General features: G+C 49.2%; 34 protein-coding genes and 3 non-coding genes across 45 annotated transcripts in view; 13 read left to right on the top strand and 24 right to left on the bottom strand.

The window, feature by feature from the left end:
• The window catches only part of LOC128270425 (transmembrane protease serine 9-like), a 28,635-nt gene extending 2,619 nt beyond the window's left edge, over positions 1-26,016 (bottom strand). Inside the window, 17 exon segments of the mRNA XM_053007824.1 lie at positions 1,389-1,654; positions 4,565-4,773; positions 4,837-5,206; positions 5,286-5,448; positions 5,607-5,871; positions 10,537-10,600; positions 11,526-11,928; positions 11,994-12,171; positions 12,250-12,434; positions 14,861-15,009; positions 20,197-20,552; positions 20,644-21,038; positions 21,116-21,399; positions 24,623-24,807; positions 24,874-25,436; positions 25,505-25,755; positions 25,982-26,016. Coding sequence (XP_052863784.1) covers positions 1,389-1,654; positions 4,565-4,773; positions 4,837-5,206; positions 5,286-5,448; positions 5,607-5,871; positions 10,537-10,600; positions 11,526-11,928; positions 11,994-12,171; positions 12,250-12,434; positions 14,861-15,009; positions 20,197-20,552; positions 20,644-21,038; positions 21,116-21,399; positions 24,623-24,807; positions 24,874-25,436; positions 25,505-25,755; positions 25,982-26,016 — 4,321 coding nt within the window.
• Positions 26,017-33,064: 7,048 nt separating this feature from the next.
• LOC128275059 (trypsin-1-like) lies at positions 33,065-36,205 on the top strand. The gene is made up of 4 exons (XM_053013435.1): positions 33,065-33,219; positions 35,120-35,270; positions 35,356-35,750; positions 35,834-36,205. Exons 1-4 carry the CDS (start codon positions 33,124-33,126, stop codon positions 36,203-36,205), a joined length of 1,014 nt encoding a protein of 337 aa, XP_052869395.1. The 5' UTR covers positions 33,065-33,123.
• A 1,036-nt stretch (positions 36,206-37,241) lies between these two features.
• On the top strand, positions 37,242-37,877 carry LOC128270424 (serine protease 56-like). The gene has a single exon (XM_053007823.1). It carries the CDS (start codon positions 37,242-37,244, stop codon positions 37,875-37,877), a length of 636 nt encoding a protein of 211 aa, XP_052863783.1.
• Positions 37,878-41,828: 3,951 nt separating this feature from the next.
• LOC128275055 (soluble guanylate cyclase 89Db-like) lies at positions 41,829-46,978 on the bottom strand. The gene is made up of 7 exons (XM_053013430.1): positions 46,885-46,978; positions 44,183-44,260; positions 43,631-44,113; positions 43,310-43,567; positions 42,973-43,238; positions 42,111-42,882; positions 41,829-42,031 (listed from the first exon to the last, which is right to left on the bottom strand). Exons 1-7 carry the CDS (start codon positions 46,924-46,926, stop codon positions 41,975-41,977), a joined length of 1,956 nt encoding a protein of 651 aa, XP_052869390.1. The 5' UTR covers positions 46,927-46,978; the 3' UTR covers positions 41,829-41,974.
• A 7,845-nt stretch (positions 46,979-54,823) lies between these two features.
• Positions 54,824-59,663, bottom strand: LOC128270423 (angiotensin-converting enzyme-like). Its single transcript, XM_053007822.1, has 4 exons — positions 59,658-59,663; positions 58,769-58,984; positions 56,781-58,697; positions 54,824-56,710 (listed from the first exon to the last, which is right to left on the bottom strand). Exons 1-4 carry the CDS (start codon positions 59,661-59,663, stop codon positions 55,163-55,165), a joined length of 3,687 nt encoding a protein of 1,228 aa, XP_052863782.1. The 3' UTR covers positions 54,824-55,162.
• A 790-nt stretch (positions 59,664-60,453) lies between these two features.
• On the bottom strand, positions 60,454-65,681 carry LOC128270422 (solute carrier family 46 member 3-like). Its single transcript, XM_053007820.1, has 7 exons — positions 65,586-65,681; positions 62,734-63,034; positions 62,256-62,657; positions 61,919-62,187; positions 61,448-61,687; positions 60,736-60,976; positions 60,454-60,658 (listed from the first exon to the last, which is right to left on the bottom strand). Exons 2-7 carry the CDS (start codon positions 63,003-63,005, stop codon positions 60,454-60,456), a joined length of 1,629 nt encoding a protein of 542 aa, XP_052863780.1. The 5' UTR covers positions 63,006-63,034; positions 65,586-65,681.
• On the bottom strand, positions 63,986-64,056 carry Trnag-gcc (transfer RNA glycine (anticodon GCC)). Its single transcript has one exon. It is a non-coding gene; the product is annotated as a tRNA-Gly (tRNA).
• A 706-nt stretch (positions 65,682-66,387) lies between the features above and the next one.
• On the bottom strand, positions 66,388-72,600 carry LOC128275054 (double-strand-break repair protein rad21 homolog). Its single transcript, XM_053013429.1, has 6 exons — positions 72,343-72,600; positions 71,979-72,266; positions 70,118-70,262; positions 68,624-70,044; positions 68,377-68,541; positions 66,388-68,294 (listed from the first exon to the last, which is right to left on the bottom strand). Exons 1-6 carry the CDS (start codon positions 72,598-72,600, stop codon positions 68,169-68,171), a joined length of 2,403 nt encoding a protein of 800 aa, XP_052869389.1. The 3' UTR covers positions 66,388-68,168.
• A 1,209-nt stretch (positions 72,601-73,809) lies between these two features.
• On the bottom strand, positions 73,810-80,915 carry LOC128275061 (ras-related protein Rab-11A). 5 transcript variants are annotated; one of them, XM_053013440.1, is made up of 6 exons: positions 80,755-80,915; positions 79,655-79,813; positions 79,052-79,215; positions 77,019-77,140; positions 76,606-76,954; positions 73,810-76,520 (listed from the first exon to the last, which is right to left on the bottom strand). In XM_053013440.1, the coding sequence occupies exons 3-6, from the start codon at positions 79,089-79,091 to the stop codon at positions 76,384-76,386; spliced, it is 648 nt and encodes a 215-aa protein (XP_052869400.1). In that variant the 5' UTR covers positions 79,092-79,215; positions 79,655-79,813; positions 80,755-80,915; the 3' UTR covers positions 73,810-76,383. The 5 variants fall into 5 exon arrangements, with proteins under 5 accessions (XP_052869400.1, XP_052869399.1, XP_052869401.1 ...); XM_053013439.1 differs by having other exon boundaries at positions 79,052-79,212; XM_053013441.1 differs by lacking the exon at positions 79,655-79,813 and having other exon boundaries at positions 79,052-79,212; positions 80,741-80,915.
• Positions 80,916-81,487: 572 nt separating this feature from the next.
• On the bottom strand, positions 81,488-83,578 carry LOC128275057 (nucleoporin Ndc1). The gene is made up of 2 exons (XM_053013433.1): positions 83,526-83,578; positions 81,488-83,453 (listed from the first exon to the last, which is right to left on the bottom strand). Exons 1-2 carry the CDS (start codon positions 83,532-83,534, stop codon positions 81,699-81,701), a joined length of 1,764 nt encoding a protein of 587 aa, XP_052869393.1. The 5' UTR covers positions 83,535-83,578; the 3' UTR covers positions 81,488-81,698.
• Positions 83,579-84,016: 438 nt separating this feature from the next.
• LOC128275053 (WD repeat-containing protein 36) lies at positions 84,017-86,854 on the top strand. Its single transcript, XM_053013428.1, has 2 exons — positions 84,017-85,121; positions 85,186-86,854. The coding sequence occupies exons 1-2, from the start codon at positions 84,017-84,019 to the stop codon at positions 86,832-86,834; spliced, it is 2,754 nt and encodes a 917-aa protein (XP_052869388.1). The 3' UTR covers positions 86,835-86,854.
• A 51-nt stretch (positions 86,855-86,905) lies between these two features.
• Positions 86,906-88,548, bottom strand: LOC128275058 (protein Peter pan). The gene is made up of 2 exons (XM_053013434.1): positions 87,810-88,548; positions 86,906-87,720 (listed from the first exon to the last, which is right to left on the bottom strand). The coding sequence occupies exons 1-2, from the start codon at positions 88,514-88,516 to the stop codon at positions 86,928-86,930; spliced, it is 1,500 nt and encodes a 499-aa protein (XP_052869394.1). The 5' UTR covers positions 88,517-88,548; the 3' UTR covers positions 86,906-86,927.
• Positions 88,549-89,905: 1,357 nt separating this feature from the next.
• Positions 89,906-95,310, bottom strand: LOC128270417 (uncharacterized). Its single transcript, XM_053007817.1, has 6 exons — positions 94,676-95,310; positions 91,847-91,982; positions 91,557-91,765; positions 91,435-91,458; positions 90,192-91,357; positions 89,906-90,126 (listed from the first exon to the last, which is right to left on the bottom strand). The coding sequence occupies exons 1-6, from the start codon at positions 95,308-95,310 to the stop codon at positions 89,906-89,908; spliced, it is 2,391 nt and encodes a 796-aa protein (XP_052863777.1).
• A 1,887-nt stretch (positions 95,311-97,197) lies between these two features.
• LOC128275056 (uncharacterized) lies at positions 97,198-101,529 on the bottom strand. The gene is made up of 7 exons (XM_053013432.1): positions 100,523-101,529; positions 99,254-99,596; positions 99,052-99,178; positions 98,855-98,933; positions 97,550-97,689; positions 97,388-97,479; positions 97,198-97,317 (listed from the first exon to the last, which is right to left on the bottom strand). The coding sequence occupies exons 1-7, from the start codon at positions 101,527-101,529 to the stop codon at positions 97,198-97,200; spliced, it is 1,908 nt and encodes a 635-aa protein (XP_052869392.1).
• A 12,434-nt stretch (positions 101,530-113,963) lies between these two features.
• Positions 113,964-124,253, top strand: LOC128270416 (trypsin-like; the record flags this gene model as incomplete). The annotated part of the gene is made up of 4 exons (XM_053007816.1): positions 113,964-114,035; positions 122,950-123,346; positions 123,442-124,013; positions 124,074-124,253. Coding segments are annotated over 4 exons (1,221 nt in total), but the record flags the coding sequence as incomplete, so codon positions are not given.
• LOC128275060 (GILT-like protein 1) lies at positions 124,250-127,565 on the bottom strand. Its single transcript, XM_053013436.1, has 3 exons — positions 127,284-127,565; positions 124,707-125,195; positions 124,250-124,626 (listed from the first exon to the last, which is right to left on the bottom strand). Exons 1-3 carry the CDS (start codon positions 127,350-127,352, stop codon positions 124,453-124,455), a joined length of 732 nt encoding a protein of 243 aa, XP_052869396.1. The 5' UTR covers positions 127,353-127,565; the 3' UTR covers positions 124,250-124,452.
• A 2,360-nt stretch (positions 127,566-129,925) lies between these two features.
• On the bottom strand, positions 129,926-130,509 carry LOC128273691 (dolichol-phosphate mannosyltransferase subunit 3). The gene is made up of 2 exons (XM_053011715.1): positions 130,296-130,509; positions 129,926-130,230 (listed from the first exon to the last, which is right to left on the bottom strand). The coding sequence occupies exons 1-2, from the start codon at positions 130,443-130,445 to the stop codon at positions 130,096-130,098; spliced, it is 285 nt and encodes a 94-aa protein (XP_052867675.1). The 5' UTR covers positions 130,446-130,509; the 3' UTR covers positions 129,926-130,095.
• A 262-nt stretch (positions 130,510-130,771) lies between these two features.
• Positions 130,772-137,521, bottom strand: LOC128274642 (protein yellow-like). Of its 3 annotated transcripts, none has more exons than XM_053012902.1 (5): positions 137,510-137,521; positions 132,124-132,410; positions 131,851-132,038; positions 131,609-131,776; positions 130,772-131,534 (listed from the first exon to the last, which is right to left on the bottom strand). In XM_053012902.1, exons 2-5 carry the CDS (start codon positions 132,344-132,346, stop codon positions 130,788-130,790), a joined length of 1,326 nt encoding a protein of 441 aa, XP_052868862.1. In that variant the 5' UTR covers positions 132,347-132,410; positions 137,510-137,521; the 3' UTR covers positions 130,772-130,787. The 3 variants fall into 3 exon arrangements, with proteins under 3 accessions (XP_052868862.1, XP_052868860.1, XP_052868861.1); XM_053012900.1 differs by lacking the exon at positions 137,510-137,521 and adding an exon at positions 135,743-136,277; XM_053012901.1 differs by lacking the exon at positions 137,510-137,521 and adding an exon at positions 135,743-136,277 and having other exon boundaries at positions 132,124-132,349.
• Positions 137,522-140,921: 3,400 nt separating this feature from the next.
• Positions 140,922-144,723, top strand: LOC128271814 (LIM domain-containing protein jub). The gene is made up of 6 exons (XM_053009467.1): positions 140,922-142,244; positions 142,316-142,814; positions 142,903-143,219; positions 143,374-143,436; positions 143,523-143,688; positions 143,769-144,723. The coding sequence occupies exons 1-6, from the start codon at positions 140,922-140,924 to the stop codon at positions 144,011-144,013; spliced, it is 2,613 nt and encodes an 870-aa protein (XP_052865427.1). The 3' UTR covers positions 144,014-144,723.
• Positions 144,724-145,313: 590 nt separating this feature from the next.
• Positions 145,314-149,331, bottom strand: LOC128275540 (RNA-binding protein 25-like). Its single transcript, XM_053014082.1, has 6 exons — positions 149,197-149,331; positions 148,849-149,114; positions 147,790-148,770; positions 146,751-147,715; positions 146,221-146,609; positions 145,314-146,145 (listed from the first exon to the last, which is right to left on the bottom strand). Exons 1-6 carry the CDS (start codon positions 149,272-149,274, stop codon positions 146,053-146,055), a joined length of 2,772 nt encoding a protein of 923 aa, XP_052870042.1. The 5' UTR covers positions 149,275-149,331; the 3' UTR covers positions 145,314-146,052.
• Positions 149,332-150,295: 964 nt separating this feature from the next.
• On the top strand, positions 150,296-153,475 carry LOC128270415 (WD repeat-containing protein 6). Its single transcript, XM_053007815.1, has 3 exons — positions 150,296-150,356; positions 150,419-151,156; positions 151,218-153,475. Exons 1-3 carry the CDS (start codon positions 150,296-150,298, stop codon positions 153,473-153,475), a joined length of 3,057 nt encoding a protein of 1,018 aa, XP_052863775.1.
• A 1,284-nt stretch (positions 153,476-154,759) lies between these two features.
• LOC128275000 (putative thiamine transporter SLC35F3) lies at positions 154,760-187,693 on the top strand. Of its 2 annotated transcripts, XM_053013366.1 has the most exons (9): positions 154,760-154,897; positions 173,410-173,569; positions 173,640-174,613; positions 175,304-175,622; positions 175,720-175,809; positions 175,890-176,019; positions 177,383-177,452; positions 179,733-179,762; positions 185,924-187,693. In XM_053013366.1, exons 2-9 carry the CDS (start codon positions 173,482-173,484, stop codon positions 186,356-186,358), a joined length of 2,136 nt encoding a protein of 711 aa, XP_052869326.1. In that variant the 5' UTR covers positions 154,760-154,897; positions 173,410-173,481; the 3' UTR covers positions 186,359-187,693. The 2 variants fall into 2 exon arrangements, with proteins under 2 accessions (XP_052869326.1, XP_052869327.1); XM_053013367.1 differs by lacking the exons at positions 177,383-177,452; positions 179,733-179,762 and having other exon boundaries at positions 185,924-186,178.
• Positions 159,646-170,612, bottom strand: LOC128275001 (synapsin-1-like). The gene is made up of 3 exons (XM_053013368.1): positions 170,319-170,612; positions 160,744-160,853; positions 159,646-160,659 (listed from the first exon to the last, which is right to left on the bottom strand). The coding sequence occupies exons 1-3, from the start codon at positions 170,367-170,369 to the stop codon at positions 159,765-159,767; spliced, it is 1,056 nt and encodes a 351-aa protein (XP_052869328.1). The 5' UTR covers positions 170,370-170,612; the 3' UTR covers positions 159,646-159,764.
• Positions 187,694-188,088: 395 nt separating the features above from the next.
• On the top strand, positions 188,089-189,261 carry LOC128274719 (uncharacterized). Its single transcript, XM_053013005.1, has 3 exons — positions 188,089-188,320; positions 188,400-188,459; positions 188,530-189,261. The coding sequence occupies exons 1-3, from the start codon at positions 188,237-188,239 to the stop codon at positions 189,121-189,123; spliced, it is 738 nt and encodes a 245-aa protein (XP_052868965.1). The 5' UTR covers positions 188,089-188,236; the 3' UTR covers positions 189,124-189,261.
• Positions 189,262-189,384: 123 nt separating this feature from the next.
• On the top strand, positions 189,385-200,116 carry LOC128270414 (uncharacterized). The gene is made up of 4 exons (XM_053007814.1): positions 189,385-190,467; positions 190,738-191,082; positions 192,574-199,555; positions 199,637-200,116. Exons 1-4 carry the CDS (start codon positions 190,255-190,257, stop codon positions 199,747-199,749), a joined length of 7,653 nt encoding a protein of 2,550 aa, XP_052863774.1. The 5' UTR covers positions 189,385-190,254; the 3' UTR covers positions 199,750-200,116.
• A 166-nt stretch (positions 200,117-200,282) lies between these two features.
• Trnag-ucc (transfer RNA glycine (anticodon UCC)) lies at positions 200,283-200,354 on the bottom strand. The gene has a single exon. It is a non-coding gene; the product is annotated as a tRNA-Gly (tRNA).
• A 345-nt stretch (positions 200,355-200,699) lies between these two features.
• Positions 200,700-200,773, top strand: Trnan-guu (transfer RNA asparagine (anticodon GUU)). Its single transcript has one exon. It is a non-coding gene; the product is annotated as a tRNA-Asn (tRNA).
• Positions 200,774-201,160: 387 nt separating this feature from the next.
• Positions 201,161-202,548, top strand: LOC128272953 (UPF0415 protein C7orf25 homolog). The gene has a single exon (XM_053010843.1). The coding sequence runs from the start codon at positions 201,281-201,283 to the stop codon at positions 202,460-202,462; it is 1,182 nt and encodes a 393-aa protein (XP_052866803.1). The 5' UTR covers positions 201,161-201,280; the 3' UTR covers positions 202,463-202,548.
• Positions 202,549-203,938: 1,390 nt separating this feature from the next.
• LOC128272306 (exportin-7-A) lies at positions 203,939-208,640 on the bottom strand. The gene is made up of 12 exons (XM_053010087.1): positions 208,542-208,640; positions 206,664-208,462; positions 206,457-206,601; positions 206,114-206,397; positions 205,839-206,029; positions 205,545-205,756; positions 205,338-205,476; positions 205,198-205,275; positions 204,601-204,805; positions 204,409-204,528; positions 204,255-204,342; positions 203,939-204,110 (listed from the first exon to the last, which is right to left on the bottom strand). The coding sequence occupies exons 1-12, from the start codon at positions 208,542-208,544 to the stop codon at positions 204,102-204,104; spliced, it is 3,273 nt and encodes a 1,090-aa protein (XP_052866047.1). The 5' UTR covers positions 208,545-208,640; the 3' UTR covers positions 203,939-204,101.
• A 1,460-nt stretch (positions 208,641-210,100) lies between these two features.
• On the top strand, positions 210,101-211,239 carry LOC128272307 (cathepsin B-like). The gene has a single exon (XM_053010088.1). It carries the CDS (start codon positions 210,196-210,198, stop codon positions 211,207-211,209), a length of 1,014 nt encoding a protein of 337 aa, XP_052866048.1. The 5' UTR covers positions 210,101-210,195; the 3' UTR covers positions 211,210-211,239.
• Positions 211,240-211,353: 114 nt separating this feature from the next.
• LOC128272308 (cathepsin B) lies at positions 211,354-213,406 on the bottom strand. The gene is made up of 2 exons (XM_053010091.1): positions 213,296-213,406; positions 211,354-212,813 (listed from the first exon to the last, which is right to left on the bottom strand). The coding sequence occupies exon 2, from the start codon at positions 212,808-212,810 to the stop codon at positions 211,800-211,802; it is 1,011 nt and encodes a 336-aa protein (XP_052866051.1). The 5' UTR covers positions 212,811-212,813; positions 213,296-213,406; the 3' UTR covers positions 211,354-211,799.
• A 186-nt stretch (positions 213,407-213,592) lies between these two features.
• LOC128272121 (very-long-chain 3-oxoacyl-CoA reductase) lies at positions 213,593-219,733 on the bottom strand. The gene is made up of 5 exons (XM_053009868.1): positions 219,334-219,733; positions 218,749-219,278; positions 216,068-216,114; positions 214,806-214,881; positions 213,593-214,735 (listed from the first exon to the last, which is right to left on the bottom strand). The coding sequence occupies exons 2-5, from the start codon at positions 218,900-218,902 to the stop codon at positions 214,011-214,013; spliced, it is 1,002 nt and encodes a 333-aa protein (XP_052865828.1). The 5' UTR covers positions 218,903-219,278; positions 219,334-219,733; the 3' UTR covers positions 213,593-214,010.
• Positions 219,734-221,720: 1,987 nt separating this feature from the next.
• On the bottom strand, positions 221,721-237,170 carry LOC128270413 (uncharacterized). The gene is made up of 8 exons (XM_053007813.1): positions 236,859-237,170; positions 227,728-227,828; positions 224,660-225,344; positions 224,074-224,573; positions 223,844-224,003; positions 223,210-223,611; positions 223,046-223,138; positions 221,721-222,970 (listed from the first exon to the last, which is right to left on the bottom strand). Exons 1-8 carry the CDS (start codon positions 237,168-237,170, stop codon positions 222,044-222,046), a joined length of 3,180 nt encoding a protein of 1,059 aa, XP_052863773.1. The 3' UTR covers positions 221,721-222,043.
• A 24,258-nt stretch (positions 237,171-261,428) lies between these two features.
• On the bottom strand, positions 261,429-264,097 carry LOC128272593 (uncharacterized). 2 transcript variants are annotated; one of them, XM_053010427.1, is made up of 4 exons: positions 263,863-264,097; positions 261,985-262,480; positions 261,626-261,903; positions 261,429-261,566 (listed from the first exon to the last, which is right to left on the bottom strand). In XM_053010427.1, the coding sequence occupies exons 2-4, from the start codon at positions 262,342-262,344 to the stop codon at positions 261,476-261,478; spliced, it is 729 nt and encodes a 242-aa protein (XP_052866387.1). In that variant the 5' UTR covers positions 262,345-262,480; positions 263,863-264,097; the 3' UTR covers positions 261,429-261,475. The 2 variants fall into 2 exon arrangements, with proteins under 2 accessions (XP_052866387.1, XP_052866388.1); XM_053010428.1 differs by having other exon boundaries at positions 261,985-262,557; positions 264,047-264,089.
• Positions 264,098-264,580: 483 nt separating this feature from the next.
• LOC128275297 (uncharacterized) lies at positions 264,581-269,110 on the top strand. The gene is made up of 4 exons (XM_053013754.1): positions 264,581-264,818; positions 264,890-265,050; positions 265,122-265,509; positions 268,802-269,110. The coding sequence occupies exons 1-3, from the start codon at positions 264,632-264,634 to the stop codon at positions 265,488-265,490; spliced, it is 717 nt and encodes a 238-aa protein (XP_052869714.1). The 5' UTR covers positions 264,581-264,631; the 3' UTR covers positions 265,491-265,509; positions 268,802-269,110.
• Positions 265,538-266,696, bottom strand: LOC128275296 (N-acylneuraminate cytidylyltransferase A). The gene is made up of 2 exons (XM_053013753.1): positions 266,627-266,696; positions 265,538-266,555 (listed from the first exon to the last, which is right to left on the bottom strand). Exons 1-2 carry the CDS (start codon positions 266,686-266,688, stop codon positions 265,877-265,879), a joined length of 741 nt encoding a protein of 246 aa, XP_052869713.1. The 5' UTR covers positions 266,689-266,696; the 3' UTR covers positions 265,538-265,876.
• LOC128275295 (uncharacterized) overlaps positions 268,806-275,512 on the bottom strand; it is a 30,750-nt gene continuing 24,043 nt past the window's right edge. The window contains exons 3-11 of the mRNA XM_053013752.1: positions 275,185-275,512; positions 273,674-274,243; positions 272,326-272,711; positions 271,130-272,262; positions 270,762-271,057; positions 269,533-270,679; positions 269,344-269,467; positions 269,116-269,267; positions 268,806-269,030 (exon numbers count right to left, since the gene is read on the bottom strand). The exon at positions 275,185-275,512 is cut by the window's right edge and continues 199 nt beyond it. Coding sequence (XP_052869712.1) covers positions 268,806-269,030; positions 269,116-269,267; positions 269,344-269,467; positions 269,533-270,679; positions 270,762-271,057; positions 271,130-272,262; positions 272,326-272,711; positions 273,674-274,243; positions 275,185-275,512 — 4,361 coding nt within the window. The remainder of the gene's footprint in view (positions 269,031-269,115; positions 269,268-269,343; positions 269,468-269,532; positions 270,680-270,761; positions 271,058-271,129; positions 272,263-272,325; positions 272,712-273,673; positions 274,244-275,184) is intronic.

Below are 275,512 nucleotides of genomic sequence, written 5' to 3'. Positions count from 1 at the left end.
TTCAGCTAAGGTTGGCGGCATTGGATTGTGAAGGCCTTTAATACATGACGAGGAACGATATCTTGTTTTGGCTTGCCTCACTGCGGCTTAGAAGCTAGTGGATTCTGTTAACTATTAATAAAATTGAGCAGGTGAGCAGGTAACCAACACCTTTCAAGATGTCTGATGGTACCAGAGCCTCAAGAGCAAAGATGGTTCTGATCTCCACGTTATTGTAACGCGATAGATAGATAAAGGTGACACGTTTCACGTTTGATAGACCAGCTTCTGAGATTGACCAAGCAAATCATCACGGCTATGACTATTGCGGTCCCAATGATCTCAAGAAACTAGTGTCCTAAGGTGTCCTAATTACTACGCAATCAAGCAGGAGCATATACAGTCATGGTCAAACTAAAGTCCAAAATAAAGGGCACACAGTCAAGGTCAAAGTCTCGAGCAATCGAGTGCTTCGAGTCCATCTAATAGACGGATTGACCGGCATCGACATTAGCCCACCCCGGAATGGAACTCTCAACCGCACCGCGGTCCGCTCTGGCTCGATCAATGGTCCACTCCCAAACTGGTTGACCTTTCGATTCCGGGGATAGCCTTTCGATCGTAAGCATTCCGATCGATCATCGAACTCGGGGCCCGGCGGAAGCACCACGAAAGGCAGCGCATACTTCACACCCGAAAAAGCTATAATGTTGCGTCCCAAGAAGCTATATTTTCGTGTTGACGCACCGCAGGATAAGAGGGGTACGTCCGCAGCGCATCAGCAGACTCTACACTTTCGCCCTCACATTCTTCCTGGGGCGCCTGCCCAGGCTGGACCAGAAATTTAAATCCACGCGCGGGTGTTGGTTCGGTTGCTTTTTTGTCGGTCGGTGGAGCTCGCTCGGGACCACCACCGCGCGGAGCACTTGAGCCGCGAGTCGAGCCCCGAGGGTGGTGTAAATATCAACGTCGACATTTCGAAGATTTTAGATTCGCGTTTTTTTGTACCTTTCTTCCACTGTTGGACTTGGCTTCGGCTTGGACAGAGAAATCAAAATATTGAGATCATCCGTGGCAAGCTGGCAAGCCATTTTTTACACACCCCGTGGTGGTCTCCAGACAGTGAGTATACACTGCTCATTAGCGGCCTTAAAATGCAGACACCACGAGAGAATGTCACAGTGGCCGGGTGCCACCCCTTTTGGGAAAGGAACCGTCCTTTCCCAAAGCGGCCTGGGATGCACTTTGGAACGGTACACTTGCCGTGGCTGAAGGGACAGTGCGCTGTGCGAATGTGGTTTTCGGTTCGGGAAGTAAGAGTTGAGTGAAGCACCAAAAGCTTGGAGAAGTTTCTAGAATCTTGTAGAGTCGTCGGCGCATACAGACTTTATCCTATATGGCATACTTACGGCAGCTACAGGCACTGGCAGGCGTATCGTGAGCCGGGGCTCTATTGCTTCCCGCACCGAACAGCATCTTCATGTTGTCGACGATGCTCCGCTCGTCGGTGTTTTTGTTGGGCGTCGCCAGCATCTCGTACTTGCCGTGGGCCTGCACTTTCGCGGTGGCGCCACCGACACCCAGCAGCACTACCGCGACCACCGCCAGCAGCAGCAGCGGCCGACGTGCGGTGAAATTAATTCGACCGGAAACGGATCCCTCCATGCCGGGATCTCTGCCCAATTTCGCGGCGCAATTCGTACCCGAAGCCGTTGTTTCGCTGCTCGCCAATTCGCGGTTCGGCACAGGGTGGTTCACTCGGGATTTGTTTATTTCGGTTCGGACCGGTGGCGGTGGGCGGAACGCAACTCGCTCATTAGACCTGTACGCGGATCGAATTCACCACCGACACGCTAAAGTTGCACATCTTCTCCCCGCCCGGCACGGTAATTATCGAACTTAGCGGTAATTATTTTCGAGGAATTATTTTCCGACCGCGCTGCGCCCGTTCCGGTCGAGTTCTGGAGCACACCCGCTGGGGCCACCAAGCGTTTGTTTCGGTGCCTTTTGCTACGGCCGCCCGTTCACACTTCGCTCGGTACGGTTCCTGGCCGGATCACTCGCGATGAAGCAATGGTTTCCGGATCGCTGCGCCCACAGCACAACGAAACGTCCCACGGGAGATAGTACCGTTTAAGAGGGTCGAATAACCGAAACGCTTCCAGCTGGGGTGTGCGCTGGGACAAAGCTGCCGAGAGTGCGTCGCGCGAATAACCCGTCCGTTCCGGCCGCGGTCACCAACTGGACTGGGGCTCGGGGCTTGCTCCGGGATAAGCTCCGGTGCGCATCGCACGCAGGTCGGCTTTCTCCGCGGCCACTTGATCGCTTCTTTTTATCATCCGCTCACCCGAACGTCTTCGGCAAGCGTTCGGCAAGAAGACGTTCGACCGACGAGCCGTCGGCCGCGATCATCGGCTGCCCGCGGACCACCGCCGCACCTGCCGGCCGGAGCCCGATACATTTTAAGAGCGTTTAGCGATCGCATCTCACAGAGGGGCCACGGAAAGAACGAAAGGTAAACAAAGCTGGCCAGCACTTTACACTCCGCCGCCGACGACGGTGGAGATCTTTCTTGTGTGTTCTTGCTCCCCTATCCTGAGGTTTTTCGTACGGTCTCAAGAACGCCATCCGCGTCAACCTGTGCTTCTGACCATACATTTCGTTTGCGATTGAGTGCGTTTGTACCAGGGAAACGAAGAAAGCTCGGGTTCGGGTTGAAGGGGGTTCTTAACTCTCCCCTCTCGTTTCCGTTCGGGGCGAGCATTACATTGCGTAGGCATATTGCCATTAAAACGTGACCAAATACGTGCCCACAGTTTTTAAATCGTAATTGGAACGTGAAAGTGACAGCGTGATCATGTGACAAACTTTACTTACCTTCGAATATAACTGTCGAAGCCCTCTATGACTTTCGCTAACAATATCGTCGACGATTTCGACTACGATTTACTACGGCAATCCCAGTAGCCCATTCTGAAATGTTTGGACAGAATTGACAGTTTTGCTGGTGGAAGTTTTGTTACAAACGTAACAGACTTAGAATGGTTGTGACGGTCAGAAACCGAAAGGCGCCAAAGCTGGGACATTGTCAAATTAAACATTCAGAACAGGACGCTCGTTGAAAAGTGCGTTTTAAACGTCCACCAGGATGATTTATAGGTGAGCAGGACATTGTGCACCAAGTCCAAGTGACCATGGATTTGCACCTACGAACGATGAAGCTTGGGCAGCTTTATGGACGCAAATTCTTTTCATATAATCTATATTAAGTTCAGTGAATTGTTTTTTTTTTAATTTAATAAATATACAACAGGGGAAGACATGCCTAAAACTTTGGTTGGTGGTCCACAGAACTCAAGCATCGCAAGCATTATCGCCCATTCGACAGAAAAACGACCGAAGTATGATACCCGCAACGCCTTCTTTGATGACAGTTCACAAAGTTGAGGGTCGATTAAAAGACTGATGCTGTTCTGTTGTTGGTTTTCTTTTTCCAAACAAATCCATAGGGATTTACCAAAACGTTTTCCCGAAAATAGAAGTGAGGATTGCTCTTACTTTTATCTTGAAAGTTTACTAAGTCACTCTCGAACTTCCTTAGGAATTGCCGTGGGTCCAGAATTCTGTATCTGAATCTTCTTCATAATTAAAACAACATAATCACCTTCGCTCGTCCACAAACACGCTCGCTTGACGGGCGATCGAAATGATGAGAGAAATTCAAGTTCAACTTGGCCAAGCAAACACAAAGCTGAGAACGAAAGAAATTCCCAAACGCACCACGGGGACGTAGCAGGGCTTTCTAACGCGGGGCAAGTTTATCGTCTTGAGAAAAACAGAGAGATAAAATAATTCGATAACATTTTACGAGCAGCGCCGCACGCTGTGAAGCGCATCATTAGCATTGGATACATTGTAGCGTCAACGGTGTTATTATTACCGAAAACCGCGCATCAACACCTCGACAAAACATACATCACCGCCATGAGCCTCCCGTGAGGCCTTACTCCGTTCTCTTTCGTCCTCCATCTTCTCTCTATCTGCCGACACGCGTCGAAACGCTGATTCAATTACGGCCCACGATGAAGCGTTGATAATGGGCTTTTCACGATCATTTGGATCTTTAATTTATGCCTCACATACACTCACGTTCCGTACGTGAGAATGCGTTTGCTCCCTTCGTGATTTCTTCGCTGTTATGGTCGCGGTTTCGTCTCATCATTCACCAGCCAGCAAATGCCGCTCAGCGTGTCACACCGTCTATGGTCCCATTTCATGTTTTTTAATGCTCATGCCATGCTTCGGAGCGATTAATGGTCTGTACTACATCTGCACGGATTAATCTGGCCGGCTCTGGATCCGTGGGGTGGGGGATCCCATTTCTGATTCTTCCACCGTCCACGAATGTGGATCAGTGTCCAGGAATGGAACCACCATCTTTCGATGGCCTCATTACACGTGTGCGAAAGCGAAGGTGTCCCATGATAGGTGGTCGCGGTGGCTGGTGGTTGTATTCGACTTTTATTTACAACAGCTTCACTTCGTATCACTGTACTTGGTGGTGGGGGGCGTACTTGGCGCTCACTTGGAGCAGAGACAGGTGTCGTCCAGATTGGCGCGCAGCCACGGAAGATAGCGGGCGACCCGCGTGTAGACTCCTGGGTAGCCGGCCCGGCCGCACCCGACGCCCCACGAGACGATTCCGACGATCTCGTGCTTGTCCCCGTTCCGCACCAGCAGCGGTCCGCCCGAGTCGCCCTGGCACGAGTCCTGCTTGCCCTTGCCGGCACACAGCTGCAAGAAATCGACGTGGGTTTAGACCCCAAACTCGACAGCATCTGCTCATCGGTGTCTTACCATGTTGGAGGTTATACGGGAGGCTCGATACTTCATGCTACGGCACTGGTCCAACGTCAAGATCGGCACGTCCACGTGTTGCACCAGGGCCGGCAGCGTGCCCCCCTCGGACGTTCGGCCCCAGCCCACCACCGTGCCGAGTTGGCCGGCCGGTTCGCTGCGTTCCTTCGGCAGGCACACCGGCCGGATGGTTTTGGTGAAGTCCACCGGTTTGCGCAGCTTGAGCAGCGCGATGTCGTGATTGTACGAGTTCTGATCGAAGCTCCGGTGCCGGACGATGGCCGTGACCGCGCGCATAATCGCCGGCGTCTCCGACGCCACGAACTGATCGTAGTCACCCAGAATGACGCGGATTTTGTTTCGTTTCAACCTACGGGAGCAGGGTGGAAAAATGGATCCCGATCACCGGTGTTACAGACCCTGGGGCGGGGGGTGTGTGTTACACGTACCTGCGAACACAGTGGGCCGCCGTCAAGACGTAGTCCCGCGTTAGCAGCGACGCACCGCAGTGGAACTGACCGTCGTACACGAGCCTTGCCAGCCACGGATACTGGTTGACGCCGGTGGGGCGCCCCCCGACGATCCTGATCTCCTGATTGGCCGCTCCACACTCTGCAAGACAGAAAAGCAAGCATTCCCGGTGAAGCGTTTCGGAAGCGTTTCGGTGCGTCCTCGTTATACGCCGCGTGGGTATGCAATCCGCACAGCACGTCGTTCCGATTCAGCCGCGATCAGCTGATCAACTGTCAGTCGCCGGCTCTCTCGCTTACCGCAATCACAGCTTTTCACCTGATTGCTCGTCAGATCGTCGTCATCGTCCAACGAGAAGGCTGCGGTATTCAACCCGAACAGTGTGTCGAACAGGAACCGCCCGCTACGGCTCGGAAGGATCAGTCCGGTCCCGTTCCACCGGCCGACGGTCTCAGCTCCGCCACCGGACACCAGCCAACAGAGGACGGCCAGCAAGGACACTGTCACACACCGGCCCCCGCCCATCTGTCCCGGCAGCATATTGCACTTGCTCCGCTGCGGCCGCTGAGCATAAACACAGCACAGAGCAATTGAGAAACCTGCGCCTCGCCAGTCCCTGCTTGACTGGGCTGACCACACCGTGCCCGCCGTGTTTTCTTAGCAACAACACCAAACAATATTTACGCCGCTCCGCTCCTGTCTTCTCGCAATTCGCAACCTGTCCGGGGCGAACTTTGTAGCCTTTCGGGGGTTTCGGGTTTTTTCTCCCCGTGGTTTGTAGCACTTTAATTTTTCACCGCTTCACGTTTCACTTGCACTGCGCTCACTCTCGACACGACTCGATGTTTACACGGCTCATAATCTCATTTCACTTTCTTCGCGCAGCTCCGTGGCGACGAACGGGTCGGGTGCGAGAAACATTATTTAACATCAGTCGCTAGCTGGCTGCGGCCGGCGCGGTGTCAGCGAGCGCCGGCGGATCTAGCGGGCCGCCACAGGGGGGTCCGGATCCGGATCGGCACGGTGGGGCGCGGACGGACGGACGCTCGGGTGTTGTAGCGCTGTTTCTCACTTTCCCATTTGAACCACCGCACGGCACGGCGGATTAGTGGTCCATCCCGAGCGGGCTACTGTCTCGGCACGCGGACTGTGGAATGTGGCGTCGGCACCACACAGGAGCAGCTTAGCGGGGAGAAAAGAGTATAGCCTGCCACAACACACACACACGCGCGCACGGCAGGACGGTGGCGTGTTAGTCTACGGCGTATGATATAATGACAGAAGTCAGTGGAGAGTGCGGTGCACTACTCAACCTAGAGGAGAGACTGGGGAAATGGTGTCGGGCCACACGACCCTCACGCGAAAAGGGTGGCATCTAATGTCACGCAGAAAGAAGGGCCCACAGATGGGTCCGCGGATGGGCCCTTGGCTGACGATCGCAGGATCGCAGGCGAGGCTCTTTCTCGCTCGTTTGAGCGTGTACATCCGCGTTGAACAGTGCACCGCACAGTGAAAGGCCCGGCCCGCTGCCCGATCCGCACCACCGATGGGGTGCGTTAAATGCGCCCCGTGTCCGGACCCCAAGCGGAGTATATTGCCCTCGCCACGCGTGGGAACTATGACGCGAGCGCGAGTGGCACTGAACTTTCGGGCGCCCTTAACACAAGGGTCTTAACGAATGTTAAGTTGGTTTTAGGGAACATTTCATTTCAGTGTTTTCCCTCCCCGTTGTGCAGGGTTTTCCCTTTTGGTGCAAGATACATGCAAAAAAAAACACGTCCATGCAGTCCCGTCGTCGAAAAGGTCGATAAAACCATACACATAATCGAAGAAGTTAGGTACCACACCAAAAAACATGATGGATCATTTCGTTAACGGATGATGAATGGGGATGAAAAATGGGATACATACGACAATACTGTTTGAAAATGATCGTGGTCAAAACGTGGCGAAGCAGCTCAAACGGTGGCCGAAGCAGGACTAATGGCCAGGAAAGTTCTACTGTGTATTTGGTGGGACTTTAAAGGAATCATTTATTATGAGTTGCTTCCGTGTGCCCCAAAAACTAAATGTAGAATTCTACTGTCAACAATTGGATCGTTTGAAGTTAGCAATCGTCCAGAAACGGCCAGAATTGACCAACAGAAGAGGTGTTGTGTTCCATCAGGACAACGAAAAGTCACGCACGTCTTTAGGGACTTGCCAGAAAGTCCGAGAGCTAGGTTGGGAAGTTTTAATGCAGCCACTATATAATCCAGACCTAGGACCAAGCGCTTACCACCTTTTTTACTCATTGCAAAACATCTTGAGTCATACGAAATTGGGATCAAAAGAAGATTGTGAAAATTGATTTCTAGAGTTCTTCACCAATAAGGACTAAGAGTCCTATAATAAAGGTAATATGAAGCTACGTCCTAAGGTTTTGAATTTCACGCAGAAATAATGGAATTCTTTTTCCCTAACCTAATACAAGGCCGTATGAAAAAGTACTTCACTAGATGCAAAGATGACCGATAAAAAAGGTTACGTTCTAGACTAAGTGTTTAGTAAACTCAGATGCGTAACTAATCGGACGTTTTTAAAATTATATCGATTTGAAAATGGGTGAACTAACTGAAGAAATAACCAAATATCTTCTCACTATAAAAAATACGGGCCCAAAGCCGCCGAAAACTGTGTAAAAGTTACGGTGAATACACTATTGTCGAACGGTGGAGTTGGGAACGGTTTGTTCGATTCCCAGCCGCAAACTTTGCTGTCGACTTCGAAAAATGCCACGCAAAAGTGATCATCGTCAAAGACACCGGTGCACCCGTACACAAAAGACTTCAATGCGCGGAGTGATGCGAACATTTTTATGTTGCTTGCGCGTGTTGCGGTGGATTCGGAAGGACCAAATGCCCATCAAAAATTGTTAAAATCTGATCTGTTAAATTGTTAAAATCTCTAGTGAGTGTAATGCTAGAGTTTCAGTAAACTAATCAGGAAGAAGCGACTAGAATTTTACAACAGAAATAGGTGGTGTTTCATAACAATTGGCCACACATCTTTGAGGGTTCGTAGATCATGGACGGAACTTGGTTGGGAAGATTTAATGCATCCACTATATAGGCTCGGACTACGCACTGTCCAACATGGACCGTGGCTTAGATTTCTCCAAAGTATTGACCAACCGAATAGCCGCTGCAAATCAGTTTAACACCTTTACCGATAAAACGATGGAAGTTCTAAAGACATGAACTTGTAAAGAACCCCGAGAAATGGCAGTAGATCGATCGTAACGGCCACTATCTGGTTGAGTGAAATAGATTTCAAATAAAAACTATTTCTGTTCAAAACATCACCGAAAAAACTCGCGTATTCATTTTATTATCGGCACGATATCACGGTGAGCACCTTGACCAGTTCTCCCAACGCACGCCTTTATGCAAACACGGTGATTCACCCCCAAACAGTGAAAGGTTTCGCGGGTCGCCCAATAATCCACCGGTTTACCCATTTTGGGCTCGACCCGTGGCACATTCGGCCGTGTCGAGCGTCGTCCGAAAGGTGCAACCGTCTCGGGTTTGAATTTTGCTCACCCCGACACCAATATTGGCGGGCCTTATTATTATGGCACCTTTCGCCCGTGGGGTCCGGGTGAATCCGTGCGCTTAGATACTGCTCACAACTGACACACTTTGGGCACAACAACGCCGACCGCTCCTCCGATTGGGAAGTGGGCGATTTCTGGGTTTTTTGTTTTTTCGGGTGAGAAAATTATGAAGAAAGTTTTTCGAACCACCGAATCCGAATCCAGTTCGCGCGCGTCACTCGCCATTTTCGCCGCGGCGCGCCATCATAATAACCGACAGAAAACGAGGCCAACGATCGACGGCGCTGCCCAATCGAGGCATCAGATATTTCGGTATACAGATATTCGGCTTGTAGTATTCACGCGCACCTTTCCTACACGACCGAGAGCTGGGACTCTCGCCAGAAACGCGCACAATCACGACCACGGTTGAAAGTGAAATGATTCGAACCCGGACACGCGCCACTGGAAAAACGTGAAACAGCCGTGCGCAGACACAGCAGCGCCTGCGCAACCCGCGGACCTCACCACCGGGACTCGCCAGACACCAGAGTTCCACCAGATAACCAGAATCGAACGGGGTGGGCCCCGCAGACTCTCTTGCGCAGGATTGCGCTGGTCGGGCCACTGCAAGAACCACATCGCGTCAGCTGGTGATCGGTGAAATCGGATTTCGCAAGCCAGCTTGGCCTGCGAAATCCGTCACCGATTGAACCGCCCAAAAGCCGGGAGGTGGGAGTTCTTATGTAAATCGCTAACGGCCACCGCCGGGAGCTGTAATTGGCTCCGCGCGACAATCGAGGCGCGTTCGATGGCGGAACCGCCACACCCGGGAACGAATCCGCGATGTGCCCAGACACACTGCACACTGCACGCGACCCCCGCCGCCCGCCCGCGGTTGCGGCGGGCAATTGGGGTTGTCATTATTCAATCACCGCGACAAATCCGATCCGATTCGCTCCATCGAACGATCGCACTCACTGTACAGCGGCTCGTGCGCCCGATTGGATAACACTGCCGTTCGAATAGCCGTCCGGGTCGATCCTGCCAGCCTGGGGAGGGTGCTGCCAACAAACGCACGCACGCACGCGAAGTCACAGTCCGTGTGGGGTTGGCCTTGACAGTGTGGCTTCTTCGGCGCGACACCGATGCGACCGAGTCCAGCGGAGAAACTACTTTCATTTTCCACCGACAGCAACCGTCGATCTCCTAGTCGTCGATCGATCGCAATGGATGGACACTGGGCGGTCGCGATGAGTGCCCCATACGAGGGCTGTTCAAAAAGTAGTAAGGCATTTGAATTTCCGAGGGCTACGTATGATCGATTCTCGTCGATTTTTTGTGACGTTGGGTAGCTATACATGTCAGTGACTTATAGTGAAAAGTTCGGCCATTTTGAGTAATCAGACAAATTTTGACAGCTCTTTTGCTTGGTCAAGATTTGGCTCTTCGTCGATGCCGTCTTTATCTCCTAAATCGTTTCCGGAAGAAAACAAAGTCACAGGGGGCCAGATCTACAGAATACGGTAGCTTTGGCATCATTAGTGTGTTGTTTTGGCCAAAAATTTGCGCAAAAACCACGATGTGTTAGCAGGAGCGCTACAGGCAATTTTAATTTTCTCACAAATCCGGACATCTATGACGGATTGCATAACCTGCAGGAAATCTTCGTTATTGTCTGTTCTACCCTTTGGCACCAACTTATGGTGCACCACGACTCTGCAATCGAAGAAAACTTTTAGCAAAACTGCTTACGTTAGACCAATCTTGGCCTTTCGATGTTCGCATCTTCTCGGCCCTCTAAAAAAATTTTGAACCAACAATAAGCGCTGCTTTTGGTCTTAATGGCTTCATCATAACAGTCAACATTTCGATTGCGTCCGCGCTCCTAATTTCTTTCTTCAAACAAAATTTCACAAAGATTCCTTGCCATCCATTTTTTGAAAGAGGCAACTTTGCTTGGTCACTGACATGTGCAGCAACGTAACGCCACAAATCCAGAATCGAACATACGTAGCACGCGTAAGTTCAAATGTCTGACTACTTTTTGAACAGTCCAGCGCACAGCGAAAGAGTTTCCGACGTGAGAGAGTCGGACCAGAGTCGGAAAGGGTGACCGAGCGAGAGAAATTCCTCCATCAAATCGCTGGGTCCAGTGAGCGCCCGCCGAGATTCACTTTCATTTCACTCTCCCGCGCTCGTGGTCCACTACCGGGTGGTGGGGTGGCGGAGGGTCTTCCGGTCGGTGGGAGATGCACACCGTACTCATATGCTCACTTTCTACTTTGCGGTGGTCGGATGGTCTCTTTTGCGCCATATAGGACGCTCCGTAGCCTCCCGGCCCGTGATTAGACGCAGCCTCAGCCTCAGCAGATCGACAAACGGGCAACAACACCAAGAGTGTGTGTGGCTTGTATTGGGGCGCATGATGTTTTTTTTTATTTTGAAATGCATTTCATTTGGTACCGAACGCGAATACCCAAAACCTATTCGAGAACACTTACGGCCTAGCAGTAATAGTAGTGGTAGTGATGGTGGCAGAGTGGTGATGTGTAATCCTATGGTTTCTTGTGACTAGAAAACGAATAAATTATCAACACAGCTAGCCAGCCCTGACCGATGAGGTGGGGGGCGGGTGCCTCACAGCCGCCGGGCAACGTCCTTCGGCGGGCAGAGGCACTCGCCGGCGAGCTTCTGGTGTATCCAGGGCAGGTAGTTGACGATGCGCGTGTAGATGCCGGGTAGGTTGGGCCGAGCGCAGCCTCGGCCCCACGAGACCACCCCGATCACCTCCATGCTACCGAGCGGGCCCATCTTGTGCATCGGGCCACCGCTATCACCCTGGCACGCGTCCTTCTGGCCGTCGTGGTATCCGGCGCACATCATGTTACCGGAGATCTTCTTGCTGCCGTAGCCTGCCTCCAGGCACTGCTCCTGCGACCAGATGGGCACCTCGACCGCCCGGAGCGTCTTCGAGGGCGGGCGCTTCTCCTCGATCCGTCCCCAGCCGGCCACCACACCGAGCGAGCCGGTGAAATCCGCCACACCTGTCAATCAGTCCCAGTCAGTGCTGTCAGTGGCCAGACCAAGTTCCCCGCTCGCCAATACTTACTGCCATCCGGGAGACAGGCCGGCTGAATCGTGGGACCGTAGCGCAGTGGCTTGTCCAGTTCCAGCAGCGCGATATCGTTGTTGAACGTGAAGATGTCGAACAGTTCGTGGTCGATGATGCGCTTCACCCGCCGCAGCTCGGTGTAGTCTTTGGCAATGTTGTGACCCCCGAGGTACACCTGTAACGGAGAGGCAAGCGAAGAACTGTCAGTGAAAAGAGTGGTGGCGGCACGTGGCCCCCTCGGTTTACTACTGACCCTGATCTCGCTCGGCTCGAACGAGTTGACGCAGTGAGCCGCCGTGACGAGGAAGTTGCGCGAAACCACGGACGCTCCGCAGTACAGCTTGCCCTGCCGGAACAGCCCGGCCAGCCAGGGAAACTGGTGCGCTACCGTTTCCGTGCCCCCGACGATCCGATTGGTGCGCCCTCCGACACCGCACACTGTTGGGAAAATGGAAACCAGGAAGATGTTATTTCATTAAGCAATGTGAAAATATGGTGAAATGCCGATCATGGATCAACTTTAAAAAGTGAGGTTTTTTAGTTATGTTTCCCTAAAATAGATAAGTTGTCTATGACAAATCCGAATGTTTAGCCTTCTGCGTTGCGTAGATTCTGAGAATTCATCTGTCAAAGTCGAAAGAGTGGTAAAAATGGCTCTTTAAACCCAACTTTTATCAGCTACTTTAACGCGATCGTTAGCACAGTTCTGCCACGGTAATGTACCTATATTATACATCATTACAAAGGTAATGGATCCTTCTTTAATATAAAAAATCAAATATTCAACTTTGGCAACGCTTGTATAGTTTTATCGGGAATTAGTGTAGAAAACTACGAAAATACAGTTTATCAACTTTGGTAGTGCAGCCAAAAAAAATTTCGCGTTGTTTTGCCTAAACTAAGGATTACGATTAAAATTTAGGTGATTTAAAATTATTTGCAGTGAGTTTTGAATCCGTCTCGATCCGTTCGTGCCCGTTAGGCTTATTTTAAGAAAACAATTCTATGCATCAGTGGAGGCACCTGGTCTCTATGTAGTGTATGAAACAGCCATACAAAACATATTGCCTTTATGAACTTAATGCCTGTTCCATTATTTAGGCAAACTAGGTAAAATGTCTATTTTGTCTATTATTTACATGGCCTTTTTATATGGGCTTTCGATGTGCAGAATGGGTAACTGAACATGTGTTTATTCTGGGGCATATGCATTTTAAGCTAGTCAAGAAGGCTGGTATGATGTATGATGAGCTGGTAAGCTAGGTATGATGAAAGAAAATTTTCAGCGAGCAAGTATTGTTTTTAATGTACATAAACTCGATAGAAAGGTTTAGGAATATCTTAATAACCATTAGCTGCCCGAAGTGAATTTTCCAGAGAGAACAATTTAGAGGACACATTCTTTCGGGCAATACATACAGCAGTGACCCTAGAATTAGTTCTCTTTCATTGGGCAGCAAAAAAACAATAAACATAATTTTCGTGATATAGTCAATTTTTTATCACGGAGGAAAATATGAAAATATGAATTACGGTATCGCGATTAACCATGTAATTAATCAAGTACAGGGTGCGCCATAGTTACAGGACCTATTTAAATGTCATATAACTCCGCCATTTTGCAGTCGATTTGGAAAAATCAAGCCAAAGACCATTGTAGAATTAAAAGCTAACATCAGTGTATTCTAAGTGTATTGCGAATAAACTACGTTGTATACCCATAATAAATCTTGTGCATTTGTCAAAATTGGCTGAAAAAAATTGCAGAGTTATTTAACATTGAAATAGGTCCTATAACCTATGGATTATTAAGCGTGGATTTTTTAGTATTCTAAACGTTTGACGTTTAAATAATAGCGCATGGGTTGCATACTTCGGATGGTAATAATCACTCATTTCAAAATTCCCACAAACGATCGCGATCATTCACGCGTTACGGCGTTTGATTTTGTCACGCCGATCAACCTAAAGCTGCGTGACAATTACGCGTTGCGCCGATGTTGCGCGTTACGTGCCATAGGAAAAACTTGTCCAGCAACGATGGATAAGTTTTTTAATGTAAACTGATTTCTATTTCTGAACACATGGCACTTTTCACATTAAAAAATTCAGTTTCAGTATGTAGCAAAAGTTTGTGCGATTTTAAATAATGAAAACCCGAGGATCAATCTTAATTTTAGGACGTCGAATTTCGAATCAAAACACATGCAAAGAACACAAAAACGTCGAAAGAAGTGCGCAGGTTCTTCCTGCGACCAAATATGTCCGCTTGTCCCATTCAAATTCCCCACAGTGCTATGTTGCGAAAAATTGCAGCAAACAAACCCCGCACACACACACACGGACGGACACACACGATCGGTCGGGCGGCCGATACTTGCAACGGTGGGTGATGCATAAATGCGAAACCGATGGATCTCCGCGACACATACGCTTAACCTAATTTTGGCTTCGGTTGGCCTCATTCAAGGGGGGCGCCCTCTATTGCTCTTCGCCAGTGACACACCCACCAAACCCGACACACACACACACGCGGGCTGGCCGTGCGCGGGAAAATGCGCTTGAAGATGAGGCACTGGCGGCTGCGGCCGGCTGCTGTGAGGCTGCGCCGTTTTCCTTTCGCTTTCGCTCATGCAACGACAAGTTGAGATGCACTTTCCTGTGGCCTGGGTTACGCAACCGACGGGAGGGGCTCTCCCCAGTGCATTCACACTGTCACCGACCCTGATAACATAATTCGGCGGAACGTACGTGTGTGTGTGTGTGTGTGTGTGTTGCTGTGCTGTTGTTGTTTACAAACTGTTGTTTTGAGGCGCGGGCGACCACACGTCAAACCTTTCACTTTCCACCACGAGGACACTCACCACAATCACAGGAGTCGTCGGTGGCCGGTGCAGCGAGAAGATGGCCGACCATCGCCGCCAGCAGAACGGCGGCGAGTGGCACTGTGTTGCGAGCTCCCAGGACCATGGTGATGGCGGCGGTAACAATGCAAGGATCCGACAAGCAGGTGCTGAACAGGAGGATCGCGTCGTCGGAAAGGACTTTGCAGAAGCACAACACGGCCACAACAACAAGAAGCCACAGCAACTGCCGGAACCGGCCGGAACCACACGCCGCAATGTTCTGTGCCTGATGGTGGCTGTCGCTAGTAGCTTTTATACGCGCGCTCCGACATCGGTTCCCCGCGGTTCACGCGGGTTCAGAAGGTTCCGAAGAAGCGCCACACAATGGCGCTACCTTGGCCGCTGCTCTCCCGGGTGTGATCGAACTCGCGTCAATAATGGCGTGGCCCCGCTTTGTTTTGCCGCGACCGACTGCCGCCTCTGTTCCTTCGTCGGGTCCCTTCCTGGTAGCATATACGGGCGCGGACGCCACACTACTACTACACAGGCAGCGATCCTGCACCCTGCGTCGGGAAGGTGGGGTGCGGTGCCGCGGTGCACCTGCGGCACCGTCCCATCCCGGTTCATCACCATCAGCGTGTATATTACCTCATCCCTCCCAGCGCCGAAAGTGAGAGTGGCCACCACCGCCACCGCCCTCTGCCGACCGCCGTAACAAACGTGGTGCCCTTGGCTCTACTAACACACATCGTAGCCTTCCTCTCGGTGCGGCGCACCGTCTGCACGCGTGTGTTGGTGCATAAACGATAACGCCTTTCGCGGACTGGCGAGAGAGAGATACAGAGAAGCGAGCGAGAGAAAAGAGATCGAGCGGGAGTAGGGTTTTGGGCGATCGTGGACAATAGTAGTAGTACTAGTAGTAGTGGTACTGGTAACAGTAGTAGTGGTGGTGACAATGAGAAGATTCGGTGACGCGCTCGGTTTGTTTGTTTATTTTCCGCCTTCGGTGGCCGCGAGTGCGCGATGTTTCGGGTGGTGTTCGGGTGCTTATGCTTGGGAGCGGGCTGCGCGGTTGCAAAGTGCATCGCGCGCCGATGCACCGGGCCCGCTTACGCACTTTCACGCACCGCAAGAACGTGCATCCTTGAGGACACGGGCGTTTGAAGATTAAGTGCTCCTCCTCTGTCATTCCGCGAGGCCGCGCGATCCGGCGCGGTGAAAGAAGCCAAGTTCATCCCCTGCCACCCGACCTTCGCTTGGGAATTCCCCTAACTCGCTCCGGAAAGGTGGTAACACAGCTGGTTTCGGTCGGTCGGTATAATATATGTCGTAACCAGTTGCAGTCGGACGCAACACGGAACCACCGCGCATCAATGAGGAACCTTGTCTAGCCCGCGCGCGACCCTGACCTATCTTCCAAGTCGGACCGCCGAGCGATCGTTCTCCGGGGTCGATGTTACACAATTCGGCTCGAGCCCCGGGCGACACGGGCGGTTGCGGTGGCCCTTGGCCTAGGACGCCGCATGCATAACTACGGTGTGCGTAACATTGGCTCAATGCGTGGCACTTCTGCCCGATCTTCTAGACCGCCGGTTGTTAGATAAAGATTTAACCAAAAACCTTTGGGTGAATGTTGAGTGGAATCGTGTTTGTAACACTACGTTTGGTCACGTTGTCTGCAATTACTTGGCCACAGCCGATTGGCGACAACTCCAGGCTTTAGGGTAAATTAGTTTCAGAAAAGCCTGTAAGCTCCTTAGCTGTAATGTCAGAAAACATTTGACATTTGCACATAGTTTTTTCCATAGAGTCGAAGCCGAAAATCGAAGTCGAAAATGTACGCGAAACAAATCCCCTCAAAAGTGTTTAAAATCTGTTATGTCTTATTAGGGCTGAATGCTTCGCATCCTCAAACATTCCCTCGATCGTTTGTCTGTTTATCCAATACGAGTGCTCAGAATGATTGAGCGAAACACGACACTTTCCATCAAAGATGTCACCAGAAAGGCGAAAGTCCTACACTGGTCCGTCAAAAGAGTGAAGAAACCATCAGAATATACTAGGCTGTTCAATAAGTTCTCTGCCTCGATAAGAAAAACACATTTTTATGGTTTGAAATACACTTTATTATTCAGTATAGCCTCGCTGAACATCAATGCACTTAATCCAACGAGACTCCAATTTAAGAATTCCATCCCTGAAGTGGGAAACTGGAAGGGCTTCAAAATACGTTTCCGCAACTGTTACTACGTCATTATTTGATGAAAAACGCTTTCAACGCACGAAATATTTGGGTCTGAAAACAGATGGAAGTCGCTAGGGACCACATGTAGTGAATACGGTGGACAACACCACTCTTTAGCCTCTTGTTTTGATTCAGGATCATGGTGATATACTCAAATCTCATCCATAGTGATGAATCGACGCACAAAATCCATTTTATCCTTTCAAAAAAGCTCAAAATGTTACCGAGAAAGTTGCATTCGAATGCGTTTTTAACGAATGCGGCACCTATTTTGCCCAGAGCTTTCTGAAACCCAATACTTCAGTCAAAATATACTGCTGTTGGTCATACTGCTCAATGAGATGGCTAGGTTTTATACTAAATCTCTTTCAGTGGTTCGACAATTTTCCAAAACGATGTCCTGTATTTTTTCAACGATTTCAGGTGTTGACATGGATCGTCTTGAAGGCTAGTATGATCACGTTTAAACTCAGAAACCCCTCTTTTAATGTACTTATTGAAGGTGAAGAGCCTTTATACACTTTCAACATTCGTTCATAATTTTCCTTTGCTTTCAAACGATTCTAAAAAAATTAAATACTAAATAAATTAAATACTTCACTATACTTGATGCCGATACACGATGTAAAAAATACTGTCGACACGACGATTCTAAATAGCATGTAAAAAAAATTAATTGACTGATTCAAATGAGACTTCACATACGTTCATATGAAAAGTGTACCAACCATACGAACTTATTGAATACCCCAGTATAGTCGGTATGAAGTTTGTAGAGAAATACGCACGCAACGGTTAAACGCGAAAACGACTACCAAATTCCGATTGCGTGAAAATGGATGACGAAACCAACGTAAAATCTGACTGCAATGGGGCACCTGGTTTGGGACCTTTCCCAATGTTACATTAATGGCAAGGTCAGCGATCAAATGGCGGACGATCAAACCAGTGTCAAAGTTCGCTTAAACACATACGGTTTGCATAACTCTATGAAGATTGGACTAAAACAATTCGTGACTTTAAGCTCTAATACTAGCCATCAGTTATGTAAGACTGTTAGCTAAGCCAGTTAGGTAAAGTAAGCTGTCATCTTTTGGAAAGAAAAACCTGTAGAACTCGAAAATCTGACTACTTCATGCTGTTTTGACAAAAGAAAACTAACCATCTTTTTACTGTGAGTCTCTCTCTCTGTCTCTAGCGACGAAGTGCCGCTCCATGTCCATCCCATATTCAGTGGATCGTAAACCGTAATGGGATAGTTAATGGTTTATTTAATTGCTATCGGTTTTCAACAGCTTCCCGCCGGCGATCGCGATCGCGGTTACATGCCCTTGTGCGCACTGCGATGCGACACGGCGCCGATGCAACAACGCGTCAGCCCACATGTTGCACGGGGGCGGTTGCGTGAACTTGAACGATGATTCTCGCCCTCGCCTCGCCCCCGCCCGCCTGTACATGGCTCACATTAGGAAATGCAGATGGTAGAAGGTGACACACTCAAGTGCGCCGCTTACGGATCGGAGGGACCTTGAGGTCCACCGCAGCCATATCTTCGGCGGGAGCCCCCCACACTCAACCGGCTCGCGTAGCGATCGCTCTCCGCTGCAGCCGTGTGCGCGTGGCAATGAAAATCGTAGGTGCGTTGGATGGGCGTTTTGCTGGCGAAGTTCAAGGCCGCTACCGCCACGCTGCTGGTACTCTTCCGATGGCGACGATGACGAGTGCTGCTGCTGGTGGTGGTCTCCACAATCCTTGGCGGAAAACGGAAGAGCCAAGCCGGCCTAATGAGCCAAAAAGGATTCAGGAGATCTTCTGGGGCAGTAGAATAGTAGATCAGTGGAACATCGCCATCAGCCGGCACGTAAAGTGTAATTAGCACGCTTTGAAGCGAACGTTTTCAAGAACAACGATGCGCCGAAGACATGTAATTAGCGGGCGACGAGACTAATGGCTGCAAATGACAGACACCGCACTGTGACTTATCGTCGTTTTCGCCCATTTTGCGGCTTTCGCAAGATGTCTGTGCGCCATCACGGCTTGGTTTGCTTCACTTTCGTCCCACTTACTATGAAGGTTGTCCATCTAGGATTCCGCGAAGATCGGGTGCAAAATATCGCTGGTGGCTGTCGCTGTCGCTGTCGTCCAAGTATTCGGCTTCAATTTCGTCGAAAAACTAATTGGCCAACATTTTTCGGCGACTGATGATGCCGCTTGACCAAAATCCGAACCAAACAGTCACTACATTGTGGGTGCATTGGATTCTCTTGCACGACGTCTGCCTATCAAATTTCATACAGTTTGAGTTGAAGACTCACCACTTTGAATGTAATTTTTTAATATTTCCCAATTTTCTTCAAACGTACATCGTCCCATTTCTTCAATGTCAAAGTTTTTATTGATTGTTTACAATTTCTAAAATTATGTTATACGTTTTAAAAGTCAAGTAATCGGTAGTTCCAAACACCTGATGGATAAAGCGACGACCTTGGTTTGGCCACTGCAAGATACTGCACACTTAAGGTCGTCACTTCTGCACACACGAAACCAGGTTCAAGATCAGTCCCGATCAGTCAACTCGTCGAAACACTTCGCTGCCAACAAAACCAACAAACAAACAAGGTCTCTTCCACATCTAACTACCCAAGCCATCAGGGCGTCAGGGTGACTAACCACCGACCGTATCTTATCGCACCTTCCGGCCCAAAAAAAACAGCCAACCTAAAAGCCCAAACGTTGATGGCACTAAAAAGCATCCCCTTTTCGTATTCTCAACCCACCCTTTCAGCAGCCGCAGAACCTCGTCCACGTGTGTGTGTGTTTTGGCACCTTCTGCCAAACCAAACAACCTCACCGAAAGATCGACGCTCCTGGCCGAGGCCGCCCTCGGTGAAGGTGAGCGAAGCGTTGACACATCGAAAGTCCTCCCGCCGGAGCTTTCACCTTTCGCGTCGGTTACAGAACTCCTCCGTCCTCCGCTAAATTTAAATAAGTGCTCGTTCGAACAACGTACGCTATTGCTATTGGGTGATTTATTGCACACGCTCGCACACATCCGCAGCCGCTTTGTTGTGGTTGTTGGTGGGTTACTGTCAGAAAAAGACGCACCTACTGGCACACGCAGGCGTCGCGGGTGTTGAAGTTGATCCACGACATGAACCGATTGACTCGGGCGTAGATCCCGGGGAAGCGCGGCTGGGCACACCCGAAGCCCCACGAGACCACGCCGGCAATCACGAACCGGTTCGCGTCCGGATCGTACACGTGCAGCGGGCCGCCGCTGTCACCCTGGCAGGAGTCCTTGCCACCCTCGGGAATCCCGGCGCACATCATGCGATCGTTGATCTGGAACCGGTAGTACTGCGTCCGGTTGTGGCACTCCTGGTTGGCGAGGATCGGCACGTGCACCTCCTGCAGCTGCACCGGGAACGTGCCGTCGCCCCGCTTGCCCCACCCCGTCACGATGCCCTGCGGATGGAGAGAAAGAACGGAACGGAGCTGGAGAAAGTGTAGCCATCCTGCCTGAGCCTGGGCCGGAGCCTGGGCCGATCGAGCTGACCTCGTTCCCGGCGTAACTGGTGCCTTCCGGTGGCAGGCAGACCGGAATCACCGTGTCACCGAGCGGAACCGGTTCGCTCAGCTTCAGCAGCGCCACATCGTTCGTGATGAACACGAGCACGTTCAGGAACCAGTTGGTCATGATGTAGGATACCTTCCGCTCGAACGAACCCTCCGGCGGGTCGTGCCGGTCGTGCAGCAGGAACTTGATCCGGAAGCGCGACCGATCGCTCCCGAACACGCAGTGGGCCGCCGTCAGGACATACCGGTCGTTGATCAGCGAACCACCGCAGATGAACCGATTGTTGTAGTACAGCGCCACCATCCACGGGTACCGCCCGATCTCGGCCTCCTGGCCTCCGACGATCTTCGAGTTGTTGCTCCCCGTACCGCACGCTTGACAGATGGAACGGGTGGACGTAAACACTTGCCTGCCACTTGCCTGGCGTCGGGCGACGGACGAACTTACTCACAGCATTGCGGACAGTTGCGCGGCGCGGCCCGATACGCGAACACACTGAACACCGGCATCCCGAAGATGGTGGTGATCCACGTCCAGACGCCACTGTTCAGCAGCGGCGCCTTCCCGACGAACCCGTCCGGATCGATCAGCAAACTGTCGTTCCACGCAATCCGCCCCGGCACCGTCAGGCTCTCGCTCCGTGTTGTCAGCAGGCCGCCCCAAGAAGTCGCCAGGACGATCGCCAGCCACCGCAACGCAGCGGACGCCATTTTCAGTGCCAATTCTACCGACCAACTAAACCGACGATCGGTGGTGTGGCCATCGGATCCGCCAGACCGAAACGGGGTTCGTCTTCAACTCGGCCTTCACTCATCACCACTTTCTCTCCCACATTTCTCCGGGCATTTGGACCACTTGGACTCCGCGGCGCCATCTTTGTCGCGCATGCTCCAGCCCCGGTGGTGCCATCTTTTGCTTCCCCGATGTTGCGCCAAGCCAACGTCCTGCACACTACGCGTTCCTTTTCCAGCTTCTCTCCCGTTTCGGAGTTTAGTAACCGACGAAAAAGAAGCCACACCACCGGTGACAGGTGCGGCTTCTCTCTGGCTCTCTAATGTAAGGTTGCTGCTACACTTTCTACGGTGCAATTACGATGTTGGCTTTTCTGGACCACGCACAACGGGACACCAGTTGCTCGGTTGATCTTTCCGATTAGCATACGGCGGCCCAGAGTCTACGGAGGCACACACACGGAGACCGTGAGTCAGGTTATGGTAATCGCGGCCGATGGTCGGTGGCCTGTGGTCAGTGCTGAAAACTGGATTAACTGCGCGGCCGGCGCATGATTTACATGGCCGGCGTCTTTACGCCAACCGGAAGAGGGCCAACCGCCCGTTCGCCCGATGAAGACGAAACTGGTCGGGAGAAAGTGGTCGTTGTCCGGTCGGGTGGGCCAACGTTTGATTGGTCGAAGCAGATATTGCTTTGCTACATGTTCAAGTGTTCTAATCGTCGGTTCCCATCTGTCATTTTTCGCGTCTGTAAACTCTCAGTTACAGTCGGTAGCTTCTCGGTCATTCACTGCAGTTTATAATTAGTACTAACCTTCAAACGAAAGCTGTTAAAAGTTCATGATATTCTACTCATAAGTTTGTGCTAGGACTGACACTACTTTTGCGATTTTCAAAATAATGGATCAAAAACAATTTCGTGTTTTCATTATTCAAATTTAAAAAAATCACCTTCAAGCGAAGCAATGGCTTGAAAAGTGGACTTATAAGCACTCAGTTTCATTAGAAACAACAAGAAAACGTTTGTTTGTAGGCTTAAAACAAGGTCACAGAGACACCAAAGATGCAGAACGCAGTGAACATCCATAGGAGGAGGTAACAACAAATTTAAAAAATCCACAAATTCGTTTACAATATTCGAAAAGTGAAGTTGCGCCAATTAGCGAACACTGTAAAGATATCAAAAGAACGTGTTAGCTCTATATTGCATGGACATGTTACTATGAGAAAGCTCTGTCCAAAGAAAGAGCCACATTTGCTGACTGTTGACGAGAAACCAGAACGTGGTGACGATTCTGAGTATCTTGGGAAGGAAAATACCATCAACTATGAATATTATATAGACAAATTAAGACAAAAGATCGAAGATAAATTTAAATATTAGAGCATTGCACAAATGATCGTGCGCCTCTTGATGGAGATGACGTTGTTGAATAAAGTCAACGCGTTTTCTTTCTTACGCGCGGGACTTTTCAGCCCATGTGTTACAACATGGAATGGCATTACATTCTAGGACCACTCGTAGTGGTTACCACTCACAGCAATGAACCATGTTGTACATCAATCTCTACCCAAATTTACTTAACTTATCCGGCTAACAACCGCTGAGCTTCCTGCATGAACGATTCCCCGCACCGTTCGTGGTCGAGCTTCTTCGTCTACTATATTTCAATCACCCTGTCGACGCATTTCCACCATCTCAAGCGGGCCTACCCCCTCTGTCCCTCTGGACGGCCTAAGGAAACTTTGCGGGCTGCCCAAATTTAATATCAATTACTATTCGGCTAGTCTTGACCTACGCCAAGCTCTCTCACAAGGTAGGCTGAGGTCGCTAAAGCATTACTGTTCGTGATTAGATTGTAGAATGTTATAACCACGGATTGTACATTTCAATCGAAGGAAACGTCGATAGACGTTTCTACAGACGCCAACCTGTCCAATCCGATCCGACGGAAATCCGGCGCCTTTCGCTGTCTAAAAATCAAAACAAATAATCAAAGTACCTTTTTCTCGTTTGTAAATCCCTTTTCATGCTCCCTTTATAAATCGTGTCTAACAACCGAATAATCTTTGAAAACAGCCCGGATCGGTAAGACTGAGATAAGAGTATGAGCGTTGTTTAAAAGGAGTTTCGGTGACCTACTTAGGCATCGGAGCCTACTTTGCGGCAATGTTTTCACTTTTCTCTTCAATACAACTCAAATACAACAAGGCGCTGTATTTGGTCATGATTCGCATAGTGGTTTTACATTTTTCTTCAAGAGATCTGAATTCATTTTTAATTCATTCGGAAACTTCAAACTTCTTCATTAATTCTTCAACCAGGCTCATCCTCATCACGTTGGAACGTGTACGTGCATGAGAAGTTTTTGCAAAAACCTACTGTTACGATTTCCATCAAACTCAACCTATTCTTGAACCTAAAAATGTGCCACTGTCTAAACTCGAATTATTTACAGTTTTCCAACTAAAGATATTTTGATGACAAAATGTGTTTTATTTCTTTTTTTTCTTTTAAGTAGTTTGACCGCTACGGGTCGGTACGGTAATTTATTTAATCATGAACTGTTTAATTTTTTCTACTTTAGTCTATATCGTACTACCTCCTACGTACTATGACCTAACGGGGAGTATTGTCTTTAGGAACTTGTTTTGAATGAATGGTCATATGGTCATATGAGAGGTAGCGAAAACATAACTCACCAACAACATTCCAACAAATGAAAACAATATTTCCTTTTCGCTTTTGGAGATTTACTTTTTATTGAATTTTCTCCAAAGTGCTGTCAAACTGGCAGAACCCTTCCAGTTTCAGCCCAAAACGGATGACTATTGGCTAACGTGCTCGGGGTATGTTGTTGAGATCAGCCAGTCGCTCCGTGAATGGCACCGTGTTTCAACTCATGCGAAGGCCAATTCCATTTTCTGGTCGGTGGTGCGCTGTGTGGCGATTTTTCCCGAGCCTCCCGCGTTCTGCGTGCGCGAGTCCGCTGAAAGTACGCAAATTAAACTGCGCAGCTCGCTAACGATAATTGAAACTAGCCCAGCGCGGAATGGGACCATTTCCCGCACTCGCCGCATGTGCACTTCATGTATCCAGCGAATTGCACTCATTATGATTTATTGGCCCATTCTCTGGCAAAGATCATTCACATTCTGTTGGTAACTACACCGGGCGGCGGCGGCCGGAAAGCTCATTACGCGAAACGGGGCAGGGCCGGTGGGGCTAGGTGGCGGCCCGTTCGCAGGTGCACGCGTCCCGAGTGTTCGCCCGGATCCAGGGCAGGTACCGCGTCACCCTCGTGTAGACCCCGGGGTAGTTCGGCCGGGCGCAACCCTCGCCCCACGAGACGATTCCGACCAACTCGCGAAAGTTGCTGTCGCCGACGTTCAGCGGTCCACCGCTGTCACCCTGCAACGGGAGATTGGAACGATGGAGCCGTCTTACGTCTTACCGACTTCGAATCTCCGGCGTTACCTGACAGGCATCCTTGCCACCCTCGGCATACCCGGCACACAGCATGTTGTCCGTGATCCGGGACGCCCGGTAGTTGGATTTCCGGCACTGGGCGTTGCTCATGATCGGCACGACGGCCTTCTGTAGTCCTTGCGAAAGGCTGCCATTTCCGAGCTTACCCCACCCGATCACCGTGCCGTTGTGGCCGGTGAAGCTGCGCCCCGACCCCGGCAGGCACACCGGGATGAAGCTTCCGCCGCCGCCGGCATCGACCGGGGCCTGCAGCTTCACCAGCGCGATATCGTTGTTGAACGTGTCCAAATTGAACCGCTCGTGGCCGTGGAGCCGCGCAACGCTCCGTGTGACCATCTCGGACCGCTCGACGTCGTACAGCTTCGCCAGGAGCTGCGCCGGAACGAAGCTCAGCACACAGTGGGCCGCCGTCAGCACGTAGCGGTCGTTGATTAGTGAGCCGCCGCAGTAGAAGGTTCCCCGGTACAGCAGCATCGCTATCCACGGGTATTCCTTCACGTCGGCCGCGTCTCCTCCGACGATCCGGGAGCTCGTTTTGCCTCGCCCACAAGCTGCAAATCCGCCGACTCCCGGTGAGTCCCCGTTTTTCGTCCAAGAAGAAACCCCCCCAGATACTCACAGCACTGTGGACAGTCACGTGGTGGAGGCTTCGCGGTCGTGCCCACGTCGGACGGCGGCGGTCCGGGTTTGTGGTACAGCACAGTTGACAGCCACGCCAGCAGCGGGTTCTTCGCCCGCAACCGGTTCCCACCGGCCGGCACCGTCATCACCGGCGTCACGTAGATATCGTAGTTGATCCGGTTCGCATCGGTTTCCTCGAGCTAGAAGAGGGGAGACAGGCCGTCGTTAGAATTTTGTTGCAGAACTTCACTAGAACCCGGAGCGGATGAAACTTACGGCGAGCGGTGCGGAAGGAGGAGGACCAACTAGCAGCAGTGTCACCGCCAAAAGTCGCACCCCGAAGATGATGTCCATCCTCGTCGCGCAGTTTGGTTGCCAAAGGGAAGCTACCAGAGTGTCAGGGAATGTAGAGGCGCCCGGTTCAGAAGCCTCTCAAAACTTCCGCATCCTCGCGCAACGCGACACTGTCGCTCACTGGATGACCGTTTTCGACTGCGCGATCGCGTACATAGCCCACCCGCTGCTGCCCGCGTTCAGTTCCGGCGCCGTTGTTCCGCCGCGCGGGGGAGTGCCACACTCTGTCGGGGCGGTTCGTGGTCAGGGCGGTTCGGGGTCGGGGGGGCACACCACCCAAAAAGCTGCGCTTGCCACCACAGCCACACCTGATCATCCCGCCGGGGCCCGACGCGAGACGCGAAGGTGTAAAAATGACCAATAAATAAACAAAACGTGACGCGGCCCCGACACCGGGCCCCAGGAGTCGGCAGTCGGCGGCGTGGTGGTGTGGCGGGTAGGAAATGAACTGACAAAAATAATTAAAGAAAGCACCCGCTCCACCGTCCGGATTCCTGCCCCCCTCCCCCCTTCCCGGGATCACGTCACGTTGGGGCTGTCACGTCCTTCACGGATCGGGGTTCAGGTTCGCGAGAGAGTGAACAATGCCCCGTGCCGTCGAAATCGAGTGAAAGCGTAGCGGAGCGAAAGAGAGGGAGTAGAATGGATGAAAGTGTCACCTGCGGGCGGCCAGTGGTCACCCCACACTTGTGCGTGTGTGTGTGTGTGTGTGCAACGGATTAAGAAGACGCCAGTGTGTGGAGCAGTTGAAACGAAAAATGTTTTGCGTGTGTCTCTGCGGACCCCTTTTGGTTGTTGCTCCTTTTTGTCGCCGACAATCTTGACGTATGCGCGATCTTAAGGTGGGCTTCCGCATTGTAGAAGTTATACCTTCGATGGCGACTTCGTTAGAACGACTCGAGGATAACAGAACTTGCTGCGCGAAACCTATAGATCTTCAATTTTTGGTTTTCCTGTACGGCGTACGACCTGTCAGAGACACCTGTACGATCTTTTAACAACATTATCCTTACACTCGAAAATTGTCCTCGAACATTTACGACGAGCTGTAGAACAGGGAGTGCTGGGTTGTTCAATAAGTCTTGCGGTTGCTACTGAGGGCTGCTAACCTAATTTTTTTTTGTTATTTTTGTACACTCTTCATATGAACGTAAGTTTCATTCATGTCAATTCATACTTTGTTTACAGGCCATTTAGTATCGACGTGTCATAGTATTTTTTACAATGCAAAAAATTAAGTATCGTGCAGCGATTGAATTTTTATTTTTGGAAGGTTTAAAATCAAAGGAAATTTATGAACGAACGATTATGATTTATGAACGTTGAAAGCATATAAGGACTCTTCGCCATCAATTAGTACATTAGAAAGATGTGTTGCTGAAGTTAGACGTGATCATACAAGTCTTGAAGATGATCCAAGTCAAGGACATCCAAAAACGGTAGCATCACTTGAAGTCGTAGGAAAAATACAGCGTATCGTATTGGAAAATTGTCAAATGACTGAAAAAGATTTAGTACAAAGCCTAGGCATCTCATTGGGCAATATTAGGCAATATTAGGCAATTATTATTATCTCAGTGTAAGCATTATTTTGACTAAAGTATTGGGTTTCAGGAAGCTGTTTGCACAATTGGTGTCGCATTCGCTAAGAATTGAACAAAACATGCATTCGAATGCCACTTTCTCGGCCTTCTAGCCTTTTAGAGAAGCGATGGAGAAAATTCGTGAAAAAAGACCCGGTTTGCAGAAGAAAAAAAATCCTTTTTCATCCGTAAAAATCCAAGAATTAAAGTTCGAATTGTTGGTGGATGCTTCGTATTCACCAGATTTGGCCCCTAGCGACTTCCATCTGTTTTCAGACCTAAAAACATCATGAGTGGAAAGCGGTTTTATTCAACTGATGAGGTCATAACTCGATTCATGGATAGAATTCATAAATTGGAATCGCAAAACGAATCATCGAAATTATCGAAGAGCAAAACTTATTGAACAGCCTCTACGAGATACTCCTGGAGGCAGATCGGCGCATCAACGAGGCGGCGGAGCTGAAGGCATCGCTACTTGATCTTTTCGAACAGCGCCTTGCTTCGGCCTTAGATCTCCACAGGGGCATAGTTCTCGACGCTATCCGCGACCGGCCTAGCACGAACACGAACACCCTCTACCCACCTCAAGGAATAGCTACTACGAACACATCCACAGCACCTCTTCCCGAACGCACTGCGTCATCCGGGGGCCTTTTTAGCGAAGTACTGGCCAATGCGCCTAAACTAGGCTACTGGATCGCTCGCCGCCCACTCGCTCTGCACCCATACCACTCGTGCAAGGCACCGCTCCGGACTGCTCCCCCGACCGTCGGATCAGAACAATTGCTCCCAACGCACCGCGGACCTGGCTGTATGTGACTCGGGTTGCACCAGACGTCACTACGGATGAGATGACCAGAATGGCGTGCAAATCACTTGACTCAAGTGATGTTCTGGTGTATAACCTTATGCCTCGTGACCGCGACCCTAACACACTGACGTTTATATCTTTTAAACTCGGTGTTCCAGCCGAGCTTCGGGACATTGCTCTATCTCCAGCCACGTGGCCACGTGGCCTGCTGTTTCGGGAATTCGTACCGCGGAATGACACTAAACATCTCCATCAAAATTTTTGGCGTCCTCCATCATCACCAGTTCCACCGCCACCGAATGTATTCGAAGAGACTCGCTTGGACACCTCCGCACCGGGCACGGTAGAAGAATAGACTCTGGCTTATCTATTTACTATCAGAATGTACGGGGCCTACGCACACGTATCGACAGTCTCCGTCTCTCTCTTACCGAACAAGACTATGATGTTGTCTTACTCACTGAAACGTGGCTTAACGAGTGCATTCCCTCGAGCTTGATCTTTGGTGAGAACTATACTGTTGTCAGAACCGATCGCAACCCGGATAACTCATCGCGCGCCGACGGCGGTGGAGTACTCATAGCGGTCTCGTCCTCCCTAAGGACTATAGTCCTATATAACTTCGCTATAGCGAATGTAACTCGCGAGCACCATCGCTTGAGATCTCTTGGGTGAAGATCACTCTCGATAGTGTCTCTCTTTTCCTCGGCTGCGTGTACATTCCACCTTATCGCACGACATGCGCAGAAACCGTAAAAACACTGTACGAATCGATGGAGGCGATATATGAGCAAGCTTCGTTCGGCGATCATTTCCTGCTCGTTGGCGATTTCAACTTAAACGGTATCTCCTGGGATCTCCCTCATCCAACGGCTAAATCAACCGCAGCTAAGCGATTCTTAGACGTCATAAACATGCTGAACCTAAAACAAATCAGTTGTGTACGCAACATCAATGATAAGCAACTTGATATTGTTCTGGCCGGCGAGGATACGGCAGATATCGTGCGAGTCGCAACCGCCCCCGAATCGCTAGTAACTATTGACAGCCATCACCCACCACTCCTGCTGCGGCTACAACCCAGATTTTCAGCTGTACTCGACCACACAAGGACTTCAAAATCCTTCCTCAACTTCAGACGAGCCGACTATTTTCTTTTAGACAACTGCTTTGCCTTAGCTGATTGGGGCGTGCTTCATGAAGCTAAAGTATCAGTTGATGACGCAGCGCTGTTCTTCAACGAAACGATCCGGAGGGTCCTTGAGGCAGCGGTACCGCGTCACACTCCGTGTGGCTTTCCTCCCTGGTCTAATAAATCGCTAAAATCGGTCAAGAGATGCAGGAACCGCGCTCTAAAACAGCTTCAGCGCCGCTACACACCTCACAACCGCCTCTTTTTCCACGCCGTCTGTAAGTCCTACCGCGCGCTGAACCGCCTTCTGTACCGGAAGTACATTCTGCATAAGCAATACGATCTAATACGGAACCCGCAATCGTTCTGGAAATTCATCAACTCCAGACGACGCGAGCGCAAGGCTCCCTCTGACATCGAATACGATGGTAGCTGTGCATCAACAGACTTGGCAAAAAGTGAAAGATTCGCCGCGAGGTTTCGTGATGTGTACACCAGCTCGAATCTGGACAGCATCGCTATCGAGGAGGCAACCGCCCATACACCGCGCGATGTCATATCTCTAAACGCGGTAACAGTCGACGCGCGAACGGTCAGCATGGCCCTGACACAACTGAAGTTGAACTTTAATCCAGGGCCCGATGGGATTCCTTCATCGGTCCTCAAACGGTGCCCCAGCCTGTTGCCCCATCTCGTCCGTTTGTGCCAGCTATCGTTCCAGGGAGCCAGCGTTCCGAGAATCTGGAAAACGTCTACTCTGATACCACTCCATAAAAAAGGCGACAAGAGGCATGCCACAAATTATCGGGGTATTACATCCCTTTGTGCATGCGCTAAGCTGGCGGAACTGCTAATGCACAAAGAACTTCTAAATGCTGCCACGCACTATGTCTCCCTAACCCAGCACGGTTTCATGCCCAAACGCTCAACATCAACAAATCTGATCGAATTTGTCTCTGATTGTATGAGCAGTTTGGGCAAGGGCTACCAAGTCGATTACACACTGATACACTACACACTGATCTGAAAGCAGCCTTCGACAGTGTATCGCACGATATACTGCTCGCCAAGCTGGAAAGGCTGGGACTTTCTGAAGCAATCCTGGGCTGGCTCCGATCCTATCTGATTGGGAGACAATATAGCGTGAAAGTTGGTCCTGCCTTCTCTAAACCGTTCACCAGCTCATCCGGTGTCCCGCAGGGCAGCACTCTTGGACCCCTGTTATTCGTGCTGTTCATCAATGACGTCTCCTTCGTCCTACCTGTTAAGTGTTCTCTATTATACGCGGACGACCTAAAACTGTTCATGCCTGTTAAATGTTCTGCTGACTGCGAATCGCTTCAACGAGTGTTTGTTATGTTTACTCACTGGTGTGTCCAAAACTGCCTAACGTTGTGCGCCGATAAATGTGCTGTCATAACCTTCACGAGGGCAAAACACCCGATTACTTTTGACTACCGCGCGGGTACCACCTCAGTTAGGCGTGTCCATTATGTTAAAGACTTAGGCGTTACACTCGACAACAAGCTAACCTTCCACATGCACCACGAGGACATTGTAAACCGCGCGAATAGAGCACTTGGCCTTTTAATTAAAATGACTCGCGAGTTCCAGGACCCCATGTGCGTCAAGTGTCTCTACTGTGCTCTAGTCAGGCCTATACTTGAGTACGGCTCCACAGTTTGGACGCCCTTTCAGGACTGTTGGATCGCGCGTATCGAGGCCATCCAAAAGAAATTTACACGGTATGCTGTTAGGAAGCTTAGATGGGACGATCCATCTAAACTACCACCGTACATCTCGCGCTGCCTCCTTCTTGGCCTGGAAACACTTACCGTACGACGCCGGAACCTGCAAGCCATGTTCATCGCCGGGCTCCTTACGGGCTCTGTCGATGCACCTGCGTTGCTGGATAAGCTGTCGATATCCGTACCTCGCCCTACCGCCAGGCACCACAGCTGCCTAGCAGTACAGCGCAGCAGCAGTCTCTACGCATTTCATGAGCCGATGTCGGCAATGTCCCGTTCATTCAACGCAGTCTACTCACACTTCGATTACCACACGTCAACGGCCACATTCAAAGAGAGACTTCGATACTCATGACCCCAGTGCTGTATTTTAATGTAATAATTTAATCTTAATTAACCTGATGTAATGTTTTTTATACACGTCTCATGTAGCCAATCATGGCCGATGAGTATTTTACAAATATACAAATATACAAATATACAAATATACAAACAGCCTGGTAGTTCCAGTCATCGGAAGTAGGACTTCTCGATCAATAGTCCCGCACAATCCTAATTATCGTGGTCAAACATCCGCCTTGTACACGGCTTGATGCCTTGTTAAACAAATCATAAATAGTAAATCCACAGATCAACAGCGAAATAGACATCTGTCGTGGACCTATCATTGCAATATATTTAGAAACAGTCATTGCAGCCGCACGTATTATGAACAATTTTAGTAGAACCCATCAACAGATGGACAGTTGGAGATGGAGAACCCTTTACACCATGTACTTAAAACATTTCACTCATCAGCGCAGTTCTTCGTCGATGATCGTAGATCACTCCTAGAACAGTCAATTTCTGCTGACTGTTGTTGTTGCGCCGATAGTGTTTTTGTTACTAGTCCAATAGTAGCTTCGAGTACAACGGGTCTCGATTGCATAATGCTGCTCACGCAAGCGTTTCTGTCATAGCTGCATTACCCTGCTTATTGCGTGCAGTTTCATTCTACAATGGAGACGATCGTTGAGTGCTGAAGCTAATGTCCAATTATGCTTTTGTTCTCGGTTTGCTCGCTTTTAAGTGGTCTGTTCTGGCGAAACCATCGATCCGCGAATGCGAAACAAGACGAGATGGACGAAGCGCGAACACTGGCAGCGAGCTAAACGCGATAATGCGATGTCCGCTAGGTAGCGGTACAATCGACCGACAGCAAACCGGTTCGGAGCCTGGAACCGTCGGAGATCCGCTACATGGTGACGCACCCGGTCACGGCCGAGAAGCCCGAAAATATGAATCTTCATTGATCGTGGCGCTATCGGCGATGGAAAAAAACGTTACCGGTATCCGTTACAAACTAAACCAGTGTTGAGAATCCTGGATCGACTAAACCCTCGAAGGGGTGACAAGTTCAAGAGCATGTCCGATTCCAGTGGATCGAACCGGATCCTAGGTCCCACTGATTGATCTTTCGCCAGCGCCAACAGCGCTATCACAGCGACTTCCAATGCGGAGATCTCTCCCACTGATCGCAACCGCTAGGTCCGGCGCCGCTCCAGATGATCGCCGGTCGGTCGAGGTGGGCATCCCTCGGCCGAGGTTAGTTGTTCTCGATCTTGCGCCGCGACTAGAGCGACACACGACGCGATAGCTAACGGTAGGCGCCGCAGCTTGATCGGCTGGCGTTTGTAGGCTGATCAACCGGTACCGACTTGTGTCCAGCGACCAGCCTGGTGGTACCGTGAGGTCTTCCCCAGCAGCTGTCCACCGCGGGAATTGGGGACGACACGGAAAGAAGCTCACTTAATATGCAAAGTTCACATCACGCGCGTAGCGGCGATCAGTGAGAGCTCGCGCTTGGACCACGGACCACGTGCTACGCGGATTCAGTGCGACCTGATCGGTCGGAGTGGCGAAAAGAAAGTTTCGTTTGGGAGCTGTCACCGGGCGATATCTGCGACACGGAACACCGACCGGACAGCCTACTTGTTCCGAGATTCAATGGCGCCCCTCATCACAGCGCGTTGCAGTGCCGGTCGACCATCGCTGCTCTGGCTGCTGATCGTTTGCCTGCTCAATGACACCGTCAGTGGTAATGTAAGTTTCGGCTCGATAGTGTCCATCCGGCATTCCACGTTCCGTTCCGTTGTGTACGTCCCGAAATCCACTCGTATGCGTACGTGAGACCGTGTGTGTGTGTGTCGGTGCAGTAGGATGGGACAGAATGCTAAAAACGGAAGAATTTCTCGACACTTCTGCGCTGGGTTCAACAAACTCCAAAGAGTCCACAATCCGGTGGTGGCTGCGACTGTGGCCCGGGCGAAGGATTACGGACGACTGGGGCAGAATGTGGTCCAAAACCAAGCCAACAGGTTTTTTTTTTCGAACGCAACGGCTCACGATGACGCGCGCTGAAGAAGACAACATTCGTGAATGTGAATTGGGAATTGGCTGGCTGCGTGGGGCAGATCAACGCCAACGCGAAGAAAGAACAGCGCGACATTTAGTTTTGATTTCAAAGTTGAGCAGCGTGATAAGTAGCGATGCGTTGCTAAGCAATTGCACGGTCTCCGTGGCTGGATTCGGCGATCGATGAAGGTGAAGGTGTTCGGTAAATAAGGTCTTCAATGTTTGTTAATGGAAGTTTTGGAAGATTTGTAGATCTAAAGTTCCGGATGCAAAATCAACCATATCAACCATCGCTTGAGTCGAACGTCGAGTGTGAAGTGGAACATGGGCCAAATCTAGAGAAGGAATACAAGTGGGTTGATCCCAGTCAATTTAGAATCAAATATGCAAGGCCAGGGACCTATTTCAAATAAGTGAACGACGAGAGACTTAGTGTATGCAACTTCACATTGTATATGAGGTAGCCAACCCAATCTCAACCTGCCTCTAGACGAGTTTCTTGAAAGATCTATGGCCGAGCAGCATATATTTCTATGTTTCGAAAACACACAGTAAAATGATGATCATTTGACGCATAAGGAAACGGTTCTGGTACTTTCGGCTGTTGGTTCTGCAATATTTGTTTATAACTACATACCATTATTTTGCTTACGCCAGGTCTAGAAGTAAGAAATCCAATTTTTTTTAAAGAAATCACAAGATATTGAAAAAATGGAAAGGAAAAACTCTTTTTTATTCAAAGTATGTGCTATCGCTAGATATACCACATCACTTGTGATACACCACACCTTTTTGGTCCCACCAGGCACATAGCATTGTATTTTTGTTCAGCAGATGAAGTTGATGGTTGTCCCGGACTGACCCATGATTTTTTCTTTGCAGGACTCTGAAAATTGATCAATTTTTTGTCGCCAGTCCCAATCCGATGGAGAAATGGCTTCCTTTTGTACCTGGCGAGCAGAATTTCACATTTGGTTTTTCAGTTTTCCTGCTGTCTTTCGTTCAATTCATGTGACACCTATTTTCCAAACTTCTGGATCCTTCCCAGGGCCTTCAGACGTATCGGGACACATTTAGATGATCCACGAGTTGTTGTTGCGTCTGCGTGTCATTTTCGTCCAAAAGTTCATGCAATTCAGCGCCGTCGGCCTTTTTTGGAGTCTTCCGACGTACTTTGTTTGTTATGTTAAAATCGCCATTTTTTTAAACCACTTAAAGCACTGCAATGTTCCAAGAGTATGATCACCGAAAGCTTGGACAAGCATTTGATGCGATTCTGTAGCAGTTTTGTTCAGCAGTCAGCACAGAAGCAAAGATATCGTTGTTCACAGATCGTTGTTTTCAGGCACAAAAGTCGATATGGGCTAACCTCTTCAAAGATAAGTTGCAAACTAAATTTACTTTTTGGCCAAAACAAGGCAGTGTCGCCAAAAAAGCATAACGAGAAGGACCAAATTGGCAGCTAGAGCCATCTTTTACACAATCCGGTTTCATACTTTAGGACCTGGTATTTTTACCGATCACCAAGATTACCGGGATGCAAAGAGTAAATAACTGTAATCTGTTTATTGACTACCTTCACCTGCAGGTGGCCACCGGGAGGAATGAAGTGGAGAGTGCCGTGCAAATTCAAACACAGAAGAACAACCCGTTCATCGAATGGCTCGCGGGACTGATCGGCAGCCCGGCTCCACCGCCAACGGAGCCACTTACCCCGCCCGAATCGTGCCCGATGTGCAGTGAGTGTTCCTGGCGTTGGTGATGGACTGATTCAGAGTGTGCTGTCCAGGTGCTTACGTAGGACCTGCGTCTCTTACATTCCAGAGTGTGGCCGGACCAACCGTTTGACGCGAATCGTTGGCGGTATGGAAACGAAAGTCAACCAGTACCCGTGGATGGCGCTACTAAAGTACGGCGGTACGTTCTACTGCGGCGGATCACTGATCAGCGATCGACACGTCCTAACGGCAGCGCACTGTGTGCACGGCTTCAATTCCGAAAAGATCACCGTCGTGATGATGGAGCACGACCGTATCCTGACGACGGAATCGAAGTTGCTGACGGCCAAAGTGAAGCGAGTGATCGAGCACAGCGGGTACAACTCGAACAACTACAACAGCGACATCGCCATCCTGCTGCTAGGTAGTGTGATGGAAATCGACGACAGACTGTGTCCGGTTTGTCTGCCGACGAAGAAGAAACCTTTCTCCGGCTACGACGTAAGCGAATCCCCAGGGGGGTGCAGTGTCCACGGTCACGGAACAGGACGTTTACCCTTTATTTTACCCTCTCTCTGATACAGGGTATCGTCACCGGATGGGGAGCCACGTCGGAAAATGGGCCCATCTCCACCAACCTGCAGGAGGTCACGGTACCGATCATGTCGAACGCCGACTGCCGCAAAACGGGCTACGGACCGACGCGGATCACCGACAACATGATGTGCGCCGGGTACAGCGAGGGCAAGAAGGACTCCTGCCAGGGTGACAGCGGTGGCCCGCTGCACGTGATAAAGCAAAACAGCACCGACAACATCCATCAGATCGCCGGCATCGTGTCGTGGGGCGAGGGCTGCGCCAAGCCCAACTACCCCGGGGTGTACACGAGGGTGAACCGCTTTGGGTCGTGGATCCGCAACAACACCGTCGACGGGTGCTACTGCGACGAAGACTAGTGGCAATATCGCTGGGCCTCGCGGGCCCACGCGAATACGCTTTACGACGAATGTAAGATAAACGGCACGACGGAAAGTTAAGTAAATAAATAGGCCGAAGATCGGAGAAGAGAACCTGTTTCCGAAAAGTGTTGCCTCTTCTTCTGCGCGCTGGTTCTTTCACGGGACACGGGATGCTGAAAATCGTCACCTGGTGATTAATGTTAACTGCATTTTTGCCGGGCTGCAATTGTGTCATCCTATTACAGCGCATTCAAACGCAAAGTACAAAACCAAGGGCGGAGACATGGGGCCAAATCATTTCGGTGGCATTTGTTGTAAGATGCGGTTGTTCACTCAGCCTACCCAGATGTTGACGGTGAAAGTAGTTCTGTTCGGCTGCCTTAGTGTTGTGAGCGGCGAAGATAGTAAGGTGGCGGTTAGTAGGCCCTCCGTACTCGGAACTCGGTAGCTGTTGTAAACAGTTTCTGTTAGCTTGCAGGTATTCTGGCGAACCCAATCGCACAGACAGCTGCAAGAGTGGCTTCACAAACCTCTCAAACCCACAAGGGTTCTCAGGCTCTGTTTAAGCTCATACATCCTGAGCCGAGTACTGTCGAAGAAGCCACGCTGGTTAACCCTACGAACCCGTTCGCAGTGTTGTTGGTTTTCCGCAACCCTTCCAGCGTACCTGGCGGAGCAACAGCAGATAAGACTATCGCAAGTGCGACTGCAACTTCGACCACTAATTCTTCTCTGGCCGATCAGCCGGTTTTTGGTGTCGGTGCTATCGTCGAAGAAGTTGTGGCCGGTGGAGTCGCAGCAGTACAACTAGTCTGGTCCCAGTTGGGAGCCACTCTCCAGGGCGGCCTGAACAGCGCGTTCGGAACCAACCAACGTCCTGCCGATCCCCAGTCCCAGAAACCTCCGCCCATTCCGATCGACTTCGGTTACGTTCCTTCATTTTGTCCAACCAGTTGTAAGATGCGTGAGTAGCTCTGATCTGGTTTTGTTACTGTTAGCCACTACAACGGTCGGCCTGTCGGTAGTTTGCGGTATGACCCAGAATAGCACCTTGGCACGCATTGTGGGAGGAGTGGACGTTTCGCCACCAAACAAGTACTCCTGGACGGCACTGCTGCAGTACTACGGACAGAACCGAGGGTCCGGAACGCTGATCAACGATCGCACCGTCATTAGTTCGGCCACCATCATCTCGGGCATGGTGGTCTCCATCCAGATCGCCGTGATCTTCGATGCCTTCGACGCCAGTGCCAGCGACGAGTCAACGAGACGGCCGTTTGCGGTGGCCAGAGCACGAGTGCATCCGCAGTACACAGCGCAGAACCCTTTCCGTAACAACATTGGCTTGCTGCAGCTGGTCGTCCCGATAACGATCAGTCCCAGCTTGATGCCCATCTGCCTGCCCAACAACTATGACAGCTTTGCCGGTACCGAAGCGGTCCTGGCAGGCTGGGGAGCCAGCGACCAGGATGGTTCTCCGTGGCAAACGCTTCGTGAAACGACGATTCCACTCTACTCCGTCGATGAATGCCAACTTGCGTACCCCAATGCGACTGAGGACAACATTTGTGGTGGCGTGTTCTATCCGGTCCCCGCGGACCAACACAAAGCACTGTGCGATGTAAGCACCAATATTCTACACAACGTCATGTTGTTGGACGACACTTAGCCTATTTGGTTGCTTTCCATTTGCAGGGAGACGAAGGCGCTGGGCTAATGTACCCGTCAAAGGTCGATCAATCACTAAAGACCTTAATAGGCGTCGCTTTGGAGCCTGCTGACACCGGGTGTGGCGCAACCAACGAACCGGCGCTGTTTCTTAAATTTTACAAATACGTTTCATGGGCCCAAAGGCAAAGCCCAGGATGTTACTGCTAGTAGTTGCGGTAAGCTCTGACGGAGTCGAATTCACCTTTAAATGAAGACAGGACACAGTCAGAACTGATGCTACATAACCTCCGTTGAACCCCGCATTCCATAACCAGTTTTGCATCATGCGAAAGTGATCGGCACCACCACTGCGTTAAACGCGAAACGGAAAAGAAAATAAAAGCTCTTCAAACCATCGATCGTGCGCTCTCTTGTTGGCCGAAACTGGATTTCAGGTTCACCGTACAGAACATTTCGATGTGTGAAGTGTCCAGCACTCGTACCCTGTGGCCGCAATGCCGTTACACAGTAGAGAAGCAGAAAGTTCGTCAAATTTGACTAATACCGAATAAAGTCGAAAAGAGTATCTTACAGGATTATACTCTGAATTCTCCGACCTACTAACATAACTGACCACAAAAAGAACTGACTGACCTGCCGACCTTACCGACTGCAATAACCTAAGCGCAGCGCAACCAGTAACTGCAATCCTTGCAGCAGCCTAGGGGTCATAGGAAAGCACAACGCCCCATGGCGGAACAACGAACATAACAAACAGAAGAAAAGTCCCCAAGAACCATGAAAAGAGCAAGCAATACCTAACAAAATCTTCACATCCTGCTCTGCCTTCATTTAAACGTGAGATGACCTCGTGAATGAAGACATAGTGAAAACGTGTAACAAAACCATATAACTAGCAAAAGAATAATCCTGAATCCACTTCACGAACAGTTTAGGAACTGAAGGCTCAGCGAAAGACAAGTGGATACGATTTTAGATCCTCTGCGGCAAGAAAGAACACAATAACTTCAGCTTACTCCAAAACGATCTAGCGATCGTCAACTCCACTAAGATAGTCGAAACTTTTGACATTTATTTATAAAAGCCACAACCACCGAGCATTCCTGGCCTGCAAAAAATACCACCTCCACCGCTCGCCAACATCTTGTGTCGGCAGTCCTACTGGACGGCTTAATTAGACCGCATCGACGAAGGAGAGAAATCCACCTTCAAATGCTGTTCTTGATTATTTACTGTTATTTTATTTTCATATCCCTTTCCCCGAAACGGGACACGCACGAAAACCGGACATGCAGTCAGAACGGTCCGGTGCTGCCGCGTACGACATAACGTCCGTTGAACCCCGTTGAATTCCATAACCAGTTTTGTAAGTGCATCATACGAAAGTGATCGGCACCGCCTCTGCCCAAAATGCAAAGGGGGGAAAACAAAACGCTCCTCAAAACATCGATCGTGCGTCCTCTTCTTGTTGGAAGAGTGACCAAAACTTGATTTCAGACTCACCTCAGTTCCAGAGCAAGAACGTTTCGATGGATGAAGTGTGCCCTTCAGCTCGCAGAAAAGTATAAAATTCGCAAATTTGGCGATAGCGAATGCAGTCGAAAAGGATCCATTGGTTAGGACGGAAGTGCTTCGGTAGTTCTTCGGTAGCGATGAGGACGAGCGTTTTCAGCCTTGTCGTCCTGTGCTGTCTTGTTTCGGCCACAGTGGCCAAGCATCGCGCATTAACGAGAGATGTATGTGAGCCTTTTGGTTAGAAAGTGTTGGCGTTTTGTGTTTTTTCTTTCTTCAACATTCGCTCATGTCCTCTGTGCTTCATCAGGATCTGGCGAAGGCAGACATCACACCACCAGCACCGAAGCAGGATGGACCAACCACAGCAAAGCCGCTGGGGCTGATCCTGCTGCCATTCCCGCAGGCCGCTAACAACGTGCAATCGCTCGTGGACATATCGCCACAAACCATCGCGGCCATCCAGTCTGGTGGCAGTCCTTACGCAGGCATCACCGCTTTCGACGAACCGATTTCTGAAGGGAGCAGCACATCTACAAGCGCTCCTTGGAGCGCAGCGCCGATTGTGCACCAGTTCAGTGCATTCGTCGACAAGATCCAAGCCGGATCCAGTCCCCCAAGGCCATCGAAACCCAGTTCCATAGCGCAGCTTGGGATTTTCACCGTCACTCCTGCAGCCAGCAGCACGCAAAGCACTCAGAATGATCCTTTGCCAACCAGCCTACAGGGATTAGTCGCGGGTTCTCAGACCGCACTGGGCAGCGCGGCCAACGCTGCGCAAACCAATGCCAACCAACTGGGAACGAATGTGCAAAGTGGCATCAACAGCTTCCTCGGCATCACCACCAGCAAGCCTGCCAACGATGAACCTGTCAACAGCACCGCTGCCTCTACAACAACTGCTACTGCTGCAGACGGGGGATCTTCGTCCACCACGGTGCCGGCATCATCTACCACCACACAGGCGCCCGCGACAACTACCGCTAACGGGACCACCAATCCGTTCGATGCGTTCGTCAGTAACGTACAGACCTCTATCACCAACCCATCGGGCCTAGCACAGGTAGTAACGGGGCAGGTGGGCTCGAACGTGCAGAACGGACTCGCTAGCCTACTTCAACTTGCCAGTTACCGACCCGCTTCGAAGGCAGCCGGTTCGAAGGATGCCACGAGTCCGGTTCAAGGTGTTTTCGGACGACTCGCTGCGACGCCTACCTCCGATGGGACAGCGGTCAAAGCAACCACCCTGAAATGTGACACATGTGCTCCTGGTCAAGGTAAGAAGCCAGACGCTTTCAGAACCATCTAGAGAACCATCGAACCAAACTCCGAAACTCCTTTCATTCTTACAGATGTCTGTTCACCTGTGCCCGCACTTCGCATTGTTAACGGGAAAGAGGTTAACAATACGACCGAATTTCCGTTTCTGGTACTGATCACGTACCAGGATAGCCCTTCCGGTCAAGGTGCGCTGATCAACGACCGATGGGTCGTGACAACAGCGCATATCGTGAACAGTCTGACCAACATCGGGCTCATCCGAGCGGTAGTCAACACTCTCAAGTCAAGTAGTGCGCACGGACCGTCAAATTCCCGACGGATTGCAAGCAAATTGAGTCATCCCGACTACGTATCCACGAACCTCTTCGCGAACAACGTGGGTTTGATGGCGCTCGAAAAACCATTTACCACGTTCACGCCGGTTTGCCTTCCGACTCAGGCTACGTTTACAAGCCCTCCGACGATGGCCACCGTCGTCGGGTGGGGCACTACCATGCCGAATGGACATGGACCTTCACTAAATTTGCAACAAGCGGATCTGTTAATGTTCCCCTCGATTGTTTGCCAGCAGTCATACCCGCAGGTTTCGAGCCAAAATCTGTGTGGAGGGTCAATAAAGCCCAGCCCTGGGATCCCGGCTACTTGCGCGGTAAGTTGGATACCCCGCGGACCCAAGACCAAAGCAAGCAATAACCGCCAACAATAAATTCATACTACATTTCCAGGGAGACGGAGGAGATCCACTGGTGTTCCACGAAGGATCCGCCTGGAAATTACTTGGAATCGCCCTGGACATCCCCAATGTAGGGTGCCAAAACTCCGAGCAGCTCTCGGTCTTCGTCGATGTCTCGCCGTTTGCCAACTGGATCAACACCAACGCAGCAGGCTGCAAGTGTGGAGAAGTGCCAGGAGACCCTTAAGAACCAAGGTGGCAGTGTGTGGCACCTGTAAATGCCTGGTTTGATTGTGTCTTTAGATAGTACGTAAGGATTTAGCGTAAGAAGATCCGAGATGCTGCTTCATGTAGATTAGTACAGATCCTATGTTTATTCGGTCAATTTTATACTTCGTCTGAGGGACTATTTCTGGCCTTGAGTGTTCCCCATAGAACCTTGGTCCAAAGTCCACCTCTCGGCACCAGTTGCTCCTGGGCGATGATGTACTGTAAACATAGTGCGATTGGACGAAGTGCTGCAATAAAGTGACGCTCGTGAGGTGCGTGCATCATAGGAACAGCCATTAAGTTACTGCCGACAGCGATCTGCGCAAGGCACGGTGTGGTCCACGGTGTGTAGTGCCCTTCTACTGCTTGCTCTCCGGTGTTCCTTCGAGCCAGAATGTTTCCATTTCTCCCTTGCCCTACAGGGAAAAGGGTGCCACTGTCAGGAAGAGCTACCTGTTGCCCCTTCGGATGACTCACCGAACGAACGTTACTCACCTTGACCGCAACCTTACCGCGATACGTTAGGGCGTAGTTAAGCTTTTTCAACTTCTCCGCCGTATATCCCGACACCTGGATACGATCCGTCTCTCCGCTGCTCTCCATGCGTGACGCAGTGTTGACAGTGTCACCAAACAGGCAATACCGTGGCACCTTCAGTCCCACGATTCCGGCCACAATCGAGCCCGAGTGGAACCCAATCTTCACGCCAACACCGGGCAGATTGAGCTCGCGAATACTTTTCAGCATTTCCAGCGCCAGGTCGGCCATGTGCTGCGCGTGAAACGGATTAATATCCGGTGCTCCACTGACCGCCATGTAGACCTTGCCAACCGTTTCCACCTTGTACGCCATCGGCGATTGAATCAGCTCATCGAACGCGCTGAAAGCCGCATTCAGCGTGTTGACCGTCGTCATGGCATACTTGATCGAATCGTCGCCTGTGATCGTTTCCTGGACCTCGGCGAACAGCACCGTCACCTCCTCGAAGGTCTGGCAAGTGTCGTGCGGATTTTGGCCCTCACGCAACCGCTCCGCTATGGAGCGAGGAATCATCGAGTACAGTAGCTCGTCCCCTTGGCGCTTCCAGGAGTCGGCCAGCACGAGCGACGTCTCCAGCTCCTCCGTGCGCTGCTCCGCCCGTTCACACATCAAATCCAGCCGCGAGTAGTGCTGAAAGCCCTGGAACACCATTTCACGGCTCAGTCCGTGCGGGTTGAGATCGTTCAGGTACAGGCCCATCTCACGGAGCTCCTCCAGGTTCTGGATACTGCGGGTTAAAAAAAAGGGTCGAACTCCTCGTAGCCGCGCATGTCAACTCAACGGGTCAACGAAGCCCCGGGAAAAGCCCGCTACTTACAGAGGGCTGCACAGGAACACGAGCGAATTGATGTCCTTAATGTAGCGCATTTCACCTTTCAGCAGAATGCTTCGCAGCCCTTGCGATCCTCGCCGCGGCATGGACGTCAGCTGCTTTGACGCATCGTCGACCGGATTCTTGCCTGCCACCTGCGACGATGATTCCTGCGACTGGAGCTCGATCGCTTTCGGAGGTTCCTTCGATCCCTTGGCAGAGGATCCCTTCAGTAGCTGAATCTCGAATAGCACCGTTTGTAGATTTTTTATCTACACCGGAAGAAGGTGAAATTACGTTTATCAATTGGGGCAGGGCATCAGGGCTCGCCGGGCCGGCTTACATTCTCCCAGGTAAAAGTGATCCCACTCGGACGACGAAGCTTGAAGTGCTCCGTCACCTTTGCGCCGATCAGCTCGATTGGTGAGCGGTTGGCGTTGTTGAGCATCCACGATTCGATGAGCTTTTCGCCGACGGCCGTAATTTTCATCTCCTCGTTCAGGATCAGCGCGAACGGGAACAGATTCAACAGCACCATACTGTCGACGGTTGGCAGCTGAAGCTGCGATGGGTGAGCCTTGATGTGGACACGTCTTTCCATCTGCGAAGGACAAACTCTAACTAGTCATCACCTCTCACGAGAGTACCGGCGCAGCACACTTACATAATCACGATTGTCAAAATCTAGACGATACTTCACAATCACCGTCTTGAGGCCACCCTGTATGGAGATCGGGCCGGAAGTACCACCCGGGTTATCGTTCTGGCTTTCCAGCACCTTGACGCTGATGTCCATCCCGTACAGCTGCTTGGCGATCTCCAGCAGCTGGCCACGGAGATACTTCGAGAATCCACTTCGGGTGCTCCTGTACACCAGTATGGCCCCATTCTCGTCCACCTCCGTCAACTGCATCGAGGGACTTTTCATTTTGCGGTACGTGAAACGCATCTGCAAATGGATGTTGTCCATCGAGTGCAGAAAGTCGCAAAAGTACCGCCCGGTGGCCTTGATCAACTCGTCATAGCCAAAGTTGCTGAAGAAGCGCACGAAGCAGCGTCCGAAGAATATCATAAATTCATCGATCGGTTTACCAGTGATTGCCGAGAGAGCCGCGGCCAGATCGGGAATCAGGCTGTCAGGATATAGCTGTGGAAGAGCGCCCAAATTATGATCCGAGAGTCGAAGCACCGAGGTGCTTTGCACTTTCACCCTTACCTGATGAGTGTTAAAAACTGTGTTCTTACATCCGGTGGTAAGCAATGCTTGACGCCACACGAATTCTCCATATTCGAGCTGGAAACATAGACGGCATATTCATGAGTTTGGTTTGACATAAGTTCAGGTTCAATGAATGAAACATTTGGTTTTCTTTCCAAAACCTTCCAACTTTTGCAATCTCACAAAAATATCGTGAACCCTTTCGTCGTCGACCCTTTTAAACTAAATAATGAAAAAAATACTGACTGGATTCTCTTAGCAGTAGATGAATCTAAGTTCAAACACAATGTTATGTGTTAATGCTTATAAATTTTTGTTTTCGAAAGGTTTAAAGAATTTACGCTTAATAACACATCCGATAAAACCAAAGATAGATACACTATTATTAGATAAATTATAGAATAGAAAAATTAAATTTCTGGCCATGCCAGAAAAAAATGCAAGTGGTACGCTGAATCATCCAGTTCTGTTTATGTATCAGAATTAAGTCTCATTCATTGAACAATTTCGTGTCAAACTTAGGAACAGATAATCGTTTTACCTTCGAAATTCCGTTCTATAACTAAGCATCTTTAATTAAGCTTTATTTTCATGGTTATTTGGCAAACAATTGCTTGTGATAAGTGAACCAAATTTTTCTAATGTAGAAAACAAGAGGATTTACAAACATCCTAGGCAGTCAGATAAGTTAATTGCAGTTATAACAAAGAATTAATTTTAACTACTCGCATAAGATTTGCGACACGAAGAAAGCACCGTTTCTTGGTTTCCCATTTTTTATTCCCCTCGATCACGCTGTTGGGCACATTCCGCAACATCAACGGCCATGATTTGCATTCACGAGCGTCTCTCGGTTTTTGGGGTTAAAAACAGTCGTAAAAAGTTTCTGCGTCAAGTATGAATAAAAATATCAAATCACTCCCACATTTATGGTTGGGGCCTCAAGCAATGTTTCGCGGGCCCCGGCGGATGAGCTGGTGGTAAAACTCGTCAAACGGCATCGATTATCTACTCCACCATCACTCAGCGATGGCCACTTCAAGGCGCTTGTCTTTTCGGCAGACGGACCTCACGATTTCACCTCCAGAGACTTTGCGGACGGACCGTCGATGAGTGGTCCAATAAAGATCGAATCGATTCAAAACTTACACAAAACACAAACCGTCGTAATCGAAACTGTCAGTAAACGGAAGTCGTATCTTGGACAACATACTATCGGGATGAGCCTGCGGCAGCAATAGCATCGCCTGCCGCAATTAATTAATTTGAGCCAAGCGCCTCACGGCGGGCGTCAATAAACAACAATCATCCACAAGACGGGGAATGAACGTTCTCGATGGGGATGCCCGAGCTCTAATTGCATCACCCAGAATAAAGGACCTCCCGAACCGAACAGGAAGAATGAAACGACTGACACCCGTACTTTATTAGGATGAGGCAAAAAAAGGACGACGACGACGACAGGCTTCCCAATGACCTCGATTAAATGGGGCAGCTTTGCGTTCGATGGATGGTACACGATAAGGCCGAATCGTTTGTCAGGACAGGGCAGGAGCTATTGCTGCGAGCATGTTTCTTGTGTTTTAGGCTTCATAAAAATTGCTTTCACCTTAGAGCATCTTGCACCGTAGGATGTTTTTTCAGCGCTAGTTTCCGACCACCTTCGTGCTGATGCTAGGTAACCGATAGCGTGGATCGTAAATTGCGTCTAACGAATAAGTTTAAGTCATTTCTGTCTTAGATGCACAGAAATTCATATCAATTTTCAGGGTCTACTACTAAGTACGTTTTACATTTATCATATCGATCTATTTATTGGTTTAGTTATTTATGAGAATACTCCTATCAAAGGTTAGTTAATTTTGGACATAATAATAATTCTTGTACAGAAAAATTTTGGAACCAAACGCTCTACCGTGAGGTCAACATTTCATGAGCATATAATTTAAATTTAAACGTGAAACGAAATATTAATTTGACAATTCAATACAGTAACAAACATCAAATTCTATCCGGAAATGCCTCTGAGACAAATCTAATGGAAATGGGTGGATGGAATGAACAGACGCAAAGCTCATGCCACGCTGACATCCGTCTGGACCACAAGGAAAAGGCCAACATGCGGAACCTCAATCACACAGTTCACCGACAATAAAAAAGCGAATCAAGGTCCAGGACCAGCTGGGTCCTGGAGTCGTGCGTTCGCCACAGTCTTGGAAGGCAAGTTAAAGCCTTGAGCTTTGAATGAATGACAAACTTTGACAGTCTTCGCTTCAACATGCCATGCTTTAATACCAAATCAAATTTGAAGCACTAACACCAGTAATAAGACTCATTGACTGGCTTCACGTTCGACTGGCGCAATCATGCTTAGCAGATTAAGCGTTTCTCTTCTTTCGTCGCCCGAAGAAGCTACGTGCTGCGCACCTTCACTTCTTTTGAAGTATCAGAAAAAAGACTGAACACCGTAAAGAATTTGTGCAATAACATAAAAAATCTGGTTAAAATAGCAACTTTTATGAGTGCTAAAAATTGAATATTAACACGCTTTCGGGCCGGACGGCAAGGAAACGGGTTTGTGAACTTTACATTTTCTTCCGTGTACTTTTTCTGCAATGGCGTAAATATGTAAACCGCCCCAAACGATACGGGCGAGGCGGAGGAAACCTTAAGAACACACACCATTTTGCTGTACATACCTGTACGAAGTGCTGTACGCTCTCCAGAAGCATTCCATACATGGTTCGGGGGTTTACGGTGCTGCAGAGGCAGCAGTTTCCGGACGAAATCTGGGTACTCTGCGCTGTTTATTCTGCGGCACTCCCGGCTTTTCTTTACACAGGTGCGCCAACTTTACTCAGGGTAGCGAGTTTTAGCGTATTACACTTCATTTTTCCATCGCACGCACGGAAAAAGGTGCGAGGGTTTCAAAAACCAATTTCACGATCCCCACGATAAACGACTTCATTTTCACAGTCCATGCACAACGTAAGATACACAATATTAGGATGTTTTGATAGTATTTGTATGTTGGCTTCTCTCTACAGTTTCAACGTTGTGACTCGAAGATCTGTGGCGCAAACATAAACCATATTCCATAAAGCCGAAAGCTTCTATTTATCCTGTGAATAATTTGAAAATACAAACATCATACAAAGGAAATATTGCAATAAAAACACTTTCTGATGCGATTATTAAAAGATAATTTAAAAAAACCATAAATTTATATGATCTGTATAAATGTATGTACAGAAACTGAAAGCTTAGTGCCAATTTAACGATAAAAAGACGGCGAATAAAATGAATGCCGAATACACATTTTTCACACATTTTTTTTAAAATATTAGGGTTACAAGAGTGGTAGATAAATTTAATAAAAATAGTAGATAATTAACAAAAAATGATTAACTATGAGTTTCTCTTAGAAATCTTAATTTTATTAATGCATTGATTTAAATTTCATTTGTAGTATCAGTATCATATCAAAAATTTGTCATAAATACAGAAATTGGTTTCTAAAATACCAAAACACTACTTTTTTAATATTACGACAAAATAATGGAAACTGTGTGAATCGTTAATAAAGAATCCCACTCAGCCAGTACTTACAGCCGAGAAGATTTTGTTGAGGGTTTGGTGGAATAACCATGGAATCGTATGGTATTGGTTAATTTAATAATACCGTTCAATTTTACGCGTTATTAGTCAATTACCTTCCGCTAACCCAATTAAATGTTTCATGATGGGTTTCTTGCATTCCTTTTTGGTAGAGTTGAAACGATTGTTGAAAAAAAGTAAAATACTGTGCGGTCGAGCAGATATCGGTGGGAACTTTTCGCCACCGCCAAAAACATGGGTTTGGTCTCAACAAAACGCTTAGCAAAACAAAAATGCGATGATCCGCCGCATAATGTATCTTACCGCCTGCACGCCTGTATTTATTTCAACGCTCTACATCCTCTGCCAGCCTCGGGCGTTTTCCTCTGTTTTGTGATCCAATCAAAAATCGCCCAAGACCAAGTGTTTTCCACAAACTTTCGCTTTCCGACCGAGAACACACCGTCCGCCGTGCGTTGGCCCCACTTGGTGCGTCCCGCAAATTAGCATAAATTTTGTCCGCAAATGGAAAACATCTTTCTTTGGCCGGACGGAACGACCTCGCGCTACCGGAAGCAGCAAGGCGAAACACGGACGCGTCTTGCCGAGCAAGGCTAAAGGTGTTTGGTTCGATAATGGAAGGGCCGCATCGGAGCGAATTACCAACATCGCTACTCCCCCAACAACAATGTTGGATTCCATTTCCGCTACCCTAAAGATGGCATTAAGATCCCGCTGTCGGGATCTGGGGCTTAAGGGAGATGTTGTGAACGGGAAACATGAGAATGTAAATTTCTACCATGCTGCCGTGTTCCTTTGGGGAATGCTCTGGCGGAGCGAACTGTAGTTTAGAAAACAACAAAAAAAACTTTCGCCAGACGCTCCTCTTCTGGTTCATTTCTTGTATCGGCCGTCAGTCAGGGTGTATAATCAGACATCCGGTTATTTTTGGTTAGGGTTTTGTTTTTGCTCTACTGTCAGTTGGGTAGATTTTCACTTAATTCTCGTAGACTACCGCCGCTCTAGGGTTGCCCGAGTCCAAGGCCAACCGGCACTTCCTAACAAATCCTGCAATAATGATGATTTATTACTCTCGGAAGACCTTAACCGCCACATCCGGCCCGAACCCCGCAAAATCTCATCAGCACGAAATTGATTTCGTTAGTAAGTTCCCGAGACAACAAGGATCACAAATCGAAGATGATAAATTGACTGTACCTGAGTGTATTGCAAAATCATCGAAAAACCATGCGTGTTTGACCTTTCGGTTGACATTTGGCTGCTGGCCTAGCCAGAACTGACAGAAAAAGCCGGATTTTTTGTGAAAAGAAATCAAGATGCTGTGCCTGTGTTGGGCGATTTCAAGCGATTCAAATTTCATTGCACTCGAGAATTGTTATTAAGTTAATTATTTTCTCTCGAGCAGCAAACCGTAAATGGTGTCGCTGTTCCGACAGCGTTTCTTTGCGTTGCGTCTTTACACTTATCTCCACAAGTTGCTGCCCAGAGTGTCCGGCACTTGACCAGCAGCTACCAAGTCGTAGAAAGTTGTGTGTTAATATTAATTTCAACCTCGTCAGTCTCATCCAGCTGGTGCCTAATGTCGAGAGCCGGTTCGAAACACCCAGCGGTGGCCCTCTGTGTTCGAATGAACACAGAACCCGAGAGGCAAGAAAGTATTTAATTAGCTTTTGTTACGTTCCTCGGTGGCTCAGATGCCGGAGAACTAAAGCCAGATGCCTACTTTTAAAGCCAAGAAAAAGGACATTCTTTTCGGTTCTTACAAGCGAAGATACGAGAACTTTTGTGTTCCGACAGCAAATCGCACAGAAAAGCCAACATCCCCACAATGCTGTTTGACGTTAGAATAATAATGTGCACCCCAAAAGCGGGGCAACAAAGGAAACCAGCTGCGCCTGATGGGGACACAAATTGTTCCGTCCGCCTACCACGCACGGCGCAACCGGTGGGCGGGCAGGTGTTCAAGGACACGAGACGTTGCCCGGACCATCTTAGACCGACCGACGAAACCGACCGACGCGTCGGATTCGATCGACGATCGCCCGGTACGAGGCGCAAGTGCGATTAATGGATCATGCCTGGATCACCTCTGTACCGAACGTTCGATTTGGATCGAAATTACCCCACGGTACATTAGCCACGGTGACAGCGTAAGCTACATAAAACAAATCGTTCGCACGTGACCGGCTTCCGGCTTGCGTCTATCAGCAAACCCGCAAAGTAAACGTTCGATCCAGTTGCAAGGTCGGGATGTTGGCCCACAGCACACACACATCGGAATGCCCGAGAGATGCCATTCAATTTATGTTCAATGAGATTTCCTCCAGTTTTATGAAAATGAACCTTCCTACCAAACTCGGTGGGGGGCGGGAAACCGTAAACGGTTGGTTCAACGAGCTAAAGGAGCACCGGGAAGATAAGGGTACCATTTTCATGCTCATGCTTTCGGTAGACTGTGTCAATTGGTGAAAATAAGAACAACGTTGTACAAGCTACCGTTATCGGTCTCATTGGAGTAGATTACTTTAAACCGCATAACATTTTTATCCGCTCAGCATAAATATATTTACAATGTAGACCCGGCTGGTTGGTACATGAAGAAATGGAAAACATGTTTTAGGTCACTTACGAGCACGCATGTACTTAATTAATTTAGCTCAATATGTAAGCCACACCGCTTACCTTATTGGGGAATGCAAGAGCTTTCCGGATTGCCCATACAATTCTATCCTGTTTTTCCCCCGTATCGTGCTCCGTTTTGGTCACAGCCAATTTTATAGATCAAAGTAGAATATTTGAGCACATCTGAACTGGCCACTTTACTAACGTTTTGTTTAGCACAGTACAAACTATTCTTCAAAAACAAGACATTCCAAACTTCCCCTATATCTTTTCAATCCTCCATAAACATCTTTAGCATCACTTGCGAAAGATGGCAACGAAACAATTTGTCGCAAAAACGCTTCCTAAACTTCCTCCAGGAGGTGCTAATGGCTTCTTAGTGGATAGAAGAATAACACAATGTTGACCAATTTTGTGTTTTCCGTTTCTTTCCATGCTCCTTCGCATTCCGGTGCGACCCCCATAAATGTGAGGAAAAGTTTTCAACTCATCAAACACGACTCCTTTCACCGACGATGTTATCAAACCTTCACCAAAAGTTACGCATCCCCTATCATGAAACAGCACGAACTGGAAGGAAACACAGTAATCAACACGGAACTCAGATGACACTATTTTCTAAGCCATCCATCGATACATGTTTCGATACATGAATTGGGAAATTTCATCACATAGAATCGTAGTTTTTCGTAGAAACTGTTTTCTCACGATCAGGGCAATATAATGGAAAGAATTTCACCTAATCTGCGACTCACCCGTAGCAGCAGAGAACAGTGTATGTTGGATCTTTCCTTTCTAGAGATAAAAATAAACGGAACCACCTCGGGAATACCAATGCTCTATTCGATTTGCTACGGATGAACTCATTCTTGGATTACTTCAAGAAATGTTCAACATTCTATGGTCCGTTGATTGAGGATGCTGCAACAATTGACATGTTTATAGAAAGATTTTTTTTTCCTTTCTAACGCCAAAAATCAACAGTGTTCAACGAAGACAAACATTTCCAATCACAACGTTGCCAACGAATGATGCGGCGAACCAAGAATTTGCCATATTAAAGTACATTTGTCTTTCATGCTCTATTGTGTTTGTGTTTTGTTCTGTATATTGTTTGCCGAAGCGAACTAAAAATCTTTCGGTGTCATGTGTCATTGAAAACGGTGTACACCGGCCAGAGTCTATTTATGTGGCACTCTTCGGCTAAATTTGGGATTCTATGGTCGAGTGCGACTTTCCCTGTGACTGTGGCAATCACATGATATCTACTCTGCTTGGGTATTTGTGATTTATAATTTACAGCAAGGTAGCGTTGTTAATAAATTCTTCATAAATCCAAAAAACAAAGTCCAAAAATGTTAGGATATTCTGGCATTTTACCATTGAGTTGCCAGAAAGAACTAATTTTATTTGCATGTAGTTAACATAAAACGTTCCATCCATTTGCACATTCCGTTAAAGTTCGTCAAAATGCCACCAAAATGCTAATAACGCAAAATGGAAACTTAATTACGAGGGTCGAGGGTCGAGGGTCGTGCCATAATTCGCACCGACCCCGTCAGCTAATTCGATTCTAGATCCATAATCGAACGTCAGTGAATTAGGAAACTCCTTTATCATCTCGGACCTTTCCATGCATAATATGGAAACCAAATAAACCCCACAACGGGACGGTGTGTTGTGCTAAAGACTATCCACTGACTGTGAATCGAAAGCTTGATGTTTGCACAAGGCTTATCAAACAGGGCTCGAGCGGCACGTCGAACGAAGAAAGAGGCTTACCGTCTGCCAATTTAACCCATCCATTAACAAGGCCCAACGCCCTACCGGAAGTGGAGCTGCTAAGGATGGAACGAAACACGGATCAGTCGGCCCAAAAGTCGGCCCAGTGTGTGTGGGGAATGAGAAAGCACGGATATCCAACGGGAACACGGTGTCCAAATTTTCGTTATCTTTTAAGCTCGGTAGTGGAGAAAATGTAAGCCGTACCAAGCGCCTCCACCGGGCACGTGCGATGGCTAGTAACTCGAGGGGATTGCACGCTTCACCAAAGGTCTATTAATAAGTGTTCCGCATCAATCACCATCAGTAAATGCTGGGAGTAGCCAAGAAGAATCGTAAAACATTCATATAGACATAAAAAATAATCTGCGTAATGTGTCCGAGCATCCCGTATCGTCGTTGCGTACTGTAGGGCTTCCTAACGTCACATCGATTCACAAACACTCTGGTCACGGTCGGTTAGCAAACGATATAAATATTGATAATAGCTCGATACAGCAAACCATTGCTCACAGGCTCCACGTGTCTAATCAACCGGATCGAATGTGAGTCAGCAACAGTTTTTGTTCTTTTTTGAACAATATTTACTGCAACCGTCGTAAAACGGTAATCGATCGACGAACATCCAATCAAACATTTTCACTGCACGACCCACCGAACATGGGAAAATTTTCAAACTCCGATAGTGTGGACTTCGGCCGTTACCCGCCAGTGACAACAACAATCTCGCCGTTCTGCACCGTTGCGGATGGAAATTAACATCCAGCGAGTTGGTGGCGCCAAAGCCGAGATGCCATTCAATGTGTCACACGTTCCGTTCGTTGGATTTATCGTCTTCGGCCCAGGACGCCGAACACAACTCAGCTTGACCACATTTCACACTACCCGGGGAGCCGTCGCCGCAGACGTCGATTACAGCAGAACTTCGGCACGGCGCACGACGTTCGGATAGAATCACGAACCGGACACAACTGACACTCGATGTCGATGGGTGCCGTGTTTTCTTATATCACCGACGACCGGCGGCCGGGAATCTCGATGTCAACCGAGCACGAGAGCAGCGCAGTTGCCGCTGGCAAACGCTCACTTCACCGAACTTCTTCGCGACGGCTTGGTGGTGGGTGTAGACAGTCGTTAATTGGACGAACATATTTTATGAGTAGTGCTGGCAACACGCGGGTCCCCCCAGGCAGGCTACCATTTACCGGTAAGGCTTCTTTCAAGATGAATGATGAAACTAAATGAGGATCTCCACAAAAGTTCACACGATTTCTAATGGTTAGTGATTTTGACGCGAACCTTCTTATTGGGACTTCACTAACTCGAATGATTTTAAAGTGAATTATTTGGTAGTACTCCAATTTCCCATCAACAGTAGAAGTGACCCTTAAAGAACAGAAACACAGAAAAAGGGGGTATAAATTAGCGCGCGTATTCTCTGGTCTTAGCCCTAACTGCAGGACTAAGTGTCGTTCCCGCTGAGAAGAGATAATTGTTCAATTGATTGGCACCAGAAATCGCTCTACAAACTAATCGAACCCATCAATCATCCTTTTGTTTACCGGTCGCGACGCATCGGCTCCACTGCGTGATCGAAAGCAACCCGTTCACTCGGACTCGGGCGTACTGTTTCGCGTCCAGCACTCAGTCACTCAACCGTTTACGTACTGTTCGCGTACGCACACGTTTTTCCGGCTTCACAGTGCCACTCACTGAGCTACTACGAAGTGCAACAATGGGAAAATGTTGTTTCGTGACAACGTGCGGATCGTGACAACAACAGGTGCCCAGGGGGCATTGAATTGTATGACGCACCGCTGTTTACTGTTTGCTACAACATTTAGGATTAGGTTAACAAAGCGGGCCAACTCCTAGCGAATTGGTAAGGATCATCATATTATTTATTGAAAACCTTGTATTTTTATGTGTTTTTAAATCAGGTACATTCGTATTAATGTGTGGATAGTTTCATACTTTCAATGCTGTGGAAGAGACCTTCACAAAAAAATTAATAATTTGACCACACTGTATGAAACACATAAATTAGAAATAGGTCCTCAGAAGAAAATTAGGGAGAACCGAACTTTGCTAACGAAGCTAAATATACAAAACAACAAACGAAACGAACCTGGAACATCCTTAAACGTGAAACGTCCTTAAATTCTATCCCTTTACAACGTGCCTCGAAAAGATTTGAAGATTACAATTTCAGTTAAGTATTTATCAATATTTGACAATGACAGTGGTTCAATAAAAGGGATGTATTTTTGGGGTTCAGCGTGTTTCCGAGCAGTTCATTACGTTTATTGGCATTGCTGAATCGAGGCTAAAATACTGGCCTTTTTGAACCCTAATAAATCATTTTATAACTTACTTAATCAAATTGATCGTTTGCCTACTCTACCCCATCATTGTTTGACTTATCCACCTCATTCTAGTGTCGTTTTAGATTTTAGATTTGTTTAAAATATTTTAATTGTTTCGCAAACAAAATGACGTGAATATCATCTGAACTTTGTTCCATCTCTCAAAACCCAACACACAAAATAGGAAGAACATTCAACAGTTCCTTGGCTGCCAAATAACATTTATTTTGAAAACAAAACGCAAAACAAACTTAAGCCAACTAATCGCGTGTACGAAAGTCGAGTCCGCCCTGCTGGTCAGTCGAGCGAATCGAGTAAACTATCTTCGTTAACTATCAATTGGCGTTCACTGACCAGCGCAATATGGGGTGGCGTTTCTTTTTGTTTTAGCCGACGTTGCGTCGATGGCTGAGAGTGAGTGTATGTCCGTATCGCTACTTCCGAGCGATAAGCGTTGGTTTTTTTTTCTCCATTTAATTTTGTTTTATTTACACTCGGCAGGGGTGAATGCTCAGCATGAACCCGAACAACAAACAAACATCGCACAGCCGCCGGTTGGGCGACGATCCGGAATCGATCGGATCGCACCTTAACGGAATCGTGCGACGAACAGTACCAACAACGATAGCACCAGTGCAGCCGATCCGGTGGCCACGTGGACGCGGGAACCCGCTTTGGCATTCTCTTCCTTCAGAAACTCATGCAACGGTCTGTAGTACTCCAGCAGGGCGTCGGTCCGGAGCTCCGTTTCGCCCGTCATTGCCTTTAGCGCCTTCGACCAGTGCACGGAGCGGCCAAGCGATAGGCCGGCCCTCAGGCGATCTCCTGCAGCGTGCGATCCATCGATGTCGCACTTGTGCAGCGGTTTTGCCGGATCGTTCGGATCGTACTGGCCCGCCACTTGACAGAGCGACTTGTGGAGTTGCAAGTCGAGAATGTGGGCTATAAAGTACGAAACATACTGGCTGTCGTACGGGATGTGATACTTGGCGCCCGGATCAAAGTCTTCACCGTCGCGCTCGACCGGGGCCGATACTTTCTGGTACTTCTCGCGCAGTTCCCACCAACGTTCGTTCCAACGGTCGTACTCCACCTTGCCGGCGAACACCTCCCATCGCCACATATCGATCAGCAGCCCGAACGGCAGGAACGCGACCCGATCGAGGGCCTTCTGGAAGAGCGCATTGATGTTCTCCTCGTACGTGTCGTTGTAGCCGACCAACAGGCCAATCTTCTCGAAGTGCTTCGGCGTAGCCACGGACAACGAAATCGTGTCCCCCACTGCCTCGTGGAAGCCTGGGTTCGCTCCGCTGCGCAGCGTCACCGGCAGGTCCTTGTACAGGATGTAGTAGTTGATGTGACCCATTTCGTGGTGGATCGTCACAAAGTCCTCCATGTTCATGCGGGTGCACATTTTGATGCGGAAGTCCTGCCGATCGCAAAAGTCCCACGCCGAAGCGTGACACGTAACGTCCCGGTCCGTCGGCTTCTCGATCATTGCGCCACGCGCCTCGTCGTAGCTCATGCTGTTGTCGGGCAACCCAAGCCCGACGTAGAACTCGTTCGCAATCTCAAACAGCTGACGCGCCGTGTAGTTCTTCGCCTTCAGCGTCTCCGTCACGTCCAGATCGACCGTGTTGGCGAACGGTTTCGTGCGGTCGTACAAATTGATCCAAGATTGGGCCCACATGTTACCGAGCAAATGGGCCGGTATGGAGTCCTTGCCATCATCCGGCATACGGCTACCGTAGATGGTCCGAAGCTTTCGGCGCACGTACCGGTGCAGCTCGGTGTAGAACGGTTCCAGCTCACTCCACAGCCGTTCCATCGACTCGACAAAGTTCTCCTGCTCGAACGCGGACCGCCACTGTTCGCCCATGTTCTCGTAGCCCCCGTAGCTGGCGGCCCGGTTCATCAGCGTCACGTAATCGGCGTAATCACGGCGCATCTCACGCCCCGTACTGCGGCGCCACTCCTTCCACACGTGCAGCAGCTCGTCGTAGTCGTTCGATTTGGCCATTATCTCGTACAGCTCCGGATCCAGCGACAGCTTTCCGTCCGTACACAACCGATCAGTGTACGGGCAGATCCGGGCCGTGCTATATCGGATTTGCATACTACCGAGGGCATTTTGAAGCTAAAACGAAAGCACCACCCATCGTCACATTATATGCCACCAAAGTCCACTCCCGCAAGCGTCCACTTACCGTCGCCCGGTCTTCAGGGGCCAGTTTGTTGATCGATATTTGCGTCAAAAACTGCAACTGCCGGCTAACGGTGGGGTCGACGAACGTTTCCGGGTCTACGTCGGAAAAGTACTGATCGTAGTTCTCCACCACGAACTGCGTGTTGTTGGCCAACACCTCGGCCAGATGCATCTGGAGTTCCGGGTTGCCCACATCGACCTGGGTGTCGAACTGGGCCTTCACCTGCCGGTTGCACGCCTCCGAATACTGCCCACTGTACCGCTCGATTATGTGCTCCATCTCGTTCGCCCGGAACTTACGGTTTTCTTCGCGCAGAAACCGGTACAGTGGCTCAAAGTACTCCAGCAGCGCCTGGCCACTGATTTCCCGCTCGCCCGTCAGCTTCTCCAACGCATCCTCCCAGCTTTCGCTGTACCCGAGCGAGAGGCCCTCCTTCAGCTTCATACCGGCCGCGTGGCTAGAGTAGAAGTCACACTTGTGCAGCGGTTCCGTCGCGTCACCCGCCGGCTCGTACTGGCCGGCCTCGATGCAGAGCGAGCGATAGAACTGGAACTCCAGAATGTGTGCCAGGAAGTACGCGATGTACTGGGAGCTGGCCGGAATGTGGTACTTGGCGCCGGGGTCGAAGTCCTCCTCGGTGCGCCCGATCGGGGCGTACACCTTCTGGTACTTTTCCCGCAACCGCCACCAGTGTGCGTTCCAGTCGCTCTCGTTGACCGCACCGCTGAACACATCCCAGCGCCACAGGTCGATCAGGTATCCGAACGGCAGGAAAGCCACTCGCTCGAGCGCCATCTCGAACAGCGCGTTCACGTTGTCCGCCTCGCTATCGGCGTACTCATCCAGCAGGCCCACCTTGCGCAGGTGGTTCGGTGTGGCCACGGACAGCGCGATCGTATCGCCGACCGCCTCGTGGAAAGCCGGCGTCGCACCGGTCCGGAACAGCTGCGGCTGCTCCTTGTACAGCAGGTAGTACATGATGTGACCCATCTCGTGGTGTACCGTGACAAAGTCCTCCATGTTCACGTTCGTGCACATCTTGATGCGGAAGTCTTCGCCGTCGCAAAAGTCCCAGGCCGACGCGTGGCAAACGATCTTCTGGGGCGGCTTCTCGATGACCGCCCGCGGACCGTAGCTCATCGCACTGCTCGGCAGCCCGAGACTCTGGTAGAACTCGTCGGACATCTCAAACATCTTGCGCGCGTCGTACCCCAGCTCGGTCATCTTCGCCGTCACGTCCACCAGACTGGCGTTGGGGAACGGTTTGATGCGATCGTACAAATTGGTCCACGACTGAGCCCACATGTTACCGAGCAGGTGGGCCGGAATCATCGGATTGTCCCGATCCATCCGATCCCCGTACAGCTCGAGCAGCCGGTAGCGCACGTACGTGTGTAGCTCATCGTAGAGCGGTTCCACTTCCGACCACAGGCGCTCCAGCGTTTCACCCAACCGCCGATCGTCGTACTTCGACCGCCAGAGGGCACCGTAGTCGGGGTAACCGTTCGACTTGGCCGCCTCGTTCACGGACGCCACGTACTCCCGGTAGTCGTTGCGCATCTTCTTGCCCGACTCCTCCCGCCACCGACGCCACACGTACTCCAGCTCGTCGTAGTCACTGGACTCGGCCAGCACGCGCTCGAGCTCCGGATCGAGGGTCCACTTTGGGTCGTCCGGACCACAGTGCTGGTTCGCGTACGGGCACACCTCCGCCAGCTGGTAGGCGGAATCCATCCGGCGCATCACCCGGTTGTAGGCCTCCAGCTTCTCCGCGGGCAGGGCCGCCGTCCCGAGGTCCTTCAGCAGGCGCAGCTGCTTGCGCACCTTCTCGTCCCGGTACTGCTCAACGTCGGCATCCCGGAAGTACCGCTCGTAGTAATCGTTGCGGAACTTGGCATACTCCAACGATACGGTGTTCTAGGCGGGCAAAAGGGCAAGAGCGTATTAGCGTACCCAGCGAACTGCCGTACCCTGCAAACCGTTCCTACCTGCACCTCCTGCAGCGTCACGTTCTCCGTGTTGGTGGCCACGTCCCAGTTGGCGATTGCATTGCGGTTGCAGTGATACTGCACCTCCTGGTCGTACTTCTCGAGGGTTACGATCATCTGCTCCTCGGTCAGTCCATCACGCTGCACCACCACCTGCGGTAGTGCGCCGGCCGTCCACACCGAGCACCCGCCAACGATCAGAAGATAAGCTAGAGGCTGCAATGGCACAGTTGTAGTTAGAAGCAGTTGAAGCTTGGCACGCAGTTGGCACACTCGATCGTGGCCGATCACACGGCCGAGCAGCGCACACTATCCGGACGGGGTTTTTACTTACTGCGCACCCGACCCGTGGGGCGTCATTCCCCGGCCCGAGAAGTTCCCGCGGGGAGAAGTTAGAGAAGATTACGCTCAAAGATAATCGGCAATAATCATGCAATGACCATGAACAATTCTGTTTACAGGGCACAACATACAATAGACAAGTGGCGGTCGGTACGATACGTTTTATCGACGCGTGTTTTATGGCTCGGCATCACGAGGTCTCTCTCGAACCGGGCGCAAAGATGTGCCCGAAATGAAACACATCCACGCCTGGTGCCTCTGGACGTCAAAAGCGACGCGTCGCTTTATTCGCGTATCCCTATCCCAACACAATATCGCCGATCATCATCGTTCTATCGCCGATCATTCGATCGAAGGTCAAACGGGAACGGGATTATAACAATATCCGTAGCAACTGAGCAGGGGCAGCTGAGTTCGCAACTCTTTCGGGCTGCCCTCCGGTCCTGCGTTCCCCTTCACACACGTGGCCCGAGCGGCGAGCGAACCACACGATATACGAATATTCTAGTCACGGATGCTCCATCGGTCGCATTTGGAGAGCGCTTACCTTCATGTTCCGGTCCGTTCGATGACCGGCGCAGCCCGGCGACGTAACCCGCTGCACGCGGTGGCGCTCCTATTGGGCAACTCTCCTATTGGGCAACAATGACTTCACGCACCGCGCGTTGCGATTAAAATCACATAATATTCCACACTGCCGGTGTCGGTGTAGTGGAGCAAGCGGATCAAACCGACTCGACACTGGTGCCCTTCGCACAGCTCAACACCGCCTAGTGGACTGTCGATTAACCGTCCACGCACCGCACTGATATATTTCCCCACTGGATGATCACTTGATGGGATCGTCTGCCTTCGCACCATTCGCACCGTGCCCGGCGCAACAATTGACTACACCGTGGCAACGATCGTGTGTGCGAGGATTATAGCACTGGAACTCGAGTGCGCTCTCTCGTGGCACACTCTCATTTTCGTTTCGAGTTGCCCGTTATCGGCGAATCGGCGCGGCTCTCTGCGGGTCGGTAGAGGACTGCAATCACCCTTTCACCCACCCAAACCCTTTCCCACACGCGGTGCACTTATCGCGGTGTGTTATCTTCCACCTAGTAGCCTAATAGTGTAGACTTCAGGCAGCCCAGGGCCTCTTGTGGTCTAATCGCCCGGTTCGAGCATGCGGGATACGGAATTTTGCCCGCTCGGTACTCCATCTTGTCATCTTGGTAACAGAAAGCCCCAAACGCGGTACTCGGTCGGATTAGTGTGCCTTGTTCTATTTACATATACATTCTCTTCTGCTATAGGAACTAGCTAGGCTAAGGATTTCACGAAAAAAAAACACACAAATATCACAGTTTGTTCTTCACCCGTTGGCCGCTGACGCCGTCATCCTCGAAGGCTGCATTCACGACACCGACACCGGTCGACGGAAAGATCGTGGCCGGATCGTGCCTACCGCCGTCACTGCACTCGCCCAGCTGTCGGTACGCATCTTCCGCACGCTTCTCTTCCGCAATCTCGCGCGCCTCCCGCTTGTGCACTCGGTACATCCACCTGAAACGCCAATTCATAAGCCAGTTGCAGCTGCCAGTAGTCTGCCTGGTTCGAACCGAACCGTCACGGACACTCACAGAAATATGACCACGGCCGGTGCGGTGAGGGCTCCACCGAGCAGAAAAAAAGCCCCCGGCAGCACATTGATCGTCAGCGAGTAGACGGTTGTATACATCGGGGCGTAAACGAGTGGCATCAGGGCTTCGGCAACGCCAAACAGCGAGTTTACTTTGCCTAGCTCGTCGCTCGCCACCAGCTTCGACGCAATCGAGCGCATCGAGATGAACGAGGTGCCGTTCAGCATCTCTACGATAGGACCTGGAGGTTTCGGAAAGCGGCAGAAGAAAGGAAGAATCAGCACCTTAGTACTCGCTAATACTCGTTGTTGTCACACAGCCAGCCATGGGTTCTCGATTCCCGAGAGGCCCTCAACAACAAAGGTAAAGGCTAAAGATCACATTGTTACAGGGAAGCTACAGAAGAAGATTAACATTGTCTCTGTTGCAGGTCCCAAGACCGCTAAGCGGTTGTTGCAGAGTAAGAAGTATCCCGATGAGGAAAATGTTCAACTGTGCATAGACTAAGCGGAAAGTCCCCATTCATAGTACCGAATGGTGAAGGTTCTAATCTTGTTCACTTCACATTTTAATTCAAACGAAGCAAGGTTAGCTGTAGTCACTTGCCGGACCCGAGGTCGATAAGTTTGCGGTGTATAAGGAAGTCACGGGAAACACGGTCTCAAATGGCCTCAAATGCCATTTGGAAAGGCCGGTCCTACGAGCTACTTACCCAGACACAGCTGCCAGGTGTTGACAGCGAACGCGTACACAAAGCTGGACAGAATCTTCGACATGCAGGACATCACACCGATCAGTGCATCATCTATCTTGAGCAGATGGGAAAAGACGCCCACGGAAAACACGGTCCCAATCAGCCCGGTCAGCATGCCATAGGTGGAGAAGAAACTGAACTCCACCTCGCTCCAGTTGAAGCGGTAACGGGTGAATAGATAAATTACCGCCATCTCTCCTGTGTGTGGGGGGCATCAGATTAGTATGCAAAAGTCGCAGCAGAGGCAGCCGCCGCCGTGCTACGAAATTGTCCACGGAGACCTTGAACCTAGCCGCTTGAAGCTCAAGCATGTAGTCGTCTAATCAAAGCTAATTTCTGGCTTCCGCATCCGCGCACAAGTGCACGCACCGAACGTCGGAGGCGCTTCGACAGCATGCTTGAGCCGAAGCCGCGTGCGAAGTCACTTACCGTGCATCGGTCCGATTACAACCATCACGACGATCATCAGCATGATGACGCGCAGTCGCCGCTGCCGCTGGCCGATCTTGAACGCCACCCGAAACGTCTCCATCACGTGCTCGCGGTCGAAGAAGTCGGCCAGCAGACTCTTCTCCTTCGCCGCCTGCCGTTCCTTCTCGCTGACAATGTCCACCTCCTTGACCATCAGGATGCCGTAGAAGAAGGCCAGCAGGTAGAGGGTAGCCGAGAGCGAAAACACTCCGTAGAATCCGATTTGTCTGCAAAAACCGAATCTAGTTAGCCGCGACAACCCCGGACTGCATCGGGTGTCACTTCCGACACTCACTTCAGAAGGACCCCACTGAAGGCCAGCCCAATTGGGACACCGAGCGAGAAGCACAGGTTCACGATGCCGATACGCAGCGTGCGCTCCTCGGTTGTTGTCACGTCGGCGATGTAACTGAAGACGCCCATAAACATCGTGAACCAGCCGCCAGTCAGGGCCGGAAATAGGGCCTCCGTGATGCCGGCCACCTCCATCGGGACCGACTCGAAGTACGTGCACAGAATCAACCCGATCGCCGTCAGGAACTCGCCGATGATCGGTATCAGCATGCACGGTTTCCTTCGCCCGTGCCGATCGCTCCACGAGCCCCAGAACATTATCAGCAGGCAGGGGAGCGCACTCTGCAGCACAGTCTTCCAGCCGGCCATCCGCGCCACCAGGTGCTGGACCATCTCCTCCTCGCTGTATCGGCCAGGCCAGAGTAAACGAAAGTCAGCGATCACGAGCGATCGATTCAGCCGACCTTCCGACAACTTACTGTGTGTAGTTGGCCGTGTCACGGCGCGTCAGTGCATCGCACACTTCGTCCCCATACGCCAGGTTCACGCGGCACGCCTTCTCCAGGTTGAGGTTCTGCGTTGCCAGCCCAGCCAGCACGCTTGGCATGATATAGCAGGCCAGCATCGGTTCGACGGTTATGTTGCGCTTAAAGTACAGGTACTTGTCCCGCAAGGACGACGGTTCGGTGCGCTTCGCGTCCATCAGCTCCGCCGCCTTTTCGTGGCCATTCAGTGGCTTGGGATCCTTCATTATTGTGTTTTTATTGTGCACCGTTGAAGCTGCAAGAGAAATCGTGTCGGTGTGTTGGTCGTCGGCCCACCGCAACCTACTCACCGTGGGCCGAACCGTAATTGCTATTTTCGGTTTACACAATATGGCGATCAAGGGTGAGCGGGAAAATTAATTTTTCACCCTTCCCATCACCCTAGCCAGTCACCGAGCCGGTCAAAGCCAGCGGAAAGCGACTTGACATAGAAAATTCGCAACACCCGAGCGGAGTGTGTCACGGCGCATCTAGGGGCATCACCGCAAACCTTAACCCCCCGGGCCGCCATGGAGCCTCCGACTTCTCCGGCTGGCGCATTACAATTGTGCCCAATCGCCTAATGTCAGCTGCGGCAGCTGGAGATCGTGTCGTGTGAAGAATTCGCTGGAGTCACGTTTTGCACCTTGCGCCAGTTTGACGATCGGTGGCAGCGCGCCCGCAGAGTGATAAATCCTCTCCATATGTACTGTCGTCTGTCACGGCGGCTCCGGTGACACTTTTGTTTCCCATGCCCTCCTGTACACCCCCTGCTTGTGCCTCGATGCTCAAAGATGCGATAAGGTTTTTAAGGTAATAGGGGGCCCCCAGGAGCCGTGCGGAAATTGCACACTTTGTAAAATGTTCTTTTAATTATGATAGTGCTAATATGTGGCTACAAAACTGCAGCCACGGACACTCCGCCGCCGATCGACGTTCACTTTGTGTTTGCGAATGTCACATTTAAGCGATGCCGTGACCTAAACGATGCATTATGGGTTTCAAAGACGAATGCAAATTGGTACGAGCACCGTTCCGGTGGTACCAACTACTCTCTTAGCGGACAACAAAGTCCTCGTCCGTAGTTCCTTTGGATCGACTTTTTGCTAACAAACCTGCTAAAATTAGTTTCTCGAGCACTAAGATGAAACTCTACTACAAGAGTGCGGGTTTTCATCACAAATAAACGAACAAAAAGAGTTTCGACTGCATCGGCCGGGAATCGAACCCGGGCCGCCCGCGTGGCAGGCGAGCATTCTACCACTGAACCACCGATGCTTCTTGCTGATCCCCTTGCTAGGCTTCAAACCGGATCACCACGGCGCTAAGCGATAGATTGCCTAAATTTTTTTTTCCAACACCCTTATCAAACACATAGCGACCCGCGACGGGCAAAAAATAACCCACTTCGCTTGGGTCGCTACTTTCAGCGCGTAGAACGCCGATCCACCTGCAACTTTCAGCTCCACGGCCAGCTGTGATCGTCATCCAGCGTTCGCCCGCTGGGCTGGGATCATCTTCAACCCGATGATTTTCATTTTCACAGTACAATTAGGGGCAACACTTAAGAGGCTTTGGCTAGGAAAACGCGATAACGTACGCGATAATCGCATACGGTAATTAGCGGCCTGAATGCCTGTATTCACGGTGAATCGCGTGCAGGTATGTTCACAATGGGATGTCACTAACAGCGCGCTTGATGATTTTTTCATACTGTCAGTCATTACGTTCACTTAAAAAATGGATCTTTCCACATGGTTGGTTAATGCAAAAAAGCCACGCATGGCGCGGCGCTGCCATTATATTCAATTGCATATTATTACCAAAACAAACAGTTGGCCGCCGTTTTCAATTTGTCAGAGCAAAGTGAAAAGGCAGGAAGAAGCCCACACACGCTAGCGTGTGCCCCGCCAAACGCGCAAACGATCTGTAGGCGTTTTGCATTTTTGATTCCAATTGTCAAAATATTCAAATGAAATCGCGTTCGTCTTCGGCCGCGCTGTCATTCCATTCCTCGGAAGCCCGCCACTACGTGCCAGTCAGTTGTCGGGAACAAAAACGAAACAACGACGATCACTTCCGTTGGGAATAAAAAAACAGAAGCTAACGGCAGTTGATTGAACGAAACAGGCGGATATCGATCCATAGCTGTGGGCAGCAAACAGAAGCTTCATTCTTCTCGGCAAACCATTCCACGGCCCGCGACACAGTCCCCCACCCGAACAAACGATCGCTCCGAACAACTGATGGTAATTTGAAAATTGGATTAGCCTAATCGGCCAAGCTCCTAGCCGCCATTGGGCCACCACTTTACTTACGCTGCACCTAGCTCCTTCGTGTAGCTGCTGCTATGCGCACGGAACACTTGCCGAACTGTTGCGGCGTCTTGTTGCGAATTTCACAGCAAAGAATTGGTTTCCGCGTACCGGAATCAACCAATGTGAGACTCTCTCTTCTTCTAACCGGTTAGGTAACACACTAACGGGATGATCGAAACTGGAAATCCAGATGCCAAATGATCGACCAATGACGATCCACTCCGTTCGCTCGCCGTAGATCATCGGAGATGTTTTGCCAGCCGAATTCGCGACTATTGGGCCGGCCAAACGGGCGAAAACCAACGTTTGGGGTGGTAGTAGCTGCTCACCGCTCGCTAACACCGCTCCGGCCCGTGGTCAAAACTAAACTAAATTCGCGCTTCCATCGGCAACGGGCCGCAGATTGTCGCATTAGGGATTTATCAATTGAGAAAAACTGACCACCACCGAAGGCCGGATGATAAAACGTACACGCTCACACACACGTACCCGAAACTCCCAGAATGGACAGCACACGGTAGCCAGCGGTAGCGTGAAGAACGGGGGAAAGGGAAGCTGCTGGCCGATGTCAACCGTGTGCCGTCGTGGACGTTGCAGTACGATGCGATCTGGCGCGCGCTGGAGCACGATCAAGCCAACCCCCCTTCTAGTGCTCCGTTGGGAGCCGATCGGCTCACTACCTCACGACCGAGCAGCTGGCGCTCGGGTCGTAAGCTCTACTGAACTTGCGCCATTGTTTGCCAGCGGAGTACGCGGTAGTAGTCGGCTCGGCTACAATCATCCGCCAGGGTCGGTCGGCGGCATCCCCATCATCCCCATCTCCTAGGGGTACAGGGTACCGCGATCCGCCGATCGTTTAGTGCACACCGCGCTCTCGGGTTTGTTATCGTTATCAGGTCCCGGAGGTATAACGCGCGGCCCCGGATCTGTCCCAAAACGCTACACACGGGCGCACGCAGGAAACAATAGAAATTACTAGGAACCGTCCAGTCAGGAATCTCACGAACCGTCGCAACATGCCGGGCGCATCATACAGCGATCGGCGAACATACTCCTCTTTCTCGTGCCCGTCACGTGTAGCGTCATCGGGATGATTGGTGGGAAGCTCCCGCCCTGCTATTGACACACGTGTCACTTACCAGACCGCGGAGTATACGCACCGTTCGTCGCATAAAGTTAATAATGTAGCACGTAGAACTGGTCAACGGTTCCAAGCAAGCGTCTAGTGGTACTACTTAAACGCAACACTTCAACGGTTCATTGTAAGATGTTCTTTATTTGTCAACTTTTTATAAACTTCTGTCGATTTTACAAGTTGTTTGTTTCTGTTTTCTTCTCATTTACTTTTTCGCTACTATTGTTCACAATGTTCCTTTTCTCTACCGCCATGATCATATACAATGTTTATCTTACGTTCATCACTACTACTAGTTCTACGTTTGTTCTTCTATGCGTTTAATAATATAGTTTACACACTGCTCCACGACATGTTGTCAAGCCCGTTTCTTTTGCCGAGTCCGTTACGAAACCCGTATCGTACACCTACGTACGAAGTCGGTAAAAGAAATGCAAAACAGGCCTCGTGGTGGAACGAGATGCCCCTACTTGAATTTGTGATGACCGACCTTTCCATTTCCAAAAGTGATGATGAACAAATGCTGTCCCCAAAAAGCTCAACTGGGTCAGAAGGCTAAGAGGTACGAGGGGGAGGGAGATAAGGACCGCAGGAGCAAACAACGCCCATGGACAAAGCAATCACGGAACGATCGGAGACTTTCGGCTGATAAACCGTTATTAAAGTTATTGTGAACGAAAACTACAACAAAAAAAGGTGTGTGTGACAAATTTTGTGTGAATTTTTTTTTGGTTTTTGTGTTGTTATCCTAGGAAATATTTTCAAAACACTCCCCATCGTTCATCTGCAGAGCAGTTATTTTAAACTTTGATAGAAATCAAGAAATTTGTCAGCTACACCTTTTTTGTTGGACACGTGATGTTCTGTAGCGCAAAAAGGATAGTACTAATTCGAAAAAATCAGAACCAAACTTGCACCTTCTTAAATTGTTTTTAAGAAAATGCATTCGATAAATCACAGGAATTTAAATGTCACGTCACGTTAGCCAAAAGATGTATGGCCTTTTGCCAAGAGCTATCAATTGAGCTTTGGCAAGCCTATAATGCAAAATGGATTGTTTAGCGCCGCACACGGAAATCATTCAAGCGGTGTGCGCTTGCAAACGAAAAAGACTGGGTTTGTAAATGAAAAAGCCCCGTAAGCGATTGCTACTATTTACAGTTTGAAGTGTAAATGAATGCTGAAAAGTGTCCACTTTTCAACAGTCTTAGACTTCATGAACATGTCTTCCGGGCTTGCTTGAGTGTGCCGTAGGACACACTGGTACAGGACGATTCTGCACTGATGTTATTGTTGTGAGATGTTTCAATAAAAATTCAAAGCACCCAAATGGACGCTGGCGATGGATAAATGGTACTATTTACAACACTGACACCAATCGAGACCGTCACTGAGATGTGCCATGTGCGCATAAATTTAAATATTTACAAGGTAAAATATTGTTTTTTTTTAATGTTTCTGCCGTATATTGTGGCGTTGTGTAAATGGAAAATTAAAATTGGTCCAAAACTAAAAAGAACACTATTTAATAGTTACCGCGCTCCTGATCCGTTACCCTACAAAACGGGAACCAAATATGGTGTTGCTAAAAATTGCAATAAATTTTATAAACAAAAACTGGACACATTATTACACAGTTAATTACAGGACAAAACGAGTTAGTGGTAAATAAAAAATAACAATCGATTACTTTACGTTTCGCAGAATGGGTTGCACTGTGATGACTCGCACTCCTCCCTGGGACATAACAAACAGTGGTCTAAGGGGAGATTTTTGTTAAATTTTGTCCATCGACCTTGCCCAGCAACACATTTCCGGATTTTCTTACGCGCACTAACGAAGAAGCTACTGTACATCGTTTGTCTAACGAGGAAAGTGACAGGGGTCGAAAATTGACACCCATCACAGCCCCCTTACTACCGGACGCTTTTGTTTTCTTAGAGCTTCGGATTGTCGAACATCGGTCCTCGAGATACGACAATATCATCGAACGCCTGTTTCTGGGCAATCTCGAGAGCCTTGAACTTTTTCAGCACCAGCAACGAGTAGAACTTTTGTGCGGCCTGTAAAGTCAAATAGTCCAAACCAGAAAGAACATTCAGTCGTGTTACTTGTTCACCCGCTCATTGCGGATCACAAACGTACCTGCTTTTTGTTGTTCCGGTGCGTCATCTCCGACAGCATAATGTGGTCCGCCTTTAGAAGTCGCGACTTCACGGAAAGGAACATCTGCGCCGCCCGCTTGTTCAGGACGCGCTCCTCAAACTGCTCGATCGTCTCGTCCACCTGTTGCTCATCGTTTGGCTGCGGCTACGGAGTGCGATGGAGTGGTACAATTAGCGGGTCTATAGTTCATGCGCTCGTTTTTCCCCATGCGATTAACACTACTTACCGGTCCCACGGACGGAGAGAACTCGTAATCAGCGTTCCAATCGTTAGCAATCTCCTCGGACGCATTGCCATCAAAGCCCATGTTTGAGAAACCTTCCATTCCTGGTTCGTTCAGGATAGAGGACACCTGATCAGCTGGTAGTGCCGGTATCTGATCGATATGCTCGAGCGACGAATGGTGCGGTGTCATCGCACCGTGATCGAGCGCATGCGGCGTCATGCCGCCTCCAAGATCGCCGTGATGCAGACCGGCAGGTGTGAGGCCTCCACCATGGTGAAGATCGCTCGGCGTGAGCCCACCGTGCACGAGACCCATCGGTGTAAGTCCACCGTGATCGAGCTGACCGGGTGTCAGCGGGAGCATGCCCGGGGTCGGAGGCATAAGGTGCTGATGGTTCGGGCTCGCCAAACTGCCCAACCCGGGCGTGGCCGGCGGGGGCATGAACGCGGACGAAGAAGCGTGAGTTGCTTCGGCTGCACCCAGCGTATCGTCTCGCATCTCTATCGAAGCAGGCGTCGGGGGAGGCATTTCAGGTGCTCCGCTTCGTATCTGATCGGAGCTTCCAGAATTCTCCAGCGAACCGGCTGCAGGTGGCGTGGTGCCCGCAACTTCAGGTATCTGTTTCCGCTTTCTACCCCGTTTGCCCGTCGCAACCTGGGGAGGTGTTTCAGGTCGCTCAATTGGTAACTCCACGCCCAGCACATCGAGTGGACCAAGGTCGGAAAAGTCCTCGATGGCGATCCAGCGCGAGATAAGATGTCGCTGATAGTTTTTAAACAAACATCGGGCCGGAATGTCGCGCGAAGGGAGGGCAAACAGCTTTTCTACGCCGCCGGTCTCTTTCCAGTACATCAGCCGCTTGGTAGGGGGTGCAAGATCCAGTGTCGTCACAATATCGGACGTGTTGGCCAGCTGACTCTTCATCTCCTCGCCGGATATGTTTTTGACTTCATCGACGATCAGTTTACGCTTCCGTTTTGACTTCGTTGTACCTTTCAGTGCCGTCGCATCGACCGGAGCGAGGGCAAAACTTTCCTCCTCATTGTTCAGCAACGTCGTTTGATCCGGTAGCCCATCCTCCCCGACAGCCTCCCTGTCTTCACCATCACCGTGCCTCCCACCATCGCCGACAGTCGCGAGGCCCGATTCCGAGTAGTGCTGTTGCTGCCCAGGTGCATCTTTGCTTGTGCCCGGTGGTAGCGATGCTCCATCAAGCAAAGTATTGGCCACAATCGGCGAGGGGGGCCGCGAATTGTCCGTACTGGGCGCCGGCGAGGGCGCTCCGGCCATATCGAAATGATCATCATCATCGTCGTCCGAGTCTCCATCCTGTCGCTGAGTGACTGCTGAAGGAAGCGCCGATTCGGGAGCTATTGGCGCATCGGCAAATATATCGCCCTCAAACAATCCGGCCGCAGGTTCTGTGCAAAGAGAGGAAGTAAACACCAATCAATCGTAAGACCAGACCAGTCCACACCAGTGCGTGATACTTACGTCCTCCAAAATCTTCATCGCCAAAATTATCATCATCCGCGTGCGCGTCAATTAAATCGAGCAACGATCGCGAAGTGCCGGGCATCGGTTCCTTCTCCTGATCCAAATCCGGTGGACGTGTAACCGTGTCCGTGAACAAATCATCCTACATGGGAGGAATGTTTGAAGATGATGCATCAGAAACAGTCAAAAACCAGCTGCCCATCTAATTGATTGAATTATCCATTTTAAAATCCGGCAAATAACTCTTGAAACGAAATAAAAACAACCGCAAAAGAGGGGACATAGCTCATGTTGACGGGAATCTCTAGCCAAAACGAACCTATTCGAAATATCAAAAAGAAAATCGTCGCATAATAAAATAGAGTTTTGTTTGGTTATAGCAGTCCTACTATGATCACAGCATATACAGATTTCGTAGACATGAACTTAAATCACATTTTTTTCGTGAAGGATAAGTAAATGCATAATCATAGTAGGCAAGGCAGAACGATGGCAGCACATTTTGGTTTTCAACGCGCTTTTAAAACCTATTTCGGATATAGAAAAATACCAATTGTCAATACAAAAAGCGATTTAAAATGTTCGTGACCTCAATGTGTTGGAACTGCGATTTGCTCGATTTTCCTTCCAGTAACAAGTGTATACAATATCAAAACAATTAAAATAAAACAAGAAATAAAATAGACACATAAACCAACGCTGTTTCTTAACGAACACATGTAAATGTCAAGAGTAAATAAACAAGATAAAAGCGCTCACAACATTGCAAAACAAAACCTGTAACGGAATCAAGCCGAATGCACTCATGGCCGAATAATGCTAAACATGAGTGTGCTAAACGATCGTTATGAGCAACCAAAGCAGCTTTATACGAAAAAAGTGGATCGGACACTGCGGCTGATCGGTATGAAAGCTCGACGCTCACCCAAAACGCTTGATTGAGTAGAGTGTTTCAATGTTGTTCTTTGGTTACTTTTTGCGATTGGCGTTGTTACTTTCATTTCCGAGCAAAACCAACACGGTCCTTACTTACTAGGTAATCGTTCCAGCGGCCCTCGGTATCATTTGCGGAAGGCCTCGGAAGGGCATTTCCGCCGGCCTCGGGGCAGATGGATGCCTGCGAAGGAGTACAGGAACGCGGAAGTTCCTCACCTCGAGAAGCGTCCGGTCGTTGGTGCTTGTCCCCGCGACGTACAGTGCCCGCTGGTTCGTGCATCTTGCAGGCATGAAGAAGCCACAAAAAGGACGCCGACCAATTTGCCATAAACCGCAAAACGGAGGGAACGTACGCACCGAACGACAGCGAGGGAAAGTATGGACGTTTTATTTAGGTGCGAAAGCACGTATGGCATTTGATGGGCGGAACCAAAATGGAACGAACCGATCGCAATCATAAGTACCAAGGCCGACAAATTTCAGAAACGAAGTAACCAAACCATTTCGAGAAAAATGGGAAAACTGAGACAAAATCATTGATACTTGGCAGCAACGAATAAGTTAAAGCGAATCTGTTTGACGCAGAAAGAAGATTAGAGATAGTCTATGAAAGACTTTGACTTCTCAAATGTTCCAGATTGTTGTTCCAAAAAACCGTTCTGATCTTCTGTTTGGCAATTTTGCATTCAGGAGACACCTTCAGGAGCACCCCTGAACAGCGGTCATCCAACACATCTTGCTTCTGGGTCAATTGGAATACTTTCTGTTGTACAAAATAACCATTACAAAACACAGACAAAACATAGATCGGTGCCAAAGAGCTAAAGCCGTCAATAGAGTCATCGGTAAACAATAGTCTTGTTCACCATCCCACAACCGGTGTCGTTTCCCCGCTCGGGACAGTATTCTTCTTCCAACCTACCTCCATCTGGTCGTCCATTCGGTCTCGAACCATATCGGGTGCATCGTCGAATCCCATATCGCCGAAACCATCGTCGTGGATGTTGAGCGAAAGGGTTCCATAATCTTCTCGCATCGTAATTTCGTCCGCCCGGGACTGATTGATGGAGAAATGGGCCTCAATGTCGACGTCGTTCAGTTCCGGCAACGGAGTATCAAAATCGTGGAACACCTCCGGCAGCGTAATGGCATTGACGGCCGCCTCGCGGTGCTCTTCCGGCAGATCCACCATTCCGGGTCGGAAAGCCATCTAAAATGCGGAACAAATCGGAAATGGAATTATGTCGAAATCGCACCGACCAGCGCACAGGAGCCACAGTAAATACCTTAATTTTGACGAATGCCTCATTGCAATCGGCCAACAAATATTTGGCCTTACGGGCATAGATTCGAACCACACCGAGCAGCAGGTGGCCGGAGGTTCGGAGGGCCAGCTTCACCTTCGGTTGCATGATTCCGTCGACGCTCTGCTCAATATTCGTCTCAAAGACGTGCGCCTTGGTGATTTTCTTATCCCAGTGCGCCGCCAGCCAAATCCTGGCCAGCGGGCCCTTCTTTGCTAGTACGATGTGTGCGTAAAACATGATTACCGCTTAACCGTCCCGCTTTGAGCCTAATGTTTTGATGCTTTCCGACGCAACCGCCGCGTTACGAGTGAATAGCAGTTGCTTCAATGGTAAACAACATCAGAAGGGGGTGCGGCAGAACAACGACAAACAATCAAGTCCGGTACACGCAAGCGCACAGCACAACAATTGAAGCGCGGCTTTTCTTGGATCTGTTTTCGTTTTCGTTCAATCGGATGACATTTTACAATGTCACCACATAATGCGCGGACATTGGGCACAATAGCGCACAAAACACAAACCTCGTACGCACCAACACACATCAGCTCGAGAGAGCTTTCGCTACGCTCTGCTCTCTCTTTCTCGGTGTTTCGCATCAAACTCTCTCTCTCTCTCTCAACTCATACGCAACACACGTCACATTGAACAGCGGCAGCGTACGCTCAAAAGTAGCCGTTATTCTCACGACACCCCACACGCACACAGCGGCGATGTAACATATAACGATAGTAAAAAAAACCGCAGTCACCGACCGAAGCACCCAGTTACTTTCTTCGGCGGCAATGACGCCTTCGAAGAAATCGTAAATTCTGAATGCAAATAACTTCGCTTCTTGCAAATACACCCAATCCGTTGTCCGCACACACAAGCCACCGGTCCTATTGCCACTTCCCAGCGCTGGAGGGAAAGCTTTTCCACAGAATCGTACTAATTAGGCCAATTGGCGCCTCCGCCGAGCGCAATGCACTTTGCACACACTTTACGAACGATTTCCGGCACAGCCACTTTCGAATAACACTTCCTTCGGGTGCTTTCCAACGCGTACTCACATTCTAGATGCATTCGCGCTCGTTTTTCCATTCGCACGGGTTGTTTTCGCGTTTTTTCTCGACCCGCTTCGTCAGCAGTGGCAGAAATGTCCTCCCTCATACGCAAAGTGAGAATGGCTTCTCTCGCTTTCTCACCCCCGGGGGTTGAGTGTGTGTTCGTGCAGTCCTCATAATGCCACCGGTCAATCGGTTTTTTGAACCGGTTTACTGAGGATGGCAACACTGTTGTACTTTCCCGTTACTACACCGGTTAAAATTGCGTACAAGATTGATTGATTTAGTTTACTTGATTCTTACATTGTTACATTAGATTAGTCCAAACAGTTGTGTGATAAACCAAACCTTTTTGAAAAATATAGCACGAAGACAAGTAGATGTTTTAGTTTTTATTCGTCGCTTTATTTTTTTTAATTATTTGTGTTATATGGTTTTTCGTTTTCGTTTATATCTCATGATGACGATGCCACGTTTAATTAATTTGGGCCAACATCATTTATTTTCGATATCGTCTGCATTCTTCATCACTAATTTTCAAAGTCACAATTTTGCGCAATTATTTTTCACCCGTAGCTTTGCGCCCAGTTTTTATATCCAGCTTCGGTACCGCGTATTTTGAACGTACTCGTCGCGTATAATCGTTACTTTTCGGTTTATAATCCGCTGCTTTACACACCGTTAAACGTGTACATTTATATATCGTTTTATATGTTTCTTCACCATTCACTACTTTCGCTTTTTATATGGTCAACTTTTTCATACATAAATAATAGCTAGAGCTGAATGGAACATGACGTCCATGCTTTTGTTTACCGTTAATCAATGTTCTCAGCCAGTTTTCTAATTTATGCGCACACAGCCAACTACAATAGTCAGATGATTCAAACCTTCAAAGCTCTCAACCTTTATACAACAGCATCGAAACGCAATACATAGAAAAATGTTTGTTCTTTAAAAAACCTTTTCCGAACTGAAACCATAAAATAACCGTTTTACAAGAAGTGGGAGATGAAGTAAAGCTCAGAACTCGTGTTTAGTTTCGAGTTTCAGTATCGTGAATAAACTCTTAATGGAGTCACATAATAAACCACAGTTAAAACTAGTGTTGCATAATTCCTGAGCAAATAAAGTATACATACAATAAAAAAAACCACAAGAGCCTATCTTTCGCGGCATTATTCAAAGGTGCGTCGTGTTCTACTACTTACCAGCCATAATCTTTTCTTCTGTGCCCTTCGACAACGACAAAGGTTCACCGCAATTCACTTCAAATCGAACTACCTCACAAAACTCCGTTCGAATTTCGTTTTCTTTATTAGCTCGATCTTCGAATGAAAATAAAAGAAAAAAATCTATATAGATATAGATATATATATATCTTAGGATACTTTCCTAACATTAAAACACATTTCAATTACTCATTTTTCTTTTGATTTGATAGCCTTTAGCGTGCTTTCTGCCATTACCAAACGAAGTGTTTTCGCCACTATTGTGTGAGCATCGATAGTGCAACGGGATGTCGCTTAATGCGGCCACAAAACCAACCACATGTAAGCGGTTACAGGAAGTGCGTAGGCATGGGAGTGCGTGCAGTCGGCAACCAAAATGAATGGTTTACTCTACTCTGCTCACGGGTACACTGACCGTTGCAACCAGCAACCGAACCAACAATCGAATGCATCTTTGATATGGATGAGCAACAACAGTCGTTAGAAAAAGTATGACAGAGCCTCGCCCTGCCGCGACCTTTGTAACTTCTACGCAGGACAGGCGATCATCTGCATTCTTCCGATTGCTTGAAGATAACAAGTTTCATGTTTTCATGTCGAAAGAACCAACTGCTCATCGGGAGCCATCGGGGGGACTTACGCTTCGCCGCGAAGCCACATGTTTTTATTTCCATTTTCATTCGATCGTAATTTTCTCTTTCACGTTCAAGAGAGGTTAAAAAATCATCACTAGCACTCCGTCACTGCAATTTCCGGACACACTGCTCCTTTATTCCCACAGTCCAGCCATACCCTGCGACGCCTGCTTCAACCATATATATGCGTTACTAGGAAAAGAAGATGTACTTCACAGCGCCATTCCAAATAGAGGGCTAGAGTTTCACGTCTGTTCAAATTTACGCGGTTTATCCGATGCATTGCATTCTGTTCCTCTTCTCTCTTACTTTATTCTTCGCAGGCACGCCTGCCAGATTGAACAACCGAGAACATTTCCATTACTGTTTAACACTTTTCCTTGCTGTTGTCGTCACAAACAAAACGACATTGCTGTGATACCACAAATTCGCGAGTAATTGCTACGCTATTGCTACGGGGGCGCGACCGGCTTGAATGGGAACGGTAGGCCGCACTTTTTCACAGCGATAAAGAGGCGAAAACAAAGCCGAGCGCAGTGCGCCACAAACTGGGATGAGGGATGCGGAAGGAATGGGTTTGGTGTGTTGGATGGAAATCGTTTAGCCGGGACGACGAGTGTTACTGTTACTATCGATGGCGGGGTTTAGCATCATCAGTGTCGATGTTTCTACGTTTACACCACACCGACCACTAGTTGCCGGCCCAATCAGGGCGGTACACAAGCGATCGTCCTCTCGCTGTCGAACGGTGAATATGTTGACATTGGGTTGTAACTTTTCTTTGACGGGCCGACCACCCGGTGGGAGCAGATGGTCGCAAGAGCCACCGCCACTGTCGCCGACGATGGTCGAGTTCGATGCATTACCAGTGGGAGTGGCGGTGGTAGGAGTAGTAGCAATAGGTTCATTAGGAGCGAGAATGTAATTAATTTTAGTTTGTTCTGTAATAGTAGTTGCTGTTGATTTTGAGACAGTAGCTGTAGTGCTTGCCATACTATCGGTACTTGTAGTAGTTGTGGTAGTAGTAGTTATAGTAGTGGTGCTTCTTGATGATGTTATTACAGAAGACGCAGCAGCATCACGGCCGGATATCATTTCTGCTTGTGGTGGTCACTGGCAGCACTGCTTTCGCACGGAATCAGTCGTCGGATTGGTCGGCTTCACGTCGATATTTTCCAGGTTCGGTCGAATGACGCTACCTTCTGGCGGATCCCGGATTTGCTTTTGCGACACAATTCGATAGATCTCTGAAGAATGTGTAAGCGGAATGGAAATGTTGAGAATCGCTGATTTCTGGTACCTCCAACCAATCGGTTCCCTCCTCCCGCTTACCTGTGAGTATGTTTTGGAATGCAGTTTCGACGTTCGTGGAGTCGAGGGCCGATGTTTCGATGAAGCTGAGACCGTTGCGTTCGGCAAATCCTTTCGCTTCGTCGGTAGGTACGGCGCGCAAATGCCGTAAGTCACTTTTGTTACCGACGAGCATGATCACGATGTTCTGGTCGGCGTGGTCGCGCAGTTCCCGCAACCACCGTTCAACGTTCTCGTACGTCAGGTGCTTGGCGATGTCGTAAACCAGCAACGCACCCACCGCACCACGGTAGTAGGCCGAAGTAATCGCCCGGTAGCGCTCCTGTCCGGCCGTATCCCAGATTTGGGCCTTGATTGTTTTACCATCAACCTGCATAAACCATCGAACGATGCCATTAGAACTAGTTAAATCTAGGAAACGGGGGAGCACTCACCTCTATGCTTCTGGTCGCGAACTCTACGCCTATGGTGGACTTGGATTCCAAATTGAACTCATTCCTCGTGAATCTCGATAGAAGGTTACTTTTGCCGACTCCAGAGTCTCCAATCAGTACCACTTATGAAATGAAAAATAACAAAAACACGATTAGTATTGGAAAGGCACACAATAAACCATTTTCAAGGATAAATATGACGCTTTGCTAATATAAGAGCTTCGTCAGACAATCGGAATGATGTGATATGTTTTTACCTTTACATGGGTAATCGAAAAATGTTTCACATCGCAAATCTTCGCAGTGTTTCCAATGAACCTTTGCATGATTCTGGCGAACACTGCTGACCGTCAAAAGGTTGTCACTCACGGATACCAAGATTTACAGCCCAATCATTGAAATGGTACAACGTAGATGTTAATAGAAATTGGACCTTCGCATGCGTATCTTTTATCTCTTGAGCAAAGTTTTCGCCGCTACCAACTGAGCCGGCTTGTCAGCGTATCGTATCCACTCCCCCCTAGTGGCCCTGGTGGTGCGAAACAATGCCAAGGATTGAACAGATGGCACAGCACACGCACCGGGCAGTAGAGGTTGGGGGGTACCGATGGATGAAATCATCATGCAATGTGTCTCATGACGAATACGAACGAGATATGACGGGTCGGGTTGTTACTGCTCTCGGCGGGCTTCATCATTCTGTTTCGCGCTTTTTTGGGATCGTAAAACGAAAAAGCAATCTACTTGACACGGGACCCCGCGTATTACGGTATCTGGTATGCCGTATACGGGATGAACGGCTAAACGAAAACAAACAGCAACGCGACTAAGACACACCAAAGCGGCGTAATTGCGGCGCACACACAAGCAACATCTTCTAGAGCGGTAAAGGAATTCTGTCGACAAAGAATTCTTTTATACGCCTCGCTCTTGGACGCGGCTCAAGGAGGAAGCAACACGACGGCATTCGCCAACCTAATTCAATTCATACGGCAATGGAGAAAGAGAAGGAGAAAGGAACAACAAAAATGCGCATGCAACAAATGGAAATCTGTTCGTTGGAATTTTGCTGCTTCCGCTCAATGTCGTCAGCTGATTAGCGTCACAACGACAGACCACACACACATCCCACTGTCGCGTTTAGCCCAAATGAAATTTACAGTTTTCCTTTACGTTTTTGAATATGCCCCAATATGGGGCTAGGCTAAATTTTGCTTCGGGATGTTTCCCAGGAAACAACGAAAACGCCCCTTTACATTGCTCCGTCCGTTTCGTTGGTATCAGCAGTACGATATCGTGGCACCCACAGTGAATCATCATGATTCACTATCTTCCCCCACGCCGTATGGCTTGTAGTAGAGCATTAGAAACTGTCAACGTGGTGGATCGTAGCGGCACACATCATTAAATCGGTACAGCACACCCAAAAGTTCATTAAATTAACACATGTCGATCCTTTTAAAGCTTTTTTTGTATGTCAGCGAACAGCAAGAAAGCAAATTCTCTCGGTTCGATTTCATCTCGAAATAAAACCAACTCACTTTTGGTTCATCATGTAAAATTATCGATTTACTACCCTGAACGACCCCCAAACAGCCGAACCCGTAAAAGAAAAGTTCTAGATTATCAGATTAAGCGGCCGTGTCACCAATCTTGCGCTCAAGGACCGAACCCATGACACTGTCTGGCAGGTCATGCAACATTAGCTGGCCGAGGCTGAGGGCCTGGTGGGAATGGGAATTGAATGGAATGTAAATGAAAGCATTGAATGCGTGCTATTGCGCCGGTAGCACCATTATTGAAGTACGCGGTGAGAGCACACTCACTGGCTTCTGTGGCACTGGTTCGGACATGAATCGTAAAATTATCTTCCACACAAGAGCAGAACGGGTATGTGTGACGTGCCGAGCGATGTTAATCTCTTCTGTTGATTAAATTCATAGATCCGAGCGAAATCCAACACATTCGGGCAATGCACAAGCAAAGCCGCTAGCTGATAAAAGGGAAAGGGAATAAACCTGAAAGCTGCTTACCTTTGAATAAAAAATCATATTCATCATCTCGGTTATTCATCTTGTTGCAGTGCCGGTAGCTGTCGTTGTTTTAACTTTTGCTGTTGTCTTTTCCAGCGGCACTGTGTTCGCCTATTTTGACAATGGCGAACGATTTGCTATTGCTTTAATCAATCCTCCGTCTGCTGAAAAAGAACGAATAACAACTGTAGTTGCGAACCAATCTCGCTACCCAAATTGAATCGTGTATTGAATTCACTGCAAGCCCAAGAGGTCTGTAAATGTTCACAAAAGAATGCATTTTCCGTGCATAGTGCATCCTACTTTCAACACGACGCGACTGCGTGAGTAAAGGAGATAAAGAAAGAGAGTAACACAGTTCAAAGGGACAATAATACAGTAGATCGCAGCAGGCGAAAATCAACGCTTCCTTGTTTCCTTAAGCATACCACTGAATCGTTACTTCGCCCTTTTCTCCCTGGCGCAGAGAACTAGTAGAACTTTGTTTTTGTCGCTAGTGACCCAAATGGTAAAACGGCTTAATGCGAAGCTAACGGGTTTGGTTTTTTGTTCGGTAACACACACACGCGGGCAAACACACGAGACAAAAGCACACATACGTACGTCCAGCACAGAACGGACACCGAGAAACCTTGAGAACCGTGAGAGAGGAACTGCGAAGGAACATTCTCCGGGATCTACGCTGAGGGATGATTATGCAGTTGCGTTGGTAAAGAACCGTGAATCAGAAATTCTCTCTCGGGTGGCATTCGAAGCCTTTGCCTAGTTTAGCATCGAACTAACAAATTTAAAACAATTTTATCTTCTAGAGCACTGGATTTCGCACACTTTACGCAGAGTTCTCCGGCATAAACATATGAACAATACGACGACGTATGACGGTGCGTTTTATTCCCGCTGTAGGCACACAGCCCGATTGTCACTACGTTCCACGTCTGTAAATTCTTTTTCTTTTTTATTCCCCTTTTCTCTCACACGCGGATTGTCGCGAACGCAATCATTCGTACTGGTGCAAGTACTCTTTGCTTTTTGATGACGCAAAATGAAAAAAAAAACGCCACTACCGTGGCAACTAGCGGACGTGTTCGCCTGTGTGTTGTCCGCTCGACACACACCGTAGCGCTAACTTTCGCCTGGTTTTTGTATTTTTCTACCGCACGGCGTAGGGGCGTTTCGTGAGAAGACGATGCGTAAATCGGCCTCTTCTCGGGCGGAAGGGATTTTAAGTCAACTGACCGCCGGATCATTACACATTCACAGCCTTTATCACCCGAAAGTCAATCAGGCGCCATGGGTTACAGGGCTGGCCATGGGTAGTGAGGGCCAAAGTTCGATCAAATTCGTCACCAATGAAAAACGCCACTTGGCTGTCGAGATCCGGGCTAATGCGGGAACAGTGTTTCCCACCACAGAAGGTACAACAATCGGGATACGGGCTCAGAATGTTCAAACGGAAGGGACCTACCGACACGGTACGAACGATTAGGGGGGTCCGTAATCAAAAAACAAAATGTCGGCCCCTTCGAGGAGCGAAGAACGCAATCGAAAACGACGGCGGAATTGGATCGTCTTCTGCGTTGTTTGGATTAACGGGCAAACAGCAGCATCACCGCACGAAACACAAGTACGGGCTGATGAAACCCGCCGCAGAGGTCAAAAGTTAGCGCAAATTAAACGTAAATTTCGCACCGTTGTTATATTACCGATTTTCCGAGATCGACGTATCGGGGAAAAGCCTGGAACTGGACGTGTGTTTCTCCCAAGGTTCCTTTGCTCACTCTCTCCTGTTTTGATGATGATGCTCAAGGTTGCTTCAGCATTGCGGTGAGACATTTAATTCTGGCGGCTGTCGAACCACTCAATTGAAGGAAAAGCCCAATAAAATTGAGTATTTGATCCTAAATCAAGCGAAACAAATATACACTTTAAAAGACGAATATTGGCGAATATTTCGCATTGGGTATTGCACCGAAAAGATAATAATATACTTTTAGCCGCCAGCGTATCAAACCAGCCGCCGTAATTGTAGCTGTCAAACCTCTAAAAGTTACTGTCAGTTGAAATTGAATGAATCTTCAAAAAAGTTGTGCTGCCGTTGGTGGAAAATTAAAAATATGTAATTAGTTGGTTAAATAATTGGCGTTCGGGGACGCTAGTAGATTCTTTACAGGATATTCCGACAGGATATTCCGTTTTAAATTCATACGGGTCAAAGAAACTCTAGCGCTATTGTCAAAGAATTTTTATTTCCTTTTGAATTTCGATAGATAGGTATTTTCGATTTTTACATCAAATAAACTAAAACATAAACTTAGCATTCTAGAAGGAAATTAACATAAATACATGTTTCAAAATATTCATAATTATTAAACTTGAAATTTACTCAGCATGGGAGTTTTTTTAACCATGAGAATGCAAAATACCCATTATCCTTGCCTGTTGCTATTGCTACTCTGATGCCTTTTATTTCAATGTTGCTCTTATGATGATACTCTCTAAATGTTACTCTAATGCATTTTACTCAATCAAATTAAATCCTCATAAAAATAATCTTTTGTATATTAGGTTTTATATTGTTTGCACGCCACATTGGATGACACAGAAACCGCTTGTGAACCTTGTACTTTCGATATCTACCTTTGTGAATCTAGTCACGATCAATGCTCCGCAGTGCTTGTAAATCGTTCGGTTCGAATACCAGATCGTTAAGATATGGCGCAAAAGTTTCGCCGATTAATGAGAGACTATTAGTGACTACTCCCTTGATCGTATTGTCATTACGTCTGTTCTTTTTCACGTCCAATTTGATTGCGCTTATCTTTTCTATAACCTTTTTTAGTTCTAGCAACACGTGAACTATGTTCGGAAGATCGTCCTGCACTACTCCGTACTGATCTTCTTGCAGCGAATGACATGCTAGCGTGCTTAGACCTTCTGTTACTTTCACAATCAGCTCCGATTTCACCGACAGCAAATGACAACTTTTAGCGGTTTTAGGCTCCACGAAAAGATATTGATAAATTTGAAAACGTTCGAGAATACTAATCAAAGTTACGGGTTCTATTCTGAAATCGCATATAGGCTCATTTGCCACCGGCCCAGTGCCTCTGGTATTTGTGAGCACCGGTACAGACAGGCTGCGGATGCCGAAATTTTGATTGTACTGCTGCCTCAGCAAACGGTCGATATCCGTCGAAGTGGTCGGTCTCAAGCGTCCACCCATCATGACCATCGGAGGAGACGGGCTCAAGTCGATGCCGCCGATCGATTCATGCAGCTCGTGTGTAAAGTCACGTATTAACTTCAGGCATGTGTCGCACATGTGGCGCCAGTTTAATGGATGGCCACCGGGATCAGTAAGTTGGTAGAACAGACGCCGACGGGAGTTATTGCTTTCTTTTCCAATGGTGCACAGATCCTCAGCCGCCAGGTGCTGGATGACGGGAATCTGTCTATAGTCGAGTGCTTCCGCTAGTACCGGTTCACTGGTCTTAGATTGCTGTTGGTAACTGCCGATGCTAATGATAAACTGGTGTGGCTCATAGACGAAAACACGGAATAAACGCAACATTAATTTCATTTTAGCCAGAATCAACGCAAACACCAGCCATGTGTACAATTGCAAGCGAAGGTCCGTAGCGGTGCGGTAGAAACCGTAAACAGTCGACACTTCTTTGCCAAACAGTTGCGCGATCCTTCCTCGAAACAGCAGTACGAGTGTGTAGTAAAAACACAAGTAAACAAGCGTTGGAACAAACGACTGGCGAATCGATTCAAACAAAATCATACCTAGGTCCTGGCGGAAATTCTTCCTCTCGCCCTGAACTCTCCTTTCGGAAGTCTGCGTGCTTAGCGAATCACTTTCGCGGCTGAAGTAGAAGTATGACCCGGCAAAAAGGCCACTCACGAGAAGATACAGCAAGCGATGATTGAGTGTCGACAACCGATCGTTGACATCGGTTACCACCAACAGACGGTACTCGGCCCGCAAGAACCGTGTGAAAAACAACGCCGTTAGGCAGCCCATGGTTCCGGCGGTAAGCAGAAGATACGAACGATGCACCAGACCGCGATACCAGCTTTCGAACACCGTCGGATAGTATCGATTTTCGAGCAGACACGTTTTGGCGAGTGCTAGACCGTGAAAAATGAATGCCGCGGATGCAGGAATCGACACCAGCCAAGTGTGGAGCGACAGTAACAGGCGCATCGTATCGGTAATCCAGCTCATTGGATGGAGCAGGTCGAAGTTGACGAACATCAAAACTGCTGTCGCCAAGAGGTACTGCAGCCCAACGCTGATCACGATCGCCGTTGTGAAACGTTCAGCGCACAACTTGCGAAATGCCATGTCTTTGTTTGTGACCGGAGGATCCATTGTAGTGTGAGCGCGAATGCCGAGCTGGAAGCGTACCGAAACGCAGTTGATGAAAAAAGGTCCTACTCCAATCTCGCCGCAACACTTGAAACGTACCTTAAACATTCGAGATGAACACAATTGTTGCAGAAAAAGGTAACACGCACATTTAATTTTTCACCGGCTAGCGGCGGCAACGCACAGCCTAGGCGCGAGTAAAATTAATTTGACAGCTGCTGTTCAACGGACGAAACAGTGTTGCCAGCAGAAACAAAACACGATGCCTAGCGAATATTCATGCTTATTTAGAACCGTCCGGTTGGAGTAACTCACAAAGGGCTTGCTAGGGATTTATAACGTTATTCGATATATTGCCAAACACTATTTTCGCCATTTCATCAACAGTTAAACAAGGGACAAATAAAAACAAGTCATGTGTTGGGCAAGGTTACGGAACGTTAGGTTTGAATTTTGATACCGAAAGAGGGCGCGCAGGTTTGACAGTTCGTCAGATGGTGAATGTTTACCGTCAGCACGTGCTTTTCTTTCTGGTGCGGAGTGTTTACGTTTGCGTGCGGCCCAATACGAAACCGTTTAACTCGACAAAAATGCGTGGAAGTCACCTATTTCAACCGAACCGAGCCCTGGGATATGTTAGTAATCATATTCCCCTAAATGTGCGTTACATTGAGCAGCGACGAGAAAACATTGCCGTTACCTGCATTGGCCGTTCTTTCCACGTGTACGGTTGCAACAGCTTTCGGTTGATACGCGCCAGTCGTATACATGACGAAAATATCACCGCCCTGGCTGCAGATGGATATCTAACGTATGCGGCGGCCGGTAATGTGATCTACGGATGGCGCTCCAGTGTGGAGCTACGGAAGGTTTACCGTGGCCACGAAGCACCTGTTCATCTGTTGCTGCCATTTGCAAAACATTTAATTTCGGTTGACGAAAGCAGTCTGCTGAAAGTATGGGTCGCGTCATTGGCTGAGCTCTATCTGGAAATACCTTTCGCAAAGGACGAGTTCGCCGTGTCTGCCATCGTACATCCGGCATCGTACAAAAACAAGATTCTGCTAGGCAGTGCACAGGGTGGGCTGCAATTGTGGAACTTAAAATCGGGCAAACTGGTGCATACATTTGAATCATTCAACAGCAAAGTGCTGCAGCTAGTGCAAGCCCCTGCCATCGACGTGATTGCAATCGGGTTACAAAGTGGCCGGATCGTGCTGCTGAACATCAAGTATGAGCAAGTGGTGCTCGAGGTACATCAAGACTGGGGACCGGTGACCGGCATAAGCTTTCGGACGGACGGGTATTCCATCATGGCCACCGGTAGTTCGAATGGCCAGATAGTTTTCTGGGATTTGGAGGAGAAAACCATCGTGTCGACGTTAACGGCGCACGACGACTCCGTTACCGGAATTCATTTTTGCGCCAATGAGCCTCTGCTGATTTCTAGCTCACCCGATAATTCGTTGAAGATGTGGATTTTCGACCTTCCGGATGGTGGCGCACGCCTTTTGCGATACCGCGAAGGTCACGCTGCTTCGCCTACCTGTGTTCGCTATCACGGTGCGAGTGGAAGAAACCTTCTGTCGTCTGGCGAAGATGCTTCGCTTCGAATTTTTAACACCGTTACAGAAACACTGAACTGCAGCTTAGGAAAAGCTAGCTACAATCGGAAAGCATCTAAGAAGGCCAAAAGTAAGTATAACAAGCATTAAAAATATTGTCTTTTTCGCACTCTTACCGTATTTTTCCGAAACAGAAAAATCGAATGATCCCTTCTGCATGCCTGCCATCAGTTACTTCACTTCGGAAACAACGCGAGATAAGGAGTGGGACAGCATAGCGGCTTTGCATCAGGGTTTGGTGCAAGTGACCACCTGGTCCTACGACAAGCGCCGCATGGGTGAACTTCATCTCGTACCGGAGGCGTTTCAGAATAGGACGCGTTCCGATTTCAGCGTCACGGCCAGTTGCCTGTGTTTGAGTCACTGTGGGAACTTTGTCACGATCGGATACTCCAGCGGTCACGTGGAAAGGTTTAACATCCAGAGTGGAATTCATCGGGCAAGCTATGGATCGCCATCGGCCCACAAAGACTACGTACGTGGATTGGCAAGTGACAACTTGAATCAGCTCATCGTCTCCGGAGCTGCCGATGGGTTGCTGAAGTTTTGGCATTTCAAGCTGCCGAACACGCCGCTCATCGCAACACCAATCGACACGGTGGATTTGACCGAACCGATTACTTTACTGAGGACGCATCGTGAAGGTGCGATGATTTGCGCCGCACTGGACGATTTTTCCGTGCTGCTAATCGATATGGATACGCGTGTCGTTGTGCGACGTTTCGACGGTCATCGAGGTATGATCACGGATTTGTGCTTCTCACCCGATAGCCGCTGGCTCGTGACGGCGGCTCAGGACTGTACCATCAAAGTGTGGGACATTCCTTCGTCCTATCTGATCGATCATTTCCGCGTGGCGCAGATGTGCACCTCGCTGTCAATGTCACCAACTAGTGATTTCTTGGCCACGGCCCATGTCGATTACCGTGGCATCAATCTGTGGGCGAACAAAAACCTTTTTTCGCACATAACGTTGCGTGGCTTGAATCCGGACTTAGAACCTCCGCTACTCGATCTTCCGACAACGGTTTGCGAAGAGGATGGACAAGGATCACACTTGCCGGACACAGCAAGCACGGATGTCGATGAACTGGAAGATGCGTTGGAAAAAATCAATATCGAGTACCAGTCGCCTCCGCAACTTTCTAGTGCGCTAATCACTATGTCGGAGCTGGCCGCTTCCCGCTGGCAGAATCTGCTTAACCTTGACGTTATCAAAAAACGCAACCGACCTCGACAGGCGCCTAAAAAACCCAAGTCGGCCCCTTTCTTTCTTCCAACGGTCGCGGGGTTAGATCTTGAGTTTGACCTTTCCCAGTCACGGGAAGCAAGTACGGGCAAGGACGATGCTACACGGTCACACATACTCGAATCAAAGCAAGTGGATCTGCTGACGGATTTCGGGAAACTTCTTAAAGGGGCACTCGTAACCGACGAGTACGACAAAGCCATATGGCATCTGATGAAGCTGGGGCCCACAATGGTGGACTACGAGATCCGCAACCTCACGCCGTTCGACGGGGGAAACGGGAGCCTTTCGGTGATGGGCTCTTTCATTCGCATGATAATCTATATGCTCGGCAGGAAGCGAGAGTTCGAACTAGCCCAGAGCTATCTTAGCTTGTTTCTAAAACTACATGGCCGTACGGTGGTAGAGAATGACGAGCTTTCTGTTCTGCTTTCTGATCTCGAGAAAGCACAATCCGAGGGTTGGTCCGTGCTGGAGGATAAGCTAATGTATGGATTGGGAGTTGTTAGTAATTTACGTAACTTCAGCGCTTAACGAATAATAAAATGATTGTAATCGATTGATATAAAGAAAGATAATGAACACCATTCGGCTGTTGTGTTATATATTTCGTATTATTGTTTTTATCTATTTTCGCTTCGATGATTTCGACTTTTTTCCTTGCTTTGGTCCACCACCATGACCCTTACCACCCTTTTTACCACCTTCTCTGTACTTAGATTTGCCTTGGTAGTCGCTCTTGACATTTCCCCTTTTGGCAAACTTTCCTTTACCGTTTTGCTCTTTTCCCTCTTTGAAATGTTTCTTCCTGTCCTTTTTGGCGAGACGATCGTCCTCTTCGTGCTCCTTACGACGATCCATTCTCGGTTTCTTCGGTTTCAACGAATAGTTCGATCCTTTCGGGATGAACGGCCGCTTTCGATTTCCGCCGTGTGCTGACCCGAACAGCTCCTCGTCCGGATTGTCTCCGATCTCTTCGCGATAGTAATCACGATCATCTTCATCTGACACCTCGCCGACGGCATCTTGTGCATCCTTCAAAAGCTGTCTATCACGGTCGGTTATCTGTCCAGCCGTCCTTCCCGAAGTCTTCGCACGATGCTCCTGCTTTTGTCGTTCTTTCTTCTTTTGATTATCCTCTTGGGTCTTCTTGCGCTTTTCCTTGAGGTTGCGTATCTGCATACGCTTCTTGCGGATAGCATCGACTTCGATGGCGCTCTTGGCAATGTAGTCATGATACAGAACCTCGCCCGTCATCAGGTCGTCTTCGATCTTTATTAGACGCATCGTAATGCGCGGACCTATCTCATGCAACCGCAACGACGACTGATTATCGGCCAAATTTCCGCGATTCAGATTCTGCGGTAGCACGACGTGTGTTTCCTCGTCGTCCAATTCCGATTCGGACAGCAAGTGTCCCCTGGTTGGAGAGAAGAACAGATACGTAGAGTTAAAACATTCGGTTTCGTGGGTGCCGCTCAGTATTAGAGAGTGCCGTTGTTTGCTTACTTTTCCACAAAATCGGCAATATCTTCGAATCGTCCCAGGTTGGGGATGTTGCGTGTAACAATCTTTTTCACACCACGGTTCAAGTTGACCGGTACCGCCGTGATCGTGTAGTGTCGCAGGTCGATCAACTTGCTCACCGGATTGTACGATAGGAGCACACAGCGCTTCAGCGAAGACAGCTTCACGGTCGACAGGTTGATCGGTGGAAACATGTTCTGGAACGTGCTTGCCATTAGCTTCAAGTGCTGACCCTCGCCACTGAAACTGTTCAGTATGACCAAGGGAGCCGCCTTGAAGCAATCGTCGTCCACGTACTGCTTGCGCGATTTGCTGACCACATCCTTCGCCAGGGTGTACTGGTGAACCTTGAAGGTAAGCGTTGGACCCTTCGGCATGCGTATCACCTTCAGCGAAAGCGTTTGAGGCGACAGCGACAAAATGCACATGTGCGAAACATGGAAAAACCCAGAAAGGTGCACGAAATCCTTCACCTTATTCAACCGCCGTTCACGCAGCTTCGAAGCAGTGAAGGGTTCCATCATACGGCGAAAGTCGCGCGACAAATGGGTGACCGACGAACAGTGCACCCCGCGTCGGATGACAAACGTGTGTGGTGCATTTTTCACCGCTGCCGGTTCTTCCTCGATCGGGGCGATCGCCTTTGGAAGAGTTTGCTTACGACGCGGCTTCCGTCCTTTCTTTTTCATCGTTAAAGCGCACGGAGAAAACACTAAACAACCTCACACTGAACCTCAACACGTGCGTTCGGAGATCGCGACAGACCGGCGATGCGTTGACACAGTTTGTTTTGCGCGATTTGACAGCTCGGTGCCCGGTGGTTGGTGAGTTCATAGGATGAAGGTTACATTTACAAGTTTACAAGACGCCGGACGGTTTAAAAATTATTTGAATATTTTACAATGAAGACTGCAAAAATAATGCCGTCAAACACAAGGTTACCGATTGTAACCAATTTTGTTACGGATGATAGCCCTAACGCGTAGGAGCGTTGGTCTAAGCTTTCTCACGTGCGCTTTCGGAACTCTGTTCCTTCTTGAATCACCTGCAATCGTTGGAACAAATCGACTCCTTCGGCTTCAGACGGAAAGGTTAGATAACTCCATTACTTGTTTGGGGAAGCCTCTAGAGAAGATCGTCTGTTCCGTCGGAACAAACGCGGTACAAGAAGGCAAGAGCCCAATGGGAATTCAGTTAGAGGCTTCTACTAGGATAGCAAGAATTTGATACCAAGGGTTTCCGTCTCTACGTTGTTTTTGTTATTATCATTTGGGAGATTTTGAGCTTGAAGCTTCTAACGATCTTCTACCATAACGATTTATTAATCCACGGTTTAGTCTCTGATCGTGAATCAAAAACATGTATTAGTTTATAAACACATTGATCATAAGCTGCTAAATGTATATCGAGTTTTTAGGTTTTTGTTGATGTCAGATCTTTATTCAAACATCGCAGAGTTTGCTGTTTGCTGACCGTTGTTGATCAACGGACAGGCAATTCAGATGTCACTGTTTTCTGTACCAACCATCGGGACAGCGTTGAAAAAGCAACAGCAGGAATTTCTATCATAATAGATTAAACACTGACATTGTTCTACTACATTCCTTTTGCTACGATTCGTAAAAAAAACTGGTGCTTTGCATGCGACGTCCATGCAACTACTGTGATCAACTCATCTAAAATGTTTGTGTATTAAGTTTCTTCCGACAAGTGGAATAACCAACAAAGGCAGCCCACACTCTAGGTACCCTTTGCCGGAAGTTCAGACGTTTATGTGAAAAACGGTGGCCTTGCTACATTGGAAACATACTAAACACACTCATGTCAGCCGTGCACAATTGGCTGACTGTTTGAGTACGAAAACGGAATGAGAAATTGTAAAACACTAACCCTACTTTGTTAGCTGTATGCACTGCACGTCAAGCTAAACCGTGGCCATTCCTGCACATTCATATATCTACATACACTTTCTCGTTTCACAAACATTATACATATGCCATCTTATGATATCTGTGCAGTTAATGAAACTATTAGGACAGAGAAAAGTTGGCACAATGCGGGGCTCGGGATTGTCGCGATTATATAATGTTCAAGAAGTCTGGCTCTGTCACCACGTTTTGCTTATACATTGAAACCAGCATGTCCGGTGTAAGGTGTTCGTAGAGCGCGTGCCCCGTCAGCCAAAACGTTTCCATCGTTCCTTTCCCCTTGACCTCCACCGTGCCTCGTTTCTGGATTTGGAAACCGCCCAGCTTCTCGAGGGTTTCCTTGGTGGTGTCCGAAATGTGAATCTTCATCGCTACAAAAACACAGGGAACGTGTTGGGACCTAAAAAAACACGCTAACACCACCCGCTATACTCACGCTCGCCAGTAGACTCCATCCGTGAAGCTGTATTGATTGTGTCCCCGAACAGGCAGTACCTCGGCATCGTCGTTCCGACCACGCCCGCCACACACGGTCCGGTGTTGATGCCGACTCGGATTTCTAGTGTCCGGTTCGTCATGTGCGGTATGTTGAAGCCGGAGATCCCGAACACCAGATCCAGCGACATCATCGCTATTTCCCCGGCGTGTCGATTGCCATTGCGCTGCGGTAGGCCTGACACGACCATATACGCGTCGCCGATCGTTTCTACCTTGTACACGTCGTACTTCAGTATGATCGAATCAAAAAGCCGATAGAGCGTGTTCAACATAGTAACCACCTCCATTGCGCTGCTGTTGGCAGATATGTCCGTGAAGCCCACAATGTCGCTGAAAAATATAGTGACCGCGTCGAACGTTTCCGCCGGCACTTGGCGCTGCTGTTTCAGTTGCTTCACCACCGCCGGCGGCAGCATTTGGTAGAGCAAGCGGTCCGATTTGCCCTTCTCCATGCGCAGCTCCATCGTGCGAGCCATCAGTTTGGTGGAAAAGTTCTGTATCGTATTGGTCGCCACCCGTATCATCAGGATCAGTATCGGGCTGATCACAAATATCATCACCACCAGCGTGATCGAGATTGTTTGGTAGCGCCTGGCACTGTGGATCTCGTCGACGATTGTGCCCTTCACGCTCGTCTGGATCTGGTTCTGCTGCGCTTGCAGGTTGGACAAGATTGTGGTCGCCGAGTGATAGTACTCCACGAGCGCCTCCTTCCGATCCGCGGTAGATGTGTTGATCAGCAACTGGCTGCGCCAGTACTGCATTACCTTGAATTCGGCCCTGGACATGATGTTGAGCGAGACCATATAGTTTTGGGCCGACGCAATGTAGTCGAGTGCGGCTGCGTCCCGGCGCACGAATTGGGCGTAGTCGGCCAAGTCCAGGTAACCGTTCTGGATGAACTGAAGCACCAGAATGGCCACAATATTCAGGCTTTCGATGGCTTCGATCAGGTTCTTATACACCACAAACTGTCGCCAAACCTTAGAGCTTATCGACTTACCGGCACTGCGCACGATCTGGCTGATGACGTACTGGTTGAGCGTGTTGTACGGTTCGAAGTACTGCAAACCAGTGAACGTTTGGTTTTCGGAATCGCTCACCCTGCAACGAGGGGGAGAGGCAGAAGAAACGCTTTTCCAGTGCCCGGCCCGAGTGGTGCAGACATTCCAAAAAATTACCCAAGCATAAGTTCCCTTGCTTTGCTTGAAAATTTTTCGAAGTACCATTTTAGTTAACGTTTGCAGTAGAAAGAGGGGTTTCTACGTGGATTGCTACACGGGGTTGGGTAAGGGATCGTTACCTCAGGGTTGCAATTAGGGTATGGTTTGTGGTACCCGACAGTAGCAGATAGTTGAGATCCTCGCTCAGATGGCCCAGCTCGAACTCGGTGTTTCGAATGGACTGTTCGACGTATGATCGATTCTCGCCCGTCAACAGATAGTACACGAAGCTCATGCGCTCAGTTTGGATGACATTGAGCAGTTTCGTGATGCTGATCGTCAGCCGCATCTGAAAGTGGAACGACACAAACGTCGAGCTACGTCAAAGAACCGCACAAGTGGGCCACTACCTCTTCTACAAGGTACATACTTCTTCGTCAGCCGCCTGTGTTTCACTGTACGATTGCACGTGTTGTTGCAGCAGCAGCACGTTTTGTACAATCACCGACGCTATGGGTATGAGCAACACTATCAACATGTGTACCATGAACAGCCGTCTTGCATTCCTTTGGGGAAGAAAAACGTGGGTCCTTATGAAAGGTGCACAAGTACGTGGACGTGCGCTAAAGCAAAACCAAGTACAAACAACGAAGAAAAATGGAAAAACCAAACGGCCATTTGGGTTGAGTAGCTGATGGAACTATAGTTTCATCGACGAAGGAAAAACTTTCAAAACCAGCCGCTCCAACTGATGTACCCCTGTAGATGTCAACTGTAGCGATTACTTTCTCTAGCATCAATATCAACTCTAACGAATCAGCTACTTACTTGATTATCCGATACTACGACCGCGGAAAAGTGTCCTGCTCTACGCCATATTCGCTCCCCCGCCGCTCAAGATCGAAACCCTTTATGTGGTGGTTATTTTGGTATTTTAGTCGTTTACATTTAGATGGCGTGTCTAGCCCATCGTAGTTTTTTCACGCTGTACAATCGTTGTATTGTACAATGCACAAAGCTTGCCATATTGAGCCCGATTTCTTCAACGACCCGCCGCACATACGGGATCAGCACCCCATCTGAGATTCAACTCTCAGATCGAATCTCCGCGCCACCGAATCTTCGAGTAGTTATAAAGCTATCTAAATCATCTGAATCGACTCCTCTCCGAGGCGTGAATGGCCTTCTCTAAAGCGACCTATAGGAGACGACCGGCGTGCCCATTCCCATCGTGATGCTGGAGAATGTTCCACAAGCTTGGCCCCTGATGTTTGTCATGGAGAAAAGTTTGGCCGGTGTTCAAAAATCTGCTCATGACGTTGTGCTATTTTTATCCACACGAAGTTTTAAAAACAACAAAATGATATTAGATGTTTTCACTGTAGGTAGCCATCCTTTACGTGCATGCTATGATCTGGTCGGATGTAGATTTCCTCTTCAACTATCAAGCGAAGCACGTGAGACAAGTTGATCCCGACAAGGGATAAAAATGGATTGGCAGCCTTCAATCGTAACACAGCCACTACAGTTCCGCCGTCTTGCATGCCATGTTCAGCACGGCATTAATTAGCATTAGCGAATGATATTAGTTGGGTACCAATCAATCAGACAATGCGATTTTCCGGAATGGAGTTGTAACAGAACTTCCGGAATGTATCGACTAGAAGTTATTAAATTACAAACCCAAACATGTCACATTGGGAATACTGCAGCAAACAGTGATTAGCAAGCTTGTCGCAAGACATGTTAGAAAACGATGGTCCTACGGCGATGACCTACTTCACATCAAACGCTGGAAATTATAGAAAGAGTTCGCTATCCATCCGTTTGCTCTCTCATTGTGGTTTGGGGAACTGAACGGGAATTCAACGAACATTAAAGCATCGTTGTCCGAATCCACAAGAGGATATACGTAAGAGTATTTCGAACCTAAATAAGTGGATTCTTATTCTATTCCCTGCCTTCACAAACATAATTACGAAACAATGACTGGAGAAGCTGCCACACTTCAATCCTCACGGTTTCACTTACCGCCGTAATAAACATTCAACCGTAAAAGGCCAAACAAGCAGTAGTTCTGAACTGTCGAAAACAAAAACATAATCATCCCTGTCCATTCCTTTTCTTTTTATTGTTTTCCTTCTTCTTATTATTACTATCAGACATCCAGGGTCTGCATAAGCGACTCCGAGCAACTTCGTCCGCCAATTTATAAAACCAGCCGTATCGTATAGCGCAGCGTTTATCCTGCTGGGTTGCCTTAAAAAAAGTTTACAAGCTGGTTCGTCATCCGTCATTCTCATGCCACGACTATGACGTACACGCTTCACGACAGCCTGGTCGTAGTGCTGTGCGTATAGTTTGCTGTTGCAATGGCTTCTGAATGGTTCCTCCACATATACTAGGCTAAAATCAATCTATGCATCTTCCTCTCGGACGCGACTAAAAAGGTATTGTCAATTTTGGAAGTAGGTAGCGAATAGGAGCGAAATAGGTTCTTCAGGCTGTAGAATAACAACTTAGCACGAAACTCCTCCGTCATGCCGTTGATAGTGCAAACCGTGCTAGGGTCGTCTACCGAGTTCACCACATCGAACTTTTAAGCATCTATCAGTACATCAGCATAAAGTATGCTCCCTGGCGTTGTTGGTACAGCTGGTCAAGGTATAATCATGAATCTGCTCTGGTTTATCTGCCGATTAGCATAAGCCTTCGCCTTGTCCATTATCCTTGCTGTTCTCTCGACAGGCCCTTGAGCTGGTTGCGAATAATACTTTACAATTCAGCTTGTATAAGTTCATCAAACTAGGTTACAATTATAACCGTGAAGTGTTGCTAAATGGTAAGAACATAGCGAGTAGCAACCTAAGCCGGTGTTGAAAATGTTGATTACTTAAACCCTCTTCGATCTGGACCATCCAATTTGTTGAAGCCAAGTTTTAAAAAATTCAAAAGAATAAATCTGAACCAAAACTGTTGTGGAACGTATCGTGTGCTTTGTTTTTTTTTAAATCGGCACCGGATTTGGAGTGATGCCACGTGGTACCCGCACGTCAGCCGGTTACGCGATCGATGCGTTCTTCCCACGAAACCACATATGGAAATAATTAAGGCCGAATTATATCCACAATCCTGACGGTACGGCTGAGGCTGATCCTGGGCTCCAGGTGGTGGCTCGCGAAAGTGCGCCAACTTTTTTTTACCACCACCACGCGACTCGGGGCACGTGGCGCATCCATTCGATTAGTGCGGGGCTCACCTGGAGTTGGGATTGAACTTGAAGCAGCCGTACATGGTGACCTCCCGCTCGAACGGCACATCGGAGCAGGTGGTCGACTGGCGCGAAGTGGACGTGGCGATCGAAGGGGACGACTTCACCGACAGGTCCCGTGCCCGGGAGAGTTCGCTACCGGCTGCCAGCGTACTGGTGACCGGACCGGTCCCCACCACCGCCAGCCGATCCCCATCGAGCGGTCGCCCTTCTTTCAGGCGCGCTTTTTCCGGCCGTATGCGTCCTCCCTTGCTCTTTGCTTTGCCACCATCACCGCGTCCGCCTCCTCTGACGCGTGCCTCACCCAAAGGCCGGCCACACGCCGGCACGGGGCCCTCGTCCGGCGGTGGATGAACGGTCACTTGCGTAGGCTCCAGTTTGGCTCCAATATTTATCTTCGTCACCGAGAAGGATCGATACGCGGCGCCAATAACAGTACCCACCACCACCGCCCACCGTGTGGCTGTGGTGTCTTGAAAATCAACCGGATCGACCGGATCGACCGGATCGACCGGAACGGATTGGTTCGCTTTTTGATTCTCACTTCCGTTGCAGTCACACGGGGACCGCACCGGAACCGAACAACAATTGATTGCCACTCGAAGCACGCGACCACCACTCATGCGGCACCAACCACGTGCACCGCACGCCGAGCACAACGTTGGGCGTCGTGGTCCGGGAGGCCACCTACACCATCGGGCTGCCGAATGCAAACTACCTCCCGGCGCGGCACGATTGCGTACTTTTATACGCACACTGCACATCCGGCCGCAACGCGGCCAGGACGACGAGATCGGCCAGGACGACGACCGAGCGGTCGCCCGACGACCGAGCAGCCGCCGAACAGCATGGCGTGGCGGCGTGCCGTCATGCCAGGCGGCTCCCTAATTGGGCTGCCCACGAGATTGAGCGCGCCATCTCTGCTCTCGGTCCCGGCGCTGCCGCTCCCGGATCTGGTGTCGAATTACCCGGCAAGTTCCACCGAAAATCCGGCCAGGAACAGGTGAAGCTCAGCGTGGTACTTCAAAGTGCCACCGTTCGGCTACCGGGGGACCGCGCGTAACCGGATACAGTCGAATAATTGGTGCTGTTCGCGCAATTAACTTGCACTCTGACCTGCTCAGTGGCAGAGATAAGCTCACTCGCGTGCCGGGATTAACGGAGGCGCACCCTTGCGGCGGCACGAGACCTGCCACGAGGGAACGCTCAAGCGGAGCTCTCTACGAGTTGCCACTGTCGTTCGTTATTCTAACAGGGATTTTATGGGGATGCTGGGACCATCAACATTCCTACACAGAAACCGCACAGGATTACATGGGCTAGGCAGAGCTAAGTAAGTACAAACATGAGCATCGCCACTGTTCGCGAAACAGATGAAGCTTTCGGGGGGCTGTACAGAAAAATTGACCCCAAAATTGGTAGTCTCTCGGCAAGTCTGCCCTTTTTTGTCTAGGGTACACACCTATCCGGTGTCCGGAACAGTGAGCAAGAGAGCGTGTGGCAGATAGAGAAAGCAAAAGAGCGAGAGAGAGAGTGAGTGAGTGCAACGAAAATAAAATGTAACCGTAAGCCATAATATTGTCATTTGGCGTAATGAGGTGTTTTGTTGCGCCGAAGAATAATAACAATCGCAGCTGGAGGGCTGCCGGCGGCGGCGGCGGCGGCGGCACCGGTACTGGAGAGGAGCTGGCTAATTGCCAATTGTTTCCGCTTTTTTTGGCTTCACCCACGAAGCCCTTCACACCGAAGGGCCGAGTGGGCCGAGTGGGGCCGAAAGGTTCGGTGCGAAATCGAGTCGTTTATCAGATCGCGTCAGCCGGGACGAGTCGAACGCCGAAGGCTATTCGAAGGTTCGCCACAACCGATCTGGCCACCGTTCCGTACCGCGGCCATATGGCTTTTTGCAGGGGGCCCATTGAAAGGGCTCCGGCTCCGGCCCCGCGCGGCCCACGTGTCATGGAAAGAACGTCATGCGGCGAGAGTGAATTGGGCAGTTCGCTTTACGAAGTGACTTTATTATTATTGTGTAAGTTTGTGGTGCTGCCTGAAACCTTTGTGTGTGCGCCACGTTACGTTGCGCGCCGGATCCGGTGGGTGATAGTGGGGTGGGTACCAACATTGAGTAATACACTTTTACACATACACACACACACACAGCCACACGTATAAACACCTTTCATCAAGGCACCGAGACCGCCGATAGACCTCTCGTCCTTTGCCGATAGCCCTCTAGTGGGTTGCAGCTAGCAACTTTATACACAACACATCTACACACTTAGAGAAACACACACACACACACAATCTGACAGCCCGTTAAACGGTCGTCAGGGGGCGGGGGGGTTTGAGTAGTTTTACAGCAATCCACCGAATAAGCGCCGGCTACTGGTTGGTGCTCTGAGCTCAGAGCTCTTTGAGGGATTTTGAGAGAAGTTGATTAGCTTTTTCCGTACAGGACGATGACATGGGACTGCCTGTCTCCCGTGGCGGTCTCCTCTTTTTGCTTCCTCCGATTAGACTATCTTCAGGTAAACCGGCTTCATGTCCGCGAACCAAGCCACCTCACCGTGGTTGTTGTTTGGTGTGGCGCCCTCCTTGCACGTCAGCCAGTAGGTGTCCATCAGCCCCTTGCCCTGCTCAGAACCAAAGTTAGTTAACGAAAGTCCCTACGGAGCGCGGGCTTCCCGTGCTAGCTTCGCTCACCTTCACGTCGATCAGCCCGCGGTGCTCGGTTTTAAAGCCGCCGACCTTGACCAGGGCCTCGTTCATCTCGGCGGAAATGTGGATCTTCAGCGCTGCACCAGGGAACAAAAACACAACACGTAAGCGTGGCGAGTGGTGGCGCGACGACGATACGATTCTCACCTTCGCCGGTCGATTCCATCCGCGAGGCCGTGTTGACCGTGTCGCCGAAGAGACAGTACCGAGGCATCTTCGTGCCGACGATGCCGGCCACGACCGGTCCGGTGTGGATGCCGCAGCGTATTTGCACCGGCTCGTTGGCCCTGCGAAGTGGAGGCAGGTGAAGGTCGAAGAAAGACACTTCGGAATGTGCAATCTCAGTGTGTGTGTGTGCCGAGAAGTGCCGAGCAGGTTGTTCTACGAAGGACCAGGCGCCTCCATCATGCCCACGGCGAGCCTTGAGTTCGCGTGCACAGACAAAGCGGAACGGACCTAAATGGGGGGGCCTACGTAAAGGAGCAATCGATGTCGGGAGCAGAATACTGTGTGCTCGGTGTGGATTACTCCGAAAACCGGCAATGGTTTAACCAAATTGAAACGGGACGGTTATTTACGGGAACGAATCTACACTCGGAATGCGGTCATGCCGTGCAAAAAGTACCCGAAACTATTTATTCACATTCCCAGGTAAGCTTATTTGGTAAGCAAATATTGATAAACGGTTCGTATATTCGACAAAAGCCCGGCCCAGAGCAAACTCTCCACGAACCACCTAAATTGAGGAAAATATTGTTAAAACGAAGCAAATCGAAGCCCGTGAATGAGATTGATGGAACTCGGGAGACCAAGGTATATATTAAGCATTCCATCCGTATTACTTCGTCGCGTTTGGGTCGATGTTTTGGAGGCAGAACACTTTGTATTCAAAAATTGTCCCAAAAAGACCGCAAACCCGATTCCATTGTGATGGAGTCTCCGGTCGAAAGTTCAACAAGAATTGTGAAATTTCCTTCGGTTCTCAAGTTGAAACTGGCACTTCAAGGGCACTGGCTCTTCAACGAAGAGTTGCAGGTTGTTTGTAGGGAAGAAGTTCCAGTCACTTTTTGACCCGGTAGCAACTATCCGGCCCCCTTAAATTGGGTTCATTTTTAAAGTTTAACATGGAAGCAGAAGGTGTCAGTAAAAACATTGAAACTGGCCCTATCGAGAGAGCGGTGGAAGGGCGATGTGCGACAAAAGTTAGCTAATGGCAACACCAGCTAAAGGGCGCCGGACACACGGAGTGGCAAACTTCGCCCAAGACACTAATGACAATCCGTTGTCGCCTGACTGACTGTGTCGAAATTATGCGTCGCCTCACTCCGGGCTAAATGTTTACCCGAGAGCACAAAACTTGTGGCGCGCACTCTTCTTTGCCATCCATTTTCCCTCTTGGCGGCATGGCGGGGGTATGGGCCGCACCCGGGAGCCGTAAGGAAAAGGACTTACTTGTGTGGAATGCTAAAGTACCCGGAGGCATCGAGCAGGTCCAGTGCCATCGTGGCGATTTCCGTGACGTGTTTGTTGCCTGTGTCGTCCGGCCGGCGACGCATGTGAAGAGAGACGACATAAAAAGAGATAATACCAGAGATAAAGAAGCGTCCTATTAAAGAGCGGTTCACCGCGAATGCGTGCGCCGAAGATACCACCATTTTTGATCGGCAAACCGGAAGCCACCATGTAGGAGTCGCCGATTGTTTCGATCTTGTACACGTCGTAGCACTCGATGCGCTCGTCGAACATCCGGTAGATGGCGTTAAGGAAGGACACCACCTGCAAGTGCGCAAACCGCATTAGCTGGGCCACGGTCGGACTCGCCTGCGCGCCTGGCGGCGGTGCGTGACGTACCTCGAGCGGCGTGCACTCGGCCGCAATCTCGGTGAAGCCGACGATGTCGCTGAAGAATATCGACACGGCCGAGTAGTACTCCGCCGGGACCGTCTGGGCCTGCTTGAGCTGGGTGGCCACCGTGGGCGGGAGCATCTGGAAGAGCAGCGAGTCCGATTTGCGCTTCTCCCGTTTCAGTTCCTTCGCCTTGTGGGTCAGATTGATGGCGTACAGTTGGATGGTGGATGCCGCGTTCCGCACCAGGATGATGATGATGGGCGACACAATCAGGACGACCACCAGGATGGCGATACCGAACGTTTCCATGTTGTCCGCCGACTGGAGCACCTTTTGGACTTCACTACTGTTGATGGTTAAAAAAAGACGGTCGTTAAAATACAAACTTGTCGATCGACAAATGTCGATTTGTTGTGCGTTATGATATAAAAATATTCGAATTAAAACAACTCCTCAACAACAACTTGTCCTCAAATCCTATCCTCAGTGTAGTATTTGTTGTTTTTTCATTTTCATTAAGGCTGCGCAGTTATGGAATACTAACACACCGAGATCGATTTGTCTTTAAAGTAACTTGGAAACAATAGCATCTTCAGCTTTTCCATCAACAATAAATTAAAACGAGTCTCGTGGGTTTATTTACATGTTTTTTCAACAGTAAGTAATATCGGTCAATTCAAACCTTGGATAGAAAAGAATTTTGGTGAGCATTGAAAACGCTAGTCTTGCTGGTCGCCGAATTGAGAAACTTGATGACACAGCTAGCAAGACATCAAAAAAGCCTAGACAATAATGTTTACCGAGCGTTAAGTGCAGTTAGACAAGATAGCAGACTTCTCAAGGGCAATACTCTCTTCTTCGTTTCGACCAAATTTATAGAAGCAACAGGCCTTTTACTAATCGATTCACAAGGCCGATACTGTAAATAAAAAAGGAGTAGATCAGGTTTCTTTCATTCTGAATTCCACAACTTTTTACTACTATGTTATTGTGGTTGTGGAACGTGAATGTTTGTATCATTATACGGTCTGGCCGATAAACTGTGACTAACGCTTCGTGCCATAACCAAAAATTTAACTCTGGGAACCGTATCGTAGGCAAAGTGAAGAGACAAGTCACAAATCAACGTTCGCACTAAATAGGTTAGACAGGTAAACCATCATGTGGTTCAATTTCGTATCCTCGCATGGGTTGGGTAGCGAATTCGCCAGTTTCTGCTGCTTCTGGCGACAAATCTAATAAATTAACACACCGCGCCCGCGAATGACTAACCGTATGATGGATCGTAATGCTCGCTGCAGCTTCCGCAGCTCGTCGATGTAGTACGCCATCGATTCGTAGTAAGACCGCGCGTCGGCCACGTTCTCCTTGCGCCGCTCGTTCCGGTGGATGGTTCGGCTCCACTGCGTGATGTTGCCGTAGCTTTTCATGGTCAGCGTGATGTTTCGGTAGATGGCCTTCAGCGAGGGCACAAAGTGGAGCGACCCGTTCAGCAGGTCCCGCCCGAGGATGTCGTGCTGGACGTACTTGATGTACGAGTCCTGCACGAGGTAACCACGGCCGTAGTAGTTGATGCCGTACACCGACGAGATGTCGAGACTTTCGATGCTACGCAGCAGATTCTTGAAGCTGAGCAAAAACCGCCAGACGCCACTCTTGTTCGCGTCCTTGATCTGGTTGGTGAGATGCTCGAGCAGCGCCGCGTTAGCCGTAGTGTACCAGCGGAGAATCTCCGGCACCTTGCTGTCCTCGGAGCTAATGTTGGCCCGAAACTCCTGCAGCGTCTCGCGGAACTCGCTCATGTTCAGCCAGGTCACTTCACCGTTGTTCGGCTGCACGGTGCGTATCGAGATGTCGGGCCAGGAGGACATGTTGTCGAGGGCGAGATCCGTCTCCAGGAACGTGTCGTTCAGGTTCCTTCGCAGGGTGATGCCGTTGGTGTAGATGTAGAACGCCACATCGGACCGCTCCTGCTGCAGGCGCGTGACAACCTTGCCGAGGTCGGTGGCCATCGTCACTTGGTTTTCGATCTCCGTCACCTCCATGCGGTAGCTCACGATCTCAATCATCTCGTACGATGTCTGCACGATCAGCGCCAGGATCGGGATGAACGGTAGTATGATCATCTGCATCTGCTGCAGCTGGCGGCCGCGCTTGAAGGCGGGATTTTTGGCCTCCGCACAGCACATGTTCGCATCGTAGTGCTGCTGCGTGCTCACGTCCTCCGAGCTGATCGATCTGATCGACGTGCTGTCGGTGTGGCCTGCCCGGGACTTCATTTCGCTGGGGAGAAAGATCGTGGAAGTGGAATCGAAATTGGTTTCTTGAAAATATTCGATTTTTTTCAAAACACGAGACCATGTATTGATTCACACAAATACCCAATGACCACTTGCCGTTCGAAAACCACTTGCCTGATAAATTTTTTTTGTTTACAGCCCGTTTATCGTTGTTTAGATTAAAACAAATCTCGAAACATGCCTTATTTAAACGATGCTTAGAGTATAAATTTGAACTAAAATCAAATTACAGGATGCACTTCATTTTATACAAGGGAAAAGATTGTTCACGTGATTAAAACACGTGTTTTCTGTTTTTGTTGCAATAAATTCTCTTCTTTTTGGCGCTACAACCGCTGAGCAGTCTTGGCCTGGCACCAGAGACAATGTTAATCTCTGATGCTCTTCTGTAACATTTAATTTTTTACGGACGGGATTGTTAGCCCCGCGCCAACCCCCCTGTCACGCCGGTATCGGGAATCGAAACCATGGCCGGTTGAGTTACAACCGATCCCGGGATTCGAACCACGGCCAGCTGCGCTGACAGCGAAGAGCGTTACCGACTGCTCTATCAGCGGGGATGCAATAAATTAGTTCTCAAATAATTTTAAACTATTTACTAATACGCGACTCGTCCGTATCTATCTCGCTGTGAAAATCTTCTCTGCGAAAGATGTCAGTTCAAATCTTGACTGTGTATTAACTAGAGCAACAATATTTAATTTGTTGCTCAATACAGCTCTGTACACTTTACTAATGATAAAAAAATAATAACATTAAAATGATTGAACCTCTTAAAGGAATGATTCACTGATGACCATCATTGATTAAATGAGAGACCATCATTGATGACCAATTCATAAACATAGAAATGTATTCTAATGAACAATAATACTTAGCGGGTTTGAGTTAATTGGCATATTTTTGTCAATTCAGTTACGATTGGTCGTTCGAAAAGTTACATTTCTGACAATAGTTTTTGTAAATGAAATATGAAAGTTGAGCAATCATGTGCATGGTTCTATTAGTTTAAAAGTAGGAATTTTGTTTGGATTCAACGCAACTAACTTTAAAACATTTTAACGAAATGGAAAACTAAATCGTTGCGAATAACCGCATAGTTTGGTGTCGAGATAAAAGCAAAAAAATATAATTAATATCACAGTCTATAATGTTAAGCAATTTACTCCCACCATTTTAAACCATTGCAACTTGTTCAACAAAATTCCGGAACAAAGAAACTATTCTTAGCAGATAAAAACTGGATGAATGAACTGAAACAGCAAATGAAAAGAATTTCCCTTGGAGTCGAATGCAACGTACGATTTTAATGTCATTACAACATACGATTGTAATAGAAACATATTGTGCCATTAGTGCTGCGCTCTTGATGGCCTTTCCGCAATGCCAAGCCCCAGAAACAAAGACGAAAAGCAAACCGAAGCAGCCAAGCCCGCCGGTACGTACATTTTATCGACTGTCATCAAATCCATTTTTGGGGGTTAATGATGCGATTTGGTTTCAATTTTCACACCGCATAGTGATGCGACGAAAAGGCGGACGGCGAGCATGAAGATGCCGCCGTTCCGTCGGTCGGTGAATGCGAAGGAAGTGCGCGTGCCGCAGTAGGCCTACGATTTTCCTCGTCGAATGTTTTCGCTCGAAACTCATTTGGTATTTTATATCTTTGTTGACTCTGCGCAGATGAAGATGAAGCCGAGGTGAAGCTTCACCGCACAACTGTAGACCTGGTTTTGCTGTCCGTCCAGGGTGCAAACAGAGTATCACTTTCTTATATTAAGCCGGAGCCGGTCGGAGACTCGGAGCCGAAAATGCATGCCTTCGTTTTGCTTCCCATTTTCTGCAGGCATTAAGTTTCTGGTTTTTATTTTGAAAATTCGTTCTGATTCTGGTTCGCTTGTTTCCCGAGGGTGCAATTCTTGTGCCATTCGTTGTGCGAATCCAATGTTCGAATTCTTAAGCTCATTCTTGGCACCGGGACTGCAGTAATAAATTTTGCCTCGTCCAGCCTGCGCACACCCTGAAACTATCGCTAATTCCAGTCACATAAAGTGCTCTCCGTAGAAACGCTTTGCATATTTTAACCAACCAGTGGGAGTTAAAGCATGGCGCTTCCTGGCGTCGTTCGCTCTCGAAAGCCGCTCTTTCCCAGCAAAGGTAGCGCATCCTGGCGTGGCGCCGGCACTAGGCGAACGGAAGCAAAACTACGTAGCGACAATCAGGGACACCGTTGATCATATCACGCCGCCCGTGAATGTGGCCCGGGTCTTAGTGGCCCGAAAGCCTCGGGAAACCGGGCGGGCTCAGCAATCTATCGGTGATTGATTTTTATTGTTCGCCGATTCCGATTCACCGAAGCGTGGCCATGTTTTGCGAAGCCGGCAGCAACGCAAGCATTCGTTGTCCCCTTGTTTGTGTACTGATCCAAAAAAGGACACCGAAATCAGTCCGCTGGTCAAGGACCTTTCGCGCTGAACGTTGGGAGGGTTTTCGAGGCCCGTTGACCCGTTGTGCTGACATGTGATTAAATACGATGATAAAATGACGGATAAAAAAAAACCCCGACGGCCGTGGGCAATTCGCCGGTCCAGCTCACGTCCTAGAACGCTGTAAACGGATACTGACCTATTATCGCGGATGTGCCGTACCGAGTACGTGGAACATAATTAATGTTCGCCCAGTCCGCGCCGCGGTGCCGCGAGCGACGTGCCGACCACTCACCATAAATACAGAATATTGTCCGCGTGATGAAAAATTGTTTTGGCAAACAATAAACAATTGAACTAGATGCAATCACCCGTGCGACACCGCCCTCGACCAGGCCCAACACAAATGAGGAAAACGGCAATTTCACTGCGTAGATTAGATGGGCGGTTATTAGATTACGGCAAAAGTTTCCATCTCGGTAGAACCTGGTCATTGGCCTGGCCCGGCCTGGCCTGGCGTGGGTATTTATTTTTCGGTTTGCGGCATGTAGCTCGATATACGACTCTTGGGCGGAGACCTCCATCAATCTCACTTTCAAGCCGTAATCCTGGGTCTTTGCTTATATCCCAAAACCGAACCACCGGCCCTCGATGGGCGTCGCGCACCACCAGTGGGTCAAAGATAAGAAACATTAAAAAAGAGGTCCGGGAAGGTCTAGGGGCAAAAAAGGCGAACCCAAAAAGGACACGGGACGCGCGAACAAAAAAGAAAAGAGGATCCACATCATTGGCCAACCTAATCGTAAAGTGTCACTATTAGGAAAGCAAGAGGAAGATATAAATTTAATTAACTTCTTAGCCGTGCTGCGGTCCTTTCTGTATCGCATCCACCGATTCAGCCCGGCCCGGTGGTCGTTCCTTGGATTCGAATGGCTCGCCACGATTCTAGGATCAGTCGACCGGCACGACGAGCCTCCCGCCTCCGAGGTCCGGACCCCGAATCCCTGGCCTGCACGGTACCGATATGTACAGCGTCGTCGTATCGATTGTGCGCTCCGCAGGTAATCAACATTGATGGAATGCGCGGAGCGTGCCGATCGAAGCCGGTGGTAGGTCGTCCGTAGCAGCAGGAGACATGTTTGCGCTGTAGGCCACCCTGGCTGGCCAGGGTGGCCAGCTCGGGGTGATGATAAACTTGTAGCCGAGACGGTGGTACCGAGGTACAAATGAAGTACCACGCGGCATAAGACGTGCTCGCTGCACATTTGCACCAATAGAACCACACACACTTCCGGCTCCGGCGCAAGGCAACCAGCAAACCCGGAGGTGCAGCTCGCGGAGCAAAAAAAAAAGATCAATAATAATGATCTGTAGTCACACCGAAGCCGAGCCAAAGGATATCCAGACGGATAGCGGACGGTAAAAACGCATCAAAAAAAATGTAGCGAGCGATGGCTAAAACTAGAGCTCGATGACGACAAGCAACGTGGCGTGCGGGTGGATTGGAGCACCCCGGTCCGGGTTAACACATGATAAATTATCCTATCATAACATCGGTTTCGACTAGCACGTCAAACGTCGGTGTGCACGGAAAGTGCGGTCTGCGCCGTCGGATAGCGAACCTTGCATGCAACAGGCTCCGGTGGACGCTTCGAAAACGTACAGTAAAAGTTCAAAACCCGTAGCTTTTGGAGTACTTTAAATGTTTTTGCTTTTCTTGCACCGATTCCACGTTGCCTTTAATAGTATTAACATATTATAACATAAGATTACTGATTACATACTGAGCATTTCCCGTCAGCATTTCTTTCTCGTGTCTCGCATTCTTCATTTTTCATTACCAACTTTTCAACTTACGTACCTTACGTTCATAGAATAAAATTACCAATCCACGCTGACGGGGTTTGATGGGGCCGGCGGTTCAAGAACTGGAACTTATTCCTTCCACTGTGCACTCTGTCGCGCTCTGTCTCAATGACCGTTTTGTTTTTAATATTCCAAGAAACAACTCGTTCACTCGTTGCAATACAGTGGGACGTTGCCCAACTCACTGTTGCCGTCTGGCATTGACAATCCTTTTGCGGGAACACCCGAACGTCCTGTAGCGCACCGTGGGGCACTTTATGACAATTGTTTCTTCCTGGGTGGCGGGACGTTTCGCTTTTCGCAAGGATCACTTATCGATCAGTGGCGTCATTCAGCCATCAAGCGGCGTTTTATGATTTTGCTGTTTCACAAATGATTATTCTTATTAAAAGTAAACTGTTGTACAGTCGAATAATTGCTGCGCGTCGTTTTCACAGTTAAATGGAAAGCTTCACCGTCGCAGTTGTAGTGTTGTTTACAAAACGGAAAAAAGACAATAAGACAACTTCGTTTTCTACATTATCTGCTGTTAGCTTAACTCTGATTACCTTAAAAAAGAGGAACAAACTAAAGACCTGTGCTTTGTAAAGAAGCCTGGAGTTCTAGCAATCTATTACCAAACAAAATGGCTGTGGCTTCAAAACACTATTGATTTTTGTCTTTTAGAAACTGTAAATTGAAACGAATATCTTCCAAGCATAATGTAATAAGCAACAGTTCTTGATATTTACCCGTAAAAATTCACAATTTCCCAGATCTAGCAGTGAAACTATTCCGATACGCGTAATTAATGAGTGTTAACCATAAAATCTCACTTTCTTGAATTCACACAGTGCCTCTTCGATGCGTATCTTGTTGGACAGTTCTATCGGATTGGAAAAACTGAGTACGTTTGGTTCGGACACTTTCAGCTCACTTTGGTCTCACAGAACGCTGGTGCGCGATATCTTACCGAGCGCCTCGGGGAATTGGGGATTACCTCGGAAGCGAGGACGGTTCCGACATGCTAAACAATCTTGCGCTCGCCCGAAGAACGACCTGACGACGGGAAGCCACCGCGTAGACCGCATCAGTCCCTATCAGACGCAAATGTAGATTTACCGATGGTGAACCGAATTTTACGACTTCGATACCACTCCACGCGGAGTGCCAGCCACGTGCGTGTTCCACAAATCGTAGCGTTTGGCGCGCTTCCGATCGCAGCACCAGAGTTTGAATGAGGATAAGAGGTGGAGTTAACCGAAACACGATAGTTCGCCCAGAGCAGCGCCCTCTGTGGTGCGTGGGCCGGAAGCCAAACCTGCCGGAGAGCCAAGAAACCCGGAACAGCCTGAACCGACTCCGGTGGACGCGTGCGACCGACTGACGGTGGACGATTGAGTCGCGGCCGCAACACGCTGTCCGAGTTGGTGTGTGAACCGACCCAACGCCCGCCACAAGACATCTTTATCGTCGCCATCGTCCCCATCGTCGTCGTCGGCCTCCTGTCAAAGGATGCGGACGAGCCCGAGGAGAAGCGCCGGGTGCCCAAACGCCGTAGCGCCACCGGTTGATCGGCCGCGTCGCTGCCGGCTTGGTGTGAAAACACGCACACACACACACGCGGATACCAGACACTCCGGTATGGTTGTAGTAGTGCGGCGGAGTGAAAAAAAAACACGGGAAAACAAATTCATCAGCACGCCCACCGGACGGCGGATTGAGTGAGGTTAGGTCGGTCGGTGTGGCAGTAGTTTGCCATATTTGTACAGTGTTTTTTTCCTCTCTATTTTTCCTCTGGCTGCCCTCGCTCGCAGTGCCCCGGAGCCCCGATATATTCCGTCACCCGTCCTCCCGTCCTTACCGCACACGGGGCACCCGGGTTCTGGCCGAATCCTGCAACGCGAACGCGGGCACGCGCATGGTGGATGGATGGGACGGGAGTTTATTTTTATTATCCTCGCACGGTGCGCGCTATCGGAGCCATCGGAGAGGTTCGGGGGAGGCCACTTGTCCGCCCGAAAGTGCTGACACATTTAACGAATCCTGGTAGCCTGGGTGGTGGAAAGGGAATGAAGATAACGCAGAAAAAAACACCATTCACCGAATCGCCGACTGTTTGGGTCGGCCATTTTTATTTACTTTTGTTTTTTTGGTTTGGGCTTCGGTTTCGGTGCCCTTTTATGCCAATTGAAAATGCCATTTCTCGTACGCATTTATGAGAAATACGCATCCTGCGGCAATTACATTTCGAGACTGTAGCCGAGCCAGCGAGATCTTCATCTCAGTGGAGATACCAGCGAACATAATAGCTTGTGGGGGTTGTGATAACTGAAATGATTAATTAGAGACAGTTTGCGTTTACTGGGCCCTTTTGCGTGTAGAAGCCGACAAGGTAGTCTTTAGGTAACAGATCAGCTCATACACTTGAGACCTTCCTTCCAATTCTTATTTCCAGTTCATTACTACGACATTTCGTTACTATACACTAGCCTAACGTGCAGGGCATAAATTAAATTAAAAACCTTTAAAGAGTGAAACAATTGGTTAATTTGAACGTTGTACCTTCGTTGTACCTTAATACATTTTCCTTGCCGTTAAAATAACATGACCGAAATGCACCGCTTTAAACTGGCTACTGGAAATAATGTTATTGGATTTTTGGTCGACGTCGGCTTTTGGAGACAATTACTGGGTTGTTCAATAAGTTTTGAGCTTCGATAAGAAAAACACAATTTTATGGTTTGAAATACACTTTATTATCCTCATATGCAGAGTACTTATATACTTTTAACATTCGTGCATAAATTTCCTTTGCTTTTCCAAACAAAGAAAGGAGCGACCGATTGAAATGAAATGAATGAAACATACCAATATAACAAAAATAAATTCGTCTAGCAGCAGTGCCCTCTGATACTGAACCGCAAAACTTATTGAACCTGTAGTGTGATTATGGTTCGGCGATCCGGTTCATCGGTTTGCTTAATCGGAATATCGGTCCTGAATCGGCGGTTCGCCACCGATCGGTGGCGGTATTGAACGACACGCCAATGACTCATTTCACGTGGCGTCCGTATGGTAAATAAGTAATCTATTTTGTGTATGTGTGTCCGTTTGTGTGTTTGTGGGTTCGCCGTACCGACTTCTTTTGCGCACTTGAGAGTGGGCCGATGTCAACGCTGCTTCCGCTGGGACCTGCAATCGTTGGAACATTGAGTATCGGCCGAAAAGAGATGTAAAAAGGACGTTTCGGGTAGTCGTATACGAGAAGCGCCCCATAAATCAACCGGCACCGGGTATGAATGGCCGGATCGGCCGGGGAAGTAATCCCGGGCGGCTTCGGCTGATGATTTATCGCGCGGGCCAAGCTGCCCGTGCGGCATCCAGGAAGCCCTGCACGGAGAATCCTTACGGATGCACGGCCCTCAAGAGCGTCGCAAACAGTGCGTAGGCAGTCGGGTTCGATCGGTTTAAAATCGGTCGGCGTCTGCAAGGATTCCGGCCGGCCAGCACTTTGTTTGCGGCGGCCGGCTGTTTGTCTGTCCGGTGGCGCCACGACGCACAACCCGCCGCTGCCACACCGCATGCAACAGGTGCCTGTAAGTCACAGTGAATCTGTTCCACTTGCGTAACCCGCAAACGGGTCGCCGCCCGCGTGGCTGTGTGGACCCGCCCGAGCGGCCCCTTGCTGCAGGTTTACCAGCCAGCCACAATCCGAAATCCTGAGGACTTTCACCTTGAGGAACGATTCAGAGCATTTGGTAATTAACTAAAGGCCCGCAAACGGTGGGTGGTGAGTGAGGCAATTAAGCTCATCGTAAGACAGCGGTACGCCTTCCGCTGCACGGCGAACGAATTAACGGCGGTGGCCGGCGGTGATCGGAACCGGAACCAAACTGTTTCCGAGTCCCCATCAGGACACATTTTTCACAGTTCGTAGCGCTTGCTATCGGCCATCCCGTGTCCTGCGTCGTTCCGAACCGGGTGCGCTCGCGTTCATTAACGCTGACCGCGGTGGCCGGGGGCCGGGGCGAAGGACCGAGCATAAACATTTTTGATTGATGAGCCTTTTCGTCAGCCCGCATGGCTCTGCCCGGTCGCTCCATCGGACGGTGCGGATGATGAGCCGAACGAAACGAAGCATCACGTGGCAGGATCCGTTCGATCAACAAGTGGGCATTTTGCTAGCTCACGGCGGATCCTGAACTGATGCCCGCGAATGCATGAACTTATTGGACTAAAAATGCGCTCAGCTACCGGCAAACTGTTTATTTTTAAACTGAAGTGTGGCAAACGTATAAAAAACTCCGAATCGTATCCTTCGAACATACGCAATGCAATGAAATATTTCAGGGCAATTGTCATCCCCTAGGGACGCTATCTTTAATGTATTTTGATGTAAACACCATTTCACAAACAACTTGACACTTTGACACATGTAATGAAAAAAGCGCCATGAGAGGAGAGTATAACTAATCCTAGTTGTAGGTCAATGCCCCATGCTTAACAACGACGCGTAATCGACATATGTTGAGAAATGCTAACTATTTTTGGAAAGAACGATTCAGCCGATAATGTTTGACGGATTAAATCCATCAAACAAGAAAGAATGGCGAGTGCAGCGAGTCGAATCGCCACACCGATAAATCGGTTTCTATGGAAAAGACATCAGTGCTTGGGCGAATTGGTGCTTAATGCAGCTCTGCCCGTTCTAATAACAAATAATAAAAAAACAAATTAAAAAAAACAAGCAACACTATTGCTTTTCTTAAATTCATTTATTGCAAGTTCTTTACACTTGTTTACACTTTACACACTTTTTTCACTTAACCCTTTTTATTTATATAATAGGAATTTTTATAAAATAAAAGACTTTATTTAAGTAAAATGTTTATTGAATGGAGTAATATGAAGTTCCTCCATTTCTTTGTTCACTCACAAAGCGTTTCATAATTCTGTAAATCATACACTTTTGGACTAAAATTGCACAAACAAATGTTTCACCTTCAAAAAACCTTTTCTGGTTGCCTACATTATTTGGCTTCTGTTTTTATTTTTGGCATAACAAACATCGAGACCATAAAATGTCAAAGAAAATAAACTTGCTTTCAAAAACATCCGGACCGAATACTTACAAAAAAACTGTGCAGAAACAAAAGAACATCCTTTCATCCTTTTCGCCATCTTCATGTAGGTCGTTGACACATGCAGGGTGTCTACGGTCTTTGGACAAAAACAATCAAGATACTCGCATATGGACAAATAGGCCCCCCTCACTTAAACGAGAGAAAACTATACTCCTGATTGAACGAAGGCATCGAACAAAAATTGTCTCCGTTGTCGTTTGAAACGCTTTCGCTACACTCCATTCACAGAAACGGCAAACTCACAATCCACGCTCACGCCAAAGCGATTCTCGCGGTTGAGCTGGCGCCAGGACACGAATTTTAGCCAGGAGGTATGCAGGACACGATTTGTAGAGCTTCGTGCAGCGCTCTCTGGTGTTCGGTGCCTTACACCGCGCATCATAGCGACATCTTAGCGGAAGTAGGTTGAAATATGAAGGTTCAAATTTGAATTAAACGCCAACTTGCCGGAAAGGAGCTCATATTGACCACGCGGACGGAGTAAGAAACTGTACCAAAGATAAAACCGTTTGAGCTAAATCGAGCAATTAGATTTGTTGTTAGCTTGTTTGCTTGCTTGTTTTGATATTTCGATAAAGGAGTTGAGTATATAAATTGAGCGCCCTTTCAGCCATATTGTAATTCACGAATAAAATAGTCAATCTACTTGAATAAAGCAAATCACAATTATCATTCACAAAAATTTAATAGTATTGAACTTTGAATTTGGTTTCAAAATTTTGAGAAACTCCGCAATAAGCGTACCATAATTGACAGGAACTGTCTCAATTTATTACAAAGTTTAAAACTCAAATTTCTAAAAGGAATTAAGAAAAAAGTATGGTAATATGGACTAAATATGGACTAATTAATAATTGGTAAAATAACTTCGAAAGTCGAAGAATAATTTACAAACCATGTTCCTATAGTGTAAACATTCCGATGCATTGCAAGAAAACACAGGTTTTGCACAGTTTTTGGTGAATAATTAAACGAAACTGTCCCAGCCATAACAGTTTTCGTCTAACCATTTGTTTTATTCCGTCTTCGTTTGCGTTTGGGTTGCAGTACAATGTGTAGTATCGAGAAATGTTTTCCCATATTGTTGACCAATGCAATTCTGTGTATTACGTGTACAACAACCATTGCTAGATAATTGCAGTGTATTATAATGAGGTGTTCGGGACGTTTGACTCTACCTAGCTTCCCGCACGTTGGCTCATTTATTTACATAGACAAACGTCCTTCTTTTCAGTGTTCCAGCCTTCGTATTGCTAAGTGCTCGATAATGCTTCCTTTTCTCCACACAGCTTGTGCAACGTGTAACGTAACCGCAACATCACCGAAAAAATACTGGAAAATACTGGAACAAGACTGAACGATCGGGGCTTATGAAACTCTTTTTTGGAAGTGTCTAATCGGAGAAGTTCACACTCGGAGGTCCTTCAGTTTCAGTCATCCTACGCCATGGTGTATGCTTGCCACACTTCGTTCAAAACGCGACGGCGATGGGCGAAAACAGCGGCGAAACGTAGAATTTGGCCAATAGGGGACGGGCACGTTTACTTTCGCTCTGCTTCACGCACGGTGGGCAGATCACGTTGAAACGGCTGTTGGGGAGCGGGTTGCTGCTGGTGCGATTGATCCTGGTGGCTTGCTGTGGCCTCTTCCATCTGGTGGCAAGAAACAGGATCATTACGAGCCCTCGGTAGCGCTCCGCCCAGCACGCCCTCGCTTACCAGTTGCCGTAGAATCGCATAGATTGCGTATTTGAGCTCTCCGCCTCTCGAGTCGATGGTGCGATGGTTTAAAACGGGAGTGTCCAGGCCGTAAACATCGTTCGAGCGCAGTTCGTCCGGCAACGCGTCCATGGTTCGTGGTTTATCGAGCACCAGTTTGGAGTACGGGATAGGAAGCACGTCTAACGCTAGTGTCGAAGGATCGAAGCCCTCGGGATAGGACGGTACGACGGCCGCCGACGATCGCTTGCCATGTCCACCGTAGCAAGCATGGCCGAACGCTGCACAACCTCCTGGAAGTAGGTATATTAAAATGAGCTTGCCCATATGTTTTACTAGAAGCGTTACTGTATTGATTAAAACTGCGTAGATCCATCGCTACTGTTTAGATTTTTGGGCCCAGTGGAGGCGCATGGTGCTTTATGAAAATGCGACGCTCGAAAGCAATTTAATAGCGACAAAATGTTAACTTTCAATCGTCGGAACGGACGGAACGAAATATTACTATTATGACTGTTTCTTATCAATTATTTTAAAAATAATAGGTATTTGATGCCATGATGATGATTGATTATAGGCTTTATGTATCATTTTAAATAAATTTACTACCTTTTTGCTCGGCGCGATGGAAATAAATATAGATAGTTACTATGCCTTGGGAAGCTTCCTACAGCCATCAGTAACGTGTGCTCCGTGGCTCATTGTCAGCCGTCGTCTGCGCCGTGCACGACAAAGTGTGCATCGCTTACAAGCTCCATTTTCGCTCGAACTACGAACCAAACCTACTTCGGTGGCATTATTATTAAGTGGGAAAATGAGCTTGGCTGTTTCGTGACGGAGCGATCCCGGTGCTACCGTTGTTTGCCAGACGGGAAACAACAAACCAGCAAAGGCCAAACAACAGTGCACGTCGAGGTACGCGATAGGGCGCGATGTGGCAGCCGAGAAGATGCCACAGGGTAGCACCGCAGTGAGCCAAGAGACTACACAAGAAAGAGGACAATAGACGAATGATGCCTACGAAGTCACTGCGGGAGCCACCGAAGGTATAATAATAATATTATCGAAAGTAATGAGGCCCAATGAGTGTCAAAAGCCATTCGCATCTATCACGACCCGAGGCGAAGACGGTCGGTCGTGACGTGTGGTTTCCGCTCTGCATCGGTCCTGCTGCAGCTCGTGGATGCAACAGATACATTGGCCACTTGCAGGTGGATGATAAAAACGGAAGCCCTGACAGGTTGTAGCACGTTGCGCAATAGTTTTGAAAACCCCCAATTCCGGGTGTCTGCCAAAGCGAAATAAATTTCGAAAAACCATCACCGTCGCCGAAATCGACACTCAATTTCCTTTCCATTTAAATGGGATATTGGGGTATATTGATCCATCCAGAACTAGTTCATCTGCTTCAAAACAGGAGCAGTGTTTTATAGTAAGCTGCTGTTCTACACAAAAACAATTCCAAAAGAAATACCAAATTATACCGTAAGTAACTTAATTGTATACTGAATTGATGATGCGATTGACAAAATATCGTTCGAAACAGTAACTTACGCTTCGCGCTGGCATTCTGCACTAGTACGGAGGCAACGACGAGGGTCACCCAGACAGCCGACAGTTGATGCATTTTCGTTGATGTTTTCTGAAATTATAGCTGAAAAATAAGAAGGGCATTTGAAAAGTGCTTCCCTTTAAGTTACGCAGCGTGTTTCTTTTTATCTTGAGGCGACCGATAATGCCCCGCCCGGCCCGAGCTGCATGTTTCGGTGCAAAAATAATTAATTTCAACTCAACTTGTTTTGTCCTTTGAATAAACAAACACTCGAGCCGTAACACGGTTGCTCTCTGCGATGGGAATAGCCATCGGTTCGTTTCGTTATCCCTTCGGTCAGCCATTGTCAGGGCAGCCACCGAAACAACGAGCCGCACGACCTGGCAGCACGGGTCTCTAGACCATTTAAATTGCATTCGGTGGTTGAGACATTAAAAAGGAAATGATCTTCGCTTTGATGGGCCACAACGCACCAGCTTACCAGCGGCAGGGAGCTCTGCTTCTAAGCTGCAACGACTTCCCTTGGTTGCAGCACATCCCTCCCAAAGGACGCATTAAAACGAATCGAAAGCTGTAAGACGTCGAGCGCTCACGTTCAAGCGGAACAAACTTCCGTTTTGTTGGCAAAGCAGCAACAAGACTAGATAATTTATGCCGAAGTTTTGAGAATATGAACAATTGGACGAGCGTTTGGGGCGCGACAGGATCGTCCAAATTTGGATTTCTCAAAAGGGCAGAACCACGATTCACAAACAAGTGTTTTCTTAGTGTTTATTTGCTACAAAAGCTATACAAATTGGACATCAGATTATTGTCATGATTTAAAAAGGTTGTTTTCAAGGTCTTCAGCTTAATAGAATTTAATGAATTAATAAACTGTCTGTTCGGCTTTTGCTTAAGTGCCTACGCACATCAATGCACTGCTCTTAGCAGCCCCAAGTGCTGCCGGGCGTTTTACTTTGAAAATTAAAAACTTTCGCTCCGGACTCATCATCGCCAACCGTAGAGTTCCACCCCAAGTCAAACGTCGGGTGACACTGGCTCGCTCTTCCATGGCGCTTCCAACACTTAATTACCCGTACGCCGAATTACCGACGAACGAGACACGAGATCCTGCGAGCTTTGGGTGAGCGAAGCCTAGCAAAAGGTTAAAACAGCGACCGAAAAACCGAAAGGACCCCATCAACGCGTCAGCACGCGCCACGCAGCGAGCACACTAAAAGCCTGTTTAATTATTAACCAAACATTATTTGATACACACTTTGCTCGGTACGTCGCTGGGGCGCTCGCGACTCCGATTTCCGGTCTGACGAAGCTTTCCCGGAAACAACCTCAGCCAGAAGCGAGGAGCTAGCTATCGGAGGCCCGAAAAGAGATTAATGAGCTGCGCGGCGGGTGAAGAAGCCGAAAGCAAATCACCGGCACCTCACCGGCTCGGCACCGGGTTTGGAGGTCCGAACTATTCCGGTGAACCCTGCGGGAAGTCACCAAGTGGACCCGCCGGTGGTGGTTTTTTGTACTTTTTGGAGGTTAAGGCGCACAGTAAACACCGCACAGTGCACCGACCCCGAAACCTAGAACCCTCCCTCAGGGCGGGCGGGTGTCTATTAATCCCTCGCCCGGGGGGGTTTTGCACTTGGCAGTGCAAATATTTAATGTGACGCTCGGACAAAAATAACGAAACTATCAAATATGCAAACTGTCCCTGGCGCACACACACACACACACACAGTGCACAGGGAATGGGCCACAGGACTGGCGCTCGGTTTTGGCTAGAGGGCTGTAAAACCGTATCCAGAAGCATCCCCAATTATGGGCCTGCGATGAGGGCGCCTAACTTAATTTAGTCTCGTCCTGCACAGCGCGAGGCTGAGGCTGGATTTTCGTGCCAAGATCGTGGACACGAAGCAGCCAGTTTTCGGTACACACAAACTTTCCCTTCCGTGTGTGGTGATTGGACAGTCCGGTCCACTCAGGAGTCAATTTAAATATTTGACGAATCCCACATAAAAGATGCAACTTGCGGACGGGAACTGCGATCGCCGTCGTGATTAATGCGTGCACCTAGGAACATTCATCACACTGCTGGGATCATAATCGAACTTACATACATTATTTAAGTAGTTGACGGGCTGGGTTGTCTGGTATCTCGTGTCCACTCCACACACACAAATAACCCGTGAGGTCGAAACGGTTGCACCCCGATCACACACGGACACTTGGCACTCCGGCACCTACCTACCCTTCCGCACTGGCACCGACTCTCTATGAGGGGGTATCCGACTTTCGGACCACTAGCAGCAGATGTCAGAGAAACCTCCGCACGGGAGCACGCTGGAGCAACAAATGGTTGCTGCCGAAGAAGGTGGCTTACCTTTTATACCGGGCCGAAAAAGCGGACGGGTACCTCACACACACACGCCGGTGTCTTCCCGCCCACGACCGGAGGCCGAACCGAGACGGCAACAGATTGTGGCGTTCGCGTTCCGACACTAGGCCACCCGATGCTCCTGCTGATGCTGCCGGTGCCACTGCGCGGCTGCTGACTGTCTTATCAGTGGCTCTAGCCCAAGTGGGACCTCACTTGGGAAGGCTCGGGAGTTCGGACTCCCGGCGCCGTACGGTAATGAGTGGTGGACCAAACTGGTCGTCCCGTCACCACTGACCTGAAAGCGTCTACCGCGTGGAGCGTTCTTGGGGCGCCTCGGCTAGAATTCGTCGGTGCAGCAAGGTGTAAAAATAGTTGCCCCGGAAAATGGCCCAAAAACATTAGGTCGCACAGTACGGAGCTTAACGGGGTTGTGGGACGCTTCAACAACCGACCGACCGACCGAGAGCCACCCAGGGTTGGGGTGATTATTGCGATGATTAAAAACGGGGGCAGGCAATCGATGTGAAAGCCTCATGGAGCGTTGAGTGCTTGCTTTTTAGGTATTTTGCGAATGGTAGTCGTCACCACACTTTAATGATTTGGTGAGGAATAAGCGAAACATTGCTATCTCTTCAAGCACTGCACTGGCATGTGGAGGTTGTCAGGCAATCACAGGTTGCTTAGCATCGTGCTAGTATGCCATTGCAGATCTTCTGACCTCCGCCGATTTTGTACCATTGAACTTCTTCGCCCCCATCCCTTCGAATTGGCTCGTTACGCAATGACTCAGCTTGCCGTCGGTGTTTGGCTCCACAGGGCGGTCCCGTTAGAGCTAAAGCTCTGCGAAGAGCGCTATCGCTTGGGATCCTGCACTTACTTTTACTGCAGTTTACAGTGAACGATTAAAAATCAGGCAGTGTCCAGAGGAGATCGAGAACCGATGAACCTGCGTGGTCCGCGCGGTATCCATGCCGCCGGATAATTATGATAAATTTATGACCATCCCGGATGTTTTAACTTCGACGACCCGGCTGCCCCCGAACCGCGGGGGTAGGCGATGCAATTTTGCCGCAATCATTCTCGTTCGTTTCGCGTTTGTAGCATGCATCATAATCGATAAACGGTGTCCTCCGCCAATATCGATTGGTCGCGTTTGCAACATTATTGGTGGGTTTTTTTAAGAAGCAGTCCCTCAAGATTCTTTACGTGCAAAAGAAACTCAATTACACTATCAAAATGTGTGCCAAATATGTTCTGGTATAAACTGTTTTCTGTGTAACGGAACTCGGCATTGGCGTCGGCACTTTTAGAATCACGAGCAAGCAACGTATGGCCAATATTTATGCCAATATTTACAAATGTTTGGTTGGCTAGTTAACGAACGTCTTATAAATATGAAATGCAAAATTTTGTTTTATACTTTCGCTATGCCACACAATTGCTAATAAATTTGTTCAATTGAAGTGATTCATGGTAAACACCCGCTTTGTTTTCAATCCGTAACAAGTACTTGCCATTAGTTGTAGTATATTCTCCAGTAAACATTTGTAAACCGTTGTGGAATGTTTAGAATTTTCGAAAATAAGTCTTTAGAGGGTAAGTATACTCTCGTGATAATTCCGACGCAGTCGACTATTGTACTATCGACAAATTAGCCGGTATCAAACTACTGTATCGTCCTTAAACGTTTGCTGAAAGCATGGCTAGAAATTTCCAAAGTAAGTTTCGTAGTAAAACCAACGATCACCAGCTTCATTGGAAGCTGACGCTGAAAAAAGTAAGAGCAATTCGACGATTTATGTGTTCCGTACGTGTTTCCGTACACAGCAGCAGACAAGAATCATTTACATTTTTGGCTCGATTCGAACACTTCTCAATATGACAAAAAGGAAGACTTCAGTGGCTCTGACATTGAACGAAGAAATTGCGCACAACATTGACCATAAAAAATTTTGTGCACTTATCAAACGGAATTACTGAAATAGTGCGAAAGGATGATGCAATGATGGCCCAGCAAGATGGCCGATCAGGTTTACGAGCGAAGGTGCTCGGGAGGTGCTCGAAAAAAATATGACCGTTATATTCTTGTTTTACACTGAATGTGTAATACATTTCTTCTGAAGCCAAAACTTTATAATCTTATCAACCCTTATGTTAAGGTAGAGCTGGTTGTTTCATTCACGATACCGTCATTTTGTCAAACATTTTCGGCTTTTGTAAAAATTTTAAGATTATTGCTTTCTATTTAGTTTACATTTTTGACAAGACGTGAAAGTAAATGGGGAAATTCTGTATCTGATTTCACAATCAATGGTTATTTTACGCATGGCTGAATGAAAATAAACTTAGTCTTTTTGCGTTATTTAAGTGGTTTGTATTGCGTTGGAGTACTGGAGCACTTCAAGAAACACTCTAAATTGTAGAATATATACAAGTAATGGGAAAAAACGAATAAAGTAACATACAAATTTGAAGGTTCGTCAATGTTGGTTACACTCAGATTTGCACCAGAAAACCAAAACGTCAAATTTAGAGGAATAAAATTTAAACCAAAAGTAAAAGGAAACGCCAACAATGCGAAAACGACAAGACAAAGTTATAAGAAGCTGAAAATACTTTTCTGTCCGTTCTTACGGAGGCTGATGAAATAAATGGAACAAATACAAACAATTTACAATGCTCAAAGTTCTATGCTTTAGTTAACTTTCCTAATAAACCTCTTACATTAACCACAAAGCGTACCTAACAAGATAATTAGAAGAGTGTTCGGCGCTAACGCACTAATTATGCGGCAGGATGTAATATTAATTTTTATCCCTCGCTCCTGCTGCTATTCCCAGAAAGCGGAACTAGCCAGATATACGTAATGGCACCCCAGAGTACCTTATCAGGCTCGCGAAAAGGCGCTTTTCGTGTGGAGTCGCTGCTGAACGGGAAAGAAAAACATCCGTTTTGGGGCCGACTTTGGGCGCTGTGTGGGCAATTTCAACATATTCCCGTTTAAAACACACGAACAACTATCAAACGGTGCATGCAAAACGGTGTAGCTGGAAGTAATAATGAAAGACAAACATGACAACTGCAAACATGTATCACATTGTACAGTGTACATTTGTTGTGGACGCCTGTGTATTAATGGCGCTGGGTTTATAAGACTGCACCAGGCACACACAAGTTACTCATCCATCTTCACAGCTTCAGTTCTGATGGTGTGATCCTCAACCTTAGCGTTAAAAAGCACTCTGCAAAACTACTAATTTTCTATATTATATTCTTGTGGATGCAAGTTTGTCGCGGCAGCGATAGCTCAGAACACGTGAACCAAATCAATTATCTACCGTCGATTACAGCAGTAATATTGTGCCTTATCTGGCCTAAATTGCACTTTAATCACAAATCGAACCCATCGAACAGACCGCCACTGGATGGAGGTGTAGTAGCGAAGAAACCAAAACAGTCAAAGATTTTACTACTAATGATGTTTGCCAATGGGCTTGCTATCTGCATGGGCGTTTGGAGCCCTTCCGGTGCGAAGGAGTCACACAACCGCAGACGCAGACATCAAAACAAAGCACTCGAAAAAAGTGACCCTTACTCCGAGTGCTTCGACAGTACAAAATCAACACCACCAATCGTCGAGCCAATGGGCAATGGGCGAATCGAACGGCTTAATTTAGCGTCCACCACGCGTCCCCATCGGAAGGTATGCTTACGAGAGAGAGAAAGAGAGTGGCGTTATGCGCCCAGGTTTGGCTGGGAAATGTGTGAAACACAACAAGCGTTTGATTAACTTTTTGTCGCTCCCCTACTTCCGGCCGGTCGGTTGCGCGGATCCGGTCCTAATCGTCGCAGCCCTACCGAGGCACGTGGTCAGGCGTTATTAAACTTTGGAACGTGATGTGGTCGCTCAGCTCGGCGGTGCGTGATAGGTTGCCGGTGTTACCAAGGCCGCTCTGAAGAGCACTGATAGTGTTTGGTGACGTTTGATCGATGGTTTGGTCGGTGGAGATGGCGAAGAACTCGCCATCCCTATCGGGGGCCCACGCCGATCCGGAAGTATGGACGCAAAATATGGGACCACTTCGAATATATAAGCACTGGTTTGGAGGTGAACTCCCAATTTCAGTTCCCACTTCTCGCGCAACCGGTGCCCGTTGCAACATATTGGCGTTCTGCGAATAAAACAGAGCTCAGAGAGCAATGACACTAAGGGCATCAGTTGGGATTGGGGCCTCTAAGCACCGCTGCATTACTCATCCATTCATTCGCGGTCGATGGGAACCGCGTTTTATCCGCGTTTCCGTCTACAGCGGAAGTTTCCAGGAATGCTGGCGTGGGACGAACGACGATGATTGTGTTGTGCAGCGTTACGCACCAGGAGTTGGAAATCGGTTAAGATTGGCTTCTGACCTGAGACGATTGTGTGGTGCCGCGAAACAAACGGATCGTATTGTGTTTTATTTTCCGAGGCGGCTTCTCCTACGATTGATGCGGTTTCCGCGTGCATAATTTTCTATACGCCTCTGGTTCGGCCGGAACGATTCGTAAGCGGTTAGGTTTGTTGGGAGAGTAAAAGCATCTCCTAGCACCGCATCCTAATGAGGGAAACGATGATTTCGAAGCACAACGGAACAATGGCCATATAAAAGGACAGCTAGAAACAAAAATAAAACCCACTGCCACTTGCTACAATACGCTTTTAAACATTGTCGCCACTAGAAATTACCAGGCTACGGAAGAAACAGAGATTGTGATTTTTGTATCTATTTTGGGCGGTGTTGACAAGGCATGACGGTGACTGTTGACTGAGTTCCTTCATAGCTTCCGTCCTGGCAAAACTCACAACACACGACCATTATGAGTTGCTTCTTGAAATGAATGCGGCGTAGGATATTATAGACTACACCTAAGAGTATGGGCCGGGTAACATTAAATTGCGCTTACAGTCCTTGTCGCTCGCCAGTAATCAGATTAAATGAATGTTGCCAGTTAGATATATGATACTTAAATAACTTGTAAAGTCTCATCAAGTGATGCTTTTGATGGATTGGTTTTTGTGCATGAAAACGGACAAAGTTACGGTGGAATTTATTCAAAGAATCATTCGATCCGCGATGTTCATGGTTTCAATTGAAACTTCAGTCCGTTCTTTTGTATCCGTAAAAAGTAGTTTTTGTAGAATTCGAATTCGTTTTGCAGAGCGGTAGAAAAGTTACTCATTTTCCATGAAAAAGAAACAAACCATTAGAACTCTATACGAACAAAATATTATCGCTCCAAAAGGGCTTCTTGGTGTTTCCAGGGGTATTTTGTGATATCAAATACTAGACTCTCAATAATGTAAGAATAACATTAATTGTATGTAATGTAATGTAATGTAAGAATTTATTCTTATGAGAGCAGTACTCAATCTACACATAGGCCATTTTATGATACTTAACGGTATGATCCATCTTCAGATAACATTTTTATAAATTGCCACATCAACAATATAGTAAATATATCATTTGTGGTGTTTTGTTTGCTGAAAGTTAAATATTGGTCCCTTATAAGTTTAATATTTAGCAGAACATATTCTAGTTTGTGCCTTGGGGCATGAAAAACTTCAGAATATTAAAATAGTTCGAGAAGTACCCGATGGAGTACCAACTACGAAAAAAATAGCTTAACAAAACACAGAAAAAATACTTTTACTGTTCTATGAGATCTATAACCTTTACACAAACCAAGAAACAAATAGCACCAATCCTCACCAAGAAGCAAATGGCAAACATTAAGCTGAATGAGCTTTTTTTTGAACCGGGCTATATCCATGAACGAGCTTGATTGAAGTTAAAAATTCTTGTCGTTTGGCTTTTGTTCGAAAAAGACGGCAAAAGCTGCCGTCTCTTCCCGGTATGACGTCAAACGTTTGCGTTTGGCTCTTTAGCTCGTGTGAACGAAGCGAAATTAGCATAAAGCTCAGCATATTCGGCAGTGAAAGTTGCTCTAGCTTGATAAGCAAACCAGAAGAAGAAATGATGAAATCGAATCGAAAGCAGAGAGGAAGACAGAAAATGAAATAGAACAAGTCGGAGGAAAAAAACGACCGTCTTCCCAATGGCACGGGGGGCACGCGACCTACACTACGATCCCGTTATGCAGATTGAGAGGAGCGATAAACCTTGGCTCGTGGCGATCGCATTAGTTGACCATTTGATTGCCAAGTTTGTGGCACGATTTTTTACGGACAGCATGTTGCTGCGTCGCCAGTTAAGCGAAGGTGCTCTCTTACAGGTTCTTTGCTCAATTCACCCAATCGTTGGCTAATTTAATGATGTTCTGGAGACTTACTGTGCAGGTGTTTAGTGAAACTGAAAGCGACGGTTACAACAGACACGTGTACGTTAAACGTTTGCGTTTGATCGATCATCAACCGTCCGGCATGACGATCATCCGCGGCGTTCTGATTGTGCTCAGTGTATGCTCCTTACACGTTACTGGGTTGGAGGTTGGAGCCCCTGATTTCGAAAATTATGAAGTGCAAACTATGACCACAGTGGAGGACAATCAACTGACCGACGATCCAACTGGTGACGGTTCAAAGGAAGAGCGAATCCTTAACTTTGTAACGGTCAGTCCCGAATACTTCGAAATAAACCGTGCTCGGCCGATCATCGACTGGATCACGGGAGTTGTCGGTGCGCCGGTATTTGCTAACGATGCCTCGGGACCGTCGCAAAACTGTACCCCTTGCAGTGAGTATTCGGTGTGTTTTTCTTGTTATTGTGGCATACAAGTTCAAGGAGTTCAGGTGACACATCAAGGCATTATTTTTCGGATAACCTTCCAGAGTGTGGATCGCCGGAACCGACCGACGGACGGATTGTGGGAGGCAGCCCGGTGGAGGATAATAGTTTCTCGTGGATGGCCGCCTTGTACTACAACAATCGCTTCAGCTGCGGTGGCTGTCTCATCTCGGATCGCTACATCGTAACGGCCGCGCACTGCACGACCAAACCGGACAAGGGCCAGTTTCGCGTCCAGTTTGGAATTCACGATCGTGCCAAACCGACCGGGGCGTCCGTGGAGCGCAGCGTCAAACGCATCTTGACCAACTGGTACAATGCGTTCAACAACAACAACGATATCGCCCTGATGGAACTCACGTATCCCGTGGCGATCGGGGAGCGCGTGGCCCCGATTTGCCTACCGCAGGCTACGGCCATGTACGAAGGCATCCGCGGCGTAGTAACCGGCTGGGGGCGCACCAAGGCCGGTGGCGGTCTCTCCGGGACGCTACAGCAGGCCGAGGTGCCGATTCTGACGAACCGCGAGTGCCGCCGAGCCGGTTACTGGGCCTTTCAGATAACGAACAAAATGATCTGTGCCGGATTTCTCGAGGGCGGCAAGGACTCGTGCCAGGTGAGTGTAACGTGGTTGACATGACACGACCAAACGGTAACCCGTCAATCTCTCCAACAGGGTGATAGTGGAGGCCCGCTGCAGGTGCTCAATGCAGACACGAACCGTTACGAGCTGGTCGGACTTGTTTCGTGGGGACGAGCCTGCGCCCAGAAAAACTTCCCGGGAGTGTACACGCGCGTCAGTCAGTATCTGTACTGGATCAATCGCAACATTAAGGACTCGTGTCAGTGTCACTAGGAGCGCGTCCTTTTACCGGGGTAGCCAAACCGGTCGTTTATTAAAACCTTTTTCGGAACAACAAATTTTAAAAAGAATCTTAAGGACGAATGGACGGAATACTTGACGATAGTGTGAAGCGCGATCATCTGTTTGTGCACAGTTCGCCCTACACGCTCTCTATCTTGGTTGATACTGTTCCTGTCGTCAGGATGGTTGCTTAGAACATTCTGCTAGCGATTGCGGCCACCACGGTGATAAAGAATCCGAAAGAACTCATAGCCGACGCCGAGCCGGGAAGATCGAAGCACTGAACCGGTTGCGGGTTCAGATTTTTGCACAGCGCGTGACGGAAGCTGCTCATCGAGAGTTTCTGCAGTTCGCCATCATACGTCTGCAATAAAAAAAAGGTGCATAGGGTTGCCATTAGCATCGGTGTCGTTGTTGTGGAATATTTCCGAGCGCCAAAGTTACCTGCTTGAAAGCAACGGTGGGAACGCTGGTGAGGGGATTTTGTAGCTTGTTGGTAGTCTCGCCGTGCTGCTTCAGCAGCTGGCTACCCTCGGTACTCTTGGCGCACTCTTCGATCGTCTGCCACTGTTCGATTTTGACTACGTCGGCGCAAATCTTGGTCGGGAACTCACCGTCCTTCAGCTGGGCACGCGCCATCAGACAGTTGACGTAGTCGAGCGTCAGGTCCTCGCGCGAGATGTTCGGCTGGAACGAGTTGCCCTGGATGTGCTGGATGGCACAGGCGTGCACCTTGTTGCCGTAGCACTCGTTCTCGCCATGATGACAGGTGAACATCACCTCCGAGCCCTGCGTCTGGAAGCTCGACTTACCGAACGGTACCAGATGCAACTCTAGGTTGTTCTTAAACATCTTAGCAGCCGGGTACAGCTGGTCGTTCACGAACTTGGCACTGTCCGGACACAGTGACTCATAGTACACATAGACGGGCACCTGGAACGACAAAAGTACAAGCAAAGTAAGTAACAACCAACAATTACCATTGACAGCGGACCGCGCCGGACGGTAGACCGTTACACAATCGTCTAATGATCGTAGAAATCACCCTTCTGCCCGCATGGGGTACGTGGTGTCGTGGTGGTCATGACGATTTATCGATCGATGCGGCAAGTCGTTTGGAATGGCCGGCGATCGTGTGCATGTGCACAAGTATGCTCCGATCGTTCGGTGTATCACCATGACATACATGTTCGATTAGGCCGGCCGGGTGACCTTGTTGTTGCGCATTTATTCAGCCCGGGAGCACCCGGCGTTCGGTGTGATGTCATCCTCGGTTCGTCGATGATCGAACAACGAAAGAAAGAAGAATCTTTACACTGCAAGTGTGGCCGCAGTGACACTGAATTTGAACATCAACTACTGAACAAACTATAGATGTCTAGTTCATGCAACCTTTACAGCTTGGAATTATCGGGTGATCTTCATCAGGGAACATTCCTTCTAACGTAACCTTTACTCACTCGTCATTCACTTTAGAAACACCTTTAAACGTAGCCCAACCAAACAGGAACTGCCCCATCATTTCGAGTGAAACAATGACTCATAAGCACTGTTTTCGATCGTGCCAAGGCGTCATGTTGCGCCCGTTATACAATGGTAATTTTTCTAGCCCTCGGGGCCACACTAGCGAAAAACGGTGCCTGCAGTGTGTAGTGTAATTAAGAAAATATCAAATCGTTTATCGCGCCAACGCGGCATCGCGGACAGGCACGAGGGGAGCAAAACGCTACCAGAGAAGCCATAATGGCTCGTGCATATTGGAAAAGTAGCAGCAGTACCCGCACGTCAAATGCAGAAATGTTATCAATTTTAACTAACCCCGTCACGACAAGTGGCGCCATGTGTCGACGCTGCTCGACTCCAATAAACGAGGCCCCTTTTTTGCCACGGTACCGCCGGCTATTTCTTAGTGCCCCCCTCCGAGCAGAGTCGTCCGACGGTACCGTTCATTTGCGTTCGCCCTTGAAATGTTTCCCTTTAATAATTTATGCTTTTTTCACACGTTTTTCCTGCCACAAGCTAGGCGCATATGCAAAAGTTGTTTGTCCAGCAGGGAAAGTAGTGAGGGTGGGGACAAGAAGTGTGACCCGTTCTTATCGACCTGCGCTTCGCGAACAGAAACAATGCTTGGGGACTTGGGGCTTCCTGTTGGCTGCAGAAAGTTGAAGAAAGCTCAAGGGCCTCCACCGACCCGGGAATCGTCAGTTTATTTTACGTGTAAAAATAGATAACTCGCCCGTAATATTTGCCGTCCTGCTGTCGCCTGACTCTGTTATGTTTTGGGCGTCGTAAAGCGGCGCGAACGAAACAATGTCTACGTCAGCAATCGAGCCGTCGCGTGTCTTAGTAGCAGCAGTCCTATTTGTGGTGTTGTTTTTTTTATTTGCATGCTATGCACCTGATTTCGAACTAGACCGTCCACGCCAATTAATCACCCAGCCTTAAACTAAGAACTTTTTGCTCTACTCCTCGGCTCCGGTGCCGTGTGCTTTCATGCAAATTGAAGCCTCATCAAGAGCCGCGAGTTTCAGCTTTTTCCGGTTCGGAAAGCATTCATCCCGTGAGCGCACTGAAGTTTCAACAGCGCCAACGGCTGGTTAGCAGCATTTTGGGGTTTTTCCGTTTTCCCGTTTCGCAGAGTGCACAAAATATCACCCCATACATCGCCGTAACGCATACCACCAGAAAGCGTGGATTGAAGTGCCCCAGCGACATTAGAAAAAGTTGGACAGATCACACATTTCCATGGCGCGCCCATAGCGTCGGTGCCACGCCTAAAACGCTGCGTGCCTCGCATATCTGAGCCGCCGACCACTTGTCGGGAAAATATGGCCGCGTCCGGGTATCGCGCGTCGTTGAACTTTTGTCGTGCTCACGCATCTCACAGAGGTCAGCGATGGGCAAGTGGTGCACGCGGCCGCGATCACCGCGCGATCACACGATGTGCTGGAACGCGGCCGTTAAAACATGGCGCTACGGGAAGAACGCACACACGCGTCCGACGTTGGTGGTGTTACTCACCCTTGTCTGGCCATAGCATGCCACCGCGAAGACGCTCAGCAAAAGAAAGCTTCGGTTGTAGCGCAGCATCTTGCAAACGATCACACACGCGCACAGTCACAGACACAACGAAAGCTGCGCGGCACGCCGAAAAACAGGTTTCTCCGAGAGTCTGGAAGAGAGATCGAGTGTGTGGTCCCGTCCCTTTAACGATCGCTGTGGTCGGTTTGAGGTGCTTTTTTGTGTCTCGCGGCGGTCTCTGCGTCACTGGAACCGAAGCCGGCGTAGCACTTGTCTGTTGGAACCGTCGCGACTAACTGAGAACTGAGCGAGCGGGTTTGAAGTCTCTGCCCGGTGAAGCTATACGCCGCAGAACGCGCCCCTCGCGAGCCGCGAGCCGCGAACCGAGACACGTGTGCGTCTGAAAGAGAGAGCCACGGAACCGCGCGTTCACCGTGCTATCCGTTTCGGTCGGGTAAATGGCGGGCTTAGAACTGGCCGCGGGCCTTGTTATTTGTGGGTTTGAATCGTTGTTTTTTTTTCGTGCACCGCGACCGCGGCAGAATTCTAACGACGCGATGGAAACTAACTATGGGATCATGTGGTCAACGGTTAGTGACATAAAAGCCAGATAAAAAACCAACTCATTGTGTCATGGACAGTTTAAGACGAAAACAATTTCCACATTTCCGTTTAAAAACATCAGGTTTTTTAAAGAATACCTTGTTACTCGAAATAATGTTTGTCGCCCGTTTAGGGAGTTTTAGGCTAGTGGTTAGGTGTTTAAAATAGAGGTCGGTTTCATTCGATAAGCTTTAAATTTCGTTTCGTAATTCGTCAAAACAAAAAATTAAAAGAGTTTTGGTGCAACTAGCGTGTCGAAAAGAGGAAAGTTTAGTCGTCGTCTGCCCCACCGCCAACCGAACAGCACACAAACAGTCGGCTACTGTTTGCTCGTCCAATTATACGTTATCCTACAGATGCTAATCATGGCCTGAAAGTATATGGAACGGTCATCTCCTGGCTAATGTTACGTCCGAAGTGTATTTTATGCCGATTGGTCACCGTTGATGGGGCTTCAATCCCTACTTAGACACTGAGAAACCAATGTTACCCAAATAAATGTAATAATTATTTGTACACGTCGGAGCTCAGCAACTTGTTTGCTTGCATTAAGAAAGTTAAAGTTTTGAATCTCCACGTTTGGTTGGCTTTGTTTGAAAATAAATTATACTGCTTCGTGAGATGTAATTGCTGTGTGCCGGAACTCCAACGAATACCATTTTGTGTTCGACGTCGAGAGCAGTTCATTAACACGAAACGACATTTTCGGAGGTTCAAGACGATCGCGAGGTTCGCTGTCTAGCTTAGCACGGAAAACGGAGAGCAAAATGAAGAAAGATGGACAACTTGTTTTCAAATTCGGTTTTTCGTATGAACTTAGTAGCGATGCACCGGGAATGCGCATCATCTTTAGAACTTTTTTATTGACATACCACACATTTTTTAACCAACGTTTGCTTGTAGCGGCGAATTCCTAAGTTTTCGTAGGAATCTTTCTCACAACAGGTTCTTCTAGGGACAGCCGATAGCGATATGTTTGTTGCTGGTTTGTACGGAAAAAGGTGTGTTGAGCAATTCATTCCTCAACATAATTGACGATTGCTTCCAGTTCACATGAGTCATGCAGTTTTGTTAGCCTCCATCGGTCAGAAGTGTGAATTTGCTACTTCTACGGATGGTGATGATTAATTCGTTTTGCACAGTACCGCTAAGAGACATCGTGAGCCTCGACATTGGGGTTATGCACTACCAACAAGCGTAAAACTTGAAAGGCAAAATATTTCCTGTGAGGAACGCACTGTGACTCAACTCCTGTAAAAAACTCTGTAAATCCACCCGAAGATCTGTGTTGAAAATTAGATAGCTTTAAAAAAATTCCGAGCAGATCTGAGCGGAATAAATTCATGCTGCTGGTCGAAAAGGTAAGCCAGGACAGGACTTTTTCAGGCATTTCTTGTCGCCTTTCTTATGTATGGCAAGTATTCGGGATTCTAAGTTCCAGACGACAACGACGAGGAAAACAGATCCTTTGTCGAGACTATACACTCCTTAACAATGGCAAAGGATAGGTGGAATCTTGAAATCTTTGATAGCATTGATGATCACAGATTCAAAAATGTAGGTATAGTTTGTGTTGTAGGTGGTTTGTGGAATCGTTAAATTTGTTACAATTTCTTGAAATACGTACATGCAAAAGTACAATTGTCGCGAGTAAAAAAGATAAAAAAGATCATCAAAACAAACAGCCACAGCGGATACAAAGACTCAATGAAAGGCCAGAAGGAACGTAGCAATTATTTGATCAAATGCATGAGTTACAGTTAATGTTTTAACGTTGATTGCATGTAAAAGATTCTTCTTCAGTACGGAAAATTAAAGGTGTACGGAAAAGGCAGTATAAGAGCAGTGTGAGAATTTCATTGACTGTGATGATCGGTTTGGTTAATTAAATTGAAAAGTTTATATTTCCTTCCATCTTGCTTTTCTGTTTCCCAGAGTTCCAGATACTTTAGAGGAATCGATTTTTTTCAACTATATTTATTCCCTTCAATGGAATGATTCAATATGAAGCGAGTAGTTAGAGTTAATTGTATCCGGTGGAAACTACAAAATATAGGGGCGTAACGCATAAAGGCTTTAAATCTTTTGGGATTGATTGATGAATCAAATCTAAGAATCAATGTTCGGTTTGCATTCTGGATTAGTAATAATTTTTCATTCAATAAAACATTTTATTTACAAGCAAACCTAACACACCACGCTTATCACGTTAATCACTCAGCACTAGACCTTTGCTTCGGAGATCGGCCTTGGCTTCCTTAATTTGTTCCATCAGTTCCTTCGCAGCTTCCTCGCAATTGTTGAACGTGAATGTTCGATACAACACGACGGTTGCGGAGTAGATCTAGAAACAATTATTCATTCAGTAGATGGTTCATACGCCCTTGTCGACATTCTCACGCCACTTACCCCAAACAGCACCACCAAGAATAAGGGAGAAAGCTTAATTTCAAACATGTACTGATCCAACAGATCGTGCTTCACTTGCCGCAAAACTATTGCAAAGTACACACTAAGAAAGCAGGCCGCGGCCATGAACCATTCGAATAGTTTCGTCATGTTTTTCGGTGCTAAATCGACGTATTCGGACTGTTGGTGTGAAATTTACGCTGCCGCTCGCGACGTGTTCTGGGATTGTTTATTGTTGATATTCGCCGATACCCGTCAAACGGTGCTACGCGGCCGGCGCGACGTGTTCTGTCAAAGGCTTCATTGCACGCCAGATGGCGCTGCATGTTCGGTGGGCGGAATTTATGTTTAAATGGCAATTCAAATAGCCGTTACTAACTCGCGCAGTCGAACGAGGCATAAATTATAAATGTATAAAACCACATAGTATTCTGACTTACGACAAACGATTTATTTTGCACTAAAAGTTCAGCTCCTTTAAACCACACCACTCTACAATTTACACGATGTCTTACGTCCTAGTATTTCTGGCATCTGTATGGCCTGAATTCTGAAATTGGTTTCATTGGTGTTCAGTGAACCCGTCATTACCTTCTGAAAACGACACGAGAGCACCCACAGCTCTTCGACCCCCTTACGATTGCGTACAACCTTCAGTCCGCTTGGAAACTGTAATGTTTCACTGTTTTGCGACAAGATGCGCATGTTGGCCGGAGTGTACGGTGTGGTAGAGTCCCAGCAGGCGATCGCATTCTGTGCCACGAGCCCGAAAATCAGATTTCCATTGCTATCCATTGCCTCGGCAACGGATTGCGAATATCGGTTACCAATCGGCCGGAAGGCACGCTGTTCCGCTTCGACGTTATCCTCCCAAACGGTGTCGTTATTCAGCACCGAGGTACGCACCACATTTTCCGTCATCGAAGCCAACGCATGGAAGTATACCAGCCGATCGCTCACCGGTCGCCAGCTTCTGCCGTACGCTGAAAACACCACATTATCGGTCGGAATGCGAGGTGACATGGCCATCGCGACAATGCCGTCCATCAAATCAAAGCTTTCGCCAGCGATGGTAAAGGTACCGTAGTCCGGGTTCGGGTGCATTTGTTTGTTCGTGATACGCCACGATTTTCGCCGCGCCATATCGTACACAATCATACCGGGTGCCGTAACATCGGCCAGATACACTTTCGTGTCTTGGCACGAGCCGAGTGGCGAAGGATCTTGTACATCAACAAGCTGAAAGAAGAACCGTACGGTCGAATGACAATCGGCAGCGCTTGTGGGTTAATCCTAGAAGGACAATTTCTTACCAGATTCACCAACAGTGATAAGTCACACACGAGTTGATCGGCAGGAATCTCGTACCGATGTATGATTTTATCTGTTTTCATATCAAAAACTATCAGCTTCGGCGGGCACATTCGTGTTTCGCCAACCCTGCCGGTGTCCAGCACCCACATGCGGTTACATTCATCGATCTGAAAGCGTACGAACGGATGCGGTTAGAGAAGTCACATATCGCATCCGTAAAGGAGGAACACACGGCACATACCTTTATCCGAAAAACGGACACGATTCCGTTGCAATTTTTGCTCTCCGGCCTATCCTGGATAGCGGCGTTTGGATAAGGTTCCACCAGTGGGCCGGATGGTCCCTGATTGCCCGAGACACGTCCCAAAGTATACGGGATCCCGGTTTGGAACCGAGGAATAGTGACGAAAAGACGAGATTTTGCTGCATCTACCGAAGAAATAAACCAGACAACGATCTTACGGTTAGTAATAACTTTCACAGGTGGAACACAGTGAAGAAATAGATCACTTACTTCCATAATCCACATCCATGTCTAGTGGAATGCAGTTTTCTGGTGTGTAGCGGCCGCTCGCAATCGCCTCATCACGATCCTTTGGCGACGGGAAGCTAAAATCGACCGCCGACCACTGGGCAACCTTTTTAAGCTGCATACCCCCAACAGCTGGTGGCAACCATTGACCAAGCCCGATCTGGGCTAGCAACAATGGCAGAAGGATGCAAAACTGCGAAGCCATGTCCTGCGGGTATCAGGAATTACAAATGAGTCACACGCGAGCGGGAGTTGGCTGGAGCTTAAACCTATCGGGAAAGGAATGTGGAGAACAAGTTTGACGTGAAATAGGTCCAAGCCTGCACACGAATGGCATTGAAAAGCAGAAACCAGAAACTGCACGATAAGAAAGCCACCACCACACGATCGGCCGAAATTGCGTAACCAGCCACCAAGGATACCGTCGTTCGCTGGTAGCAGAAGGCAGGTCCGGAATGTAGCGCGCACTGTCAATCGGATCGCGATCGGTGTTGGACTAATCCTCATCGTGCCACCGGCACCCCTTTTTCAACCGTGCCCCGTGCAACGTCCGTGAGCTGTGAAGGATTCAAACGCGTGCCGGTCGCGTGCCCGTCGATCAAACGATAAATCACTCATACGATCGTAAGCTCGATATGAAATGTCGGTAGTGGCCGATGTTCAAAAGTGTACCAACATTTACGGGCGATCGAGTTTCGGCGAGCGCCCGGGTGATGCCACCCCCGTGATGGGTCGTCATGTTGTTCACACCTTACCGCTCAGTACAAACTAGGCTACGGGTGACGCCCATTACACATCTACTCGCCCCGGAAAACGATAATACACGCTCCGTTCTGAGCGAGGTGCGCGAAAAAGGTCAATGTGCTCCGATGCGCTGCGCCCCCGTGAATGAAGAGCAACTTTGAGCGCTTCAAGGAAATTCGCTGTCTAACAGGAAACGTTTGAACCACGCGCGGTTCTCTTATCGACCGCACGACCGTTTCATGTTTCGCGTAGTTTTTGGTAAGCGTGCAACGGAAAGAGTTAATGGTAGTGAATGATAAGGCGCAATTTCGTGAGGTGTAGCAAAAAAAAGCCCATTAAGTGGATGGAAGTTGAACGTTAATTGCACGACGACCAGTTCTTATATTTTTTTTTCTTCAGAAATATCATTCCGAGGTGCTAGAGATCGTTTGGGCCAACGAAAGGGGTGCCAGAATTATAATACAACTCGCCAATTAGTTTCGCAAGACACGTTGGAAAATGTTGGCAAGCACAAAACCTATTCGTAGCTAATTGAATTGTAAAATATTGAATAAGTTAAAACATACACATTCGCAGGTTGGTACACCAGGTGACAAGAGTAACTGTTTTTTTTTAACTAAGAAGAACGGACCGGGCCGTATTTATAAGGTTAATAGTGGAAACAGCTGAAACATACCTTTCATTAACACACGGATGGATGGTTAAGTTGAATTAAGTAGTTTCATTTATTGAATGAAATGCTGTCTGCATTTGACCATTCCGGTTGTTGTTGTTTCCCAAACAACCGACAAGTTTTAATTTTGTTCTTTTCGTTGGATCGTTTCGCTTGAAGTACTAAGTAGCGTCTAAAATATCGGAACAGTATAAATGTTCTCGAATATTTTAGAATAACAGACAGTTTTTATTTGCATACGAAGCTCGATTGGTACCATACAAAACGAACCTTAAGTGATCTCGATCGATAGTGAACTGAAAGAAGCGTCGCTACGATCCATAGGTCCCACGAGCTACAATTGTTCCATTAAAAGGCAAATATATTGCTTCGACTGGATTGATCAGCGGAACCGTAACTCATTGTATTGTCCCGCAGTATTACCACCGAGCGGTCCTAGCCTGTCCTCCGGTCCTCGAGGTCAATGGACTTCGCCCGTCAACCTGTTTTAACGTTACCAAAATTCTTGCATCGCTATCGATGCATTCACTTCGCCTCAGGCGGTTCCGTTGTCCTTATGGCCTACATAAGAAGATTTTACGGATTTCGTCCATTCTCGTCCACCATTCTCATCACATGACGAGCCCACCACAGCCTGGCAATGACTTATAGGGCAGTAAAATTGTCATACTACAGCATAAATATCGCGCACACAGTTCGTCCAAACCCCAGAAAAAGCACGTTCTTAGTGTTCTGTATAGCCACTGGTGTTGCGCTGAGAAATGAATGAAGAACCACAGCTACGGAAGCTCCTGCGTTCAAGCCCCGAGTACCACGCCCTTAGCAATTACGCCATAGTCCAAGGATTCACATACGCGCAGAACACGCGCCTTAATAAAGCCGTTAAAAACGATTTTGTACAGTAGTAAGCACTTGCTTCCGCCGGTAGCACGGTAACTTCCAAGTAACTACCGGCAACCGCTACCGGCTGAGTTTTACGCCTGATTAAACCGATGCGTCCGTTGCGTACATCGCGCGGATTTATGCGTGAAGACAGAACATCAGACTCGTTCAATTTTTGGCATTTACTTGGAAATCCTCAAGGTCACTTCAAGCTATTGTGAGAGTAGTTCTTCGCAGGCGCACTCCGCCCCAAGGAAGCAGCGCTAGCAAAGCGTCACATTTTGCACACCGATGTCAAATCACGACAATGGAGATGGAGTGTCTTGATCCATGCATCCATGCATTTGCATTGCACAAAGTAACAATGACTAGCCGAGGCGTTCGGAGACAGTCCACGGCCCACGACACAGTCACCCGGCAAACGATTTCGCGATACTCGAACAAGTCTCTCTCCAACTCCGTTCGCGCTCAGTGCGTAAACAATGTAAAGTATGCATGTTTTCCGCCGGCCTCTCGAAAGCGGACGGAGAAACACAAATAAAATTCTCACCGACCGATGAGCAACAAGAGTCCGCATTCCGAGAGGCTGTGGACGCTAGCCGGCAGTGATTCTTGTTGGCAGCCATGCAATCGATGCGTTTGGGTATGTAAATTTCTTGCTCTCAACCGGCTCTCGGTTGCAAAGCTTTCAAAGCGGTCCTGGAAAATATCACTGAACAAAATTGAAGACAAGAAGAGCACAGTGCAAGAAATAAGAAGAACTCGGTATTAAATTAAGGTAACATTAGTTCCACTGATTGAACGGTCTGATTATTGATCGTTAATTGAGGACACTGTAACGTCGTTCGAAGATGATGTTTGTTATTTTATTTATTAGAATTCTGCCTTATTTATTATGTTCTGCCAACATGCCTAAATATGTAGAAAGGAACTCCGAAACATTGTCGGATCCAATGGCAGAAATTAAATCGTAGAATCGTAGATTAAGTCGTTGAAAACGTGTCTTCGGCTGCTCGATTAGCAAACAAGAGATGCTTATCGTATCACCGAAGATCCGGTTCCAGCTGTCAGGGGAATCCAAACGAAATGAAACTGCTTAACAAATGTTGTCCAATTTGCGGCAAAATCGTGATCCGCGTGTTCGGCACAGAACGTTGCGGTTTTGTTGTGCTTTTGCGGGCTTCACTACGAGCACACGTTGAGCTCCTGTTCTTCTCTTCCCGCCCGTTTCTTTGCAGGGCGGAAAAGCCTCACCGCGGTGCGGTAATCGCGAAAGTGTCGTGGCATCCAAACCCAACTCACCAGCACACGTCACACACAGTATGGCTCCGGGGTCCAAATGATTGATGCTTCCTACCGCACGAGCTGGCCACGCGCCGCCACTACCGATGCCCCGTTGTCGTCAGGTGTGTCCTTGCAGAAAACTTTCGCTCCGGTTTTTGTTTTTGATGGTCACTGGGGCACACCGGAGACGGCTGCTCACTGGTCGGTTTCGCAGTTTCGTCACCCGAAGTACAATACAATATATAAAAAAAACTGAGGCACACAGCCCCAAAATTTTGCACTTTCACAATCGGCACCTGCATTCACAACCACCCGCAGAGAGAACCGTGACTTGCCCACCCTCAGGCGTGGCGCGGTTCAATTTGGTGTTTTCTACCTGATTTCCTCACACTGGGCGCGCTCGGCTGTAGGTGGTTAAGGGTTCCTTCCGAACAACACACACCACACCACGGGGGGCGCAAGTAACATAAAATTCGCACCGAAACGATCGGCGGACACGCAACACGCGGAATACGACGCTCGGCTGCTCACGCTGCGCTCCGAGCTGTTGTTGTTCACTTCGCGATCGGATCGCTACTGAGCCAAGATCGCGCCGTTGCCGGCAACACACGTTCTACGCCACCTGTGGAGGCCCGTCCGTCCGAAGGAAGCTTGTGGACGTGCACAACCACATGCGATCGCAGCGCACCACCACCCCGAGGACTCCGGTTGATGCGCGTATTCGAGAACGACAGTGAGCCGAGAGGGCGAAGAAAACAAACAATCGTACCGGAAGCGACAGAACTAACAACCGGATGTGAGAAATCCCTGGGAACACTGGCGGGACTTTTTGATGCGGCCAAACCACTCGGCATGCAGCATAGTTCAGTGTCCGTGGCTCACCCAGGTTCCCGGTACGGCGCAAATGACGCAGCGCAGAACTGCCCAAGGGTACCCAAGGCACACGACACGGGTGATGATGAGCAGTGTGCCCCGGTCACTAGTCACAAGTACGGATCGGGGATTTTTCTTAGCCCCTGGAAAGCAGGTTTGAATCCGTGAGATTATCTTGGATCATTCCCGAGCTGGTACAATGGTACAACACACACACGGATTAATCGCAAAAGCACGCGCTGTAATGCATCCTCTACACCGGGGGCGACTAAGTGGTTCATTAACCGACAGCCACAATCGCGATCAATTGCCGACCAAGTGCGTCGGTTCTAAAATTCAATAAATGAGAAACGATAATTGAAAGACTTCATTGCCTCGTAAGAGACGAACGCTCGGGCTGAACAAGAAAGAAGCGGTAGAAATTGGGTTCACTTATTTTGAAGGTCATCCGTGGCCTCCGGTCAATATTTGGGTTTAGTCCGAACGGCCAGAAACGGCCTGTTGGTCTTTGGGTTGGGTCCATTATTGGTATCCGTTACCGTCACAACCGGGGCAATGCTTTAGGCCAAACATAATGCTTCCGCTCTGTGGTATGTCGGCTTATCGGACTTTCGGGCGATGTCGTAAGCGCAGCCTTCATGTGCCTTTAGAGTATGAGCTTTATCAATTTCCTTTGGTTGAGTAACCACCGATTGACATCGCTCGAGTGCGCCTTGTGTGTGATTTCTTATTTTCGATTCAAGGGAAGCCGTCACCGTCGAAGGAAGCGCAGTAATGGCCAAGGTTGTTTAATTGGGACTTAATTTTGAAAAGTCCGCTTCGAACAGTGACGCACAGCCTTATCGCATGCGCAACTGACGGTGGTCAGTTAGAGCCATCAAAACAAACCTGAAAAGTGATTTAATAACGCACCGACAGGCATTGGTCCGTATTTCTTAACCAACGAACCCGTGATCCAGGTACTTGCGAATCGCCGTGGTGAATTGCCGGTTTTGCGAAATTCTTCTATTTCATCACGACGATAACTCGCCCGAACCGTTCAATACTTTCCTTTTGATAACTAACGTTGCATGTCCTGAAATGCTAGACTCGTGTCGAGCACCGCCACTGAACTGAACTGCAAATCAAATCAGGTCGGCTAGCGATGCAATGCTAGTGGCTGGATGATCGATGTTTTGACAAGTCATGATCGAATTTGATAAGTATGCCGGAGGCGCTCCGGGTTGATCGACATACTCCGTCGCCATTAGATTGTTAGGGTAGTAGAGGCTACTTTTCTTCGCCCCACATCACTCCTACTGGTAGCAGCACATGCTTGAATTATTGATTTATATATTCGTAGCGATTGTACAGGCAACTACAGACGATGAACGTCATGGATTAACAGAACGAAAGACCGCCACGCTTCAAAGGCCTCGTACGATACATATTATGGCCTGCTAAGGCAATGCTTTTTATCCAACCGTATCAATGACCTCTGTCGAGTGCTCGAAGAAGAGATTTGAAACTATTTCTGTGAGTCTTTCGGGAATGATCTTACCCTTTTGCGATGACAAGGCAAATAATGAAAACGCGCGCATGAGGCGTGCGAAAAAAGCTAACTCACGAAGCTGTTAAGGCTATTTATGGACCTTAACGTGTATTTAATAATAGATGGACGAAATGTGTCGAAAATCTTGTAAAACAGGCTGCTCGATAATGACCTACGCACTAATCCGATTTACGCAAACTCTCTATAAAGGAAAAAACGCTTGAAAAATGTGAGTAACAAGTAGTGGAAGACGAATCAGAAGATGAGCGCCGTGTCAAAGCGGACGAGTATTTGGGGTGCACACCACAAGAATCGTAACAATTGGGTAAATGAGCGGGAACCATTTTTTCAAGGTGATCTTATGATCCAAAATCGCTTTGTATTCTGGTCCATTGCCAGCTAATTCTGAATGGAAGATTGGAAGAAAAACGCGTGAAGCACGTTGGCTGACCGAGCCGGATAATTAGCAAACATCAAGGGGCGTGTTGTATGCTCCGGGAATCCCATTTTCATGATGAAATCGATAGCACCGGCGGACGATGCAAATTTTTTGTAATGAGTATATAGCATCGACCATACAATTTCATAGTTATTTTACGATTCACCCTTTGAGGCTAAAAATTCATTCAATCGCTCTCTGACTTGTGTCTCTTCCAAAACAAATGGCGTTTTAGTAATACACGTGAATCGATCAGCGTGGCCATTTACTGGTAATTCGATAATGGTTTCTGCGTACTGCTAATTGTACTTGTACGCAATTGTATGCGTAATTAAAGCAAATGAAACCAACCGTTTGGATGCCCCGTGGAACAGCTGTCGCGGAAAACAACTAAATTATCACAGCAGTAAGGAAGTCGTTACGCAGAACAAGCACTGAAACAAATCATGTCCGTTAGCTATGAAATCCCTGAATACACAGGATAATAGAGCCAAGTGCGAACAGCATGAGCTAGTTTTACTAGTGTAAAGAAGTGTAACGAATTGCTCTTTGTTTCAACCATTGTCCTCTTTTCAAGTGGACCAATTCGTTATGTTTCGAGCAACGTTTGGCTTTGCCATTGAATCAATCACTGCGTCAGCCAATCGATCAAACATGTACAGCGTACACAAGGACAACAAAATCAGGATATCAAGAATGTAACTTACGTGCGTATTTGTTTCTCGCCTCAGAAGAAATTGAGGTGCGCTTGGAAACATGTTGAACAAGAGGGTTGACCACGCCCTACCGATGTCCTTTGCAACTTTGTAAGATGCTGAACTACCCTTCGATACGATCCTTGATCGCTGGCAGGCGTTACGATGGTTGATAAAAAGAGGTTTCCTCCCAAAAAACAATTGATGGAAATCAGACACAAAATTCAATGTAACGAAATTATTTCAGATCAAAACCATGGTGGACAACACAAGACCATTCTCATCCTTACTAACATTACTAACATTTAAATCAAGTTCATTTCAAGTTAAATAGCACAATTTCGCATGAGACAAAGTCGTTGGGGCAAAGCAATTTAAAAAGTGTGTAGAATAGTATGAACAGCTAAACAAGGAAAACACCTTCAGCAAACAAGGATACACTTTCAATCCATGCAAGAACTGCGTAGCAAAGTTCGGAATTCGAAAAAAGGATATTTCCAGAATGGCAATAAAACAACAGAAAAAAATATTCAGAAATCATCTTACCTCTTCGATTTCTTCTTACACGAAGCGTAAACGATTTGATATTATAAATTAATTTTACTTTCGCTTTTACGCTTCGTGTGGCCTACCCCCGTTACACCTGAAGGTGCTATAGAAATACAGCAACATCATTCGCGCGCATCTGACAGTTCGGCAAGGTGTGTGCTCGGAAGCGAGCGTGTGTGCGTGACGGCGGAATCGTGTGTTTATTTAACAAACCGCGAGAATGAGGAAAAATGAAAGAGCGGGCGTCCGAGGGAGAGAGCGAGCGCTAGTGCGAAAGAGAAAGCGCCAAAGAATGAATATCGTTCGCAGGTATGTATGCGTGTGGCTCACTTGCTGCAATCATTACTGTTCCGAAGAAGAGTCGCAAAGAAAGCATCGAGAGCCGTAAATCGTTTGTTCTTTCCTTCGATTTTTTCTCGTTGCACCGCAAAAAGAACCTCACGGACAGGACGATTCCATCGCCATCGTGTGTCGGGATCTGGCGCAGTTCTGGAGTGGCCAACATTGTGCAGAAAATTGGCCACAAGCTCGTGCAACAATGACTGGTGGAGTGTGCAAATGCAAAACGTACCTGCTTGAGCGAGTTGCGGTGGACATGCCGTACCCCACGGAAGAGGATAACATTCATTAACTGCGGCCGAGCGGAGGACCCCATAGCAAAGGAAATCGTGAGGCGTAGCGACGCAGGAGACTGTTTGAGCTGACAAAAAACTTGGCCTGGCCTGACCGAACGGAATGTGGATCCTTATCCTATGAGAAACACCCTGTCCTTTTAAAATCCGTCTATTGTAACCCGTTTTATGAATGTACCGAGTAAGGTATTTGTCAGTGTGAATGAAATGAAAAAATGTGACTCAAGCAGCCCTGTGAGCTGGTGAATGAGTTGGCGATGCGGTTTGTGATGGTGGACAACTATATCCCCACAAAATTCAGCAGTATTAAGACGAAAAGTGAAACAAGTAGCAGTAGTAAAACTTCAAAGTGAGGAAAAAACACGTGAAACGATTGGAATTGCATCGTGAATCCAGAGGCTACATTTTACTTTATACATAAAGAGTACCGCGCAAGGGTTCTTCTGCTCTGGCCGCTGACTCACAATAGCATAAAAGTATGTCGTCGAATCATCTTCATTCGCAAACCCCAGACGCTGCACTGATCGCCCGGATGCATCAGATGCGCCTCGAAGGTGGTGACGGTGGAAAGCTGCTTGGCTCGCTTCCGCGATCTCACCCCGGGAGCCAAGGACCGTCATTGTTCGACAGTGGCAATGCTTATGCCACCATCGGGCCGGCGCCCGTCAGTTTGAGTGGTGGAAGTGGGCCATCAGCGTCGGTGGCCACGGCGATCAACATGAACGATTACCGAATGTACGACCGGTACCAGAACCAAATGCAGCAGGCTGCTGCGGCAGCGGTGGCGTCGGCCACGGCAACCAAGTTCTCTGGAGGTGGCCCCACCATGCAGCAACAAAGCGGCAGCAGTGCGCATGCTGCTGCTACAGGATCGACAGTCGTCGGTGGTGGTATCAGCGGTGGCAGCAGTTATCAGTACAGGGTCAACAACAGCCCCACCCATTCGCTGAGCAACTCATCCCATCACTCGGGAGGCGCCAACAGCCCGCGGGCGAGTGTGCACAGTGGAAGCAATGCTTCGATTGGTTCGACGCAGCAACACCATTATTACGATTCGCGCTATCACCAGACGGTTTACGAAAACGTCGACTACTATCCAGCATCGCAGCAGCAGCAGCAACAACAACAAGTAGGCGACGGCCTTCTGTACGACCAGCGGAAGTTTGAATCGCACAACATAAAGGCGCAACCGCAGGTTCCGGCGGGGCAGGTGCAGGCGACACCGCTGGCCAACGGCATGATAAACATGGCCGGGCGGTACGCACACACCCCGCCCGAGCTGCAGGAACAACCACCGATCTACGAAAACCTTCAATCGCCACCGTCTGCTGGGCAGCAAGCGCAACCGCAGGCCACGAAAGGTTCCACGCAAGTGTACTACCATCAACGGACCGACGGGAGCCCCAGTCCGGGCGCAACGCAGCACCAGGCAGCGTATCATCAGGCCCAGCATCAGCAGCAGCAGCAGCACCTCCATCATCAGCAGCAACTGTCCAGCGGATCGGATCTGTTGTATCAGCAGCCCATCTACGAGACGACCACCGCGAATGCGAACGCGTTTCGAGCCACTGCCAGCATGTATCATCCACACCAGCAGCAGCAGCAGCCTCCCCAGGCGTACCATTCGCCGACGAACAGCAGCATATCGGTGAAGATTGCTCAACAACCACAGCCGGTGCTGCTGCCGAACGTCAAGTATCACGCGACGGGTGTTCCTGCTTCGGCCGCTCTGCCCTACGATTTCCACCAGAAGTCCTCGAGGCTCACTAGCAGCACCGGCGCCGCAGCAGGGCCTATACTGGTGAGTATCCATCTTCGTCCCCATAAATCGTCCGAAAGGGCTTTGTTTCTCATCACTCCGTCCTTTCCCAGCCACCGAAATCTTCGGAAGCACTGAAAACACAGCAGAAAAATAATGGATCCCCGTCACGCACAGCTTCCGCTGCCGGGGCGGCGAATTCACTCAACAAAAGTTTCGTTGAGGATATTAACGGTTCGGACTACGTTTGCATGACGAGTGGAACGAAATACGCAGCCGGAGGACCCGGAACCGTGCCGCAACTGCAAAAATGTAGCCCCCCTTTGGTTATGTCACCGACTGCTGGTGGAACGACAACGGCTGCCATGCCGGTGCAGGTTGGCCAGGAGCGTCAGTACGCAACCCTGCAGGAACTGGAGACGGCCAGACGTCAGCACCAAGCCACGGCCACGGCAACTCCTCTCGGCCAGAAATCCACCGCCAACGGGTCGCCAGGCCAGGGTGGGGCGGGCCAATTGATGGCCGGGCACAGTATGGGCATTGCAATGGGCTTGCGGGGAGCCGTGTCGCCCACTCCGTCGCAGCTGAGTAGTGGTTCCGGTTCCGGCAAGCGTAAGACGAGCATAACAAAGCCACCAAGCGCAAGCCACGCCGTTTTTGTAACAACCTTCTCTGCTTCGTTTGCTTCTCTTCTTTGCAGCGAAAGGACTTACTAAGAATCTGCTTCCCTACAACGTGACACCTCCGCGGCCGACTGGACCGACCGAAGCGGAGCGCAAAATCGAAGAAATGACCCGCCAGTTGGAGGAAGAAATGGAGAAGAACGAGGAGCAGGGTGAATACTTTGGTATCTGCCACACGTGCAAGGAAAAGGTGACGGGGGCCGGAGCGGCCTGCCAAGCGATGGGAAACCTTTACCATACCAACTGCTTCATCTGCTGCTCGTGCGGCCGGGCCCTGCGCGGCAAAGCGTTCTACAATGTGCACGGTCGAGTGTACTGCGAAGAAGATTATATGGTAAGGACACCCGGTCAACACGATGGACACGATTTTAACAAAAAGGTTCCTCGTGTCACTTCCTTTGCCAGTGCATTAGGAAAATTGAATCCCATTTCTCTCAACTCATTTGCCAGCAAACTTTATTTGTTTCTATTTAACTTTTTTTTTACAGTACTCTGGCTTCCAGCAGACGGCGGAAAAGTGTGCAATCTGTGGACATTTGATTATGGAAATGGTAACAAACCTATCTTCAGTTGGGCTTACCTTGAGCAGCGTATGTAATGAATGGCCCTGTGTTTTGCCTTTTCCTTCCTCGATCAGATCTTGCAAGCGATGGGAAAATCGTACCATCCGGGTTGCTTCCGGTGCTGCGTCTGCAACGAGTGTCTCGATGGTGTCCCGTTCACGGTGGACGTCGACAATAAGATCTATTGCGTAAATGACTATCACAGCATGTTCGCTCCCAAGTGTGCCAGCTGTGGCAAGGGTAAGAGCTTAAAAATGGGTTTGGTTTCTACTCTATTCCACCACCAGAAGCTGTAACATTGCCCTCTTACGCCTTTCTAGGTATTACACCGGTCGAGGGGACCGAGGAAACGGTGCGTGTCGTTGCGATGGACAAGGACTTCCACGTCGATTGCTACATCTGCGAGGAGTGCGGCATGCAGTTGACCGACGAACCGGACAAACGATGCTACCCGTACGAAGGTCGACTAATGTGCCGTTCCTGCCACATACAGAAAATATCGCTGCAGGATATGCGCGGCCGGATTGTTGAACCAGTTTCGGCCACCTATCAGTATATGGGCTAAGCGGGAAGTAAAAGAAACGTAAGATATACTGCATAGTAATTGTTTTGGGTTGTTTGCTAACACGCCCGGTATGCGCCCGTTTTTTGACGCCATTCTTCACATAAAGATCCGACGCCAAATGGGGGCGATCGAGAAAAGATCGCTTGTCAGGAATTTTGGCAGCTTGATATTACTCCTACTCGGCCAATCGGCTGCCGTCGGTCGAATCTGCGTTCGTCCAATGGCGATTGTCGTGTATCATGGTTCTATTTTCGTGAAGCTGACCTTTAGAAGTAGCGCATATAGCGGCCTCGGCATCAACACCGAATGGTTTTGGTGCGAGCACCGAAGCAATGGCCCCGTAAAACTATCAGCTATTCAGCAATTCAGTGGAACCGGAAAGTTTCGGTGTGCATTTACGTGAATCAACCCGGAATCATTTTGAAGAGGCCAAGGGGTTGTCGTTGTCGATAACTTACAAGAACAGCCCCGACGGGTTCGGGTGTAACTAACATTCCGCTAGATGTTAACGATATGCTTGTGTATTATGATTAAGATTATTAACCACGATCGAATTAGGCTCGGCAAACTTCAAGCGCTCGAGTTGTGACTCGAGGAGTGTCATGTACAATAAGTACATCTGAGAAGCGAACTCGGGGGAAACAGGGGGAAGTGTTGCAATATAGTTGCATTTGCATTTTAGGTTGGCTACAACAGTTACGTCGTTGCGATAACAATAAACGCGAAAGGTATTTACGTACTTCGTAAGTGGTATCAAAGTTGTGTGTTTCCGTTTCCTTGCTTGGGTCTAGAAAATCGGGAGGATAAAAAGGGAAAAGATCGCAGATTTGGCATAGGATAGTGCGTTCTGTAGTTCTTCTATCTACACGGATGGACATAATCACCAGAAGAGAGACCGCCAATATTGATGATACCGACCGAATACCGATAGCAACAAAAGTGTCAAGAGTCAAAGTTTTGCTATTGGCATGTATCAGGATGTTCACCGAGAAGAAAGTGATAATTTCCTGTCTGTAATCAACAGTTGTTAACAGTAAGGGCACGCGGAAATGTTTCGACTACTTACGATTGAGCAGTTTCCCGCCTTTGTTTCAACGCACCACGAGAGTCCATAATCACTCTTCATAGCACGGTCCGCCACTAAACCATACCACACTCATACACTGGAAAAAGAAGGCTGGAATTAGGTCCAAACATTGGTATCGCGTAAAGGACAAACATAATTTGCAAACAGTGAAAACAATCATCATTCTTTCAGCCGCCATCATGACGGTTGTTTTTTCCATTTCCGTTGTGTATTTCTAAGCTTTAAGTGTTTCAAAATGGTAGTGGTATTGTTCTTGATTTATTCATCATCTCCACGGTTAATTGTTGTTACCTTATCCACTGTTTCGTCCCTAGCCTGCACTTAGCTAAGAACCTTTAATAAGCTTTCATTTAGTATCATGCGCCACACTAACTATAACTGTACATCGGGCTGGGGATGGCTTAGTGCTCGCTTAACCCTCGTGCCGCGCACGTGGGCGATTTGAAGAAGATAATCATATGTTATTCTCTTCTGTGAAAGGGCAATTTAATAGACTGTCCATGTCAATTTTTGACTGCTACAATTGTTCACGGTTGTCCACCGTTTTTTAGGTTTCCTACAATATTACTTCTTTTTGTGGATGATGTTTTTAAAAAACCTTTCTTTAGTGGAAAAAGAGTGAGAAAGCGCGATGGAGATAGCACAGAAGACGCACCGGAACCGGAAGATTTGAGCACGAGAACAAAATCGATGGCAAGGAGCAGAAAGCAACAAGCGCTTTCCGGTAAAGAACGCACGGATTCGCTGCAGTGCAGCCGGCAACTAAGCACCAGCAGCGCAGCCCGAAACCACCACTAATTTTTGTAATTATTTCCGGTAATGAAATGAAACCCATGTGCGCCAGTTCTCAAAAACATTGTCCCCCTTATCTGCCCTGTTCTGCGGCTAAGAAAACCTCTTTGTTGCTCCTCTCGTTAGAGCGTTACGTAAACTCCTTTCCCTCCGACAGCACTTACTTCGCTAGGCCAACCTTTTTGGCTTCCACCTCGTAGATCAGCAGCCGCCACATTTTTACCACAAACACTTCCGCTTCTTCGTCGAGAACCTAAAATTGGCAAAACGCGAAAGGCGAGGCAATTAGCAAAAGGAAAAAAAACGAGTTTTAGCCATTCCAACGTACCATTTGAACATCGTCCAAGATACCCTGAGGGGTGCTACCGGCCAGCACCTTGGAGCAGATGAAATCAACCAGCGTCGGTTCCGGTTCGCCAATGTATTCGATGATTTTCTTATTGATCCAGGGGCGAATCTTTTTCTCGATCGTATTGTCGATCTCGCTCCAATCCAGCGGATAGTTGAACAGATCGTGCTTCTCGGTCGGTATCTTGTCGATAATACTCTTGATGTTTTTGCGCTTTTCTTCCTGGGATTTGAGCGACTCGCGGCTGGGTGGTTCGTCACCCTTTTTGCCCTTTGCCGACGACTTTGTTCCCGTGCCAGAACCTGCCCCCGGTGTGTTGTTGGCCGTCCCGGTTGGTGTGTCCGCTTGCAGTCGTCCATCTTCATACTCTGCACAAAGAGAGAAATTTTCGTATTAGCGAAGTTAACTCTGCGTTAGTTCTCTGCCATTTTTTCCTTCGACTGAGCCTCAAGCATTGAGTGGTAAATGATTGAATAATTCCAAGACCCATACATTCCTCTCAACCTTACCTAGCGGCACCAGTTTACGTTTCTTTGGGCCGTTCGATTCTTCGGTGTCGTCATCCAAACTATTGAAGACGTCCTTCACTTCAAGCTTTTTCTTCTTCGCATTCACGTTCAAGTTGAGGCTGATCGTCGGTCCCACCGTCGACTGTTGCGGCAGCAGCTGATGGTGGTGATGGTGAGGATGGTGGGAAGATTTATCAGACATCGAGTTCTGTCCACTGTTGCTGTTCGCCTCCGGACTTTCCGGTACGCCGTGCTGCGAGTTGGATCGAATTGAGTGTCGCGAGTTTTCATCATCCATTGGACCTCCGCCGCCACTCGCACCGAATGAATCCCGAGTTTCCGAACCGGCGTGCGGAGGATGCTGACCAGCCGAGGCGACTCGCGGTTCTGCCGCTTGGTGGTGCTGATGATGATGCCCGTGAGGATGGTGATGGTGGTGATGGTGATGATGGCCTGGATGATGATGATTGCTGTTTCCCATCCCATCAATGCTGCCGCCAGACCCAGAGCCAGGCCCGTTCGAAGCAGCATTATTGATTGCGCCCGGTTGTAGTGCAGCTCCTGCCGGCGAGTTAAAGTTGTCCTGACCACTCGAGTCCGATTCGATCGGTTCCGCATCGACGGATGCTAGTTCGCGTGACGCCTGCGCAAGAACGTAACGTTCCTTGTTGACCCGCTCGCGATCCTTTGCCCGTTGTCGTTCGATGTCACGCAACCGTTCGCGTTCCAATTCTCGTTCCCGTTGCTGCGACTGCTCCAGGTTCACATCGATCAGAATCTTCGGTTTGTAGAGATCTTCACGCTCTTTTTTGAGTTTTTCAAACTCAAGCGCCGGATTGTCGTACTCGCCGCTAAAGATTTTGTTCTTCAACTCGTCCAGCTCTTCCTGCTCCTTGTTGCGATCCTTCGAGTCGGCATCCGCTTCTCGGACCCTTTCTGCCAATCGCCGCTGAAGCTCTCGGCCCCTAGAGAGAAAATCACAAACCATTACTGACATATTGTTCTTAAAACCCGCCGTCGGGGTCCAGTGGCCACTTACTTGTAGTACTTCGGATCATCACGTTCGTCATCGTAGTCTTCGAGGAACTCCTTCAGCCGCTTGGCTTCTCGCTCGCGCTCCTCCTCTCGGCAGCGATCCTTCTCTCGATCTTTCTCGTAGTCCTTAGCCTTTCTTCTTTCGCGAGCCTCCCAGTTGCGGAGTCGCTCCTGGTACGCGGCCTCCTTCTCGCGTGCCTTCTTCTCCGTCTTCTTGCGCTCGCGCGCTTCCTCCTCCATTTCCTTTTCCCGCTGAATGTCGCGCGGATTGCGATTTACCTTGCTCTCGTCTCTTTCGCGCTCCCGTTCCCTTTCCCGTTCTCGTTCCCGTTCCCGTTGGCGTTCCAAATCACGCTCCCGTTCGCGTTCACGTTCGCGCTCTCGTTCTCTTTCACGCTGTTCGCGTTCTCTTTCGCGTTCTCGTTCCTTGTCACGTTCGCGCTGTTCACGTTCGCGCTCACGTTCGCGATCGCGCTCACGATCACGGGACCTTCGCGAAGCAGAAGAGGAAGAAGAAGACGGTGCCGGAGCTTTTTTGTCCTTCCGAGGCGATGCCGACCGTCGCTGTTTCTCCTCTGCTCGCTTTTCTTCACGTTTTTTCCGTTCTTTTTCCTTTTCCTTCTTCAGCTCCTCCTCTTCCGTGTACTTGCGGAACTTGCCGATCTCCTTGCTGATAATATCGCGCTTCCCGTCTTCGATGTCAACCGTTTGAAGCATTTTCTTCTGTTTCGCCTGCTGCTCCTCCTGGTGCTGTTCAGCGGCGGCCAGTTCCTCGCGAAAGTCTTCTAGGATGCGAGTGATAGCGATCAGTGCATCATCATCGCGCCGCTTCTCGGACGCCTCGTTAGTCGATTCGGCATTGTTCTCATCCTCGCGGAACGAATCTAACAACGCTTTGTTTTTCGCATCCACCTTTGCGACCAACTTTTTGCCGCCAACCTCCAAGTCATGTACCAACCGTACCGCTCGAGCACCACCGTCCGGACTGCAAACGAAAGCATTTGAATCCGTTAACACTGCGAACCGGAGAAACGAACTTCATTCTTAACGCCCCTGTACTTACTCGTACTCGCAAAACCCAAACGTTGACACACGTTTCCAGTTGATGACCATGCCGCAAGTGGCGAGAATTTGCTTTATCATCGGATCCGGTACCTTCTCGCTAATGTTGCCCACAAAAACGGTCACAATTGGCCCATCGTACACTGGTTCCGGTTGCGGCGGAGGTTTGTTGTTGTACATCTGTGGTCGGGAACCGATGGTGGCACCTGATCGGAAACTTCCGCCTCGATTCGAGGGTGGTGGTTGACTTAAGCTCGGCATCAGTGGCTGTTGAAAGAATCCGGTAAAAAAAGCCAAATATAAGTATGCTGAATAAGCAGAATCCCAGTGTTCCCTACGGATATCTTACTTGAACCATCGGTGGCGCAATGTACTGCATTCCGGGCGAGACTATTGTCGTTCCCGGGGGACGAGGATGGTAAGACATGATGCCGTGGTTGCCTCGCAAACTTGTGTGCTTGCCTCAGTGCTCGATAAACGATCTTGCACCCAAATTGAGTACCTCCAATTAGTATGGGGATAGTTCAACGGTTAGGAAACGTGATGACAATTAGAGGGCGACGATTTCAGGTTTCCCGGGGCTAGCGAGTGGGCAAACTGTGGATCGATTGTGCATAGCAACCAACTTCCGATATCAATGCTTGATTTGCTCTCCTGACACGGTTTTCGGCACTACTCCGTTGGTCAGCTATTCTCACCAGTGCTGATCGCCGTCCGCAAAAACGAAAAAAAACCCGCTCTGGTGACACACAAACGGGGCCTCTCCTTGGCCAAACTCCTTTCCGGACGGTCTTTCCGCTATCAGTGGCAAGCCGCACACTTGTACGCACCCCTCGCACACAGCCACAAATGGACGACCACAAACTGTCTCGCGGTGCGAAGCGCGCACATACGCGAGGGAGCCTAGCGCTACGGTGAAAAGCGAAGAAACTTCGATGCCGCCTGCAAACGCTACGCTTCGCAGTCCTGAGCTACGTGTGAGACCAATTGCATCACTGACCGCGAATCACAATTTCACCACACACACACCGAACCAACTGCTCGCCGGCAATCCGCAGCGATTCAAGCGAGATTTCCAATCCTTTTTCGATTGTTTCTAATCGCTGATGTGCAAAAAGCAGTGGCCGTCGATTCCTGGGCTCGCGTGTGTGTTGCGCTGTCAATATGGTGTATGTCGACTGGTGTATGTCGACTTGACGGACCATTTTGTGCCTATGTAGCAAAAACTAACCGAATGCGGAACTTTCGTGATGTTTTTGAACAATTTCTATTGGTTGTGGAACATAAAAATACATAAGACTTCGGGTGATAAAAATCCGTGAACAAACATATTTCCACCCAATTATTTGTTATGAATCCTGTTGGTCCTTTGTCTTTGTCTTTGTACTTGCTTGGATTGTTTTGATTAGTTCATCGGCTGCCGTCAGTGTTGTTTTGTCTTTATCGCCATGCGGCTTTTAACTGATGCCGTTTGTGTTCGTGCTTTGGGCAGTGAAAAGGTTTTGGCGGGTAAGAATCCTTTTCGGCACGTCCACTTTTCCTATCAGCTTATTTTTCTCCTATATTCCCAGCCATCGGCAACCGATTGTTTTTGCTGTACCTTGATGCAAGCGGAAACACACATCGCACATTTGCTACTGTGCCACGATTTTTGGACAAGATAAATGGGATTGTTGCGTGCGTCGTCGATGTCGGCTTTTATCAGATCGTATTTCACGCAGGACGTGAAGCGTACAGTACTACCCTGAACTGCCATGATCACACGTTCAGTGAATGTTCGGTTATTGCGGTGCCGGAGGAAGTTCAGCAGTTTCCTGTGCCTCATGTCCCGCGGCGGATTTACGATCGCATTAGCTGCATTTCACTACTCTCCGCTACGCAACTCTGTCTTATGACCTGCCATGGTGTAGCAGCGCTACTCAACCTTGCCGCAAATGCCACCACCTGGAAGCTTGTGGAAAAATGTGCCTGCGATGATGGTTCCACAGTCTACTGCGCCACGGTCAGCGGGACGCAATGGGAAGAGTTGGTGTGCTTTACGGGCACAGCGTTGGGATTGCTGCTAATCTGGCGCGTCACTGGGGATACAAGGGGTCAGGTGCTGAAAAGAATTTCAGCCCACAACGGAGTCATATTTTCAATAGCGTGTGACTTTGAAATCGGCCTCCTGACCACCACTTCCGATGACCGTTCGGTTAAGTTTTGGAAAGTGTGGCAAGCACAAGACGATGGCGCGGTTGAGCTGAAGGAGCAGCAGTACTGCTTTGCACACACTGCAAGGGTTTTCCAATGTCGCATCATCAAAAGTGGTACGTTGGGCATCATCTTGGAACCTTTTGAACACGTAATAGCCAATCCATTCTCCTACAGCTTGCAGAACACTTGTCGCTTCGATCGGCGAAGATTCCCACCTGTGTCTGTGGAGCACGGACGGGGACTTGCTGTTGAAAAAACGCCTCGACGAAGGGCCCACGCTCTGGGGAATGGATTATGATCCGGAAATGGCAACCATTTTTATCACGGCCAGCAATGGCAACTTCCACAAATACTGCATCAAACGCTGGATGGACGACGACCAGTACTCCATCGACAACCCCGAAGTGAAGGACATTAGTCCACCCCTGGCGGCTGGAGAGTACTTGAGCAAGATTCGTTTTATGCCCGTCATCGATTGCTTAGTAGCGGTGACAAACAAGAATTCTGTAATAAGTATGCAGAAAGACGGGTCGACCGTGCATACGCTGGCGCACTCCGGAGAGTTTAAATGTAGCATCCTTGCAGCAGGTGGCTCTTATTTGTACCTCGCCGGAGGATGCAGCATCGTCCTTTACGACGTGTCGTTGAGAGGAGTAACGAACCTGATTGCGAAGAAAACTGTGTCCTTTGCCGTCGAACCACTGCAAACCGTGAAAGGTGAGAATTTGCCAGAAGGATCGATACGATCCATGCATTACTGCGAACGATCAAAAACTGTCGTGCTTTGTGACGACTATGGACGTTGTCTGGTGTATGACGAAACACTGACGTCCGTTTGTTCGATGCACCGCATTCCCAAATCCGCCGAGCGATGGATAACGTTTTTTGTGATTCCCGTCGAAGGCTACCTATTGATGGCCGATCGTTCAGGACATATGCACCTTTTCGATCGTATGCAGGTGGCACCGGTGTTTAAGCTATCGAATGTCCATGGGAAACTCGGCATAACGTCTGTGGTGGCAGAACCGTGCGCATTAGACCATTCCGAATTTCGCCTCACAACGACCGGCCACGATGGTCGCATTTGTGAGCTCTTTCTTAGCACAACCCCGCCGAAACTGGAAAGGATAATTTCACGCAAAACGCCCATAAGTTGGATCGATCGCACGGTTTTAAGCAAACGCGGGCGCCTCTACCTAGGGTTCAACGACTCCCGGTTCCTAGTGGCCGATGCAACCAATGAAACCCTCTGCCAGTTCGATTGCGGAGGAGGACACCGACAGTGGGACTTCTGTTACGACGAGCTGGCGGGCAGCTTTACGTTCTTTTTCATCCAACATAAGAAGCTTAAGAGGATACACTTTGTCTTCGAACTCAACATGGGCAGTGCACTGTGCATGCCAAAGAATAATTGGCATACTCGCGCGTGCAATGTATTGTGCGTTGTTCGTCGCGATACTTCAGACCATCTGTTACTGTCTGGTGGCGAAGATAACATTCTGCGGGTTAATGTCCTCGCCAACGGAGAACTGTTGGAGGAACCACGAACGTTTATTCACAGTCACATCTCTAGCATCAAAACGATCTTAGTGAAGGCGCTGGGCGATCGATTGTTGCTGATATCGGCTGGCGGAAGAGCGCAAATTTGTATGACCAGTATCGAAACGGCCAGTTTGAGCCCAAAAGAGGAATGTGAGTACATGCTGCTCTCCTCGGATGCAGAGCGCAGCCGGTTGAAAACTAACCGGCAGTCGAGCTACGATCCGGAAACAAAGTTCATGTGCGCCTCATTTATTGGCGACGAGCGACTGGTTTTCGGGTGCTCGGATGGTTTTGTTCGCATCTACAAACTGTCCCATAACGATGGCCGGTGGTCGGTGCTGTTGGAGACAGAATTATTTTATGGCCGTTGTATTCTGCATGTGGTCACCGTAGATGCGTTAAGGGGAATTTTCGTAACAATGGCCACCGATGGGTATCTATGCTTCTGGGAGGATGCCGGTTCGAAAGAACCTTTTCATCGGCATCGGCACCACAAGAGCGGCGTAAATTCCGTTGACGTGAAGCTCGTTGCTGAGAATAAAATCCTGATAGCCACAGGAGGGGACGATCAGTCGGTTAGTGTGTCATTGTTTGAATTGTCGGCTCTAGACGGCAAGCCGAAGATAGGGTTTGTAGGGGGTTTGTGCGAACAGTTTTTACACACAGCACAAGTTAATGGCATTCAGCTGCTAGGCAATGATCAAATAGTGAGCGTTGGTGTGGATCAACGACTGTACGTTAGCAGCTTTGCGGGTTACTCCACGCTGGACGTAATCAAGGCCATTAGTACATGCATATCGGATGCTAAAGGATTATCCTTTGTTGCGGCTAGTAATGAAATTATCGTGTACGGTTGTGGTATAGAAGTGATAAATCTAAGTAGCTTTTAACGTAAGTAACTGTCCAAAGTTGCATCAAACATCGTGGTGCAAAAAATTAAACGACTTCGTGCTTTTGCAAGTTTCCGTCTTCTTTGTTCCTTTTTACGATGGCACGGATGGTTTGTCGAATAAAAAAGAGAAAAAAATTAAAAGAAAACGCTCAGTAAACAACAAGGAAAACAATCTTACCATACTAGCGGGCCGGTACGTAGTAACCGAGATGCCATATGCTTCTTCCTAGGCAGGAAACGAGTACTGAGACATCGCGCAAGTTTCTCAGGGACTTAACAATTGCTCTCCACATTTTCCGAACTTCTCTCGGCGAGAGCTCGGCCTTTTTCCGGCTTCGGCTGTGTTAGTGTCCACTCCGACGAAAATGTTTTGTTACATAAAAACCGACACCGAGCAAAGGAATTTTCTCCAGTTGCTGAGAAGTTCTCGACCGAGACCGACTGGCGGCAGAGGTCCTGCGTTTCTGAGTTCAGCCGTTTTAGGTGCGTGCCAAAAGATGTTAAATAAAATGGGTGTGCAACAACTTTTCGCGTAATACTACTTGCCCACACGGAAAGTTAGTGTCTTAATTCTTACAAAATAATCACAACGTTGCCGTAGGAAGAGGCAAAGTTCCACAATTCGCATGTGGAAAGCGCAATCGATTTTCTTCGCGTACCCTACGTAGGAATGGTTTCCCGTTTCGAGTGTCCCAGTGTGAATGCAGTGTTCCCGCGCCATACTCTCTCGCAGTAGTGCGGTTGGTGGTAGTGCTCCCGAGTGTGTCCTGCTGCGACAGATTCAGACCCACCGCCGGATGAGAAGAAGCTTTTTCAATTAAATATTATTCACCGAGCCCCGGGGATGCGAAAATGGGCGTATATTTGTTGCCGTGACCTGACGATAACCGTTGCTACAAGCCGAACGAACCTGACCAGCACACGAGAAGCAGTAACGGGTGAACAAGCCGAATACTGCGTTTAGATTTTTCCCATCTTTTCTGCATTTACTGCGCATTCTGACTACGACAAGCAACGAGGACGCCAGCTGCTGTTGCCGATTGGTGTGCCTGGTAACGTTCGGTTTGTACCGTGCCGTTTTGTAGTGCCATTTTGCCAAGAGCTAGTCCGTTTTCACGTGGCGCTTACATATCCTGTTGAGTGTGTTTACCACCCGAAGGAGGTTGTGACTCTCAGCGTGAATCCTTCACGTGCACGCGTGAGCTTTTGTTTTTCCAGTTGTTGGTGCATAACTTTGAGATTCCAGCGTCCTTAAATTCTCCCACAGATGTAAGGTGTGTGTGTTACATAAAAACGCGCAAGTGAATGAAACGGTTGCCGTTGTATGCAGCCCTTTCCGAATAAGCGTGCGCTTCGAGCTCATACACTGAGTGTTCTACGATGGCGAAGTGAAATGGACTACCAGTGGAGTGAAATTTATGTAAGTGATTAGCATTTTATTCATGAGATTATTTCTGTGACTGTTACTGGCAGCGCAACTCGAAGCGGGTGCGCTTCAAATATAGTAGCCCCGCAAACGGTGGCCTTGTTCGGGGCGGCGAAGCTGTACGCTTTGGGCACTGCTGGCGTAGGCAAGTCAATATCCTGGGGACACATTAAACACAACTTCTCGTACTATTTGAAAGATTGCGCGCCATACTAAATGGGCCAAAAAAGGCACTTTATCAGTTTCCGAAGGGTTATTCAGAGACCCGCCGTATAGCATGATTTATCAGCTGCTGGCAACTGCAGAAGTTGCCTATAGGAATGCCTCAGTAAGGTGAATGATAAAAAAGTTAAGCAAAACGGTCGACGTATTTACTCAAATTACCTAAACGAAATAAAGGAATGCGACTGAATGGTCGCATTGATCAACATATTATATTAGTATGTCCTTTTTGGCCTGTAAATCGCAATCGCGTGCTTTACAGCAAAGACATGTGAAAGACAATTGTGCCAAAAATAGACATTCCGTTTCCGATTGGGAATCATTTATTTATCCCTTGACTCAGATCCTCTTACCTGTGCGCTGTGAGGGGTTTAAATTTTTCAGCAATAAAAAATCAATAGCTTACAACTTTACATGGGCAGCCCCCCGCACGTCAATGGGCAGGGCCAGACATTCAAGAATGTGCGGCGAACATGATGCCGAAAGATTATACTTCATTTGAGCAGTGATCATAAAAATTACGCTTACGTACGTCATAGCTCCGGCCCTGTTAAAACGTGGAGAAGTCCGGTAAGCGAGCGGAACCACTCTGGATGCCTGCAGGACTGATAGCAACAGAAGCCACAAGAAATGTGTGCTTTATTATTCAAACAAGCATTATCCGTACAGCGTACGCAGACCCGGAACCCGGTGCCTCGGTATTTCGGTACCGTGTTTGGACGCGGTTCCAGCAACCAACATCCGACTCCTTCGGGCAGAGCTTACGGCTGGCTGGCGTAGATTGTGATTGATGCCATTTTATGACGGCCTTTTCGGTAGCTTTAACTGGCCCGCAGTAACACCGTTTCCAGCGATTTTGAAATGTAAACAATCTAAATTTGGCACTCCGGGGTGTTTCATGATGCCTCAATGGTCCTTACACTTGATTGGCAACGTTCGTCACGAACCGTAGGTTGGACAGGTTGCCGTTGTCGTCCTTACACGTCTGCCCTTAGATCAGACCGCCGAGGTGGTATTATTGATTTTGAATAATCTGCTCGTAACAGGTTTAGTGGCCGTATCAGTGAAGCCTAAGGACCTTCCGTGTCTTTGGTCCAGCCACCACACGTTGCAGAGCCGGCCGTTCCAACACAGCCGCTTCATGTGTGTTAAGCGAGAAGTCACACTTTCCGCCGATCTACAGTTAATTCGTACTACCCATACCGTAGCCAACCATTTGTTGGGTTTCCGACCAACGAAAAAGAAAAAACCATTACGTTGCCCATCGGATCGCTCGTGTTGCGTGTGCCCGAAGCTTTCGTCACGAGACTCTTTACTGTGGACTGCGCCTAGCGGCTATGCTATTTACGGCCGTGAGCCTGCCGGAATGGGCCGCTCGGAAAGCAACATCGGAATGCTAAGTATAGTTACCGCATTTCCATTTCGTTCTCCTCGCGGCCGCCGCTCGCGGTAGGAAAAATGTCAACGGAAGGATCACCCTCGCGACGACATTGTCCGGACGATATCGATCGGTGGTTTCATAATGTGCACAATGTGTGTGTGTGTAGGTTCCCGGACGGACCCCGGTGGGACGCGGGATGTTATTCTTCAATTAATTTTTGCGACCGTGTTCCCTGTCCCTTCCCCAGTGCAGACTGGCCAACGACACGCAGCATCGCGCACTAAAAGCCAACATTTCCACGAGCCATCGTTTAATGGTTGGACTGCCCGGAAACAGACATGACTTTATCGCTTCGTCAGCGCAGTTACGGATCAGTAGAAGGGACCGCGGGGGGAAGGTTACTTTTACGGTTCTGGGTGCTCGAAAAAACGGCAACAAAAATTCACAATAAGTGAAGGTACAACTTTTAGAGGTAAAAAGTTACTCGTTTTCTGAATGCCATCTACGCGCGGATCATCCTGCTTCGCAAATTAGCTGACCCGTCCGTTCGATGGCAAGGGGATTTTCCACGTAACAGCTCAAAGCCGCTACCTTATTCGTTCGCCAATGCGCAGCAAAATCGATTTTCACAATGTTTGGTGAAAAGTTTGAGGGTACCTTCGAAGGCAGAACAATGTCGGTACTATGTATCCGGTATCTGTGTATCCCTGCTTGTCTATATAATATTCTCATTAGCTATTTCGTTTCGGAGCAAAAGTTTATGCAAATCGCGTCAGTGAACCATTTTCAGCCTCCGGTAGAAAATGCAAATTGAACCGGACCAATTTCAGTTCCAGTTTTATTCGATGTTCAGTTTGAAGGCTACCGGCTGAGATCAAAGAGAGATGGGCAGGACTACTTGTGTGAGTTCATATCAGACCGCTAACCTTGTCATCGCCGGAAGCTGAACCAGAATAGGTCCGGAGGACCGGAGACAGTAGTGTTGCGATAGCGTATTTAGCAGGATTTAGGTCCCTTCGGCCATCCGTAAACGGTGGTCAGTGCTGTGATAAGTAAACCCGCTGGTGGATCGTATTTCTTTGTATACGCACGTCGAATTCAGGTGACGAAAATTTCAAATATCTTCAAACCTGTTGATAAAAGCATGATTCTGTTTTTTGGCTTCATCCGGGTGCTTAACACATCTGATGTCGTACAACTTGCGTTTTTTTGTACAAAGAATGGCCACAAACATTTTTCTGAGACACTTGTGTAATTTTAACGATTTGAACGATTAACAACCGTTGAGGTGTGTGGAATCAGGTAGGTTGGCGTGTCCAGATCGGTTGAAGGAGCCGTAAATCGAACCCCTTAATTGAAGATCTGCTAACCGAACAATTACCGTGCAACCGAGCATCAAATGAAAATGGTTCAAAAGGTTATAATCGAAATTTGGTAGGATTTATGTTATTAGATTAAAAAAACGAATGTTTCTTAAAAAGTTTAAAAAATTTAGAAAGATGCCAAGCCTTTGATGAGCTGCCAGTTATGCAATGGAAGATAGTTAAAAAAAAGTTGTTTGGCAAAATGCTCCAACAATTGCGCCGTTTCGATTCCGATTCTAATCGGAAAAAATGAAAAAAAAATGAAACGGAGAACTTGACATCGGAAGCAAAAACAGAACACTTCATGCAATCATGGGTCGTGCAAAGTGACGTCGATGGAAAGATATTTCCTTGGTAGTTGCTCTAGCATGTAGCGGCCGGTTGTTTTTATTTGGCCCCATCTTTTAAGAAATGTGGTTTGTCGATAAGATAATGTTATGAAATTCATGTTCTAATGCGAGTTTGAACATGTTGCTTTGGCCCCTTACACTGCATGACCTGGATGCGCAATCTATCCTGAAAAAGGATAAAGGTCAGAACATTGCAGTGGGTGGTCAGTACAGAACAGAGACACGATACGTAGCTTTTTGGTGCTATTTTGCCAACAACAGGTTTCAATACGATACACCAAATTCAATGGACTTCAAAGACGCATGATATCGAATGATATTGCATGATAAATTGTAATGGTAATTTTAATAATTATGCTTTCGATTCAAAGCTCTCCTGTTTCAATAAGCAATACCCATTCTTCGGAAAACATTTAAAATGCAACTAGACAACAAATTAAACTGAAAATGATTTGTGATTATAATGGATGGTATCTTTCACTCCGATCTAGTAGCCATGCGTTTATGTTGCTGCCTTATGTCAAGAACGTATGCTCTTTGCCCGAGTGCGAAGTGAAAGGTCAATACGCTTGGGTTCGCCGAAACCAATTTCAACGCCAAAATTAAATAACCGACGTATCAACCGAACGGAACATGCGGTAACCCGATGCTGGTAAAAGGTCCCTGTTCGGCTCGCACAGCTACCGCAACCGCAGCGGATCTCGCGCGAGGATCACGGAGATAGAATAGAGTGACGGAACCCTTTTAACGAGCCCCACCACAACGGCCCCAGAATGGACAAGTGTTGTGCAGGGTCTGACGAAAGTTGCTCCGTACTACCGCTGACCGTAACATAACTCTGCCGGGAAGTTCCATTTTCCCTACCACCACCGTGCGCCATTTTTGTGCCAACTTTGACCACTTTCGCCACCACATTCTGGAGGGAAGCCCCGGCAAAAACGAACCAGCGTTCCTGGCAAAACGGACACCAACACAAACCCGTACCGCCCGTTTATTGTTATTTCGTGCGGGAGGGTGGCTATTACTTTCGATGACCTCTACTCTACTCCAAACCGCCTTTTCTCGGCAGCCCCCGGTGCTGATGCTGTGGCCGGGGGCTGAGGAATACGATTATGCTCGTTAACGCCCGCCCCATACTCATCTCGGGGTCCGCAAATTGTGGCATTTCTTGTAGTGTTGAGTGTGTTTTCTGATACCCACACACAGAGCGTCAGCTCAGCGAGTGCGGTAGCCAAAAGTTTCCCGAGACTTCCCGGGAAAGCCTCGATGGCCTTGGGTTTTCGGAGGGCGAACGACGCCGACGCCACAAGGACACTTAGGACACTCTGGCCCATCGCTGGCCGGCATTTTCTCACACAATAAAAGGCAATAATGACCCCATTTTTCGTATTCTGGGAACCGCACCCCGTTTGGGCCCCTCGAGATATTTTGTATTTACCGCGCACATGGAGACAATGTGGCTACAACGATGATGGGGAAGCAAAATGGGCGGGGGGGAACTGTTTAAATTATGCTACCATAAACTTAACCGACGAAGCAAAGCCTTACGCAGAGTCATCGCGAAGGTCAATTCTTATGTCTATGTCGAACTCCGGCTCGTATGGCTGCTGGTTGCGAGTGCCTCCGGATTTTTGGGTCAGTGGGCGCGAGGACGACGACGTCGGCCGTTGGCTCGAGGTGTACTTGAGCCGGTTGGCGAGGGACACGGAGCTCAGCAGCGGATCGGCCGTGACCCCCGGTGCCACGTACGGTCTGGTCGGACCCGGGGTTGGCGGCCTCCGGGCCGGCTTTGACTCCCCGGTTGGTGGAGCCGGAGTTGTTGTCGTGCTCTTTTGCAGTATCGGCGCCAGGTACGGTGCCCTCGTGGTGGTCAGGGCTGGCGCGAGGTACGGGCGCGGCGGAGGAAAGCTACTGATGGGCCGCACGAGCTCATACGCTGGACCCCCGGACGGTACCGGATGGGCGTTGAAGTACTGGTAGCTGCCCGGATGCTGCGTGCTGTGGTACGACGACGACGACGGGGGTTGGCCGGGCACTTGGAAGTGCACCGACGAGACACTGCCGAGACCGCCAGACGTTGCATTCTTCGTGCTGGGTGACGGGTGGTGCAACTGAATCATCTGGATGACGCGCTGCGCCAGGTTTAGGGGCGGGTTGGTCGGGTGTCCGACCGGCAGCGAGAACTCGCCGAGGATCTGGTTCCTCGAGGGACCAAAGTCGAGCGGTATGTAGCGGACGCTCTTCTCGTGGGACTCGTACACCGGCAGCAAGCTTTCCTGCTTGACGTAGGTCTGCTCCGGGTGCGCCTGGAACTCGTTCGTCACAATCTGCTCGACGGGCCCCGGGAAGCTCTTCAGCGTGTACGGCGGCTTGCTGAACAGTTGTGGACGCTTGTAGAACTTACGCTTATCGAATCCGGAAGCCACACCATCGTTGTAACTGTGTGAGAAAGAGAGAGAGGTTGGCCCAGAGGTTAATGTGGCAAGCGCTTCACCCCGGGACGGCCCCGGCCCGGATACTTACTGATAGTTATATTCACGACCTTCACCCAACTTAATGTAGTCCAGTCGGTGTTCCGCCACATTGTACGCTACTGCTGTTGCCTGCGGTCGGTGCCAGGTCACTATCGAGACCTGCGGATGAAATAATCACACAAATTGAGTTGGGCTTTTTCGGTTTCGACAGCACGCGATTCGACGAAGTGGCTACGAAGGGCTGGCCGTTGGGAACGGTAAAATTCGAGTCCCACGTCGAATGACTGTTTGTAGTGGTTGCGAGTCGGGATGTGGAATGGCCATTCTTGGGAGGTCCTGCGCAAGCAACTGGTTCGACAACCCACAACGGAACACGAAAGAATGTGAACCCTGAACCTTGACATTCCTTCGTTTGTAGAATTTTTGGTTCGTCAATTGATGAAGACTAAAAAAATGGACCCTTTTCCGGAAATGTTGAGCTCACGTGGCTCGTCGCTGAGCAAATTGTCTAGTTGTGTTATTGTGTGGAAGAGATGCCAGGCTCGATGAGAGCAACATTAGAGAGCTATCCATCGGTAGTCGATGTTGCCCGAACTTTTGATAAAAAAATGACTTTTGATTCAAAAGCTCAAATTTTCGTTCAACTACTCAAACTCAACATAGCTTTAATAGGAAATTTTTTTCCCACTAAAGAACATAATTTTCGTGAAATGACCACTTTTGTACAAGCGCCACAACTACTTTATTATTTTTTATGATGTGGTGTAAGATCATGCGCTTTTTGGAGCTTGTAACGCTTACACATTAAGTTCATGTTGGATTATGCGCAGAATTCTTTAGTTGAACAGTTGCAGTACTTTTTGGGCAAATGATTCCGGTTCCGACTCTACGGTTCCGTATGTAAAACCTGGCGTCCGGTGCCTCATCATGACCCATACAATTTTAATGTTAAATAACTTCACTATTTGTCAGTCGATTTTGATAAATCAACCAGATTCTGAAACTTTAATCTATAGCGTTTAAGTTATAGACCGATTTACGCCAAAAAAGCCGGCTGAAATTGTAGCGCTCTACATTGAAATTAATCGTTCAACTGTGAAAGCTGTGCCTATTGTTGCCGAATTTCTTCTGACATCTTTCTGTGGGGCTATTTGAAGTGCAAGGTGTATGCCAGCCAACCAAAGAGTATTGAAGAACTGGAAACTAACATTAGAGCGGAAATATGTCGATGAGACCCCCAATTCGGAAGAATGCTATGCCCTGACTAGTTTGTAAATAAATATCATGGTGCGATACACCACCAACTGTTCTACTGACATCCATTGCAGAATGTCCAGCATTACCGCTGATGATGCAGAGTGACCATAACACAAAACTACCCTCATTACCCCATTCTGCAAACGCTGAAGCCTTTTTATTTGAGTCTTCGTCCCGAGAAATAGGATTGAAGAGTAAAACTCGAAATGTGGTGCAATAATAGTTTGGTAGAGGCGAACTTTACTAAGCAGGTTTAAGGATCTTGAAACTCTGCTAAGCACTCCTGATTTTCTTGCTACCATGGTGATGACTCCATTGATGAGAGCATTAAAATTTAGCCCGTCATCTAATGTGACTCCCAGATATTTCACCTTAGAGGTCTTGGCAATTGGTTCCTTGTTTATTAAGATGTTTGGTTGAACCGAGCCTGCTTTTGACGAAAGTAACATAAAGCATTTTTTTTTAAGTTTAGAGCAAGCTTCTTGTACTTCAGCCAACCATCCAACTTAATCAAATCGCTATTCATTAGATCTTCTGCTACTCTTAAGTCCCTAGGCGAAACAAATAAGAGATTAATTTCGCAAGACCGTAGGACCTGTTTCATGTCGCTGATATACATGATAAACAAAATTGGACCAAGAACACTTCCTTGAGGAACTCCAAGGGTGTTATCGATGCATTCTGAAACAGAATTAAAAAAAAAAAAACGTTCTCTGGGTTCTTATGCCCGAAATATTGTCAAATACAATGAAAAATGCCCAAAAATGGGCCGCGTTTTGTGTGTCTAATGGAGGCGGTCATTTGATCGATATTGTACTAGGTCGTTGCGTTGAGATTCGGAATTTTGAAAAGATGGCTGTACCTGCCGATTGGGACTTCCCAGTTTTGCTGTTCATGCATCATTACCTTGTTTTGACATCAGGTAAATGATTTAAGGTCGAAAAAAAAATTATTTCGGTTTGCAACCCATCTTTGAAAGGGTTAAACTATGTCAACTTTTGTGCCTGAAAATGACGGTTTGCGGGGATTAAAATTTTTCTGCCCCTGTTGAAGAAAACTACTTCGGAACCGCACCAAATGCTTGTCGGGACTTGTGTTTGGAAGATCGCAGTGCTTTGAGTGGTTTAAAAAGTTTCAAAATGGCGATTTTGACTTAACAAAAAAAAGCGTCGAAGGACTCCAAAAAACGGACTTTCTGGTCGGACAGAAAGGTGTGATGTTTCACAAGCTCCTAAAACCTGATGGAAACGTTAATTCCGATCGCTACTGATAACAAATGATCAATTTGAACCATGCATTGATCGAAAAACGACCAAAATGCAATTCTAGTGGGGGCGCCTGGTGGCCCGTAGAATCAAGCACCAGGCGCCCAAAAAACAAAACTGTTTCAGGATACTATCAAATCACTTGGATGAGAGCTGTTATCCCTCCCCGCGTTATTCACCAGACTTGGTTCTTTCCGAATATCATTCATTTTCATCGATGGGACACGTATTGGCTGAGCAGCTCTTCGTTTTCTACGAGGAAGTCGAAATGGGAAGACTAATTAGTTTACTTAAAAAGTCGAAGAATTCTTTCATCTGGGAATCCATGATTTAGCAGAGAGATAGGAGAAATGTATAGCTAGCAATGCCACAAACTTTGAACAATGTAGAAAATCGCATTCAAATTTTATAAACATTTTTGTGTGTCAAACAAATTCCGAATCTCAACGCAACGACCTAGTATATTGTATTGTCGCTATTGTAATTGTCAATAAACGGCATTCTATACTCTAAATAAATCTAGTTTATCTGTCAAAATCGACTAAAACATGGCGGAGCTATTTAAGATTTAAATAGTATGGGTCATGATGAGGCACCCTGTAGGTTTGCTGCCAGTATCAATGTAGCCCTTTTATGGTACGATACACAAAATGACTACAGATGTTTAGGTGCCTAAGCTCACGTACAATGGCTCAGTGACCTGTGGTGCCTTTTCTGCTCAATGTAATGCTATCAAATATAATATTTGCGATCAAGCACCATTTTGGATACGGTTTTCCCAGTGGACTAAGATGCAAATATTCAAGCTGGTGTGTAATCCATCCGTACGATAAACTGTTATTGCTACAAATTTCACGCTCCTGCCAATGACGATAAACAAGATGAGACTTGTATTTGGAATAGCCCAAATGTTAAACTGATAAACGGTTGAGATTTGACCAAGAAGCAAAATTAGTTTGTGCCATTCCACGATAAGCTAGCAACGGTAGTGTCCGATGGTGTCACTTTGTGCCGGTTGTTAGAGAGCTGCGTGCCGCAATGGCCGCAAGCTGTCCCTAACCTAGCGCAATAATAGACAGGACCAGGTGGTGTTTGAGCCACATCCGCGTGCGGGCTACGGGCGATCGGACGGTCGTCGAGCACTCCCCAAGGCCTCTCAAGGCCGTGGGCAGCGACCGAAACCAACCACCCGCTTGCGTTTGGGATTATTAATCGAATCAGCTCCAAATTCGACAGCACCCCTAATCGGAGCGGCGCGGACCAGAGAGCGACAGAGCTGTTGAAAGTAGTCGGCGAGCCAGCAGTGCGTGGCCGATCTAAGTCGCCGATCGCAGGAATCTGCCGGCAGCCGCGTGCGCATGGTTTACAGCACCACGTGGTGCCACGCCACTGTGTGACCATCGCCGGTGGCTTGTGAAACTCCGAACCGATTGACCACCATAACACCCTGGTGGCACCGCTGGCATAAACGATTCGATCAGATTCGTACCGAAGCGGATTCATTTGGGCGTGACCTATTGAGTTGGCGTGTGCGGCAGCATAAACCACGCCGCACTGCGGAACGTCGATTGTTTCGGTCTTTTTCCGTCATCTTGGTCGTTTGGTCTTGGCCGGTTTCTAGCTAAAATTTAATGGAAATTTTCCTCCTCACTGGACAGCGCGCGGCGACAGCCTTAGGCCTGCGCGACACAATGGCAGGCTCTCGAAAGAAAGTGAAACAGTGTGGCGCTATGTTATTTCAGGGGGGGGCTCCCCGAACGGAAAGGCAAAGCGTGAACAACACCCGCGGCCATATAGTGCGGCGGGCGCCCGTAAGCTCAATTACGTCGCGCGTCAGGTGTTACGGATTTCAATTTGCGCAATTGATTGTATGCCACTATGGTAGGAGGACTGGCGTTTCGCTACGCGATTATGATAACACACCCCCCCGCCCCCTTGCGTGCGCATCGAATCTCTGTGTGTCTCTGGGTCGGTAGACGGGAAGTCGGTTTCTCTAGACCCCGCCGCACGTCAGCAACCTGTTACTGTGCACCGTGGCGGAAGCTAATCCGAGCAAATAGTTTTACGGTTACTGGGCTGTGGACAAGGTTGACACTGAAAATGGGAGAAAATGGGGGTCTACGCCCATGAAACGGGGTTATGCAACACTTTCTAAATCCTCCCAATTCCACCAAAAAGCCAACCGCAAAAGCCGTTCCATGGTGAAGCCGTTCCGGTTGCCGACTTCTCTAGAAGTTGCCGCCACTGGCCACCTGATAGGTTCGCGGAGGCCGCTGATCGTTCGCGATTGACGCTTAAATAAATCTACGGTCGACCTGAGCAATTCCAAAGCCATGTCTACGGAATGTTACTTGGTACACGGCAAATGGTATTGGCCCTGATGCTCCTCTCATAATATTTGGGCTTCAGTCTTAGTTCCTCCAGGTTGTCTGGTTTGATGTTGGCTTCGCGATTAGCGGTCAGGGATAGGAAGAAGCATTTACCCAAGTCCTCAAGTACCAGTTCAATTCCACTCGATCCAATCGAATCTAACAACCATCTACAGGAGGCTACGATGCTGTAGGCCATCGATCGCCCGAAGTCTGTCAGCGGCCAGTGTTTGACAACCCGAGAGTAATAATGTTTGGCATTGACTGGCAACGGTTGTGGTGTCATTCGGTTTTGCAGATCGTTTCCAAACCTCACGGAGTGCTGAACTCTGAGGGATTAGAATTTAGATCACCAAAATGGACCATTATCGTATGACGGAAATAACCCACTCATCAGTTGCCCCCGATGCCGTAAACAAGAAATCCATCGGTCTTTGTTCTTCTGTCAGGAAGAACTTGCTGGTGAGCAGCAAGTTCATTGCCTTTCGGACGAACGCCATTAGCGAGTCCTAGAACGCACCCAATCGACCGTGGAGGTTACGGTGGCTTTACTGCCGGTATCGCACACTGCCTAGACGTAGACGGCCCGAACTTGATTGAACTGGTTGAAGATTGTAAACTGGTCCGGTTGTAATGTAAAGGCCCCAAAACAGACCAGCACTAGCTGTGACGCCCCGTGAAACGATAAACTAGAAAGTGATCAACCTTGGCCCACTAAACGCCCCAAATTGCACACACTTCTTTCACCTGCAATCTCTTTCGCCGCTCCGCTCTTCTCGTTACGGTCCTCCGCGAGACACACTTTCCCTTTTGCTGCCCCGGACCACGGACCAACGTTCCGTTTCCACTTTTCGGTCTACTGTCGGTCGAGAATACGTGAAAACGGCAAAACCTCCTACGTCGGGGTGTGGACCCCAAGCGCGGGACATTCTTTTCGCGTCGGCGTCCTTGAGACTGAGCCAGAGTCCTACATATTTTTCGGTGTCGAGAGCACAGAAAACAGGCTTGGTCACATATTTCTGCTGCTGCGAGCAAACGAGCACATTTGTTTTCGCCATCCGCTGCCTGTCAAACGGCTCGACACTGGATTACCGTGAATTAATGCCTAGACTAACGCACACGTGCGCCGGTTCACGGTGCCACGAACAGCTTCCAGCGGCAGCCGGAGGCTAATCTCGTGGTCTGGTCTCCGTAGTCTGGCGTAGATCCGGACCAAAACGGACCACGGTGGCAGCGATTGATCCGGCACAAATTAATACGCACCGAGCGAGCAAATAAACACCTCGCACATAACCTCACATTTCATTAGGCTTGAGAGCCATTACACGCTCGAACGGCGTTCTTGCCTTGACTAATAGACTGCAAGATATTGTGGCATTGTGTAGCCCCACGGCTTCGCTTCTCGTACTCGTAATCGGTTAATTGTTTCCTGCTTCGATGCGCCGACAGGTCGCATTACTGTAGGCCTTTGACATGCCGCGCGCATAGATCGCCCAATCGGAGATTTCGATACCGACACCCGAAATTGACACCCAATGGCCAAAAGTGACGTAGCGAGCACGCGGCGCAATAAGATAAACACCTACGGGGCGGATATTTGGTAATCGGTCGGCAGTTTAGCGTATAATTTGGACGCGATCGGTTCGAATCGATCTAGGCGTATCCATGCCGCCGCGGTTGCTTTCGATACGCTATCAGACCGCCATTGGGCGTGAATTGGTGAATCCTTCGAGCGGTCTCGCCGGAGTCGTCATAATCAGTCGAGCGCCCACTATTTGTCTTCTGCCGCGTGAAGGCGAGCTGATTACAATCCGGAGCTGATGCTAGGAACTGAACTTGGCTAATTTTCTCCCGATCACCGTAAGTAGGGGCCTACATTTTTTGATGTTTCAATATGACCGCCCCACGGAGCGGCTAATGTGCGTTACGTGAAGTCGGTGCATATAAAATTGGGCGTGAAATCCAATCAACGCCCACGACGCGGTACGCGGTACACCAAAAAGCCGGCTGCTTTGCATAAGCGCGTCACAAAACATTGGTGAGCCCAATGATGCGAAGGCCCGATGCCCGATCGCTCGATTGGGGATCGTTGTTGTTCGCGTAGTTCGCGCATGGAGCAACAACAAGCACCTCGGGGGGTGTCAGTAGCACGCGACGGGAACGATTTTTCACCAACAACAACCCATTCACACGGACGAGTTAGCGAACGATTTCTGGTCCGTGCGGTGGCTTTTAAACGGGGTGATGAAATGCCTTGATGTTAGTTGTAGCCAACAGGTGGTTGCAAGAACTGATGCTCGGTTTCGGCAACGGCTTGGTTGAAGTTGAAAGATGTTTTAAGTAATAAAGTGCGATGAGGCATTTGAGAGTATCGAGAGCAGCTATTGTACGATCATCGCATCGATAAATGCTGTCCAATTATTAAAACCGCCAGAAGCCAAACTGAACAGAAGCATCATCAACAACTTAAGATTTGGTAGACAAGTCGATACATTGTCAGGGTTCGAATGTCCCGATGGCAATAGTTGGATACTCCACACAGGAGAGTAATTCGGAGTTCTATTAATTGAACTATAAATTAGTCGGTAACGCAAAGCTGTAAATGTCCTGCCCAGAACGTTCGTGGTCGGCTTTACGACACTGCAATACTCGGTAATGATTATTCTTAATTGGTCGTCTGTTTTGATCAGCTTCTGACCAGTGTAAACTTCAGAAACACAATCATTATGTCGATAAACTGGCAATAATAGTCCCACGGGCACGGGAAAGGATTCTTTTTGTGCGTAGTTCGTGTGCCGAGCCCATCCGCGTGTGCACAGCTCATTGGCGAAACTTCCAACCCAATGTTGGCCTCATAAATATTCAACAGAAGCAGCGGCACACGTGGTGTGGGCACGGTTAACGAAACGGTTCATGTGTCAGTAGGTGACAGTATTGGCCACAAGCCGTTTCGCCGCGGCTTGAAGGGCCGTTGGGGCCTCCAAACGGCCGTATCTCTCCGGTGTTTGATTTTTCTGCTGTTTTTGAAACACTATGTTGCCCACCCCCCATAGGCCACGCTCATAGGTGGCTGGTCAATTAGTAGCCGGAAACGAAATCGAAAACTGGGCTGTGGGAAATGTGCCAATTTCGGACAGACGTTTAGCGCCCGGCAGGTCCAGCAGTGCAACCTATTGTAGGGCACTTGTTGACCACGTGCACGGTGCAACAAACTGGCTGGCCGTTTATGATATTCTGTGTTTTGTATTTTTAACTTGATGTTTGATGGTCAACACCATCGATTTGTTGGATCCGTCTCGAGTAAAGAGACTGGCTGTTTAGAGGTTGAACATCAAATTAAAATAATACAATGTGCAATGTCCTTGTAATCGAGTTCACCTGAAGGACAATTTGGGGCGCCATTTATGTTCTATGATCTATGATCGGGGGGTCTAATTTTAATACCAAAATTTTGGTTCATGAAGAATTTACAACGAGAGTTTCCATATTTTTTGGACTACAGAGTTCGTTGTCTTCTTCTTGGACTTGACACCTTGTAGCAAAGGAAAACAATTGCGTAGTGGTTGTTCCTTCGCAAACTCAAAATGATTAGTTCTAGTTCTTGACACTACTACAACACTTCATAACAATAAATGAATTAATTAAAACGTAACGTACATGAAATTCTTCAATCTTCTATCAGGGTCTATCAGAACGTGAACACTTTTTCACATCACCAACCTAAGCTTTTGCACTCAAGTTAACACACTGTCACGGTTTGAACTGAAGCCTTTCGCGTAGAAACCGATAAGTCGGTTTCAAGCACAGACGGATGGTCTACGAACGAACCACCGAGTGCAAATATTTTCAATTTGAAAAATACGTTGAGCTTTCTAAACAAGCATTTTACACGAAACACGGTCGTGGACTTATAGCTCGATCTGCTGGCCGCAACTACCCGAAAATGAAACGCAACCGAAGCGTGTGTAAATGACATTTGAATTTTGTTTTTCGTTAAGGATTTGATTAAAACCGGAGGTTGAAGATGGTTGCAAAATTTGGTCGTTAAACTGATCCTCTGCACGATAATGTTTGATCTTCTGAGCCGTGAGTTTGACTTTGACTTGAGGAGTGAATTTGGCTGCTATGGCAACCATGGGCGACATGTGCACTTCCCGTAAGCTCCACTCGAAGTATGACACAATTATGTTCGTTTTTTTGTTGTGGTGAGGGTGAAATTTAACCTCAAACCCTCATGGAAAACACTCGGCATCCCGGCGGATCTAATGAAAATGGGTTGCCCCATGGGTAGGATTGTGCGGTGTTGCATCGGGCACTAGGGGATCAATCTGTGAATTATGCTACTTCATAATCGGGCGCGCCTATTTTTGTTTTGTTTTTTGCTCTCTTTCTTTTCGGCTCATCATGTTCGTTAGTGGCAAAAAAGCAGTTCCGTGCCGTACCGCGCGGACACGAATCTGGATCAAAACATCTAACGGCATGGCGGCAATTAGTTTCATTATTTCTCTCACCCTCTGGAGGCGCGCGTGCAGGTGGCCAAATCTACGCAAAAAAGCTTCACACGGCACGCACGCCCCAAAGCATCACAAACCGAACGAGATCGCGGGGGGTCGTGGGGCCCGGTTGATGTAAGTGGTGCGCGCGGTTACGCCAACCAGCAGGGTGGCGGCGAGGTGGCCGAAACATATCGATCAGTGGTGCTTTTTTAATTGACGAACGGCTAGGCTACTTACCGCCAACAGCCAACCGATCCAGCCGGACCACGGCACCCGCCGGAGGGTCATTTTCTGTGGGCTATCGGCGAGCACTCCTGGCGGGGGTCCTGGCGACACAAGATGGCCCTCCGGGTTCTCGGCACGCACCGTGTGACTGTGTGTGACGCAACGGCCCGCTGCTATTGCTCATCCACTTGGCGGTGGCGCAAATGTTTGGTCGATTGTTTCACGGCACCCTCTGGAGGTGTCTAGCAAGAGGCGCACAACTGGCTGGCCGCGTTAACTAACGATCTGGCGGCCAGTGCCGGCCGAAGCCCCACACGCACGTCACGCCCGGGCTACGAGGAACACTAGGCAGACACGACGACGCCCAGAAGGAGACACAAACGGGGCACACAGGGCAGTTTGTTCCAAAAGCATCCGCAGTGCGCAGCCAACACCTTCGTTTGCGTGCGTTGTTCGTTCGAAACTGAGCGCGGTTGTGGCGCTCCGATGTTGGAGGTCTACGCGGCGCGCAACTCGCCATTTTTCGGCCTGCGATCCCTCTCTCTCGCTCTATCTGATATGAGAGTCTCTTTCGCGCAGTCGGAGGGGTCGTCTTGTCGAGGGATCCCCTCCGTTAGTTTGGATGGAGGGTCAGTCAGGAATTTGGCCATCCCCCCAAGGTGGTCCAAGTGGTTCTCGGCCACTTGGGCCGCCCAGGTTATGTCACCCGCCACCGTCGGACTTATCGGTCGGACCGGCAGACGTCGTTTTTTATGGGGGTGCTCCTTTTCCTGCCGCTTTTTGGGCCCAGGTTTTAAACCGTTCACTTTTGTTCCGAAACTTAGTGGCGATAGTGGACGCGGTGCGATGCGGACGCGGAGGACCAGATTTTGATTTATGATAAGGCAAGGCAAGGCAAGTTCTATACCGGCTTCGGGTATCGAACGTTCCCTTCCCCGTTTCGTACACGCCCAACAGTTGCGGTAGGCCAGGTTGGATCGCCCACTAGACAAGGACACTCTTGTTAATGGACCTCGTAAAAGTAAGAAATTTTATTCGGTGGTGGACGGCACCGTTGCAATCACGACCTGGCCGTGGCACTCCGCTCCTTCCGATGCTGTCCTCATCCTCAGTTTTGTGGGTTTCTCGATTTTCGGCAGGTGCTGCTTGGTTTGATGTGGTCTGGCCGGCCGATCGACGCTTACGTGCCTTACGAAAGGATTTATGGGTTCAGAGGGTTTCGATCCGGCCACTATGAGACTCCCAGCGGTGCACCGGTTTCGTGGCTTCAGTCGTGATTCCGGCTAAGAAAGCCTCGCAGTAAAACCTCGACCCAAACCACGATTTAGTTATCGACGCGGGGGAGTACTGAGGCATCACCTTCGCGTCGAGCAACTTGAATTCATCATCTTAAAGGCAGCTTCTCGAGTTTGAAATTTTATCCGTTTCACCAGTTTTTGTGCAGTACTTTCCGGACAGCTTTATCCCACATTCTGATAAACTCTTTTTGCGGTGGTTGGACTTTATTTTCTGCGTATCCCTTCTGAGCGTCCTTTCCATGATGGCAAGTCGAGCTAAATCCGGACCAGAACCGCAGGCGACGTGATTGCTTTTGAACAAAATACAGTGGTCGAATGGTATAGCTTCGTCTTCGACATTGGCTTACTGTTACTTTAAGCTTGGGGTCAGGAATTGTTGACTGTTTGAGTGCACTCACCAAAGGGTCAGCAAAATCGTAAATCGTATTTTATAGCGAGCTTCGGCAGGGTTTTGGTCGAAACTGACCGCTGAAATCATGTGCAACATTTATGATCCTCAAGCTGTGAGGTTTGTTTCAACTTTCGTGTATTTGTATGGTGTATGGGTTTGTATGGTCCTTTTCTAACAGAACAGTGGGACACTTTTATCTTTCTGGCGACCAACAAGGAGGAAAGTCTCTTATATCGCTCCATCATCACGAGCACTAGGTTATTAGACGATACCGAAAGACATAAGATATGGGCTGACTGGCGCTGGCTATGTTTTGCGTTGTCCATCCCTTATTTTCGTAGAGATGCAACCTAATACAGCAAGGAAGGATCTTCTCATTATTACTGTTTTGTTTTGCGGTTATGGGTCCAATAGGTGTAATATAAACAGCCCAACATACAAAAATGCCATAGACAATGGCGCGTCTAAAGCTGATAAAAGAATTTGGACATGAGACAATGTGGAAAATTGGGAAGCTCTAATTGCAATTAATCGTACTCTTCGTTGACACCGGCCCCGTTTAGACGAGACATGCGGGAGGAAATTTATTATACCGGTGTGACATAGACAGCGAAGCAGGCAAGAGATTGGACATAATGATTTTTCGCGACTCGCAGCGCCCAGTCCACCCCGTCATAAATCAAATCCTAATCTTCGGACGAACTGGAAGCTCCGTTGTGTTCCGTTCGAGCACTTTTTCGGCCGTCCAGTGCCGTGCGAAACAACGAGCGAAAAGAGAACCGAACCGGGGCCCGTTCGCCGCGAACACGTGAAGTTGACGGGAAAAGTTCTGCAACAATTAATCAGCAGATGGGTTTGGGGCGACTCGGGGCGACAGCTTGCCGCAGACCAACAACCGACCAACCTTTTCGGCGACACGAAAATCGACAACCATAAGCGGTGTCCGGTATGGTTTCTTCATTGTGTTGTGTTTCAAGCAAATCTTTTGAAATCTTACAAAACACAATAATTTGGTAAGCCTACAAGAGTAAAAGGAGAGCATACCCGCCAGAAGATAGCTTTTTGTAACCATTTCTGCATAGTTTTAGGCGCACCTGAAGAACTCAAAAGATCCAATACAAGAAAGCATTCGACGTGTGTAGGAATTTGGAACTTTTCTTCGTTCTTTGGTCTCCTGTCACTTTGTTCTCAGTTCCGTTCCCCGTCTCCTTATTCAGATGTCTGTCGACTCCTTGTTAAGATGTGTCGTGACGTAATGAAACTCCCATTCCGACCGGCCACGGAAAACTGGAGCCTCAGATGGAGGAAGCTTTCCTTGCCCATGGTGACATGGTGTCGAGCGCCGTTAACGGCTTTCGACAACTGCTGACTACCCGCAGCTCACCGTCCGTCGTGTTGTTCCGTCCCATTACAGTTGGTCTAAAATGTCAATCAGAAGCATCGAACCGGCTCACATCAACTCGTGCTACAAGAACGGGCCGCGGACATGGTAGAGAACGCCATGACACGGGACAGCGAAATACCGGCCATCTTCAACCCGAAACGCGTGCGTGCCCCGTCAGTCGTGGTGACAGGTTCGTACCCTCGTTGGGCTCGCCGGGCCACGGTCGATTGACCGCGTGTCTTCCCACCCTACCCTCGCAGGAGACTCCCCCAATGGACCGTTTGGCGGTTTCACGAACAACGTGCCCCAGATCACGCACTCGGACTCGGTGACCTCGAGCCAGCACGATGGCCAGGACAGTCTGATCGGCGTGTCGGTGACCGGCGGCACCCATGGGGGCTGCGACACGCCGACCTCACAACCGCACGCCCTCCTTGGGGGCTGCATCGGTGGCGGTGGCGGTGGCTCGGGCCCCCCGAACGCCGGAACGTCGTCCGCCTCGACCACGTCCACCCCGAAGCTGAAGGCCTGTCGGGACTCGTGCTGTTCCGAGCTGGCGCAGAAGATGTACTTCGGCGTGTGCGTGACGGTGTTGGTGACGGCGTCCTGGGTCGGCGCCACGCACTGCATCAAGTTCCTGTACCTCCGGCGGAACACCTACGCTTCCACGCTGCCCCCGCACCTGACCGCGTTCATCACCGCCGACGGCACGACGGACTCGGTGCCGGGCGGCGGGCCGCCCGGCGTGGGCCCCTCCCTGCTCGACCAGAACTCCAGCTCGGCGATGATCGTGCACGGGTTCGGGGTGACGTCCTCGTTTCTGCCGCCCTCGACCGTGAAGCCGATCGCCACCTCCGATCGCGTGCAGCCACCGCCCCCGATCGCCTCGCACGTCTTCAACGCGCCCTTCTTCGCGTCCTGGTTCTGCACCAACTTCGCGATCCTTTTTTTCCCCATCTACATCCTCGGCCGGGTCGCAATCAAGAGGTGCGATGGTACGGGCGAGGTGCTGGGCGAGATCCTGCGCGGTTTCCGGGACCGGGGCTTCACCATCGGGCGCTTCCTCAACCGCTGCCTCACGTTCTGTATCCTGTGGCTGCTCACCACCTACCTGTACGCGCTCTCGCTCAAGGCCCTGCTGGCGACGGACGTGATGGCCCTGTTCGCAACCAACGTGGCGTGTGTGTACTTGTTGGCGTGGGTCATTCTGCAGGAGCAGTTCGTTGGCGTGCGGGTAAGTGGCGCCGATTTTCGCTTCATGGGCTTCGTGGCATTAGGCCATCCGAAAAGTATCCGCGCCGTGCATTTCGATTTAAATTTAGTAACATTTTTGTCAAGTCACAAGCCACAAGTCAAACTCGTGTGCTTTCCCTAGGTGGACTCTTATTCTCTTCTCACGGTTGTCCATTCTTTGAATCCCAGCTAAGTCACTACAGAAATCAGGATCAACACGTCAGCCAATTTTCCAACAAATACAACATTTGACACTTTTTTTAAATATTTCTTGCTTTGCTCGCTTTTTTCAAATTTTATCTAACTACATCCTGAATTACCGTAAATACGGCACGGTCCGTTCTTCTAAGATTAAAAAAAACCCTGAATTATCGACGTTAAACTTCGTGGACACTTTTTGGTTAGCCTATTATCTGGAGTGCGAATTGCTGCTCCGTTCGTGTACAGCTAGAATCAATTTATTCATTGATAAATTTATTGAATAATATAATGAATAATTTATTCCATTTTGCGTTATATTTCCGTGGTCTTGAATCATGACTAATGTGTAAGCAATGTTCAAGTCGGCCCAATACACAAATAGACCACGCGTGGCGTGGCCCAGGAGTAGTGTTTCATGCGAGTGCCCTGTATGCTTGTAGCAATGTTTGGCCAACAATCCAACACCCAATTGCCATACTTTCTTCGCCAGATCGTAGCCGTCATACTGTGCGACACCGGAATTGCGTTGCTAGCGTACATGGACGGAATTACGGGTAGCCCGACGCTGGGCGGGGTGGTGCTGGCGGCGCTGGCGGCCGCCGGGTACGCCGTGTTCAAGGTGATGTTCCGCAAGGTGATGGGCGATCCGCCGGTCGGCCAGATTGCGTTCACGTTCTCGATAATCGGCTTCCTGAACGCCGCCATACTATGGCCAGTCTGCATAGCCCTGTACTTCACCGGCACGGAGATAATGCCCTGGGAAACCCTTCCCTGGGTGGTGCTGCTGATGGCCAGTGTGCTGTTGCTTGGTAAGGCGTAACACCGTCGCAAGCCGATTGGCAGACCCCGAAACAAAACCAACCAACAAAAAATGCCTTTCCACGTGGCGTTCTGTCTCGCACGCAGTGTTCCACATCCTCACCCAGTTCAGCAGTGCCGTAACGTACAACATGTTCGTCACCCTTGGGCTCATAACGGCGGTGCCCGTTTCGGCCGGTAAGTGTGTCCTGGGATCCGAAAGGGATCAGATACGAACATTGATGCGAAACACCGTTCCCCGTGTGGCCATTTTGCAGCTCTGGACATCGTTCTGTACGGTGCCCACTTTGCCGGCATGAAGCTGGCAGGTATCATATTGATAGCTGTCGGTTTCTTCCTCGTAATGTTTCCGGAAAATTGGCCCGACTACATCACCCGTTTGCTGCGGTAAGTGTGTTCTTTGCCGCCACCGAAGAGGTTCACTCTATTGCTCTTTCTTTCTCCCTTTCGCTCTTCTGTTGTGTACGTCTCTTTTTTGGTGTGTTTACAGATGTACTATACTTTGTGTTTCCAATTTCCAAAACCTTTTTTCTTCGGCCGTCTTGGCTCTCCCCTGTCGTGTTCTTCTCATTGTGGCCCATTGGTTTTTTGTTAGCTGTTTGATTCTTATTGGTTCTTTTTCCAACTCCTCCCGTGTGCTCCTCCAATTCAATACACCTTCTTTTCTCACTCTTTCCCTCTTTATATGATTTTCTTTTCTTCTCCGTCTCACTTTCTCTCTCTGCGTCACTCTGATCAACTTCTTACATTTTTACTATCAACTCTGTTCTGTTCCTTCTCCCGGGTGTCTGTTAGGCTATCTTATTACCATCTCTCTACTCTGACGCTAATAATGACAACTGCAAGCGTTTGATCACACTAATTACTTAATGTGTAAATGAAGCGTTTCGAAATGAAGGAAAACTCGTTTTTGTTACCATCAACGATTCTTCATTCATAATTTACGTTTCCACAAACTACCAACAGATTCTAGGCAGCCCTCGTAAGCTTGCATTACCTTGTCCACTTTCTGTTTTCTTCTCTCTCTCTCTTCCTCTCTCTTTCTCTCTCCGTTTTCTCACATTATCTCTGTCGCGTTTTCTAGTCTTATTTTCCCATTCTTTTCCCTATCGACTGCACGCGTATTGATAACGTGAGTGTGAATGGTACAGGCTGCTTACTAGAAAAGCGTTACTTTGATGGATTTTTCATTTTCCTTCATGAGCCTGCTCATCTATCTTGAACTCGTTTCAAACTTCCATCGGTGATGCCAATCCTCCTTGATGACACCTCATTTCTCCATCTCTCTTTCTCTCTCTCTCTCTTTTGTTTCTTCTCACTTTGTATGCTATTGTTTTAAGCTGGACCTTTTGAGACTTTCAATCGTTGCATGAAGCTCTGCAAAATTCTGTCTTCCATTTGTTTGGTATGCTGACTTTTTCATACCCTTATGCTCTCATTGATGCTCCAAACCTTCTGGTATTGTTCCCCTGCTCCCCGGCAAACTATCATTCCAGTTGTTGCTACTGCGAACGATCCCTGACCACTGTGACGTTCCCCTTTTTCGTTGTGTGGCCTCTCCTGCAGTATCTGTCATGTGATCCTTCTTTTTCCATCAGGAGAGCGAACGAAAGGAACAATATACGGTGTTCCAGTATGTTTGCTGTGTGTGTGTGTGGATCTGATTGTATGCGCGTGTACGTGTGTGTATGTGTGATGCAGTACCATGGTATGATTACAACTAAAAATTGTTTGTATTCGAAAATTACAGAAAAACTGGTCGCGCATTACTAAGAAACCAATGTTGTTGTGATACCGCTGAAAATGATTACGAAAATTCGGTAGGAAACCAATACCATCAAATATCACATAAATTCCTATTGTTCTGCCAGTATTACCACCACTACCAATGATTTACAACCAGCAAAACATGATTCCAGCTCCCATTTATCTAGCCGACTTGTTTCATTCTTTGTGTTTGAGTTTTTCGTTCATTTCTCTCTCTCAATCAGTTACTAGTTCTACTGTCATTTTTAACCTAACAAACATTTGTTTCGACTATGCGTTCCAAAGTTTTCCATTGTACATTATACTCTGTGACTGTTGTGAAACGGTGCGCCCCGTTCTTGAACTTGAACTACTCTACTGGACCCACCGCCGGTGTCGATCGTTGTTGCCCAGCAAACACAACCTTTACGCAACGATCGCCTCGCACCCGGATTGTGGAGGCAGAGGACGAGGAGGCGACCCCAAGGCTTAGGCTCCACTTTTCTGACACTCCTTCTCGTGTGCCTCTGTAATCTGTCAACCGTAACGTAGCTCTCCGTTCCGCAAATTTCCCCACCCGTGGCACTCATTTTCCTACCGATTGTTTAACCATTCTTACCTGGCTAAAGCTCCCTTTAGCTAACGTATCGACCAATAATCTACGGTCAGTTGTGTGATTTTCTTCACCGTTTTTATTTTAGTGTCCTTTCATTGTGCCATTGTATCAGACAATCAATCGAACAATAGAAACCACATTTTGACAGCCTTTAAGCCTGTTATTTTTTCTCTTACTCGTGTTGACCGCGTCCCAGGACTCATTAGGATAGTTTGTTGAGTAGGACAAAAATAAAACATTTGATAAGTTTCAGTGGCCCACCGGGTTTCTGCAGCTTTGTTGACCAACCGTAGTCAGTGAGAGTAAGCCACAGTGACCACAGCCCACGGTAGCAGCAACCGCCACTTTGCATACCTTCTTTTTCTGTAATTTCGTACAGCAGTCGCTCACCTTCATCCATGTTCCCGGTTCCGGACCAACTAGTGTTTCTTGTAGCGACGGCCTTTGCTTCCCCCAACGTGCCACTCGCGCTTTCAGTTACCGTTTCGTGGATGTTAGAGCAGACCATATTGTTGAGTTGACGTTTTTGCATTTGCATTTTGCATTTTGCCACCACCAGAGTACAGAGAATTTAGTGTTTTCCCACAACCCGCGTAGAAGGAGTGTCCTTGTCGGGCCCCGATTAGCGATTAGTGAGTTGAGAAGCTTTTACAGTATTCGCGTTTCAAATGCTTATTTAGCTTTTGTTTAGACACTAGGTTGGTTGAATAACTGCGTAGACATAGGTTTAGTTTTTCCTTTTTTGTTTATGCTTTATTTAGGTTTAACGAATTTAGTATTTTCCCTTTTCGCATAATTCGTTGATTTAAATACAAATAGTTTAATCGTTGATAACTACTTAACTTTTGTTTACTTTTTCCGATTCCATCTTGTGCGCCATAGTTTACGTCTACTAGATGAGCTTACTCTGTCTGTCAACCTTTTTCTTTACCTACATCTACCGTTATCCTTGGGATCTCTACTATCACCTTTGCTATCGGTCTCCCCCGTTTGCGCACCCTCTTTTCCCCGACTCTCTTTCTCGCTCTTTCTCTATCGATTTCTGGCGGAAGGTGTCTACTACTCTATCTTCTACCTTTCTCTCTCTCTCGTGTACTGTCACCATTTGGCTCTTCATTTGTTCATCAGCTCATCTGGTTATCGATCATCCTCCCGCTGCCTGAAGCGTGTAGACTAAACATAGTACATTGCCAGTATAATGAGAACCTATTTTTTCCGTTTGGTTTCGTTCACCTATTTGCGTACCTAGTAAAACTGTAGTAGTTGTACCGTTCACAGTCCGTGTTTTGGGCGGAAGTGTTGGTAATGTTTAACTCCCATCATTATTGACTCTGTACACACTACGCGCAGCCATCGTTATAGGTGAAAGCTTTTCACGCCGAAAGCGGAAGCACAGTTGGGGACAAATTGATCCTGTTTCCTTTTTGGCACGCAGTCTCTATTGGTCCGCAGGCACCGCCTTGGTCACCCCCGCCCGTGTCCCATGTAGTCCGTCGCCAAATTTATTATCATTCCCTGAACACACACACACACACACAAACACGAACACTGCCACAATCCATCCGCGTGCCGGCGGCGAGAGAAACCCGGAGCAAGCCCCGTTTTATTGCACCACCCCGTTTCACCTGGTTTGGTTGTTAAGTTTTGTCAATGGTTTCTCAACACTAGTCGTTGTCCTATTGCGCCCGTACGAGAAAACAAACCAAATCGAACCATAAATTTCAATTCCGTTTTCCAGAAATATCATCTTGTTGGGTCACAACGCGAGGTGAGTGTCCGAATATAAACCACTAACACGATCACAGAGAAAACAACAACAGTTGTGTGCCCTTTCTGTTCCAGTGTACATGTTTCTTCTTTTCTCTTCCTTGCATCCGTCTTAAGTTTTCTGTGTGCGTGTGACCTGTGTTTTCACCAATGTTGCGCATCTTTTGGGCCTTCTTCCGAAGGTTCCGCCACCTGATTCTTTACATGATTCTTTCTCGATCGTACCGCATCCTTTGGTTTGGTTCCGTTCCATTGCGTTCCATTTGGTTTGTTTGGTTTGATTTCCGTGTTGGTGTAGTTTTCTGTTTTCATTCTGCCTGTGTCAATGCCCTTTCGTGTCCTTGTTATGTTTGAACGTCACTGTTGTGTGTTCCTGAACTGCCTGAACTTCTTCTGTGCAATTTTCTGTGTTCCGATACGTTCTGTTGCTCACTTGTTGGCGGTAACTGATTAACGGTTTTTCTTTTGCTAATGTTGTTTCACCATCAAGCGGAAGATGCTGCTCAGCATCTTACGGTGCTCGTTTTTCATTAGTGTGGTGCATCATGTTACACAAAGCTAGTGTCTGCAATGAAGCAACAGCCATCCAACCTTCTCTACTCCCGTTTGTGCTACCCCAAACACTGTTAGTGGACGAATCTAAGTGGTGCAATCATTAGGAAGTCAACTAAGCTTCGGGAACTTTCAAGCGGTTTTTTGGGACCTAATATCAGAACAGGTACACAGATGGCAGGTTAATGGCCGATCCGCCTATTGTGGCCTTATCCAATTCGGGACCCGGTTTTCTGGTCACATTGGCCAGGGTTCAGAGAGTCTCCCTCGTCTTTCACAGCCGTGTCCGTGTCCGTTGTCAGAATGGTTTTTACGTGCCTTACCGTGTGCTGTCGCCATTTTCTTCGTGTTGCTTGACCCAAACTCGGTGTTGTGATCTTGGTGTGCGTTGACCGTGCCGTGTGCTGCTTTAGTAGCTTCTAATGGATGACTCTCCGCTGAGCACAACAAATCAGTGCCCTGTTTAGGGATCTTTTCTGTTTTCTCTTCCGTCCGGGCAGCATTTTGGCCACCACTCTTCGGCATTCCACGTACCGCGGCGACCATAGGTAAGGCATCAAATTTTCTTCTTCTCGAATCATCCCTAGGGCATGACGCGGGCAATCTAGAGATGGGTTTGTTCAGGCACATCAAAGAAGGCTCCTCATCCTGGATCGCTGAAGGCCTTCCGGAGTCAATCAGCATTCGAAAGCGGGTTCACCAGATTTTAGCCAGATAGTGAATTAAAGCTAGTGCCATTAAAGCTGTGTGCCGAGTTCCCGAAACTTTGTTGACCACCTAATGTAGTACGTAATGAGGCAGCCTTTCTTGACAGTCGGTTACACATTCTCGAACCGCCCCCCGGACGGTGCAATTAAGGGTGCAAAATTTAAAACATACCCAATCGATTCGTTCACCAGTTCGTGCAACACCGTGTTGCGACGAACGATTACACTTACTGCAATATCGGTGGCTTATGCGGACGCTAATGATCGATCACACCGAGCTGCTGTGGCGTCGGCCAGTGCCGCTAGCCAGCCACCATGAATTAATGCTAACTAATCATGATTGATGGGCAGGCGCTTTCATTCTGGTGTTTCATTAATGATCGATCGTTCAGCGTGTGACGGGAAAAAGGTTTTCGTATTAGTCTCATCATAAATGACTCCGACCTAGAGCTAGACCCAGAACGCCCCGTAAGACGTCCTAGTACACCGAACGGCAGCGATGGCGAATTCCGAACCCCCTTCAACGCGATTTCCTTAATTAATGATTAATTGATCGAGAAGATGAAAGTCCGGCAATCGATTATCACCGAGCCCGAGGACTTCCGCGGGAAGGAATTGTGCACGCAATGGGGCAGATTATTTTCAAAAACGATTTCCGCCCGCCCGACGACCGGAAGCCCGGCTTGGCCGCTAATGTGCCACGAACCCACAACGGGAACCACATCCTGCTTTTCGGCCTCGGAATGGCGCGGACGAAACGCCTGAAAACGAGCAAACCTCAAGCGGTGTGCCATTCCTTGGTGCCGTTGCCGATTCAACCGCAGATAAGGAGCATCCTGCATCTTTCATTAGCTGCGGACTGCCTTCTTCAGCTTCGTTTCGCCGCGGCCGCTTCGTTGCGGTTGTGACAAAAAAATGAACCTCCGACCAGCTGAGCCGCGAACGAAAGACAACAAGAACACTTTGGACAAAAATCCTTTCTACGCCTTGCAAATACGCGGTACCGTGCGCTCTGTGTCGTCAGGCCGTAAACCCTGGGAAGAAATGACACACAACTGAGGGGCAGTCTTCCGGAGTTGAAACCGTTGTCAAATCTCTCAAGACTCCCGCCAAACCGACCGGGAGTCGTTGTGGCTGCCTGAGGAGGTTGATGATAAATTTAATTAAATTTAATAATTTATTTGCTGTGGTGGCGTGCGTGTTGCGCTCGTTTACGTGACCGTACGTGGCGCGCAAAGGAGAAAAGGATCGCCCCAGCATCCGTTGGCACTAGGCGAAATTAAGGAAATGAAATAACTCCTTCATATTTCTTCACCCCGAGCAGCCATTTTCTAGCAAAATTTAAATAAACTTCATTTGTTCAAAGGCCGTACATTTCGTCGTCCACAAGGGCACATTCTTCGGGTGCCGTTAGAATCTTGGTATGCATTTTCCAAGCGACTCGTTTGGTCACCAAAACATGTTTCAATGCTCAATTTGGCACTGGCACAATAGGAACGATTTTCTCCTCTAGGATGTCTGTAAGATCCTACGTTTCTGGGCCCAAAGAAATGATCGGGGACAATACAGACAGTGGGCAGTTTAGTTCACCAACAACAACGAAGAACGGTCAGAATAGTGTCTTGTCTACACATTTTGCATAAACTACTCCCAGTTCACAATTGCGCCCGCTTCGAGTTCATGTGAACTTATCTCACTTCGAATCGTGCTCCGGAGCTTCCTGCTGGAATACACACGTCTGTCCGCAATTTGCTTGCTGATCCACCCACTGCATTCCCGGCACACGCCTCTATCGTTGTCCCTCGTTGTTTTCTATTGTTTCGTAGTTTCCCCGTATCGTCGAACTAATCCCTATCACTACTCATTCCAGATATACGACCAAAGTGGTAAACGTTTAACCGAATCTCTCAATTGCTGATATCTTGTGCTCCTCGCAAGTTCCATTCATGCAACACCAAGAAAAAAAAAGCGAATAGCTACCAAAACCGTGCATCCTCCATAAGACACTCTCGTGAAAGCTTACGGCCAAAACTCAAAACCCACTCGCATCCCAAATCCGTCGGACACACGAGGCACACTAGAGCATCGTGGTGTACTGTCCATGGTAGAGCTCAGGCCCTCTACCGTCAGGTGAGACCTCGAAGTAGCGGGTTGCGATTGCTGCTCCTTTGCCGCGCGTAGAAAAGCTGTAGTGCATCGGCCAGCCGTCAGCCGGCGGCCGAGCTGCGTGTGCCGTTGTGCGTGCATCACTGCTGCTCCTAGTTCCCCTACGTTGCTCGATCGCTCCCCGTTTGGTCCGCTTTGGTACACTTCCCACCCCGAGAAGACCTAGAAGAGCTCATTCGTTGCCCTCATTTGGCAAGCCATTGCCGCCATCCGTTTTTTGCACAGTGTCTTGCGACGCGAAAGTGTATCTGCTTCGATCTGCTAGTGTTTTGTATCGTTATCGTCCGTTTGTTGACGCGTTGTTCGTAAAGCAATAGTAAACACCGGCCAGGGCGCGGTTAGAGATTCATGTTGCCGTCAATGTCCACCGTCAACCATCTGCCGGGGGTTCACCTGAGGGTTAAGGATTGAGCAGTGGCAGGAGACGCCCGACCCATTGCCGCACCTTCACCCGCTATTACCCATTCGCACCGTCATACAGACACGTAGCCACTGTTCATGGATTTTGAATTCGTATTTTGTCGTTTCACCCCACGACGAGCCTGAAATGAAGCCCTAAATTTGTCTAAAAAATGTTCACCATCCAACGTTCCATCGGCCGCAATTGGGTTCCGTGTGGCGTTACGAAGCGTTACGAAGCGACATCCCGTCGAGAAAGTCGCGTAGACGACGTGGAGGTGGACAAAACACTGATCTCTGATTTTTCTCTAATCCTCACCCAAATCACACCTCGCGACACACGACACACCTCTCCGCTCACCCCGTCACACACCGCACCCCGCGAATGTTGTTGCACAGTCGGCCGGCCTTTTGTAGAAGAGACGTGGTCGTTGCGTCACCCACATCCACTGTTCGATAATGAGCGCAAACGATAATGAACCGCCCCCGACACCGGGACGTCCGCCAATGAGTCACCTCCGTTCCGGAATGTAGCGCATACTAGTATACTTCCTATCCATCCAGCTATCACAGATCAATCAAAAAGCCACACCAATCGGTGGCGGCAGGCCGCAGTCCAGCGTCACGCCCGTACGAGCGTGAGCGGGTGCAGTGCCAGGTAAGTGGGAGCCGTAGTACCTTGCCATCTTCTCGAAACCACTAGTTCCGCGCAGTTCCGCCACATCCGCCATCCTTTAGCGCTGCACACTCTGCACAACGCAAGAGGCAGTTGGAGCCGCAGATTCGCGCCGAATGTGTGTCGGTTCGTCGTCGGTTCCCCAGGACGAACCAACCACACGTCAGGCCAGACAGGCGGCTTCAGTAGTCGCTGATGCGCGATCACCTCTCACATCCGTATACTCTACCACCACCCACCATCACTAGTTCCGTTTGGTTTCCAATCAATGTGTTTTTCTCTCTCTCTCTCTCTTTCTCTTTTCTCTTTTTCTATCTTTCATTCTCTGACGACCTATGCCATCCATATAAATACCACTCTCTGCGCCACCAATCTTCTGCTCCTCATGTTCAACACTTGCTCTTCTTCTTCTAACGCTACTACTACTGCTACTACTACTACTTCTACTATTACTACTGCGCTAATCACCTGAATTAATGTGTAGAAGTACCGCCACAACGCTACACCACCAACAACAACCAGTGTAACACGACACGCGGCCCGGCCCAAGATATCCTTTCGTTCCACAACACACCCATACGCACACACAGACACGCACACGCACTTGCGAAACACACGCCAAAGGCATCCCTCCGGCAAGGATCGGTCCACGGGGGGTTGAAAGAAGCACCCAAGAAGCTGGCAAGGTAAATTGACTGTTTCCCATATTTGTTCGGTGCCCGGTTACCCCAATTGATGTCAGCATCCTACTCTACCCTCCTTCCCCGATAGCGCCCGTAGCGATAGCGATCCGGAAGAACCCGGAAGTCCTGCTCATGTGATCAAGCGATTGTATCTGCCATGCTCCGGCCATGCTCAGTGACGGCACGCGCAGTGCCGTCGAAGTGGAGACCGATCGGATGCACCACTCTCTACCATTGCTACCTGCTTCCGCCGTTCGGCTGTTCATATCTCACGCTTTTTAGACGCTAAAAACCCTTCCAGTGTTTTGTACTCCCTTTTCCAATTATGTCCACAGGGCTGACGTTATGGCTTACGTTACTTTCTACGGCCTTTCGACCGCTTTCCGATTGTTTCAGCAAGCAGGATCGTTTCTGTTTAGCTTTCTCTTCTCCTTCACATTATCCTACACCTTTGTAGCTTCACTTTTATTAGCACCAGTAGCACGGCTCGTAGTGGCCCTTTTTAATTTCCTTCCACCGTCACGGTTGAAATTGACAGCAGCGCGTGCTTTAGCTTCCGGTTCCGGGCACTCGCTCGAAAAGCAAAATGGCCGAACGGCCGAACGCTGGAAAAGACACCGGCACCGGCCCCGAACGGGGGCCTCCCCTCACTGCCTGCCGCAAGTTGTGCGCTTCTTCTTATGTTCCGCGCATTGGCACTGATCCGCGCTTCGTGGCCGCGATCGATGCTTCAATACACTGGCTGGCGCTTCTGCCTTCTGTACCCTGTGCTTCCGGTTTCCGTTGTTTCTTTCGTGCCTGTCTCACTTTCTTTGTCGGTTTTAGTTGTGCCGTTCGTTTTTTGTTTTCGAAACACCACCGCTTTCACACCGGTTGTAACGTTGTACTAGGCCCGTTACGTACGGTACGCGACATTAATGCCACCGTTTGTTTGTCTTCTTTTCTTCCCCATCACGCGCCGGGATTCATCGCATCGCAGGTGGGGTCGTCATCCTCGAAGCGGAACTCCATCGCAGCATCGCGACGTCATCGACTATCGGACGGGTTACATTCGATCGCATCTTCGCTCTCCCTCTGGCCGGGTGAGATGACCGACCAGCAGCAGCAACAGCAGCAGCAGCAGCAGCAGCTACAGCAGCAACCGCACCAGCACAGCCTGCAACACTTTCAGCATATCCTTCGCAACGATAGTGGCAGCGACTTTCTGAATCTCAACCCGCACGCCAAACTGCGCCACTACTCGCTCACCGAGATGACCACCAACTTCATCCGCAAGCCCGGCTCGGTCGGACTCGGCCTCGGTGCGGGCCTCTCCGGAACCGGTGGCAACCTGAACTCGCTGGCGGCCACCACATCCGATCACCGGTATCCGTCGATGAACGGCCGCAGCAGCTCGTACGGGTCGTTGGAGTAAACTCCAAAAATAACCTGCATGCTAGAGCATTACGGTGGCTAGCATGCGGTCTACGCTAAGAGACAATCTCAGTATAGATGCTTCGGTATTGATTTTACTGCTGTACGCTAAATAACGACTCTATGCCTTGACGGGACAAACCAGGCAGGCCAGAAGAACCACGGAGGTGTTAAACATAGGGCGATTGGAAACCAAAATCACACGTTACTCCGCTTCCGGTAACTCGTAACATGCTATGTTCCCCCGTTACATTCGAGCTCTACCGTTCTCATCGTACCAAGCTTTCCAATTCACCATAAATGGCATCCGAGATGTTTATAGAAAACATTACAGGATATTTTAAAATGGAATCCAGCATTCGAATATGCTGGCTGGGGATCAGTCAAAAGACGATGCTTATTGTCGGAAACCCTAAGCAGTTATATAACGGACAGTGAGGCCGCACCGCAATCACACAAAGGCACGCAACACAATCTGATAAAAAAAATGTAAAACAGAATAAAGAATTCACGTGAGCTAACCGTGCCACATCAGCCCTTGAACCACGAACCGATTTCAAACGGTACCATCGCAGCCCCGAGAAAATGGCACCTTCTTCCCCAGTCTGGATGCTTCCTCTCAATTTCGAGTTAAGCCACACGTTCTCTCCCGAATCTAAGCAAATGAAACAAATGATGAATAAAAAACATTTAACACGGCCGAGCGGCCGCCTGGTTCCGCTACGTAACGACGGCAGTTGTGTTGTACGACAACCTCACTTCTGAATCTTTCCCGAGGGTTAGGATAAATAACTACACTTTTTTACAACATTCACACGTAGCTTAGGACCTCTATCACGAACGTTACGAAGTGTAGATTCACCGGTGATAGACCCGATTTGTTGATATTTGTACTTAGAATAGCTGTTGCTTTTGTGTTGTGAAAATTACAGCTCCGATCCCTGTAAGCAGGGCAAAAACTTTTAACGATAGTCTTTTACTGTTAGCTCTGAGGTGTACGGTGTGAATTGAACAAGTGGTTGAACAGTGAAAAAGCAATCATTTCAAAATTCAGCAATCGGCGGTTAGGGTGCATTTTTAGTGAAACAAGTAATCGTTCATCCCTTTCAAGGACTAGCGAAGGGGCAAAATTGCGACTATTTTCCGCTATATGTTTAAGGTTGAGTAGTGAATGTTCGTTTCGATTGTTTAGTTCAGCATCATCAAATATAATATCGGTTTAAAAAAAACCAGTGACACAAGGAAACGAAATGAAACAACGAATCAATGCTGTAGCAATGCGGCGGACCATCAGATTCGTACGCATTCGAATACTAACTTTCAAACGTGAAACGATTATGAAACAGAAAAATAAGATTGTATTTCTTCCTCGAATAACTTTTGTTTTATTTACACGGAAACAGTTGCAAACAAAGTTCTTCCAACCGCGATATAAATCCGTGGGAACGAGTGGAATGGTCGTGGGAAAAGAACGATTAACTTTTTGATTTTGTCTCCATTTTTTGTGCAATCAGACTTGCATTATTAAAGACACCTTGCCAACGAATGATTAGTTTAATAATTTAGTCCATCGTGTCAACGATTCATAGATTGCAACGGGCATTCGCATTCAAAAATGCTTCGTTTTCTCGCTGTCAAAATTCCTGCGCGAAGACGTCATCACTTTGTTATGAAACGGATCTGTCACACGTACCGTTAGTTTTCTTTCGCCTCGAGTTATCGTATCGGAAAAAAGGTTCAGTTGGTTTTCAATATCCGATTCGAACGAAGTTTTTTTTAGGGGTTGATCCAAACTACTGCGTCAAAGGTGTTACGATTGACCTTTACCCCAAAAGCCCTTTACCTACGATCGTTTTGTAGTAATAACACCACAAGTACCATGCCCGAGCAACATTACAACAGTGGTCCCAGTTGGTTCCAGCAATTTTCGGATTATATGCGAAAGGACACCAAGGGAGTGGAGGTATGAAGGATTCGCATAACCACCGACGGCAGTGCACCAACGGCTCAGTGACACTATCTGGGATGCCTTTTACTTACAGATCATTAGCTACTCGCTGTCGGGAGTTCTTTTCGTGATCGCTTACAGAAAAATCCGTCCGGTGAGACAGACCGTTGCCACAATGATTCGATTAAAGGCACATTTTACATTATGTTTCCTGTAATCCACAGTTCACACGCTTTGGACAGGCATCCGACATACCGCTGCACTTTATTCGAAACCAAGTCCGCCAGTACGGTTGTGTCAAGAAAATTGAACCATCGTTGCAGTACGGCCCATTGCTTATCGTACGGCATAGGCCCCCGGCGAATATATTGTTCTGGTCAGATAAGACCATACCGATTAGGGTGAACGGTATCGAAATCAATGCCAACGGATACTCCTGGCTAGAGTCAGTGGTGTCGGGCAAAGAAATATGCTTCCTACCGATGGTGGCACGACCCGGGACCACAAAACACGCCGATTGCCGTGTGTTGCTGACCGACTCGAACAAAACGATCGATATTGGGGAGGCTCTACTAAGTTTGGGTTTCGCCAAACTGACCGTCGCCGTCCCGAAACCCGTGAAAAGCCGCAAGGACGAGTACGAAGTGCGACTTCGCCAGTACTACCGCTCGCTGGCACAGTCCGAACGCTATGCCCAGGATCGACGCATCGGTTTATGGCAGCATACACTTCCGCCGCGTATCTGGCCCCTTTCTCTGTGGCCAACGATGCTGGACCGAATCCTGCTTTCAAAGCGTCTGCCGCCACTTGTACAATAGGTACACCGGCCGGCCAGTGCCGATTGGCGGCAATCTAGCAGACACGTTAGACTGGCCTAGACAAGGTAATATCTGACGCGGAACTCAACTTTCGATAAAAATATATGCGAGTATAATATTATGTTGAAGATTGTTAATGAACGATCAAATATTGCGCTTTTCACTTCCACGAACGATCGATTCATCCCGAAGGTAACCTGAACTTGTCGAGCGTGCAGCGTAAACGGATAGCAGCACGCTTGACGTTAGTTTGTTATCTGAAGGATGCTTCATGTGTGAAAGAGAAAGAAAGCAAAGCAATCGTTCGGAGAATGTAGCTGAGGAAACTTCGCCAGTTTAATTTGTTAAACGCGAAAATTACAGGCTTGCATTGCAGAAAATGCAACTAGTGGAGAGATGAGCACGCTAGGGAGCATTTAGTTCCTGTATTAGCGAACAAGCAACTTGGTCGTGGTTTAGCATCGCATCATCTAATGTGAAGAAGTTACAAAGTGAAAACTCCAGTTTGCGACGTCTGCAACTATTCTGAAGACGTATCCACATCTTCAGATTAATGCGATTAACAGCTTCCGATGAGGACCAAGCATTGTGTGTGTGTGTGGTTTTCCATCTCTACAAGGCACCGGTCAGCAGGCTGAACAAGGTCGCAGTTTCTTCGCAATCCGAAAGCCCCGGACAATGGCCCTCGATTGACATAAAAGTGTTTCTAGGCGCGGCTAGGTTGGTTCCGTGCTGTGGAACCAATTGGTGGGAAATCGCGCCCTAGTCTTTTTAGATGGATTGTAACATTGTGATGCATTTGCGGGAAAACTTCCCAATCAACAATGTAAAACAACAACAGTCCCGGTGCAAAGCAAAACATAGAACCACGATCGGGAACGTTCGCCGGAGCGGCTAGTTTCTTCGTGATTGTAGTGGTGTGTTCAACAACGGGTTTGAAGAGAACGAAAGGCGAGAGAGTTGGATGGCTTGGCGCTCTAGTGTGTATTTAACTCGCGTTGTAGGCAGGCGTTCCTCGGACGTGTATAGCTTTCTCGAAGTGACGGTCTAGAGTCCAATTCTACAGAATTCGTGGCTTACCTGCCAAAAGCTGTTACTGGACTGCATGAACAGCATAGAACAGTAACAGAAATGGCCGGGCTTCTTAGGGTTAGCGGTCTGCATCCCGCCGACGTGGTGGAAAACCCGAACCAAAATTATACCTCGTCCGAAAGTGAATATGGTAACAGATTCGGGTGCTGCCGGCTGTGCTGTCACGATGAAACCACTCTACGCGGGTTGTTTCCGCGCGGCTATAAAGATGAGGTTCTCTTGCGGAAAATTTTCGAATGCACGACTGTACAGGTAGGTTTTAGCGGGTGACATCCCGGATATACGATGCAATCTTGCACTTCTACATCGGAACTATTGATTATTGTATCGCGGTATCGAAATGATTCTAGGTAACCTACGACCTGTGTGGCGTACCTTCGGTTGTACCATTGTTGCAATAAATTCTTACATAAATCGGGATGGGACTCCTTTGTTTTGTGGATGGTCTTTGCCTCTTACCGCTACCGTTTACTGTAATTAGCCTCGTATCTTGTCTCTGCTCTCGATTACTCCCTCGGGTAGATCTCGTACAGCGAAGATTCGGATGCCTTGATATGCCATGGGTGTGTGGGCAAAATAGACGAGTTCTATCAGTTTCGAGAACAATGTCGTACCAACGATGTACTGCAAAGGAACTGGAAGCGTCGCATGAATCGGAGCATGGAAGCCTCTCGGTCCACACTGATCCCGGTGAACGATATCAAGCACGAGCAGGACATTGAATACGATTACTGTGACATCGATATTGACGATGATCAGGAAGATCCTGCGCGGTTCCAGACGAACAGCGGGCTGGAAGAGCCCGCAATGGGAGAGGAGTCGCTTCCTGGCCCAACTATGCTACTGGATTCATCGATCTCGCAAGAGGTAAGTCCTATTTTTGTACCTGGACCAAGTATAGTTGGGCTTGCCAATGTGGTCCGCAGACAGTCTGTGACACGAAAAGCATGCGCATTTACCGATACTAGTATCTGTTTCACGGCTTCCACCACGACGAACGTCAGGGACGAAAACGTACGAGAAAGACCTGACGTGTAGGCCCCTGCAGTGAAGTGGGATTATGCCAATAACTTCACGTAACAAATGCTCTCACAAATGTACGCTTTTCATGAAGCCCATCATTCGGCGGAACAGTGGGACTGGGTCCAGTTTGGGAGTTTGGGAGATTGGAAGAAGCCCGTGAAAAGGGGCTCTTGGTAAGAAAATATGGTCTACCTCGCGATGGGTTCGCCGTGCCGTTTTGTACGCATTCTTCACAGCCATTTGATGCCCATGTGTTGACCTGACATTTCGCTCGCTCGCACGCACACACCTCAAACTAATGGACGAGAGCAACAACCGAAAAAGAGATAACCAGGTCCGAGAGAGTTCCGAACACTCTGTACGAGCGTTACGAGCGTAAGTCAAAGCGTCACCCAAGGAATTGCGATGTCTGAAATTCGATCGCGTAATGGTCTCTGGTCCAGAAATGAAACCCAGCAGCATCAAGATCGAAGGCAATAGTACGTTTGTTTTGGAACTATAACAAAAGGGAGAAATAAATCACAATCATATATCGACAAGATATCTCGGCGCAAATACCCAGTGTTGGCATTGTGGCATTGTGAGTCATGTACATCAGGTTCATTGCAGCAAATGATTTCTCCGCCCATACAGGTATTGGGCTGACCAAGTAACATGTTCCATTCAAGAGCTGGAAATATAGATCCCTTTCTCCAACTCTGTCACGCATAGTATTGCTGTTGCTCTTTTGACATTTTTAAAGAAACTATGTCTCTTTGTTTTGAGTACGCGACTGAAACACCAATTCTACCGTAGTTCTCTATGTGTCAAGAACTGACTTGCAACAGTGCAATCCTACAGAAGAGGAATGATGGAACATGTTATTCCTTCTTGTTCTTGTTCATGGATGCACTGCATTTCCTGGTCTTCTTTCTGGCGGAAGATTGTATTGTTCCTTGAAGACGTATGGTAACGAATTTCCTTTCGAGAAGATGAAGGTCTTCATTCCCAAGAACGAAACCGTTCGTGAAAACACTTTGTTGACCTTTGGAAATTACAAATCGAATCTACAATCGGATTTGAACTTTAGAAAAGGGACGCCACTGCTTATCTCATTGCATAAATTGGACGGGTATGGTTTGCTCTTTTTTTAAGACACATCTGAATAACACTCGTTCAAATGCGGCCGACGTTTGCAATCTATTGGACCAGATGCTGGATAGCGCCAGTGTGTTCCATAGATTTAGACAGAACGATGAAAACAACGAAAACAAAGTAAGTATGGCTTTTGCCTTCGCAAACCATCTTTTGGGGCGGCTCCGGTAACGATCACTTTCTCTGTCCTTTCACCACCAGCAGGAGGACGGCACGCATTGTGGTGTTCGCGTGAAGCAAGAACCGGACGATGAAGAAATCGACGACACGATGTACGTGTGGAACGAGGAAGAATCACTTCCGACTGAGAAGCAACCGGCCACTCCCACCCTGTTGCCTATCATCGAGAACGCCTTCAGTACCGCACCGGAGAGCCCTTTCAGCGATGCCGTTGCGAAACACCGCCACATCCAGTGCGCCAGTGGTCAGGTGTACCTGTTCCGGGAAGGATACCTGTACCTACGCAAACCGTCTGGCTCGGGGAACCCTGCCGGCTGCGGCACCAGTACCGGTGCCAGCGGGTCTGGCTGGCGCTGCCGAAAGTTTGACTGTGACGCTGCGCTGCACCGAAACCGTGCCCGGCAAATTGTGTCGAACGGCATCCGCCATAACCACACCCGAGAACAGCAACCGACCGCTACCGACGCCGAAGTGCTGGCGTTTCTCGGGGAGTCGACACCGAAATCGCAGTTCCTCAAGCCATTCGTGGTGTCGCGGAACGCATGGAAACCGACCACCTTTCGGTACGTGAAAAACGTCCGAAATGGAAGGTCGATCGTTCACGACGGGTACCGGTACAGCAAGAAGCACGCCCGGGCGGATGGCACGTCGTTCTGGAAGTGTCGCCTGAACGGTGGCACTTGCGCGGCCGGTTTGTTCCTTACGCCGAGAAATACGATCCGCATTACCGGGTGCCACAACCACAAACGGCACCTCGGGAGGGAGCCAAGGAGGAAGCTAAAGTCTCACCTCGAGTATGGTGCAGAAGAGGAGAACGGTGCGGATGATGCGGAGAACGAGGAGTCACCGAAGCTGGAGCCGGTCGAAAACGATGCGCAGGACACGGAAGAGATCAGCTTGAGTGACTACTTGAGCACGCACATGGAAGAGAGCGATCCTTCGCAAATGCAGGCCACCACCAGCAGCACTGGCGACTTTGCACGGGAGCCCACCGCCGGCAGCAGTGGAGCGGCGGCGGCGGCAAATAAGGGTGGAGCGGCGGCTCCGGGCACTTTGCGGCTGGGTTTTAACTTCCAGATTGTGCGCAACGTGAACCAGAAGCTGCGTCTGCTCTTTGACGGCCATCTGTACGTGAAGGAACATCAGCGGACCGACGGTGCAATCGTTTGGCGCTGCCGGAGGAACTACGACAAGTGTAGTGTGCTGGCGGTCCAACACCAAGCCGGCTGGGTGGAGATCTTGGGAGAGCATTCGCACGACCACCTGCAGGAACGCCGTTCGAATATACTGGTGGAACCATCGGGAACGTTCGCTTACCGGCTCGTGAAGACGGCGCACAACCTGGAGCAGCTCATCTACGATGGGCATCGGTACCAGAAGGCGGTCACCAAGGGCGACGGGTCGACCGTGTGGCGGTGTGTCCGCCGGTCTACCAACTGCAAGGAATCGGTCGTTTTGTCGGCGGACGGCAAGGTGTACGAGATGGAGTCGCAGAACCATCCCCACAAGCCCTCGGAACTGCCGATTCCGGATCGGATGGTCGAGGAGAACCGACGGCGGCACGCACAGGCCCCGCACGCGGCCCTGAAAGTGACTGTGGCCGGACAGAAGTGCACGTTTCGCAAACAGATCACAACCAAACCGCGCCCCATCCCGATCGGACACGTGACTCGCGTGCCGATGGAAATGCAGCGCCAGTACTCGTACCGCATCGGGAACACCGCCAAGGGTTACGAATCTCTGAAACACGGCGGCTACCGGTACTGCAAGAGCCGCGTCCGTGCGGATGGGACCATCAAGTGGTTGTGCAAGATGAACAACAAAACGTGTGGTGCCTGGTTCAATATGGAGCCTGACGGAAGCATTCCATCGATCGGCAGCGTAACGCACAATCACCTCCCGTCGGAGGAAGATGTGGTGCCGGTGCAACGGACGCCTAAGGCGAGAGCACTGTCGGACGCGGCGGACACGAAGGAGTACCCGATCGACGAGCGGACGTTCGCCAAAAGTGAGTGGTACTTTGTGAAGAACATTAAGAATGGCAGCACTTTGATCCATGCCGGGTATCGGTACACGAAGAAGGGCGAACGGGTGGACAAATCGTCGCTGTGGCGGTGTGCATTTTTTACACGAAAGTGCCGCGCCGGCATTATACTGTTCCCGAACGAAACGATCGCCAAAGCGGACCAAAGCGAACACGTTCATCCGCCCGTGGATATGGATAATGTCGAGCAGGAGTGCGAAACGGCGGACATGGAGGACGAAGGAGCAGAAGAGGATGAGGAGGACTCGGGGGAGGACTCGGAGGATGAGGAGGAACAAGAAGAAGAAGTGGTAGACATTGGCGCCGACACGTTCGATCTGTCTGGAGGCATCAACGAAGACGCCGATCCGGAGACGATGATGCGCTCGCTGCTCAGCACGTCGCTCGGTGTCGGAGACGGCGATCCGAAAACGGACAGCGATCCGATCTTCCTCTCGAAGGAGGAAGCGGGCTACCGGTTGGTGAAGAACCGGCGCCAAACGAACAGTCTGCTGTTCCGGGGCTACCGATACTCGCTCCAGGGTAGCCGGGCAAACGGCAGTGTCGTGTGGATGTGTCAGATGAACAACAAAACGTGCCGGGCATCGATCCGGATCCACCCGGACGACCGGATTGAGCTCGTTAACGTGCAGCACAACCACGGAATGCTCGAAGAGGACATCGAAAGCTACGAAGAGCAGCAAGCACCAGACGGCGACGACGGCGCACAGTATTACTACAGCATGAATCGGTGCAATCGCCGATGCGTCATCTACGACCGCTGTCGGTACGGCAATCCGACCAAGCGCGTCGATGGGAGTTGCGTGTGGCGCTGCGCCATGAGCGCTGGCACGTGCCTGGCCAGCGTGCTCATCGAGGCCGATGGTACGCTGACCAAGCGTGCGGACTTTTACCACAACCACCAACCGCTGACCGAACTTCCGGCGCGGGTATCTGGTCCGATGACGGCGACCGCGAAGGGAGTGGCACCTTTGGTGAGACCAAAGGAACCGTGGAACAGTGCCAAGGCGGTGATTAAGGGGAACATCCTTAGCTGGAAGCAGTACCGCTATCGAAAGCACGCGACACTACCGGACGGGACGGTGCTGTGGGCTTGCGCCACTTCCGACGCGTGCATGGGCAGAGCGAAGGTTGTGGTGCAGGGCAACCAGATGAGAATACAGAGTTCGCGCAGCCACAACCACGACCCAGTGCTACCGGTCGGCGGCGGAGGCGGGCCACAACCATCGGCAACGAGAGTGACAAAGCGCGAAACTCCCTACACACCGTACCGACGATCTAACGGAAGAGTGGCCCTCGTTTACGAACAGAATCGGTACGAGGTGCAAGGCCGCCGTAAGGATGGCGTCACGTATTGGTCGTGCCGCGGAACGAAAGTGCCCTGCCCCGTACTCATCTTCGTTAACGCGGACGGTGAGATAACGAAGGTCAACGATGCTGAACATACGCACGCTCCGACCGATGCAGTGATCGCGCCAGACATGGAACTCCTCCAGCTAGACGGCCAACAATCGTGGGACGATTTCATCCAGGACTACTTGAAGAAGCCACTGCCACTGTCCGGTTCGGGCAGTGACGATCCCGACGCGCTTCAGAAACTGCCGAATAACGTGCTCCGGTACCGTAACTACGTGTACCGGCTCGCCCTAACCCGGGACGATGGCATCGAGTACTGGCGCTGCTTTCGGTACCAATCGGACGAGTGCCGTAGTATGCTGCACTGCCGCAACAACGGCACGGAGTTGGTGGACAACCGGAACAATGGCATGCGGCACAATCACGACCGTGAGGCGCTGCACGGATCGATACCACCGCTCGAGGCGGCGGATGAAGACCACAACGTTTGTTCGCTCAAACTCCGCCAAGGCGAAACGTACTCCAGCTTCGGTACGTACGGGATAATGCGGCGACGTGGTGGTACGAAATCGCTCGTCCACCGCGATCGACGGTACTACCTGGCGTACACGCTGACCGACGGCGTAACCGTGTGGCGGTGCGCCCAACGCAAGCGCTGTAAATGCCTGGCCGTGATAAGGGTCGGAACCAATGGCGAGATGCTAAGGACCGATGAGCATCGTCACAATCATCCGGTTGAGAAAACGGATATCGCCGACAGCCCCACTGGCGAAGATGAACCGGTGAAGACGAAGGAGCGAAGGAGCCCTGAATTCACCCCCGTCAGGCCGACGACCGTACCGAACCGTTCGAGGGGCCGAATGCTCGAATCAAACGGAACGCGTCACTTTACGTACGAGGGCCGACACGGAAGGACGGTAGTCTGCGAAGGGTACCGGTACTGCTGCACCTGGCAGCGGAAGGACGGAACCGGGTTCTATCGGTGCCTCGGGTACGGTACCCATGCCTGTCCGATGAAGGTGAAGGTTTGCCCGAACGGAAAGCTGTACCCACACCGTGGTGACCGCCATTCGCACTCCGTTCCGGAGAGCTCGAGGCGGAATTCTGGCTTCACCGTGGCCAGCATCCCGGAACAGAAACCCGCTGCACTACTACCACCACCACCACCAGCACCAGCACCACCAGCACCAGCACCAGCACCATTAGCATCGCCGCGGCGAGAAAGAAGAAGTGTCGGTTCGTGGAAGATGGATGCGCGCGCGTGCAAAAATTACCGGATCGTCCCGACACTCCGGGGAACGATGCTGCAGCACGAGGGTTTCGAGTACTGGACGCATAGCCGGCTGGCGGATGGGTCGGTAACGTACCGCTGTCGGCTACAGTTCAAGCAAAAATGTCTGGCGTCGGTGCACCTGGAAAAACCTTCAAAGTTGCTGTACGTGCGCAGCGATATGAGTCACAATCATCGCGAGACCGATGAGAGCTATGTCGCTGCTACGAAAGCTGAAAGTGACCAGTCGAAGCAGTGTCCAGCAGTGCCGGACGAGGCCCTGCTGCCGAAAGAATCGTCACCGCCGGTGGAGGAGTGCACCAACGGCGAGGAACTCGAGGGAAGCGCAGTGGAGCAAGCGGATGAAGCGGACGATGACGATGACAAAGATGGTAACAAAGCGAGTGACCAGGATGAGGGTGAAGAGGGTGTGCAGGCGGCCAACAACGCGGTTGACAACGCGGCCGATCGCGAGAGTGGCCACGCCGGGGAAAGCCATGTCGTAACCAAAAAGTATACATTCGGCAAGATGGCACCGCACAAGCGTTACCTGGTCCACGATAAGCACCTGTACGAGTACGAGGCCGACCAGCCGGACGGGAGCAAAAGGTACTCCTGCCACATGAAAGCGGTCTGCGAGTGCAGCGCGTCGGTCGTGCTGCTGATTCCGTCCGCCCGGCTGCAGGTTCCGCTACGGCTTGTCCACGAGCACGATCCACCGGTCGCGGACTACATGAAGGACGTGAAGATCATTGGCCGCGGCTCGAAGGATTTTAAGATCATCGAATCTAAAAACGGCACCAAGATGCTGCTGTTCCGCGGGGAGCGCTATCAGGCTCCGCGCCCGAAATTGGACGGATCCGTCTCCTGGTACTGCCACGAGCTGACGTCGAAGGGCAGGAAGTGCTACTTGCTGCAGGAACTACTACCGAACGGTCGGGCGGCCCCGTCCAGCGAGCGGACTCATGATCACGTGTCGTTCGCCGAGATGCAAGCAGGGGTGGAGCGTGCCGTCGAAGCACCTCCACCGAAGGCCGCCGCCGCCGCCGCGGACTCGGCGAAGGCACCCCCAACCCACACGAAAATGCTGCGGAACGGTGGGTTCTGGTACGAGTTTGGGCGCGAATGTCGTGACGGGTCGGTGCTGTGGCTTTGCCGGCGCAAAAACAGCTGTGAGGCCTCCGTTTACCGCCTCCCGGATGGCCGGATTCTGAAGGGCCTCAAGGCGGAACATACGCACTTGCCGGACGACATTACGCGAGAATCCACCGTCAAGGCGACGGAATCGGCAGGCGCGTCGAAGAACACTTCCGCCGGCTCGACGTCCAAATCGCTCCTCAAGGTGAAACCGTCGTCAAAGAAAGCCGAAGGAAGGCTTTGGCACGCCGGGAATCGCTTTTGGTTCTACTACATGCGTAACGACGGCATCGAGCACTGGCGGTGCAGCAAACGGCAAACGCTTGGCTGCCGTGCCGGTATCATTCGGACTCCGGACGGGTCCGTGGAACCGTACAAAAAAATCCCTCACTCGCACTCTCTCGAACAGGAGGATGCTCAGGGGGGAGAGAAACCGCCACCCGCACAGTCCATCGCCGTCAAAGATGAAGCGAAGGAGCCGGATTTGGACACCGACTCGACTATGAAACACTTTATTGAGTACCAGAACCATCGGCTGTTCCGCCGCTACTTGCCAGAGACCGGGAAGGTGGTGTACGAGTGTCCTCGAGCACATTGTAACTTCAATGTAACACTTTCGGAAGGTGACAACAAGGTGGTACAGGCGAAGGGTACAGAGCACAGTTGTTCGAGGCAAAGTTCGAACAATTTACCGAGCAACTGGAAAGAGTCGAATCAGGAGACGGAGCCACCGGAGCTGGTGGGATTGTCGTCGAGCAAAGCTAATGACGACGGTGGTGCGCAGAATAAGGAATCGGATCGGGACCGAACGCCCGTTGATTCCGCCGCAAAACGGATCCGTCTGGACGCGAACCTCACCAAGGAGGAGCCCAAGGAGGAACCCAAGGAAAAGAAAGAGTTCGGTGGACAGGAAAGGGTCACGGAAGAAGAAGACAGTTCCGTTGCAGGCGAGCACCGCGAGACGCATGCAAGCAGTAGTACTAACAGTCAGGCTGGTGAAGCCATGGAGTCGGACGAACCAGGTGGTGCGGGTGAAGAATTGTCACCACCTAAGGACACCCGTGACCCGGTAGAGAACTGTGCAGAAAATGGCTTTCCCAGTGATCAGCTGGAGCAAATCTCCGAGGATTCACTGGACGATATGATCATCGAAGAACAGTTTGTGGATGCCGAGGAACTGATAGAATTTTCGGACGGTTAGTAGCACTCACAAGTACAGGGGACGATATTGTGAAGTTTCGTTCCTAAATATCGATCCTTTTGCTTTCGTTCGCCAGTGACGCCAGCAGCAGCAGTGATAGAAGACGAGACAGTTGCTACCGAAGGTGGTGCTGGTTCTGGGGAATCTACACGTGTGCACCCCATTGCCGACGAGCGGGACAGTGAATGATGCATCACCATGGTGGCCGAGTGAGTAGTTTTCCATCTGTAACGAAACCGTCGATTCAGCAAAACTTCAAAAGTTGGGCTTTAACCCATTCCCCGAGGATGGAAAGCAGGAAAATGCCACCTTTTACACTGGGTTGGTTGGTTGGTCAGTAGTAGTGGACCAACCCAACGGTGGTGGTGGTATCATTCTGGAAAGAAGATGACCACAGAAATTGTATCATTTATGACCGTCGTCGTCGGATCGCAACCTCGGTCGCATTACGTTACGTATAAGAGTAGGAATTAATCAATGGACAATTCTTTAACGATGTATGCATTGCATGTTACTAGTAAGCAAAATGCCAATTGCTAAATTTACACAATAAAAACGTACAAAACGTTTGGAAACTAGTTCACGCGTGTTGCTTAAGTTATTTGAAAAGAAAATAAACCCGACATGTTTGGGATCTTTCATAAACAGATCCAAACAGATCTCCACTAAGCATAAACAAACCCACAGAGCGCGAGACGACACAGTGGTAAAAAAGACTCTCGTGCGTCGGCCGGGAATCGAACCCGGATCAACTGCTTGGAAGGCAACTATGCTGACCATTACACCACCGACGCAAGTTAGCAACGCTCGCTGTCTCAACGGTCAGCCATCGGGTACTCCAGATAATTCCAGCAGGACATCCGTTGGGGGAAAACCAGCGAAATAACGACACGGCTGGACTTGCTACGACATCCAGCAGAACCGGGAGTACGAAACTCGCGGAAAACTGAAACGCTGAAACGTCTTAATTCACAGTCTAAGTCAAAATAAGCTTCTCCAGCATCAACTGTGCAGTTCAGTCTGATGGACTCAGCGATGAGTGGTATCCTTATTCAAAACGATAGCTGTAAATATGATGAATAATTTAAAATGGCATGTTAAATGTTCCTGTACGTCCAGTGGGGATCACTGTCCCATGTGCCTTCGTGGCGCAATTGGTTAGCGCGTTCGGCTGTTAACCGAAAGGTTGGTGGTTCGAGTCCACCCGGGGGCGGTAAATGCACTTTTTTGTTGTAACACACACATATGCACTTTATGTTGCCAGTTGGAATGTGTTAGTCAAATTTTATTCATTGTTGTCCGCACCAACTTAAAGTATCTGTGAAAAAACGTAACCTATTTTCAAAACAATATCAGACCGACCTCGTCGAGTCGAGCATCAACAAAAGCTTTGTGTTTTATTTTTCAATCCCACTGATGCTTAGACTTACGTTGGCTAATGTAAGCTGCAAGATTGCCGATAAAAACTGGATTAAAATGGTTAGTGCTTCATTTTCGCGGGATGGTCGTGTTCCGCTCACCCGTTATTGTAGCAACCTTGCACAACGAACTGCTGTCAAGTGTCTGGACGAAAGCTAAACAAAACAAACGACCAATTCACGCCAGAGAAACTGCCTTGGAACAGCGGGAACATTAATGACTCTGCCCAGCGCCAAAACAGTACGGGAGCCCACAAAAAGGACGCGTGGCCTGCGGCCCCAACCCACGGTAAGAGAATACGATGCAAAGCAATGAGTACACCAGCGAGGAGCTGACGACTCTGGCGCAGCAAAAGATTGATCTCGGCCAGAAGCTACTGGCCGACCTGGCGCCTCGCGATGCGATCGAGGGTGTGAAAAAGATACGGAAGAAAATTAGCCAGGAACTGAAGTTTCTGAACCGCGTCAAGGCCAGCGGGACGGTGACAATCAACCACATCCTCTGCAGCAATCTGACTCACTTCGGGTGTTTGGTCGAGTGTTTGCTCGCAAGTTCCGACGTGAAGCACGTTGACTATCCGCTACCGATCGAGGACCGTGCCTGCCCGCTGCGGGTGGACATCGTGTGCGACGGTGGTGCCACGTGGGTCAAGGTGATTGCCCGCAACCCCAAGTCACTGAGCGATGCCGTTTACGGGCGCACGAGCTATGGTTCGAAATCGATTCTCGAACAAGCGCAAGAGTTCCTGCAAGCGGCCAGCGCCTTCCCGTACATGTTCCGCCCGCCCACGGTGGTGTTTCGCTTCCTGAGCCGCCTAGACGACGAGCTGATCGAGGAGCTGCAGCGCACCGGTATCCGGGTGGTGATCGTAGCGGATGAAACAAGGTCCCCGACCGAGGACCAACGGCCACCGGAAGCGACCGGCTCGGACTGGCAAGAGGAAATTCGGCTGCTAAATGTCGACGTCACCACCCTGATCGCTTACTGCAGCGCGATGACCAACGGATCGGCCCGCTGGGAGTTCAAGCAACCGTTGCTCACCGAGCAGGCTCGCTGGGAGCGGGGCAAACCGGTCAAACCGATCCTGGAGCAGGTGTTCGCCGGGCGGCGATTGATTTGCTGCCAAACGGCGTACGACTCGTTTCACGACATTCTCACGATCCTGGGCGGCGAGCAGGAGAAGGATCGGGCCCGGGAACTCTTCACGCGCATCCAAATACTGCCCGACGTGCCGCTCGAGCAGGCCCCGAAGGAGCTGCAGGCGCTGAAGTTGGGCGGCAAGATACGGCCGCGCAGCCTGCAGGTGTTCGCGTTCGGGCTGTACCACCGCGCTGTGACCGTCACGTCGAACGAGGGGTTTACGCGGGCGGCCAAAATGCAGGGCCTCGAAGTGCCGGTATTCCTGCACGATGCGCGGGCCCTCACGGAGGACAAGGAACGCACTGGCAGGCCGCTGCCGGAGGACGGGTCAGAAACAGCATGACCCGGAAGGAAACCAAACGGAGCATCGATGCAATAATTTATGTTACACTCTAAACGAATCAAAAGCTTAAACACGAACAAATAAACCAAATGAGAAGCAAGTCAAACAAGTGCAAATCGTCAAACGTTCGTTTTTCGCGCTTTCCCGTTTTTATTTTGTATATAAAATCTAATATCGGACAATCGGTTTCCTGTCTTGAACGCTGCGCCACAGGGTGCGCTCTTGTTCTCTCTCTCTCTGCGATGTTTCCTCTCGCCCCTCGTTTTCGCCTGGCCACGGTTTATGGGTGTGAATGTGCGCCAGGGACCGGGGAAAGAAGCGTAGTAACTCTGCTTATGAACTACTTTCTATTTGTTATTTCGATTTTCGCTCTTCGCTACGACAGTCTGCAACCATTTCACGTGACACACGTGCTTCGTAACTTCCTTCGGTTAGAGCGGACACAGATTTGAAAACATTTGATTACTTTTCGTCTTCATCAGTTCGCGCTGCTCGGGCCAAACATCCCCTTCCGCGCTGGGCCGAAGCGTGGCAAAGTAGAAAATGAAGAATTGCTCGGTTGAATAGCGGTCCTCCAGCCCCGGTCTCGTATGGTAAGAACCTGCGGGAGAGCCACACAACACCAGAGGCTGGCTGGAAGCAAATCCGCTGTACAGAACAGGACTTTGGTTCAAACGGACTTCGAACCCCTGTTTTGCGAACGAAGGAACTCTGTTCGCCACATTTGATCAATTGCTACGGAGCGTTTAGAAGTAAGAAAATTGTTCTGGCCATCGTTCTTATTCGTCTTATGCGTATTACTTTCTAGCCGCGTCCGTTCAATCGATTGGAACGTGAAAGAAGTGCCCTCCCAGGGCGATTGGTGACCTCTTGTTAGTTGATTTCGAATCACGAAGAACGCGCATCGAAACACAAATGCACACAGAAAGTGCACCCCACGAAAGTGCATCCCAGGGGACATCCTGAGGGTCACACAGCTGGCTAACCCTCTTGCTTTTGCTAACTGTTCTCTGATTTATGTGCATTGATAGGTAAAATTGAAAACGAAAACGGAACTGTCATAATCAGGTAGACCAGAGTAAATGATGAAAAAGAGAAGAAAAAGAAATATTTTTGCGCCGCCATATTCCAACTGGGAGGCAACAAGCACCAGCGATTGGTGTGGCCCCCACTTTGAACTAGCTAACGATTACGCTACTCTGCGTGTGTTCCGATAAAATCCATTCGCAACGTTCGGATAAAATAGCAACGAAAGAAACGAAAAAAGTAGTAGAAGTAATAGATCTGTCGCCCTATCGCTCCGCTCCTTCGGTATCTCTCATAATTGTGATTATCACAACATTCTGTATGTTTCTCTGCTGTTGGGGCGTAATGTTTCTGATTGCTCGCTAATACAAAAAAAAAAGAATTAAAGAATGCGCTTCTAATATTCCGAATGTGTGTGTGTGTGGGAAAAAACATAATATATCTCCCAGCTAGACAGTTACCACCGCAAGACTGTTATGTCGTCCCATCCGTCTTTTCGGCTCGTCGCGTTGCATCGTCGCATGCCCAATTGCCTTTAAATTTCAAACAGGACCACAAAGTCGCCACCGTCGACGGAATCCACCAGCACGTCTGCCTCCCACGAGTCCTCATTCTAGTCAACCTAGAACCGGCAGCAGATACGGAGCGGACAAAACAGATGAAAGAAAGGAATTAAATAAAGTATGGGCGGGCGCACTACAATCACTAATAGAGAGCAACTAGCACGGGGCTAGGGGCTAAAGGCTGGGGTTTATTAGAGAACTACCATTTCGTTTGGCGAAGGATTGGCTTGTGTGCTGATCTTGAGGCATTCGTTGATATCACGACGGAACTGCGAAAGATTTTGAGTGAATCTGTAAAGACAAGGTAATTTAGTCAAACTTCATTCCAAATGCAACCAGAACAGACGCTCCACATACTTGTCTCGGTTCCGATTTAACAGGTTTCGTTCGATGCCGTCCATTAGAATGTCGAATAGCCGGGCCATAGTTGGTTGTTTGTCGACGGACTGCGACTGAATAACTGTCTCGCGTATTTGTCTGCAAACGAAAGGTGTATAGGCACAGTGAAAAGAATTGGCACCCTCGACGTGTTGAGTGCGTATTTCTTACCGGAAGTAATCTTCATACAGCAGTATCAGTACTAGCAGTGGCCGCGACATGGACCACTGGTGTTTGCACTCTTCGAACATCACAATGTTCATCATGGTCGACAGCAAACCCTGCAGGATCTCCGGGTGCATTTTGATCACCTTGAGGAACATGTTGTTTTCCGGCGGCACACCCTGCCGGAGTTTCTTGTTGGGGAATGTGGACACTGCGAAAGAAATGCGTGCAGGCGCTCATTATCGTACGATTGCTAACAGAGACTTGAACAATCTTTGCCATTTAGGGCACAGGGACTTAATACAGGGACTTGGGGACTTAATACAGAAGGTTCCTTAGATTTTTTTTACTTATTTATACATTTTACGGCCTTCCGATGTTTAAGCGCATTTAACAAACACTAAAACCAATTGGTTCTTCAAAATGCAACATTCAATATACAGTATATCCAACTCGTTATGCACCCTGCGCCGCATATTATATGGGAAATTAGTTTTATGTATTTGTAAATTTTAATCAAAAGAAAACAATTTAATTCTCAGCGCAATTGGTAAAAAACAAACCAGATATTGTCTACGAATTCATCAATTCCGTTTCGCTTACCTTTCAGTTGCATTTGCTTAAAAATGTACGTCACAATGTGATCTAACGTTGAGCAACAACCGGAACACACCAGGGCCTCTGTCAGGGGAGATACAACACGAATAAGTTGACGGAACACAGACACTCTCGGCGTGACATACCTAAAGCATTCAACCCCTGTGATATGCTCTCGAGAATGTACAGAAACAGTGGTGGCTCGAGCGTGGAAAGATAAGAGATATGATCCTGTGCCAAACACTCGATAATGGTGTAGTATGACAGTGACAGCTTCGGATAAACCTAGAGGGAGGAGAATGTGTTACAATTGGTACCATTCCGTCGGACCGGTTCCCCTTCGTGGGACGCACCAAAATCTCCTCGTGCGGGATTGTTAGGATCAGTTTGGCGGTCATGTTTAGCACATTGTCGAGCGCACTGTCGCCGTACAGCTTGAAGACGCCAAAGTTGACATAGTAACCGCCCAGGATGGCCTTTAGCATCTGGAAGCACACCGAGATGCCTTTGAGCTTCATTGGGTACATCTGCTCCTTGGACACGTTCAGCGAGAGAATGCTTTCACCTGAAGAAAAACGGAAGATGAAAGGTCTGAGTATGCGGCGCTCTGTCTAGCGTGTTGGTAGGTCACAAGAGACGGCACGTACCATAGCAACAGATCAGTTTGGACGTTTCCCGAAAAAGTAGGATGCCGTTGGGACTAGAGACATCGAACTGCAATCGCTGCGAGCGGTTGTAGACCAGTTCGGTGAAGAGCTTCAATACCGGCGTCGTTACCGTTGGATCGTGTGCCCATATTTGCACCGCACGGATCAGGATGGGCGAATATTCCGGGTAGCTGCACGTGAAACGGAAATCAAACGGTTAATTGCATGGCTCTTGATCTTGCCCCCCCCCTGACGACGCGGCTCTTCCTAGTTACATCCAATCGAACAGCATCATGTAGGGCATCTTTGCGTTAAAGGCCAAAGCCAGGCCTCGGAGATCACGTGACAACCCGATCAGCTCCTTTTTTGACTCCTCGCTCGGGAAGTTCATCATGATGATGTTCTCGATCGTGTGCGTCAGCGGCATCATGAAGGTGGTGAAGCGTTCGACGTCCTCGCCCAGATCGACCATCAGCAGGCGGCCGAGGCAGGTGTAAAACATGCTGCGGCAACGCGACGCCGCCACGGCACCCGAACCGAGGAACGAAAAGTGTTGGCGCTGCCCACAAGTAAATGGTAGATTGCGACACAGACACGGAGACCCAGTTCCTCACTTACCGTACGATTGTTTAACATAAACTGTATCTCCTCCAGCTTGATGAGCTTCCTAACCGAGGTACATATTAGCGTTAAATCGCTCAACAGGGCGAGCGTTTTGCGTAGCACCTGCTCCGAGTGGCCGAGATATTTCAGGTTCGTAATGCTGCGCAAACGGAAACGGAATGGATTAGCGATTGGCTGCGCCAGCGGCGATCGAGAACTCACATTTTCCGACTGGTAATTGTTAGCATAGTCGTATCGTCATCACCGACTCCCAGAACCTCCGACAGTCGCGGAAACATCTTCTGCTTCTGCATGTGCTCGGTGATGTAGATTTTGCGCACATGCTCCAGGAAGAACATGAAGGCCAGCTCGAGCTTCTCGCAGCCACACTGCAGCAACCGTGAATCGGTCATCCGCATAAGCTGCAACACCCGAATGATCATGTCTCCCTCGAGCACGTTGTGATCGTCGAAGCTGTACGCGATCCGACCACCGATCGACGCCCCGATGATGTACACCAGCCACGTCAGCTGGCCCTCGCACACCTGCAGCTCGATGGGATTGACGGTGCCCTGCGTCGTGTTGGTCAGCACGTCCTGGTAGCGTGTGGCCGTCTGATCGAACAGCTGCACCAGCAGGGTGCACGTTTTATCGTACTCGCAGCGACCGATTGTCGAGAACTGATCCAACTGCTGCTGCACCATGCCATGGTCGTCGAGCGGATCGTCCATCCCTTCGCTGATAATCATCGGCACGGCGTCGAGCTTCGAAGTGATGAACGCCTTCGTCACCTCGGGCGTGTACGTTTCCAGAAAGTGCGGCTCAGTCGTTTTCACGTACGGCAGCGACGCAATGAGCCGCTGCCAAAGCGACAGCAGGTAGTGAATGCTGTTCGGGGCCGATTGCCACATCTGCAGCGACTGTACGGTGAAGTTGGCGATCAGTTGAATCGCCTCGGGATAGTTTTCCACGGTGACCAGTTCGCTTAGCTGGTAGTTTGACTTGAGGCGGGCCAGTAGTCGACAGAACTCGTGGTAGTTTTCCGGGTCGCTCAAACCATGTGATGTCTTCAGAATGTCCGTCGTACCCTTCACCAGCTTAGTTAGAAACTTGATGCGCTCCGGATTGCTGAATATCGTCCGGCGAATGGAGGTGATCTGCACGAGACAGGCGAGGGCCAAACTGGAGAGACGGGCCGGCAACACGTGGTACAGATCGAAAAACAACTTCAGCGAGTCCGACTCGGAGTCGAGAAAGGCCGGCCGCCAATTCGTCGGTATCTGCACGGCTGAAATGTCATCCGATGACTCGTCCGCCGTCGCACCGATAAAGTCGAAGCTCAGACAGTTGCGGGCCAGCTCGAGCAGGTGCGTAAACAAACCCTGCTGCGCTTCGTCGGGGTACTTGAGATTTTTGCACATATTATCCTTGGCCTGGCTGAGCAGCGAACAGGCGAGAATGAAGATGTCGTACAGCTTCGAGTCCAGGTAGAGGCACGCGATTCGCCGCTGCTTGAGCGTGTTGAGATTTCCCGCCGTTTCTGACTGCTGGTTCATTTCCACCGTCAGCTGCGACAGGATCTGGACGCCGATCATGCAGTGCTCGACCGAGCCCCCGAGGAACTCTTTCACGTCCTGCAGAATGTTCTGGAACACGAGCTCCCGCTCGTGCATGTCGATCCAGCACAGCTTCGTGATCTTTACCAGTAGCGACACGAGCGCTTGGATCACGAACGACTGCAGATTGGGCCGGTTGGCCAGATACGTTAACACATAGTTGCGGATGTCGACACGCTGCTGTATGCGCAGCACTTGGATGTTTTTCGTCACCAGCTTGGTCAGGGTGGTGGTGGCCAGCAGTTGCGAGTAGCTCGAATCGGCCCGATCCAACAGTATCTGGCACTTGGAGAGCGCGTCGCTGTCTTCCTGGAACAGGTAGAGCGCCTTTTCGGCTTCGGCGCACAGCTGAGCGTCCTGCGATTCGTAGAACTGCTTACAAAGTATCTCCAATTGTTCCACTTCCTGGAAACGAAGAGAATGAAGTAAAACAAAAACACAACCGACAGTTATCGTACGATGCACGATCTACTGGACAGCTTACCATGGTGGATGCCCTCGGAAGTACTCGCTAAGGGGACAACACTCGGAAGGAAAGGTTCTGTGTTCCTGTTGGTGGCCGGAGTTATGTTTGTGCTGTGAAGTAGAACCGAAGAAGCACAATACACCGTTTAGGGCACACGGGACGTGGTAAATCAACGTTTCTTTGCAAGCCGACTTCCTGCGTTCTGCCGTTACATGTTTACGCGTGCATAAGGGCAGGGTAATTAATAAGAAAGAACCACATATTCCCGTGGCCAATATGCGCGGATGACAATACGCTTTCTCTTTCTCTCTCTCGCACTCATTGGTGGTTGGATAAAACAAAAAACACGACTCTTTCACATCACATAAACAAAGCGGCCACAGTTTTCCAAACATCATAAACGGCATAATTCCGCACCCTTGTCGATGTGTGCGCATTCATCTACACCGCCGAGAGCAGAGCACGCGTCCCGTCTCCCCTGGGCCCGACTGTAAACGAAAACAAACCGCGATCTCTCCGCGGCTGGCGGTCATCCGTGGTAGCCGAGAAACCGGTGAAGCTATCCACTCGCTGTTTTTGTGGTCTACCGGCGGCGAGGGCACGCGAAAAGAACCAATAGACTCGTTACCTAGGGATGCTGTGTAATGACAGTTGACAACGACGCAGCGACGGGCACAAACAATGGTACGCAAATGAGGGAACAAAACCGGGCACCACCACCTTGGCGGCTTTGTCAAATGGTGAAGTAACAAACTGCTGCTGGCCTCACCGACAAAACAAACGCCTACTGAATTCAGTCCCGCATGCCGGCCTGTTTTGACAGTACCGAAGTGTGCAAATGCTACCGGGCGCTATAATCCTCGCTGTGGACGTATCGTTCGGGACAATAAGATCATTTCTCCACGTTTTGGGCCACTATGTGCACTTCTTTTTCTCTACTACCTAATACCTACACCTAAATGGCGTTACTCCCCATCGAACTCAGGAGTGCGCGACACACGACCACCGATATCCCGGCGCGATTTGCAACCTTGGCTGCCGGCCTGCACAATTTGGTGTGACCCGTTGCCTGGATCCAATCCGAACGCCTAGCAGTGTGGTTTTTGGCAATAAGTTGTGCCGTGACTACAACTTTCGTGTTCGCTTTGCTTTTCTTTTCCTTTCGCATCACAATAATCATCAACAGTGCGGCACAAATTTTGCAGACACCGACGACGACCTGTCGCCCAATGTCGACGCTATGTCGACGCTATGTCGACGGGGCCTAAGAATTCTAAATTAGCAACGGTCAAAAATGTATCACGTTAAAAAACATTATCACTCTTAAAACAAGATACATTTTTTGCAATACAAATAGGTTTGGAAAATGATTCAGGTGATTAATAAAAACCTTGCCTCGAAATGCTTTCTTTCTGGTATAGATGGATCGTTAGTGCGCACAAATACAACAAGAGTCATAATCAAATTTTTGCATCAATTGCAATCGCCCGCCCGATTCAGAGATTTAAAAACAGACAGGATTTTGACCCGCTTTATTCGATTGCAAACACTGATAACAGATTCGAATCATCATCATCATGGTTCAGTGGCTTTGAACAGCCGATGCAGTAAAGCCATATTCGTTTGATCGCTGGGAGTGAGTAGTGGAGTGCACAAGGCTGCTCTCGGAAACATGGAGATCCGCGCAGTGAATTTATCCGTGCTGCTGATTTTCGTCGCAGCGGCGTTCAACGTTTTGGCCGAGGAAAGACACGGGCAGGATCCTTTTAATGACGACTTTCTGCGACGAGTGTTGGCACGTGCGCGTAGCTGGAAACCGGACGTGAACTTCCGGGCGAACATCCACTATCACGCCTTCCGCTCGTTGGCTGGGATAGGTCCCAGCACGACTGGATTTAGGGTGCCGATCATGCATTATGACTACGTTTACGACATCGACATTCCGGAGTCGTTTGATTCTCGTGACCATTGGCCCGATTGCGAGTCGTTGCGAGAAATACGCAACCAAGGAACGTGCGGATCCTGTTGGGCCGTCGCTGCTACCAGTGTAATGTCCGATCGTATCTGCATCCATTCGAATGCTACCATCAACGTTGCGCTAGCAGCCGAAGATCTGATGGGGTGCTGCGTCAACTGTGGAAACGGATGTAACGGAGGGTTTCTTGACGGTGCCAGTTTCCAGTACTGGGTTGATGTGGGGCTAGTGAGCGGTGGAGCGTATAACTCAACCGATGGATGCAAACCGTACCCCTTCAAACCATGCCTGTATCCATTCAGTGATTGTCACCAAGAAGAATCGCCCAAGTGCCGGCACCATTGTGTTCGAGGAGCGGATCGTCGATACACCAAGGATAAGCTGTTTGGCCGCACCGCGTACAGTGTTCCGCGCGATGAGCGTGTGATAAGGTACGAGATCATGACCAACGGACCGGTCGAAGCGGGATTCGATGTCTACGAGGACGTCTTTCTGTACAAATCCGGAGTGTATCGGCATGTGTTCGGAAAGCAAGTTGGCAAACACGCGGTGCGCATCATCGGGTGGGGCCGCGAAGGTGGGCTGCCGTACTGGCTGATTTCCAACTCGTACGGCGAAGATTGGGGTAACCACGGATACTTTAAGATGCTCCGCGGGACTAACCATTTGGGCATTGAGTCAAAGGTGATCACGGGCCTACCGCTTGTATGAGATGCAATTGACTAGCCAATAAAGCGTGCGTATCGGAAATTTACTTCATTCGATCTACATCCGAAAGGAATCTAACATAAATGTCGCTGGTCAAAAGATTATAATTATGTGTTAAATAATATTGTGAATTTTAATTTATTCATAACCCCATTTCATGAATGTATAAACCTAGTTCCACAATGCTAATAACCTGTAGAAAGAAGTGTGAGCCCTCCAAGAGGGAGAATGTTGTTGCGTTCCAAATGTTGTAGAAACGATATCTGGTAAAGACGGACCATATTTTGTCCATTGTGATTATGGCTGTGTTACCTCTTATCTGTTAAACAGTGACGAGCCAAAAATGAGTGAGAATAATGTACAGAACAACAATGATGCGAAGTAATGACCGGCTGTCTGTTGGCCGTAGTAAGACTACTTTTAACCTTCAAACTGAAACACATTTAACCATTTTATTCAGTGTTTAACTATGTTACAAGTACACGTTACAATGTTTTCTTTTAAAGGGCGGGAATTCCTACCTTCTCTGTCCTTGGAATGTGTATTGCAAGTGCCCTGTAAAAAGGCTGATAAACAATTGCCACTTCTCCATCTCACAACTTTGGCAAACCCGCCGAGATCGAGCTTTCAATGCCGAGATGGTCCTCGCCACGCAAAATCTTGAAGAAACCATTATCACCCCAATCGCTGTTCCACGAGTTGGCAATCAGCCAGTACTTGGTGTCATTTTCGACGCCCCATCCGAGGATACGAATTGCGTGCCCTCCGAGCATCTTGCCCGTAACGTGCTGGTAAACACCATCCTTGTAGTTCAATAGATCTTCGTACACCGTAAACGCGCCCTCGACTGGCCCGTTTGTCATGATCTCCTTACGAATCTGGTCTTCATGACGATTGATTGAGTAGGACTTGGCTCCATATCGCTTGTCCTTCGCATACGGCACGCTGTAGCTGGCCTGACACTTCTTGTTGCACTTGGGGGTCTTGCCGCCTTCTCCCTCGCACGATGGACGTGTACCGTTGACGTGATGCTCGCAGGGCGCAATCTCGTACGGACGACAGCCGAGATTGGAGCCGTAGGGTCCGCCACTGACCAGGCCCTTGTGCACCCAGTAGCTCCAGGCCGCTCCCGGGAAGCCTCCGTTGCAACCGAAGCCGCATGTATGACAACACGATACGAGGTCATCGGCGGAGAAGCGGAAATGCACTTGGCCACCGGAAGCGATGCAAACACGATCAGACATTGCTTCAACGGCTCCGAAAGCCCAGCACGAACCGCATGATCCCTGGTCTCGAACCTCGCGGATTGTGGGACAGTTTGGCCACTGTTCACGCGAGTCAAAGCTTTCAGGCAAGTCGTCTCCGTCTGAGAGATCGTGCAGGTATTCCGGCTCACGGAACTTGTACGCATCCGGATGCACACCCATCAGCCCGCGAATGTAGGTGAGCGAAGAGTCCGGATGAAAATTTTGACCCGCCCGCCAAGTCGTTGCTCTTGTGTTGATTTCTTCAATGAACTTGTCCGATAGTGCGTACTTTTTGTCACGGGCAGCGGCGGTTCCAGAAACCACCGCCATTGCCAGCAGCGCCAAACGAAGCAACATATTCTAGAAATAAAGCCGAGGTTGGGTTGTTATTGTTGATTGGCTTACACGGTCGTAAGACTACGCAGGCCTCGGTGATAGTGGCGTATCATCATCAGCAAAGGGGCAAAGTTATCAGAATGCAGGAAGAAAAACAAAACATGCCCTACGCTAGGAGCCCAAACAGGGATGAATTCCTTTAGTAGCCATTTTATTTGCAGCGAAACCGAATCGAACAAAGAAAAGATGGCACAGAGTCCAAAGGTAGCAATGGTGATTTGCATTTTGCAAATTAACAAGGTCACAGAGGATTTCAATTACAGAAGTTACGCTTTCGTGGGAACGGCATAACTTTAAGCCGCACAGAAACTAAAATTTGTTAAGCTACGTAAAAACTAAACAAAGGGTCTTCTCAAAATGAATGAACAAACAAGCTTATACAAATGTAATAATCAAGTGAAGGACTTTTCTGCTGTTCGCTATAGTATTCACTATAAAATACTTACGTTTATTTTACGAACAACCACTTTATTGGCTTCTTCGGAAGACGCAGTAAATTAGGCCACGAACAGAACACAGAAACAATTTACGTCCTTTCCCGAAGATTGCTCAGCTCGAAATGATAATACACAAACAGCTGCTGGAAAGTGCTCGACTGTCCCATGACGCATCAGTACTGTCAGAGCACACCACTCTGAAGATTACAACTTCGATGGTTTCTGAAGTCGGTTTAATTTCGTCGGATGGTTTCAAATTAACCATCACAACGCAGAAGTAATATTTGAACAAAGAACGCTAACAAATGATGGACAAACAATTGCATTAATATCGTGTACGTTTGACAATGGAAATGCACTGCTATATTTTCACAATCAAGAGGTAATCTTAAACGATCGAATTCCTCAGTCGCTCTGTTTCACTAAAGGCAAAAAACTAACATAAATTCAGTTCTTTCCTACCGCAACTTTACGCAAACTATGCTCTGCTCAGACTAGCGATGGTAGCGTTAGGTGAAACTGTAAATGCCCTTAATAAACATGGGTGTTTTGTCGATTGCTATCGATCGTGTTTTAACTTATAAACATCTAAGAGACTAAGCTATTCCTGTACCGATACACCAAGATCGGCAATTAGTGGGAATATCTATGCAACCGTAGCTTTGCAATCAAACTCTTGGTCGATCAAAATAACACTTTATCGCTTCGTAAATAACTAACTAACTTATGAAGATCCAGCAGGCTTCGTTAATTCCGCGGTTTCACCACCAGTTCGTGATGCTGTTGTGGCGGAGGATTTCTTCATCGCTCGAGCCCGAATGTTTTGCATCGTGTTTAGTGTTATCTTTTCCATCAAGCGCGGTGAAATGAAGCTCAACAGATTGATGGCCAGCTCGAGCAGGGCGTGCGGAAAGTATCCCGTAGTTTGTCGCGTATGACCCAGGGTGTTGATAGCGTTTGCTACAAACACTTTCGGTGCACAGGCCATCCAGGTGCTCTTGCGGATCTTCGACATGTTGGTTGCTACCGGACCCGGAAGCACGGACTGGACCACGATGTTATGTTTTGCATACTCGGAGGCCAAATCTTCGCTCAGCTTGTCCATGTACGCCTTCGAGGCGGAATAGACGGTTAGAAGCGGTGCAGGTATGACGGCCGAAAGGGAGGAAATGTTGATAACCACCCCGGCATGCCGGGCTACCATTCCGGGCATCACGAGCTGACACATGCGCGTCACCGAGAGAACATTACAGTTGAGCAAGTTATTGATCAGCTTCTCGCTATCCGGAAGCTCAAGGAGATACTCGGGATTGGCGTAGCTCATTCCGACATTGTTAACCAGCACACCGATATCTAGGTTCTCGATCCGAGACCGGATCTTTTCGTAAATTTCAGCACCCCCCGTAAAGTCGGCATCGATCACCATCGTTCGCACCTTATACTCCGTTTCTGCAAGGACAAACAGGGAAGTAAACAGTTGCATTAAACTAGAAAGACTTGGCGCCATCTTCTATCTTACCTATCTCTTTGGCCACATCTTCAAGCTTCGAGAGCGTTCGACTGACCAGAATCACGTTGAGGCCCTTTTTGGCGAGCTGCAAACGAAAAGTAAGAAAATGTTTAACAATTCTGTGTTTATTATTTCCGATCATAACTTAAATTTCTCTTCCTTAATACATCGTCAACCCTGCGCTCTCAAAGGTAAACTTATGGGACGTTATCAAAGAGGAAAGCTGATTAGAAACACAGAGGACCAAAATGGGTGTCATTCATAGATGATGATGAGTTAAGTCATTTAAAAAAACAACTCTCGATCAAACACATTACTCATGATCGTGTTCAGCCTAAGGCCTTATGGACAGCCGCGATCGTTACGTTTTTTGTCAATGTTGATACGAAACGGCCATACATCCATCTTATTGTTGGATTGCTAGCGGGTGGCAACAAAACCGCGAAAACGGCGATCTAAAAAGTGCCCGATTGTGAAAGATTTCGCTATACTCATACTAACTAAAATGTTAAATCCGCTTTTTCAGTCTGGCTTAGTCACTGAATACACACAATTCCAACCCTCAAGGGTTTGTGCGCTGATAAAGATTTTGCTTTTCTTCCTTTATTAGTTTTTCTTGCAGACTTCATGTTTTGCTGTTTGAGTTGAAGATAAGCCAACTGTTAACTGTTCCTGGGTTGAGCTGTACATTCCCATTCCGCCCAAAAGTTGATTGATCAAAGCACGATAGAAAAGCATAAAATTTGGCAAGAAAACACAATGTTAAAAAAGGAACAACTAATGATTTACGCGTTTACTTTATATGAGAGTTTTTTGTGTGTTAAAAAGGACGCTGGCTTCAGACCTAGTGAAGTAAATGATAAGTACACCGTATCCATCGCCGAAATCCAAGTCGAAAAAGAAACACTGACTTCGAAACTGATTAGTAATCGAAACACACGCACTGCCCTCGATTCGCGGGGTCAGTGACGAAACACAACAGTGCCGATGTTATTTGAATTGGGTATCTCGAAAAAGAGACACTCCCTTAGCACTTGACGATGTTTAACGGTGAAAACTAGTGGGTAAAGAAAGACAGCATACGGGTGTCGGTTGGCACTCGCTCATGGTGACTGGTGGATTACCGGCCATCACGTTTGTAAACTTGACTTTTGCGACGTCAGCCTGTTGCTCGTTCCGCGTTCCAGTGGATGCAATATGCATCGCTGGACGTATTGAGTATACAGCAACGTTGACTTCCTTGAATATTTACAGCCCCCTCTCCAACTTACCGCTTGAGCATACGCTTTTCCTATGCCATCGGTGGCCCCGGTGATCACTGCAAAGATACGTGGAGAAGAACTATATTAAATATGAGCAGAAAAGTGGTACCAACAGAAGGACTTATAAGCTTATTTCAGACATTTTGACGCGGTTCCTGTGAGGTCGGATCGGAACAGGATTGGTAACTAGTCACTGACTTAAACCGAACCTTGAGTACGAGTAGAATGTAGGAAGTACCTGGCCAAGCAAGTTATACCGCCAGTTATAGCATCCTTGACCGTCGTGATCCTTTTGCGGACGGTCGAAGGGGTGCGTCTGAGACAAGAGGGTGAAATGGTCGTAGTTGTAAGGTTAAAATGACCCCATTGGCATCGATAGTGATACTGTGCAACGAAGGTGTATGGAGTAATTACGAGGGTATCCAGGCGATAGGGCGGATTCCAGCTGTGATGATGAAGGGCGCAACGATTGCTCACTCATAGCGAACACGCGCCAGATTATCTCATTTGATTAGAAAAAAAGCAACGATCGACCATCAGGTGTAGTTGCGTGGGAATAGATTACAGACCCGGCAAATGCAAAGCTCTCATCAAGAGAAGTGTGGTTTTTTAGCTAGTTTCGCTGCACGCCAACACGGAACGATCTTGCTTCTCAGCAATCGATCAGTTCTCTCCTTTGCCGGGCAGTGTGAGTTTCTCGCGGTTCGCACCGCGGAGGTTTCAATGTCAACAAGTAATGCACTTGCATGCCTTAGGTCAGCTATGTTTTCAGTAGAGAACTTGAAACAGTTACTCTCATCCCCAACGAGGAAAGGTATATTGAACTATTAATTTTTTTTCAATTGATGCCTTATGTCCGTAATGTTTGTATAACTTGGGTTTTTTGCGGATAATTTTGCGGTTTTTACACAAAATGACGTTAAGGGTCGTGACGCGCGACTCCCGCGGTAAGAAGCGTAAAACTTCTCGTAGAACTAATAATTGATTGAATCCTACACTGACAAAAAATCCCACAGGAAGCACATTTTGTTTATCACTCTTTTAAACGACGCCATCGCGGGAGGAGCGTTCTTAAGTGGTTTGTTGACTTTTCGAATATTCAAATGATGCTTTTCTCTCACCTTACGTGATGGACACTGAGTGAGGGCTTGAGAAACCCTAGCGTCACGGCTTGACGCAATTACTTTACACACAATTCTTCCTTTCCGTTTGTTGGTGAAAAAAAAACTAATCACTTAACGATTTGTGGTTCGAAAACGATTTAACTAATATTGATGCTTTTGACTCGGTTGGCAATGTTTTTTGTTCCATTATCCTAAACTTAACAACATGAAAACGGTGACTGTACATAACCGAAGTATTTATAGTATTTAAGCATTGCGAATTGGTTAATTTAGAGGTTTCAAATTTAATGACTGACGTTCGCATGACTCAAAAACAACAACCATTTACGAATCGTGCGTGGTCCCAAAAGAAGAGCTAAACCGGTTTTCATATCACTGAACCTGCTTTTCCGTCGAACAACTTTCTTTTTCCCCCAAAAATCACTCAGCGCCGCAGGCGCTTTAATACAGACTACTAGGATTGTTATTTTGTGAAAGAAAAAACCGGCAACCATCGTTGGGATCACGTAATCTGCCGATGTTTTGTTGTACTGGTAAAGTTTCGAATTTCATTAGTTTCGTAACCCCTTCCGTTGCGTTCGCACTGGAACCGATTGAAAATGGAAGTTTCAAATGTGGAGGAAGTGGAGCTTGCAGAGACTTATAGCAGGCATCTTAGCTGGTAAAAGTTAGGGCCCCTGTAGTTGGGGGGGTTTTATTGATTCGGTTACTTAAGAAAGGAATAGCGAAAGAATACTTGAAACAAATATCCTTTCTCTTAAACCAAACAGGACAATTAACGGAAATTTCGAAGTAACTTTAGAGGATAATCGAAAAATAAAAGGCTTTCTCAACATCTCAAAAATTAGGCAAGGTTTGGTAAATATAATATTTCCCTTCCAAGACGCAAATGGCGTAGTCAAATCAGTACCTCTAGGAACCAATCGAAAATCAAAACAAAATCGCACGTTCCCGTTCGAAGCTCGAAAAACTGGTTTCTATTTTATATAGCGGAATTCAGGAAAGAAGGATCGAAAAAACATATCGTAAAACCCGACTACGTAGTGGGTTCTGTAACCCCACAATCCGGTCACATATGAACCGGTATTTGGAAGATTTTGTAAAAGATACTCGTTGCATAAAAATATGACACTTTATGAACCATTTCTAAACTTTCTACAATGCAAAATTAATTATTCGATTGGCATCCGCAACTGAACGGGGCGAGCATGTTATGCAACATGTTTGTTCGGAATATTAGAACAATTTTCAACTTTCCTCTATTTGATTTTTTCATGACTCTCCAAACGCTGACCGGTTTTTGCCATGCACTATTCCAGATGCAACTTAGGGATTTTGCGTCTCATTTCTTTCTGGAATCAAGGACCCCAATTCCAACTGAGCCGGTGTCGTCAGTTTTTGCGAATTTAGAATGCCGCTGGTGAGGTTTGCCGAACGGAAATAGAAACCAGTTCCAGCAATAATAACGCCCCGATTGTTAAAGGCGATCGAAGGAGAGGTCTGGGGACTGAACGACCGATTGCTGTTTACTACGCACTATGATCCTGTCCCGCGTGTGCTACTTACATGCCCATTCGCCAAGTTTTTTCAGATTGATACGGCAACCGAAAACTTTCGGACCGATGAGGTTCTGATAGACCCACGGCACCACCTTTCGCAGTATAAACAGCGACACCAGAACCGCACTGGTGCTCCCCAGAACGCCGGAAACGGTGACCATTTTGGTGCTTCGATTGGTGGCCGCTGCCGTCTTTTAGCACCTCACCAGAGGGCACCAGAAGTTGCTATGCAAATTAACACACACGGCGAAAGCACGTCGGATTCTAATGAATGCTCCACTGGTAACTTTCACACTAGCCGGAACGGCACACAACGCAATAGCAATGCCGCGAAAGATTCTCCTTATTGACCGGGGGAATAAATGACCGGACCGAACGCGGAACCTGAACACAGAACACGTCCGTCGCGCCGAGGTGTAAACGATGAATAAACGCCGATCGCAATCGTTGTTGGCACCGGAGTGACGCCGCTTTCCAAGGCGTTGTGTGCACTGTGCCGGCCGCCCGCTTGTCGTTGTGTAAGTGCTGTGGAGAAAACTGAAATGGAATTTTTGTTGATAAGCTTCACAATGTGGCTGGTCATGCTACTAACCTTTTCGGTAGGCACACTAGTAAACGTTCGCAGGCCTAAACAGCAGTGACATTTACAAACCCTGGCGGAGAGTGTGTCGATTGGTCTGGTTCACGCGGATATTCCAATGACTGTGTTTCATCACCGAAAAATTCGTTCAACTTTCTCGCCACAACACGGCGTGCTGGGAAGGGGTTGAAGCTTTGTCCGAGGTGCAGGGCTTGATGAGTAGGTTGATGTTTTCCGTTTCGTTTGCTTTCTCCTCTTATTTCTTTTCCGCTTTCCGAACACACAACAGACCACAGGGTGTACAGGGCAGAGTGAGAAGTGATTCGTGTGGTTTTCACGCAGTCAACGCAACAATGGTGCTGTTTTGTTTTGCTTTCCACTCAGAAAGTGAAAATAATCTCTGGTTTGGATCTTGATTGCAGCAGCGAATGACGACGAGGAAAAAGGGTTTGACAACCAGCATATTTGTTTTCACCAATTATACCCCCCTATTATCATTCTCTAATTGAGTACTCGAACGTTAGAGTGAACACACTAAGGGAGAAAGCAAAATACAGCAAGAGAGAAGACAGAAAGTGACAGCTATAGCAAAATGAACTCAAAATGAATGATCGAGTGAACGTTCGAGTTTCATAATAAGGGGTATGTAGGGTTTGGTGAAATGGTGGTGAAATGGTGAAAACATAAGTTTTCAAACAAATTAATAATTATCGGTTGCAAATTGTCGTATAACCTTGAAAAGGACATTAATTTTACGAATGTTAGATTGTAGTAATAGGGTATCCGTTCAAGTAGGAATAGGAGAACTATACAAAGGTATTTATTCCAGCTGCCTTGTAAGGTTATATTTTCTTTTTAGAGACGGAATGGACGGCTCCTCTAAGGCAATGGGAGTTTGGTTTTTTTATTTCACCGCAGTACTTGAAAACAATCCATTTCAAACGCATGATTGAAAACTATGATAGATACGTGGTGGCGAAAAAACTATGCGAGCTTATTCCTCTTAAGAAGAAACGATCAAACATAATTACTTGCGGCCCTTACATAACTCATGCTACGATGTAAGTGGCCTTTTCTGCCTTTTCCGTTTTCCTGCGTGCATGCTGGCGGCATGCTGTGAGACCGGTAAAACAAGGTACCATTTTCCGCATTTTCATTGAACTTGATCTACTGACCTCGAATGAATGCTGCGCGCTGCTATGCTGCGGCAAAACCCGTTAGCGCAGGCGAATACGAAAATGAATGTTAAAAGAGAACGGTATAAGTTCAACGAACCCGCGGCGCGTTTCGCTTTCATTCGCCGCGGCTCAGTCCACTGTGAGGAGTTTGTATGAAATAGGCGGACATATTTGGTTTTAGGAAGAATCTAGGAACTTTTTTCAACGTTTTTGTTTTCTTTGCACGTGTTTTGATTAAACTCAACGTTTTTTGTGTAATACACGCGTTAAAGTATGATAAATAACATTTTATTTTTATTGATCCTCGAAATCATTATTAAAAATCATACAAACGTTTGCTGCACTTTGTAACTTATTTTTTTATTGTGAAAAGAACCATTTTTACCATACAAATTTTACAGATATTTTATTCATTTTATTTTGAATCGTTTGTTTTTGGTGAGCGCCTAACGGCAGGCAACAAGAATGCATCGATACTCTGCTCGATTTGATTCGAACTGCTCGAATAACGGAGACGGTTGATGTTCGGTTTAACAATGTTTCGTAATCGTAGTGCACATTCGTGGCGTGCGAGAAAGCATTCTCCAAGATTTACTCTTTCGAAATGGCAGCAAAAAATTCGGGAGCTAAATTTTTCCGTGATATTTTTCGCGATAGTCACTGCCGCATGGTAAGTCTATGGCGTGGAACACGGTAGATTCGAAACAATAAATATAAATTTGTCCATTCGCTACGATAGGCGTACCTTTTGATGTCGGTGGAACAATCTCAAAAGGGCATGATGGTGAATAAAATCCGCGATCGCCCGTATACAGCGCCCGCAGCTCTGCGTCCTCGGAAGGACGAAAATCAGAAACTTAAGTTTATCGGCGGACGGTTCGAGCATGTTCTAAGGCCGAAACCAGTGTTCGACGGCCGAAGTGTTTTGGAAAATCTAATCAGCGATGGGAAACAAAAGTTCCACGACAGGAAAATTATACAATCGCCGTTATGCTATTGCATGGATGAGGTGCAAAAGTCGAACATGTTGGCACCAGAATAACTCCGGCTGCTAATAAAGCGCAACAATGATGATCACTACAATTTGTTCCGTTCTGATTTTGGCATTGTTCTAACTAATTATGCACAGCTGAATGTTTGCCAATAAAATTACACGTAAGCATAGTTTCAAAGAAAAAACTTGTTTTATTTTAAGCACTACCCACACTAACTCAAGAGCAATGGAGTGAATATTCTCGAATTCGTCACAAACCTATCAATTAACATATCCTCTCATATCGTCCTTTGCTGGGATGGTCTTGAGACATTGCCTAGCGTTTCTTTCCTGTTCTCTCGATGACTTACTTTTCACAAACCTATTGTAACAGTTGTTTCTAGTTTCTCAGTTGGGCAAGAATCTTGGCGATCGAAGCCAAAGAGGCATAAACAATACACTAAACTACACATACAGAGATGCATCTGGTGCAGACGCTTAAATAGTTAGGAGTAAGAGTAGCTAAGATAAATTGTCTAATGCACTGCAGGTGCACGGAGCACCGAATAAGCTAGTTGTCGGTGTCAGCGGTCGTAGCCTCGAGTTGCTTCGGCTTTACCTGGAGCGCCCTGAGCTGTTGTTCGAGCTCTTGCGTGCGCTTGCACATCTCGACGTAGTTCTTCTGCAGCTGCCGCTGGTAGACGAGAACCTTCTCCTTCTCGTCGGCCCACTTCATCCGCTCCTGCTCGAAGGTTTCGCGGCAACACAGAAGCTCCCGGTTGAGCCGTTCAGCCGCTTCGGCCGTCAGCACATTGGCGTCTTCGGTAGTGGCCGTTCCCTTCTTTCCGCTGACCGGAGCTGGCTTCCGCTGTTCATTCTCTTCCTGCTCTTCCTGCGTCGGGGTCATGGATTTGTAGTCATCATCCGAGGAGCTCTGGTGATGGTACGTGTCATGGGTGGCGGTTACAGTGTCCTCATCGGCACTCTCAGCCGGCAATCTCGCGTTTACGTTGTTCGGCAGCAGGCTGTTCAAATCGAGCGTTATGTCGACCATTTCGACCGGCTTCCGGCCACCACCGTAAGCGTCGATGATGGTCGACTTGTCCTCGTCCGAGTAGTTGCAGATCGGCGCACTTAGGAACAGCTTCTTGTTCATCTCGAGCTTGCTGTTGAAGTAGTTCCGAATGATGCTCTCGCTGCAGTCCGCTTCGGTGGACGGATCTATTGGTGTGTTGCTGGTGCTACTGTTGTTGTTGTTGTTGTTGTTGTCGTTGGCCGTCGTTTCCTGGAACCGCTGTGCCACCAGCTCCAGCTTCTTTCGGTAGCGCGTGTAACGACCCGTCGGCGCTCCCTCGTAGCCTCGCAGAATCGAAATGTCAGACAGTTCCTTGCGTAACTTCTGTATTTCGTTGTTCATCAGCACAATGATCTGATCCTTGAAGATGACGATGCGATTGAGCTGCGAAATTTCCAGATCGAAATCGAGTTCCTTCTTGATCTGAAACAAGCAAACCGAGAGCACCGTATAGTGGAACTGTTTCAAGTCGGATACCCCTCTCCAGCAGGAACTAACCTCGGATTTCTTCAAACTAATATCGTCGTAGTTCTGCAGCTTCAGGTCCGACTTCAGCTGCACGATATCCTGATCTTTCGCTGCCATTTCGGTCTGTGGGCGGGACAAGAAGAGACACTCGGTTACGGACACGCGAGCGACTCGCGAACTCGTAGCAGTCTTACTTGGGCCTCCTTGAGCTGCGTTTTCATGAGTGCAATTTCACCATTCTTTTGGCACAGGTTCCACTCGCTCTCCTCCAGGCGCTCCTTCAGATCGCTGACCACACGCCGCAGCATCTGAATTTCGTCCAGTAGATCGCCGTTCTGCTCCTTCAGGTCCTTGGCGCTCACTTTCGCCTGCCCCAGCTCGCACTTGTGCTGCTCGTTTTGGTCCTTCGCCACGGCGATATCCGTCTGCAGACGGGCGTTGTCCTCTTGCAGGCGCTTCTTGTCCTGGCGCAGCTGAAATGTCTGCATCATCAGCAGCTGCTCGAGCTTGTGTACCTTCTGGGCGCCGGCCCGTAGCCGACCCTCGTGGATCGCTTTCAACCGGTTCAGCTCCTGTTCCCAGTGTTTTTCCTTGTCCTGCGTGCGAGAAGATGAAAGGCGTTTGTTGTTAGTTGCGAAACGAGCCCGAAGCTTTCCACTCCCTTTGTCTGCCCGGTGGCCTGATTGTGAGTTCCCAGTTATACCAAGCCAAGCGATTACGCGCGATCGCACCTGAACCGCACCGCAAGAGTTGCGCACCAAAGCTCTAATCTGTAAGCCTCACAATTCACCCAAACCGAAACGCAACGCAACGCAGCACACTACCAACCTGATGAACTTTGAATATTACTTGTTCATTGTGCTCCATCGTTTGCCGCAGGTAGGCCAGCTCGGAGTCACGGTCGCGCAGCGCTGCTTCCAGCTCGGAAATGCCCGAGTCCGACGGGGACGGTGCCATGTCGAGCATCGAGTCTTGCTGGTGGAAGAGTCTGCGAAACGAGAGACGAGCGAGATTGTCAGCGGATGCCTTCGGCGCCCACCGTTCCACTGACCACTTACCCGTGGCTGGCGTTCGGATAGGAAGCCACCATACTGTCCGGTAGCTTCAGAATGGACTCCAGACTGTCGTACGTTTTGAACGGTATTGACGAGCCTTTCCGCGTCAGCGTACCGTACTGATGGGGGTGCGTGTAGTGCGGATGATAGCTGTTGCTCATCATCGACGCCTGGGGCAGTACGGCAACCGGTGTCGACCCATTGCTACCTCCGCTGCCCACCACACTGCCCCCCTGCTGGTGACTATGGTGGTAATGGTACTGCTGCTGTAGTTGCTGCTGTTGCTGGTGCTGGTGGTGGTGGTGGTGCTGCTGCAGATGGTGTAGATCGGTAGTGCTGCCGAATTTGTACTGCATACTCATCGAGGGTCCCAGCGACGGTGTCGAACCGTACCGATCGCTCAGCTCTGTGAGGCGTCCACCGATGGCGGCGCCGCCGTAATTTGGTGTGTTACATTTGTAAGGAACTGGTTTGAAGGCAATCGGTCGGATCACTTGTTTGCCCTGCAAGAGACAGAAACACAACAACAGGGTCAGGCGGGTCAGAAGGTTTGGTTTAGCTCAAAAACGGAAGTCCGTCGCCGTCATACCTTGCCTAGGATACCGCTGCACGCTTGTATTTTGGGCGGTTTATCATCGATCCCAGGCAGACCCAGTGATGAGGAGTGGCCGCCGCCGCCGCCACCGCCACCACTACCGGTTGGTTCGCCCGCCACCGTCGCCGATGTGGCCGGTTTGGCTTTCGACGAGTACTGCTGTGCGGCCGCATTTTTGCTATTGTTTTTCTCGAAAATTTCTCGAATGTTCTCGAAGTGTGCCTTCCGCAGGCTGCTCTCGGAGGCTGCGTCCCGTGTGCCGCTGCTGGTCAGCGTCAGCGAGCAGGCTCCGCTCGAGCCCGACTGTTTGCTGAGGAGATCGGAGATGCGCTTTTGCTCCCGGCGCGACTTGAGCGTCCCGGTGAAGCTGGTCTGAGCGATGCTGAGGCCAATCATCTGAGCCTTAGCGCCACCGGCGGCCGGGAGGTGGAACGGATTGTTCTCGAGCGACGACGAGCGGTAGTGGCCCTTGGGGCGCAGCGACACCGGCGTACAGGCCAGCGAGCCATGAGACTGCGGGTTGGCCGTCGGCGGGGGAGCTTTCTTGTTGAAGCTGCCACTGTTCGGGCCGTACGATGGTGCGAGGAGGGGCGATGATGTGGCGGGCAGTAAGAGTGACGCGGGTCCGCTTGCGTCGGCCGATTCCATCACAGTAACGATCCTGCGGCTGCTGCTGCTGCTGCGGCGAGAGTACAAGTAGATACAAATTAGAACAACCATACACAGCCCTGGGTCACGCTGGTAGCGGAGTGAACCATTAGGTCGCTAGCAGTTGCGAGCACCAAACAGCTGTTCGACCTCATTCGTGTGTGCAGCTGTCGCGCTGTGCAGGAGTCGAACCTGAACCCCGCGGTATTGTACTTGTCGGCCGGATCTTGCCCGCAGCGAGCAGCTGTAAGGTTGCAGGGGGCAACCCATTACCGTGTGTGGTTCAAGGTTAGTGAGGTTAGGTGGATGGATTTTTTGTTATTTTGCCCACAGTTTGGGGTTGCACTTCGGTACGAGTGGTGAAACGATCGGCTTTAGGACGGCGCCGCCGTTGGCATTAGTCATCGATGGTTCAATCAGAAACCGCAACGACCGTTCTCTGGGAGTCCTCTAGGAGACCAGAGGCAACTGACTGGCTGTGACGGCATGTGGCCCGATTTGATCTCATGCCAAACGGGGTAGGGCCGACAAGGCGTTTCTCTGGTTTCTGGTCTTGTACAGTGCCCAGTGGACCCCTGACAATTCGTATAGTGACTGCTAGCTTCACTCTAAAGTGGGAGTTATTATTGGACCCTAACACCTGCATTCTGCGCGATGAGAAAAATTGGAGTTCAACTTAGTAGATTGATTTAATGGAAACTTAATAGATTGACAGCAGCATATTTAGTTGGAAAGACCACCACAAGCCATTGTTCGCGAGCTTAACTACTTGCCAAATGCCCTGGAGATGGGTCCAAATAAAATTGCAACCTCACCTGAAATGGTTAGGAAAGTGAGACTGCGCCTCTAATGGAATACTCGGCTTAGTCGGTGTCAAACAGGCAATGGATTGAAAATGTTCAACCGAAGCCATCCACACATGATCTTACACCAAGGAAGCAGCAAAAGGAAGATTTGAAATAGTAAAGTAGTTGTTGCGCTAGCACGAAAGTGCTCAACGTTATGCTCTTTCGTTGAAAAAACATCTCATTTAAGCGAATTATAAGTGCTCTCTATAACGGCTCACATAGGAGCTCTTCGATTCCCGAGATATCAATTCGATGGATTTTTCTGCTGATCTATTTTGGACATCAAAGTAGGGACTAAACACTGGGCCAGTACGAGAGCGCCTTAAAAGTGATTTGACTTAAATGGACCGAAATTTAGCAAAACCACATTCATTCAACGTGTCATTTGTATTTTTATCGTCTGAAGGCCATAGGCAAAGTCTCTAGATACCGTGAATGTTTTCACCGCGAAGTGTCCTGGTGCTACTTGTATTCTCGATTTGTATAGGGAAGAGGAACAAAACTATGAACTCCCAGAGGTGTTTGAATCACTTCTGAGTCATTGAGACTGAGATTAGATTGCCCTCAATAAACAAATATCAAGATTTGGGAAAAACCCTTCGAAAAAGGTCCTTCGATCTTAAACCAATTTTTGACTTTTTGACTCATCTAGAGTTCTTTTGTAAGCGATTAGCAACAATACGTTTCGTAGTAAATAGAATGACCAACAAAACGCTCAGGTTGTTTCGACATTGTACGAGATTCCGGCGAGTGCTTCAAAATCTGGCCACCGTCACACAGCATTCCCAAAGTCACAGCCCCAGGAGTTCGGCCGACGCAAGTGTCGGCAATTACATTTGATAGCGGTCAGTTGCAATTTACGACCCGGACTCGGCCGTCAAATCGGTACGGGGCGTGTGAAGTTTGGCTTTTCGGTTTGGCCGTGGAAAGCCCTACCGACTTGAGGTGGTCACCTCCACCCGTGTAGCTGGAGCTACCAACTGTCAACCGCCGATCATGACGAACGTGCAGCAACATTGAGCAAGAGTAGCGGGGCGTGTGGCCGGGCCGGGTGCGCCGTTGCGAACGGTGGGGCAAGGTGTAAAACAACAACCACAAAATAGCTGCCAGCAATAAAATAAATTACAACTCACCCACCCGCGGTCACCACCATACCCGGCTCGGCTGCCGTCGAGACGGACGGACGCCGGCGGCGTGGAGGCCTGTCTTTCTTTCTAATATTTTCTTATCCAAGAGACCGTGAGAACGTTACCTTCCCGCGATCTTGGCGCTTGGCGAGGGGCCTTGGTCCACCACCGTGGCCCAACCAGGACTCCGCGGCCTATCGCCAACATCATACCTCGATCCCCGATCATCATCTCGATTTACCGTTCCCTCCGTTCCGCTAACCTCACTTTCGACCTGTCCACGTCACGCTCTCCGGGCATGCGGAGGCTTCCAGTGTGAAATACCGTGCGTTGCATAAGCTAGGACCACTCCTCTCCCAGGGGGCCAGAAGTCGCGAAGTCGGAACGCGTCCGAGAGCCAGTCTGAACACGCATCGAGCACCACTAACAGCGAACCCACCTCCTCAAACCGGGCTGCTGGCTTTCGGCCGTCGTCGTCGTCGTCGATCCCGTCGATGCATTCGGTGTCCGTGAGCCGCCGGTCTGCACCGTGCTGGAGAGCTGGAGCGAACGAAACGAAAACGACAAACATTAGAAAACTAGACGTAGGAGTGCAATTGCTTCCAGCTCTACAGTTGCCACCGTGGGAAAATAGGCAATGCTAGGTGGGTCCAGCCAGCTCGGGGGCAACCAGCAAACCGACGGTCAACAGTTGGCAGGACGTAAACATGAATAGACTGGGAATCGCCATCGGTGGCTAAGTTTTTGAGGTCAACTTATTTAACCAAATATTCTCTTCTAACCCCAGTACCACCAATTGCCATTGTTACAATATCTGAATACTTTTTCGTGAAGTTTTTATTTCAGAACTTGGACTGTTTTCTTCAGACTTGGATTGTCTTCTTCAAAGGAATCATTTCCAACTCATTCATCGTTTCTACTGAGTTTTCTTTTCTGCATTACGGTTCCATTTATGTTTCGATATCCCGTACAAGCCGAAAATGGGACAATTGCTTCCGGCGCACTTTTACGACAACTCGGAAGCCATAACTTGAACGAGGAAAAATGGGCCTTTTGTTGGGTCGTTTTGAATGTTCCAGAGGCGTCAATACAGTGCACTCCAATCCACAGTTTTGGTCCCAAAGTTGCATGCCAAAGTCATTCCAATTGAACCATCTCGTAGGAGCTCTCAACAGACTTGTCAAGGAGTTACTCAAAGTGGTATGTTCCATTCTACCAGGAGTTCCTATAAGCAGAAAAAGGCAGTTATATCAAGCTTTGGGCGCTTGATATCTGGTCGCACGCACACAATAGAGTAACGATACTGTTGTTGGTGGTCCATTGTCCATATCCTCCAGCGCACACGGTGTTTGATGTCTTTATGGTTCGGGCCCTGGCCCTGGCACGAAAGGCAAGAAAACCCATGCCCCGAATCGCTCGGGACTTGCCTCACAACACGCGTAAGGGTTCGCTCGTCTACGGGGGTCCAGCAAGACACGGTCCACGTGTGCTCATTAGATGCAAATGACTTTCATCACTTTGCGCGCCCTCTCTTTTCGGGCCGAGTCATGATCAGTTTGGCCTGTCCACCTCAGACTTGGAGATGGAGACCGCACCACAAGCGACACGCACTACGAACGAGCTCTACGATGGCTCGGGCGTCTTTGAATGGGTTTCTCTTCTCTCCGACAACAACAACTCCCCCCCCCCACACACCCGAGGCATCCTATGCGGACTCTGGCGAGCAGCTGGACCTGAAACCGTGGCACCGTGGCCCGTGTCCATCACCATCAGCAGCGCATAAACGTGAATAACGGAATATTAACGGAGATTCGTTATTCGGGCTCTCGCGGGCCACCGTCGGCGGAGAAAGAAGAGGATCTAGGTGCCTGCCCCGGGCCACATATGAACTAGAGGGCTGCCTGTCCCGTCCCCTGGCTACCCTGCGTGGCCTTGGCCGGGTCTCCTGCCCGAAAACGATCATAAACGCGCGTGCGCACCCCACCCGTGGACACGGTGGGCTGCGCACGGTCGAAGCGAAAGCCGGAGCCCGAAAACCTAATCTGTGGCCAGATGGCCAAGGCAGCAGCATCAACCAGAAAAGAGAGCGGTAGAGAGAGAGCGAGCGACTGTGAGGGGAAACCGAAAACTAATCAATTTATTCTCGCCATTTGGCTCGAGAGGTCGAGTCCCACTTCGGGTCCGGTCGAGCGGCGGTGGACGGCGTGTTGCCGTGTAGTGCTTTTCCGCCATCAGCCGCTTTCACAACGGCGTAATTTCAATCGCCTATGACTTCATGAACACAGCCGGGCGTAGAGAGTGTGTATGCGCCAGGTGAGAAGAAGTCCGAGATCAGGATTGAAACCGAATGCCGACCCGACCCGACCAGCCTATCACTGGAGTTGGTTTGGTGGCTCTGGTCTCATCCGTGCGGGTTACTATGGCAACCTATCGCCGTGGAGTTCAGCTGCTCAGAATAGGTTTTGCTATCGTACGTCTCGCTAGGCGCAGTAGGCTGGTCATGTCATGGGAATGGCGGCGGATGACCGGAGCTCGTAAAGTCATCCTAGGCCGCCCGGAAGGGAACGTGTTAGGCCTTGTTTGAGATGGTGCGACTGCATCGATAGCGATGTAAGAATGGTTTAACGAGTTGGCGAACGAAAGGTCAGGACCGCTTGGCAGTTCTAGTGGCCGGATAAGGATGTAAGTGAGTCAGAAGTTACTGCTGTACTAACAGAACGACGCTCTCCGACGTGCCAGATGGGGCGACATTTTGGTCTGGTCTGGATACTGATTGATCTAAGTCCGATCAATGGCCGATCCGAATCCTCAAGTTCAACGTGTCGGTTAATGCTACTGCTAGTATCAGAGCACAGCACCCAGTAGCTCCGGGAGTTCATCATCAGTGGTCTGCGATACCGATGTGTTTCGTGTTGAGCGAAAGTGAGGTTAGGTTGGCCCCGTACGCGCCTAGTCTGGAACTTCACCAAAAACCTGATCCAGAGTTCCAGGTCAAGACGAACATCGCTGAAAAACAGCGTTGTCAGATCTGCCACATCGGGCCCTATATATAAGTAATCCATTACACCAGCGGCAAAAAATGGTACTTGATCCGTAAGCCGCGCGAGCGCTTTCCGTGCGAACGCCTCCTCCAAATGAGCGCATGGCATTTGGTTATGATTTCTTGCCAAGCGCTTCGATCATCGGCCGCCGATCACCGGCCCCGTCTACTACGGAAAAACGCGGTAATAAATCAGTGGTCCCTCTGTCCCGGTGTGCCTAGTTCGTGTCGGGGATGCGCGCCGTCGGGCGGGAAATGTCCAATCGCGTCGCGCGGATGACACGTCGATCACGTCGTTAGATGGATGGATCGTGCCCCGCGGACTGGCAGCCAGGCAGCCAGGCAGCCAGGCAGCCAGTCACCCAAAGTGGACCCGTAACCACGATCATTGATCACGGGGCGGGCTGCCGGCGGAATCGGTTCCTGCCGCCACGGGATCACCTTGGAGCCGCTCGAGCGAGACGCTCTCGAGACGTAACGTCTTGCGGGCCGTTCTCAGCAGCTGGCGGCGCTGGTGGAATGATTTCGAAAGTGGCGATCATTCTGGTGCCGCCGCTCTTCACCGGGCCGCAGCTACTACTTCACCTCCACCGCCACTTTTTATGGCCGCCGTAAATTGCGCACCTCGTCGGCGCAATTGCGCAATGGCTGCCGCCATCGTCGGGGGCGCGCGCCTAGTGATTCATCATCCGCATCTTGTGAGTGCCGCGCTTTTTGTTGTTACTCCGCTCCAATCGGATCATCTGCCAAGAACGATCGAGCGCACCGGCGGACCTTCGCAGCCTACTTGGGTTCGGCGGGGAAGCCCGTCGGAAAGAACAAATAGCGTGTTTGCGCCGCGAGCTCGTAATTGGGACGCCAATTTCCGAATTTGTGGCCGCGGTTCGCTTTCGCCCCGCAACCGGGTGTTGCGGTTAATGGTTGGCCGGTGTGTGCCAACCGCTGCCGTCGGTGCTGCCGTCGGCACAGCGCTCGGTGGAGCGTGAATAATTATGTCGGAAATTGAACCGAAAATAACGGTCATTATTTAATGGTGGCAAAGCAATCAGCGGGATCGCTGGAAAGTGGACGGAACCGCGGTGGTGCCTGGTGTTGTGGCGTTCCGTGGCAAAGAAATGGCGATCTACGGCGGCGGCGACGTCCCCGACGTGTGCCGGCGCCAAAACCGCACTCCAACAGCCCACGCCGACGACCCTGCGCCGGATCGAAAGGTTAGGCTGAGGTTTGAAGGGTAGGACATTGGGTTGACATTGATTGGCACATCGTCGGCCCCCAAGACGCAGTTTCGTAACCTCAATTTCTGCCTTTCCGGCTCCTAATCGCCTCGCCGACGGGTGGGGCACGATGAGGTCATTAGCGGTGCGCTCCTGGAAACAGGTCGATAAGTAATCCCGCGTCCCGTGTATCTCCCTCTCCCCCCGCGCGAGTGGACCAGCCGCCCGGGGAGATACTCCAGCTGTGAAGATGTGCTCCAATCGGTGGTCCGATTTTATCTTCATTCACTCCACCCACTGGGCAGCGACCGGTCCGTAGACCCCCCCCCTGCCTGGATCGTCCCGCGCCCCCCACAAACCATCCTCCTGGTGGCGCATAATTTTGCCATAAATATTACACACGCAGAGCCGCACCGAACCGCAGACGTCCGGTGGAGGTGGACGAGCGCAGTTTGGACTGGAACTCCCGGGCCACTAATTCCCGATCGCGCCCGATCGCGCCGGATCTCTACCTCCCTCTCTCCGGGTCGATCCGATCCACGCCGATGTAATATGTTAATTAATAGGTTTGTGAACGTGGCCCCCCCGGAACGTGCCCTCCCCTCCGGACTGCAGACTCTTCCGCTGCTGGTTGCGTGAGTGTCGATCGATTTATGGAGATCGCGGCCACGGCAAGGATGCAAGGCTGACTGCGCGAAGACACGATCTTCCGCGACCCGCGAACCAGACCCAAACGGACCACGGACTGCACTGCTCTGCGCGGGATCGACGAGTGACCGCGTGGGACGGGCTGGCGGGCGCGGTTTATGGTGGCCCAGGGGCCGCACTCCCTGCCGGGAGAACCGGGAACTTAAAGCGAAATAAACAAGATGATTATTTTTAATAACAGCACCACCGCCAACTGCGTGTGCTTCATTTAAATGTAATTTACTCCTTTGGCCACAGTGTGCGTATGTGTGTGTGTCAGGGTTGGGGATGGTGTGGCCAACACAGAGCCGGTAAACACCGTTTTTCGTCTCCGGATTTTCGGAACGACCGTTCGGGGCCTCCCGAAAATGGATAATAACAGCGATCGGCCAACGAGAGCGGGGCAAAGGCACGAGGCACCAGAAGCCGCACGAGGATCCGGGCGTGGAAGCTATGGTTAGGCCTCGGGGCCTGGTGGCCTGTAATTGAGCCCTGTTTGACGAAATTGATGACGATTATGACGGGACACTCGACCGAGGTCACCGTCGACGACGGCGAAGGATGCGGCGTTTTTTCCCCCATATCTTCGCTCTCCAGTTACACCTGAGAGGCCTGACTAACTGTTTATTCCGATACTCTTTACGACTCCCCCCGGCAAGCGGATGGTTAGGCAAAGCAGCAACCTTCGCATCCTTGCGAAGTCCCGAGAGCTCATCCCAGTGGTAGGCATCCAGTTGCTGCCGATGCTAGATTTACGATGCAATACCCGGATCGGCTCCGAGTCTGGGTCCAGCGGGGTCCCAACTACAACATTGTCGTGAGAGAAGTCCACCACCAGGACGGCTCGACGACGTGCAATATGTACCGGTATTAATATTCATAAAACAAAACACACTGCCACGGTCACTCTCCCACGGTGGTCGCGGTTTTTTTTTGGTCTTTCGTTTGTTCGGACAGCCCGATCCTCTAAGCCTAAGGCCCGAAGTGAATGGATGTCGAGATCGCGTGGCCAGACTACTGCACTCTGCCAGCTCTGCCCCATGGGACCGTCCTCGGGCGTCAGGCAACGGTCTCGGCCTTTCTCTCTCTTGGCCTACCTATCCATCTCCGAATGGTTGGCCCAGTTGCCAGTTGTTGGGCCGCGGCGCAGCGTGTAGTCGATAGGAAAACACGGCGCATGTCGCGGGCACGCGGTGATCAATAGAAACCGGGAGGTAGACCGTGAGCGCGGTGATGATGATCGTGCGCGTCCTTTCTCTTTCTGCGCCCTCTGCGCGGGACTATGCTACATCTCTTGAACTATGAACCATAATTGACCGACTTTAGAGAAAAAAAACCATGACACTCCGAGGCACCCCGGGGCGGGCTCGGATGGATCTTTCTCTCTCTCGAAGCGTCCGACGGCTGAGACAGCGTCTCATTGAAATATAAATCGACCGTCGTTGTTGTGGTGGCGTGCACGGTTCACGATCGTTCACAGACTCATTACCGGTTGCCAATCGCAACCGGGGGCTCCCTCGTGTGACGAGAGACACGTAACTCACTACGTTTACTAGCGACGGCGGAGTTTTGGTCCATTGGCGATCATTGGATTCAGCAAGAGGCGTTCTGGGTTGAAGAAGGCTTTTTGAGTGATCCCTCAAGTGTTTCGAATTTTAATCCTCCGTTTACTTGACTTTTAAAACGTCAAACTTCATTCTGAAAATGGTAAACATTTAATAAAAAGTTTCACATTTACGAACTGGGACGCTAGACTCTAGCAGAAAATTGGGAAATATCAGGTTGGGGAAAAAGAAATCGACGTTTTTTGGCGTGAACTTCAAAACATTATTTAACATACTTTCCAATGGTCCGATTTGCGTCAAATATGCACCATTTTGTTGGAAAATTTGTTGCCTTTTTAAAATACCTCCATAATGCCTCTTTGTAAAAGGCTTAGTCGTTATTGGCGAAAAACTCGAGCAATCCATTTTCACAATCCTTTTTTGATCTCAGTTTTTCATCACTCAGAAATTTTGTAATGTGCGAAAAAGGTGTCAATCGCTTAGTGCAAGGTCCGGACTATACGGTGGATGCATTAAAACTTTCCAATCCAAGCTCCCGGACTTTCTGGCGAGTCACTAAAGACGTGCGTAACATTTCGTTGTCCTGGTGGAACACAAAACCTCTTCCGTTGGCCGATTCTGGTTTCTGGTCAATTGCTAGCTTCGAACGGTGCAGTAATTGATAGTAGAGATCTGAATTTAGTGTTTGGCTACACGGAAGCAACTCACAATAAACGTTCCTTTCAAGTCCCACCATATACCCAGTAGAACCTTCCTAGCCGTTTTTCTGGTTTAGCCACCGGTTAAGCTGCTTACCACGCTTAGACCCGACCGATTTCACACAATATTGTCGTAAGTGACCCATTTCTCATCCCCAGTACCCATCCGTTTAAGAAATGGGTCGATTTCATTCCGTTTGGCCAAAATTGCGAAGATGGAAATTCGAGCCATCATGTTTTTTGGTGTAAATAGGGTGGCGCCAAACATCGAGCTTCTTTGTGAATCCAGCTTTGCGCAAATGGCTTAAAACTGTTGATAGTTAATCTTTAGCTCCTGGCCGATGCTCTGATTACTAAACTGCCGATGAACTTTGATTATTTCTGTGATTTTATCGACATTTTCGATGACGTCTGTCTGTGCGAGGTGCAACTTTAACATAAAAAATAACTGAAACGGGTCAACGAAACCAAAATTTGACCTAGCTAGCTGTTAGAGTATCGGCACACAAACACCATGCAAAATTTCAGCGGTCTAGCTTGAATTTTCACCTTTTCTAAGAAAAACTGTAAAATGTACCGAATTTTCTCTTAGTTGACCTCCATTGTTAACACCCTGTAACTCACAAACGAATGGAACAAACAATAAACAGTGAAAGCATTTTTTAAGTGTAAAGTATCAGCTTTAAAACGAGCCTAAACTTGAAACTGTACGATCGATACTTCACGAGATATCGATCACAAAAGGCATGTTCGTGAAAAACGTCGATTACTTTTTCCCCAACCTGATATTAGGTGTTTGAATTAGTTCTTGCCGTTTTATTTTGACATTTGTGACCTAACAAAACAGCAACAAAACTTATGCCTACCTTAATTAAACTATTGTCCGATGTTAGCTACTACTGTTGCGAACTGCAACTGGTTGAGTTGAAGAAAAAAGAAACAGACGGTTCTTCAAACCTTAGACTTTATTTTTGAGAATAATGAAAGATCACGTGGGGTTTAAAAAAAACCCGTCTGGCGCTCTACGCTTCTAAATTCCAACTGCCGGAGACGGCGTCGTCGCCGGTCATTGCACCCCGGTCCGGGTCGCCAGCTGATCCGAGGTGCGCTACGCACGCAGCCGTGGGTCCTCGTTTCCAGCCTCGCATGCAAGTGGGCTACCTGCCTGGTTTTCGCCGTCGCGAGCGGCCGTTTCGCCTGACCGCTTCTGTCGGTGACAGTTCCGTTGTTTCTGTCCCCCGCGTGGCTCAGCTTGCGGCCGATCATAACAAGTGCAAGTCGGCTTGTTCTTCGCAACACTCTCCCCCGGTACGACACCACGTTGGTGGCTTACCTTAACTAGTGCCGACGTCCAGCACTGCGATGTTTACTGCTGGTCTCTCTACTATAGTTTTGTTGTGTGTCTGCACGACAACTCGCCTAACTTGTCCGTCTCGAGCTTTGTGAGCTTTTACTATCCGGCCTCGTGGCCAACAGTTTCGCGGGTTGTTCGAGTCTGCTATTAGCACTAGGTCCCCTACCTCTAACGGTTTACGTGGGCTGTACCATTTCGTCCTTTTGGTCAGCGTTGGTAAGTAGTCCCTAACCCATTTCTTCCAGAACATATCCGCGAAACCCTGCGTGGCTTTCCACCCGCTTCGTAGTGACGCCGGCGTGTCGTCTAGTGGCAACGGCGGTTTGCTCCCGTTCGAGCTCCCCAACAAAAGGTGGTTGGGCGTCAGGGGGGATTCCGCATCATCCTCGATCGGAACATCTGTGAGGGGGCGCGAGTTCACGATCAATTCGACTTCGTTGAGCCTTGCGCGGAGCAGCTCGTCGTTGGGATGGTGCGGTAAATCGAACGTTGCCAGTGTGCGTTTGACAGACTGTTTAAAGTAATCGTGTAGTCTCGACGCTCCGATGGTGGCGCAGAGGTTTCGCACGGCCAACCCGTATTCTACTAGCGACTCGAAGGAGTTTTCTCTTGGGGCGGGCATCCTCCTTATCTTTGCCATCAGCGTGTCTACAACCAGTTCTGGGCGGCCATAGCACTCAGTCAATATGTCGATGGCCTCCGGGACTGTCGCGGGGTGACCAAGGCAGCTGGCTACGGCGTCTCTGGCCTTGCCTTTGAGACAACGTTGTAAGCGCAGCAAGTTTTCTTCGTTGCTGAACCCGCATATGGCCGTCGAGTGTTCGTAATTCGAAATAAAGACAGACCACTCCTGCGGGTCCCCAGAAAATGTGGGCAATTCCTTGCTGGTGCAATGGCGGGCGGATATCTGACTTTGGTTCAGTAGTGGGTAGCTCGCCGTATTGGTTTGCGTGAGTCCATGATCAGGCCTGTAAGGAGAGCGGTTAGTATGGTCCCACTCGTTTCTATTTACCGCCGTTTGTCGCCGAGCACTATGCTCCATCGCTTGCTGCATCTCGCGACGATGCCGATCCTCGAGCAGTCGGATCTCGTCGGGAGGATCGGCATGTTCCACGGCGGCGCGCGCGGCATGATGGCTGGCTCCAGGCACCCGCGTTGAGTGCAGGAGCGGCTGCGTCGCCGCCTGGCGTTGTTGCTCCGTGCGCTGCATAGCGCTCATGCTGGCCGTCAGCATTTGCCTATCGTATTGGTCATGGATCGTCCTCAGCTGGGCGGCGAAGTTAGAATCTCTGGCGGCAGCGTTCCTCAGACGCTCGTCCTCCATTGCGGTTCGCAATCTTTCCCACACCGGTTGCATGGGGTAAGATGGCGGTAGCGTCGCGTGCTGGAAGGCAGGCTGGCGGCCATTTTCGGGGGCGTTCGGCGCATGTTCTGGCGCGGCACTCCGGTGTGACGTCCCCGCGGCGTCGTTGACCGCCCGCAGCCAGTCCTCCACGTCGCGGCTCCTGCTTGTGGTGGATGACGCAGCGTCCGAGTGTGCCTCTCGCAGCCTTCTTTCCGCCATCGCGAGCTGCCGTCTGGCGTCTTCGACCTCTTTTCTCAGGTCAGATCGTCGACTCCTGCCGCCTGTCGACGCCACACTTCCCCGGCTGGACCCAGGGAGCGGTAACGGGTCCTCTTGTTCCTCCCGTGGGCCCCTGGACACCCAGATCCTTTCACTATCGCGGGACATTGTTGCACACGAATGTTCCTTATTGTTCGTAGATCACTATCGTTGCTCACGATCGGCTTCGGGCTGGTCAGCTTCGGGCTCAGCCACGGTTCACTGATCGTGGCGTCGTATCGCGAACTGGCTCAGGGCTGGTCTCCTGGAGGCTCAACCGTGGCCCACTATGACGCCTCCTGCGATCAGTGCTGGCTGGCCAACTCTAGGCTCAGCCCCACGGGTTCACTGATCGCGTTGTTCGTACCGTGCACTCGCTTGGGGCTGGCCTCTAGCTTGGGCTCAGCCACCAATTACACTGCACTATGAAGCGTCTCAATGTTGCGAATAGCAACGGGAACTGGCTGAGGGCTGGCCTCGTGGAGGCTCAACCTTGATACACTACGACGCGTCCTGCGATCAGTGCTGGCTGGCCAACTTTTGGGCTCAGCCCCACGGGTTCACTGATCGCCCTGGTGCTTTACAGCGACGCGTCTCGATCAATAACGGGCTGGCCGATTTCGGGCTCAGCCTCAGCTCGCTGTTGCGTTACGCGGGTTTTTTTTAAAAATGTTGCGAACTGCAACTGGTTGAGTTGAAGAAAAAAGAAACAGACGGTTCTTCAAACCTTAGACTTTATTTTTGAGAATAATGAAAGATCACGTGGGGTTTAAAAAAAACCCGTCTGGCGCTCTACGCTTCTAAATTCCAACTGCCGGAGACGGCGTCGTCGCCGGTCATTGCACCCCGGTCCGGGTCGCCAGCTGATCCGAGGTGCGCTACGCACGCAGCCGTGGGTCCTCGTTTCCAGCCTCGCATGCAAGTGGGCTACCTGCCTGGTTTTCGCCGTCGCGAGCGGCCGTTTCGCCTGACCGCTTCTGTCGGTGACAGTTCCGTTGTTTCTGTCCCCCGCGTGGCTCAGCTTGCGGCCGGTCATAACAAGTGCAAGTCGGCTTGTTCTTCGCAACAACTACTTTCTTCTATTTTCAGGTAATTTGTCGATTCCGTGTAGATGTACGTCGAGATACGAAATACTTTAGGAGCGATCCAATCAGAGACCCATTTTGCAATACTTTCATAAGCAGTGAACCACTGTGCTGCCAAATCGTTACTCGTGCAACGGAACATGTAGTCCGAAAGAGCAATATCTGCTGGATACTGCGTTAGATTAGGAGTGTCCGTAATGGGAGTATCTGTCAAAAACGACGTTATTTCATTAAAACCGTTTAATTAAACGTTTAATTAAAAAATTGGGACATTTAGTGAAAAATGCCATCTATTGTAAAACGGCAAGTATTAATTCATTCACCCAATATTATATTTAAGCGGTATGAGTCTTTAACTCAAACTGTATGGAATGTGAAAAGCTCATTTAATGTAAGCTCATTTCCACCTCGCTGGTTCCGTCGATAAGCAGAATCGTCGCATTTGGAGCTCGAAAAACCCACCCGTCGTGCAAGAGAAGCCAATGCACCCACAATGTTTGGTGCAGATTTTGGCCTAGCTACCGAGAAATGTTGGCGCTGATTGGTTCTCCGGCGAAATTGAAGCTGAAAGCTTGAACGATATTTGGTTTCAACAGGACGTCGCTACGTGCCATACAGATATTTTGCGCCCCAAATTTTGACTCGGGGTTTGTACACACGTCGCTTGTTGGGTTGAACCAACCTGGATTTGCTACATACACTAGGACCGCTGTAACAGTTCAGGCTGCCTGCATTACTTTCTTAGGTACGAAGCGACAAACGACACGCCGTACGTATGCAGGTCGGTTGCATTGTCCTGGGCAGAGCAGCGAAACAAAGTGAGCGTTAATGAGAGATCATGCGCCCGGAGCCTTCCCGTCACGGAAAGCGTAGGTAAATAACCGAAACTGGGATAATTGTAGAGAAACTACCACTCCGCCCGGGCTCTGACTCGTGAGGACCAGGAGCGATTCGTGGTCACCGGCTTCACCAACCGATAAACCGCGCTAACCCGGAGGTGCTTCGCGGGCTTAGCTTGTTAGGTGTGCGGTGTGTCAGCGACCAAGACACAAAACGGTAAAATGGGGCCAGAAAGACGAACCCGGCCAAGAGCACCGCGGCCGGATGCACCGTTTTGCGCGAAAGTACGGTGTGCTCCCGGAAGCGAAAGTACGGAACGGTGGTACACGGTGGTTTACGACGTGTCGGGTTTTCGTTGGTCCCTTCGGACTCCCGCACTCGGCTCCCAAAAGCGTGCCGCAGAACCGTGACCCGAAGCGGGAAACAAAGAAAACAGAACGCGCGTGCAGAGTTGCTGGAAAGCAATTGCATCGGGTCTGCAATTCCAGTAATTGCCGACGACGGCCACGGCGACCACAACGACGACGACGACAGGGGGCCCGCAAGGCACCCCTAGCCACCCTCTGAAAGGACACTAGGGAGCTGGAGCGAGCCGTACGAGAAAGCGCGAAAGATCATAACCGTGCGATAGTAGGGGGGCGGGGGACTAGAAAACTGAAACCAGCACGACTCTCGGTCGGTCGAGCCCAGCCCAGAGCCCTCCGCCGAGTTCGTCTTCTAACGTACACCAAAGAACGGGCTTCGGGAGGTCACCGTTAGACGGAGCGATCTCCCATCATAATGTTGTCGTCGGCGGCAGGCCAGGGCCTGCGCCACTCCGAAAACATTATTATTACCGAGGCACGATTTTCGTTCACCTCGTCTCGTCTCTCTCCCCGGCGAAGGAGTCCCTCCATTGCGTGCGCTTCTGGCGATGGCGACGCGTTTTTGTGGCGATGGCGACCCGGCGCACGTCGGCGCTTCAAATTATTGGATGCCCGCGCCCGCTCGACGTCGCATCTGAACCGAACCGATACAGCATTGCCTAGCAGGGATACTGCTTAGACGTTCGGCGAATAGACGAACCTGCCCCGACCATTGTCTGGTACACTTCGTCTATGATTTCCGCGACCAATCGGTGATGATGGATACGGCGGTGGCGGTGGCGGCGCGGCATCGGCCGGTCGGACTGGCCGATCGACACCGTGGGAACGTGGAGATGGCGCGGAAATTTTGATGGGCATAAATGGTGAAGAATATTCTGCCTCCTCCGTGGCTCCGTTGTGACCCGCGGCCAGCCCCGAACCGCGCAAACGCTTGCGAGACCCGATCCCGGATAAAGATCTCACGATTCGGTCCGGCCGGTTGTCGATCACAATGGAGCATCGCAGAGAGAAAGAGAGTGACTTGCGGGTAATCAAATGGGCACCGTCTTCCCGATCATATCGGCCCGGGGAGGTCGCCGTCGTTAGCGCTTTCTCGTGAAACGCGCCACAAAGCGTCGCCGATGGAGCGAGCTGATAGTGGTGGGTAGATGGCATGCCAAGAACCAAGCGTTACCATTGAAAATGGGTACGGGAAGAAAAACAAAATTAAGCCACGTTTAGTTGCCTCAAATCACGCGCACTCCGGTGGATAGATATTTATGCTTCATACGCAAACGGAGTGTCCGACATCGAACTCCGAAACTTACTAATGGGCAAACTTTCAAGAAGAATCCAGGCACGTTCTGGATGTTCTTGAACGTTGGTTTAAATCAGGATGTTGCTGGAACATAAGAGATATGGAGAAAGGCTATTTCTCTCTAGGAGATTAATTCATTGATTTATTTATTTGTATTTTCTTTATAAAGGTTTTCGCATACGCGTCAATTGAGATAATATTAAATATTCCTAAGAAACGCAAATTGTACCTTGAAGAATTCGATACATTTACATCTTGATGCACGCTAAAAAGCAAACATCGATGTCCTATTCTAACATTTACACTGATCGCGGTTTGATAAAAGAAAACAAACGAATGCGTTGGGGAACCTTGTAGATCGAATGCTCTAAGTCAAACAAATGGTACACTTGATTAAAGTTACTAATCCACTACTAATATGAACAATGATCAGTGATCTACGATCGATTGTAAAGAGATAGCAAAGTATAATAGAGGAACCATCTGAATCTGAAACACAATAATCAAACGTATTCATAAACATGATAAATTTCTTTACTCTATAAGTGTTCAGTGTTTTCTAAACACACCTCAAGAACGTTTCATTTTGTTTAAATAAATGACGCTCAAATTTCGTTAGGTTTTGATACATCATGTAAAAATTAAGCACTGACTATTGGTTTGGCCCAATAAAATAAGGTTCAAATTCAGTACAACTATGTTCGATTACGACGAAACTGCACAGACCACAACCAGTCGAGTCGATCAGAAATCGATGGATCGATCGATGGAAGACGCTTGGTCTACAGATGAGTTAAGAAGAAATAAAATATTACTATGAGCTATATTCATCAGCCTCACTTTCAGGGACCTTTTCACTTTTTTACGCGAGAGAGTGTATCGGCAATCAAAAGTCAGTGTCAATGGTGCGCCGAAAATGTTGTGTAACGGTAGAGTAGGATCAACAACGAAGCTGAAGAGTCCCTCTTCTCTGAACACGCCCGATCGTGGCCGTCGGTTGCCATTGAGCCGAGTGGCTGATGCTCCACGTAAAGCAACGCGAGTACTGTCGTAGGCATCAGTTTGAAACCCTTCAAAAGACCCGATCACCACCGGAGATATCGCATCGAATTACGTCACGAGAAATTTAATCTGGAAGTAACACAATCCATCGCAAACAATTGAAGCGATTCTGGCACTTTGTTTGCAGCCGCTCGGGTTTTGGTGGCTCGACAAATGTCTAAGCCCCCTCGCATAGTTTGCAGAACACCGAGAAGAGCCACCTAGCGTCAGCCACTTCCCGGTTGCTCCGCAAAACAAGCTCGCTCCATTTTCTATCGCTGAGCCATTAGAGGGTGACTTTCGATTTATAACTTTCAATCTCGTGGTAATTTAGTCGGGGAGAAGAAAAAAGGACCGCACCGGGCACCGGGAGATAAATGCGCCACTGCACCCGGGCTGGCTGCACCTGGATTAGAATTGCTAATCGAAATCGCCAATCCCAGCGCCACTTAGACGATCGTTAGGGTCTGCCGTGAAGCGATCATTTTCCGCCCGTCCGTTCGCCGGTCCGTTCGTGGGGCTCGCGCTCGGTGAAAAGTGAGAGTAAATCGGTGCAGCGCCATCTGCAACGCCCCGGTTCCCAGCTCCCAGCTCCAGCATGACCAACTGGTCGGCCGTTGCTTCTTACCGTCCAGTAAACGGGGGCACTGTGAGTTACGCACCTACTGCAAGCTACACGGCACACGGGGGAGCTCCGCTTTCCGCCCGCCCGCCCTTGCGGCGATTAATTACTCCACGAGCCCAGCTGTGGCCGGACCCGGCCATCGGCATCCGTCATTAGGGATCCAGCGTACCAGCAGGGCTACTTTTTGCAGGGAAAACCCCTCGGCAGCGGAATGAAACTCCCGGATGTCTCCGTCCCCGAGTGCCGGAGCGTAGAGCCCAGGGTGGGGGGTAATCAAGTCGTTAACGGTTTGATAATGATAAATTATCTCAATGAAATTGATTTCCGCTCGCTGGGCAACCACTGGGGCGATGAACGAGAGGCAAAAAGAGACAGTACACGGTGCGACAACTAAGTGCCAGGACTCAATGCTGCTTCACGGACAATGTTTTTGTAGCTCGCTGTTGTAGTGACGTCTCCATTGTCCCTCCACGGGGCCAAATATCAATCTGAGCGTCTTTCTCTCGGACGAAGCTAAGAAGGTTTCGTCAGTTTTGGACAGAATTCATGTCTCAGATTGCAAAGGTTCTGTATTACTTCAGCTTCGACCGTCTCGACACGGAATGTGAGCGAAATACTAGGTTGTTTATTAAGTTTTGTCGTTCGATAAGAAGGACAAATTTTTGTGGCTTGAAGCATAGTTTATTATTCAGTATGGTCTCCCTGAACATCAATCCACCTGCTACAACGAGATTCCAAATTATGAATTCCATCCCTGAAATGAGAATCTGGAAGGGTGGCAAAATACGCTTCCACAACTGTTATGACGTCATCATTTGATGAAAAACGTATTCCACGCATGAATTTTTTAAGGTCTGGAAACAGATTAATGTTGCTAAGGGTCAAATCTGCTGAATACGATGGATACTCCAACAATCCGAACTCTAATTCAAGGATTTTTGCCATTTTCAACATGCTTTCGTGATACGGTGTATTGCCCTGATGCAAACCCATCTTTTTCTACTGCAATCCGGGTTTTATTTCACGAATTTTGCGCGATTTTGAACACGAACTCGTTTCGGAGCCGAAGAACCAGGTTCACACCACTCTTTAGCCTCTTGTTTTGATTCAGGATCATAGCGATAGACCCAAGTCTCATCCACAGTAATGATTCAATGCACAAAATCCACTTTATCCTTTCGAAAATGTTCAAAATGTTGCGCGAGAAACTTGCATTCGAATGCGTTTTTGTTCCGTTTTTAGCGAATGCTGCATCCATTTTGCACAAAACTTTCCGAAACCCAATACTTTAGTCCAAATATTGGTTATACTGCTCAATGAGATGGCTAGGCCTTACACTAAATCTCTTTCAGTGATTCGACAACTTTCCAATACGATATTCTGTACTTTTTCTACGATTTCTGGTGTTGGGTCTGTTTTTTTACGTTTTTGACATGAATTCATTCAAAAATCTCCTTAAATCTTCTCTCTTCCGAAAAATTCAATTACTCTACGTCGGACGTCTCGACGACTACACCGAATATTGGTTTGTGTACTGCAACTTATTTACCACCCTGTTCATGGGGCTTGACGCGCGGACGATGTAAACATAAACAAACCGGACACCCGTCAGTAGCCGATCGCTTGGGTGTGTCCGTGGTGTCCTGTGTGTGTGTGTGTGCCGGTTGGCGAAAGTGTGAGCGAATGTGGCGAACGCACGAATCACGATCGATCGGGGTGCAATCACCGATCACCGCCACTTGATGGATCCGTTAGGGTTAGAAGGTCACCGTGAACCGCGCGTTTCTTGCCGCCCGACCTACATTCACCCCGCGCGACGGTGAGGCCACATGGTCCCACAAAAACACCAACTCACGCCGAAACCCTTTGAACCTCCGTTATCGCTGGCCATCGGACGTCGAATGCGGACGAGCCACGCTCGTCATTCGTCGGGCCCCAAATCCAACAATCGACAGGAAACGGGACCTCAAACGTGAACCATTTCTCCCAACCTGGCCTGTCAGAAAGCCATCGATCGGCGATAAGACATGAGTGTCTGTTTTTGGGGGTCCGTGCCAGGCTCCTCCAACTACTCCACTCGTAGCCGGAGCTCTGGCGGCCGGAGAAAGTACCCTAATGACTGGCTACATCTGGGGCCGCTTGTGGCGGCGCAATCTGCTTTCGGGGTCCCCGGTCGAAATCGGGTGCTCCAGCGCCGTTTGGACGTTTGGGACAGCTTTGTTTTTGGTTTATTTGCAAGAGCACCGAAAAACATGGCCCGGTAGCAGCCAAGGTCCGTAGAAGCATCCAGAAACCGCTACGAATCGAACGAACGAGGAACGGTTCTAGACGGGCGCGGAACGGAGCATTTGGCGAAAACCATCATAAATCATGGGGCGAAACAATTGCGGAACAGAAATTAAAGAGAAAAGCCAAACCACAGGCACAGGCGGATTCACAACGTCGTCGTCCCTATTTGCTCTGCGAAATGGAGCAATTTCGTGGCGGTCGCCGATGATGAACAGGCGCGCCCCGTTACGTAGCCTCGCGGTTTGGTATTTCGGACGGTTCGATTGGAACATTTGCTATTCCGTGGCCTCCCTGAGGCCTCCCGATCGGATTCGGGGCGCTGCGTGGAACCGCTGAACGCCACGGAACGTGCGGCCATAGCGGCCCGTTCCAGAGACCCGTTAGAAACTCCACCGAGACGTCTAATGCCAAGCCAGCAGCTAACAACAACCGTTTCTTGCACCAGAGAGAGAGAGGTTGCAGAAAGTTGGGCTATGTTTTGGAAACCTGACCGCCCTATGGTCCAACTCGCATGTGCGCGGCCACCGGCCGCGAGGATGTTGAACCTTTCCCGTCACAAATCGATGCCGGTTTCTGCTTTTTTTTGTACGGTTTACGGAATCGTACACTACCGCTGGCGCAACCGCTGGCTCCTTTCGCCCAGCGTAGGGAAAACCGAAAACACACACACTAAGGATCACGCGGACCGCAAGGTTCCGTGGTTTCGCGGTAAACAGGTTCCGTTTTGCGAGGCCCAAAACTGGACGAGCGTTTTCGGTGCGCACGGTGCGACCTCCGCGGTTATCGTGCCAACCCTCGGCGGAGGTGCACCGGATTTGGTGCCGCCAAGCCAAGTGCACCGCACGGCAGGAGAAGGGCGGGCGGAGGACTACGAGTTTGGGGAACTTGCAGACCAGTTTTGTTGATTTGTTTGTTTATTCGTACCGCATCCAGTTGCATCGCAAGCGAACACAGGGTGATTCGTTTCGAGGACTGATCTCTCTCTCTGTAGGATGCGTTTCCTTTTTTTGGCACAATTTCCTTGGTTTGCATGTTAAAGGCAGAAATTAAAAGGTTGGAGGGGCTGAGATAATAGGGCAACTAAGGCCAACTGCCCATAGAGAATCGATCATCTTTCCAGGATCGTAATTGTTTGAGAAACTGATAAGGATAAACTTGCGCTCTGGGTACACGCCCAATCTGGATGCGGATACAAGATGAATCGGAAAGCATTATTGGTAACTTAATCGAGGGTTTGATCCATTTGATTTTGACGTACCGCGTGACATTCCTAATTTAACGTTCCAGGTGCTTTTATTCAACAATCCAACATGTAGTGGCAAACAAGAAACCCAACTTCTGGCGGAGATTGTGTATACACAAATTCGGTGTGGATGTTGCCGTGAAACATAGAAAAACCCCTGTGCACCCAAGTATGAAGCTTTCCATCCTGATATTCTATGGTCCATGATCTGCAATCCAAAAGTTCATGATCTAAATTAAAACATTGCTAGGCGGACTTATTTTGCCATCGTATTGGTGGAAATATGACAGCGCAAAACTGAAGTCGTGACTTCTCAATGAAGCTTTCTGCTTTTAGATTGATTTCAACATAGAATCCTTGCTCTTCGCTAAATAAATTGCATTTAGGCGTGGTTTGTGTAATGCTTTACGTTAAAAAAGACCAGATTTGTGAAGACACAATTTTTGGTCCTACTTCCTCGTAATGTTTTTGCATCACATTTTCGTAATCAATTCGTGAACATATCGACCCAAACTCGAACCAGATCATTCCGTATCCGCCGTATTCACCTGACTTGGCACCATGTTCCTTCTGGCTCTTCGCTCAACTCAAGAAGACACCTTTTACTGTCTATAGTTTCGATAGGAGCCGAAACGAGGAATGTGTTTAAGGCTATTCTTTTCTCAGAACAGAACTTTTCTCGGAACGTTTCGAAAATTGAAACAAATGAAGAAATAGGTGTATTACATAGAGCTTTAGGAATAACCTTAAAAAATTTTTTTTTTTAAGAAATATTTTTCGAAATGTAAGCGAATTCGCGATCACCGGTTCGCAGTGCGCCTGAAACGGATCACCCTGTGTTGTGGTCGTTTCGTCGTCCGAATGGTCGCCTTTTCGGTTGGCCTCGAACCAGTTCGAGGACGAGAGCACCGTACTTCATTGCCATCGGCCAACGAGGTGTGTGTGTATGTATGTGTATGTGGTGTGTCTACCGATCCTTCCGAGGCTGTGCCATTGATTTGTTCGGCCGTTTGATGCGTGCCAGAGGGCGCGCGCGCCGACAGAGTGGGTTCCCCGCCAACGGGGACAAAGTTGAACGGCACCGGAATGTACCCGAGGAGGCACCACATAACGACGCCTGTAAGGCCACCATCGGGGGCCACCTGATCGTTGGCGACTGATAAGACGACGGTGGCGGTGGCCGGACCCGGACCGTCCCGGACGAGACGATCAATCGGAAAATAATTCATGAAAAAGAATGTTAATTTGGCACGGTCAATGCTTTCGCCACCGACCCGACCCGAGCACGGCACACGGGTGATAAGCCCCACGCCGGCCGAACGAGTGGTTTAGTAACCGTTTAACAACCGACCGTGGGTCCTCCGCTGCCCGTCCGCCCCCTATCGGCGCACGTCATCTCGATCCCGCGTTTTATGCTGTACTTATGCTGCCAGCACCGCACTCACCGACACAGCACCGCACGCTGGAAAAAGCGGAGGGCATGAACTTGTTACCGCCGTTTACCGATCTTGCCAAACGATAGAATAGAAATGCGCAATGTTCGCCTCGATGTACCTGAACTCGTGGCCGTCGTCGTCGTCGTCGTCGCCGTCGCGAAATGGCCACTAATCTCACGAAACGGATCCTCGGACCGGGACGCGCCGGGGGTTTCGAAGACAATGAGGAAATATTTTGTCGTCCCGCGCGTCGTCGCTCGTTCCGCGTGGGTCGCCGCCGCAAGAACCGTCGATCGGTTCTCTTGCGGCTCCAAAGTTCTCGGACGCTGCTTTTGGCGCGCACCGGCGGCGTTCCCGATACCTCCGAGCGGTGCCGGTGCACGCCGAAGAAGGCAACATACGGGCGCAAAAAAAAAGACGCAACGCGACTTACAGAAAAACCCACACAAAGTGGCCAGATTCCGGAGCCGATGTCGGAGAAGGGGCAGCACGCGGCACGCGGCGGAACAGAACGTTATGTAATTTTTAATTGAAACAATTATTTCACGACACTTTGTGCCGTTTGGGGTTTTCGTGTTTTTTAACCCGCGCAGCATGCCGGAGCTAAGCCGTTTCAGCAGAAGCTGACGACAATTTATGTGGCGAATGCCTAGAAAGAGCTTTTTGGCGCAACCGAGCGAAACTTTAGAGGGTTGTGGTTGCAACATTTCAGGTTCGACCAAGATACGAACAAGATTTAGACCAAGATACCAGTATAAGATTTCCAAACCAAAACAATGCGAATGGATGCTTCGTTTAGGTTTCTGGCTTGAGTTAAGTTAAGTGATCCCTTTTCGTCTGGAAGTAAAAGCTAGTAATGTAAATTTCACTTACAAATTTGAAGCAAATTTGAGGAATGTTTAGTAGGTTTCAATGTCCCAATTTCCAAAATAGGGATCCTCATAAAACGCCGGAGCATGTGCTTCTTGAATAACTGAGAAAGACCATACCGGTTGTTTTTGAGACCGATGCCCAACCGGGTAAGAGTAAGTAAGCTTTTCAAATCCTTCATTAAAAAACAGGTAATATGAGTGAAACTATTTATGAAACTACACTTGCACTAAATGTGAAAAACAATATTAACCGCATTACAATGAAGACAAACGCAAGCGTTGTTGAAACGATCGTGAGGATAAAAAACTGGTAATAAGTAACTAAGTTTATAGTAACTAAGTAAATAAATGAATAAACAAATAAATAAAACAGCCTGTAAGCTGTTTCCTGGTTTTTAATGTTGAAGCCATGTTGTTTACCTTTACTTTTAGACAAAAGCAAATAATTTATATAAACTCAACCGAGCAACTGTTTTGGTTTGAAACCTTTTTTCCCGCGTACGAAATTGATGCCTGGCTTGACTTTTGACAGCACTAAGTGGTAGGTGCTTTGGCCCCTTTAGAAGGCTGAATAAAATCCTACCTGAAAATTCATTGTTTTAGAATCATGGCTACCATTTTCATACTTTAAAGAAATAAAATTAAAGGGTTTTTAGTTTATGCCTTGCCTTTCTAAACCGTGGACTCATTCTCGGAGCGTAAAACACACGTGTAACATTCCGAACTGTTGCGGCACCTCATCGTTGAAGGATCGTGAGCGCGGAGAGTTCAACGTGAAAAAGCAAGTAAAATAGCGTCTCCCTCTGGAAACCACTAAAGTTGCCAACTTCTCATTCTGCAGAACAATGCAGAAACACGGTGCCCCTTCTTGATGGTTGCCTAGTGAATAAACGCTTTACAGAACGGACGGTACACTTGTACCCGTTTTCCGGTGCTCCTAGTGTCGTCGCGTTCTGAAGGTTCTCCGCAGTCCGCGAGCGAAAGATTTATTGCGTCCACAAACACATGTCGCGGTTGCGTGTAAAACAGTGTGTTGCGGAACGCGTGTGACAAACCCTTGCGCCATTCATGCCGTGCTCGGGTAACAAAAAGCTCCGAACGGCAGCGAAGGTTCGTCGCTTGAAGTCTTTCGTTTTGAATCGCTCCCAGCGCGTCGAGTTGTCGGTCGATTTGCTTCGCTTGTCGGCGTTCCATTTGCGCACACATTTTTTGATCTGCCGACTGCCAATTTCGGGTGACCGATCGTCGTGGCTGCCGGCGAGGCGCGCATCCGGGATCCGGGATCACCCCCACCATCCGGTGCTATGATTCGTTTCTATCATCCCACTCCCACCGGAAAGCTAGCCAATCAACCGGCGGGCGCTCGTGTACCGCGCACTCCAATTTTGGATGCGATTTGTGTGTAAAGAATGACCGGTCAGAGTAAGAGCACAAACGCCCGAAACGATGTGGCCACGAAGTGCGTAGGGGTGCGCCGTGCCGACCCCCGATGCCGACGGGAACTTTCGAGGAATGAAAGTGAAACACGACGGCCCCGGTCGGTTAGGTAGGTTATTAATCAATTATAGGGCAGTTAAAAAAGGGTTGGCGACATTCCGGCGCCCGAAAGGTGAAGGCGAAAGAAGGCGGGTGCAAAGAATATAATAAGGAGAAAACTTCAACTCTCCAACTCTGAGGGACAGAAAAGGAAGTGACCGCGGCACAAATGGGACAAATGAAATTATGAAACTCTTCAGTCCTTCAGTCAACCCCCGGGCCCGTCTTGGGAAGGGAGTCGCGTTGGGCCTTGGCAGTTCCCCCGTTTTTGGGGAACGGAACGCAGGGCGCTGGCGGAGGGTAAAAATAATCGGTAATGACCGTAAATGGGTACTCTTTTCGGTGTCACATCCGAGGCCGCCAGCAGCGCACTGTGCCGCTGCCTGAAGTCGCCGTGTCGCTGGGTCGCTTTGGCCTTCCAGGACGAGGACGACGGTAAGGCGCGCGATTCGAGCGATGCCTGCAATTTGTTGCCAATCGTGTCACATGTCCGCGGCGTGATATGCATTCAAAAGTGAGCGCAACATGCTTGACATTTCTGCTGTCTGTGCCAATAATGCGGCCCCGCAGTGCCGGAGGTGCGACTCCTCATGGCCCATGGTAGTAATCGTGCCCCCCGGGGGAGGCTGGGAGCTGGGATCTTCGGTCGCACACGGCACTACCGTTTTCTGGTTGAGATCACCGGCACAGCGCACAGGAGGCCACCCAAATCGTGGGGGTTGCAGGAGTTGGGTTAAATGACGATCAAACTCTTTGTGATTGTTGAAGGATCCGCACCGAGAGGCGAACGAACTGGTAGCGAGTGATGAGCGATGGGCTTGCGCGAGACTTCACGCGAGAAACAACATTGAGTAGACTTTGAATAGGACCCGAACCGTGTAGGGAGAGAGAGAGAGAAAGAAAGAGAGAAAAACAAAGGAGAGACAGTAATAACTGACGAAGGTCTATTCATTCCGAAGGCGGAACATTCCTACTGCTCATACATTACGCAACGAAGCGGATTCGGTGTCTGACCGTAACAATAAAAACTTTGAATCTTTCAGTTGTATGTACACATGTCTGGAGCCTAACCTAAGAGCATCAGATATGCACGAAAATTGAAGTAAAAAGAGTTTTAACCGCACAAACGAACCTTTTTTAATTGGGCCAAAGTCCGAAAGTCCAGCTAGAAAGCCTAGCTTTCCCAGCCTGCTTTACACTGGATTAATCATAGCAACCTACGCCGAGCCCTAGAACAAAGAAGAAAGCAATGGCCTTTGATTAAAGCTATGTCCTATCCTGGCTGATCTCCCAATCTATATTTTTATAGTGCATCTATTATTGCAAATATGAGATACGAGGTCTGTTCAAAAAGAATCGCGACACAAATATTACAGTGCTACAGATTGCAGGAGCGTGGTGGATCACGAGTTATTGCCATAGGGTAGAACGATCAATCAGGAATATTCTCCGCAAATTATGTGCAATTTGTACGAAACAATTCCCTTGATCTGGTGCCCTGAGATTTTTTCTTGTTCCCGAAACTGAAGAGCCCTACGAAAGGGCGACGCTACGCTAAGACTGAGGAGATAAAGACAGCATTGACGAAGGAGCTGAACATAAAATGATAGAACCTTCAAATGAATTTTTTGGATGGAACCTTCAAATGTTCAGCTTGGAATCTGTTGAACATCTCAGTAATTAAAGACATATAGAATACGCTACAGTGTCGAAGAGGATAGATTTCGAGTGACGGAGTTACCAAGAGCCAGATATTCCCTGTACAAAGTTTGAACGATTTTGGCCCGATCGTCTCATCGAGTTCTTCAGCTCAAACTGACATGAAATGTATTTTGTAAGAAGTGCCCAATATCCGATATCACCGTGTTGGCAATTTCGTTGCGTTGTGCCCAAAAATGTGCACTGTAAGAGTCCATTCGTCGTTTGGCTTCGTTTCGTTTAAACAATCAGTATTGGCCCTGTATATCTTGACGCTGAGTAAAGTTTAAGCCGCCAGCGAACAGTGCTGACCCACCGATTGCGGCCGGCTCAGCACTCGGCCATGACTTCAATTAGCCTATCGTGGCTCCGTGTGGTCCGGCTAACCCGATAAGAGGCTTCCCAATGTCGGCGAATTCGTAAACCGTGCAATCACGTGGCCTCGTATCGAGCTCTGCTGAGCAATACTGCCGCCGTTTCGGGAGGGGGATCCATCCTTAAGTCTCTCGTCTGCCCCCGTACCAGGCTGTCACCAGCCCCCAATCTGAGCACGAGGCGACGGTCGAACGGTTAAGCCTCGGACGGGTCGTCCGCTGCGAAATCTGTCTGTGTGGAATTGGTTTGTTTGTTTTCCTTTTTTGCTCCCTAGGATTGGGGGTCCCAAACGAAGATGTCGCCGTCGATGGGGCCTGGGGCAAAACCAGAAAGGCACCTAGGCACCTAGGCCAAGGGAGAACCAGAATACCATAATTTATTTGTTAAACGCTTAAAGTGACGTTTATATTTTCAATCTCCAATGCTATCTCTGCGTGTCGCGCAGGCGCTGTCGTCGATGTCGCCATCATCATCCGCGCTCGTCTGAAAGTCCCGCGGGCCGCGGACACCCCACCGACCCCTCCCTCACCCGGAGGGGGTGGGGAAGTCGGGAAAGGTCGTAAAAAGAAAGCGCCCGGGCCGGACCGCACCGAACGAGAGTCACAAAAGAAATAAACCTCGTTCTGTGAAATTTGGGTTATGGACCGAAATGGTACAACCTCCTCGCTCACCTCACCCGCCCCACAATCCGGGGTCCGGGTTTGTCGCCGGTTGATGGAACCTTTTAGGACTTTCAAAAAACCATCGACACCGGCTCGCCACTGGTCCTGTGTGTGTGTGTGTGTGTGTGTGTGTGTGTGTGCTAAAAGGTCACCGGGGCCGTAAAGCCGGACCTGAGACCGTGGCACCGTGAGAGGAATAGAAGAAAAATTAGTACCATCCACCAGCTGGGCGGGTGGGCGCCTGGGGACCCGCTAGGAAGCTCGATTGCAGCACCTCAGTCTCGCTCCCACAAACCGACGTGTCAATCATCGTCACCGTCGGCCCCCTGCCCCGTCGGACGGGGCCGCCGGGCCACCGGTTCATTCGCAGGTCGCGCCCATCGTGAAATCGACACCTAGCGTCGTCCGCGAGGCCCATTAACGGCACCTGACCACCGCCGCGCATGGGCGCTAAGCCTTCCGCCGCTCGATCGAACATTAGACCACCCGTCGATCGTTGCTGGCCACCCCATTGGCAGCACCTTCTTCGCGCAGAACGAAAGACCTCGGGTGCTCGGGTCGGCGGGAACGGTTCTGGTCTCTATCGTCTCGGTTCTAACCTTTCCCAGCGTTGGCAACTGGTTGGCTGGGGAGCTTCGGATGATGAGATCATTGCCATCACCGGCCGTCGGGCGACCAACCGCCATTAACTCGAGCCTCGAGCGGAGCACTAACACGCCGCGCAGCGGAGTAGAAACTTTAATGTGGAACACACCGATCCAAGCACTGAATTGGGATATCTAGTTGAAAAATGCGTTGTCTATGTTAGCATTCAGTGTATTCACTTTCAGCGACTTTTCCGTAGGTTCCGAAAGTTTGAAATCCGTAGGTTCCGAAAGACGAAGCGTTTAAGGTTGTGGAAATAAAGTTTTGCTGATAAACATTGGCATGGCCTGTTAAAAACTAGCGAGTCTACAACACATTGGCACTGTAGACATTCCTCAGTTGATGGCAAAAAATGGCAGTCAAAAGCTAATATGGCAAGACTGCAAATTTCAAACACTCTAAGGTAAATAAATCAAAATAAAAAAGAAAGCAACAAAAGAAACGGATGAGGACGCTTAAGAAATGTCTACGCACACTCATTACAAGACTTGACTTGACCTGGGAGTGATATTGAGTTCTAAATTTGAAGAACCATTACGAGGAGAGAGCAGTGCTTTTAGCTCTATTGAAGTCGGAAGAATTACTGACGTGATGTCTTAGAAATCTCTTCACTTCACGCCTTTGTTCGTCCAATTCTGGAGTACTCTTGAGTGCGGTGCATTGATAGTTCCCACTAATTCGTTTGTTCCATTGCTCATCGCTAGCTCTGGTGCTTGCCTCTTTTTGTGGTTTTTAAGAATTGAGTTCTACAAGAGTTGTACAGAGAATCTGTAGGATTGAGCTTTGAATAATGAAAACAATTGCTTCGTTTCCGATTACTTCTGGAACTATCTGACCGGTGTAACATTAACCCCAAAACCACAACTGTCAAGTTAGTCAATTATCGAACCTCCCGACCCCGGACACGGTGTTCCACATTGCATTCCTGTTGCACATTGCCCTGCCGGTCGACGTGACTATTTGCTCTAGACCGTTCTCCCGAGACACACGCACGGCGGAACCACCACATCCGCTGCCAACGCAGATGCCACCGCAGATGGAAGTTGCTCCCGGCCTCTTCCGGTTCGACACAATCGACGCCGGCTTCCGGCAGGTGGTGAGTGGAATTCGACCCCGGACACTGCCACTCGGAAGTTGTCTGGAAGCCGCGGACAAGAACTCCGTAGGAGGCAGGTGCGTCGGGGAGCGGCGCGTTTGGCGGTTGTTCCCGTGTCGCCCGTAATTACCGCTCCCCAGCCCCGGTTCACGGTTCGTTAGCCGTCCACCCTTCCGGGGCGGGTTGGAGTTTTAAGCCGCCGTCGATTTGTTGCAAATTAAAGCGGCACGCAATCGGCAGACACGGCGCACCAAACACTTTCGTCCACGGCGCGGCGCGTCCTACCCTATCTTAAGCCGGCGGTGGAAAAGTTGACTGACCGCCGGGCTCGATGAACTCGAACGAACGGAGGCTCCGAAGACACTTGTCTCCTACGACGCTGTGGCACTTTGCACCGCGGGCCGGCGATTACGATTGTGGCGATGGACGGCAACGGCGAACGAGTGTGCGTAGTGCTCGTGCTTTGGACACTTCCGGAACCGCCAAAGCCATCGTCCGGCCCATCATCGTCGCGGTGGGTGGTTGCTGCCGTGGTGCGTGTTGTTGGGAGCTCTGGCCACGCAACTACTACCATGCCGACGTCTTGGGTGGAAGTGTAGACGCCAATGGAGGTTTGGTCACATCGTCGGAGTTATGTTGCGTCGGAGCGCAACTCGAAAAACAAACTTATTACACGAACTTATTTTCAAGAGCATAATGTAAACAGGTTGTTAATTATCACTCTTAAGAGCGGATCAAAGATGATCAAGTAACTCGATAAGGCAACATTTGTTTAACGTTAGAAAAGCATGTCTTGCCCAAGGTGAAAGAATGGTCCTTGATTTCGAGTGCAGCAATCTGCTCATCGGGCATTGAAGGTTGATCTTGGAAGAAGTTTAAAAAGGCTGCAAAAACATAGTCAAACTGAAAACCTGGACTGGAAGCCTTCAAAGCCTTTGAAATAGCCTGGAAGCCTCCAAATACCATTCAATAACATATGCAACAGTAGTATGGCAAAAATCGGCCTTTTCACATCAAAAGAACATCCAAATAATTCCCAACAAGTTCCAACAACCAAGCTAAAGCTTACCATACTAGTAGAAAACCACGAATACTACCAGAATATGTCTCGAAAAGTTTTTAGCATCGCCAAACGCGAGATAAAATCGCTCAAAAGAAGACAAACATTCTAACAAACAACCGATTACCCTTTTATAGAAGGTGGCCAACATATAAACATCGGATTTGACTCACATTATGGCTTAACATCGCTTCTAATTGTGGCATTTTTTGGATCAAACAATGCCCTAACATGTCCACGTATAGGTTTCTCTCCTTTTATGGCACCATAAGACTGTTGCCTCTTTCCGAAAAAGAAAAGGGCAAAGGTTTGATGTATTTCATGAGTAGAAACCCATTTTGATATCATTCTGAAGACCTGTTACGATTTAGTGAACCGAAAGAGTGTAGCTGCAGGTCCTTTGTAGAATGGTTGATCCTTTCGGAAACGGATGAGAAAGTCGTAACTTAAACACATACTTTAAGCTTTAAGTTTTCATTGAAATTAGGAGCGATAAAACTGTAGACTTCATGCTTTCATCAAGCCTTTGAAAATACTATTTTGCTGTTGCATTCTGTATCCGGTGAAATTAAAGTGAGAGTGACACTTCGTTGATCATTTTTTTGACATGCCGACCACAAGCTTTGAGTGCAACTCTAGTATTCATGAAGGCCGCTGGCGTCGGAGGTTTTCAAAACGGGAGAAACTATCAACATGACCGGATGCTGCCACTTAGTCGAAGTCGAAGACAATCCCCACTTGTTCTCGCAATGCCTGGCCGGGCGGGCACCGTTTCTAAAACCGAAAAAACGGGATCTTAACAAACTATCAACCTGTCCAAGCCTGCACAAGAACCGGTTGTTCCGCCTCGCGGTATCGACCGGGCGGTATCGATTTCCGTACTTCCGTCCCAAGCAAGGCGGAGCCAGCCGAATGGGGCCATGTGTGCCCGAGCTTGACCTCTTTCCGCGCGAATGCACGAAAAAAGGCTCCTTTCCAGGGAGGGTGGTGCAGTGATAACGCTCCGCCACAAGGCCCCCGCTCCGAAGCGACCGTTTTCGAATGCGCGATCGGTGCAGCGGTGCTCTTAGCGGCCACTTCCTTGACTCGTGACAGAGCGGACCCGGTAGGGGCGACCGGTAGTGGCGTGTTCCCGGGTTGCCGGCAACATTTCCTTTGAAACTGTAATTGAATTCATCGGAGGCACCACGAACCGCGGCTAGATCGATTGTACTGTGCGCGGACGGGCGACCGACACCGGGCCACCGGACCGCTTCGATCGCTGCCTGCACCGGAGAGTGCATCTGACTGCATCGCCGCCATCTGACGGGACGACGCGCGATTCGGCTTTCTTTCATCAGCCGAATCGGGTGTATCCATGCGGGTCCTCCACCCAGGCTAAGGGATGGCGGAGAAAACCTGCTCCACGCCTCACGCGAGTCGTCACCGCCCTAAGCTTGGCCGAGCTGCGGCGCGTCGTGTTCGCCTCGTCACGATTCACGGCGGCAGGTTTTGGTCCGACCCGCGACGTCCAACCCCACCATCAGCAAGATGCGGGGCTGTGAGAGGGTGAGTCCAGGAGTACCGATGTGGGTTGCTTGGAGGACCCCCACACACACGGGCGCTTAAACATTTGAATTTAATTCACAGCCCCGCCGACGATCAGATGATCGACTTTGACAGTCGGCGAAGCGACGAGCAGAAAAACGGCCGCCATGCTCTCGGGATCTGCCGCCCAAGGAAGCTTAAGGTGGAACATCTTGGATCATCCTGGTTCTCTCTTAGTATCCGTAGATGTTTTATAATATTAAAACATCTGGTTCAGCTGTAGAAACCAAACTACACGTATTGCCTAAGGATACTAGCGCAAAATCGAATGAATTGTATTCATATTTCTACAGCTTTACAATATTATCAGCATAGAATAATTATAATTGTTTTATTGTTCACATCCTGGGACGATTCATTAACATATTTGAATCTCATTATGTGTCAGGAACAGCTTTTCCGTGAAGCATTTAGGGGAACTAAAGTGTAGTTTTGCCAGGCAAATGTTCGGCACATTTAAGGACCATCAATGCGAGATTCTGAGCAGAGGTCTCAGGACGTTGAGGGTTTTCATCCGTACGTCCAAAGAATTCAGAAACGTTGTAAATTTGAAAACTCAGCACAGTTCGTTTGTTCGTCCAATTCTTGAATACTCTTTTGTGAGCCTGGACATCCTAACTTTCAATGTTGGCCAATAGCTATGCGATTGCCCAATGTTACAAGAGTGTCCATTTAAAGGGTCGAAACGTTTCTTCATTATAAGCGAGCATTCTCATTGAGCTTGTTGCCTGTTGTTCGATATTTATCCGTTGAATTACATACCGGTATCAGCCAAGGCCCACTTCATGTCTCAACTACTGTCAGATGTCTAATTTCAGAGTTAATCTTCTTCGGTTCTCGGCCTACTTTTCTTTTTTTGACCTGCATTTTTACTTTATTTGCAAGGTAATGCAAATAAAGATCAACGAAAACGTTATTCCTTGTTCCTTTCCCCTTTTTGAGTTGTTTACTGTCAAGTTTTATCAGCTAGGATTAAGTGTTAAGAGTTCATTAGTTAGCTCGACTGATGCAAGTAAATCGAATGAAGGCATCGAAACGTCATGAAGCCAGAGAGATTCCGGAACGTCCCAGCTTCTGGCATAATAAAATTAATTTTGGGAACTTTTCCCACCGCGGCGACCGCGATCGATTTTGGTCGGCTGAAGGTGTTCCTCCTTGGGACATGGTCACAGACACATGCAAAGTGAGATAAAATGAAATAGAGTGAGGGAGTTTGGAGGGCTGGCGGGCGGGAAGAGGACGATAGTGTGGGGACCGCTGTGCGGAACTCGTCGAAATCGAACAAAACATCATCGAACTCAGCTCAGTGGGCCACGAACGAATGCGCGCACCCATAGCAACCGGATCACTCCCGCGGGAACGATCGCGGCACACCTTCACACACATACACACACACACATACACGTGGATACATTGGCACAAGAGCAAGCGAAATAAGCGAGATGCTGATGATGTTGATGTTGACGACGACAACGACGACGATCGGGCGATCGGAAGGTGCTGCAGGTGACGTTCGTACCGCTGACGCTCGAGAGTTGTTGACCTACATTTTGGTGGCTCGGACAGGGTGGCTGGGGCGGGTGCAGCTTTCCCTCGGAAATGGTCGGCAACTGCGGGGGGAGAGGGGGGAGGCCTGGACCCTGGCCTGGTACTGGCTGGGCTACAGCATCACTCCCATCCTTCGCTAGTCGCTAAGCCCGCTAGGCCTAAGCGGGTTTGCGCAGCGGTGCACATGATCCTCTTGGCGGAGCCTGAGCCTTCTGGCAGACGGAACGCTTTAGCCGGCAGCGGATGTACTGGCCGCATAGGAACTTGCCTGTGTGATGATGTCCTGCGAGGGGAGCGCCGGCTGCAATTGTCCAGTTTTATAGTGACTTCACGAGAACTCGATCGGACGGGGTAAAATTCTAGGTCCGTTTCCTGGTTCGAAGCTACCTCCCCACCAATTTTCAGTCAAATCGGTTCAGCCGTTCTTGAGTTATAAATACTGTAGCTAACACGACTTTTTTAATATATATAGATTTAATTACCACACAACTTTGAAAACTCTAAACTATTGAATGTCGACTACTCGAACGAGTTGACTAAAATATCTCCACTTATGGTAAAATAAGTTGATTATTGACCAACTCTCATTACAAGAAAGTTACGTTACCACAATGCAACCGCAGCTGCCCTTATCGACCCATGCAACCGGTGCTTCGGCCGTGCTTGGGGTCACTTGCGTCGCACTTGGCAGTGCCAGGACCAACCCGACCGAAGGCCACCGGAATGCCGCGCCGCGGCGAGGGAAGCAAGTTTTCGTTCACGCTTACGCATATTCCACTGGGCCAATGGACCTGTTTGTGCGACTCTCAGACCCCCGGCCCGGTCCGGGAGTCGTCTGGAGCCCGCCCGAATGGTTGAAGGGGTTGTGGGGGCCGCAGAAGGCGACGGCAGCAGGCGACGCACACTCATCTCGTGATCTCGCACGAGTTGCGGCGGAGGTGCTGCTGGCAGACTGCTGCGGCAACATAGAGCCCCGTCCCGTCCCGTCCCGGGTTCGCTTGTCCCGGGGGCGCTTTGGGTATTTTTCGCGCATTCGTCTCTTCTTTCGGATTTTATGTTGATTTTTTATCTGTACGTTTTGCACGCTGCTGGTGTGTTGTTGTTGCGCGCCGCACAACTTGCTCGGGCTGTGGGCTGCGGAAAAAGAAAAGAAAACGAAAGATACGGATGCAAGTCCTAAACAAAGTAGCCCCTGGCCCGCACGCAAGCCCTACAAGACGACGATTCAGGGAGTCCCGTGCCGGGGTGCCGTGAGTCCGTGAACTGTGAACCGAACCGACTGACCGGTTGTCGGACCTGGGACGGCCCCGGGACGCTGGCCACGGGTTGTTGTTTTACTTTTTAACGGATTTACCGTTGCCGGGGCCGGTGGAAGAAGCACAAAAACTCGTACCCCCCGCTTCGGTGGCCAACGGGACACCTCGGGCGGGGCGAAGGAGCACGTTACCGATGGATTCGCGCCGACGGACAAAGTTGCTGAAATAAAATTTAATTTAATAATAAACATCAACGCCACGCCATGGCGACGGCGACGGCGACTACGACGATGCTACACGGCAACGCCTGGAAGATGGTTTTTGTTTTGCTTTTCGAAAATATCTTCTCGCAATGCACCACCACCATGGCTGGACCGTTTACCTGTTTTTGTTTTTTCTTCTTGTCTCCTCAATGTCTCAATGTCCCACCGCGTGTCTCGCGTTGCCCTTTACTGACCCTCTAACGGCTCGCGCCATTTTTTGCACCACATTTTCTGTACGTCTCCATTGCAATAGCCATGTGTTGGAGCATCGTCCAAGCGAGCGTTGCAAGCCGTTCGGTGCAGTTTCAACGGTTCCAGAGAAGGCGATATGATGCACCAGTTGGCGTCTAAGGCGTTTCGTAGGGCTGATACCAGGGTGGGCATTGGGTAAATCTTGAATCGGTTCCCTGCCCTCAAAATGAAGAGCAATCGCCTTGACGGAAGCTTAAACCCGAGTTGTGTCTTGAGTAGTTTCGTTTTCGATTTTTGTTTTTAGTTGATTAGCTTCCCCTACAAGTGTTGACACGTTTGCAGTTAATCGTCTTTCTATAAAGGATCTCGCTACTACTTGAATGTTCTAACAGTTTGAATGAAGGCTTCCTTCGATTTATAAGGCTGATTGAATATTTGAGCAGCCGATACAAATGCATCGGACGGGTGAAGCAATAATAACGTGAAAAATTATCACAAAAAGGAAATAGTATCGAAAGAAAAAGGAAAATTATATTGAAGAGAAACGGTGACCAGTGATCCGCGAAGTGAACTTTAATTCCGCTTTTCGTTTCCGTTGTAGTCGGGAGATGTCAGGAAATCCGATAACTACAAGACCAGCAGCATGTTTCTATGGAGCTGTGTGCACGACCAAAACTGACCGATATGGTCATAGTCGTCACAGTCGCTACATAAACCTCTAATCCATTGTGATGCCTTAAAATATTTAGTCAGCTTATGATAAGCATAATTACATTTCGCCAGTCATCGGCTCCATCACTCATTGCTCGAGTTCGTAGTCAGTTCAAAATTAGTCAGCACACGCATACACCTGGACTCGAGGCAGTTAGTTACCTTACATGGAGCACACGTTGTTTCCGCAATCACCGCGATAATTCGTATGCATATCAAAGATAAGGACGCGTAATCTTAGAAACAAAATTTGCCATCTATTTCCATGGTAAACAAGTGGAGCTGTATCCGGGACACATCGAGCCTAGTCTATCACCATGCTCATCTGCTTGAAGCTTTTGCTCTTGATGCCGTCCAGAGTGTACGCTGGGTTGATTTTCACAAATTCGTTGCACCTGTAACCGGACCACGGACTCTTAGTTAGCTGAACTGTACGGTGGTCACCGTTACTTACTGCATTTCGAGATCCGTTTGGAAGCCAACCTTCGCCGCCGGTATCTGGGACCCAATGGCAGTGAAATTTGTACTGGTTAACCGCAGCCCATAGGCGCGGCAGATTGGAACCCGGGCCCTCAGAAGTTCGGTGGCGATTCCGCGGCCACGGTACCGACTGTTGATGCTGAGCCCATACGCGGTCAGATACTTGTCGACACCGTATTTTTCGTAGAGGTTAACCGTGGAGGTCATGTACTCGTTGATTTCGACAAGTTTCAGGGTTCCTTCCGATTGTATCTAGATGGGGGTGGGATGCATAGCGTCAGAGGTGCCGCCAATTGGTTAAACACAGATGACACGAGTTGAGCGTGAACCTACGACATTGCGGAAGTCTTTCTTTTTGTCGGCCACGGCAACGGACAGAAGATTGGCCCCCACTAGCTCCTTCGAACCTTCCTTGTAGCACACGATGGTCAAACGCTCCTGGAAGCAGTGCTTCCAGAAGCCGACGATTTCTTCGTACGACCGCGGATCGTGGCGGAGACGGGCGTAGGCGCACAGAGGTTCGTCGTCGACGAAGTGGTCCGTGTACAGCTGGACGGCATCTTCGTAGCGATCCTCGGTTAGATCCTCCACCCGGTACTTCACCAGGCCGCCATCCTCGCGATCCGGATCCGGGGCCTCGAATGTCCACCAAACATTCGGATACGGCACGGTTGCGGGGCGCTCCCAAGGCATCTTTCCAGGCGGCCGAATCGTTCACAACAGGGGTTCTCCAGTTACCAGTTCTAACACACTGCCGCTGAGCGCAAGCGGTGTCCAGGCTTTTCTACTGCCAAGCACGGCCCCAGTTGGATCCGTTGGATGCGGCGGCCTACGGTGATAACAACAAGCTTTATCGCGTTCATGGCACGGTATCCCACTATGGGGAAAAAGCGGTCATAAACCAACCTAAAACAAGAGAGCATTTTAAGTATATTTTCCTAAAATAGATAAGTTAGCCATGAGCGATCCGAAGGTGCGTATATTCCGAGAATTCATCTGTCAAAGTCAAAAGAGTGATAAAAATTACTCTTTAAAACCAACTTTTATCAGCTACTTCAACGCGATCGTTAAATTAGCTGATAAGGCTAAAATTTGTTATCAGAAATTCGATATTTCTAGACGAAACAAAATATGTCCGCCTATCAAATACAAATTTCTCATAGTGGGAAGCGCACACGATCGACCTTTGATACTGCCCTCTAGTGGCGGGAGACAGAAACAATTGGCTCAGCTTGCACCATACACCGCTAGAGCGCCTTGCAGTGCACGATTGAATTTGTTTCCTTTTCCGTTTCCTTTTTTTACATGGTTTATTTGGGGAACATTTTTCCAATTTTCAGAAAAATAGTCAATGTTACTTATCTTTGCAATTGCAATTCGCAGTTTACAGTTATTCCGTCAATTTAACGCTTAAAGGCGCGCTTCAAAGACCCTTCGGGATCAAGATCCAGTGATCACTGCCGGTCGACGTTCCTAGGTAGGGAGGTGCTCCGGCGACTACACAGCCGACCTCACAGGTCAGACATTGCGGCGACAGAGCTCTCCCTATCCGGTGGAGATACTCCCGGAAGTACCCGTGCCCAGTCAGGAACTGGCTTAGGGAAGGGTTAATAACCCCACGCTTTCGGTGCAGCGAGCATTACAGGTCTGGGATTAGACGGCACGTATCACCTCGGCGCCTGAGACCCGTATCGCAGCCAACCGGAGGACTAAGGACTTCCATGATCCCGTATGATCCATGATCTCCGACATGATCCATGATCCCGACTTTCCGCATCTTGTTGTGTCAGTCCGTTCGTCACGGCTAGAAAAAAAAATCATAAACCGTGCCCATCCGAGAATTTGGTGAACACGTTGTGCCAAAACTTCGTGTTTCAATACTTGTGCATAGTTTGTGACCCACATACGCTCACAAACAGCCTGGGTGGTGAGTACGCACGCTAATGAAACGTTCAACTTGTTTGCCCGAGGCAACCGGTTTTGATGTCCGGAACATAAATAGAGCAGTGCGAAGACATCGCACATCCGCAGTCATCCGCATATAGGAACAGATGGTACCACCTGTAGAAACGGTGTCCGAATAGATAACAGCGCGGTGGTGCAATATTGTTGCCTACCGTACATGAGAAATCTTTTTTTTATCGTCACCGCCATTCGTTGAATGAACGCCTAGCGGCTTAGCAACACCATCCCGATCGGCCCGTAACGTACCTTTTTTCTCCTATAGAAGCGTGTGTCCACCATATGGCGTGCGACTAAAATTTTCCACTATTTCTGTCAATTCCCTGACAAAGTGAATTCTCGCGTCACGTTTTCGAACCGACCAGGGCCGACCGATCGTAGTTTGAGTATAATGCAATCGGTACTCAGGGTTACCCGCGCACTGTGCACTCACTGATCAAGATGACTTAACAATTTCGTGCGAATCAGTGCCGGCGATGGTTGCCTTCTCTGCCCGCTTATCAGGCGCAACTCACGCTCTTCACTGTCGACCTTATCCGTCACGCGCCCCTTTAAAAACAAACGACCGTTTGCCTTGTCGGGCGACAAACCCATTGCACCAAATTCGTCTGGCCATCTTATCATTCACACTTCCCGCTCGATTCATTTCTTCAGCCCAGTTAGCCCAGCCTTCGTATGGATTGGCTAATTTAATTCGATTAAAGTCAGTTGCCCGAAACAGACCCCTTTTCGGGATTGGCCTGACGCGCGACCCCGAATGCGTGTTCCAACGGGGCTCCCAATAGATCAGCAGCTCCCAAGAGGCAGCACGCGAAGGTCACCTTATCAGTACGCGACGCCTCACGACCACTACCGAGCCCTGTCCGCTAACACCAAGGCGCACACGACAGTGTGTGATGATAATTCACACGGAAGAACCGCTCAGCTAGACAAACAAACAGCTTGCCGTTTGAGTCTCGATGCACACGATTCACGCGTTCAGTCGCTGTGGCGCAACGGTGTGAGACAGGTTACGACAATGGTCTGGAAGCGTCCCGAAAGCGTGCCCTACCCGTCCGTGTGGCTCACGTTCCAGGCGAAGGACACGGACAATGATCGGCTGGTAACGTACCGGGTGCAGGATTTGCCGGAAGATCGCTTCGAGGACGCGATCGCGCATATGACCGAGCACTTTGCTTATGATGAACCGACCTGCCGTGCTAAAAGTGAGACGCTAGCGTGTGGTGTACGGTATTCCCCGCCCATCGCTAATCACCTGATCGCTTGCCGTCCGTAGATATCGTGGAAGAGAAGCAGAGCATGGACGAGATAGCCGATCTGTGGCGAGAGTTTATCAAGTTCCGGTTGGTGGTCGTGTGCTTTAAGGAGGGTAGCGACGAGATCGCCGGCATGAACATGCTGTACGCGAGCAGCAAGGACGAAAAGGACGCGTACAAAGTGAGTACACGACGCCAGACAGACGTCCTGCAGCGCGCCTATTGACCCCTTCTGCTTGTGCCGGCCAACAGCCGAAAGGAGAAATATGGCGTAGCATCTACGATCTGGTCGACTACACCACCAAGCAAGCGAATGTGTTCGAGCGGTACCAAGTGTCGCACTACCTGGGAGCGATGGGCCTCTCCGTGGCACCGAAGTACCGTGGCCGTGGCCTAGCGACCGAGATTCTGCGGGCTCGAATGCCTCTGTGCCGGGCCGTGGGCTTACCACTAACGTCCACCTGCTTCACGGCCATCGCGTCTCAGTCGGCAGCGGCAAAGGCCGGCTTCGAGGAATCGTACGTAGTGTCCTACGACGAGCTGGCGAACGTCGACGAGCGGTTCGTTTTTCCTAACCTAACGACCAAGTACGTGAAAGTGATGTCCCAGCGTGCAGAATAAAGGGGCCCCATGTCACCGGGTATGTAACACGTTCGCGTGTGTGTGTATTTATGTAAATTTAGGAAAACCATCTGTGACATCAGTGAGCTGCTGCCGGTTAATATTGACACACTGAAAAGTTCCTCCGCAGGGTGAAGATGTTTGCCGAAGCGCAAAGTGCAAGTCCTACAAACAAACGATAAAGTCAGCGAAATGCGAGATAAGGCCTCCCCGTGGAATAGCATGCAATCACAATGGGGCAATTTGCGATAACTCAGTCGATATCCGGCTTTGGTGCGGAGCTTCGTCTCTTGCATTTCCCTTCCTCGTCTATTAATTTAAAATAGTCGTGCGAACCAACTAGCTCGAGTTGTGGACACACCCAACCCATGTTCGGTGGCCGCTCCTTAGTCCAATGCAATCAAAAGCCGCGCCAACTCGAGATCCTTCGCATCGTCGATCTCCAAGGCGTCGAGTTCTTCCACTTCCACCACGCCGCACCGTTCGTTCTGGAAGCTTCCCTCATCCATCACCAGCCGCCGGTTGGTGAAGTAAAACATACCCGCCTCTACCAGTTCCCCTGCCCAATCTTGTCGCCGTGGTCTAGCTTTCGGGTCGAAGTTGAGCGGTTCCAGCAGCCCACTGAGGTCCGCTTTTCGCCACCGCAATTTATAGCTTCGCAGCGCACTAAACACACACGGAGGAGGTGCTGGTCCCGCAGGGGAAAGCTGGTGGGCTGCGTTCTCCAGGTAGTGTGACCGCAGCAAGGGCGAAGTGCATTGGATCAGCGCGAAACGATCGATCTCCGGATGGGCTTCCAGAAATTCACGTGTCGCCTCGAGTGACGTTGAATGATCCTGGGCGTGTGTGGCCGATCGGGCAAACACTCGTGCACCGTGCGCTTCAGCTTCCCGTGCGATCAGCACATGATCGGTCGATACCCAGACGTCGTTGAAAACGGACGCTCGGCGGACGGTGTCCAGTGCTCGGCCGAGTAATGTTTCGTTCGGTGCCAGCTCGACGATATTCTTCAGCGGGATGCCTTTCGAACCACCCCGGGCCAGTATGAGGGCAGCGATCGAATCTCTACACGAACGAACGACAGGGGATCAGTTTTAAATAGTTTTTGGCCACCATAACACACACACACAACTCACTCCCAACTTGGATCGATGCACATGGCCAGCGTGGCCAGCAGGAGGCTTGCACCTAGCATCATCGTTACGTTCTGCGCTCCGACACAGATTGATCTAGATTAACGCTGATTGAAGGCAAGAGAACTCGCGAACAGAAAGGGAATACCGAACCACAACAGTAGGTCATTTTTCGTACCACTTTTATTAGAGCATTATAGTTGCGCCATGTTCAAACTCGTTGGCTTTTTGCCATCCGTTTTCTCATGCTATTTTAACTGCTGCTGTTCGTTTACTTGTTTCGTCGTAATAAATTATTAATTGGTTTTTGTTTTTTTTTGCTTTTGCGTTAAACTTCTCTCAATATAGAATATATATGTATATATATTATCTCAGCATTTTTTGCTTTCTTTTGCTTTGTTTTTGTTGTTGTTTCTTTGCTTGCTTTTTCCCGTTTGCTTTACTAGTTATGCTCATAAAATAGTTTATGATTAGCCTTCATTTCCACGTTTAGGTTGTTTTATCGAAGGGCAAGCAGCTCTGCACCATGCCTGGTCGCTGTAATTGCATTTTGATATCGCTTTTTCTTTCGATATATTGCTTCCGCATCGGCCGGCTCGTAACACAAGTCTTTGCTGTTGCACCTTTAACCACTGATCGTGCACAGGCCAAAACCGCATCACAAAAGCCACCGATTTTACGCGAGAGCACGTGCTTTATAGGCGAGTTGCAAGAAATATCTTCATTTGTTGTTCAAAACCCATTTTGTACTGGATGATTGGGTTTTGACTCACCTTTCGTTCGCGTTACATCGCGCGCGGCGTACCTTAAAATAAGTTTACCTTACACGCAAATCAATGGTATTGTTGAAAAAAAAACAAAAGACTTACAGACCAATTGTGAAGATAAATATACACAAAGATAAGATGATACAAAAAACTTACACATAAAACGGTAGAAGTAATTTTGGTAAGAAACAAACGTTTTGCAAATTGAATACAAAAAACGCATGCTACCGATTTGTTGTCGCCTATTGTTCCGCACAGGAACTAAACAAGAAACGGTAACGAAAGGTCCCTAGGCTGCTAGTAACTCGTTTGAACGCCGGGCTATTCTAGCTTTGAAATCTACTAACACGCTCGAGCGCAAATGAACGAAACGTGACTCGCCACAAAATCTCGCCAGTTTCTCGCTTCGATAATGATGATGCCAATGTTCGAGAGCAATCATTTATTCGCCATTTTCACTTAACTCTCGCAACTACGCTTCGAACGCACGAAAGATTCACTCCACGTTTGCTCACATTTGCTTTTTGCACCTGTGAAGACAGAATTGTTCCTTAAGGGTTGCTTACTTCTGCTAGCGCGCGTATTGACTTGACTTGTGATAAGTTTTCTTCTCAACGTTGCTTGTTTAACTGTTGCTGATGCACTGATAGCGGCACCACAATAACTGAAGACTTTTTTTATTGAGACTTTTACCGTTCGTCACAGTTCCATCGCATTCTGAAAAGCATTCAAGTTTGTGTGACCCAACGACGGGTTTGTAATGCGTTAGGGTGTGATGTTTTACTTTCCATTTTAGCAGTGTCAGAGTTTGTGTGAGCAGTTATAGTATAGAAAGTTTACAATTTTATTCTATTGCGACGCCAAATGCATAATTTGACATGAACAAAAATGAATTCTAACACCGTTGCTAAGAACGATTCTTCGTCTCCATCCTAGCAACCAGTCCATGGTGTTTTGGTGTAGATGTGGTTTTTATGTGGTTACTTATCGCGTCCGGTTCATGATTCAGCACTATTGGTTTGCATACAAACATCAAACAATTTCTTTTCTGATTCAATCGCATACTCGCCTACTGAGATACTGGGTAACTTTTCGCCTGTACGCAATAAAATGGGAACGCGGTTTGCAGAAACGGGTTCGTCTGCGAATGCTGTGTTCGTAGATTGTGAGTGTTCTACTTTGGAAATGAAAAGTACGATTCGAAGCTGCCAAAAATCAACGGCCAAAGTTATCGACTTTTTCGAACCATTGAGCTTATGAAAGCTTATGCCGTACCAGCAGAATGGATACCTGTCCATTCCGAGTACCGCTTCTGCTGTGATCGTCGATACCGCGCGGAGATTGGATCCAATAAAGAAACGATTGTAAAAATTTCGAACCTGTATGAATGTAAACATCTTTCTCTCCCTAGCTCTTTAAACCATGTACGCTACGCTGGCCGTATCCATATGCTGAATCAACGTGCGCATAAACGTCATCTCTTTGCGGGCATTCTCGAGGATCACTTTTGGATCCTGCGACTGGCATCGGAGCAGATTCGGCGCAAACACCATCGCCAGGTTCGACGAATCCATCTTCGTGTTGGCAACGACATCCGGCAGTGCAAACTGTTGCAGGAAGTGTATCAAAAACGTCAAAACCTGAAAATAAAGCGTCTCGTCAAACCAAATCGAGCACTGTAGCTATGTGTAACTATGACAATAAATTCGAAAAAAAACTACGCACCAATCGGTTGATCTTTGGTAACTTTTCGACAATGGCCGCCGCCTCCGCTGGGTCCTCCGTTTGGACGCACTCGTCGTACAGCTCATCCGGTATCAAAGGATCGTACAGCTCACGGTACCACAGCTTCAGCAAACTAGCCGGAGCATGAGCGTCTGGTGGGTACGAGTAAGAATAGGAAATGCTCTCGTTAACCGTTCGATCTACCCTCACTCCAGTCGATCGACTTACCCATCGTTCCCTTGTTTTCCGGAAATTCCCAACGATCGATCCGATTCTTCAGCATGTTAACCTCATCCACATCCGCCGGTACACGGAAAATGCCCTCGGTCTGTTTTCCGCTCAACAGCAACACCTAATGTGCAAACAAAATAGGGTCGATTATTCGCGTCGATGGAAGTAGATGGAAGCGGAACATACCTGCTCGGACAGTGTCGTTTGAATCCACGGTAGTTGCCGATCGGGGAAGCGTTCCCGCTGCAGCTCCATCACCTCCTGCAGCGTATTGCCGAACATGCTGTCGCGGAAGATTTGCTCCCGCGCTTGATTGATGTCGTCTTCGGTCGGCCGTTTGGCCTGCTTCCGACCCGAGCTGCCGATTCGATCCAGGCGTCTGCATGCGATCGTAGCGTAGTGCGAAATTTGCACGTGGATCGGCCATTTGCCGACCTCCGGGAAGCTCGTGGCAAACGACGGATCCCGATGTCGGTTAATGTAGCCCAGCAGGGCCGGTTGAAACGTGGGCGATGGTGGCACGAACGAAAGGCAGATCGCCATCAGCTCCCAGCCACGGATCAGCGATTCGCGGCTCGGGTTTTCCGTCGTTTGGCGGCACATCTGAATGTAGAGTTCGTCCCGTAGCTGCGCCTGTGCCATCGCCATCGTGACGATGTCGATCGCGACCGAGTTAAGGCTCATACCGATTCGCGCCTTACGATCACCCATGTAGATCTGCACCAGCTTGAACAGATCGGTGGCCATCTTCTTGCCCGCTTTATCCCGTGCTAGCGACAACATTGGCCGGCTGATCGCGTTCGACGTCCAACTGAGCATATCCCGTACGGACGATTTCTTCCGGAAAATCCCCTTCGAGTGTAGATTCAGGTTGTCCTGGGCGAACTTCTCAATGTCGCACTCCTTAAGCAGCGCCATCTCCGCTATCTTGCCGTTGCTGCCCGACACTGGACTGTGGCCCAGCGACAGATTATCTTGGAAGCGTTGCAGCAGGGTAGCTTTGGTGAGTTTTTGTTGTTGTTGCTGTCCTGCGATCCCTAGCTGCTGTTGGTGCTGGAGCTGCTGCTGCTGTTGCTGCTGCTGCTGCTGCTGCTGTTTCTGTCCAGCCATCTGCTGTAGGTAGGAAGTTTTCGATCCAAACGTCGCAATGCCACCTAATCGGGCACTGTCGTTAGCAGTGCCACGATCGATGGCATCGGCGACGGGTCCCACCACATCGTGTTTGGGGGCTTGGAATGCTGACGCCGGGTACTTGTGTAGCGGCGGATGGTTCTTGACCGGGCTGTAGATCTGATCTGGAATGCTCTCCAACTTGGCAGTGACCTCCTCGGATCTGTGGAATGCACGGAGAAAAAAATTAATCATCAACAACCTTGCCATTGGCGAATGTTGTCGGTGCGGTCTGGTGCCCTTACATGTCCTCCTTTTCTTCGCGGTCACCGAAGTTGAACTCAAAGTTGTAGTACGAAACGCCACCGTCCTGGGCGTGCCGGGCACCGTACTCCTCGTACGGGTAGTGTGCCAGATAATCGCCGTGCCCATCGGAGTGATCCGAGTCTTCGTTGTCAGGCTCGTGGCCGGAGAACGAGTGCTCCGATTGGCTGTCGGAGTGGAAGGAATCCGAGTCTAGCTCACCGAAACCGTACGAGCCGGACAGTTTCGCCTGCTCCAGTATGTAGTGCTGCAGCGGAAGTAAATGTTCCTGCATTTCCTGTTGAGGAAGTAAAAAACCACAATCGTCAGAAAAAGGCCACGCGAACAAAATACGCGAATCCTAACTGACCTTATCCCAATTGCAGTACAACGGCGATGTGTTGCCGTTGTCGTAATCAAAATCGAACAAAGCGGTAGCACCTCCACCGTGACCGTGACCACCGTGGCCGCCGTGGTTGTTGTAGTTCCGGGACTTTTTCATCCCGTGCTTCGCCGTTGACGAGCTGTTCGAGGCGACGGTCTGCGTCGATCCGGATCCCGGTTTCTTTTCGAGCGTTTGTTGTTCGTGCTGCCGAAGCATTTCCTTGTTGTGCCGCTCAAGATTCGGTTGATTGAGATTGAGCGAAAATTGATCCTTTCCACCGGGAGCCGGTCCGTTGTCGCCCTGGAGCCCCTGGAGCTGCTTGCCTCTGTTCGGTGGCGGTTGATCCAGCAGATGACTAGAGGAGGAAGCTGCCGAGCCTCCGCCAATACCGCCACCGGTTGCCAGGTATGGCGATTGCTTGCCCCCGAGCGAAACTGCACCGGGCGAAATCTTGCCCGGTCGTTGATCGAGCCGCACCTTGTCCAGATACTTGTCCGACATCCCAGCGCCACCGCCACCACCGTCCGCATTGCCAAACTTTGGCTCGTTCTCGGATGCGGCGTTGTTGCTATTGCTCGCTTTGTGACTAGATTTGCTGCTGCCGGTGCTCTGCTGCTGGTAACTGCTGCCGGGCGACGGTGGCGCCAGCTCCACGGACAGTGCCGAAGGACGCTGCACTTTGGCCTGTTGCTGCTGCTGCTGCTGCTGGGGTGGACTGAGTGGACTTTGTGGACTAGAATCGCTCGACTGTTTCTGCTGCTGCAGCGGAGATTTGGACGAGGACGAGTGGCGCCGCCGGCTAAGGGGCGTGTTTTCAACCGACTTGAAGTACTTCTCGTGCATCGAATCGTCACTGCCTCCTCCACCAGCACCGGCACCACCACCTCCAGCACCGGTTCCGCCGGCACCTCCATTGCCCTCGAAGCTTCCCTTACGATGCGATCCCCCGGAAGAGTGATGGCTGCCACCACTTCCGGTCGGGCCACCAGTACCGCCGTACGGTCGGCCAGATGTCGGTGTTCCGTGGGCACTCGATCCACCGACACCACCACTGGTGATTCCAGCCGACGACAAGAAGCTTCCGGAGCGTGTCAGTGCGATCGACGATGCGGCAGGATCTGTAAAAAAACGGTGCCATTAGTATTGCAAGATTAGACCCGTGAGTCCCGTACGGTACTTACTTCCACCGTAGTCGAAGCTTTCGTGCTTGGACACCATTCCTCCAGCGCCCAGGTTTCCCTCCTTCGAGGACGATTTGGATGAACCGACTCCTCCGTCGTGCATGAACTTTTTCTTGAACTGTGGCGTGCTCATCGAGTGCGATGGAGACGAAAGACTGCCGCCGCCGCCGGCCAGATCCGACGAATTCGACACCGAGTAGGACAGCATCTGGTGGTGCGGCGGTGGCAACGCGGGCGTATGGTGCAGGGAAGACAGGGTGGCCAGCTTTTCGGTGCTACTGATGGACGATGCTGCTGTCGCTGGTGCTGCTCCGGTCGAAGGTGAAGGAACTATCACCGAGTGGGGAATGTTGTGTGAGCTGGAGCTTTCCTGCAGCATCCGGTAGCTGTCGAGTGAGAGAGCGAGAGAGAGAGACGAGCGACGGGTCAAGAGAGAGTGTGCGGAAGCAAACGAAACCACGGAATGACCCGTAAATGTAATGACGAGGATTAGCAGCGCGCGTATGATCATGATCCACACCGCATTACCGGTACCCGTGTGTGTCCACGCTAAATGACGACGAATGTGAAATGTGAGGTTAGATTCCATTACTTTTATCCAGATCTCGCGAGAACATGACAACTAGATGGGTTAGGGAGGTGAGGGATTGGATTCGATTTGCCAGATTGGCGGAGATTGGCGAAATGCTACAACACTACACAAGTGTACTACGATCTACGACGGTGAGAAGATAAAATCGGAATGAGGAAGGCACATGAACTGCCAGGAATTGCGGAGTTAGAAGCAAAATACAAAACCATACACTTATGCTAAGCACCAAAAAAACCGTGCAAATGCCACCACCATGCGAGCGCGCGGTCCCAATGGCCGCGAGAAGATACGTTATTCTTTACTCTACGGAGCTAGACCCGCTCCGGACACTAAGGACTGGCGTTCGGGTTCTACTGGCGTTCGGGTTCACTAAGGACTGGCGTTCGGGTATTATTCTCGTCTATAGCTTAATTGTTAATGAGGCAGCGTGGAAGAGCTCTGACTTTGCCTCAACTCAAAGGTTTTGTTTGCGATTGTTGGGGGACTTAAACTCATGCCTTCCGCGCTGGAATCGAATGAGAAACCTTTGAGCTATCGAAGCTTTGAGCGAATGAGAAACTTGAGCCAAATGATGCCCTAGTAATTAATATGGACAATGTTATGTTGCGTTTTAACCGCCAATTTAACCAGAATTATTCTTTTATTGACCAGAGATCGAACCGATCGTCCAGTCGGCCAGTCCCGCGTCATGTCCGGAGCGAGCAGTGTGCACCCGCGACGGACCCGCGGGCGACCCCGTGTGTCTCATGCACTTACCCACTACTACTGTCGACATTGTGCTTTCTACCCGTACCCGTACCACCTCCGGCACCACCAGCACCACCACCGTGGCCACCCCCGTTGGTGCCGTAGCCACTGGAACCGCCGCTGCCGTACCGCAGTAGACTGCCGCCCGTCGACGACTGCTCGGGGGCGACACTGCTGTCGGCGGCCCCGTGCAATCTTCGGTAACTGCTCGAAAGGCTACCGTCCGTCGATCGGATCGATCCCCGCTCCGGGTGGTTCCGCTGCTGCTGCTGCTGGGAGGCGGCGTAATGATGGTGTGGGTGGTGCTGGTGGTGGTGGTAGTGATTGGTGACACCGATCGCCGGCTGATGATAGCGCTGGCTGCTGCGCATCGATCCTGACGACAGCAGCGGTGGTGGTGGCGGTGGTGTTGCCAAACTGCCATTCGCACCACACCCGCCCCGACCGCCGCCGCAGCCGCTGCCACTGCACGGTTGCGGTCCGTGATGTCCGTGTCTGCAAAATTTGTGCGAATCCAGCCGACCGATCGACGAGTGGCTGCCATCAGTCAGTGGCGAGGTAATGATTTTCGGCGGCAACCTGCTTTGAAGTGTTCGTGGGCGGTCGTGTGTGTGTGTGTATGAGTGTGTGGGTTGGGGGCACGCAAAGTGGCCAGTCCAGGAGGTTCCGGGCCCGCGGCAGAGATCGATCGTGCGATCGAATTTATTTGCAATTTATAAAGCGTACCCAATTTGTTGCCGAGATGTTTGGTGGCGGAAAAAACCGAGATTGATGAGGCAAAAACGGCAACAAGGCAAGCGGGAGGGGCAGTTACCATAACGTGGGGGGGTGCCGCGAAAGCCACAAGCGGAAACGATCGCATCGGATCGGATCGGTGACGTTGTGGCGCGCAATCAGCAACAAGTTCAGCACAAATAGTAAATAAGTCAAACAAATGCAATACCAAATCATACAATTTGCCAATCATATGCACAAAAGCAACATCCATAGTTCATACAGAGGGACAGAGGGAGAGAGAAAGGGCGATAGAAAGAGCATTGTTGGGTACGAGCGCACACATTAAAAAAGGAATTTACAGGGTTGTCAACAAAATACGATCAAACACAGTACCATATAGCGGGTCAGGGACGAGAATGCGCCATCGTACAAGGAAGGAGATCGTCGGGAAGGCCGCCAAGAAGGGCACGGAACACCGAACGAGATGACGAAGTGTACGAATGCGATGGGTGGGAAGAGGAAGCGTGCAAAAAAAGAGAGAAAAAACGTAAAAAACTCAGCATTTAAAATGTAATAGAAAACAAATACAATACACAACAACACAGCGCGCAGGTTCGGAGGTGGGTCAAAGTTGCACAACGTTACGCGAATTCGTCTTGGAACCGGGAGCCTTGCTCGCCAGGATGTGGTACGATTTTACACAGTACACAAGGACATCCGCATCCGTAGTTACGCCGGCGCTCAAGTCAAGCGGAAGAGAAATCCAAACAAACACCAATCATACCCCCTCAAGGTCCTCGTACCTGTGCTGCAGGCTGTGCCTTCCCTGGGGGCTGGCCAGGAGTTCGCTGTTGCTGCGCTGGTCGAGCGGCCCGCCGCCTCCGCGCCGATGGCCGGAACTCGAGCTCCGATGGTGATGGTCGCCGCGATCCCGGTAATCCGTCACGCCCGTCGCCGTCCGATGGCCGCAAGACTTGCCCACCGTTCCGCTGCCGCCACCGCCGCCGCCACCCAGCTTCGTGGGGCCGATGGAACCCAAACTTCCGAGAGCGCCGCCGCCGCCACCGCTACTACTGCCACCGCTGCCGCCACTGCCATGGTGGTGATGATGGTGGTGATGGTGGTGCGGCA

The sequence above is a fragment of the Anopheles cruzii genome, chromosome 3 (genome assembly GCF_943734635.1).
Source record: "Anopheles cruzii chromosome 3, idAnoCruzAS_RS32_06, whole genome shotgun sequence".
NCBI lineage: Eukaryota > Metazoa > Arthropoda > Insecta > Diptera > Culicidae > Anopheles > Anopheles cruzii.
The sequence above is the reverse complement of the archived record's forward strand: the minus strand, read 5'-3'. Positions and strand labels throughout refer to the sequence as shown.

Coding starts and splice junctions, on each gene's coding strand:
- LOC128275059 (XM_053013435.1), top strand. CDS start 33,124: ATGGCGCCCCTCATCACAGCGCGTTGCAGTGCCGGTCGACCATCGCTG. Junction 35,271..35,355: donor CGAATCGTGCCCGATGTGCA/GTGAGTGTTCCT, acceptor CTTACATTCCAG/AGTGTGGCCGGACCAACCGT. Junction 35,751..35,833: donor AACCTTTCTCCGGCTACGAC/GTAAGCGAATCC, acceptor TCTCTGATACAG/GGTATCGTCACCGGATGGGG.
- LOC128270424 (XM_053007823.1), top strand. CDS start 37,242: ATGACCCAGAATAGCACCTTGGCACGCATTGTGGGAGGAGTGGACGTT.
- LOC128275055 (XM_053013430.1), bottom strand. CDS start 46,926: ATGTATGGAATGCTTCTGGAGAGCGTACAGCACTTCGTACAG. Junction 43,239..43,309: donor TCACTTTTACCTGGGAGAAT/GTAAGCCGGCCC, acceptor CTTCCGGTGTAG/ATAAAAAATCTACAAACGGT. Junction 42,883..42,972: donor GTGTTCCTGTGCAGCCCTCT/GTAAGTAGCGGG, acceptor TTTAACCCGCAG/TATCCAGAACCTGGAGGAGC.
- LOC128270423 (XM_053007822.1), bottom strand. Junction 58,698..58,768: donor TGACGCTGCAGGAGGTGCAG/GTAGGAACGGTT, acceptor TTGCCCGCCTAG/AACACCGTATCGTTGGAGTA. Junction 56,711..56,780: donor CCCCTGAAGACCGGGCGACG/GTAAGTGGACGC, acceptor CTTTCGTTTTAG/CTTCAAAATGCCCTCGGTAG.
- LOC128270422 (XM_053007820.1), bottom strand. CDS start 63,005: ATGAAGGATCCCAAGCCACTGAATGGCCACGAAAAGGCGGCGGAGCTG. Junction 62,188..62,255: donor TTCAGTGGGGTCCTTCTGAA/GTGAGTGTCGGA, acceptor CGGTTTTTGCAG/ACAAATCGGATTCTACGGAG. Junction 60,659..60,735: donor CCGGCCGTGGTCATATTTCT/GTGAGTGTCCGT, acceptor TTGGCGTTTCAG/GTGGATGTACCGAGTGCACA.
- LOC128275054 (XM_053013429.1), bottom strand. CDS start 72,600: ATGTTTTACGCACACATCGTACTAGCAAAGAAGGGCCCGCTGGCCAGG. Junction 72,267..72,342: donor AGGCATTCGTCAAAATTAAG/GTATTTACTGTG, acceptor TCCGCATTTTAG/ATGGCTTTCCGACCCGGAAT. Junction 70,263..71,978: donor GAATGGACGACCAGATGGAG/GTAGGTTGGAAG, acceptor CCTCCCATGTAG/GATGATTTGTTCACGGACAC.
- LOC128275061 (XM_053013441.1), bottom strand. CDS start 79,091: ATGAATAACCGAGATGATGAATATGATTTTTTATTCAAAG. Junction 77,141..79,051: donor ATATGATTTTTTATTCAAAG/GTAAGCAGCTTT, acceptor TCATTTCATAAG/TGGTACTGATTGGAGACTCT. Junction 76,521..76,605: donor ATTCCAAAACATACTCACAG/GTAAGCGGGAGG, acceptor CACATTCTTCAG/AGATCTATCGAATTGTGTCG.
- LOC128275053 (XM_053013428.1), top strand. CDS start 84,017: ATGCGTGGAAGTCACCTATTTCAACCGAACCGAGCCCTGGGATATGTT. Junction 85,122..85,185: donor AGCATCTAAGAAGGCCAAAA/GTAAGTATAACA, acceptor TTTCCGAAACAG/AAAAATCGAATGATCCCTTC.
- LOC128275058 (XM_053013434.1), bottom strand. CDS start 88,516: ATGAAAAAGAAAGGACGGAAGCCGCGTCGTAAGCAAACTCTTCCAAAG. Junction 87,721..87,809: donor ATTGCCGATTTTGTGGAAAA/GTAAGCAAACAA, acceptor CTCTCCAACCAG/GGGACACTTGCTGTCCGAAT.
- LOC128270417 (XM_053007817.1), bottom strand. CDS start 95,310: ATGAGTGGTGGTCGCGTGCTTCGAGTGGCAATCAATTGTTGTTCGGTT. Junction 91,983..94,675: donor AAGTTCAATCCCAACTCCAG/GTGAGCCCCGCA, acceptor TCTTCCCCAAAG/GAATGCAAGACGGCTGTTCA. Junction 91,766..91,846: donor CACAGGCGGCTGACGAAGAA/GTATGTACCTTG, acceptor TTCCACTTTCAG/ATGCGGCTGACGATCAGCAT.
- LOC128275056 (XM_053013432.1), bottom strand. CDS start 101,529: ATGAAGTCCCGGGCAGGCCACACCGACAGCACGTCGATCAGATCGATC. Junction 99,179..99,253: donor CCGAGTGCACGCCGCTCGAG/GTACGTCACGCA, acceptor GCGCACTTGCAG/GTGGTGTCCTTCCTTAACGC. Junction 97,690..98,854: donor TACTTTAGCATTCCACACAA/GTAAGTCCTTTT, acceptor TCCACTTCGCAG/GGCCAACGAGCCGGTGCAAA.
- LOC128275060 (XM_053013436.1), bottom strand. CDS start 127,352: ATGCTGCGCTACAACCGAAGCTTTCTTTTGCTGAGCGTCTTCGCGGTG. Junction 125,196..127,283: donor CATGCTATGGCCAGACAAGG/GTGAGTAACACC, acceptor TTGTCGTTCCAG/GTGCCCGTCTATGTGTACTA. Junction 124,627..124,706: donor CCACCGTTGCTTTCAAGCAG/GTAACTTTGGCG, acceptor TTTTTATTGCAG/ACGTATGATGGCGAACTGCA.
- LOC128273691 (XM_053011715.1), bottom strand. CDS start 130,445: ATGACGAAACTATTCGAATGGTTCATGGCCGCGGCCTGCTTTCTTAGT. Junction 130,231..130,295: donor TCTTGGTGGTGCTGTTTGGG/GTAAGTGGCGTG, acceptor AATTGTTTCTAG/ATCTACTCCGCAACCGTCGT.
- LOC128274642 (XM_053012902.1), bottom strand. CDS start 132,346: ATGGCTTCGCAGTTTTGCATCCTTCTGCCATTGTTGCTAGCCCAGATC. Junction 131,777..131,850: donor TGTCCGTTTTTCGGATAAAG/GTATGTGCCGTG, acceptor GTACGCTTTCAG/ATCGATGAATGTAACCGCAT. Junction 131,535..131,608: donor TATCACTGTTGGTGAATCTG/GTAAGAAATTGT, acceptor TTCTTCTTTCAG/CTTGTTGATGTACAAGATCC.
- LOC128271814 (XM_053009467.1), top strand. CDS start 140,922: ATGTCGTCGAATCATCTTCATTCGCAAACCCCAGACGCTGCACTGATC. Junction 143,437..143,522: donor GACATTTGATTATGGAAATG/GTAACAAACCTA, acceptor TTCCTCGATCAG/ATCTTGCAAGCGATGGGAAA. Junction 143,689..143,768: donor GTGTGCCAGCTGTGGCAAGG/GTAAGAGCTTAA, acceptor ACGCCTTTCTAG/GTATTACACCGGTCGAGGGG.
- LOC128275540 (XM_053014082.1), bottom strand. CDS start 149,274: ATGTCTTACCATCCTCGTCCCCCGGGAACGACAATAGTCTCGCCCGGA. Junction 148,771..148,848: donor TTTGGGTTTTGCGAGTACGA/GTAAGTACAGGG, acceptor TTTCGTTTGCAG/TCCGGACGGTGGTGCTCGAG. Junction 147,716..147,789: donor GATGATCCGAAGTACTACAA/GTAAGTGGCCAC, acceptor TTTTCTCTCTAG/GGGCCGAGAGCTTCAGCGGC.
- LOC128270415 (XM_053007815.1), top strand. CDS start 150,296: ATGCGGCTTTTAACTGATGCCGTTTGTGTTCGTGCTTTGGGCAGTGAA. Junction 150,357..150,418: donor CAGTGAAAAGGTTTTGGCGG/GTAAGAATCCTT, acceptor CTATATTCCCAG/CCATCGGCAACCGATTGTTT. Junction 151,157..151,217: donor ATGTCGCATCATCAAAAGTG/GTACGTTGGGCA, acceptor ATTCTCCTACAG/CTTGCAGAACACTTGTCGCT.
- LOC128275001 (XM_053013368.1), bottom strand. CDS start 170,369: ATGACCCTCCGGCGGGTGCCGTGGTCCGGCTGGATCGGTTGGCTGTTG. Junction 160,854..170,318: donor GGATCGGTTGGCTGTTGGCG/GTAAGTAGCCTA, acceptor TTTCATCCGCAG/GTCTCGATAGTGACCTGGCA. Junction 160,660..160,743: donor GGTCGTGAATATAACTATCA/GTAAGTATCCGG, acceptor TTTCTCACACAG/TTACAACGATGGTGTGGCTT.
- LOC128275000 (XM_053013366.1), top strand. CDS start 173,482: ATGGTAGAGAACGCCATGACACGGGACAGCGAAATACCGGCCATCTTC. Junction 175,623..175,719: donor GGCCAGTGTGCTGTTGCTTG/GTAAGGCGTAAC, acceptor TCTCGCACGCAG/TGTTCCACATCCTCACCCAG. Junction 179,763..185,923: donor TTGTTGGGTCACAACGCGAG/GTGAGTGTCCGA, acceptor ATCGCATCGCAG/GTGGGGTCGTCATCCTCGAA.
- LOC128274719 (XM_053013005.1), top strand. CDS start 188,237: ATGCCCGAGCAACATTACAACAGTGGTCCCAGTTGGTTCCAGCAATTT. Junction 188,321..188,399: donor AGGACACCAAGGGAGTGGAG/GTATGAAGGATT, acceptor TTTTACTTACAG/ATCATTAGCTACTCGCTGTC. Junction 188,460..188,529: donor CTTACAGAAAAATCCGTCCG/GTGAGACAGACC, acceptor TGTAATCCACAG/TTCACACGCTTTGGACAGGC.
- LOC128270414 (XM_053007814.1), top strand. CDS start 190,255: ATGGCCGGGCTTCTTAGGGTTAGCGGTCTGCATCCCGCCGACGTGGTG. Junction 191,083..192,573: donor ATTCATCGATCTCGCAAGAG/GTAAGTCCTATT, acceptor TTTCACCACCAG/CAGGAGGACGGCACGCATTG. Junction 199,556..199,636: donor ACTGATAGAATTTTCGGACG/GTTAGTAGCACT, acceptor TTCGTTCGCCAG/TGACGCCAGCAGCAGCAGTG.
- LOC128272953 (XM_053010843.1), top strand. CDS start 201,281: ATGCAAAGCAATGAGTACACCAGCGAGGAGCTGACGACTCTGGCGCAG.
- LOC128272306 (XM_053010087.1), bottom strand. Junction 206,398..206,456: donor TTATGTTAAACAATCGTACG/GTAAGTGAGGAA, acceptor ACTTGTGGGCAG/CGCCAACACTTTTCGTTCCT. Junction 204,529..204,600: donor CTGTATGAAGATTACTTCCG/GTAAGAAATACG, acceptor TTTCGTTTGCAG/ACAAATACGCGAGACAGTTA.
- LOC128272307 (XM_053010088.1), top strand. CDS start 210,196: ATGGAGATCCGCGCAGTGAATTTATCCGTGCTGCTGATTTTCGTCGCA.
- LOC128272308 (XM_053010091.1), bottom strand. CDS start 212,810: ATGTTGCTTCGTTTGGCGCTGCTGGCAATGGCGGTGGTTTCTGGAACC.
- LOC128272121 (XM_053009868.1), bottom strand. CDS start 218,902: ATGGTCACCGTTTCCGGCGTTCTGGGGAGCACCAGTGCGGTTCTGGTG. Junction 216,115..218,748: donor AAAACTTGGCGAATGGGCAT/GTAAGTAGCACA, acceptor GTATCTTTGCAG/TGATCACCGGGGCCACCGAT. Junction 214,882..216,067: donor GAAAAGCGTATGCTCAAGCG/GTAAGTTGGAGA, acceptor TTTCGTTTGCAG/CTCGCCAAAAAGGGCCTCAA.
- LOC128270413 (XM_053007813.1), bottom strand. CDS start 237,170: ATGGAGGACGAGCGTCTGAGGAACGCTGCCGCCAGAGATTCTAACTTC. Junction 224,004..224,073: donor TATCCGAACGCCAGCCACGG/GTAAGTGGTCAG, acceptor CTCGTTTCGCAG/ACTCTTCCACCAGCAAGACT. Junction 222,971..223,045: donor TTAGTTTGAAGAAATCCGAG/GTTAGTTCCTGC, acceptor TGCTTGTTTCAG/ATCAAGAAGGAACTCGATTT.
- LOC128272593 (XM_053010427.1), bottom strand. CDS start 262,344: ATGCCTTGGGAGCGCCCCGCAACCGTGCCGTATCCGAATGTTTGGTGG. Junction 261,904..261,984: donor AGAAAGACTTCCGCAATGTC/GTAGGTTCACGC, acceptor ACCCCCATCTAG/ATACAATCGGAAGGAACCCT. Junction 261,567..261,625: donor CAAACGGATCTCGAAATGCA/GTAAGTAACGGT, acceptor GTCCGGTTACAG/GTGCAACGAATTTGTGAAAA.
- LOC128275297 (XM_053013754.1), top strand. CDS start 264,632: ATGGTCTGGAAGCGTCCCGAAAGCGTGCCCTACCCGTCCGTGTGGCTC. Junction 264,819..264,889: donor ACCGACCTGCCGTGCTAAAA/GTGAGACGCTAG, acceptor TGCCGTCCGTAG/ATATCGTGGAAGAGAAGCAG. Junction 265,051..265,121: donor ACGAAAAGGACGCGTACAAA/GTGAGTACACGA, acceptor GCCGGCCAACAG/CCGAAAGGAGAAATATGGCG.
- LOC128275296 (XM_053013753.1), bottom strand. CDS start 266,688: ATGATGCTAGGTGCAAGCCTCCTGCTGGCCACGCTGGCCATGTGCATC. Junction 266,556..266,626: donor TGCATCGATCCAAGTTGGGA/GTGAGTTGTGTG, acceptor TCGTTCGTGTAG/AGATTCGATCGCTGCCCTCA.